The sequence below is a fragment of the Ascidiella aspersa genome, chromosome 5, assembly GCF_963924565.1.
Source record: "Ascidiella aspersa chromosome 5, kaAscAspe10.2, whole genome shotgun sequence".
In the NCBI taxonomy this organism is placed as follows: domain Eukaryota; kingdom Metazoa; phylum Chordata; class Ascidiacea; order Phlebobranchia; family Ascidiidae; genus Ascidiella; species Ascidiella aspersa.
Window position 1 is genome coordinate 19,848,930 of NC_139451.1, and position 216,135 is coordinate 20,065,064.

Sequence of the window (216,135 nt, forward strand, 5' to 3'; positions counted from 1 at the left end):
CTTCGCTAACAAAGAAAGAGGAACTATTGCAATCTAGCGGGGCTTCCGCCATAAGACCACAATTAAAACAACAACAACTTCGGCATAAAATAAAGTTCGGAGTAAGACCAAAATAGGACTAATACCTAATACTCGTAATAGCGTTTAAATCAAAATAAGACCTAAATTCGTCCGAATAAGGCCTAAATGGCAAGAATAAGGCCTTTGCTACCTTTTACTTAACCCCAAACCCCACCCATAACTTCAACACAAACTCCTCTAATAATTTTTACCATAACCCAAATTCTAATTCTACCCATTACTCGCGCCTAACCTTAAACAGAGGCAAACAATCCTGTGCCAAAACACTATGGCACCCAAACGTCGACACCAAAACGGCCGAATCCATATGTCCTTCAATCGTCCCATACCCTTTTTTTACAGTTTTGGGCGTTATTTTGTCCATTTAGTTTTTTTCCCTTACATTTTGGATCTATTCCGAGTTAGATGTTGTTGCTCTTGGGGCTTATTCTGTGTTTCCATCGAACTTTAACTAACATACCTTGTGTTTTCATAATTTACAACATGAAAGGCCTATTTCATTTATTTTCTTTCTCTTTAGGCATGTCTTATTGAGCACGTCGTATTTTATAGCAGGTCTGTGGAGTCGGGAGTCATATTTGAAACTCGGCGTACCGTAATCGATTTATTTTGCTGAAATCGGACTGATGGAGTCCCGAGTCCCGAGACGACGTGCGCAGTACCAATTTTAAAACTAATAATGCCGCCAAATGCAAATTAAAAAGGCGAAATAGCATATGGTGGATATTATCCAGCAATGTATTGTGGTTGGATGAGATATATGACACCCCTATGAGGGGATTGTTGAAAATCCACCTTAATTTAGTTACGTAAATGGGAAAATTAAATGCTGTAGGATTGCAGATGGACTCGAAATTTGACAAAATCACACATTTGACCGGAGTCGGACTCGGGAGTTGGAGTCGGGTTATTTTTAACCGACTCCGCAAGCTGCTTAAAAGATAATAGAATTGGGAGCCTGATGTAATAAAATCTGCCAGCCAAAAACAAAGTATCCAAACAAAGTTAGCAGTCGACTCGCTCGTCAGGTGCGCCGCCACGTTTTGAAAGGTTTACAAGTGCGCCCTGGGGTGAAAAAGGTTGAGAAACACTGCTGTATGCCATTGTAGAGGAGCCAGCCAACAAAATCGAATTTTTTCAATACACATTGCATAGCTTTCGTAAAAAAATAATAAAGCTCTATCTCTATTATTAATACTAGACAACATACCTAGACTTGCTCAGGGTAATTAGGATATTTATTAGTTTGAAACAAGGGGTGGAAGTAGTATAATTTTCTTACCGGGAAATGTAATGCATGAAGTTGTTAATGATAGCGTTGCAAATATTACGTCACAAACAGACCTCATAAATTAAGCATGCGATTTTAAAAATGCAAGGGTTTGCTATCGATGTCTCGCAGAAACATGCAAATAAACGAGACAAATATAGTTAGTAATAGAAATAACCTCGTGAAAATAGGTTATATTTTTAACAAATAACGGCGGACCGGCAATAATTTCAAACCAGAACGCAGTTCCCGACTGTCCGGATGCTCGCACCACTGGTTTGAATTTGTCATTCTAAGTTTGCCCAAGTCAAGTCATAGTTAGAGCAAGTCAAGCCCTTGTCCAAAGCAAGTCAAGCCCTTGAAAACTGGCAAACTTCTCCGATTATAAGCAATAACTCAAGCAAAAAATAACATAAACGTAACATATAACAAGCAAATTGTTTTATGTGCAAAGATTAGGATGAATCACGGATATTTATAGCCCAAAATACTAAAGTCAAGTCAAGCCATTTGAACAGTGACTTAAGTGAAGTCATTACAATTTACCACACTTCATATTGAAATACTAGACAAAATACCCGGCGTTGTCCAGGTTTAATAGAGTATTTATTTGTAATAATAATATGCAGCCTTTTCAATAGGCGCGATTTATTACATGCATTCGTGCAATACCCCGATTTTAAGTGGTTAAAAATCAAGCTGTTGATTGTTGATCATCATCGCACATGGTGTACGCCTTCCGTGTAAGCGTAAATGAATGCGTAATTTAACATGCAATTGAAAGTAATGGTCCGTATTGTGTATAAAATAGATCGAGAAATACTTTGTCACAATTACATTTAATTACTAATCCGCGGGGTACCAGCCTTGTGTAAGCTCGCTGAAGCCGCATATTATAGCTGCTGATTTAAAAAAATTGAGTATCAAACCTATTTAAAACGTTGTTTGTTTTAAATTGAGCTACTAAACACACAACCTTGAAACGCTTCTCGAATATTTTACGTAACGAAAACCCGTGACATATATCGATCGAAAATCACTAACAATGTAAAACCAAGTCGCAGCAATTGTTCAAATTGCGTGATATTCAAGCAATATGTAATCCCGGTAGGTTCCATATACTGCGTTCAACGAAAGAAAATCCCGTTTGTAAAGTTAATTTGCTAAGTGTTTAAACCGCTGTAAAAAACGCAGTATTTTGCAAACTCAGTACAAATGTGGCGTTGCTATGCGTTGTCTGTGTGAGAGTCTTGCTGCCTTATGAAAAAATGTCCAGGAAAACACTGCAAACGCAATATTTGCGAACTTCGAAGCCATTAAACACAAAAGTCTGAACTTTGACACGTTAAATGCGTAGTTATCCGAAGCAATGTAGGCCACTTGAGCCTGGTCGATCGCGTTGTTTAAAATAGCTTTTTTAAGCAACATTAACAGTAGACCAAAAACCTTAATAAATTGCTTGAGCAGATTGTTTCTGGCCTAAAGTATGGAATGTGATCCTAAAACGTTTTTTAAATGCTAATCTAATTTTCGGTTGTCCTTATTTTTGGGTCCATGTCGATGGTAACCCTGGTTATATAGAAATGTAAAACATATTATTTTCTGATTTAACCAAGTAAGACGAAATTACTTAAATCGGAAAATGATTGGGCTGATTTAGGTTAAATCGGACAGTTAATTTTTCTGACCTTAACTATTGCTCATTTATAAATTCAATCGGACAATAAGTCGAACGGTGCCCGACAGTTAATACGCTCAACTGTTTCCAAAACAGCAGTGGCCAAATCGAGTTTTTTTCGACGAGTTTAGGTATAATACCACCGTAGACATAACTGCGTACCGCACTTTTTATTTAATTTTTGTCGTTGGTCTCAATACGATATGATATTAAAGATACTCCGCTTTAGATACTGTTGTTTAATAGGTCTTGTGTGTTAGCATCAGCAGGCAAAAAATGTATCTCGTTCTAATTAACGATGCCAGATAATAGCTGATCAGACCCAATACGTTTTATTTAGCATTTCAGACATGGTTCGCATTATAACCGAAGGATGTTAATTGTTCTGCACTTCGTTGAAATCAATGTTTCAAAGCTTCTCAATGTTAAAGCAAATATATGCTAACCCGAAAACATCACATCTGCATCGTAAACAATTTTTCCAAACCATATCACAATATTGGCTTAATTTGTCAAACAGGGGACGGTCCTAAAATTCTGTCGAAGATTTGCTTTGGGTTAGGTAAGTAGGATTATACACCCCTAGTCCCCTATGGTTATAAACATACCGGTGAAATTACAAAAACAAAGCTCAAAGCTGCTGATAAACATTCGCCAAAATTTGCCCCACTAGATATGAAAGGTTGCCTAATAAGCTACAATAAAAATTGCAGACTGTAAGACTTTTGAAAAACGTGGGGTGCAAGCTTAAACATTCTTATCAAATCAGACAAAATAAAGACCCGCGACTGACTCTTTAGGTCTGCATTTCGAAAATTAGTTCCAACCAACAACCTCTTATTAGCCATCGTCGACCGCACCAACAGTGTTTGTTTACTGCAAGTGGAATAATATCGGATTGGATGCATAAAGACAATATCAATAGAATTATGTTGGCCGATAGGATTGCATTGTTGGCGTCCCGATAGCAGGGCTAGGCTACTTTTTGGTAAACTTGCATTTACGGAAGAAATAGCAAATAAAAAAAAGCTTTTGGTTTCAATATGGCAAACTTACTGTACAGGGAGCTAGCGGATTCAACACATAAGATTAGATGTACCAAAGAAACGCATTGTAAGTCAACCGTCTTGAGAAGTTGTCAGAGTCATGGTTCCAAATTCCAAACCTTCTCGCATTGCATCCCCATACCGGGATATACAAACCCGGTCCGAAATGTTTAATTTCCGAATAAAAATGAAACTGAGAGTGCGAGCAAGAGTAAAAAGCGAAAAAGTTTAACTGTGTTTGCATATTACAACTGAAAATTTAGGAATAAGCTGTAGTCTGTTTGCTACAATCGGATTCTTTTTCCCGTAAAATGGGAACTGCAAACTACGACTTTCATAAGCATCACAAAAACAAATGCTATTAAAAGTTTACTTGAAGGAAAATAAACGTACGATAAAGAAAATGGCATCACAATTTACCAACTGTTTTTCACAAAAAAATTATAAAGCGACGGGCAGCAAACTTCAAACAAATCAGTTGGTAGCTTTAGAAGGGCGAACTTTAAGCAAGTGTTGTCCGTAGTTACAGATGAATATATATAAAAAACATTAAAAAATACGCCTCGGTCTAACTGGAGAGTAAGGTAAGGGAGGGAGTTGGATGAGTATTTCGAATAGTTTATTTTGTATTCGCAGACAACACGCAAAAACAATTCTATAATAGTGATTGTTCCTAGATGAGATCTGTGTTGCTAGTGTATCTTCTTTTTGAATGCACCTATCTTCCTAGATGCTAGCTGTAGTCGAATAGCCTATCTCAGCTATTGGGATCATTGTGTTGTGTGAAGAGCCTAGTGCCTAAGTAACCTTGGCACCTATCGAATTCTAGATGAATGATCCAGGTACCCTACCCTACCTGCAAACAAGAAATTATTGCCTTAGCATACAGTGAAGAAACACATGAACTTTGGTGGATACGAAAATAAAAATTGGAATTGCATAGATTTTCTAAAAACAATGGGCGTTTTAAGTAAAAAAGAGGTAAAGTTTTTTCAAGAGCCTATTATTGCTATACACAAATAAGGAGTGGAAGTAAGCCAAAAATATGTGCAATAAAAAGTGTGGAAAATATTGACAACTTACTTGGGGGACTTACCACTGTCTACTTACCTGAATATTGGCTAAATTTCAGTTTACTGATAAAAACAAAATCAATGATTCAATATGCAGCACAACAACATTAAATCCTATGAAATCCCACCTCCAAGAACCAAGAATTTCTAATAACGGCCACCGCCACCACCGCCATAGTTGTTGCCAGCTCCACCTCCGTAACCACCGTATCCACTGCCATAGCCCCCATAGCCATTTCCACTACTACCACCTCCTCCTCCTCCGACGCCGCCACCACCACTACCATAACCACCTGAAAATGAAAAAAATTAATGATTTGAACAAGTTTGCATTATTTCCTAGATATAACACATGTACGATGGACACAAAAGCTTTACAACCTTAAAAAGGATACTTTACATTTTTGGCGTAATTTAAAAAAAAATTATGTATGTTGTTGCATGTAATTCTGAAAACTTACCACCATATGGTCCAGAAGACCGCTGACCATATTGACTTTTCATTGGACCGTAGTTTGAGGCGCTACCACCATAACCTCCTCCATATCCACTTTCATCATAACTTGCGTCACCACCATACCCTGCAGAAAAGGAATATTTTACGTCCCAAACTATTGTGTACATAAAGATATAACAAAAAATCCTGGAATATTTCTCAGAAAAAACCGGTCAACATTCAACATGTCAGACTGGGGCGGTAAAAATCATCATATTTGAAGAAATGTATACATTATTCAAAGCAGGATATATATGTATAGTTAAACAACTTACCACCATAGCCGCTGTTGCCGTAGCCATCATAACCTAAAGTACAAGCATAAATGTAAAAATCAAATCAAATTAAAGCTATTTCAAAATGTAAGGACTAAAAAAGTGCAACAGTCAGTGTTGGAAAACGTATCCAGGGAATTTTTGTGTTTCCAACAAAGCACAAGTTGTTCAATTTTTCCCATCTATATTCACCATTACTAGAGTAACCAGTTGTGGCCGATGCAGCACCTTGGTTATAATCCTCAGAGTAGTCTTCATTGTTGTAGCCATCATAACCACCATAGCCGCCTCCGTAACCTCCCCCACCTCCTCCAGAGTTGTAATTTCCACCCCCTCGGCCTCCCCTGCCCCCACCACCACGTCCACTGCCCCCTCGACCCCTTCCACCTCCACCTCTGCGACCTGGAAAACAGGTTATGGATGGCATAAATGTTTCAGACCCAAGCTAAGTACTCATTTCCCTTAAGATTGTATTTTAAAAACAGGTTGGTAACATCCCTTTCAGAGTTTTGACCAATCAGCATTGCAAGTCAGACTGGGGCGGTATAACATCATCATAAGGAATTTACACCAACCAAAACCCTAAAAAATCTATAATTTACTTCTACAAATGATGAATTTTATAAGTTCTTCTAATGAGCTACAATTGATTTCAGTTTAATAGAATACACTATTTTTTAACAATCTTTTTTTTAAATAATTCATTTCAGCTCAGCTCAAGGTAAGCACTGCTAACTTAAAAAAAATATATATATTATATATATATATATATATATATTATGGAAACCACAAAACGTAAAAAATGCAACTCCTTATCACTTACCACCGCCGCCACCACCTCCGCCTCCAAACCTGGAACTTTGCCTTTCTTCAACTAAAACAAACAAAAGTTTTATATAAAACTATTACACAACATTGTGGCTGTAAATGTTTACATAAGTGGTTTCATTATTGCAGAACAGTTCTCATTAGTTAATCAAACTGACGTGTCAAGTTTTAATCACAAACCACTAACAATTTTTACAATTACAACTTAGTTCAAACCTTGCTGTTTTGCCTGTTCCATTTCTGCTTTAGACAAGGCCTTTTTCACCTCACATCTCATGTTTCCATCAATCATGTGGTGTCTTTTAGCTAAAAAAGTTTTGTCAGTTTTACATTTAACATTAATAACAGTTTAAAATCATAAACATAAGTAAGTCTTTTTTCAGTAGTTACCGGTCAGCATGAAAATCAGACTGGGGCGGTATACAATCATCATGGAAAGACTGCATATTATACATTCAACCTAAAATACTCACCAACTAGTTTGTCCACCGTGTCAAAGTCTGTAAATGTTATAAAGGCAAAACCTCTAGTTTTCTGGGTTTCTCTATGCATAGGAAATTCAATACTTTCAATTCCACCATGCTCAGAAAAATAATCTGAAATGTAAAAAATAATTTAGTAAAAAGTCAAAGCATGCTATTAAAACAACTATTATGTTTTACTTCGGAGCATCTCTTCTGTACAGTGTTCCTTAACACCACCAATAAAGATTCGTTTCACTTGCACGTGAGCACCAGGTTTTGCAGACTCCTAAAAATTGACAGATTGGCATAAATTGAAAGACTGCCAGAAAGGCTGTTTAGGTCAACAACTAACTAGCATCCAGAAAATCAATATATAATAATACACAAACCTCTCTGGAGACAGCTCTTTTTGCATCGACTTGCTTGCCATCAACAGTGTGTGGCCGGTCTTTCATGCATTCATCAGCCTAAAAACACAAAAAATCTTTAATTTTTAATCTAACGTTTTTCCTACTTTACAAAAAAAGCAACATACATAAGAATGAAAACTTTTGATATTGGACAGGGAGATGTTTAATGCAGCTTAAAATTGCGCGGATATAATGTGATTTATAACGTTTGCAGGGGCAAAAATGTAGTGCTATCTGAAACAACGAAAGAAGTCTCACCGTTCATACAATTTTTCACAGCTGAAAAAAAGTGCAGTTTTAACCCTTGTGCAGGCCGAACTTTCGCAAATAAGCCAGGTCCAAAAACAGTGCAAATCCAGTGATATTGATATGAAAAAAATAGTGATACTTGCAAGTGAACTTTTATTTTACCTCTTCCTCTGTAGCAAATGTGACAAAACCAAATCCTTTAGAGGTCTGCTTCTGGTTATCCTTAATTACAACGCAGTCTGTAATTTCGCCATACTTTTTGAAGTAATCAGTCATAGAATCATCTGTTGTTTGCAATGAAAGCCCACCAACAAACAATTTTCTAGACTGTTCTTCTTCTTTACCACCACGGAACTATAATCAAGGTTTGTTTAAAAAAATTAGATGGCAAAATGGGTTTGCCATTAAAATAGTTTGCACAATATTTGAATTTGAAAAATACAACTGTTAAAATATCAAATTAACTAAAGAAATTATTTAAATACAAAGATGTTCAACATAAGGTTACATATTGAAAAAATGAGATAACGTTAACATGGTTAAAAAGGTGATCCCAAATTGATGTTTAATTCCTTTAGTAAAACAGACAAGAGCAACCATAGTTTTTAAATTTTCACAAATAATCAATAAACAGCTACTAGAGAAAAATATTTTTACAAAATGTTGGTAGTATTTTACTAAATTGGCAGTTTTTCTTAAGTGTTGATTTGCCAGCACTAAATTAAACTAAAATGTAATCTTATGTGGAAATGGTATAATTAATGCCTACCATACGAAACAGAAAACTAGTTTGGCTAAAAGAATTACGCCAAACATTTCGAAAGATAATTGACAATTCTTTAAATATAACAAGCGGATACAAGATAATATAATATTACTACAAATTGCACTTACCGGCATGATTATTTCTTTGTTTAGAACTTGCAAATCAACAAATCTCTTCGCGCGTTGCTTCTGGTGTCGACTTGCGAAATGCTCTGACAAAGAAAGGAAGAAGCTAGAACGCGTGGCTGGCCCTCGCTTTATCAAAAAATCACAACGATTGAATTTAGGTTGAACGCTTCTCAAAACAAAATGGAATTATATCATTTTATCAACTATTTAGAAAGCAAAAATCAAACACTGAATCCTCAATTAACCAAAAACATCGTCACCGATTTATTTAGTAACAAGTTAAGTGATCAAACTTGACTAAACTCCTGATTCTAGGAAATAAACGAAACATATAACCAATAAGGTGAAAGATTTTACAAATACAGTGTAAATGTGATGTTTTTGAGTCTTAGTGGATAACCGAAAATTAAATACTGATCGAAATAATTTAAAGAAATTTGGTTTGGCTCAGTTGGTTATTTAGAGCTATATTTTTCTTGAGACTAAATTTTAAGTTTGTTAAAGCAAGTTTTTTTTAATAGGATAAAACTCCCGGATGAAAATAAGCGCGAAATCACGCGATTGGCTTGTTCCTCTTTAGTTAGGGGTTAAAGGTTACCGAGTTGCAAAACCGCCAAAGCAAGCAAATACCAAAATTCAAATAATCAGTTTCTACCGATTTTTATAGTTAGTAATAAAACGTAGGTTGGCGATTTAAAATAACTCAGCGTTTTGTCGACTGTTGATGCTTTTACATGTTGCCTGGGCTTTAAAATGAGCGAAACAGCCCTAATCAAAACATTCTACTTACCACATGTGTTAAAGTTAATGCGACCTTGCGTTCGTAAGGCACGAAATAAAAAAAATCTACTGAACTTCAGGTTCTTTTCATGATTTTTTTATATGTTGTATTGTGGAACACCTTCTATGGCCGTGTGAAAGTTCAGTAACGTAGCATATTTTTTTGGTTTGTGTTTGGGGTAGTATACTAGTATTAGGGTATTATTAGATTAAATTCCAATTTTTTTAGGTTTGATTCAGTAATTCATAAATGTGTGATATATTTATACTATGATCAGATTATATGAACCAGTACAAAATACTCTCCAAAACTTATTATTTTGAAGCAATGTCTCTTGTATATAATTTTGTTAGAATTCTTCATTTCAGCTTTTGCAAAAGTTGATTCGCACACTAATACAACTCATTGAAATTCTTGGGCCTTTTGACACCCTTCAAAATTTTCACGCATTCACCAATCTTTGCCTTTTTTCCATTTTCAGGTTAACCTGCATCTCTGCTGTTTGATGGTTTAGTATTGAATTTAATTAAAACAAGTTCATTTAAGGTTAGTTTATAATAAAATTAAAATGGGTAAGACGAAAGTGGAAGCAACAATAGTTGACAACAATGACGAGGAAGAAGCAGAAGAATATGAAGTTGAGCGTGTTGTTGACAAACGTTATTTTAAAGGAAAAGTTCAATACCTCATTAAGTGGAAGGGATTTTCAGAGTAAGTTGACAACATTTTTTTTTTTTTTTAAATTACATTAATATTTTGATGTATTTTTCATACTATAAATTTGAATTCCTTAAGATTTAAAATCATAATAACAAACTACGAACCTTTGCATTAAGCCATAACAGTTGTTACATTCTAGTCAATTTTGTTTGAAAACAGATCACTTAGCATAATTCAAGCAAGACTGGTGACTGATAACCTCATTTTAAACTGGTTTAGAAAATTGTTGAAATAGTTGCACTGAATACAGTTGTGCAATTATTGTCTTTTCCTAATATTCTTCATATACATGCTTTTACACTAGTTCGATTTTTAACTGCAATTAATGTCATACTTCTGGAAACTCTATTAAAACGACGTATTACTTTAACAGTTCGGACAACACATGGGAACCAGATGAGAACCTTGATTGCCCAGACCTAATTGCAGACTATGAGACCACGCATACCAAAGACAAAAAATCGAAAGATACTACTGTAAAAGGTTTATTTCTATTTAAATGTTAAATATAATATATTAAGCATGTTTTTATTGTTATGATGTATGTATATATAATTTTATGTAGTAATGTGTGTATTATAAAGTTTTTGCAAACGTTTTGTATAAGACAACTGAGGACAACATTTGTGAATGTAAGCCATTTTTCCATAACTAAAAGTTTTATTGGAACACTAAAAGTTTTCTTTGTTGATAAAATAGGTTTAATACCTAAGTTCTTTAAAATATTTAAAATTTTAGATTTGATGTACTGACTGTTAGGCATACTCACAAGAGTCATAAATGCAATGAAATATGAATTTTGTTTAGCTAATATCGAAAAATATTTTTTTTCTTAATATTTTTGAATCCACATGTATAATCACTTAAAATCAGAATGTGTTTCTTGTTTGTTTAAATTCTTTTTTAAAAGTTTTGCATATTGGCCGGTTCAATTTTTTTTTTTTTTTTTTGTTAGTTGCATGTCCATAATTAATAACTTAGCTACATTACAATATAATGTTCCAAAACTGTTACCAGGGTTAAGATTTCGCACAATGCGAGTGCATTTCACTGTTGCTAACAATATGCACCTAACTCCAACAGCAAAATAAACAAGTGCATCACACATGGTTAAAAAGTACTTTAGACCAGTAAACTTAGAGGTGGGCCTTACAGAAACGAAGTCATTGTAGCGAAATCGCATTTGTTAAGCTTGTGATGTAATATATTTAGGTAAAATGAGAATTCTTAGCAGGCTTGTATCTTTTTTGTGAAGTGTTTTTACCTGGGTGATGGCTGATTGCCAGACATTTGCACGACTGTGTGCAATATTTTTTCAAGGTATTTTAAACCGGTGATCAAATTCGGGTTTTGACAAAATTGAGACAAATGTAACATTGTTTAGCTTATTAGAAATATACATAAATATTATTTGAAATACTTTGTTTCAGCAAATGTAGCTTCTGAAGATAAAAAGAGGAAGAACATCGACAAAGTAGAGCCTGCCAAAAAAAGTCGGGTTGCAGATGAGTTGAGGCCTCGTGGATTTTCACGGGGATTAAAACCAGAGAAAATCATTGGCGCTACCGATTCAGGCGGCCAGCTCACCTTTTTAATGAAGTGGTAAGTGTCTTCATGATGTGGAACATGTTCTCACAAATAGTTATTTAAAATAATTTTTGTGTTTAACTTTTAATGTTGCCTAGTTTATTATATATCTTAAAAAAATCTGTCCTATAACTTTTTGATTACATTTGCTCAACATCGTATCCATGCCTTCCTTGATCATTCGCTAAAAGGTATAATTAATAAAAAGCAACTATAAGTTATAACAGAGTTTGACACCCACTAATATACTGCCTTGTGTCACAAAAAATCACCCCCTTATATACTGCCTAGTGTCACAAAATTTTGTTGATAACTTGGACATTGCACTGTTTATACATTTGGAGAACACAGCCTTTAACGTTAGAGACAAGACCAAAAAGAAAAATTTGGGCCCAAAATGCTTGTTACCATAAGGCTTGCAAGACTGTGTCATCCTGCTTTTAACATGTCATGTTTTATGCAAGGGGTTGTGGCACACTGTGTGGTCTCTTTTTGCTTATTTTAAGTTGGCAAACTGTTTAATAAAAATATCAATAATAATAGATTAAGTTTACGATTCGGGATACAGTCTAAATGCTGGTCATTGTATTCAGGTTTAGGTTGTTTGGGGTTAGATAATAAAATTTCCTACATTACTATTCAGTTGTATTGACAAATTAGTATCACAGTAATAGTTTTAAAGTGTAAAAAATACCTTTTTAACTATCGTTTTTGCCTTGTTTTTAAAGGGAGGGTAGCGATGAAGCAGACCTTGTTGCATCCGAAGAAGCCAACATCAAGTGTCCTCAAGTGGTTATCAAGTTTTACGAGGAGCGACTGACATGGCACCAAAGCACGGGCGACGACCAGTGACTTGCCTAGTTTACGTTCTTCATCTTTCCCTTTTATCGGGCCACTACCCTGGCGCCAACCTGTTGGGTTTCTATAAAGACTAAAAGAACTCTTCACACTGCAAAGTTACAAGTTCAAACAGTTTTTCAATCGTTGGTAATCGTTAGAAAAATTATACTGGTTGCATTATGGAACTTGAGCAATGGTTTTTTACACCACTAAACTTAAACTATGATTTAACATTAGTTTTAGACAGTCATCATGTTATCCATCCGCGACAGTAAAATAAATATAGCTGTATTGGTATATTTTAATATAGCAACACCTTTAACCTTTACTGGCCTGTTATATATGTTTAGTATATCTAAAAGATTCTAGTGCATGCTTACAACCACTGAAGATATTAGTAGCATTGTTGGTTGTTCTTATCTAAAAAAATAAAAAGCTTTCTTTTATCCAAATCATTCTATGGTTTGTTTTTTGCCAAAAAATGTAAAATAGCAAGAAGCAAAGACAACTTGATTTTTATGTCGATGTACCCTGGCAATCTTACAGAACAGTCCAAAGACACTGGTTTACTTTTTATTAACTGTACTTGATGTTGCGACGTTTAGACTCCTTCACCGCATTTTTTAAACGATTTAAACATTTTTGTAAGAGTTAATATTAACTAAACGAAAAAATGTTTTCGCCGAGTGTTGTTACCTCGCCTTGTCACGTATTTTGTTCTTTTTGTTTGCAACGACGGAGCTAGTACCCCACAATTTTTTTAAATACAAACTTGTTTCGGCCTTCATCATCACCTTGCAACGTAAATTAGTTTTTCCCGAAATTCCCGTCATTAGGTGGCAAGTGTGTATTTTTTACTTTGGACGATGTTTTGTTATTAAACTGCCATTTCGTTAACGCCTTCTGTATATAACTGTAAATACACCCTTTTTCGCATACGAGCCACTTGTTTCTCGTCAATGTTTTACTGGACGTTTTTGCAGCAAAATAAACAACTGGTCCTCAAAATGTCGAGAGACAACTTTTCTGCTCGTTGAAAAGCGACAAAATGTTGTTTTACGTGGTGGTTATTAAAATCCAGTTTTGTAATGCCTAGCCTAGTGGTTAACTTTACTCGAGTCACCCTTTTTTATGGCTGAATTCATTTATAACAAATTACTTTGACAGTATTTAGTGAATTTAGTTAATTCTTAGCAAACAGTTTAAAATGGTTTCGGGGCGTTATTCCCCACTGATCTAATAAACTCCAATCAAGGGACAAATCCATAGTCATTCGGGTGCTTATTTTCAGATCTAAGGCGCACTATACGGTATAACGTGACGTCATAGCCAAGTAATCTTAATAATTGCGTTTATTTGGTTTCATTTTAGAAAAAAAATAATTGTTTTGAGGGTATACCGGTAAAATCTTAAATTGCTTGAATTGTTTTATTAGATAGGCTGCATAGATGGAAGGTACTCCAGCCTTGAGACCGAATTCAGAACAACATCAACTTCGGAATAAAAGACAGTTGTGAATAAGGCGTAAAATAGGACTAATACCAATAGTCCTCATATCGAAATAAGACCTAAATGGCCAAAATAAGGCCTATACAGACTTTTATCCAACCACAATCCCCACACATGACTATCACTAACTCTCCTAATAATTTCAATCTTAACTCAATTGCTAACCCCAACAACTACCCACCCTGACCCCATAAACAGTGTCGCCCAAACGTCGACAACAAAACGGACTATGCCAGACAGGTGTCTCATACGCTCTCCGTACAGTTTTAGGCGGTATTTTGGTCTTATTCAGAGTAATTTAGTGCTTATTTCGACATATTTATCTATTAACAATTTTAGCTCTTATTCTGTCGTGGTTATACTGCGAATTCGGTTTTGCTTTGTCGGTAGTCGTAATACTATATGGTATTATAGATTATTCTGATTTAAATATTGTTGCTTTGTAGGTATTTTTGTGTGTTCTGCTTGGATACTGTTGAATCAATAAGCAAGTTTAATAGCAAAGTAAAAAAAATATAGGCTATGTTGCACCTGACAGTCTCCTTGGCGCACCGGTTAAGAAGTGCTGCGTTAGAGAGTTCGACAAACAAAAAGGTATTAACTAGATCATTCGGTTCAATGGCTTTCAGCGTACTAGATCATTCGGGTGCTTATTTTTTATAACAAGTAACAAATGTTCAAAACTGATCAAAATAAGCATTCGGGGCCAATAAAAAATAACGTACACAAACGATATAATAATTCATCAAGGAATGACGTCAAACCGAAGGCTGTGTTGATCTTCGGCAATTGCTTGCATGGTTGGAAGAAAAATGCAACAAATATTTAAACAGAAAGGGCTCAGCAAATCATCATTGACGGCTGAAATATTCCACTTACAGAAAACTAAGCATCAACCTCTAAAATGCACGCCAACGAAATTGCAATAAGTGTTCTCGCCCACCCCTAACAAATTCGGCCACAAGTCCGTCGCCCTAAAACTTCAAGCAAAGCGAAACGTTGTCGTAAAGACGCCGAAACGTGACTTCTAACCTGGCGGTAAGCATGGCGTCATGAGCGTACCTGTCAACGTTGCTCGTGGAGATAGGATACAAGGGGGAAAAGTCAAGTTTCTAACCGCGGCGTTTAGAAGGCGTAGCGACCAAGCTGAGGTCTAGTTAGAAAGCGCCAGTAGAACCGAGATTTACCACGACCTGCCAACACCTCACGATTAAAGAACGCCACGCTTCTCTCAAAACGCCACTCGATTTTCTTGCGGCACTTAGTCGCAGTCTGATGAGCGTTCGAAACCCAACTGCGGTAGCAAATCGTAGCTCAGGTGTCTTGTGATTTCAGTTCATGAGCTTGGTGAACCTGGACATGCAGAATGCGTTCTCTAGTTTCCTAAAAAATGCGCCTTTAAATGTTTAAACTTTCGAAGAACTGTCTGACGAAGAATCGTGTGTAGAAAGCTGACGGCCAACCGTAGCTTTCAATTTTTAATCTACAAAGAATCTACTTTTTAAATTAAGTTCATGTTTTTTAGACAGAAAGTTCAGTTGTTTTAAGGATGAAGTTTTTAACTTTGTGCCTTTTTGTTCTGTTTCTTTTTGGAATCGTAGTAAAAGGTAAGTTTGTTTTATGTTGCCTTTAATTAGCTTAGCTTTGTTAAAAATAATTGCTTTTATGCGCCCGAAAAACCCGTTAAGTACAGCCCCGTTATGCCAAGCCCGTTTAGACCAACGACCAAACTATACGGTCCGTCGGAACAATCTGGCCAACCAGCGTGGTCCAATTACATTTTGTGGCGGCCGGGGCCATGTTGCAAATGAAGAAATAAAACTTACATAAGACACACAAGTTACGTCATAGCGTTACGTGTTAATTCAAATATTCATACGAAACTTGTTGTTCTAAAAAGAACCAGTGTGCAATTATGAAACTGAAGCCATCGGTTAGTCGTGCGAAGCACGAAAAAAACTGCGTATATTGGGTTTCCGTTGTCGGAACGATAACGTCAGTTATGTGGTCCTTTATGAAAAAAGTTTAGTGACTCCTGGTAAATTATCAGGATACTATTTGTTGAATGTAATTATTTAGACTTTATTCTGAATAAATGACCATCTTAAGATGAATATTCTGTCTTCTTTATCTTGTAATGAGCCATAAATACCTTGAAAAAAGATCAACATGCTTGTTTTTTGCGTTTGACGACTTTATAGGACAGCTAGCACGAAAGTATCGTATTAATACCTATTTGAAAAGGTAGTCGCACTAGTCGGGCATAAGAAAAAATACCCTTTGTTTTAAATTTGACCTATTGCGCTTCAAAGTTTCTCGTGAACTAACCTTAGTAGCTTTATGACATCACAAACTACAATTCGAATATGTTAATACTGTTTTTAACAATCACTTGCGTCGTTGCAGAATGCAATTGCAGGATCAGGCGAGTTATCGTAGCGGATTCGATCCGTGAGGCTTGGTTGCAGGAGCAAGCCAGACAGAAGCACAAACAAGAAGTAATTGTTGACGAGGTGGACGAAGAACTGGGAGAACCTCTTATCCGCGGACCTTGCTTCACTCAATGCTCCATCGCGATTACCGTTAGAAGAAGGTAACGGAATCGCGAACTTGTGTTAAAAACTGAAATAGCGATGGCCGATATTATTGGATCCTATAACCCTAAAGCAGGACCCATTTACATCATCCGGATGATATTAGGATAGTGTACAGCCGCCTTCATACCGGAGTTACAATACTTGGGTTAAAATGTGATTTAAGCAGCGGTTTCTATACATGTTATGATATGTTGTTTAAAGCGATTTCGGCCGAGGTAATTAGTGAAACTGTGAGAAAATTTTGACTTCGGATTTCGGAACACAATATTTGGTTTTCTTAGCAATTTTAATAAGAATAAGAAACTCATAACATTCGATTGTGTCGACATGTTTCTTAGTTTCATTTAAACTATTACCTACATTACCATAACATACCTTGCAAAAATAAATGGTTCAAAAAAAAAAATTGAAAAAAAAAAGATTTTGTTGTTGTTGTAAACTGATTTATATGTTGAAGATAATAAAAATGTATTTCATGATTTGTGATGTTTAATTTTAGTTGCAACTACAAAGGCAAAAACAAAAACAAGTGTTTGTACAAGAAATGTTGCTGGGATGACAATCCACTAACTCCAGTCGATAAACGATGCTACAAAAAAGAAAGTAAGTATAGACTAAAGCGTTTTATATACTTTGATTATGTAAAACTATACTATCTAAGGTTTCTATCTCAAATAGGTCGAGAACCATTAGCTTATTGTGGAGTTCCTATCATAGGCATTTGTCGGCAGCCTACAGACCGCTGGCGGGAAGCGGCTTTTCCGCTGTTCTTCCCAGCTATTTCGCCTTTACAAGAGTTGACAATTGCACGTTACGCCCTATATTTGTTATTCCCAAACGTTAAATTAAGGTGGCCATTTGTGTAGAACTTATACTGCCACGCAACGCAAGCTCAAATTACAATTCGACATGTTAACAAAAAAAGTATTTGACTTTCTCGTAGCCTATGTTTGCATTTTGAGAAAACCTGCTCAGCTTAAATGCGCCATGCATTCCATGGAACTTCAATGATTATAAGTATCGCTAACACACTAACACGGCCTATGAATTTAATCGCCCTTTGCGTAAATATATTGAGGCTTTAAAATATGACAGATTATCGAGAGTATACTAACCAATCAGCGCAAATTTAAATACTTTTATTACACCCTTTCTTTGTGACCATGGAACATTGTTATACGCAATTTCTGCGTAGCATTAAGCCCTTTGTAAGTAACATTTAAAACTAAGAGTTTAAACAAAATAAACGCACCATTTTTGTGCTTCACGCATACTTTTAAGCCTTTAAGGGATTGATATGTAGCCATAAATCTAGTTCATTGACCTCATAAATTATTGTATTAGCCGCCTTCTCGATTATAATTAAACATTTTTTAATTGCATAAAAATCCTGATTCCATTCGCAGCGCCCTTAAGATTATTATAATATTATTGCTTAAAACACACAGACTTTTAACAAGCGAAAACATTTACTACGAGTCTTTGAAATCGTTTTTTTTTTTTTTTTATTAATAAAATAAATAGCGAAAAAAAACGGACAAGAAAAACAAATCAAAACAGTAAAGCTCTCAAGCAGCTAACGATCATTTAATTTTGTGTATCGTCATACTTCCTCTTTTTAAAGCCGAATATCGTTCGGAAGTTCGCGCAGAAGATAGCAACAGTAAAAAGCGTAACATAGTCGGGACAGTGTCGGCATATTTACATTGATAAATAACATATCGCGCGCATAAAAGGACACAATTCACAAATGTTTTGCACGGTTTGTTTTTGTGCACTCCAAAAAGTAATTGATCGCGGGAAAAAATACACGATATTCGTAGTTTAGTACGTACTCACGTTTTCCCAGTATAGACACGTAACAGGACACAAATAAAATAAGTGGTACAGGGCTTCTGTGACCTTTTTGTAAAACGTACATTGGTTAGATTCGGTTTTACCAAACGAATAAAGGGAGACATTTGTAACAATTGCGCCCAAGTTAAACTTTATCTGAAAGCTTCTTAGTTTGTTTTTGGATTGTTGAATTGTAGAGGTTGCGGTAAATTTTCTCCGATGGCAGACGTGCACTCCCGCAATTTAAGGTCCAGTGCCATTTTAATTGAGCTTTTGGAGGAAAGAGAATTGTTGTTTGTATTTTTTCGTAAACCAATTTGGTTGAGTTATACTGCTGGATAAATAATTTTAATGTTTGGGTTCTATACGATCGGAACGTTGTTGCGCTACCCGAACCCCAGTCTTCTGGGAGACTCGATATTAATTTTATGAATTGGTCAAAATCTGTGTTGTTAGGTGTAAAGTTAAATTTATATACTAATGTGTCATATTGTAGATACTCGCCGTTTCTATTCAATAAATCCTGGTGAAAAATTATATTGGAATCTATAAGTGATGGCATAAAAAACATTTGAGCGGAATTTTACTTTTTTGTTTAGCCAAAGCGGACGGCTGTTATATTAACCGGGACAACACTCATTTTAAAGGTTAAGATTGGAATCATGAGGGTCTTGATAACTGTTATTTTTCCGAGAAGAGAGAGACCCCTCGCGGACCAAATATTTGATACTATTTTATTTTTTTCAGAAGTGGTGTGAAGTTTTTTTCAATTAGATCGGCGTCGTTACTCGAGCTAGTGGGAATTTCAACGCCTAAGTATTTGATAGTACCTGATGGCCATAGAAGGCCACTTTGTTCCATGGGTTTGTGACAGTTTTCGCGATTTGTTCTGATAAAAAAGGCGTTTGATTTGGACATGTTGACCTTGCAGCCTGACATTTTCGCCGAGTCTCTGAAATCTTGCTAATTTGACTGACGACTGAGAAAAGGGTGCCAACCTCTGGTCAAAAAACACCCGCTGTGTTGTTTCTAATTCCACATCGGTATTTCATCTTGGCTGATTTGCTTTTCCAATCGACGCCAAATGATTCGATACCATTTACGCCATAAAATAATCTGTTGATGCATGGTGTTGACTCCAAAAATAGTGTATACCAGAACAATTAAGGAGTATTGCGTACATCATTTCGCCTTTCAAACGTTATTTTCGTGCAAATCAGGGTCCGCCGAAACGTTTAACACGCGATTTAAACTTACATTCTTATTAGCCATCGCAATGATGCTATACGATTTACCCAGTGGGCAATTCAAGCGTACACAAGCTAGAAATAGAATACCCCCAGATGCCTTTAGAATTTTGTGAGTTTGGCAAACCGATTATTTGCAATATTATCGCCCTGTGGTGTTCACGTTAGACTTAGAGGAATGTAATGCTAGAGGTTGAAAATAGTTTTTAACTCGTCATTTAATGCAAAAATAGAGACACTAGTTCACCTCAATGAGATGATACTAACAACGCCAGCATAAGCAAACACTTAGATTTAAACAGTTCGTACAAAAAATCGTTTGCAGTTGGAATTTGCCCTAGTCCAGTTTGCGTCGCCATTGTCCCCAAGGAGAGACTCGCCTGTCTTGCCGCCATCAATGACCCGAACATCATGAGCAACAAGACTTCTTGCTTGACGTCATCTTGCTGCTGGGACGCGTCCGACAGCTCCGAGCCACCCTGCTACGATATTGGTAAGAAACGCATTTAAACAGCCGAAGTTGACCACGAATGTTTCTTTGATTTATTAAATCGATATGGGCAGTAATCAAATTGACATTGAAAACAGAAGGGAATATCATAGGCATTTTGCATGAGAAATATCAGATACTATGATAGGCAATAGTAATGTAATATGTCTATTGCAGTATTTTTGTACCTTTCTTCTGTCAAGACGAAATAAAAAAAACGAATAAAAACTAGTACGGGTATAGTTCAAAAACTTGCAGTGCAGTTAATTAACTAAACATGCGTCAAGAACAGCATTAAAGAAAAATTTACACCAAGCGTAGCATTTAACCATTAAAATCACCATAAAAGTTAAATGCCTCCCCCTTCCCCCCCATAAGATGGATCAGCAGGGACATGTATTTTTTTGCATGCAGGGCTTACCAAATCCGACGTCGCCACCTGTTACCGTATACCGCGAAACGAGAGAGTGGGATGCGGAATTTCCGGGATATCGGAGCAAGATTGTTGGCGCAGGAAGTGCTGTTACGACTCTGAGGCGAACACCGAATTCCGCTGTTTTCGATCGTCGAGGCCTGGGGTGAGCGAAATAAATAAGTGGAAGTAAAGTACACCTGGAACCTTAAGAAATGGATATACAGTCTCACGCTGTACTATGATACGTTAGCTGTATATTCGTTGAACGAAAGAACGATAAATCACAGATGTTGTACACATATGTGTATGTTGTCACAAATGTATAACTTATTTTAAATTTCTGACATTTAAAGACGTTTTACAAATATTTATGTAGAAACGAGTTTTTAGATATTTATATATACTTTTTTTTGTGAGATATCTTGACGAATGAAATTTGTGAATGAACATTTGCTAAAATTTGTGGTTAAAGTACAGAGAATGAAAAAGGGTTCTTGATTTTTCTCAGGATCATCATCCTAAAACTGCAACGCCGTCGATAGTATTGAGTGAAAGTGATCAAACCTTCACCAAACCAACAGAACGAAATCAGTTCATTCGTCATGCGACCACCTTGTTTCCGCTAAAAACGCCCTCATTTAATCCAAAACCTTCCACTTCAGTAAGTATTGCAAATTTTTTTTTCAAATTCTGTACTACCAAAATTGGATGCAATGTTTCTGCACCGTCATTTAACAGTAAACTTTTGTGGCCAGATCATACCGTACTCGTGTAATTCGTCGAAGGCCTATTCGAAGTCATTTGTCGTACAGATATTATTTGTACGTTTTGGAATTGATTCCCAAAGCTGAATTTCAGTGCTACGAATAACAGAAAATGTATAACGTTTTGCTTTTTTTTTCAGGCCGATTTTCAAACGACATTTACACCGCCGAAGGTTACATCACAGGAAAGATTCCAAACTCATCCTAAAACAACTGAACGAAATCAGTTCCTTCGACATGCGACCAACTTGTTTCCGCTCAAAACGCCAACCCCAAAACCCAAACCTTCCACTACAGTAAGTGTTACAAAAACTGTTTCTAAATTCTGTACTACCAAAATTGGATGGAATGTTTGCGGCCCCGTCATTTAGCGGTAACTTTTCTGGACAGATCATATCACTCGTGCCGGTAATTTTACAGCCTTATGGAATGCAAGGCATTTTTGTACAGATATGTATTATTTGGAATTTATTCCCCAAGCTATATTCCAGTGCTTTGAATAACAGAGAATGGACTATTTTTTTTGTTTTTTTTTTCAGGCCGGTTCTCAAACGACATTCCTACCGTCGACAGTTGCATCACAGGAAAAATATCAAACTCACCCCAAAACAACTGAACGAAATCAGTTCATTCGTCACGCCAGCACCTTTTTTCCTCCTGCCAATGCAGCGAAAACTGTTGCATTTACCAAAAGTGACGTTTCGACTTCCTTGTTTCCATCTGCGTGGTCTGTCGGGAGTCATTTTATGCCAAATCCTTCCACTAGTATGGTGGATGTGACAGAACCATCTCTGGCGCCTTTCACACATAGCAGCGTTGTTCCGACACTTTTTGCGCAAGATGCGACATTCAACACTCGTCCTTTTAACACGCCACCCCCTTCAGTTGCTTCTATGACTTCAAGAAGCTCAGCTACACCTAGCACGCAGTCCAAGCAATCTAAATTCCATTACAGCGCAGTGCCATCGTTGTACAAATCCAGCGAGAACTCGAACAAAGCGGTTTCCTCCAAACCGCGCAAAGTTACCTCAAACGCGAACTACAATGCTAGTCCGGCTCGACCGGTTCTTCAAATGGCGCCCCGAAGTTCAGTTGTTCCCACTTTGTTCTTCGACGGGCCAAGATCAACACCAACACCAATAACAGTGGAAACAGCAACGACTAAAGTGCAACTTACAAGACGGCTCGAAACGCCCCGACCCATTGTTTCTTCCACACGAGCAATAAGCTGGATGAACGCGAGAACGACTGCCTTTCCGACGAGGTGACCGACCTATTTTTTGCAGAACAACGTGACCTGCGCAGCACAATGCCACGTTTTGTTTGTTGTTAAGGAGTAACTTATAACTAATGCCATGAAAAAAATCTAGGTTTGTAGGCTTGAACTTTAGATTTAGGCAAAACATATCAGAGTTTTGTAACAAATGTTATAAAATGTACTTTTGCTAAGCAAAACCTCAATGTTTGACCATTTTCGTAAAAAGTCTAAAATGTAAAGTATTTTGCAGAACTTCTTCATCTTTCGTTGATAATTTACCTCCGTACAAAGATACCACTGATGATACTATCCTACCACCAGTTAAAGACGATGACTTGATTTCTGCTTACCAGGTTTGTATTGCTTTAAAATGTAATAAGTTTTCATTTTATTTAAAAAAAGGGATAGGTCGTAAATCAAAAAAGGCGATAGTATTAGTTTATCTTCTAACTTTCTTCGTGTAGTTGGTATATTCTGTTAACGAAACATTTTAAATAGCAATCATTGCAGGCGCTGATCAAGGATTTTTTGTCTGGGGGACATATAAATTTAAAAGAAAGACGTAACCTTAACAATGCAACAAGTTACGTCATAACGTAGCAAAGTTATAACGTGACGACCGTGACGTCTTAATAAATAGTCTTAAAAACGCCTTGTTTTCTAACGAACTCGTACGTAAACTGTGACTGAAATAAAGATAAATCGCGCAAAGCGAAAATAGGTTGCGTTTATTTAGTTTAAATTGTCAGAACTTTATTAAATTGTCAAAACTTATTTAGTTTAAATTGTCAGAACAATTTTTTACGAATACGTGACATTAGAAACATAAAAAATACATATTGCTCATAATAGTTCATATTCTAATTTAACGGAAGGTACACTCTATAAAAAGTATGGGTAACGGGGCAAAAACGTTGTGCAAGTTCAGGAAACATAGGTTGTCCTTTGATAGATTTATACCAGTTTTCCACGTATGCTCAGACAATTACAACACCGAATAAAATCGATGACTATATGTAAATAAGTGGTTGTCGTGTATACTTACGTACTACAATTTGCTCCATTGACATAGTGATGGACCAATGTTTTTAAATGTCTTTTAGTATAAAAATCAAACAACTATTTTTTAGAACAACTCAGTAAACAGTTTGGGATCTTCTGCTAAGCGAGTCTGGAACAGAAACCTGGTTTTCTGCATGTTGGGAAACACAAAGCTGTGTACCATGTCAATTTTGCAAAATGCTGCCGGAAACACGGGGCGAAGAGTCAACTCTGTTGGAATCACCCAAACCCAACCCAGCATTGGACAACAAACTGTACCAAGACAGGAAGTTGTCGCAATCGAAGTTTCACCGTTGAAAAAATCCAACCGTGCTAAAAATGTAAGACAAAGACCGGAATTATTGTTTGTTTACATGGACGGGCTGCAACTAACCTGTCACTAATTTGGCAGTGGTGGCGTGATACTATTAATATAATCCAAGCAAAGCGTGGAAAACGACTCTGAAGCCAGTGTTGTAATGACTTAAGTTAACAATAAGACATTGTGTTTAAATGACTTGACTTGAACTGACTTAAGTCTTTTACCCATCAGACTTGACTTGGACTTAAGTCATTTGGGTGTTTTTGTTTAATAAATTTTACAACATTTGATGGGTTTTTGCCCTTTTTTCTACTTTTGAAAAAAATTGCTTGCAATATATTACGTTTTTGTTGTTTGCAAATCAAAAAATCGCTCATGATTGGACGAGTTTACCAATTTGAATAGTTTACTTTTGTTTTCATAAAAAAATAAATTTGTGCGACGTGTCATTACAAAATGACTTGTTTACAACGCTGTCCGATGCTTTGAATGGCTGTTTGTTTTCTTAACGTTATCGCATCTAATTTGTTGCTAACTATAAAACGGTATTTTTACCATAAGTATTTGTGTGCGTGATTTTCTTACCGAGCAGCCGTCGTTGCTAGACCAATGCCAGGTTACCGAGTCAAATAATCGAGTTGTTTACAGGGCGGCACTGCAAATTCTGGCAAGCAAACCTCGGCGAAAGCCGACGACAAAGAACATTCCGAGTCTGAGTCGCCTGCTGGATTTTCACTCGAAATCGCTTGCGAACAATTTGAGCTTGTTGGCATAGACGGGGGTCTGATCGACAGAGCCTGCCGTTTCATGAAATACGTAAGGAATATATGTATAATGTTTGTCCCGAATCTGACTATTCGCGTGCTAACATTGTTTGTGATATTAAGATATTTTTTGAATGTCCAGTGAGAACTGAAAAACAGCGATGTTATGTATTCTTTATTTTTTAATAAAAAAAAATCATTTTAAACAACACCTTTTTTTTCAGGTTAAACGTACTACTCCTAAATCGATTCCAACCGTCAGCAAACTTAACGAAGGTATTGTGTCCAGCAGCGTTCTGGGAACAGCCACTGGTAAGTTTTATTTTACCTATTTACCGTAACACTACAAAAAACGTAACGCGAAATAGCCAAGGCTGACGGTGGGGTCAGCGGTATAAACTTGTATAACTTTTTAACAATGTTTAAAGTTTAGACTTTTAACAGTAGTCCAAGAGCCAAGATTTATAAGAGTAGCTTGGCCGTGTTATTTCAATTTACTGCGGCATTATCATCTCAGAGTAAACTTGCGAGGTGCATGTGAACTATAGACGACGTACAACTAAGCCTTAAATCAGTGGTCGGCAAACTTTTTTGTCGCGGCCCAAAATACTCTTTCAGAGCTATTGAAGGCCCACTACATAAATACACTACAAAAACAGGGGCGGATCCAGGTTATTTGTTTTGAGTTTTAGGTATTGGAATGACGCCACAAAGTTATGTCATTAAACAATTGATCTTAGAAACATCTGTTGTTTTCGAACGAACTCGCGCGCAAATATGAAGCTAAAATCCAGTTTAATTGCGCGTAACGCGAAACAAATTGGGTTTATTTGTTTAAATTGACAAAACTTAAATTAAAAGGATAGGTGACTCATATGGATCGGAATATTAAAAATAACGACATATATAATTATAATTTAACAGAAATTGGACTGTAAAGTTATCAGTCACACGACACAAGAAACCGTAGAATATCACCTATTTAAGTATAACTAATAAAAGTACATAACAATTCTTACATTTGACGTCACGAGTCACGTCCTAGTTCAAGTAATTTAAGAAACGTGTTGTTATCTAACAGTTCTAAGAAGGTAAAAGTGTTGTTATCTAACAACTAAACCAAGTTTATCGCGCAAAAACGCAAAAACAAATTGCGCCTATTTGGTTTAAATTGGCGAAACGTTTACCTTCTTAGACATATACTTGCATAAAAGATTGACACGATGTATAAAAGATTGACACTATAATATATCATGTCCATAACTGAATGGCGACACTCGCAATCACGTAAAATGTTCGCACGAAACGCAAAAATGCATAGAATAGAATACATCAATCTTGTTTTAAATTTGGATTAATGTTAGCCTACTCGTGCTAAAATAGCCACATAACGTTAAATTGAAAAAAAACTATAGATAATTTGGTAAAACTTCCATTTTACAATAAGTCTAAGTCCACACAGTGTTAGAATGTTGACACCAAGAAAAAATGTGCGTTTGCATATAGTTAAAGTTGGCCAAAAATATAGCTTAACAGGCACTCACAGGGCCACATTTGGCAAGTGGGCCTAAATCACGCTGAGACAATACAAAAACTATTAGCCAACTTTTAAAATACAGAGCGTTGAGTGTACGGCCATCACGCGGCCCACAAGTGTATGATAACACTAAACTGTTCAAAAGTAACTCGCGGCCCACATTTGGACCGCGGATCATAGTTTGCCGACCACTGCCTTAAGTCTCTATTGAAGCAGTTTGTTTTAATTAATTAATAATTTTCAAGGTACTGAATCCACCACAAGCGCAAATGCAGCAAGTGTCCCGGGAGTCTCTCCAAGACGATTTCTTATCGGGGGAGGACCAAGCTTCTTCGGTCCTTCAGGTATAATAAGCTAAATAAAGGATATTGTTTTATTTCCAATATGGAGAAGAAATTTTCTTGTATTATATTGTTAAAACCGACTTAACCATTTTTTGCCTCGACCTAAAAATTAGAAAATTTTGACCTGAAAAATTAAAATTTAGACAAATTTTAACGTAAAAATAATTTATTTTAACAAAATTTTGACCAGAAATACATTGATTTAAATAACCTAGGCGTCGTTATTCACATGTTTTTTATGTCGTATATTGTTGTAATGAAGAACTCAATTTTATAAAATTGAACGATAAATTAAAAAAAAAACTGAACGACCAATTTCAAAAAGCTGACTACTATATTTTTTTTAATTTTGTTAACGATTTGTGTGCATTTTTATTCGATTTTGACTCAAACCGAGAGTGCGTCTGCAAAAAGAACCGACCAAAATACATGCATTTACTAACGGGGATTTATTTACTTACAGCCAAGGTTTGCATGAGTGCCAAAACGTTGCAGGACAGCCTCGGCTATACCGTCGAGTGTACCGACTACCAGACTTTCGAGCCGGTAACAAGCGAGACTGCCTGTCGCTTGTCGGGATGTTGCTGGATACCAAGCACAGAAAGCTGTAAGTAGAAGTCTTGTTGGAGCTTGACCGACCGAATTGGCTTTGTCGTGCGATAAATTTTTGAGAATAGTTCCGTTCTGTTATGGTCTGTCTTTAGGACGATTGGGATGTGGGCCGTTGATTGTCTTGCGACTAGGCGACTGCAGTGTTGGCCCTTCCTTCTGTGTTTCACCAATTATTATCCAAGGCTAAATCTAACAGCAATCCTGAAACAAAACCAATTTTCAGCTGAAACCGCAATCTAACAATTAATTCAACCGCTAATCTCAACTTCAAAACCGTTAAAGAAAACCCTATGCCAACCAAACCGTTAAATAAAACCCTAAGCTAAGCTAAGCTAAGCTAAGCTAAGCTAAGCTAAGCTAAGCTAAGCTAAGCTAAGCTAAGCTAAGCTAAGCTAAGCTAAGCTAAGCTAAGCTAAGCTAAGCTAAGCTAAGCTAAGCTAAGCTAAGCTAAGCTAAGCTAAGCTAAGCTATATAGACTAACAAGAAAAACGCCTTTCTCTCACTATACCTTGTATAAATAACGACGAAAAATTCCTCACTGACTCCCAAGCATGTTGAGTCAAGACTTCAATATGTTGCTGTTAATATGCTGCTTTGTACGCAGTGCTGATGAAAAAATTGAACATTGAAGACTCAAAGACCAGCTCGTGGGCGCTCTCCAAGATATTAGGTGAAACCGACGAAGAGCACATCCACTGCTTTCGCCCATTGAACAAAGTCCAGCTGATTTACTGTGAGTCAAGAAGAATGAAGTTTTTACCGTTTTCTATGTGTTTTCACGTGGAAGAATATAATCAGATATTTTCCATATATACGTGTCCGTTTCCATTTCTCAAAAGAAAACATGAGATGGCTTTGAATATGTGGTGCGTTACGGCACGTTTTTTTGATATTATTGTGCTACGCTATTTGTGCAACGCTTCTCACAATTAACCTTCATTTACTTGGACATTTTATTAACTGCAAGTTTAAACAACTAAAGTAACTATTTGTCGTAATTTAATGACTTATAATACTATATAATAAATGATCTACAGTCGTAAACAGTTTTTATTGTTGCCAAGTGAGCTCGTAGCTTAATAACATGTAACCTGTTCTTCTTAGTTTATTTTATGGCGATGCAAAAATCCCGAACGGAAGCCCTGGCAGCAACCAATGCGCAAGGTGGCACTGATATCATTGTAGAAGATGCTGATGGAAACGCCCCTTCGGCAAAGAAACTTGCTCTAGATGACGATGAGAATAACTCAGTAGGCAAAGTAGGTCAAACCTAAAACAAAATATAGACAAATTCATGATTTTGTGCAACAGACATTGGCCACTACATTGTCATGAATATATAGACCTAAAGACTTTTCTAAAAAGCGTACTTTTCTAAAACCCGGGCTTTTGAGCCTATAAAGGAGGGGTCGTAACTCATGAAACGATGAACTACAGATTTGAATAGTTGCAGTTCTTTTTTCGATCGAAAAAATCACTGCCTAGAAGTTTTTTTTTAATTTAAGAAGCCCTTGGTAAATTTAGCTATAGTACTCATATGATTGATCCGTCAATAATTTTGTCTCTACAGTCAAACAAGGTATGCAGCACTTCTGCGGCACCTTGCGGTAATAATTTTCCATCTAAGAAAACTTGCGTCGAAGTTTACGGCTGCTGCTGGTTTGACGACAATCCCTTCACAAAATGTTTTTTGCCACGTAAGTAAGCCAATGCTGGGAACACTTAGCTTTTTTGTTTCGTTAAGTCGCTAAATGACACTTTAGGGATATGCAAAGAGTAAATGGGCCTCGTATATAGGTTTGGAGGCCAGCATTACCCCAACTTTCATGATACTAAAAGTAAAATTGGCAGCAAAGCTGTGTTTATTATGTTTTAAAATTTTCAACAAATAGCAGTGTAGGCCTACTCCTCTAAACAATGTAGGCCTAATATGTTTTTTCTATGTATCATTTAATGAACTTTGTTGTTTTACAGGTGATGCATGATTTTCAAGCACTGCATTTTTTATTTTTTTATCTTGGTGTTTTGCCCGTATTGCCAAATTTTATTTTATTTTATTTTGTGATGTTTGTGATGTTACTGTTTTAACCCCATGTAAAGATACTGTACCTCCCTATGCTGTTTCTTTTGTGTCAAAGTGTTTCAAATAAACTATTTTCTTTCGAAATTTGCCAATTTTAATTTTAAGCTCTGTAGAGTTTTTTCAGTATTGTAAGCAAATTATGTTGAAATGACTTAAGTCCCAGTTAGGCCATTCGTAAAACAACTGTCCAAGACCTCAAGGTCTAAAAGTCAGACTTTTCTGTCCTTGGATACCCTAATTGTCGTAGACCTTTTTCCTTGGAAATGCACTAATTACTATGATTTCTAACGGATCGGGTGTTACAACACTGCAAATTTCCGCACAAAGTGAACGTACCGCCACGAACACTTGTTTTTGAATGTTTTCTTAAAGAACGTAGCCTAATAAGTTACTATAAACGGCTGCACGCGGCCGTACGTACACTGTTTGTGCACAGTGGTGGGATTCAGCCGGTTCGCACCGGTTCTATATAGAACCGTCTCGCGGAATATCAGCGAACCGGTTAGCACAGTAGTTCTCACCCTTTTTTCTTTTGTGGCTCATTTTCGTTGCACAAAAATTCTGTGGCCCAATAAATTTTTTTAAAGGACAAACTATAAAAGGTTTAGGAACAAAAAATAGCAGAGCATATGTCAAAACAAATGATTTATTCAACCAATAAATTTACGTTTCATTTACTTTCCAAGCCATTATTTCTGTAAATCTAGGTATAGTGACACAAATGAAACTGAATTCTTCAGTAAATCTAGCTTTTTAAATTGGTCTGTGGCCCACTAAAACGTTTCCATGACCCATCAGTGAGCCATGGCCCACTGGTTGAGAACCGCTGGGTTAGCATTACTGGTTACTGTCAATGGATTTTTGCATCTTATTCCTTACATTGATTTTTGAGATCCAAGTAGCTCACGTGTTTGTTTTTTTACAAAATGTAAAATAGTCAAGGTTGCACGTAACAGTCATACATTTTATTCATTTTTATAATTATAGTAATTTTCTATTTGTGGTTGTTTGTCTGAAAATGTAATTGTTGCGTCTGAAGTACAAGCCATCCTGTTGTTACAGCTACTTTAATTATTTCCCGGAAAATATGACTTTTGTAACAGAGCCGGTTGAACTATATTACTTTTGTGATAGAACCGGCTGACAAAAATTTGAATCCCACCACTTGTGGTGCATTGTGCATTCCTGTTGTAGACCTAGAGGCTTATTAATTATAAAACGGTTCGTCGCTTTCTGACATGTGTTTTATCTCGCCTCTTTTTTTTCTTTCGCACTCGCTTTATTGTGTCGCTATATAATAATAAAACTTGTATGAACGCAAAAAAAAAAAAAAAAAAAATTATTAATTATAAAACGTAAAATCGTTGGGTCCTTTACAGCTTGAACTCACAACTTATTCATGAAACCTGAAGTAGAAAAGCGAGTGAGTCAAAGTTTAATGTGTCATACTATTTGCGAGCCCTACCTTATGCGTTATGCCTTCAGAATATGAAGGGAGGTAGACGTCGATCGTCATGTGCTTCGCATGACGTTCTTAATCGACAATCACGTGAGAAATGTGTCACGCATCACTTGTGGTTGTTTACTTTTGTTGGTTTGTCAACGCAGTTGATAGCGGTTTTTGGATATAATTTTGTATTTGTTAACAAAGTTTGACTTGTAACTCAACACAGGCACAGTTTTGGTGCTGGTCTAGAATCCTACCACATCTTAGTTCGAGGTTTTATTTTGCTAACCTAATTTGTGTTACGGTGCGAGTTAGTGTTTGGGTTCCGCTGGATCAAGTATTATTAAATATTTATCTCCCATATTTATTTCTTACTTCAATTTCAGTTTTGATAACTCGTTTCGTTGCTTTAAAAAATAGTCGTAGGATTGCGCCCAGATTTTTAAGAAACTACAGTGCTTTTATATGATCTTAGGTTGTTTAGATTTAGTTTTATTTAGGAAGGCAGTGTGTTAGTTGTCTAAGAGTTTTTGTGTCACACAAGGTGTAATGTTTTTAAATAACATCTCTATTTGTAGTTTGGAATGGGTTGTAGCATAAGATAAGAGAATTAGTCAATAAACGTTTTCAAAAAAGCTGACCATTCATTCTTTAATAGTGTCTTATTTTTTTGAAAGTTGTTCAGATAAAACAGTTTCTGCCTTTTTAGTGTTTTTTCTTAATAAAAGTAATGAATTCATGACAAAAGAACACTTTGTGGATTATATTTTTAAGGTTTAATCTTAGCTGTTTAATATATTATTTTTAGCTGTGTAACACCTATTCTAAAAGCACAGATGTAAAAAAATTATTTGAATTTAAATCAGATTTTTTTGTATTCTTAAGAAAAATAAATATCATTTTAGTGTGTAAACAATTTTGAGAAATTCACTCAACTGTATTTGCCATCAGGTTTGATATTTGGCAATTTTAGTCCAAGCTATAAAAAACATGGATCGGCTATTTGGAAGGTCAAAACCAAAAACACCAGCCCCTGGTCTGACGGATGTTATATCTGGTGTAAGTTAAATATAGTATGTATAGCCTACTTTGTATAAAAATACTATATAATAAATAATATATTTGATTACAATAAATATTTCCCTGGCATTCAAAACACATACATACACTGACAAATAAAAATTAAATATAAACTTTTCTTAAAGTTTTGCCTAGACATTTACACACTTTGGAAACTATTCAAAACATTGCAAAGAACACCACTAGGGATGTCCGACAATATCTTTGCTTTTCCGATACCAAATTAAGATAGAAAAATTTAACATAGCTACTTTATCTCATTTGGTATCAGATCAGATCACAATACTTTTCGTCCGTATTGGTATCGTTGTAATAAAAAAGATTTTATACACCCCTAAACCACACAATATAAATTTGAATTACTTAATTTACCCAAAACTTTAGAGATTGTGGAATACGTTTTTCTCAGCAAATTAAAAGATTAAAATATTTTAAATTAACAATTATTAGTAAGACAGTTGGCTATGTAGTACACTAATGCAGTCACGATTCTTTGTAATGTAACTTTCTAACTAATGCGATAGATTCGCTGATAGCAGGTAGTTCAGTCTGATAGATGCTTTATGATGTCACAAGAGACATCAACAAACACGCTATATTATCGAATAATAAAGCATAAGTTAAGACTAAACATGTTTTAAACATTGTCTTATTTTTATGTTTAAAAACATTCGCTAATGACCAATGTTTAAAAAATTAAAGACTAATTCTCATTGCGGACCTTCTGAAACTGTTGTATGGACCCCAGTTTGGGAACCGCTGGTTTATACTGTTTAATAAATTTATGCTGCCATTATGTAAATACTACACTGTGAAATCATGTTTTGGAATATTAAAAAATATGAGAAAATTTTGCTGTAAATATTGTTTTAGAAAACGTTCTGCAAAACTTTTCAAGCAAAATATCGATACTTATTTTCTTAAATGTGACTTTCCAGATTGATGATAGAACAGACTCTGTTGATAAGAAAATTTCTAAGCTTGATGCCGACCTGCTAAAGTACAAAAATCAAATGAAAAAGATGAGGAATGGCCCACAAAAAGATGCAGTTAAGCGCAAGGCATTGATGATCCTCAAGCAAAAGAAAAAGTAAACAATTATTATATATATAAAAACGTTTGGTTTATACAAACTATGTATCATTTAATGTTGAAAATGAATAAAGATGTTGAAAATGAATAAAGAGTTATTCAAAACGTTCAAAATGATACCTACTTCTGTATGGGCTTTGATATTCTTATTACATGTATCATTTAGTTTGGGATATTTTTTTATTTCAATGTTCTGTTTTCTGTATGTCATTCTTTTAAGGAGTGGATTGCCCAGAAAACAGGGGTTAAATTGAACTCTTTTATATACAGTAACTCACACGCAAAGAATTAGGATAGCAACCTGATTTTGTTTAATTTTTGTAGCCGACTCAATAAATTTGGACGGTTTCAAGCCAAATTAAACTATGCTTCTTAGGCCCTAAAATCAATGCCAAAAAAATGATTAATAAGAGAAAAAATATAATAGATGTCAATGTGCTGTAATTTGACTAACGCTAGCCATAATAAAACCCAAATGCAAATGCTAACTCCAACCTGAACCCAAAAGTAATGTGACATTTAAAAAAATATATAAATGTTGCGAGAAAATCTTAATGGCATTAAGTAGCAAACTATTTACTAAATAGTTTACATAGTGCTAAGCTGACTGATTTTTTCACAGGGTATTCAACTTTAAATTCCCACTTCTGTCCACGACTGAGTAAAATGCGTCTATTGCCCAATTACTAAGTAGAAGTAGAATGGCAGGACCACATCATGCCATATGTCTAGCAATTTAGACTACCTGGCTTCCAAGGCTGAGGAAGCAGGATCTTACCCCCGCTTTAGGCCATTCAAGTCTTTATCAGTTAACAGCCACAAACACAATAATGGTTACAAAACCTTAGTTCCTTATACAAATAGAATCATACACAAAGTTGCAACACTAAGGTTGACACAAAGGATTTGGATTGGATCGAATTTTGTAACCAAATTAACACACTGCTATGGAATTTATATTGCTTTTTTAAGTTTTTCTTTTTCACTAATTATTTTACATTTAGGTTAATTTGTGTGATATATAGGGTGTATATTCATTTTTTTGTAGGGAACAGACATATGATGTTTAATGGTGCGTGCTAAATACATTAGGTTAAATGTAGTGTTATTTAAAATGCAGAATAAACATTTAAATTGGAGCCCAGGGCATGTGTAACAAAAATGGTTTTTGGTCTGCATTTGTTTTACGGCTAACATTTAATCTCAAACTCACTGTAGTATTATTGTTAAAAGTATTCATTTTTTGTATTAGATATGAATCACAAAGGGACAATATGATGCAGCAGAGTTTCAACATGGAGCAGACCAACTATGCAATTCAAACAATGAAAGACACGCAGATTACTGTCTCGGCCATGAAAACTGGACTAAAGGAGATGAAAAAAGAAAACAAAAAGATTGATTTAGGCAAAATTGAGGTATGATTAGGTGTTGAGGGTTGATTGCCATGATTTCATTTTTGTTTGGTTAGTGGCAAATCACTGCAAAGCTGTGGAGCCATTTTAAATAAACACTTGTACCAAATACTTAAATATCAAAGCTCATACAGAAATAGGTAGCACGTTTTAAATGTTTTAAATAAGATATTTTTGATTCCAACATGGTAATGGCGTTTAATTTAAATATTTTTTATCTGGGAAACCATACTGAATAAACTAAGTTAATGCATATTTTAATAAGTCTCTCATAATCTATCATTGCTCGTTATAAAGTTAAGAGAATAGTAATATACAGCATTACAGTTACAGCCACTTATAGGTTCCATAAAATCATATTTATAAAAAAGTACATAAAAGTTACATTTTTCTTAAACATTAGCAAGAGATTTGGCTAAGACAAATGGCTTGTTGAGAGCAGCTACATATAAATTCATTGTTATTTAACCACAGAAACAGAATTATAATTTTTTTACTTAATAATTAAAATTAATTGTATTGTTTCCAGGACCTACAAGACGACATGGAAGACATGTTAGAGATGTCTGATGAAATACAAGAGACCCTTGGAAGAAGTTATGGAATGCCTGAAATCGATGAGGCGGACCTTGATGCAGGTTTCTTTTTATTCATCAGTTTCTACACTTGTTTTTTGGTTCCGTTATTTGTATAGTTAATAAACTGGCAATCATTTTGTCCGAAGTTGTAATTTAATTTTTCAGTAAATTATTATCGTTTTAAATCAGTGAGTGTATTTATTTCAGAATTAGAAATGTTGGGTGACGACATTTTCGAGGATGAATTTCTCGAAGATGCTTCATCTGCTCCCAATGCTCCCAACACTGAAATTGGTGGCGAATCTGTTCCAGCTAACCAGGTATGTGTAATGACAATTGCTGTGCCTGAAGAAACCATATCAATTATGATTTTTACGGTATTTAAACTGTTAAATGTTTTATGGTATTTAACTGTTAATGTTTTCAAACGGTCATTTAAACACTATTTTTTTTTGAGTGAAGCGTTTTCCTAATACTGGTATTTCAATACAATACTTTTATCTTTCAAATAGTATTATTATTTGGTTTTGGAATAACACAAACAGTAAACTTTCAGCTGTTTCTGGCAACCAAAGTATGAAATGAGCCTCATTTAAAGTAAATCCGTTGGTTTTTGTGTTCAGGAGGGTGTTGCTGTTGACGAATTTGGTTTACCACAATTACCAGCATAAAGCACTACAAGATAGCCTTTTTGTATTTGGAATATTATGATGAAGTTCCAGACATCATCAGAACAATGCTTCGCTCCAAGTTCTTTTGCACTTTATTTGCTCGCTCATTAAACTTATCTTTTTCTTGTTGAATTTGGGAGAAATACGGCGGACAAAATCACCAAGAAAACATATTTTGGATATTGTGTTATGGATATGCATTGACAGACAAACATCTTCTTTAAAGTGTAGTTATTTTCTTACAATTTGCTAACTCTGTTGTCAGAGACATGAAATAATAACCGTTAAGTTTTATATTTTCCCTCTGGTTAAGTCTACTTTCTGTGTTTCAGTTTTATTTCTAACATTTTTGTTTTCACTGTCCCGTAAATGATTTTTTTTTTATAGAATATAATACTAACTTCTGACCAATTTACTCTTCCTGATTTTGCTTCTAATTGAATTATCAAAAAACTCATGCATTTAGTAGTGACACACAGAGTTTTGTTTCCACATTCAAGTAACAAGCATTTTTTCTGAAATATGTTCTTGGCGCTTATTTGTATATTTACTGTAATATTAAAAAAGAAAGAAATACTTTATTGTTGTGTATTTGTGAAGATTTAAAAGGCATTCGGTGACAGGTAAAGGTATTTTTAAAATTTGTAAAGCTTGATGGACAACTCAATATTCCTGTCAGTCAGAAAAGATGTCACACTTGTGATTCGTAAAAAAATTTGCCTAAAACCACGTGGTCGTAAATTTCTTGAAATCTTACGTAAACCTACAAGAAAATCAAATTAAACTTATATTACCTCAAACCTTATTATACAAGTGCGGAATTGATTTGTTAAGAAAAGTTCACGGCATTTTCGTTTTCCAATTGCGTATTCTATGGCGTCCGTTTGTTGTTGTTTTGCGATCAGCTGACGACGAAGCCAGACGGCAGGCGAGATGGCATTAGCTTTGTCGGCAAGAAGGAAAAAATGGACGCGCTTGCCTGCAGACAAAGAAACGCCCCTTGGTCAGCCAACACGTGCCGTACTCACCCCTTAACGAAAAAACTCTTAAACGGTCAGTCAGTTATGGCTAAACTCGATTTCAGTCCACTGTATCGGTACGTTTCTTAAGACTTGACCAGTTGCGATATTCGGTACGTCATCTTTCGCCTTACGCAAAACCTTGACTCGGCAACGTGTAATTTACAGACTATTTGTCTGCAATCAATGTAAAAACATCATTAAGTGTGTTTTGCCAAAACTGTAATTCAACTAAATATCATAACATCACAATAGGTCTACAGTTGTGAAGCGCAACAGCAATATTTATGTAGTTTCTATGCAGCAAAAAAACAGTTTAAAATGTTTGATTGTTTTTTAGATTGTTTTATAATTGTATATTATGAACACTAATATTGCAGTTTGATAATTAGACTGTTTTTGACATAAAAAAAAGTTACAACAATACTGTAGGCAGCCAGTTTGCATTCTGTACCAGGAGCACACTTTAGATTTTTAAAGCACTTGAAGTGTTCAACTGATTCAAAAATTAAACGCCTAGATTTTTAAACCTTATAGGCCTTAAATAAGTTGTGAATCAGACCTAAATTACACATTGAAACACCCAATATAAAAAAGTGCCTTTTAAGTGCAGAATACTGACCAAAACATCTACTTTGTATATTATATTTGAAAAAATATTTATCAGCCATGGAAAAAAATTTGAGATAAAATCTTTGCATATTGAAACAACTTTTTTGCTTAATTTTTGATTGATAAAACTATGTTTTTATAAATTTTTAAAAAATAAAAAATTTTGATGCTATTTAAACAATTAATAAAATATAACAGGTGCCAGAGATTGTGTTATAAACGCATATTCTGTTTGTATTTTACTTTGCATAAAAATCATTTAATATTACAAAATGTAGATTTAAACTTGATTATACTTTTCAGAATACAAATTTGACACAGCTGTTTTACTATGACTAACCCATATACTAACTTAACAATCATACTGAGTGTCATGTCTTTATCTGAATCCTTTATGGCAAGTTTTTACTAAGTTATTTTAATTTTATTTGCATGAAATAACCACATACAGCATAATAAACCAAGGTAAAAATTTGGCCATGACTAGGTTGCAGTTTAAGGAGAAACATGTTATTACCACTTTCTTTGGTTCAATTGTTAGCATAAAGGTAAAGTTGAAATAGATCTATAACACTTTGAATAGGGTCACAAGTTATTAAGCGATAATTTTATCAAATTCTGCATCGTCAATTTTTTAACTGGCCTAATGTTAAAATTTTTAGCTAAAAAACTATAGATAGGGTGGCACTGTTGAAACATTTGTGTGAATCCCCTCATTGTAGGCAATGTTTGTGTGTTAACATAATATGGATTGTACATATAGAGGAATACGGCCAAGTATATGCTGTTTTTACTGTTAGTATACAATTTAAACTAACAGACTTACCTGACATTGCCAGCCTGAATTTGTGTGAACTTTAAAAAAGGTCTCGCGATTTATTTCATAGAAGAATATACACATGTATAATTTGTATGTAAGTATAACAAGTAATTTCTTGTTTTCAATCATGTTTTTTAATTAGTGAGTAGATAGGTGCCTAGTTTTTGCACTACACCAGTGATTTTATATTTTTGGTTTGTTACAGATGTAAGCATTGTGTATTGCTGGCGTGGTAATTGTGAAGTATATTGATCTGTGTCCCTTATAGTTGATAGCAAAAGTCTAATTAGAAACATAATTTACCTTGAAAATTAAAAATATAGTGATAATAAATATAACCTTGTTTCATTTGTTTAACAATCTTTGCTTAAATTCTTTTGTTTACCTATAGATATGAAGTTTCATATTTCAAAATAAATGTGAGCTACATTATCATGTGGTTTTACTAATACTGATCATAAATAGTTTGGGGCCTAATGATACCTTAATGTGCTATATACCTCATTGTATCAAGATCACAAACTATAGTAACATATCACACATAGGATGGCATACCAGAAAAAAAAATTGTTTTGTTTAGTGATAATTAGTTTATCAGTGGTATATGTTATATAACAAGCAGTGTATTTTATCAGATTTTAGTAATATTAACTTTAAAGTGACAATTAGCATATTTAGATTACTGGCATATTATATTTATAGTGAAATGCTAAATGTGTGCAAGTTATATTACTGTTTTATATTTATGGCAACTATTTTTAATATGCAATGACTACACTCACAAACTAAAATTTATTGTGTTCTTCAAGGAAACATTATCAAATTATGTTGTTGTTTGTAATGTCCCACTTAGTAATCATGAAACCAGAGTAGATGTTTGAACCACTGCGGAAAAAGAAGCGTAGAATAGAGCATTGTGAAAAGGTACCGCAAACTTCAACTTCTGCCAACGGCTCTATAAATAAATCGCAGTCGTCACTGAGGATGGCTTCGGGAAACTTGAAGCAAAAAATTGAGGTGCCAAGTAAATGTTAGATGTAGTTGTGTTTTATAACTCTTTTCTGCTACAGGTAAAGACTGCATAATTGCAAAGTGTAAACAACCAATTTAGTTTATTGCAGGCCAATTTGCCAAAAGATCCATCAGCTGATTTCCCTTTATAAACAATACATCACCTCTTTATCAATTAGGCCTAATTGCACTCAGCACATTGACAAAAGGGTTATACATTTTTTAGAAATATTTTTATACTATTTTACCATAATATTGCAAACCTCATTTCATTCTCTGTCAAATGTTTTAATTCTTTGTAAGACCTTTACCTTGGAAATGAAATAGCTTACAAACTTTATTTTGCAATTTAAAGAGTTTAATGATGCCAGGAATTCCACGCTTTGTTTCAGTATTCTGAACCTTTTATGCTGTTAACCCAAATACTAAGTGTTGGAATAACAGCCAAGCTTTACGGTCACTGTTTTTTCAGCCAAAAGTTAACAAAATATAAAACAATATCATAAACGAGTTGAATTTATTAAACTTTGCCTTTGATATTATTGCAACAACTCTTTAATTTTGGAACAATCTGCTCAAAACTACTCTTAATGAACTAACTATGTGCTGTGAACACTAGATTGAGAAGCACTGGTTTAGTTATCTTGAGAAGCACTTGTATGTTTCATAATCTGTTTGTCAGACCACATTGAGAGCTGCAAATCATGGCTTGAAGCGTCGCTTGATAACCAGAGAAATCATAAAAACAAGATTTAATTGCTTTGTAGTTTCTGCTTTTCTAAAGGACTGTCTAGTTGTCAGTGGAACTAAAACGAAGCACCAAGTTTACCTTAAGAATTTGTGAATTAATCTAAAAATACTGATAATATATATATATTTAAGCTTTAATTTAGCTGCCTCTAATTAAAAAAATTTCAATACAAGTTTTGAAAAAAAAATTCAATTACCAAAATAATGATATCCCTTTAAGTTCTCCCTATTTGAGAGTTATGAAACCGCTGTACTATTTTATCTTAAAGTTTTTAACAAGGGACTTCTTACCAGGCATTTCTTGAACCAGAGGCACTTATAAACCAGAAGCTGCCTAAAGAACTGCATTTGAGGATTTTCTCCTACTTAGACATTGTCACGCTCTGCCGGTGTGCTCAGGTAACAATTAAATAGTTTTATTCTTGAATAATCCTTCTAGAATTATCTAATATGAAAACATACCACCATTTAAAAGCCTTGTTGTTGCATGACATAAATAAGTTAAAATATGAAGCTCACTATAAAATGTGTAGCAATGTGCAATGTGCATCATTACATAATATATATCTATCACATCTACTATATATTTTTATTGAAGATTTACTTAATCCTTAAAAAACTACTAACTTCACTCCATTACCAAATTAGTAATCTGGGTTTTAAAAGCAGGTGATTGTGATTAGGAAACGTTGTTTTATCATTATGACTTTTAAAGTCCTATCTTTGTGATTTCTTTTTGTACATACTAGGTTTCAAAACAGTGGAATTGCCTTGCATTAGATGGTAGCAATTGGCAAAGGGTTGACCTGTTTCAGTTTCAATGCTTTGTTGAGGTAAGCACATAATACGTTTAACGCTATACCATTTTAGGTTGAATTGATTTTTGTGTTGTTCGCTAGTTAAATGATAATTCCCTAGGGTGGGCATTCACCAAAACTTTTATTTTCAATGCTTAAGGGACTACTAAAACAGCATTTGGCATAATAAACAAACGTACTTAAACTTGGCAACATTCCATCTGTTTTCTAATGCTAGTAAAACGTTTAAGTGTTCACACGTTTGTTATTACACCAATATTTTGTGCTCTTCTTGAATCACTAACCGTTAATGTCATATCTGGTATAACAACCAACACATGTCATTTTTTGCCATAATTGTTTTTTTAGTTATTAAAGTTAATTTTTTTGTGGTGACCCCTATTGGATATTGGTGGGTTGTAAAAATGTAAATTTGAAATGACTAAAGTCCAAGTCAAAACTTTGCAAAAAATCGCTATCAAGTTTCAGTCCAAATCTTAAGTTGCCAGTCACGTCCCCTTAATATCATTTTATTACCATAAAAATAAACTGTTAAACAACATGAGTAAAATTACTCTATAATGAGCAATGACTTAACTAAAGAGTAACAAAAGGCAATATATATAGCAATAAAATCATTTATCATGCAATTTAAGTAAAATTAAATAACATTTTATTGAAATATATTTAATAAAAAAACACTTTATTTTAATCTATGTCATTTGTCCACAAGACCGAAGTCCAAGTTGAGTCATTTGTCCAAAAGACTTGAGTCAAGTCATTTGTAAATAGTGACTTAAATGGACTTATGGTGTTTACAACACTAACATGTTTTTTCTTCAAAGTATACAGTTTTTAAACAGTACTTTCTTTTTTTAATACATAACATTATTTCCAGTTGTTAGTGTTTTAACCTGGAACAACTACTCAATTTAAATTGGATTTTGAAATGGCATCCTTCATAGAAGCCCAACATGGGTGTGCATTCTTGGGTTAAACAGTGCATAGGTCAATTCTTATTATGAAAAGTGTACATTATCACCATATCTTCATTGTTTAATTGGAGGACCAAGCATACATTTGATTAATTAAAAATTTGTTCTGACAAAATTACAAAAGACATAATGCAGTGTTTCAAAGATAAATATGCAAGAAAGCAAATCGGTTTTCCTAGAGCCGTTATGTTTTGTTGGTGATTAGTGGGCATTTTGTACTGGTTGAAAAAGCTGAACTGATTTTGAAAGATCAGTGCCTTTGGCATATTTAATGCAGTGTATTTTAAAACATTAAAAAACAACTATATCAAGCTATTCTTTTTTTCTAATAGAATACTCCTTCCATGAAGTGAGATGCACATAGGCAAATAATATTTGGCTTACAATTGCAGGGTCGAATTGTGGAAAACCTTTCAAAGCGCTGTGGAGGTTTTTTGAAGCGATTGTCACTGAAGGGCTGTGAAAATGTGGAAGACAAAACCCTCAAAGTTTTTTCCCAAAACTGTCAAAACCTTGACCACCTCAGCCTAAACAAGTGTAAACGCATCACAGACCAGTATGAACCTTTATTTTAAACCATTTAATTATTATTTCAAGACATTTGGTTAAAAAAATTTTTTGACATACTTAGTGGATGGTGAAAGTACAACACTCACTCTGCAAAATTTTCACTTTTAGTGGCATACTTACATTTTAATAGTTTGTTTTGGTAGTACCATAGCTGGTGCGACATTGTATACCTTGGATATTATTTGAGATGCAAAAGTTTTCACAGAGTTTGCAGTGCCAAAATCAACTTTTCGGAACTCTTATTTTTTAACCGACTCTACAGCCCTGATTTTTAGGACCAAAAATGTACTTTACATTATGAGATGACAAGACAAACTATTTTTACTATTTGCTGCATTTGTAGTTTCATATAATTTTTTCGCAGAACACTTGTAAGCTTAGGAAAGAACTGTGAGAGGCTTCATCACTTGGATATCAATTCCTGTCCACAAATAACTGACCAAAGCCTCAAGCATTTGAGGTAAAAATGTGATATGTTAACCATGTAACATTTAAGTCAGTATGCTTTTTTGCAACGGTTTGTTGGCAAATTTGTCTTATTTGCGTGAACCCATTATATTTTGTTTATGTGACCTTTTAAATGTTAGTTATTAATAACAAGTGATAAAAAGTGCCCGATGAGTATAATATACGTGGATATTGGTCTATAAAATGTACGTTGAAAAAGTTCTGAGCTACATGTGCAGTGCAAATTGTTTTATGTAGAAAAGTTAAGATATATTACCGAATTTCAAAGAAAAAATGCTTAATGAAAATATCTCATCTTAACCTCCGTCATTTGCCCAAAAGACATAAGTCAAATCAAGTCATGTTTCCCAAATGACTTAGGTCAAGTGCACTTAATAAGTCATTGACTTAAGTCATTACAACACTGGAAACAGGTGAGAAAAGTACTTTTTGATACCTGTTCGACTGCTATTTTTGAGGGGTTTTCTCAAGAAAGAACAGTCTCATAAAACAATTATGTAAATAGTCCATACCCAAATAAACCCTGGCTGCGCCAAAGGTTACAAACACTGGCACGAGGATTTCATTCCTAACCTTTCTGTTCTGTTTTTTTGTTTGTTAAACATTCAATAGTTGAGCTGGAGGAAGTCTGGTTATTTACTCATGTGAAATAATATGTATTAATATTAGCTTCAAATAGCATGAGAAAAATTATAATGTATCATTCTATTGTATGACAGTGAAGGGTGTTCACAGCTCTCCTTTTTGGACATATCCTGGTGTGACAAAATCTCGGACCGCGGTATACGACTACTAGCAGGAGGCTGTCCCAAGCTAAAGTTTCTTTATGCCAAAGGCGTTAACAAGGTGGGTCTAATAAGATTTCCAACAGTAATAAAAAATCCTTGATTAGGCCAAATAATCTTGGTGATAACCTTTCTAATGGCACCTGGTATAGTATTTAAAATGCTGGTATGTGTACCACTCATTAGATTCACATACATGTGAATTTTGCATAGATATATATTATTCCAGAAGATTGGCAATTTTTAGCACTTGCGTACTATTATAATTGCATACAATCCGAAAGTTTTTGGGGTGGTTGAAGATCAACACATGTTGTTATACAACCCATAACTTCCAACTGACACATAATTTTTAATTCTCTAAACAAGACTTTCTTTCAGTTATGTTGGTGCATAATATTCATTAAGCAGAATCTGTCCCTTGATTAGGCATTTTAACAATCTTTTACGCGCCTAGAGTAGTTGTTTGGACAAGATTAAGGGACCAAAATTGGTTGCCATTTTATGGAGAATAAACTAGGAAGGAAGTCTTTGTCAATTGTATTTAATAAAAATTCACAGCTTCGCCTCTTTGAATAGTGTAGTGAATCAAAACGGTTTAGACACAAATAAGAAACAGTTTATCAGGGCACAGAAACACAGCCACAAATATGCTAATGTATAACTTGTAACTATGTAATATTGCCATATGAACTTGATTAAAAAAAACGGTATGCTATTTCAAGCAGCTCATCAACGTGTTTAAAGCCCTTTCGATCAAGCAGACTTGGCTGTTGACTTTTTCTTCCTCATGCTGCCCAGTCTATGAATTATTAATTGTCCCGCCCGTCATGCCTTCTTGTGACTTTGATCTAGCCCTTCTTTGCTTTTTAAAATTGGCCTGCCGTTTTTGCCAAAATAAATAGACATACACAACTGTGTACAAGTGTACATGCATTGCTTTAAAGAATATTAAGGTAAAATTTCTCTTACAAAAAGTTATTGACTTTTCTTTCTGTGTGTAGCAAGGTATTAAATTTATGATCCTGCAATTGGAAAACAGCTCATATTTAATGCTAGTCTGGCCCGTTGTTGTTTGAAATTCATTCTCTACAAAGCAGGATTTTTTGTGATATTATGCGTTTCTAGTGACTATATAAACTGTATATTTTTAAAAAGTTGGCGTTCAAAATCCTTTAGACTGTTTCTTATCTGGTTCTGCCCAAACCAAAACACTTTTCTGTTTCAGATTACCAGCTCTTGTTTGGAACACATCGCCAAAAACTGCCCCAGCCTTGTGGTTCTCATGTTACAGAAATGCATGGTAAGTTATTTAAAAATGTGTATAATGATGCCAAATGCAAACTGATGTTACAAATCTAAATTAATCTGATTTTCCAGTTTACCAAGTTTAATATCTGATATTTAAATATTGTTATCCAATGTCATAAATATGGTGTCATGGAAAATATCAGAAACCAGAAGGATGAAAAGTTGGAGAAATCTATATTTGGTAAAAAAAATTAGTCAAAGGATGGATGCTTGATGTACTAGATTGGTCGGTATCACTTATTATCACCCTTTGGGGTTATCACCTATTGAGTAATGTGTACCCATGGGCAGGCTGGCAGAATCTTGCCAGCCTTCTGGTGACAAGCATTTTTGGCGAAAAATTCTTCGGTTTTTGGTCGCGCCCCTTAAATGATGTGTTCGCCAAAGGAATGTATGAACCTTGCCATGTTTTGGCGATAAACAAGGCTATTAATAACAAAATTAGACAAAATACATAAGGGACATGTGAAGGTACAACCTGGGGGTGTACGTACATGTCTGCTAAACTTGCTTTAAAAGTGTTACATAGATAAGCTGTTTTCAGACAAACTTGTGTGAAAAAAAAAAAAAAAAATTTTAAATTAAAATGTTTGTTTTTTTTCAAATTTTTTTTCCTTAAATTTTTTCTGCACCAATTTCTTCGGTTTTCTGGCTGATTCTTCGGCCGACATAGTCGCCAAGTCGCCAGCGTTCTGCCATACTGCCCATGGGTATCTTCAAAAGTTCACATGAAATTGCATTTAATTTTTCGCGCTTAACTGACCAGAGATTTTTGTTGTAGACTGCTCTTTTTTGCCACGTGCTTAGTGCCCGTCTAGTAAACTCCCAAAGAGTAGTTATTTGTTTAATTTTGCAAACATATTATAGTATATATGCCACATGACATCGTTTTTTTATTTTCTTGTAGCCCCTATTGCCAAAAATGTCAAAAAATACTGGTTAGGGGCTACAATTGCTATTAATGCAAAAAAGAATAGAGGCTGATGAGACAGGTTTGATAACCACTATATACTATGTCCATTTGCTTCGTATAGTATTCTACGGGGTAACAGACCTATTTGCTCTAAAAATATTATCACGTAACTGTTTTGTTTTTAATATTCAAAATGCCAAAAAAAAATATTAAGGTTGTTGCAACTTGCAGCTATAATACTGAACAACCGACAACTATGTCACTTTTTTCCATCTTGTGTGAACGCAAAATCAATGGTTAAGTCATTAGTTGTTCTATTCATTCGATTTCGAGCGACTCCCTTTATTTCGATCTGCTCCTGGTTTTAAAAATAAAGCTCGTTTTTTAATGCTGTGCTGTGAATAATCTTGGTTCCACACCATTTTTCATGTTTCTTATTCAGTTTTAATTTGATTTTATAGGCGCGAGTTTGATTCGTCAGCAACCATGCTGACAACGTTTTCATACAATTTACACCCATATACACGACATATATCCTTATCTACCACGACCAGTGTCTGCTTATGTGCGTCAAGTGTAGTTGGTCGACCATATTTTTATTCATTCCGTTCGGTTTGTCGAGAGTACGAACCTAGTTTAATGCGCAAAAGTTTTACGTCCCAGGCCTCAAAAATTCTTCTGCAGTACACATTTTTATTTCATCTTCTTAAAATAATGATATGGTTCTGTCACTGTAGATCCCCTTTAATATAAAATTGCTTGTACTAACAAAATGTAGCAAGCATTGGCGTATGGTTGTTTCTCGACTCGCTCCTCTCTCAGCCTATGTAGTTAGCTTAGTTAGTAGAGCGACGGTCCCGTTATGACCGAAGTCGGGAGTTCGCACCTCACTGCATGTTAGTTGTTTTTTAGCCTGTCCTGCTTGCATCATTGAACGACAGATTTGGTGATTCTGTGATGGCTTTCGGTGTACTACAATATTAGTAAGACCGACATACGATAAAGCCAAATACGCAGTGATATGCATGACGGAAAAATACATGAAATTGTAGGAAAATGACACAAACCTGTCGCAATAAATTGAAACATTGAAAAGTGGCCCCAATAACACCCAAAATGCAACGGAGAGAGTAGGAACATAGACGCCGACTATTTGTTTTTCCCAGGGGGGCTGAAAATTTTATGCTGAACATGACGTCACTACATGCCGGCTGAAAAATAAATTTATATTTGGAATAATATATATTTAACTTTTGGTATTAGGTTGTTTCATTTCTTGACAAATGCAAAAAAATATAGGTCGGTAAATGTGTCAGTCTCGTTTTCCGAACTTGTCGTTTGAAGCCCACGTCAAGCTATAGTCTTCTTTAGCCTTGTCGTTTTCTGGCGATGATTCCACGACGACGTCCAGTCGTACAAAAAATTAAATATTAAGACAAAAATCTCGCAGAACATCTCGGACGAGGGCGTGGTGCACATCGCACAGAGCTGCCACGACCTGGAGACGATCTCGCTCTCCGAGTGCAACATTACGCGCGACAACACGCTCAAAGAACTGGCCCTCAACTGCCACAAGCTGAAAACAATCGAGGTGGCGTCGTGTAGCACCCTCACAGATGAGGGATTCGTCGCGCTTGCCAAGGTAGCTTTCCAATTTTATTATTTTGGTGGTCGTGCTGGCTATTGCCAATAATGTTTCGATCCATAGGCCCTCGTGCTCGATAGTAAAGAGTGTCTTTTTTTCAACACGACTCAAAATGAAGCGAATTCGTCGTAAATCAAACCGTCGTCTAATATTAATTTGTTTTGTTCATCCTGTTGACAGTTTTGTAATGTTTTAAGATAATGACTTGAGTTATTTGCACTTAAGTGACTGTTTTTAAATGACCTAACTTGTCATCAGTATTTTAACCAAAATGACTGTACTTGACTTGACTTAAGTATTTTGGACAAATGACTTGACTTGGACACAGAAAACAATTTGCTTGCTGTATAAGGCTTTTTTAGTTATTTGTAGTTAAGTTGTGGCTCATGGTCGGACAAGTTTACCAATTTGAATAGTTTTGCGCTTTTTATATCAATGACTTGACTTAAAGTTGCCCTGCTTTAATAATGACTTGATGGGTAACTTGGAAATGGGACTTTACTTGTTATTTTTTGCAAAAGACTTGACTTGGACTAAAATTATTTTACAAATGACTTGACGGGAACTGAAGTCATTTCAAAGTGACTTGTTTACACCACTGCCTATTGATGCGTTTCATATATACGCCGTGTAGTGTACTGTGTACTACTAAAAGTTTAGTTTCGATCTAAATGTCTTCGTTAGAAGAGCACTTAAACAGCCGTACTAAATTTAGGATTGTGCACGCCGATCGGAAACCATTTAAAAAACAAAACAATAAAACATCCTGGCAAACTGGGTTCTAAATGATACCATGTCGGATATACAAAGCGTTAAGTGGTGTCCCATTAAAGCGAAGATGCTTAATGGGGCTATAGTCCAAATATTTTTGTCCAAATACCCCCTTTTGAAATGATGCCACGTCTTAGTCATTATTTATTCAAAGTTTAACGCAAATAAAAACAAATTGAGAGGAATTCAGGGTCTCTTTGAAATTCAAACTGCTCATGCCCGCACAAATTTATGGTTTATTAAACACTATAAATATGAAATTTGTGATTGTATAGTTCGGAACTCAGGATTCAAGAAGATTAACTATTCCCAATGGCCAATCTGGTTTAATAAACTATAATTGGGGTATTTGGCTGGCAAAACGCATTTCGAATCATTATTGTTGTACACAGGGTTTTTTTAAGGTTTGGTTTGGGTGACCGCTAAGTAGTTTTAAGAGACCGCAAGTGTTTCATTTAAATACCAAAATGTCCGAAATTTGGGAAACCGCTGAAGAAATTAAAAAAAACACCTTACAAAAAACACTGGTTGTACATACCCTGACTTTGATAACCATTTACTAAAAATATTCTAATTCAATGAATTGAAACCTAAATTATCTAATTTTAAATCAAATCTAACTTTAAAACCTAAAATAAAAGGGGGGGTTGCAATGCTTTTAACGGTACACTTATTTTTTTGTTTGAAGAACTGTCCGTATTTGGAGCGGCTCGACTTGGAGGAGTGCACCCTGGTCTCCGACAAAACCCTTCGCTATCTGTCGCAAAACTGTCAGAAACTGACCGAACTGGTGAGTTTTGTGAAATAACCCGGGCAACATAGCATGCAGTATTTCCAATATATTTATTTGTAATTGAAATTGCTCAGTCCAAAATCGAAAGTTATGCGACACGTGTTTTGTTATCGCTCATTCTAAAAAAATGGATTTTCTGATTATTATTTGCTTACGTTTCGTTGAATGCATTTTAATTATTTTAGGGTCTCAGAATCACGTCAGTCAACCTAAAGAAATACTTTTTGTTACAGTTTGTTTTAACGCTATTTTTGTGTTGGCCTATTATGCAAAATTTTTTGTGACGTAAACAGCACGCCAATCGATTTTCGGTGATTCCGAGCAATGGAATGTTCTCGTAACAATAGTGATCAATCAGTTGGTCAGAGATCACTGACTAGATAAAGTACAATGCGAAAAACTTTACTGTTTTTTGTAAAAAGACCACATCGAGATTAAACGAGTCTACGAAGAAATTTGGTCGAAACTATTAAATATGTTTTAAAACTATACCCAACACCAGCCCTAGAATTTTGCTTATGCGATAAAAAAGAAGAAAATTTATTTCCTAATAGAAAATAGGAAAGAAAATTTCTCAAAATCTTGACGCCTTGCTTATTTTCTTGTTGGTTTTTAATAGACGCTTTCCCACTGTGAGCTGATAACTGACGCCGGAATTCAGGATCTCGGCTCAAGCTCGTGCGCCACTGAACATTTGGAGGTGCTAGAGCTCGACAACTGTCCCCTCATAACCGACATCAGTCTTGAACACTTGGTTGGGTGCCAGGTAAGTGCGCTGTTCGGTTTTCATGCTATGCTGTTTTAAAGACTTTACCATAAGGTTTAATAAATAAATAGTATGAATATTATGGATATTTCGGAGGTCCTCTTTTACAAGTTTGAAGCCGTAATGGTTATTTTCAGATTTGGCTCAAGATACTATTGGAGTAAAATGTAGGTAAAACATAACGATTTTTCGATTCACATTTTTGATACGCTTGTCTGACTGTCGAAAACTAAGTCCTTCAAATTCGGACATGATTTCCTTTACCAAAAAAAATCTGTAAAAATAAATGCTACATTGTATTTAAAATACCCATTTTAATCAATAACGTGATTTTTTTCAGCTATTTTAAACTACAGATAGACTGTCGGCCAGTACATTTAGTTAGATCGGCTCAATAAGAGAACAACCAAAGTTTAAAGGAGACAACACCAACAAACATATGTGCGAAATAGATTAAGGCAAAATAGATAAAGGTGATAAAACAAGAGCATGTCGCTTTAAAACTGGACACCTAAACAGACCAATTTTTAACCAAGTCCATTTCGCCATTATTCGGGATTGCCATTAAGTCTTGAGTCTTTAAAAGTCTTTGAATTGATTTGTGTATTGAAAAGTCTTGAAAACGCCCTTTGTATTATTAATTTATTTCATATGCAGCTGTAAGTTAGGTGTTAAATAAAACCAGTATTTGTGTTTTTTTTATTTTATTGATAATGGCATTTATACTGTTTTGTTTTGGAATTAGTTTAGAAAAACGTGAGCTATTTAATTTGAGGTCTTTAAAAGGCTATAAATGTTCTTTAAAAACTCAAGTTTTTTTAGTTTTTTTTTGTAAAACTTTGTGGCAACTGGCAACCGCGTTATTATATATGGGACCCACATTTTCGAGCGTCTGTTTCTACTTAATTAGAGTCGTTTGTGTTGATACAGAATCTTAGCCGCCTCGAGCTCTACGACTGCCAGATGATAACCAGAGGAGGAATTAAAAGGCTGAAGGTATATTTGGCGAATTATAGTTGCGTACTTGCATTTAACCCATTTGGCGCTTGCTATGCATGTTAACGTTTGATTAAGTAAATGTAATACTAAAACTTTGTTAATGGAGCTTTTATTTTGAAATAACGTTTCAATCGGGTATTTATTTTCCTTATGTCCGACTCCACAAACGTTTTACTGTTCGAAGTGTGTCAAGGAGAAAGTTGTGGGAAAATAATTTGTAATTACGCACAAAAAGATAAAGTTTAAAGGGGGGTTTGACAGCGCACTGACCGCCAGTCGAGTTAATATTAAAAAGCGAAAACAACGGAGTTCTAGTTAAATTTAAAGATATGTATTTTGGAATATTGCTATCAATGGACCGTTGAAAAATCTTAATGTGCCATGTGGCATTGACTAAACTTTTACCGAGTTGACATTTAACCTACCCGGCTTGCAGTTCGCCAAGTTTAATTCGCACAGGCTGAGAAAGCAACGGACAGAAAATAATGTCAAGGGTCGTCTCACGCCGAGGCTATATTCAGCTTAGAAAATTAAAATCCTTACTATTAGACTTTTCAGTTATAGCGAAGTCTTTTGCGAGGCCGGCATTTTAACAAAACAGTTATTTCGTCTATGTTAAATGATTTATTCGGTAAAATATCATTATTTAAATAAAGTAAGGATAACCCTGCGGTCCTTATTTGAACAAATATCATTACTTGACATATCGTTCGCGGATTTTTTCGCTTTCAAATGGCTTACCTAAATAGCGAAATATCAACATAGATTTTGAGGTTTTTAAACCACATAATACAGCCCCAACGGCTACCAACTAACGCTACTGTTTTTTCTTTCTTTTTTTTGTTTTTCCCTTTGCGTTGCCTGGGGCGCCTTAACTGGACGAACTGCGGGACGCGGATCATTTTGGCCGACTTTGCATGACGTCACCCGATGCTCCCCAAACCCCCAACCTCACCCATGTCCCCTTTCATCCGGATGCCCCCGCATACTCGAAATGTGGTCGCCCGAAAATAATTTCGCGTCGATTTCGACGTGGGCGAAAATACTCGCGCTTCTGTTCATCTCATTTGCCGAATGTCGATCGAATGCAATTTAATTTTCGTACTCACCCCACAACAACACTTGATGAATAAAACAACTGAAATAATTTAAACCAATCTTTCGTCATCATGTGTGTTGTTTTTCCTTTCACAACCTACACTTCAATCAACCCTCTCTGCCAAATGCAATTGTCATTTCTGTTACGCCTAAATTTCTCACTTTCCGCGATTTTATTTTTGCTTTTTTATTTTTAATTCCCCCCAAAACATTCCACCTGCTCTTTCATCACCGCATTATGTGTTAATCGCTTTTATTTTTGGTTTAATTTTACGCCCTGCAATCGACCGCCGCTGATCACTCACCTTCTGCCAAATCGCTCGCACATTCCTGTTCAATGCACTTTTCGGTTTGCCCTCGTGATCTTTCGGTTTTTTTTTGATTTGCGAAACGACGCCGAATCGCGAAAACAACGCGCGGCGCAGGATCGAAATCGAAGCCTGGTGGTCCACGCGTATTTCGCCCCGGTTACCCCCCAACCCTCGGTAGCCCCGGCGCCGCGGCGCCTCTGCCCCGACTGCCTCTGTACTATATTATGATGTAAGTTTGCCGCCGAAGGGCGGTTCGACGCCCGGTGAACGTAAGAGCGGTAGTCGTTCTTTAGCACCCTGCCACTTTAAGCTGTTCCGAGGGGAATACGAATAAGAATGTCCGACGTAGATTTGAATAAGGGGGATACACGATACTTGGTGAGAGTATCGAACGTCGTTTGATGGTAGATTTTTTTACATTAATTGTCTTTAAAGGCGGTCTTTCCATATCTAGAAAGACTGTTTTTGAATGTATTGAAACTAACACCTCAAGGTTAACTCTTAAGCAAAGTTTTGTAAATTGCGTGTATCTGTATCGAAAACCAAACACGAAGTATCCGAAATTAGACAGCTACATACCTCCAACTGCAAGTCATCAGTTTGGCTCAGGCCCAATATCGTACAGCGAATTTCAAACGTGTAAACCGAGTGCTGTGATTCGGCCTGATCAAAAAAAGACGTTTGATTTTTTGGGTTATGTCAATCCAAAGTCGAGTATAAATTGACTGAGCTAGGTCACACACCCACATTTTAACCCAACCATATATTTTCTCACCTCTTATTGATGCATTTTTGCACAAATAAACATGCAACAGGGATTTAGCGGCAACTTAAAGTCCAGTCCGTCTAAAATAGAAATGTTAAATGTAATTTGATACTTTTATGGAAAATGTTTTTCTTAAAAATGTTAATGTTGGAAACGTTAGAAAATTAAAACTTGGCCTACTTGTAGGGCGTTTATAAATTTGCACCACTGCCTCTAAATTGTGTTGAGAAGGGAGGTTAACAACCTAAATGTCCTTTTAACTTGCCACATTTATAAAAAAATAGCACCAAACTTTTCTACAAACAAACTTAAAAATAACTTATGAAACTCATAATTAAACTAATATACGTTCCGTCAGTATTAGCCATTCCCATATCTTTTGACGCGCACGTACATTGCACAACCTTACCTAGTTCTTTAAAATCGCTCCATATGATGTATTTGTGACGTCACAGAGCGCGCTGCCCGACATCAAGATTCACGCTTACTTCGCGCCGCACTCGCCCAACCCGTCTCTGGCCAACGAGCACCGCAGCGGGCGGCGGCGCTACTGTCGCTGTTGCGCCATCCTGTGATCGTCCGGGGCTCGGTGAGCAGGCCGCGAGGTGGCGACATTCACACATGCACTTGAACTCGCCAACTCTCTGCGTGTTTTCCTTGGATTCCAGCTCGATTTTTTTCTTAGGGTCTCAGACTTTTTTTCCCTGTTGTTTCGTATCTCTCTGTGTATTTTGGACCATTCTGTTTTTAAGCGTAATTTAGGATCTTTTGGTGAATTGTTGATCAAACTCGCCCGCGTGTCATCCCCGTTCAAGCAAATGTTGTCTGTTTAATTGGGTTTAAAATCAACAGTCGTTAACATGTGTAATAGCAAATTTACGATCTAAAACGAATCTTTGCCCGCCTTTTCTAATTTCCACGTCGAGACACGCCGATTGCGTTATAAAAAAATGCGACTTTTGTTTCACCTAACTCATCAAAAAGTGGTTACGACGCACTGGCATGTGGCTTTCTTGCTGTCGTTAGAAAGCCGCCTTGCGTTGCGTAAAAGTAAAAAAGTCGTATACTTAGCGAGATACGTAGGCAATTAGTCGCGCGTTGGGCTACTACTAATTACGTCAGCATTTTCTTTTGTGACATTTCCGCACGATTACGGCGCTTGCTGTCAACCGCATCCAAAGTGACAAAAATATTATTTTTTGAATTGATCATGTCTTTCCGCCACTATTTCAGAAAAAAAAACTGGTGCAAAAATATTTGACCGCTTATAGTTCGGAGATAAAATAAATACAAAGGTCTAATGTAAAATAAAACCGCTTGCTGTGATACGCATTTCAATGGCTCTTTACCTAAATCAGCATTTCGACATGCAACCTTTGTGGTCTGCGCGGCATTATTGATTTCAATTTCGAGGCGATCGCGGTCAGCGGTTTTTGCCTCTTCTTCGCAAAATCGTTTTTTAAGCAGCCGCGCTCTGCTGCATTGTCTTGAAGCGTGGTTTGCATTGATTTCCGTCAGGTCACCGTGTCCGGCCACGGCCGCTCCGAACCAAACCAAAAATGCCTTTTCTTGATTTCTCATGAGCGATCTGTCGTAATGGTTTAAAACGGTATTATATTTTCTTTTTAACTCGGCGTCTTTGTTTGCGGCGCGCCTCCATACCGTTGTGTGTGTGGGGCCCAGGATGCTTCTAATTGGCATCAGTCGCCAAAACCTCGCCATTGAGAGGTTTTTCCTCGGTTACCAAAATAATATCCTAATTAGGAAACAGTGAAAACTGTTTTGTTCATTCGTGTGTAGTTGACGTGGACTGAAACTGACTTGCGAAGCGACACCTGCTTCTGACGTATTACGTCGCTCTTTTGCGCCAATGACGTCATGTCTGCCTGCGTTTAACGTCGTCGACCTTCTTGTTTAATCCTGTTGTAGCTTCGCCGATACGTTGTCGCGACCACACACCCTTACGCTTTCTGTGCGAATAATGTTTTTGTTGCGCTTTTTGACCCGGTATAGTAGCCCCATCCTTTGAGTACATTCACTGCGGATTCCCGATACTTTCTTCTGCGTTCCTGTGCTTTCCTTTCGACTATGTTGCAAACTCAACACGCGTTGTCTAGTGCATTTTTTCCCACTCTGTAAAAATTGCTTACGTTTTGCACGCGCGCTTCTCTCCTATTTCTCGCCCTTTATTTGAAGAGGGTTCTTCGTTTTATTTCTCCTTTCTTCTTTCGGATACTCCATTTCGATAGCGATCTTTCGCCGTGCTTATATACCCTTTTTGTTGTATCATTCTTTGTACACGCTTTTCTATTCCACGCAACCTTACGTGTCAAGTATTTAAAATACAGTCAACTGTATGCAAAATGGTATGTGTGCGTAGGATTTTGACAAAATTTAGAAATGTGGCTTGTTGCAAAATTATTTACCATAACTGGGGTTGTAGTAAAATAATAACATGGATCTGTAATGTAGTTTTACGTCCTACATTTTATAAGTGAGGCTTTGATATACTTCTCAGTTACATTAACTGAAGATGATAGAAGTTCGTATCGAAACGTATTAATCAAGGTGCTGTCGATATACTCGACCTTTTTAAGTTTGCAATTTATTATCAAGCTATTTACCATTACGTGAATGGTATCCGATAGTTTTGCACGTGTTTCTATCAAACCTTGCAAAGAAAGCAGATGGCCCGAAGATGTTTCATAATATTTTGTAATGGCTGGTTTATTTAGCTATATAAGTTTACAACAACTTTTATACGCTATTGCTTAGCTAACGAAATTAATTTGTGTCTATGTGTAACAACCGTCCCAGTTTGTGAAACAACACGCTGAAGTCAACATCTGCTTTCGCAGGCATTTGTTTGCCAGACTCGTCTGACCAATGCAGAAAGCAGAACTCGTGTAGTGCATTTCCCTTTTTTATTGGCTTCATGTGTGGTAATTAAGACCTGTTGTAAAATTGAATAGCACTCTGGGCTAGTTTAATTGCCTTTGCGTTACGCTGTTAAACAATTCGAAACCTAATAAGGCGCAGTTGTTACCCTGGGCAACATTTATAGCTATCATTTTTTTTGTAGTTGGATGTAGTCGCATTTTTAAAATCGTGCGACTTCTGTTGTCATTCTTGCATAACGGCATATCGGAACAAGAAATAAGAGGACTTTACACCATATATGTCAATACTAGGATCAAATTAAATCTATCTGGGCCGCGTCGCAAAATCGTTATAGCCCCATTTCAAACAAATTCAAATCATCCCTACAATACTCAACCAATTATTCTAAACTAATCGTTACATCATACCTAAAATTCATTTTCGGTTTTGATTGGCAGTAACAAATAGGTATGACTTTGACCGTCTTGCACAATTAAGCTTTCGGCACCATGTTATCGGAATTACGTTCAGCTTTTCAATGCCATTGCTGTCAATGTGCTTATAAATCACTGCACAGCCCGATTAACGCACTTTAGATGCAACAACCGACTGTTATGCGTGATTTTCTCGTATGACATCAGCAGTACAGCAAAACCTGACAGCTTAAAACTCGTAGATTTTCTTTATTGCAATAGTTATGATTGGTTCCCCACTTGCATTAAAGCGTGTCATGTCAAATTCGTGGTTGAACGCAAAACGTTAAGTTATCTCCAAATACATTTAAATTAAAAAAAATTAATGTTTAAAACTTAATGAATGAAATGTTCAAAAGCCGCTACAGCTGAATCAACAACTAAGACGCCGATTTCGAAAAAAATATTACATAAGTTTAGGTTGTAAAAACAAATTACATAAACTACGCGCAAAAACTGTTAAAAATAAAGTGTTATACTGTTTTTACTGGAAGTCGTTTAGCAAAAGACGCTAAAGTTATGCTAGTTGTTAGCTGTAAAGCTAATGTGTTTAGGCTATATTCGATGTTACATATGGCTATAAAGTAATTCAGTTGTTCCTACTGCTGCTGTGAGAAAGACGGTGTTGTTGGAATTTGTTTCCTTTTATCGGATTACGTGTTACACCGCATTGAGTGGATTTGTAGAAGCGACATACAACTATAGGAGCTTTGTAATAGGAAACACACCCTCGGGAATTTTAAATATTACGCATATTTAGATTTTAGAACCGCTACGGCGCTACGATATAGCCTAACCACAAAAAAAAAAAAAATTTATCAGAAAAAGTAAAAAAGCGGTCAAATTTAAAAAAAAATTACGTGTTTCGTTAGTTTATTAAATTGTTGCGTGAATATTTTGCCCGGACTGTGTTATGATTTGGCTCAACTTAAATCTTCTGTATAAAACATTTTGAGCCAGTGCCCCCAATCAATCAACGTTTTGCATTTGTTGTCGATTCTGTATGCCTTCAAGTCAATTCTCTACGCGTGGTTTGGGGCTGAGGCACAAAATTTTCAAGGATGACGTCACAAAGTTAGGTCATAACGTAACCTCATAAAACAACCAATCTTGAAAATAAAACGTTGTTTTCGAGAAAAAAATGTTGTTCTTGAAAGGATGCGTGACGCATTGAGCAAAGTATACTCACAGATTTATAAAAAATTACACGTAGGCCTGAAGTTTATTTTATCTGACATTGCACAGCTGAACAAATTTTCTAGAAACGGACAAAAATATAGGGACAGAAGATTGCGCGTAGCAGTTGTGCGATTTTTTTGTATTTACATAAAAAAGTAATAACAATTATAGCTTTGTGGGGGTCATGGTCTGGCCCCGACCCCTTGGATCCACCCCCGCCTTCCATTTTTTGTAAAAAAACAAACAAAAATCTAACCGGAGGGTGAGAAAAACGCAATTCTTAGATATAGTGTAAGAAATGCAGATCACAGCCGAGGAATACCACAACAACGACTACAGTTTGTATTGTATTGTATCTCTATTAAGCAGGTGTCTACATTTTGTTTTGTACGGATTGCCAAATGTCTCTAGCTGCTTTTACAACCTACGCAATTAATGGTGTCACTAATACCACATCTCCTCCTGTTGGTATTCATCAGTGCGTCTAACCTTACTAATTCCGTTGTTTAAATTTAAACCGATCAATATGATACCTGAAAACTGGTCAACAAGAAGGCACGTCAAATTCTCGACAGACGCTCGAATTTCAAAGATCAAGACTGCTTTAAAAATTTCATAGTGGGAATTCCCCATTTTTTCTCTTTCCGTTTCGCGGCTCTCATGCGTTGAGTGACATCATTACTGTTGTGATCTGATAGCAGAAGTGCGACAAACGTTTGCCTGCGCCGTGCTTTATGAATAGTAGTTCGTTGTTGAATCGCTTTTCGGTGGTGCTCGATTTACCGCAGGTGAAGGGCTGTACTTTACGTTGGCAAGTTGGTTTGTGTATTCACGTTTGTTTGCTTTGAATTTCGGTTAACAGACGGCCTAAGATGTGCTAAAATACCTAATTTATTAAAAGTCGTATTTATAAAAATAAGCAAAGTGTTACTTATTCGGCTGTATTCAGTTTTATATGTAATTTTGAAATGACATCAAAACATTTGTTTATTTTATCAAGCAAACCGTTCATCATGACCGAACTGCTTGCTTGTAAACGTTTGTTTTTAAGCAAACTCTAAAAATAGATTGGCCTTAAAGCTGTGTAGTAGAAATGCGCATTACTGCATATTAAGTATCCATTGGTGAGCTGACTTAAAATTGCCTCTTTACATCAAGCTATATAGCCTAATTCTGTAAATGCTAGCTTCCACTATAATGTTATAATATCAGAAGTAATAGTTAGTTGTCTGATTGTCGCAATTGTTTTATATTGTGAAAAAATAATAGCAATTGACTGAATAACAAATTCAGTATTTTTTTACGATTGGCTGGGTAACAAATTTAGTAGTTTTTAAGGGCTTGTGTGCCATTTTTTATTAGGTCGCGTGACACATTTGGCATGCATGCTGCGTGTTGGACATATTTAACCACATCTATTTTCGAAAAGAAGAAATATGTAATTATACTAATAACATTGCCATTTTGAAAAAAGTTACGGTAGTTTGAAGCACATTGTTTAGTGGGAAAAGGCCAGGGTAAGGCATATAGGTTGTCTATTAATTTAAAAACTACACAATTTTGATCATAGAATCTTATGTGTGAAAGTACTCCTATTTTGAGTTGAATTCCCCATTCCTGTTAAAAGTAGAGGTATAACATTTGCATTGGCATATTAAGGATGTACCAGGCTATGCTTCTCCGCCTAAGGCCTAAAGTATATTTTTGATTGTTTTAATTAATAAACACAAAAAATTTTCACACTTGGCATGAACTTTAGCCTGGTTTTGCTAGGTTTATGTGTCTTTGTTTTCAACAAATCTATCTATCCCAAAGGTAATATGCATACTATGTGGCATGTTGCACTGTGACAATTTCTATTAAATTTATTATAAATATCAGTATTTCAAGCAATATAAATTGGAAATTTATTCAAAGAATATTTTTTTCGTGCTTTTCAATCTGTGTTTGAGCTGCTTGTTTTCACACAAGTTCTTCTCAAAACAGCTTATCTATGTAACAGTTTTAGAGTAAGAAAAGCAAACATGCCTGCGGCGCAACGTTTTGTTGTATAATTTAATTATTAATAGCCTTGCTTATCGCTAAAATATGGCAAGGTTGATACATTCCTTAGGCTACCACATCATTTAAGTTTGAGGCACGAACAAAAACTGAAGAATTTAGGCCAAAAATGATTCTGTCAGCCTGGGTATTGCTCAGCTCAGCCTCAAAGGGTTATCAAAACTAGAGATCGACCGATATCACTTTTTCCGACCAATACCTGATTTTTTAAGTGTTTTTCGCCAACCGTTACCTGATACCAATTTTTTTTTATAATAGCCTAGCTGGTATATGGTAAAACGTTAAATTAATAAAAATTAAAATCCAAATAGCATTTTAGTTTATCTACCCTTCCTATATTATTTGATATTGCATGATGCTGAAAGAATTTTTTTCAGCTAAAAAAAAAGAAACTTGTTTGTTTTTAAGGAAAAGCTATACCATATTTTCATAAAAAAATACCCACAAAAATAACGGCTCAAATTTACTGATACCCCCGAGTGCTTTCCCGCCGGAGATTTTTGGCGTGGAATGCTTGCCCATAATCACGTTAGTGATGTCATTTGGCGCGGAATATCGCAGGCCTGGTGAATCAACCAAAACAAATTGTCGTTTTTGACGTACATATCGTCTTATTTTGGCAGAGGATTTCAGCTGAAAAAAATTTTGGCGTGAATCTTTTGCGGCAACAAATTATGGAGTGTAGTCAGGCCGATACCGTCATATCAGTAGGAGTAAAATATCGGCCAATATTATCGGTAAACCGATATTTCGGTCTATCTTTAATCAAAACAATAGAATAAGAAAATATGTTTACCAAACAGTAGTAATAGGTCACAGCAATTATTGTGTATCAAGAATAGAAAGTGGGTACTTCACTCTTAGCAATTGTGACTGCGTAATAGTTCATGCATAGTTTGTAAAAAAAATAAATTGCCTTAAAGCAATTGTATTAAAGTCATAACCATGTTTTGATACTTTTCCCACTACTGGCAAAACTCGTTTTAAGTATTGCACCTTTTGTTTATCATATTTTTGCATAGATTATTATAAGGATCTACTTGTCATAAGGGCGAATATTTTTTGACTTGTCAAAAAAAGTCAAAATTTACACGTTAGGTCAAAATTTGTCAAAAATTTGTAAAGTCAAAATCAAATAAAAATGCACATAAATCGTTTACAAAATTAGAAAAAATATATAGTCAGCTTTTTGAAATTCGTCCAGTTGTTTTGAAATTTATCGTTCAATTTTATCAACAAAATTTAGTTTTGATTTGTGTTCAAAGTCATTTTAACCGTATTATATCTTTATTAGAGCAATATACGGTATAAAAAACGCGTGAATAATGTCGCCTAGCTCATTTAAATCAATGTATTTCTAACAGGTCAAAATTTTGCCAAAATAAATTATATTTTGGTTAAAATTTGTTAAAATTTTAATTTTACAGGAAAAAATTGCCTATTTTTTAGGTAAAAAAATATTCGCCCTACTTATCACTAATGTAAAAAAATGTTTTTTCCAATGCATGTTAATTGTTAAAAAATTGTTGCATTTGATTAACTCCTGAATAAAGCACAACCACATAATAAGAGTTGTATGCATTATATTTTAATGGGTTAGTTATGGTTTTAGGGGTTTCACCATTTTCAATTATGGCTGTTAGTAACTAATAGCTAGCAACTAATTATTAATAAACGGGGTTGTCATCTCTTCTAGCCTGTTCTGCTTTTTAAGGGAACGAATGGCTATGTGTGAATCATTAGAAACAATTATTTCACCTGTCTCTGAATCAATAGGCGCATGTCATCCTCAGCTATTAGATTAATTTATTAAAGTTGGGCTTATTTTCATATTTTAATGTGCACACACCGCACATATTAATAAATATACAACTTGAAAGTAACAAAAAGTTAGGCTTACTTTTATAATTGTCTGTGCTGGCATGACTAATAAGAAATGAGTGTTGTATTTTAAGAAAGCAATTTCGATTATTTATCAAGAAGCTGTTGTAATCTTACTAACAGAAATGAATGACGCATAGATATGTTACACAATTTAAAACAATCTCATTTAGTCATGTTTATGCCATAAAAAAGATTAATGTCTAATTGGATAAGGTATTTTTAAGCATGACACTTACTTCTTATAAACAATAATTTGTATAGAAAAACTATGTTAGGAGTAAAAACAAATGTTTGTTAATTTTGCTAATTTTGTGTTTACTTGCAATTTTGCAGAATTGTTTAAAATAATTTTTTTTATGTGGATATCACTTGGTTAAAAAATATAATAAAAAATAATTAACAAATAAAAATATTAAAAAATAAATCATTTTCATGTTTAAATTTACATTAGTTCTTCACAGTTTTATTTTGTATTGTTGTACAATTTTAACTTTAATAGAAGGTAAATATTTCTTAAAGCACTTGCTAGTGCCAACTTAACCACTTACTAGTGTTTTTTGACAGTATACATCTTGGTGACAACTGAACAGACCACTGTGCTTAGTTTACAAATTACTTTTCTCTTTCTGGAAATAGAGAACAGAAACAATTGAATAAATATTTCACAGGATAATGGTTAAAGGTTGTAGAAGGGTTCAATAAAGTGCCAGTTTTTATTCGTTTTAAGAAAAGTTTTTAAAGAGAGATCTTGAATTTAACTATAAAGGTATATTTATATTCGCATAACTTATGTTAATTTCAGCGGTTGTATAACATAATGTTTTAACTTTATTGGGTATGGTAAGTTTGTGTAAACCTGGCGTTCTGGCAATTATATTACACTGCCAGTAAGTGCATGACTTTCAATTAGTGTAGGTTCATACAAAGGACATGGAAAAATAAAATCCCAATAGACTATGTATGACTAAAAACAAAACCTTTTATACAATTAACAGCACAGCTTGGATATGCCATGTCATCATACAAGCAATTGTTTAAGCTTGTCTAGTATATTCTTTACTACCTCTTTTGTGCAATATATTATACTTGGAAAATAAGAAAAAAATTGATTAGTCGCTGCTTTGTTTGCATGTAATAAATACACTCAAAACTTTCAAATGTTTATTTGCAAATATTTTAATTTCACTAGTAAAGTTTTTTCACATTTTTCTGGCGCTGTGACAATCCTTCTGTAACAGTGATTTAAATAAATTGTACCCAATGTTTCTATGATGAGTAAATCACTGTTATTGTAATGCTATTATTATGATACAAACATTTCTATCTTTCCACCATAAATACATTTTATTCACTTTGGGACTTTGGTAGTCATTAATGGTCTGGTTCGCAACGAATGAGCTTTACCATGGTTACTTTACTGATCCAACTACAGTAACTGTAATGCATTTCAGTTTATCTACTTCAGTGCTGGTGATGTGAACCAGGCTTCTTTAGAAATTCAGAACTTATGTTTTAATGACAAGCTTAAAATTTTATTGTAAATAGACCAAAGTTATGGCTTCAACCTTAAAACACATGTGTTTTGTCTTTTCAATTCATTATTTATAAGCAATTTACCTTACATACATATTTATCTAAAGGATCCACAACTTAAAAAGTTTAAGAATCTCCAATTTAACAGTTGGTTGGTATCCCACATTATCAAATAAATAATCTGCATTGTGATAGTAGGTGACCCATATAAAAAATTGGGGCATGTTACTTTATTATGTGTTTGGCGGAAGACTGCCATAATTCAAAGGTAACATTAATATATTGAAATGGCAAGTGTTTATTGACATTTTTTTTTGTTTACAGGCCTTTTTTTGTGATTCCTACATAATTTTAACTTTTACCCAAGGCCATAATTTGTACCTTAATTTTGCAAAAAAGCACGTAAAAAGCCAAACCACAGAACAGCGGTGCACGATGACTGACGAGGTGAAATCTAAAGACCTGGCCTTGAAGGCACAGAAAAAGATCCTTGGAAAGATGGCTGGAAAGAACTTGACCAAAATGCTCATTGACGAAAAAACCCAGGATATATTGGATGAGTTCTACAAAGTGCGCAAGCATCAGACGAAAAATAAAAAAGATGCTGAGAAGCTGCTTTCGAACATCATCAAGGTCATGATCAAGGTCGGCGTCTTGCATCGCAATGACCAATTTACCAGCGAAGAAATGAAACTGGCTGACAAGCTGCAACAGAAAACGAAGATGACCGCCATGACCATTGTGAGTTTCTATGAGGTTGAATTCACCTTTGACAAGTATGTCCTGTCGAAGCAAATCAATGAAGGTCGGGCAATTTTGCAGCAACTCATCAACACCCACCTTTCTGACAAATCTAAAGGAAGGGTAAACGCTGTTTTTGACATTCTGGGTGACATTGAGTTTTTAGAAGCACTTTTTGATCCCTCTGGAGAGTACAAGGAGTCGCTGGCAAAAATCGCTGTCCGGCTAAATGAGCTACTTGACGATGGGGTATTATAAACAGTATTTCTCTTAGCAACGGAATCTGGCCTTCGCCATAGATTTGAAGCCAAGAGGCATGGAGAGCGTCATTTTGAAACAAACCCTGTGTGGCGTATTCTGTATAGTGTCTTTGTAAGTAAGCGAAAGTATATGTACTGCTACCAACCTGCGTTTTAAGATGTTTACCAATGTTCGTGAAGTGTTAACTTTGTTATGCAAATGATTGCCTGATTTAGTATGGATGCATGCCTGTCCGAATATTATAATGCTTGAAACCTGCTGCTGCCTTTTTTACCCAAATTAGAAGTCCTTAGTTTGAAAATGTTTTATTAATATTGCAGTAAGTATTTGTTGTTTACAATTTATGGACACAAAATGTTGTATTGCTGCCGCAATTTTATTTTTTATATGGATAAATGAGCTATTCACATCTTATGTGTTGCCTTCAGAGTATTTCCTTTTACTGTTTTACCTTTTGGTGTGAGAGCCTCAACGTGATGAACTCTAACACAATTACGCTTGCACGATTCGGCTTTGTTTTAAACGCGCAAATGATGAAACAGGAAACAATAACCTTTGTAAATGCAAAACAAAACTAGCCCAAAACGAACGAAAACTTGCGCGTGCTTTTTATTTTTCGCAGGGCCAGCACGATTTCGGAATAAACACGCTGCGCATTAACAGGTGATTTTGATTTGTCAAGGACGTTTAAAGACAAACTGAAAGTTGTTATTGATTTATTGAATGGGAGGGCCAGCGTGATTGAATGTGTGTTTTACACCGTCGCGCCTAATAGTGTGTATGTGTGCGCTCGCTCAAGCCCAGCAGTATCACACCTCGGCGTGTCACACGTAGTTGCGAAGGCGCTTTACCGTTTTAAAAAGCGAAATTTAAACCCCTGGCCCAAGAGCCGGCGATGGCTACTTCCTGGACTGAACATCCCCCGAATAACTGCAGGCAAGCGCGGAGGCGTGTGTGTGCGTGCGTGTTGCAGCGGCACGAAGCAGCGTCGTGCGCCCAAATCGTCATTTCCTGCTGTTTTGCTAATAAAGCGCCGACGCGCGTGCTGCTGGCATTTTCTGTGCTCTGAATGGATTGTTGTTTTTTGTCCTTGCTGTTGCTAATGAAATAATTTGTTGCTGCCGTTTGCTAAACCCGGGGCCGCAGTGTGCCATCGCGCATGTTCGACTGATCACGCGCGCACCGCTTTGCGAAATTGCTATTCAGTTTGACCCTTAGGCACACTTTCATTCACCTGTATTTAAGTCCGTATTTGTTTGTTTGGTTCCCCTCCCGGCTTTTCGATCAGCGCACAAAAACCGTTGTATTTTTCGCGGCAAAATGCCCTTTTCCTTATCTTTATGGGCCGCCTAAATCTACAAGGTCAATTCCGTTTTAAGGTACCTACGTTTTGAAACATCTCACCGTAGAAAGGGTACCGTAGAAAGGGTCGAACACCTTTACTAAAAAATGCCCACAAACTGGCCTGACCAGCGCTTTTCCAATGCAAACAATGTCCACCGTTTTTTTTGGTGATCACTATCGGACGCGAAAAGCCGACGAAGCACGGGTAGCGCGTAAGAGGTCAAGCCCCGCGCTTACAACAACCCGTATTCTTTGCGCCACCGAACGTCAACAGTACGCCTTATTTATTTTGACACCGCTGTGTCGCGGCTTTTCAATTAACCGGCCGAGCGTCGAAGGTGCAAAGTTGCACCATTTCTACAGCGCTTTTATTTTTACTTTAAATTGCGGGGCCGCGCGAGCACACACGCGGGCTGGTGTTTGAAGCGGCCACTTCCACAACCTACATGTTCCTTATATTTGCGTTCGTACTGTTTATATTCGCACCTGTTGTGTAGGTTTTTCTATATCGCCTGTCTTCCGCGTGGTTGCGTATTTACATAACTAAGAGGGCCTTACCTTCGGGGCTAATAAACCACCCCCTCGCCCATATTCTTTGAGGACATGTGTATAAACAGCAATCTTAACGGCCTTGTGTTTTCACCATAGGCTACAAGCACCAATTGAATAAATAAACGACAGATTCGGTGCCTGTCATTCAAAGCGCCACCGCCAAGCGAATTAACAAGTCTGCCACTGGCGCTCAGGCGCTTATGATGGCGCGCGATTAATTGCTTTCGAAAGTGTCAATTAAGAGTCGAAATGTCCCTTAAATTGCGCCATTAGACAGGTGCCTGGGACGTCTGGCTACCGCCCTTCCACCAGCACCGAACCGCTGGGTGGCTGTAATTTTTTAGCACTACCTTTCGACTAAATCACCATTGGTCAAGTGGCACCTTGTCATGAAATTTTGACTTCTTGGATTATACTTTGCTGTTGGGTTTGCGCATGTTTTTACTCCCATTTACATTTGAAAACCGGCTTCGGTTCGAAATTGTTCGCGTCGTTTTTGTGCGTTGAAAAGTCCATATCAAAATGTCTAAACACTTCCGACCGACCCCGATTCCTTCTCTTGGGTTTGGGTTTTTTGTTGTCTGAAAAAGCAACTTCCTTTTCTTCTTTTTTCTCCGTTTGTTTTTGCAAAGAGATTAATTGTGTTTGTTCTTTTTAACAAAGGCCGCTTGTCCGTTCGCACTCGCGCCGACAGTGGTGTCTGCATCATGCTCGTTAGTTCGTATTTTTGTTATTTATATAAACGTGTATGCGCGCCAGTTTTCGTACCGTGCAATCTTGTTTTCGGCCGCCACCAGCCTTGGCCTTGTCGTTTCGCCGTATTTGCCGTTTTTTGCGCGACATTTCACGCGGCGCACTTTGCTCGTTTACGTGTCTCGAATTTTGCCCACGACGCTCGCAACTGGAAATTTTCCATCGTAACGTGAACAAAATTCACTTTGCACAGCGAGTGCACGAGGTGTTATATATGACGTGAATGGTCGCGAGCGTTACTGTTTTGTTTTTAACCTTTGACATACGTATCGCGGCCATCGCAAGATGCAGCTATTTAAACCTATTCGTGTTGCATGTCCCTAAATATTGGAAATTCGTTCCTCTTTTTTGAAAATCTCCGCGCAATGTTTGCAGTTGGAACCGTGAACGGCCGCGTTTATGGGGAGCAACAGTCGTTCATTGAGCGCTTTTCGCGTTAAATTCGCAACTTTGCTGTTTCGGGCCTCCCACGTCCGGCCTGTGATTGATCTTGAAAAGTTTCTCGTGACCCGCGAAAATCGCACTGGGAATAGCAGGGACGCGCGGCCGCCGAGTTTTTCAACTCAGCCGCTATTTTTACCGGCGTGTCCCGAATTTGCCAACGTCACTGTCGCAGCAGCGCCTTTCGGGCCGACACGATCTCTGACTTTTCGTGCGCTGCCTTGCGCCAGACCGCCATGCCGGAGCGGCCTCGGTGGTTTCTATTCTGGTGCTGTGCGCGCGCGTGCGCTGCCTTCGTGACATTTCGCGGGCCCTTCCTGTTTCTCACAGCGCGCTGACGCCTTGGAGGGCTCCAACTATTCGCAACCAACCGCCCTTCTCTGGGCTTTAAAATGCTGTGGTTATTTTGCCACTGCTTGGTACCCGGACAAGGCATACGCCTCCTACTGTGGCCTACGTGCGTTTTTCATCAACATCATCTTCCCAATCACAACTCGTTGAACGTGCAGTAGCTATTGGCTACATTCGTTTTAAGGGCTGTTCTGTATACGCTCAAGCTTTTATAAAACTAGCCCAGCTGGAATCCTGTGAAACTCAGCTGAGATAAATTTATTGCGCAGCGTTTCCAACTGCAAACCGATCGGGATTTCTTTGTTTTCAGTGGTTGACGACAGAATGACGTATTTCTGTTGTCTGTTAGTTGGCCGTCGCCGTTGTTCTGGCCAGATGCGGCAAATGTGCTGTCGTGACTCTTTTGTGACGTCATTTTTATTGTTCTTTTTTAACTCGTGACGTTAAGATTCGTTAATAAAATGCGAATGAATATAATTACCAGTCGTATATCGGCAGTGTTTCTCTTTTTTCTACTGAGAAAATATAGTTAGCATGCATGTTACAAAGTGTGACGTCATGAAATTAATGATCCTAGAAAACTTTCTGTTTCCTGTTGTACTGGAAATGTGCAACTAGAATCAAGTTTAAATACATTCAAATGTCTGCCAAGCGGTAGCTCGAAAAAATATCCAACTATTTCGTTTAAATTGATTAAACGTTTGTTTTAAAAATATAGGCTGCTTCACTCGTTTAGCTTCGTGCATTGATTGCGTACGTAACTTGGTCATTGGCATTTTTAAGAATATTTTTTTAAATTGATACGGTTATTAACCCCACAGGTGTAGGCATTACACATAATTACGTAAAAAAAATCTAGCTAATAACAAAAAATCTGGTGCGTTTATTATCATAACTTACATGAAAATGCTGCTGGTATAGCACATCCAGCACAAATTGAAGAAAAAAATTGTTGTTGTTGTCATCAGACCCACTGGGATCCACTTGTTTATCTGCAAGAAATTACCTTGAGAGCCAAGACTAAAAAAGACCAATCATTTTATTAAACAGAAGTTTACGCTTGCCACAACTATGTTTAAAACAAGCAAAAAATACCTACACACCTAAAAATAAGATAATACAATTTGTTTTCTAATATCGCAAAATCACGAATATGTTAAAAAAAACGTAGGCCTATCTAATAAATATTCCAGTTGCACTTTTAGCCGAGTTCAACTATACGCTGTTTTTGCGCTTCGCTCAAACTTTTCACGCAGTTTAGGTGCAGTCAAATGGCTGTTGTATCAAGGTTCCACATAAAACGTTTGCAAAATCATCTTCAATATTACCATTCGCGCGCAATTTGCGAATATTTTTGTGCGCTCAATGCGTTAAGTCTCCTTGCTTAATCAATTACGCCACGCCTACCATTAAATATTTGTTAATTTAAAGCTTTAAACCGACCTTTTAAACTTCACCGCGCTTCACGTAAATACTTTGCTTTGATTTGTTTTTTTTTTTTTTTTAGCTTCACGTAAACACTTTTGCTTTGACTTTTTTTTTTATGTATTTAGACTCGATTTCAGTCGCACATTTTCGCACGTACGAGTGCAACCAAAAAAAGAAGAATGTGCTTTGTAACGTAAGATTGGGTTTTGTACCATAGACTTAACCGCGGTAACTAAATACGCCCCTGCTTAAACGGGACGTATGATAAACCTGTTTATAGCAACGATTCAGGCGCGGATGTAAAATTTTAATTTATTTTTAGAGAATCCAACGTTAAACGTGACGTTGTAAAAAGTAACCTTGCACACAGCAGTTCATTATTTCGTTAAAGTTTTTATGTTGGAGAGTTGTTACTTTTAATCCAAACCCAGTTTACAAAGATGTTATTTATTCGAGCAAAACGCAAAACGCAAAATGCCTTTATATTATATATTTATATAGCCGAAATTTTTATTTTTTTAAATTATTTACTGGTAACGAACAAATGCCATAAAAATGTATTCTAGTTCAGAATTACTTTATTCCAGGGAGTCGAACCGGAACCGAACCGGAACTCTATGATGCGGTTTTGGTCTAGAACCTTAACCGAACCCGAACCTGTCAACAAAAGCGGTTCACTCCAGCATGACGTCACAACCTCTATTTTACGAGTTAATCTATGCCATGTTCAAAATTTTATGAAAAATAATGAATAGTGATTAGCCTACATAAAACGTCAGTTGTTTTATTTTTCAGATATTCAATAACGAGCAGCTTTTTTACGCCGCGTAACTCTACATTTATTGACCCACATTTTCATCTCATATTGCAAAAAAGAACTGAACCGGATTCCGCAAAAATCCGAACCTTAACCCGAAAAGTCAAACGGTTCGACTCCCTGCTTTATTCTTTAAGATACAGTATGTGTTAAATATTTTATACACACAGCTGGTACTATTTGTAAATATTTTATTCTTTGTCTCGCTACTGACATCTAGTAATTTACACTTCGGGAAATTACCATCCGGTGGTAAATATTTCAGTGAATTGCTCAAAGACAACGTGTCTTAATGTTTTAGCTTTTCATTTATTATTAGGTAGCTCGGTCCAGAAGATATTTCTATTGTGCACGATAAAAGAAAAAAACGTTTTTTTATTGGCTTGTGATAAAAAAGTATTATGTCCGGAGAACCTTTAAACGAGTTCGACGAATGGCTCTGTCAAAAACTAAATTCTTTGGACATTGATAGTGAAATATATGGCTCATACCTCACCAGCATTCTCGAGGAAGGTGATGATGATAACCAAAAAAAGGAATCCATGTCTGAAGTACTAGGAGCATTTTTGGTAACAATTATTTTATATATTTCATATAAATCATTTCATATATAAAATCACCTAAAGGCTTTTACGCATTTCTAGAAATTCTTACAACTCAGTCTCAGCACACTGTTTGAATTGGGCTGTAAGTTATTTACAATGTTTGATAACCAACATTACTCAACTATTAATGTCACTTATCAGGAGCAATCCTCAATATTTTCTAATAATGGAGGGTGGTGACCCAGGGAATGTTAGGTCTTGCTGCACATTTGCATAATCGCTGTAAAATGCGCTCATACGCAAAAGTCACACAAACGCACACAAAACTTTCATAGCGCTAACAGTTTTCCGTATAGTAATTCATTTTCAGTCATGAAAATTTTAGAAAAAATGTTATTCCAGCCATGCATTTTTAAGCTGCATAAATAGTCACATAAAGCAAAACAAACTTAAGTTGCGCCTACATTTTTGAAAAGTAATTTATTTATGATCAAATAAGTTTTAGCAGAAACTATACAATTTGGCAAGTTTAGGCTGCGTAAACATCCCTAATGCAATTCTTAAAGTTTCCAATCTGGAGTTTACCTATGAATCTTTATCCAATTTATCCCCAACTATTCATCGGAAAATCTTCCATAATTTCATAAAGTCACAATTTTTGTTGTGGAAATCACTGTATTGAATTGCAAATCATGCCATAATTTTTTCTATCAATTAGGCACTGATACCACTACTTGGCATCAGGTGTCAGCTTTGATACCATTTTTTTAGACACCCTAATTATCACTTTTAAAAAAAACGATAACTGATTTTTTTATGTATGTTTTTTATTTATGTATGTGATTGTGTAATATAGTAATAACTTTGTAAAATGAAACATATAATGTAAATTAATATCAGTTTATCTACCTTTCGGATTAACCCTTGTTGTGTGGTGTTATGTAATGAACTTACATAAAATCAAAACTGTGAAACCAAGGCAATTTGTCAAATTTTGAATATAAAAATTAGGTAATTTTTTCTTAGTTTTGTTAAACAAAATATACAATTTTCATTGTTAAATACCAACCTAAATTAATCCTACTGATGTATTGGTAGGAGCTGAATATAGGCTTATATTATATTGGTCTTTATTTAATCCTACTCCCTTGAATTCCGCCCAGCATACATTGTAGCAGAATTACTGCAAAATAATTCTGCAGACAACAATATGTAAAAACATTTAATGAAATATAAATAGCATATTGTTTGAATTTAATACAAAACATGTTTTAATTGTTAAAGGTTACCCAAACCATAGCTTTTATTTATATTTAGCCTTTTATTAAATGCAGACTTTAAGCTGTATTTCTTGTAAAACTTTTTTTCTTTTTTTGTAGGAAGAAAGTGCGCCTATTTGTGAGGACCTGTTGAAGAAATGGAATCAAGTTAAAGAAAGCTCTGACAGTAGTCACATTAAAACTGGTACCGCTTTATTGCAATTCATAATTTATTGATATTATTGCAATAGATGCTCATTGGATCTGGTACCGTAATAGCCAAGTATATATTGTATCTCCTTTAATTTGCAAGCTAGGTAGTTACTAACTTTTCATTAATTTAGATGAAACAGGCATTGAAGAAATTTTGGCAGCACATGTCACTGCAAAACATCAAAAAGTTCCAAAGAAGGAAGGTAAGCAGCTTCAAAATTCTGTGATTTAATGAGGAGCATTCTTTCTGAAAAGTTTTGTAAGCAAGGTAATTAATAGTTTTTTGATTTGTTTTCATCTCAGTTAATGTTTTGTTTTGCCTTCTTGATTTTAAGAAACATCAGAGGAATTGAATGCTGTCAAGCAATCTGTGATAGCGATGTACAGCTCAGTTGATGTTGAAGGAGAAGAAATAACATATCCTTCTCATATTTTATAAGTTTACTTTGCTTAGCGGGGGCAATTTAGTTAGTTGCAACGTGGCACTTCACTTTTTACATTTTTTTAAAATAATTAACTTATAGTCGCATAGAGCTAAATTTGGACCAATATTTTACTATGAAGTTATTATATAGCTCTCATTAAAAATAACCAAATTTTCACCATTTTTTTAATTTCTCAAATTGTCATATGATTTCATTTTAATGGCGGACTGATTTAACACAGTGCTTGGTTTACTGTGTTTCGCATCAAGTGTGGTATACCACATATGATTCATGCCGGTTATTTAATGCAAATATTTATGTAGATAATAAACTTTTTAGTGATAAATTCACATCAATAAAACCTTGGATTTGTTGTGGTTTAGCTTTGCCATTTTTCCTCAATATTTTTACTGTTCACTGAAAGCAAAAAAGATGTCCGTCAAAAAACTGTAGGTAAGTATTTAAAATATATTTTAGGTTAATTATCAAGGGATACCCTACTTTAAACTACAACATTTTTAGATGATGCTCTGGACATTTTTAAAAACACAAATGCTTCTTCAGTATCCGATGCTGAAAAGCAAGAAAGAATCAAGCAAAAGAAAATGGCAGATGAGAAAAAAGAAAAAGACAAAGTAGGTTTAAATTCGTTAAGTATAAAATGAAACATTTTTTTTTAAATCTGTGTTAAAACTATTAAAAATATTCATTAAAAATTACATTATATAATCGGATACAAATGCTGAGCAAATATTTAGACTCCATTTCACTTTCACATTTTTGGACCGAAATTAGCAGATTTATTAAGTTTATTTTTATTGTGACGTCATTTTTGAATTTTTTTCCCTACCGGGGTCCTCGCAAGGACCAAAACATTTTAGGGGTCCGTGGTAAAAAAAGTTTTAGAACCCCTGGGCTAGCTGATTAGCAAGTGTGTGTTCGACAATTAACAACAATAAATCAATCGCTATTTTATGACGTCATATCCGTCACTATTTTATGACGTCATTAACGTCAGACGAAAAAGCGGGGAATTCCCCAAGTTCAAAATTCGGGACCCCCCTTTTCAAATTTCTGGATACGCCCCTGTTTGTATCCAAGATGTTAAACTAATTTTAGGTTTATCGATAAAACTAAATGCAACCAGCAGCGGACGTTAAAATTCTTCTTTACCGAACAGCATGATCGCGAAATGCAAAAAATCAAAAAGAACGAGCGCAAAGAAAAGGAGAAGAAACGGACACAGAAAAAGGAACGGACTAGATGACACCATTATTCGTTCTTCGCACGCTTCTTTCACGCACATTTGTGCCTTTTTTCAACGGCATTTATTCTATATCACATTGGTTCACTAGTTTTTAATTGGCTGGTGTTTAGGCAACGAACAGGGATTTGCGCCATCTTTGTTTTTATTGAATACATAATGGACTACTGCTTTCGAGTTGCTTTATTACCAGGAAAAGTGTGCTACAATTTTTTCTTTTCCTTTCTCGTATACTTATACTATTCAAAAGAAAAAAAAATCAATTTCGAAATGGGTTTTCTTGATTTCTAACCAAACAAACAGTTTTATTTTAACGCCAAATGCAACTAAGATTGTACCTAATGTCATGTAGTAAGTTGCCAGTCAACGCAATTAGGCCGCTCGATCAACATATCTTAAGTAGACAGGTAAAACTCATAGTTAAAAACATGAGTAAAAACAGGATCAGACATTTTGGATATTTGATTCGAATTAAGGAACTGATGATGCCACTTGGCGAAATATATTTTCCTTTTAAACAAAACGTCTGATCCTGTTTTTACTCATGTTTTTAACTATGAGTTTTACTTGTTAATATACGCGTCAGCGGAGCAGTGATCGACTGGCTATAACCTGCCGCCGATGGTTTTGGATTCTATAAAGATACACCCTATTGTTAAGTAGACGGCGTACATTTTCTTTCATGTATCGTTGAGCGTCATTAGTTTTGATTCCGCTGCAGCATTGCAACGTCCTAAATATTTCAATAAATAATTTTTTCTTTAACTTTGTTTTTCGAAAATCTAGGTAGGATTTTTTTTAATTACGTTTAAGGCCGCTTCGACGTCTAAGCTAATTAAAGTGGTCCTTTTGCTATGATTTGGATTTTAAGCCTAACTTCACAAGATAATTATTAAAGAAAAAATGGTGAAACAGCCTTATGTGTTGCGGCTATTAACAACTTTAAATTATTGGCCACCGCTACTAGGCTATTTTAAGCTTAACTGCTCGATCGGATTTTACGCACAACCTTATCATAATGATAAAAACATGCTTTCTAAACTAAACAATTAAATTAGAAACAGACTTAACACAAACATAAAAAATGCACTTTGCTTGATATAATAGCATTTACCAAGTTGAGGTTGGCCAACAAGTTGATTTCTAAGGGCTATTGACTCAACTGTTGTATAAACGAATAGAAGCCACGTGAAAATTCGTGCTGAGAAAATAAACCATATAGGATTTTTGCAAAAGTCCAATACTGGTTTATACCGTGATTATAGCTTATAGTATGACGATAGACGAACATTTTAATTCCCTAAACGACATAAAACATGCTATAAACCTACAACATATTTAGTGGGGGGCATAGATACCATCGTGGTCTTACCGGAATTCACCCGAAAGTCATAACTCAGGTTGATGATTAACAAATATACCCTACTAAGAAGTTTTAATGTTTAAGCGACCTACTACAAACTTAGTTCGAAGGGCATTGAAATGCTGGTGCTGCAAAATTTATTACTTTAAACTCTTATTGCTGCTTCTTCGCACAACGTTTTTTTTGCTGTCTGGTTTGTAAAAAAGAAGAGTGGTCTGTCACAATTATGAAAGGTAAAAATCTGAGTTAAGTGCGCTTTAATAAATTTGAGATTTAACATTCGTACTGATTTTAGTGTTTAAATCTTTCGCTTCGCAAGGAATGCTCCAGGAATTTGAAAGCAAAGGATATGTTGTCGTAAAGTCGTTGCTGGCAAAAAACGAATTGGAAGTCTTAAAGAGGACTTTAAACGAAGATGACGCTTTCAAGGTTCGTGAACTTATAAGAGTAAAGAACCCTTTTCGGGTTAATTGCTTTTGACTGCTTAATGTAGGATCACAAGTACGGTCGCGACGATGGCTCAGGTAGAACAACAAAGATAGTACTTTGGAACAAACCTGGCAGTGACGTTACAGGAGTAATTGCGCGATCAGAAAAGGTCGCAGGCACCATGGAAAAGGTAAAACTGTAAATGACTGGCAAATATTACAACTGAAGATATCTGTAGAGTTTATTTCGATCCCTAAAATCACTGCCCCATTTCCTATAGCTTAGACACGAATGCTACATCTTTTATGTGCAACAAACAAGTACACAAGACGTGCCTATTATGTGTCCTCAAGCTTTTAGGTGGAGAGGTGTATCACTATCACTCCAAGGTGATAATGAAAGAAGCCCAAACCGGTGGCATGCATGTTTGGCACCAGGATTACGGCTATTGGTATAACAACGGATGTCTTTTTCCCAATATGGGAACGGTGTTTATTGCTGTAGACAAAGCTCACAAAGGCAACGGTTGCCTCAAGGTAATTGAATTATGATGCAGATCATTATAGATGTGTTGTGTTTCTTATATTCTGTATCTTTTGTCAGATTCTCGAAGGGTCACATAAATTGGGACGAGTTGATCACGTACGCATAGGCGATCAAAACGGTGTCGAAGTTAAAAGAATGGAGCAGATTTTAAAACGATTTGTGGTTGACCACGTGGAATTGGAACCTGGAGATGCTTTGTTTTTTCATTGGTGTGTGGTCGTCCATGATTTGACACGTTTTTTTGTTTTGAATTTAATCCGGATATAATTAATTTTGCGACTCATTTAAGTACCGTCACTTGTACGTGGTAGGTGAGGTTTTTATTTTTTGTTTTCTCAGCAATCTTCTTCACAAAAGTGATCAAAACAAAAGTATGGACCGTAGATGGGCATTTTTATGTGCATATAACAGAAGAGATAACAACCCGGTAAAGGACCACCATCACCCGAAATACGAAAAACTGATAAAGGTATAGGCTTACGTGCTAACATTTTGTTAATCTGCTGTACTTGTTAAACAATCAGAAGGCACTATACACGCCAGTTTCATACACCATGCTTGTTGCAATACTTTTTATTTATTTTTCTCTGACAGCTACCGAATTTTGAGATTGCTTTGTGTAACAAAAAAGTTGACTGTGACGAAAAGGACTTTTTCAGAGTATCAAACGACATCAGCATAATAGGTCAATCTAAAAAATCCTGAATACAGTGCTCATATCACTCGCAAAGTACCTTGTTTATATGAAATGAGTTATATCACTTGCAAAGTAGGCCTACCTCGATGAGTTTTTGATTTTGTGTTATTTTTACAGAAATAAAAAAAACGTTTTCTGCAAAAATGTTTTTCAATGATGACGTCACAAGGTTACGTAACAACGTGACGTCACAAACTTATGTCAAAACCTGGCGTGATACAGAAGTAATCTTAAGAACTTTACACAGTTGGTTGGTTTGTTAAAGTCTTAGGCTGGAGATAGTTGTTACTTTCAAAACTAAAGCTCTATTACAAATTCAAAGTTGCTATCGATTTGCGCAAAGCGAGAAAACGCCTTTATTTCGTTGAAGTTATCAACTTTTTATTTTCGATGCTGTTGTGAGCCACACGTACGACGCATTTAGGAAGTTAAAATAGGCAAATAATGCAGTTTTTATTCGGGGGGAAGGCATGGCTAAGTGCCAAACAATGTTTGACTTCCGCTTACGTATTAGGAGTGATTAACAATCTTGCCTTTGGTATTTATTGTCAATATCAATTCGGTAACTCGTTGTTATCACAGTCGTTCATGCTTTCTTGGTATTAAGTTAGCTGCAATATGTAAAGTTAGCTGCAATGTGTAAAGTTAGCTGCAATATGTAAAGTATAAAAAGTAAAAAAGAGTGAACCTTTGCGTTGTACGGTTTCGGGCGCATTGGCAGATGGCCAACCGTACCTTTTAACCTAACGCAGGCAGGTATAGGACCATTTTTGACTGCCATCCTAAACGCAATGATCCCCAATCACTTGGGGTGTCGACCGATGGCACCAACATCGGCCCGTGGACTAAAATTATACATACCGGTAAGTCATTTCCATTTTCATTATCTCACTTATAGTCACACTACTCCTGGATGTACTCGTCTCGTTGCAACAAACAAGCTCAGACTTTTTTAATTGATATATAGCATCCTAAGTTGAACCTTGTTTAATCACAATTAGGCAATATGAAAAATGGTAAATTTAAAAAAGCATGTACAAAAAACAAACAATCAGTGCTATACCTGTTTCCTCAGGGACCATAGTTATATTTTTGATTCTTGATCGGTGTGTGTATATAAAGGTGAAAAGGTTAAGATTACAGTACAGTATACACGCCACAGCATGGGTCGGCAAATCACCTTAACAAAGTGCATCACTACCACTTAATTACCATTATTATTACATCACTAACAATAGCCCTAAGCACACATTTGCATTTCGATCTGCAGTGTTCGCGTAACAAGTTGGTGTTGTCATAACTTAAAGCAGGGCATTTTACAATAAAAATTACAAAGTAAACATGTGCGTTATTTGTGCGACTTAGAAACCAAGCTCAAAGCAAAACTGATAGCTAACACTTCTGGAGTTCTGGGTAGCCTATATAAGGCTGAAAAAGCGTCGAAGTATATTCCCAAATAGCTGGCACATTATTGTGTTCGTGACAATTCGTTTTTTTTCGGCAGGGCTAGGGTATCTTTACAGAATTTAACATATTAAATTAGGTTTAATGGCGTCTCCCGAGATACGTAAATTAGATGTCAGACCATTTTCAAAAATCCTGGACGACCTAGCTGTGTGTGCATCTGTGTTGTCAAAATGTTGTCGTTTTTTAGGTAGTCCTACGTAAATGGGTAATTCTACAGGCTGTAGAGACGGAGCCGGACTCGCATTTTTAAAAGGGTTTTGAGTGGCTGTATGCGTAGCATTTGAGTTTTCGGAAAGACGTCGAGGGGCATAGGCTTATATTTTGATCAGTCGTGACATCACAAATTTACATCATACCATGACGCACCAAGGTCACGTAAAAACGTGATATCACAAAGTTACATCGGCATAAAACAGTATAACTCTAGGAACAACGCACAATTTTTATTTTGTTAAAGTTAAAGGTTGGAGAGGTATTAGCCTACTTTAGGGAAACAGCTGCATATTATAAAGATGTTATCGATTAGCGCGAAGCGAAAACGCGCCTTTGAATTTAGGTTGCCAACATTTATATTTGACGCGTTTGGGTTAACCACTTAACAAAATAGGCTAAACATATTAGCCTACTATCATATTAGACTATGAGAGGTTAACGCGGATCGCGGAAAAGTGCACTTACGTATTTAAAATAGGCAAAAAATGCATTTTGGAGGGCCATGACCACGCTCCCAGGATCCGCCCCTGTACCACGCATATTAGGCACATAATTATATTTGCAGATTGCCCGAAATAAGGGCATTTATTGTTTAATCAAACAGAAGTTATACTTGATAAAAGTCATAAATAGCGCTATAAACGTGAAAAGCAGTGTGCGCCTCTCATGGTCACTGTACATGCGCAAATGAAGCCAACTTTGTGACTGACCTGCCAAAAAAATTTTCCGACCGACGGTTAATGATACACACTGCCCTTAGGTGGCATCACAAAACTAGTCCCTGCTGTCTGCTTCCACTGCTATATCCTACCAACGACATAGAAACAATTTATATGTCGTTGATCCTACCTAAACGTGCTGTTCCCAATTTGATAAAAGGGTTTGAGATTCGACTATTATTTTAAATCAATTATCGGTAAACAACAAACCTACATCTGTTTATTTTCAGTTTTATTGTAAGCTGGCCGCTGAAACATCATTTCTCACACGAAATATTCTTGTTTTCGACGGATGTTTAACTAATTAATTTGTAAACATTCAACAAAAACAAAGTGTCGTCCCAGGTACTTTCCCAGTTGGTAAACGTTTCGCAATGAAAGTTTCCAATTTAGTGAGTGGCAAGGTTTAGCTAATTTTAGCAATTTTGCCCATTTTCAGATGTTTTGCCAACCGCTTGCAAAAAATAAATAATGTTTTTATTCATTGAATTATTGGTTAGTAGAAAAGAAAAAAAACTTTGACTTTACTACATAACTTAAAAATTAAAAATCAAGCCTTTATTTCACAAAAATCACAATTCACAATGCAACGTTATTTACTCTTGTCTTGAAATGATTTTGTTTAAAAGTGTTTGAGCTTTAATTGTTACTTTTTAATTTATTAAAGCCATACTTGTCAGGGTTCTATTAGTGGCAAACACGAGCTATGTTTGATTTCTTGGCGCTCTTTTACTTATGTACGTCAAAAGTTATGCAAAAAACAAAACAAAATAATACCGCATACCACAACGCATATTGTTTAGGTTAGGGTGCGGGTTAGCGTTTGGGTGAGGGTGGGTCAAGTAATATTATCTGTATTATTAATAATAACTTGATCCACCCTCAACCAAACGCTAACCCGCACCCTAACCCAAACAATATGTGTTGTGGTATGCAGTATTTGAAGAAATTTTTTTTTTTATTAACTTTCACGTACATAAGTAAAAGAGCGCCGATTTCTTTGCTGTTTAAAAAAGTGTTTTTAATTACTTAATGTTGAGTCATATAATAATAGCTTTAATTTATGCAATACATAAGGTAGGTTGGTTGTATTCGCCATGTTTTACCATACAATTCACAGGCTGATTTTTAGTTCTAGTTTCCATGCAAACACTTCTAGACACACCAATTGGATGCAAGCAGCTTGAATATTCAAGGTGCAATGTATCTCTGGAAGTATTAATTTTCAAATTTATGAATTAATATTTAGTTATAACAGACCTTGAAAAACAGTTGTGCAGAAAGTGATTTACAAAGAAAAATCCTTAGAAACTGAATGTTAATATTCTTAAATATGAAAATTAAAATTCCATTGACGTAATAAGAATATCAAAGCCCATACAGAAGTAGGTATCATTTTGAACGTTTCGAATAACTCTTTATTCATTTTCAACATAGCTGATACCCATGATACCTACTTCTGTATGGGCTTTGATATTCTTATTACGTCTTACTACAGCCTCCAACCATTATGCTCTAAAATTCCATTGCTTTTGATTTTTTTCAAGATTAAATGTTGAAAATGTAAGGTTGATTTAAGTAATGTGTAAAAACAGCCAAACAATATCTTCTTTCCTTCCATGATATTACACAGTGAACTTTCGAGCTGCTAAGACATACTGACATACAATTAGGTGATTTTAAAACAAGTTGTAAGTAATTTACCACAAAAACCTTTTGTCTATTGTATGCACAGTAACATGATAGTACCATGGCATGCACAGTTACCTAGACAGAAAAATTTCTCCCAAATACTGACCTAATCAAAGTATATAGTATACCCAGTTGAAGAACATTGCATTAAGGACTTGCATTAACCGTAGTTTTTAATAGATATATATATATCTGTATTTTAAGTGTACCAGTATGTATCCTAAGTGATGAATATAATTTGTCGGATTTCCAATTGCTTTAAATTGGTGTATCTTTATTGAGAACTAGAGGATTGGAGCAATAAAATTGTTTATCAAAACAAGCACGAGCATGGATCAGGTAAAATAAAATTGATGTGCAGTTTGGTTTGTGTATTAATAATACTTTATAGCAAATACAATAGGCAAAACAAACTATTTTGGTTTCTGTTCTTGAAAACAAGGATAATGAATGCCACAGCTAAATATGCAGCGCTTTGTAGGTTTAGTACCGCGCATTTTAGAAATATATTTTAACATGCACTCTTATAGAATCCCGGTTTGGCACATTATTGGGTTAAATAAATGTGCTAAATCCTGTAAAAAGACACTCATAATATGTTTGAGTCACTTTTTTCTTTTGTTGCATCTCTTGCAAGCGTAACTCAAAAATTGGCTTGAATCCTTGACCAACTAACACCCGTAGAAAAGTGTGCAGCATATTATGACTACATGTCATAAAGTATAACAGTGTTGATTATATGTTTTTTCTGACATTCTTTTAGTTGAAGCAACCTTGTCCATCTTTTTAGGAACTCCCAAATTTAGTTGCATAAAAGCCACCCTGCCTTATAAATAAAAACATGCAAACTTTTATCAGGAATGATTTACTAGCTATTTTACCAACATGTTGTATGTTTTAAAATTAAATATTTTTTTTGCCTTCAATTAATCTTTAATGCTCTTTTTATTTATTAGTTTATCCAGTTGTATGATGTCAGAGAAATATCAGCCTTAACTTCTGACAGAGGCGAACTGGGTTCTGGATCATTTGGATCAGTCCGACTTGCTAGACATTCTTTTTTGCAGGAAATTGCAGTAAAATGCTTTCATATCAGTGGAGGAGAACTTGAGAAAAACACTATTGAAAAAAGGTATTTAAGATCCCTCTAAATAACAGAGATTAATGTCATATTTTATCCTGAGGTAAAGTTTCAGTTTTTGTTGGTTAAAATTTACATTTTATGCTTCAAGTTATTGTGTTATAAAAGTGTTAAGTAACCTCAAGTTAGTTCATAGGTTTCACTGACTCAATAGCCATTTTATAATTTCAAATTTTGTTTTTACACAAATCACACTAAGTTTGGCCTAATATATGTTAACAACTTATCACTTATTTGTGTTGCCATTTGATTCAGCTGCATTATATTTATGAAACTGTTTCAGCATAAAAGAGGAGCTAGAAATTCTACGTAAGATTTCACATAACAACATCGTAAAGGTTTATGGCTGGACCAAGTGGTCAGAATCAATGGGCATATTGATGGAATATTTGCCAGCTGGAAATTTGAAGAATCTTCTTTTTAACATTGGTGTTGAAATTGGCCTTGGTCTCAGGCTGAGAATGTGTACTGACATATCTTCTGGCTTGACTTCCCTACACAACTTTGAGCCAACTGGGAAAAGACAGCTAATCCATGGCGACCTAAAACCTGAAAATGTGATACTCGACAAAGATCTGCACTGCAAAATAGCAGACTTTGGTAGTGCACGGATTTCAACCAAACGGTCAGTGCAGTCGACAAACACAATAAACAAAAACAAGCAATTTACCCAGGTCTATGCTGCCCCTGAAAGATTAAAGCAACATGGGACAGAGCTAAGAAAAGAGCATGACACCTATAGCTTTGCAATGATTATATACATGAGTGTAGCACGCAACTACCCCTTTGACGTTGACGCTGATCGTTTTATTGAAGGTGTCAAAAAGGGACAAAGACCCGATTTGGGCTGTTTTAAAAAACTACTGAATAACCTTGATGAAACAGATGATACTTATCGTGAAATTATCAAAATCCTTGAAACAGAAATGGTAAAATGCTGGGATCATGACCCTTCCAAGAGACCTTTCATGTTCAATGTTACAAACAGATTAAATCAGGTGTTAAACAAGATTCCCCACCACAAGATTTTAATTCAGGCGGCCAAAGCTTCAGAGCAGCTCGAGCTAACACCACCCGATTGGACGGACAACAGCACAGTTAAGCCTTTGGAAGATTTCTCAACTTCAATTTCGCGATTCTTGCAAATTCCATGCCAAAGTTCGCCTGTTCAACATCAGCCTGATCATGTAGGTTCAGTGAGAACAGAGCAATTTGATCCCCTGGCATCTTTTCTACCAAGTTTATCAACTAATGGTATGGTACATATTACTCTTTTTAGCTTACAAAAGTTTTTTTGTAAAAATACTAAGCTTACACTGATAATTTTATTTTGTCAAATGTACGCTTTGGAATAGTTTATAGTCTCACTTCTAATATATGTTATAAATGAATTTGCTGAAATTTTGTTTAAAATTACCTGTTTATTTACCTGAATAAAAACTTTTTGTTTTGGTTACTATTTTAACGGTATATATCACTGTGAAAGAAGTAACATATTGCTATAATACACTGAAAGAAATTGCAGATTCACCGAATCTGTCGATCATTGATGCAAGCAGGGCAGATTAGAAAAACAACTAGCTATAAATGGCTCAGTTGGTACGGTCCCGGCTTGACCGGAGGTCGTGAGTTCGAACCTCACTGCAGGCTAGTTGTTTTTCTAGTCTGCCCTGCTTGCATCAATGATCGACAGATTCGGTGAATCTGCAATGGCTTTCAGTGTACTATTGATATGTAAGCCGTAATCGTTGGTCAAAAAGCAGCTTCAGAAGGGCTAGATCTCAGTTGTTAACACTCATATGTGTGTACATATGTTTCATTGTACATATGGTTATAACTCATAAATGCAGTTGACATTGAGATTGATTTTATTTTAACTGCTACATCAACAATTTACAGGCCAAAACTCTTCCTTGCCAGCATCTTCTCAAGATAAAAATGCCTTAAATTCAAGCACAGATGTTCCTTCAAAGTTTCAGTTTAATTCAAAACCTATGGGAAAGCTGTTTACTTTTAGAGGTTCCCATGTGCCTGATGAAAATAACATTCAAAACCTGATGGAGAAAATGACATTGCATGATAGTAAGTGAATTAATTGTATTTTAGACAAAATACCAGACTTTGTCCATGCTAATGTAATTGTATTGCATAATGCTCTGCACAATACTACTTTCAAGGTAGCCTGAAGACTTTCATTATTGAGCTACTTATTGTTTATCTGTGCAGCTTTTAATACACAGTAAAAAGCATTACATATGCACTACATTGTGCTAATGCAAAGACCCATCCATTCTACTCGATATAAAATTTGAAGGTAGACTTATATTTACTTAAAATGATTTGAAATACAGCTAATTTGCTATAAATATGCAATTACTGTTTGATTAAATTACACTGTGTCTTAACTATTATACATTATGTTAAACTACCTTCCAAGAGAGTTCGCTTTACAGACAACTATGTATAAACCTTTCTAAAAAAACAGCAATGACTTAATATATATATTTTTAGGTCATTACTAGAGCAATTGTTTTTTTTTTTCCATTTATTAGGCCATTAATAAAGCAAAATTATTTTTTTGCTTTAAAAATTTACATTTTAGGCAGTGTTCCTAATTTTTACGAAGTGTGCAGGTGCCCAAAAATTCCAACAAAAAAGTGCCCAAATTGGATACGCGGAAAACCCATTTTTTGTCTTCACTTTTTTTAGTCTGTTATTATGGTTAATTTCCGCTGGGCTATATCCGCTCTTTTTCACCATTTCACAAACAAAAATAATAATTAGTTTAGAACTTCTGTTTTTATTACCTTTAAAATATAATCTGTAATTATTTTTGGCCGGTGGATTGTCTAAAACAGCAACAATAATTGCAGAAATTTTTCTTTCATTTTCCAAGATTCTGTTCAAGAATCTTCATCAGATTCTTTTCTTTCAAGATTCTTTCATCAGACGAATACTCAGGCTGCAGGCCCATTTATAGTTAATCACAAACTTCAAACAGAAGCAAAGAAAACGCCCAACATTGAACTTGAAAAGATTGTGTCACACACTCTCAGACATGACACTAATACAGTTCATAGCTTTCAGCGAAAAGTTTCTTAAAATAAAATTTCCAAATATCATTTCCTGTTTTGATAATATGATAGGTCTGTGTTAATTTCTCGCCATTTAACACAGCTTGCATTTTTTTAACTGCCACCTCAACAATACTCCAAAGTTGCCAGCATTTTTTGGGCATTTTTGCGTTCCACTGATCACCAATGAAAAAGTAAAATCAAGTGACTGACACTAATGCACTACTAGCAATTTGTGTTTTAAATAAATGGATTCCTAATAGGTAAAAATCTTGTCTTTTTTATTTTGTAGGTAAAAAAAAAATTTCTAGTTCATTAGGTCACAAAATATTTTCTCTAGTCATTACAAAACAGAATTTTAAAAAGAGTATGTTATGCTAAATTCCACACAACCTTATATGTATGCCTTTAAGAAGTGTAAAAATGCTACGTTCATATAAATCAATAAAACACAATATCAATTGCCATTTTATTAATGTGCAAACAAAAAAGGTGTTTCTTGAATTGTACTCCCGAATTTGGGTTACTTTCGATCTACATTGTGTTGGTTGTGTCAGACTGAATATTTAAAATCATTTACCTGTTAATAAATGTTTATAGTAATCTAAAATTACTTGGTTAATGAGTTTTTTTGTTTTTAGATAAAGTTGTTTTAAAATCCGTTTCTTTTCCTCATCAAAGTGTTAATCAGCCTCAAGTAGTGGATCCGAACAGAGGTAATATGTTTATTTTATTTTTGAACAAAACAAAACTTGATGTTAATATTTACCTTTCTTGAAATCTATTCTAACCTGAGGGGAGGCCTCTCGGTAGGTGGGGGAATGCAAATGGTTAGCAAGGGGGCCCGAAGGACAAACTTCTGTCACCAATATATCTTTTAGAAATACTTTCTTATCATTATTATCATTACTGACACTGACAAACTTTATTTATTGTAATATTTTGCATTTGTGTTTTGTGTTTAATTGCTCACCATATAATATTTATTGTTAAATATTTAAACTGCACTGCGAAGTTAAACAACTTAACATTTTTGAAAATAAACGCTGTAAGCTTTGATTTGAATTTACCAAACGTTCTCTTCTGGAAGTTGTTATACTCATACTTAATGCATGTTTTGTTAAAGGGCACATTGCTTCTACGTCCCTACCAGTTGGTCAACAAGCACATGTGATAGATTTTAACACAGGTACTGTTGTTGCGCTGGGTGTGTTTAAGTTTTGTTAATTATCATTAATTGTAAAAAAATTATAGATACAACTCAGCCAAAGTCCCTTCCTGTAATACTCCAGAATCCATCTGAACCAACTCATATTGAAGGTATTACAAACTCAATTTGAATAAATTTACTTTACTTTGTAAAATGCTTCCTGTAACATTATAACACTGATTAAATTCAATGTAACAATATTCAGAACTACAAATAAGTGCGAAATACGATTTTTTATACTTCTATTTGAAATCTTATTGTCATCTTTTTCTAGTTTTTGTTTTTATTGTAGATCAAAATAATTCAAACTTCGCCTATCCTCAAGGAAACAATGTTGACAATCACATAGGTATACATAAAAGTTACTTTTGTTGTTTTATAATAATTTGGCTTTCTACTACAAGAAATTCAAATTGGCGACCTCAGCCACACTAAAACTGTTGTTCCAATAACCAATATACGTGGGTTTAGAAGGAATAGGTTTAGAAACAACATACCACAGTTGTCTGTGGCACCCAGTTAGTATGCATAACTTCTTACTTAAGTAATGAAAGGGTTTTACAGTCCATACCAAGTGGTACTTTTTATCCCTTAAGGCCTGTGTATTAGAATCTGTGTTTTGTTGTTATTCGTCAAAAGAACGATTTCAGAAGGGCAATGTTGTATAAATATGTCTATTAAAGTTTTAGTTCGATTTTACAAGTAATGCTAATAAAACACCAACTTTAATATTACTAATTATCAAGAAAAACCTTTTTATGTTGCTTCTGTAGATGATGATTTTGTTTCAAGTATAAAGGATGGTTCGTTGCCGCTTTCTTTTCAGGAACTTTTTAACAAATCAGGTTTGTCAGTTACAATTTTTTGTGCAAATTCGATGTTGCTCAACAAATGTTTTTAAATTAAACACTGTATCCCAATATATTACTTTTAGCTTTAAGCGAAGTCAGGCAGGTAACAAAATGTTACTGCCTTTGAGGCAAGGGTTCCCAACCTTTTACACCGTGCCCCCCTTTAAAAATTTCAAGAAATAACTGGCCCCCTATCTTTTCAACCTTATAAATTAACGTCATTTTATTTAAAAAAAAAAACGGTTTACTTAACCGGTAGATAAGATTGATAAAATGATATAAATACAACATACAATAAACATGATAGTACATTAATTAGTGGTCAAATATTCAGTTAATGTGATGGTTGAGCCTGTTTTTGCTCTGACAATGTCTTAATTGCTGGTTTAAGATAACTTTCATCATACTTCTTTCTTTTTCGGCAAAAACTATATTATTTTTCCAATTTTTTCATAGCCCGCTTGAAAAAAGGGCCATGGCCCACAGGTTGCTAGGGGTACTAGGGGGCCATGGCCCACAGGTTGAGAACCCTTGCTTTAAAGTTCCTCATTCAATATAAGCAAGTAGAGCTTAAAGTAAAAGCATAATTAAATTAAAAGCGACAGCTACCTAATTATATTAAAACAAGTAAATTTAACTACTTGTCAAAGCAAAGCCACTTTTACGGCGCGCGCATACTATAAAAAAGCCTTAAAAAACATGTTAGTGTGGCATGCTTGCCTTGTGCATTACAGCGTTTATCCTCAAGGTTTAATGGCTTTTTTACCTCGTGTCAAAAATATATTTGACTGTTCCCACTATCGGATCAGACATAAAAGCTTGAAATCTCTAAAAGCTTCACTTAATTCAGTGCTTCCCCAACTTTTTGCAATGCGACCCAAATTTGACTATTGTGAAATTTGAAAAAAGACACATACCACTGGTATGTAGTATGTTAGATTTTAGTGAAATCAGTCTATCATTAGCACTCAGTTGAAATATGAATATTGTCTTAAAGATCAGCAATTTATCTAATTTAACAAAACTTGCTCTTTGTAGAGTTTAAGACCTTTAGGGTAAATCGATTCCTTAAAAAGGTGAAAACTCATAGATGTTTGCTCGAAGCGCTAAAAAAATAGTGATTCCATGTAAAACCTGTAGAAAACTGTTTTAGGGGGCAGGGCCCGGTTCCGGCCCTGCATCCGGTCTGTGTTGAATAGGAGGAACCAAACCGTTCAATTTTTGGCAGAAATAAAACTTCCCGGAGCTTTTACCCGTTGGGCCTATATTGTGGGGACCCCCTCCTTAACCCGTAAGCTTTTGCAGCAAAAAGTCCCGAGTCCGAAGTCGCCTGGTCGCTCGTTGTAAGCTTCACTGGGCACCTGCGAAGCGGGAAGTTTGACGCGGCGCGAGCAACTGTGCCCAAAGTGGTGCGCTGGGCGCAAAAGCTCAAGGCCAAAAGCAAGGCGAAGCTGGCCAAGGGTTTCGCCAACACGCACCGTAACGAGGGCCGCTACCTGGAGGCTGTGCTCTTCTTCGAGGTGGCGCAGCAACTCTACCGGCCGCCGTTGCAGGAAAGAAACCTAAAGAACTACTGGGTAGGCACTGCCGTCTGTCTCGACGAGGTCATGACCCTGGCGCGTGGCATGCCCGTTGAGAATCGCCCGATTACCAAAGGCTACTTGCTGGAGAACGTCTCGCGACTTCACGATGAGATTAAGGCAGGCGCTGAGCCAGGCAAGTTTCCCCTAATTCTTCCCACCTGTTTGCGTTGTCTTGCTGCGTGTCATCAAGCGGTTGGCCACGTCGACAAGGCATCCAATTGCCTGGAAACAGCGACGAGCGACATGGAGCAAAATCTAAAAGACAGTGCGCGATATTTGCTTTACGGCGAGTCTCTGCACGACCTCGGGCGCCTTCACGCCGACCTGGACCCGCACAAAAGCCGCCAGTATTTCGAGAGGGCGCTAGAAGCCAAAAAGCAGGCAACCGACTACACGCGCGAGGAGGCCAAGGAAAAGAGCGTGGAAGAAACACGAAGGCAGATTGTGTAACTTTTACTCTTTCGCTTTATTCCGACTGGCGATCGACTTTCGTTTAGCAGTAGATGCCGCTTAACCATGTAAAAATCAAAAGTAGTTTTTTTTTTTTATTTCGCTTTTATTAACTCAAATACCGCAAATAATGGTGTACCAACTTTCCTTACTAGAAAAACGCACGGCAGTTTCATAACCCAGTTGATTTCTAATGATGCCATATAATGGTGCTTTATTCAGTTTTATTTATTTTAAACAACTCTTCTGCTTGTATGCTTTGCTGTGTAGTGTTCACAATTTCTATGCAAGATGTGTTTTTGTTGCTTTTGTCTATCGCAATGCTGCACGTGTTTTTTCGATCGCAGTTTTTCTTCTTTTACATTTTAACTATCGTTCCAATTTATCGGAAATAAAATGCATATAGATTGTAACCTGAAAATCAGTTTATTGAAAAATACAAAGGCGTTATGATTGCGACTGTTTTATAATTAAGTTGTTCCATTGCCGAGCATTGAACTATATTTTGACATTTTATTGTCGTTTGTTTTTGAAAATTTAAACGCTGGCACAAAAACAGCTTTGTAAGTTATTGTGTCACCATTTCACGTACTGTGTCTGCGCAAAATGAAATATATATATAGAAAACGTGAAGTGTTTGTAGGTTATGTAAAATGCGTGTTCTCTTTAGCGATAAATAGGCTACAATACTAAGTGAAGTTCACTTCTTCGTACTAATAATGTTTTACGCGACCGCCTAAAACACTGCATTGTATAGCTGTAACCTTTGTCGCATACAAAACTGCCCACCCAATTAGTCGTAATGTCAGATAAACTTGACCAATCAACGGGTTCCACATTTTTTAGTTAACGGCTATGCACAGTTTTTGTGTTAGGTATATTAGCTTATTTGTTTCAGTAAACAGGCCTAAGAGTACTTTGATGGAGAACAACTTTGGTATTAGTGTGTCGTGGTATATTTACCAAAATTAACTCCTGAACACAATAGTATATTTCACCATAGTTAGTATAGCATTTCACCATAGTCCGCTCACGGTCCATTATTTTCTATACTTGTTTGCTTCATTACAGAGGTTGGGTGCGTGGTTGCAGTTTAACAGACTTGGTTGCTTTAGGTTTTGGTTGAAACAACATATCATGGCAAACAGGAAAACTTCCAATGCCTACAAAAGAAAGGACCAGGGCTGATAATACAATTTAAGGCTGGTCTTAAAACAACCTAAAACCTGACTAAAACGCAACTTTGTGGCGTCATTCTTATTTTTTGTGAAATTTTAAAATATTTAGCTGGGTTTCGGCGACGTTCAGTTTGGATCAGACAACTAGAATTAACCTATGGATTAGACAATTAGAATTACCCTCTGGATTAGTCAATTAGAATTAACCAGCGGTGTAAGTAGACCATTTTTTCCCTTGAGATGGCATTGCAAAGTTACGTCGCGTAGAGCCTTTTGGAGCCTGGGTTATCTTTTGATGTAGTGCACAAACATGCGATTTACTTCACTACTGGAATTATCGTTAGTTGTTGCACATATCTTTATTTTTCTTCTGGCTTAATATTCTTAGCAGAAATACTTGTCACATTAACAGCCCATGTCAATTAATTTAATTATGCCTAGTTTCACATATATCTGACAAACACCAGTTTACCGAGTTAAGACAATTACACTTTTTTCGTTTATTAGACAAGGGAACATTTAGCTTTTTGAGTTGGTTTAAAAGGTAATCTATTCAAATTATACTTCTTGCTTATTTAATTTAATAATCATAATATTTCCCGACATCTAGTGGTGGGAAATGCGCATATTTTGGCAGGGAAACCAGTAACGCTAAATTAAAAAATACTATTAAAGCGTTTTTTAAACTTTGAGTGGTCGGTAAACAAGGACTTAAATCAGCTCTTTCAACTCAAATATGGTAAGATAAAAACCTGTACTATACAATGTGTTTGGTTTGTAATTAGGTTACGGCGCTGGTCTAGAATCCTACCACATTATTAAAACAACACACAATATTTGAGTTAGGGTGTCGGTTAGTGTTTGGGTAAGGGTGGGTCAAGTATTAATATATTCATTATTTAATAATAATACTTGACCCACCCTAACCCAAACGCTAACCCCGCACCCTAACCCAAATAATTTGCATTGTGGTAGGATTCTAGACCAGCGCCTAGGTTACTCCTAAAATTTTATTGGCGGTTAACGATATGCCACCGAAAACCATAATAGCGACTGAAGTTTTGTGCGTTTGATAAACTTTTTGTGACTCAACGTGTGCACCTTTGCGGCCAAAGTTTAAACTATGGCCCAAACCTTTGAAATCAGCTATACATTGTTATACAGACAAAGATACAGATACTACATTTTTATGATAGATTAGATTGAATTACCCTGATTGCATTACAGTTCAATTCCGCAAAAGATAATTTTCATGGAATACTTGCCTAGAGCCCCGCAATTCACGTCATGTGGTGTGAAATGTCACCAGCATAGCCATTTATGAAAAATGGCCACTTTGGCAAATAAAATGCATAAATTAGCTTATGTTTTATGCAAATTGATGGCAACTTGTGGATGAAATGTCCTGTATGCCAAAAATTAAGATGCTCAATGGTTTAGCTGTTAACATGCAGCATATTTCAATGTTTACACAGTCTGAACTTGGAGTGAATGAACACCACCATCAGCAAGTTATCAGTTTCATTAGATTTTGTCGCTTTAAGCGTGTACAGCGACTGAAGGCAGTTGACCACTGCTTTCAAGATCTCAAAGATAGCAGGTATGGATTGCAGTTTGCACTATGTACATTAAATGTGATGCTTGGTGAAATTGCACTTCAAATTGGAATACATACCTAAACATTTGCCTTAAATAGTACTGAAATTTAAAAAAAAAAGAAAAAAAAAGTATGACATTTTTAAATTTATTGAAATGATTAGATATAAAACATTTAATACGGTACATTGCTGACACAAAGAATTTGTTTCTTGCATCATTTCTTCCATCTAAGATTGTATGAAGACACATACACTCAAGATGAGGTGACAGAAATGCTAAATGGACTTCTGGGAATGGTCAAGGGTGAAATGGAAGCGGAACTTTTGAACGGCAGCCACACCAGTGTCCTGCTACTTCGCCAACTAATGACGCAAGCTGAGAAGTGGCACCTAAAGTTGGCTGCTGATATTTCAGAGCTTGAAAATCGGTGAACCCTGATAATAGATTTATTATTATTGTTGTGCATATCACTTACTTTATTTGTCACCAATCTGTCAAACAAAACACAATGCTAGAAACTAGATAAAATAGTGCATTCATTATGCATTGCTTGCTAGTTTAGTGCACATTTAGCAGAATGGAATGCTATTTTATTTTGGTATGAAACATGTACATATACTTTTTAAACATATAAAGTTTAATTTGCTTATATATATATATATAGTATATTATGTTTTAATGGTTGCTGACAACAGATTGTCCCCTCTATGAAACCTGTTGCTAAAATATTCCAACTTTAATGACAGTTCTGTCAAACAATAATTGTAATATATATGTCAATTTTTGATGGAATTTAAAAATTCTCTACAGAGAACTTCTTGACCAAATTGCGGACTTTGAGGAAAGAGAATTAAGTTTAAGTGGTGGCAACAATGACCCCAGTACCTGGAAGCAAAAACTTGAACCTCTGAATGAAAAGGGAGGAGTTGCACTTCTGCAGATGGAAATTGACCGCTTGCAAAAGGAAAACACACTTTTGGCTGGGCGAAGCAAATCCATGCAAGGCCACGTCACTAAGTGCATGCAGGATAACGAACTGTTGCAACAGCAAATCCGCGACTTGGGTGCTAAGCCTGCAGCTGTCATGGCAAGTAGATGTTCATTTGTTTATAATTTAAAAATATTTTTTTTTGGCAAATTGTGTGTTTTTGTACAGTAGCCACTTATCTAGATTTATTGTGGTTGTTGAACACCAACAATAATGTGTAGGCTGCATTTAAAATAGTTTTTATTCACACAAGCACCACCTCTGAACAAATGCTATTACACTGTCAAACTTTCTAAAATTTGAGCATGGGTGGATCTGTTTTGATGGTTATTGTGATAACAGAACACCATAAAATAAGTTTCTTGCTCAAATAATGCACCTTAAACTAAGCATAGATACATTTAAGGGTTTGGCGGCAAACAACTTCCCCTTGGTTATTAGATATAACAGAAAGTTACTAAGTTTCTTCACTGAAAGCACTAATTTTTTTGCATGTAAATAATTACACAATTAAAACTAAACATCCTGAAACACTCATTAAACGATAAAATGCACCCTTGTCTTCTAATATATTTAAGGACTGTATATGACTGATAGCTTATTGGTTAAATAAATCACTGGGGTTAATCCGTAATTGTGGGAGTGAAACAAGGCACATAATTTAATAAGTGGGCTGTTTTTGTGCCTTACAGCACTATTTACTGCTACTTGGGTAAAGATTAACTTTTTTAGCAGTGGGTCCAAACAACAAAGTTTTTAAATGATACCAATTTAATAAAAATCTGAGAGCAGAAAACAATGTATTTGAAACGACACAGACATGCATTATTTAATATTAAACAGGATAAGGCAGCTGTTAGCAAACTGGAATCCCAGTTAACCAATTTGCAGGACGAATTCGACTCTAATATGAAATTGAAATCAACACGGAATCAAAGCCTTTCAAGTGACCTTACCTCTGCCAAACATGACTTGCTCAAAATTCAAGTAAGTTTTTTTTAAAATACAGCTATTTTTCTCTTCAAAAATAAAAGCGACTGAAATGTATATACAGGACCAACTTGAAATGGCAGAAAAGGAGCTGGATAAAAAATTTCGTGAAACAGCTGCTTACAAAAATTTAAGGGATATGCTTGCCAAAAAGAATGAACAGCTCAAAGAATTGCGCAAAAGACTTGGCAAGTAAGTTGTGTATGTTTGAACTCTGCTTTAAACATCTTTTTGAAATACATGTTTTGAGCTTGACGAATGTTGGGATAAAATAATTAAAATCTAAATTCTTTCAAGTTAAAAAAAAATAGATTAATGACTCCTCTACTAAGTCTATAATAACGTTACCAAGAGAAGTTTTATGTTTTTTTAGGTATGAAACCACTGATTAGCAGTACACTGGATTCATTTCTATTCATGCTCAGTTACACACAAATATCTGTAAAGCTAAGCTTACAAGTTTGGTTTGCACAATTTGCTTCATGTATACTATTCCCATTAAAGCAATCCGCATGTTTTTAAAGATGTTATGTATTTTGTATAGCACACTACTTTTTGCCATGAAATTCCGATGTAGGTTGTTGACGTATTGCGTTCAAATGTTATGGCTCGTAGCCAATATCTACTCTGTGTTTATGCAAAGTGAGAAGTACTTATATAAATTTGATCTAATAAGCGCAAAACTGATGTGGTGCAATAACCTTTTGCAAAGAAGATAATACATTTTTGTAATATTATATTAGCACCTTATACTCTAAACCAGTGATTCCCAAACTGTGTGGAGCGGCACACTATTGTGCCTCGAGAGATTGTCAAGTGTGCCGCGAAGCTTTTTGTAATGTTGAAAAAAAAAAGTATTTGTATTACCATCCAATAGGCATACACGCAAGCATTTTAAATAGCACTATTCTTTACAAATTAATAATTTTGAGACATTTACATATCGTTTGTCATGTGTCAAGTGCGATTGTAAAATTACTCTATTGTTGTTCTGTTAAGAAGTGTGCCGTGCCGCGAGCCAAAAAAGTTTGGGAACCACTGCTCTAAACTGTTGTATTTCCATATGAGTTAAAGTGGTTCATCAGATATACTTAAATAATAATAACGTCTTCATGTTTCTTAAATTGCATACCGGTGTCATAGGTACCAAACTGTTGTCTTTGCAGTTATCTTGCAAATAAAGAAGTTTTATTCTTATAAGCAAGCATGGTCTACTAAGAAGAATTACGAAAAAAGAAAAGACACAATGAATCAATAAACTTGATATCTTTACAAAGTTGCCACTCTGTTCTGTAGCAAATGGTCGTCATATGCATTAAGATCCCCATTCTTCAGGAAATATTGTTTTACAGAAGTATAATATTTTGAAGCTGCTTCACTCATTTCACATTCTGGATCTGTATCAGTTTTAACATATTCCTTTAACCTGTACAGAGAGGGAAATACATATTAATGGTCAAAAGTAATAAATATAGCATTTACATGCTTTACTAGAACCAACAGTAGTTACTCTATTTTCTATACAGGAATGTTTTGTACTGTCGGGTGGTGTTAATTAGGTTTACATTGCTAAGAAACTTGTTTTATGTTTTTTTAACACTTGCAACTTGCAACAAAAGTTTTATAGTTTGTTTGGTTCCCAGCATTGTTTTTGTCAATTCATATCTGACAAATTAAATCTTATAGAGGAATACGATTATATGAACTTGATTTTTTTAAATGCCTTTTCTTGTTGGACCTTGTTTTGGTAATATATATAAGTTGTGTTATTAAAAAAATGTAGTTAAACTTACCGATCTCTTGTTTTTTTAATAACTTTGCTTTCATTAAAAATAGCCTTATCACGAAGGTACAGTTCTTTACATTCCTCGTAAAACTCTTCACTCAAAAACCTAAAAATATGAAGAAACAGGTTTGTTAAATTAATTACCTTTAAAAACATTGGCTTTAGATTAACTAATAGCACTTAGATTGTTAACACAAAACAGGAATTGTATGGTAAACGTATACCTTTCATTCATGCAGTCCATCATTTTGCTGCATTCTGCTTTGCAACTGTAGAAAGTCATAAAACTTTTCCAAGTTTTTGGTTTGTATTGTCTGCAGCAAGCGTTAAACCCTGGAATACAACTTAATGATAAACAAGAGTTATATTTTAATACCTTGTGTGAAGTATGTAGTCCTGCATCATCACCTAACTATTTTTTTGCTTGTTAAATGGGAGAAAAAAATAGGCAGTGGGTCAAGCATTTTTATTAATAACAATGCTTGATCCACCCAAACGCTTAGCCAAATAATATGTGTTGCAATATGCAGTATTTGTAGACCATACCTTTTGCTTTTTTTTACACAACAAATTGATAGATCCCCATTTTAATTATTACAGTTTGTGGGTGTTGTGTTTATGTTAAATACAATACCTAACTAATGAACTGCATGCACTCAATTTGTAAAGAACTCTAAAGATCGGCTTCAGCCAGATACTATGAAGTGCCATCGATTTGACAAATTCCAACTGGCATATCAATAGACAACAAAACGGTTACCTTCTACTTCATCTTTGCAAGAAACAAGGCGAGCCCTTTCTCGCATGTACTTTGCAATTATGACATCTTTTTCGACCTTGCGTAGATTGGGATCGGGATCTTTTGAGTGAAACCCTAAAAATTCAGAAAAGTTAAACGGTTACATTTACCATTTCAGCAAGTTTACATAGCACTGACGATATTCTATTTAAGCAAATCTACCAGTGGCTTCGGTCTGTTGTTTCGAGTATTCCGTAATTCCCACTCCGAGCAATACCGCAGTACCAGCTCCACCAAGTAAATAGGGGTTCAATAAAGCACGAAACATAGTTCACCCCTATAGCGCAAAGTAAAGCCTGGGGTTATTAAACTGTAAACAACCATGGGTTCATTCATGCGTAAAAATTGCCTTCTCGTAGTTTTCGTTGGGTGGTGATATTATTTTGTGTAAATTGTGTTAATAAATGTAAGATTTTCGACACATCAAAAGCACTGTTTAAATAAAAAAAACGGTAATTTTTTTCTTTTTAACCAGATGTCCTTTTTTTAGCAGGCTAGTCCACCGTCTTCTTGGATGTGTTTAAACTAGGTTTTTCAGTTTATTTCTGCCCTACATCGAGCGATAACCTCAGGTTTCCTTAGGTATGATAGACCAATCCAATAGGCTAATAAGGCTATAGCCTTAGGTCCTGGAAAAATTCGGCCCTAAACTTTTTAAGGTTAAATTTTTGGAAGGCTGATAGAGTTTTTGCTTAAAAACGAATGACTGAGTAGAGTCAATATGTGCCTTGTGTGTGAATAGATAAATAAATCGTTTTGTTTATTCTGCAAACGAGTTAAGAACTATCTATGCTACGTGCTTTTACTTTTAAGGGGAACACACAATAAAACCTAAAATGCAGCAATCAATGCCTAAAGCAGAAAAATGTATAAACTCATAGTATTAAGACCAATGACATAAAGCCAAATACGCCGATTACTGCCCAGTACAGAATAAGATCAAAATCGTCCGACCAAGACCTAAATCTTTTCAAATACGTCCTAAATTCATCGTAATATTGCCTAAATGGCCAAAATAACGCCTGAAACTGTAGGGAGAGGGTATGGGTCGATCGGGCGCTGTGTTAAGGTGTGTTTTATTTCGACGTTACTGTTGTTCTTATTTCGGTCTTATGGCTGGAGTTCCTATTAAGCATAGATAGTGATGTTGTTAGAGGTTTGAATGCCGATGACATCATTCATAAGGTTGTTTAACACTAGAAGCGTCTGGCGTTGACACAAAACGTTTACAAAAACGCTTTCGGTTGCGAAAGTTGAAACAGTCAACTTTGACGCTTTCTGTTAGGAGCGAGGAACGCCAAACGCTAAAAGCAAAACGCGTCTAGTGTGACCAAAAAACGTATACGTATGGTAAGGAAAATGTAATTTTAAATATAGGCTACATTGTAATATGGGAGATATGGGACCAGTGACTCAGGAGCTTTTTCCTATTTTCATTTCAAATAGATATTTGAAGATTTGAAAGAATAAAACGGATTTTGAGGCAAAAAGTAAAATTATGTCATCTAATTGAATCTAGAACAGGGTTTCTCAACTGTGGCCCTCGGCTCCCTTGGGGGCCACTGATTTGTCATTGGGGGACAACGGGCACAACTCCCTATCTAGGTCGTAGTTGGCAAAATCCAACTACACAAGTATCTCTATTTATAAAATTTGCCTGTTAACTTAAATTTGTGATTTTAATTATGACCTTTCTTTTAACGTATTTTAACTCATTTTTATGACACCTTCTTTGATTTACTCGTTGGGGTGTTCAAAGTAGAATATTGTATCCTTTCATTGTATTTTATCGCAAAGTTTTACGCCTAATCGTACTTTTGCGAGTGGCAAGATTGGGTGAAGGCTTAACGAGTTTGCAAAAGAACATCGTGAAACGTGCAAGGTATGCTACAGGGTTACTCAAAGTCAATTTGTAGGCCAATGTTCAGCTAGGTTATGGACACGGTATTTGGCAAATAATAGTAACGCATTATTAAAATAAAAATCTAGGAATCATCTCGGTGAATGTAGTGACAAAACAGAGTCGAATACAAAAAACCTCGGCGGAGTCCAAAAACAAGCTTTGAAAGTAGGTGCATTTATTCAACTTTTCTCTTCTTACATTTTGAATTAAATGCTGTGGTATGTTGAAGGGTAGATTAAACTTCACGTTACGACCTCTAAATCCTATTTTACGGAGCAAATAAAACCTGCAGATAAAAAAAATCAAACTGTGAGTCTAGGGCACTTAATTACATTTATTACATGTTTATATTTAGTTTGTGTTATTTTTTTGTAGCTGTGTTTGCAAATTTAGGCCTTTCCCTGGTAGATAGCCTTAGGCCTACATTACCCTTAATCCGGCCCTGGTTAGACATATTCTCTTCTGTGAGAAAGTGTTGAAGGGGTCCGCGCGATGTTGTTTAAAATCATTGACTGACAAATCATATTAGCGAAATACATACTTTTCATTGAGTTTTTACGGGTGATAAATCATTTAATAGCAAAATTAATGCGTTAAGTTTAAAAAATGTGTGACCCGGGTATTTTTATGCAATGTTTTGAATATCCCAATTGCCAATATATAGCACGAATTTTCAGCACTCACTCTACGATCGTCCAGTTGTCCACGTAGCAGCTTAGTTACAACGAAAGTGTTATATCGACGCAAAAAAACTAAAAAAAAATTTTTTTATAAACGTTTTAGGTGGTTGGTATATACTATACTAATCTGTAGTTAATTTCATATATTTCGTGGTAAACCATGGTTTCTCTCAGTATATTACGGAACCCGCATTTGGCTATTAGTAACACAATTGTTAATGATGTGTTTACAAAGAACGCAATTTTATTCAGGGCCAAAACCAGGTCGTAAGGTTAATGCTTAAAGTTGGTGTGAACAGTAGTGGGCTGCAGGCGACGGGAGATGGTTTTTGTGTCGCGAAGGCACGCTGGCTGATTGACGCCCTTCGGCTTATCAGCTGCCATTTCGTCGTCACGTGTGCAATTGGCCAACAACTGCGAGCGGCTTGATATAAGGCAGAGTCGGACGGGTCGTTTAGGCAGAGCACAGTTTTGTGGATTGAATATGGAAGCACTGAAGGCGAGATTCGATATTGCAAGCGCCCTGTCTGAAAACTTCAAGGGCATTTCGTCGTCGGTTCAGACCAACCTGCATAGAGCTAGCCGATGCGGTGATTGTGTATGGGTGAGTTTGACTGTATGACTTGAATACCAAATCGCCTCACATGAAGCTAAATGTAACTTAATCAAATCCCTCGGGTAAATGGTTTACTACGTAGAGCAAGCGCTCTGCCCTATTTATAACAGATGCCTACTTTCGAGGTTTCAAATGCTGCCCGATGTCACCAGCAGTGTTGTAAACAAGTCATTTTAGAATGACTTAAGTCTCAGTCAAGTTATTTGTAAAATAATTTAAGTCCAAGTCAAGTATTTTTGAATAAATAACAAGTCAAATCCCAGTCCAAGTCATCAGTTGCGCAAGTCAAGTCCCAGTCAAGTCATAATTAGAGCAAGTCAACTTCAAGTCCTGTCCTATAAAAATAAAACGTTAAACTATTAGAATTTTTAAACTCGCATGAATATGAACAATAATTGAACTAAAAAATAAGGAAAACGGAACATATAGCAAATAATTTGTTTTTTGTGCCTAAATTTGGACAAATAGCTCACTTTTATAAATAAAATACTTAAAAAAATGCTTTATTTCAACCCAAGTCATTTGTTCAAACAACTTAAGTCAAGTCAAGTCATTTGTCCAAAAGACTTAAGTCAAGTCAAGTCATTTTGCCCAAATGACTTAAGTCGAGTCAAGTCATTTAAAAACAGTGACTTAAGCACACTAAAGTCAAGTCATTGACTTAAGTCATTACAACACTGGTCACCAGCACTAGAAAGCAAACGTTTTAGTTTGCCCAAACAGCTATCTTCAAAAGCTATTAGAGCTCAGTTTATAAAAGATGGTTCATGCTGCCAGATGTTTAGGATGAGTGAATCACATGTGACACAGCTATCACAAAGGGCGATCTTATGTTGTGGCTAATCTCATTCCAGGGTAATAAAATGATGAGTTTAACAGAAGTGTTATACCGTAAGTAACGTAAAAGTAGTGAAGCTATCCTTAAAATTTTTGTTTCTGTTGAGTATATCGTAACTTAAAACGTTACTCAGTTTGCGGGGCAACGTACTGTAAAAATTGTTTTTATTTATAATGTTGTTTTAATAATTTGTTATAATTTGTTACAAAAGGTGATGTTATGTTGTGACTATAGGCTAATCAAATAATATAATGGGTTAAATCAAAATGTATATTATTAATCATTCCTAATTTATATACGGGTATTAAGTTCTCTTCAAATTGACGGATAACTGTTTAACGGCTTTTAAAAACGATACCATATATTTTTTATATTCTATATTAACGCCAGATGCGTGACTTGCTCGACGGGCGCCAGCCATTTTATCCCTTGACGGACGAGGAACGCGAGTCACAACGGAAGAAACCGGTCGGGCGAAACATAAAGGCCACCATAGAAATGATAAACGAGCGGAACCGGCTCGGTTCGACTGCCCTCTGGCTGGCCTGCGTCATGGGTCACGTGGACGCCGCGAAACTGCTCATCCAATACGGTGCCGAGTAAGTGATAAGCACGCTACGGTTATTTTAACTATCGTAAAACTTCTCGTGAATTGCAGTCCACCTAACTAGCGTTTCTTAAACGGTATATGACGCGGAACTTTTTTATGGGGCTCTACACTTTAACTACGATATTTTCAATTTTGGTAATATAAGTAGAAGCTTCAACCTGTTTGAAGATAATGCGATTTAAATTAATTTCTCAACGATTTCTGCATACAATAAAGCTACTTTAAAGACGTATTCCTTTCGCAGAATGACTAATCTTGATTTGTTCTTGTTGGTAATTGGTGGGGCTATAGCGCAACAGCCTAATGTTATCAACAAATGGTGTTACAAAGGCTTATTGAGTTGCTGGTAACGACATATAAGTTTTCGCCCACGTTGCAATATTTCTATTGGTGAGATCAGAGCTATATATTTAAAACCGGTCAGTATATCTATACGCTCAAAAATCTAGTTTTAACTAAACGTTTGTAAGCTGATAGTAGTGTTTGTACCGCGTGATAAAATACAAAAAATCAACGAATGATAGGTCGAACTGTAACAATAACTCGCCATGATTAGCCTACCGCTGAAATTTGACATTCGGGAGGGGCAAGCTTAGTTTTTCTATTTTAAAAAAAGAGGATTTAAAAAAAAAGAGGATTGTTTTTTTTTTGCCTGCAAGTTGAACGAAAAAAGAATTGTTACGTTTGAGAAATACGTGCCATGTCCATAACTTTTTTCAGCAGCGGCCCCTTTGTAATTTTCCTATGACTTGCACACCCCCTACGACAATTAGGAATTTTGAATTAAATATCACTGAGACAACTTGAAAATAGTGAAGTTTGTTGTCGGTCGCGCGAAGCCCGCAAAAATTGGATTTAATTGTTTGAGTTGTCGCTAAACTGTAAAATTAGGAGGCTTTTCGCAAAACATTTCGTCCCCCTGTTGCTAGCCTGTTATCCAATTATATAAAATATGGATAAAAAATAGTTTGAACGGTGGATGACTTTTATCGTTTATCTATAAGTAGCAAAATTATAATTAAATAGGGCCGTTATGCCTTCGATGATATGAAAACATGCAATGGCACTCAAAGAGACTTTGTGCCCAAGAAAGTAAACAAAATTAGATACCAAAGATTCGCAAATTTTTTGGCAGTTTTAATGTTAAAGTTGGCAAAAACAGAGTTTGTACAGCGCTGTAGGAGTGGTGTACAACCAAAACGAAAACGATACCATTAAAATCATTGCAAAAATTTTAAATATTAACTTAGAGCTTGCCCCCCCCCCTACGAATTGCTTGGAGCCCCCCTAGAAACCTTTTTTAAACCAGCAATTCAGCATCTTTCATGGCCTAAGTATTTTTTTGGAAATAAATATAACGTCTCGCCTAAAAGTCTTGTTATAAGTATAAGCAACTAACTCGAACTGCGAAAAAAGAGTAATTGGACATTTTTTTGAGAACCATTCAGTTTTTTTAAGAAAATAAGACAAATCTTCAAAAAAGAGGACATATGGTAGGCCTACATATCAACCACTGAAAATATGAGATTATTAACTACCGGTCATAAATTTAACAATTCTACCTGAGCAAATATTAACATAAACATCGTTAAACATGTAGCTAAAATTAGTAAAAACCGGGCATAAAAAATACAAACATTGCAAGCTATACCAAATATGTATTGCTAAACAAAGAAAATTTGTATTACAAATTTTGAAACATTTTTTAACTTTCGAATTACACAAGACTTTGCAAATAATATTCAACAAAAACGTCATTTCTTCCCGTTCCTAACATTAACGATTTTGAGGTTTAAAAGTGTAGTGTAGGCGTGGATGGCGTTTTGTTTTTGGGGCATAACATATGTTTGTTTTACTGTCGTCTTTAAGTTACGTGACGTTACAAAGTTCCGTTTGGACGTAATTTGTTAAACGTAACGTCGCAAATTACGTCCAAACGTGACGCCAAAAGAAGTAACCTTTAGAAACTCACTCAGTTGGTTTATTTTTTAGCTTTTAGGTGGTAGAGGTGTTACTTTCTATAGAAAACACAGTTTAGTAATAAAATAAAAACAGATTTTCGTTAATTAATAGCAGTCCATCAGAGAACGATCATAGTTTTTTAGATTCGTCACATTCATTTATTTAAAGAGTTAAAAACTATCGTTAAAGTTTCTTTAATTAATTGCTTTATTATATCGCCGAACTGACAAATGACCCCTAATAAAATGATCAATCAATCTACTCAAATAAAAATAATTAAGTTGCCTTATTTTAAATAAAGTGTGACTAAATATCACTATAATCTTTTTCCAGAGTATTAGCATCTACCATGTGTTTCTGACCGCGGAATAGAACCGTAAGATACACATATGCACCTGTAAAGAGGGTTTTTAGGCCACAATTTGACTTTGGAGTATCACGCCTTTACCATGTGTTTCTGACCGCAGAATAAAATCATAAGATACACTATAGCAGCTGTAAAGATGATACATACAGATCACAGTTTGGGGTGCAAATTAATGGTTCCTAAATGCTCCTCTTTTTCTTGCCAGCCTCGAGATTTCCGACATCAAAGCGCAGACGCCGCTCTACGCCGCCGTCAAGTTCAACCACGTGGAGTGCGCCAGGGTGCTGCTGGAGGCGGGCGCCAACCCGGATGGCAACCAGCACAACCTGACCACTCCCATCTACATCGCCGCCCTGGACAGCTACCCGGGCATGATGCAGCTGCTCATACGTCACGGCGCCGACGTCAACGGCCGGCACCGAAACACGCGCGAGCCGCCGAAGGGCGCCGAGCACGAGTACCGCGGCAACATGCCGGTCTACATGACCCTCGGTGAGCGCGACCATGCGTTGATTTTTTTCTTGCCCATCATCGAAAAAAAATAGCCGTTAGTCGAGGTGCATAGCTCAGCTCGCAAGTTGTTGCCATAGGCCTAAAGTGCATAGGTTAGCTAGAAACTTATTGTAGTTAGCCTGAGGCGCATATAGGTCAGCTGGCAATTTAATTTTTTTGTTACCCACCAGTTTCTTTTTTTTCCTGAATGCGATTCAAACTCATTAAGAGAGGACGTGGCGATTTTTTGGTAAATGTGCGCAACAATGTGTACGCGAAAAGTGCGCACACTTTTTAATCAGACATATCCTGCCAATGTGAACATTTTCACTGATGCGTTTTAGGGTATTTGGCAGTGTTAGGGTAAGGGCTCTAATCAGAGTTACAAGAGTTTTAGAGGAAAATAAAAGAGTTGAGAGAGAGTTAGAGAGAGAGTTAGAGAATGAGTTAGGGATGTGTCGGAAGAAGTAGTTGGGAGAAGAGAAGATAGAAGGACTGAAAAGAATAGGAAACGAGTTAAAGGAGATGAGAGAAGAGTTAGAGGATAAAGGAAGGAAAGGGTACAAAAAACTACACATTTAATACTTTTCTTGTTATGCACTATTTTTGGCTTTCACTTGTAAGCGGCCCAAAGATGAGTTTGAAATTATAATTTTTGTCAATAATTCAAATTTTATTGTAGCCAGTCAGGCAATATGTGTCTATTCCTCGGGTATATTTTTCACATACATGCTTTTCTCCATTTTTCGTCCATTTCTCCCCCCCAAAAAAAACTCCGTTTTTGCGCAGTTTACCGCCACTTCGAGTGCTTCTCGCACCTCGTCCTGGGCGGCGCCGACCTCTGTCTGCCCTCGTCGATCAACAGGGCCAGCAGCTCGGCGTCGCTGCTCAACGCAGTGTTGCGCTACGCCTGCGACGTTCGCTACTTGGAACTGCTGGTTCTGAGCGGCGGCATTTGCGAGCAGGAGCGTCGACAGGTGGCGGACTTCGTGCGCATCTACCAGAACCGCACCTCCGGGTTCGTGCACTCGCGCCAGAAGTGCCTCAAGTTTCTCACCGAGTGGAAAGGTGGGTACACGCTGTGTCAAGGAGTAAGCTGTATAACGTTTTATATACAAAAAAACCTCCTGTGATGTGCACTACTTAGAGAAATCACATTGGCCGGTAAAATTTATCATTTAGGATCATTGAAGCATGAAGTAAAATACTTTAAATTCACATTTAAAATTTGTATTTATTCAGGTGTTGTGCTTGGAGATATTAAGGGAAAGAGAGCTAGGCAAAACAATATAGTCAGATTTTCATTGCATTTAATATTTCTTAAATATGTTTTAAAATATTTTTCAGCTATTTAGAAATACTTAAAAGGGGACTGGTTTAGTTCCATTTCCTAAGCTATACCAGTACAAATGACAGCGTATGAGGCTGAGGTATATAGTCGATATTGGTTCACCGCACAAGCCAATGCTTGGTTATAAACAAACCTACCCTAAAAATCTGCCTCGGTAAATATTTACAAATTTATTACAAAGCTTCGAAATTTGTCAGAAAACCTGGATAATTCAAAAGCGATTTATTGTTCTGCTAGTTACCTAGTGGGGAATTCCCCCGAAATTGATCGAATGTTCGCTTGCATATTTGCGCACGGAATCAAACAAGTAAATCATGTACTAAAAATAAATTATTCTGGTATTTATTGTCTGTCCAACATTTCGGCTTATTATTCAGTAAGCCTTCATTTCTGAATACTTTTTTTAGCCGAAACGTTGGACAAACAAATAAATACCAATACCAGAAAAACTTATTTTCAGTATATACTATGCCAGGTAACAGCATATTTATTAAGAAAATCATGTTTCTTGAGGTTACCCGTATGTTGTGGCGTAAATGTGTGATGTCATCTGTGGAAATTTACATGCTTTCCGGCAGGACATTTTTTAAATAATTTCCCCTCTGCCCGTACAGTAGGCTAATATAATTTCTCTTAACATTTTGATCTTTGATACATTTCCACTTAAGTTGTACAATTACATGCCCTAGTCTTCGATTGTGGAGGCGACCTGGCGGATTGCATAAGCGCGAAATCATTAACCCGAAGTTGTGAGTACAAACCTCACACAGGCCAACCCACAAGTCCTACTACGGACTTCCAAAATCTAACCTTCAATCACTGAAACGGCGAGAATTAGGCGTACCCGCCAAAATATGTCTCTTTTACGAGGCCATGTCCTATAAGTTTATTTGCCAATTTTAGTTGCGTATTTGTGCACAGCATCGAACGATAACCTCAGGTTCCACAAGTTTACTAGTTTTTTGACGTCCCGTTATGACAAAGCTTTAAGACGTCACCCCTGAAAATTTCCATGCTTTCTGGTAAGACACTTTTTCCATCGTTTCGGTAAGAAAAATTTTCTCACGCAATCCCACTTTGAACCATGCCCGCCACCGCCACCAAAATGAATAGTTCAGCGAACAAAATAATTTTCCCAAATTGGTCAGTTCATAACTACAGGAACCCATCAATACTATATACTCACCTTGGTTTACCGAGTTTGCGTTGTGGTATAAATTCAGGTATTATTTCTGACTGGTGTGTTTGGTTTATTAGCTTGCAAAATTTACTCATTCCGTTTTATTGTAGGTTTTACCACACAGGAGACGTTATTTAAACGTAAACATTTTATTACATTTACTCACCATTTGGCTGGCTGTATTGTGCTGTTTAAAAATGACTTTCTGATCTATATACATATATTCGAATATATTGAGCCTTGAGGAATATGACATATTCGCTTTAAAGGTAAAAGTGTTAAACGTTGAATTACCACACCCCCAATTTGTTAATAAGCAAATTTTGTTAATTAAGGCAATAGAAACTCTTGATGTGCGGTCAACACAGATCCATTTGACGTAAACAGTTCCGGCAACTCCTTTAAATACATATGCTACATTTGTATGGATGTTTTACAACCAGATCGCCAGGCCTGGTCTAGACCTAAACTCTCTTTAAAAATGAGTCTGATGTCATTTTACCGCGAATGTAAACACTCACCTTTTGTTAACCTCTCCAATGTCTTTTACGCGTTGTGCCCTAATAGGCTCTTAAACTTGTCATTGAACCGTATTGAATGGAAATTAAAATCGTAAAACGCGACATCAATATTAGGATGGCTAACACCTCAATTGGATGTTTGCTGATAGCAATGAACCGACGAAAAACCTTTCCACATGTTGTGAAGCTTCAACTGTGCATGGTTGTATTGATTATATAATTCATCATGAAATACTCGTTTAACAACGACAGATGTACTTAAAGTGCTGGTTATAGTGTTGATCGGCTGAAGATCCAGGCTGCAAGCAAATGGCCGTTGTCCACATTCCCCCTTCACAATAAAGTCACCGGCCTGCGACCTAGTTTGACAACATGACGAAACATAAATTTAAAGGAACAGCTCGTTATTGCGCTTTGCCTGAAATGACCGACTGTGCAGAAAGTTCGCTAAAAGTTTGCCGAATGTGCTATTTCAACATCCATAAAACACCGGGCAACAGCAAAACGGTTTATGAGCTCGTTGAGCGAATAGCCGCATTCCGATACTTTTCAAAATTTTCCACTCTATAATCTGGACCTTGTCCTCTTCTCGTGATCATACGAAATGCAGCGTTTGGTATATGATGCACTGAATCTCAACTTGCTTCTTGTTTCACAAATGCTCTTTTCCTTTCTAATCTTAGATTTCCTCTACCCATTGTTTCATTACGCTCTAACCACTTTTTATCTTTACTCGCACCTTTCCAGCACATCCCATGCGACTGAGCGATCTGTCGAGAATCGTAATACGCAAGCGATTGGGACAAAAGAGAATCAGACATATCCAAGACCTGGACCTGCCGCGCCGTATTACGGATTTTCTTTCTTTCAGGTTTCTTTTTCGATTTCTTGTAAGTGACTTAACACATTTTAGATCTATTTTAACGCCGCATTTCTTTCACAAGATTGGTGGAGTTATGATGTCGTTTCTGTCTTATCACGACATCACCTTACATTCTTTCTGCACCAGTCTTCTCTCTCTATTGTTCTCCATGTCTTCTTCTGCCTTCGCGTCTTCCACACTGCAGAGAGTCCTATTTTATTCTTCCGTTGTTGTCTTTCACGCTTTCGTCTTCTGTTGCCCCTTTTCCTAAATATTGCAAAATAAAATAAAGCTGGGGCTTAGGTTCAAACCTTAATTATTTAGGCAAATAACTTCTTTAGTTTTTTCATGAAAAAAAAAGAAAAATAATAGACGTAAATATTACACGTAACCAATTTTAAATAGTTTAATATTTAATTTTAATGACTGGGATATGACTTGTAGCTGGAAATGATTTGACTGTGATTTAACCCATTTAAAAAATAAGTTGTTTTTAAGAGTCGTGTATGGTCTTGTCCGCCCTTTTCATTTTTGAAATAAAAAAAAAACGGTTTGACGCTATGGATTTATTTTTCGTTTTTTTGACAATAAAACGCCAAAATTTTTTGCGAATTTAACAATAGGATTAATCTTGAAAATGCGTGCGGTCTACGTGTTAAATCATATTCCATCATATAATTAAAATCGTTTCCTAGACGAAATTAAAAAGTGACTTGTGCGACACTTAAACGTTGCATCTTAGATGACGCGCCTTGATTGGGTTGTTCACAGCTGCTTGTTTTTTTCATCGCGCATTTTATTTGCGGTGTCTTCCAAGTCTATTTGGCAAACAGAGGTTTTGTAAATACAGCGTTTTTTTTTAAAGCAAGGCTTACGTTGAGTGCACTTGAACAAACTATTGATAACTTAGAGCTGGAATTTGTTTAAAAACTGAAAACAATGCGTTGTGAAACAAAATGTCTTCCAGATTTAACGCAGCCAAAATAAAGTCATGACGATCTGGCGCTTTGAATGAGTTATTTATTAAAAAGCAAACTGTTACAAGCGCATACAATATACATATGTGCGGTCGGATTTTGCTCAACCCCTTTTCATTTTTTAAGTCCGCCGTACAAAAAAGCTTGTAGAACGTTCAAACGAACCGAAACACTATAAAGAGACGACGATGTTATGGAGTTATACGTCGATGGCAGGCAGCCTGTGCTTTTCTGGCCGTTTATTAACCAGCAACAATCGGTGGTAGCGCTTCTCGCTTCTAAAACCAGTTGCGTAAGGCAAAGTTTTTTATTCTTTTTTTACGAGGACAGAGACCCGCGTTTCAGGAGTGGAAAACTTCCAGAGTCGAATGGCAGAAAAAGGCACCGCTGGTAATCCGCTTAAATAGCTGTGCCGAGCAGCGGGTTCCATTCCGGTTCTCTACTTTAATTGCGGGACACCTTGGCGATAGATAAAAGTCAAAGTAAGCTGGTGGCCTCTCCAGAACGTTAGGAGTTTTTTTTATGTTGGCATTTCTGTAAATCGACTTGTGATTTGCAACTGGCGGCATACAATGGAGGAGAAGAAGGTGTGTATTTGTCAAAATATTTTAAGGTTAATTTTTCGGAAAAATATGACTACTTTTGAATGCTGTTTTAAAAAAACAATTTTGCGGTAAATTAGAACAAAACAGTTTTGTAAAGTAAAAAAAGCGTTATATCCTTGATTGTAATTTATGCCTTTTATATTTTCGTATAAAAAAATTGTAACGCCTACATATGCCTTCTATATGTATAGATTGTCAGATCAAATTAGTCTCGCTCTCAGCTGTTCCTATAATTAGTGTGCAATTTATATTTAAGCGCTGCGCTTCAATAAGTAAACAAAAATGCGCCGCGACGAGCCAAAAGCTTTAAAAACAACGCGCAGGAAACCGCGCCGAAATATCCGGGGTAATTAAAATTCGAGCGCCACCGTAAAACGCGATGATGTCTAACAACAAAAACTGATGTGCGTTATTCTGTTAAAATTACAATGTGTTGTTTAGTTGACACACCTATTACCAACCCCTTAAAAATGCATCATTTACTAAGAATAATTTTAGATTCAATCAAAGTTTTCAATGACAAACCTTTTAAAAAAAAATCTTTTCATTTCTTTAAATTTGAATGATGGCCCAAAGTTGAAATGATGGCTCTATAAAGTACTACTTTAATATAGAATAATCAATGCCTAAAACAGTCCTTGAGAAATTTAACAGGTACGACTACTTTTAGTGTGTAGGTCTTAATAATAATAACATTCTACTGTTTGTCAACAAAAACAAAAGGTGTTAACAAAAACAAAAACTTGTTTTTAACAAAAAATGATTAAAATGCGTTTTTCTCAAAACCATAAATTTGGACTTACGACAGTTTTTTTTTATTAGCGAAAATAGGGTTGCATTTTCATTGATCCAGTATTTTCTTGTGTAAACATTTTTCGGGTGTATTTTTTCGGTTTGACTCGGGAGTCGGACCGACTCCGCAACCCTGCCCGTGGCTGGCTTGATAAGAAAAATGGACCGCTTTTGAAGCGAGCGTATAAACCGGCCTATTGTTGTCGCGAACCTTTACCTGTCGCCCCTATAACCCACGGTGACAAATCGACATTCTTCAATGTGTGCGCTTCATAAGATCGACGACGACGGAGCTGTTTCATCAGCCCCTTGTTTATGGGAACTTTATTGGGCTTAAGGTTTGCGCTGTCCCGTATTTATTAAGGGGCGCGAAAAGCTACTGACACAACAACAATGGTCGAAAAGAAATCGTGCGACACCCCATCAGTCCGTGGTCGCAAACCACTGTTTGCCAAGGGAAAGTGAAATTTTTGCGACAGGTGTAAATGAGTGAGTGAGGATGTAAGGGGTGGCCGATTTTGCGAAGTCATTGCTTCATACCTTTCTAATATGGGTATTGTAGTTAATTGATTACATGCCAAGTGTTTTGCTTTATTGTGAGTATATATATACGCTTTGATTTTTAACAGATATCAATTTGACATTTAACCGCATTTAAAATTGTCTCAAAAACATCGCTAAACCGCGTTATTATGTTTTTTTCTCAAAATAAAACAATCACTATTAGTTTGTATTATATTCTAACATATGATATTTCAAAAATTGCCCGTTTTTTTCAACTATGATAAAAAAATAAGCAAAAAATACAATTTCGGGATATGACCTCGTGTAAAGAGAACACAGTTTTATCGAAACGCCGTTTCGGACCGCTCGGGCTGACTTTTACCGCATCTCATAAGTCTGACCGATGTTAGGTGATTGATATTGGAAGTTCTTGATAAAACTCGGACGATATATCGTGTTGTATTATCAGAACAAGCGATACTGGTTAACCGAAATAATAGCATATATGGGTTAGTGCAGTGTTTCTCAACCTTATATGGCTAGTGGCACCCCTCAGAAATAAAACATAGATTGCGGCACCCCTACAAGACTTTTATCGGTAATTCACTAGAACAGCGTTTCTCAACCGGTGCGCCGCGCCGAACTGGTGCGCCATGGAAGGCTGCTAGGTGCGCCGCGAGCGAAAGGAAAAACCATGTCAAAATAAGTCCAAAATTAATCGGAATAAGACTTTAATGAACAAAATTCGCGTTTGCTTCGCTCGTAAGGTGCGTCGCCACGTTTTCATACGTCTCTAGGTGCGCCCCAAGTAAAAAAGGTTAAGAAACACTGCACTAGAATGTCACAATAAACGGAACTGGAACAGCACACATCTACTGTACACAACGCAGGAAGTTATAATTGGCTTTATTCCACTCTAATATTAACAAAAAACTTGTAAGAGTTGAGCAAAAATCAGATTCCTAAATATTCTCAAATATATCTCGGTACCCTTGAGCATTAGAAATGGCACTCCAGGTTGAGAACCACTTGGTTGGTGTGTTAATAGAGTTTGGTAAAAATTTCACTATGCAAATTTAAATACTTCACCATTTGCTTTGTTCAAATTCCAGGAGATCGAAGCAAACATCCAAAACAGCAACAGCAACCGAGAAAACGACAAGGCCGCCGAAGGTCGGGGAAAATGGGGCGGACAAGCTGAGTTCCTACTCTCGTGCATAGGATATTGCGTTGGCCTGGGAAACGTTTGGCGGTTTCCCTACTTGGCGTACGCAAGCGGCGGAGGCGCCTTTCTCATTCCTTATTTGGTGTTCCTGGTTCTGTGCGGAATTCCCCTTTTCATGATGGAACTTTCCTTCGGCCAGTTTGCCGGCCTGGGGCCCATTACCGCTTGGAGGGCGGTGCCAATATTCAAAGGTGAACAATATACCTTGCTTTTGAAATCAAACGGGCGCTACACTTTTGAAAGGGCGCTCTTTTTATAAATATAGTTGATCATTTTAATTTTATTTTGATAACTAAAAGTTTTTGCTTTTCATTTTACTAAACTAACGCAAGCAATTGGAGATAATCGTGAAGCCCACAGTACCATGTATCAGGTATTTTTTAAAACGTAAAATTTAAACAGCTATGTTTTGTCTCCCAATTATTATGTTAAAATCTAATTTTGTCCTGGATCTGGAGAAAAATCAGGGTCAACTTACTCGATAACCATTTTGCTGTTATTCGTTCATCCTTTGATACTGAGTTTCGCAACTGTTGTTTCTTAACCAATTGACATGAAGTATGCTGAATGCAAATAAAGCCTGTTTTTTTCGAAAGGAATCGGCTTTGGAATGGTGACCGTGTCATTCCTGGTATGCATCTACTACAATGTGATCATCGGCTGGTCGCTCTTCTACATGTTCGCCTCGTTTCAAGCTGTCTTGCCTTGGACACAATGCGATCAGTGGTGGAACAAAGCGTCGAGGTGTTACCCGGTGAGTTAGGGCATCACATAGCACTAAAATAATCGCTCCCATGATAATAGAAATTGACGAAGGGCCGCGGATTGTCTCTGGCAAACATTTTAGGTCAATTTGAGGTCTTTAACCGTCTCCATGTTTTTTCTGGATAACACAAAATACAAAAAGGCTTAGTATTTGGTGTTTTACCATTAGATTAGCTTTGTCAAATTTTTTAGGTCAATTTGAGGTCTTTAACCGTCTTCATTTTTTTATAGACAACAAAATATACAAATAGTATGTTGGTGTTTTACTTTGTGATATACCGCAACGAATACTTTGCAGAGCAATTCTACCAACACAACTACGGTGTTAACACCAACCACCGTTATGCCTGACGTAACGACTTCCAACTCTACGTCACCAGTGAATGCGTCACGCTTAGTCAGTACATCGGAGGAATACTGGAAGTATGTAATATTTTTTGTTTTTTTTATATATATAACCTAGCAAAACGTTACAGATTATTTTGGTTTATTGGCAACCAAATTCGTGATGAATTAGTTTTTATATTACAAACCATAAACAGGAAAAACCGACAATCGATCGTTTAACCAAGATTTAGTTTTCATTATTTTCTTATTAAGTTCTATAAAACTTTCAAAACTAAAAATATCTGCCCAATACATTTTTTTAGGTAAATTTGCAAATAGTTCAGTTGATCCATTCCTGCATGATTCATATCACGTTATTCGTATCTTAATTTAGTGCACATATGCCATCCCAAGGCCTTGTATTGATGACAAGCATGCGTGTCACACATAATGGAAGCCATTCAGTGAACACGTGTGCTAGAAATAGAATACACAACACTACAAATCGGTTAGGTCAAGATCTAAAGGAAATTGAATGTCTGGTTTCGTAATGTTGACTAAATGACTGCAAAGTCTGTTTACATGGCCACCTCGAAAACAGCAGTCTCAAGGTTTTAACTGTGAAGTCATCCTATCTTGTTAATTTTAAGTTTCCACTGCATCTCTTAGTCCACCAGGTTTCCTTTTTTCGTCCTGCTTTTCGTAATTCTGGGCAGCTAAGGCAACACGCTTCTATGACGTTTTCAAAGTGGCTAACTTTGTCTCAATTGTCGTTCCGCTGAAACATACCCGTAGAAAATACCCTTCTGGATTGCGTCGGCGCAAATAACAAACAAATGTGTGTTTAACATGTTGTAGAAAAATTCCTTTGGCAATTTCTCTCTACGCTGTCATTTTGTAAACTCTAACCAAGCCAAATGGAAGAACCGCCCCCGAAGTGTTTGTTGTAAATGAGCAAAATGTTCCATCCCATACGTGAGTAAGCATTTGAGTGACTCACGTGTTTTTAGAAAACAAAAAACAGGGCAAAACATTTGAGTTCTTTTATGTTTAGTCGACTCGTCGTAATACAGGCATGTTTTCGCGTTTGAAGCCCAAAGTGTTGTAAACAAGGAAATTGGTGGTAGTTTTGTTAAAATTGGGTTTATTTATAGACTTATATGCCTGACGTCTATGTACACTGTTATAAAACGAACAATTGTGCTCGTAAAAATCGGTTTGGTTGAGTAAATATGGGGTGAGGCGTTTAAAACCAGCAGCACATACTGTGCCATTACCCTTTGCGTACGCATCAATGCACACCAAAATATATATGTGTAGTCCGCTTCACAGTAAATTGGGAAGTCCAAAATCGGTTCAAAGCCTAACTGTTTGGTTGCGTCTTTGTTACTCAGTGACTACCACAAAAATTTGACTGAACAATTCACAGGTATATAGAGGATCACAAACTGACGTACATCAGGGCTTTTTACTGTTGACTGCAAAATGACATTAAACGATTGAAAAAGTAAAAGCATGTTTTATCATTATAAAGTATCACAACCCAATGTTTGCGATTTCATAGATCAGAAAATTCACTTTGGGCAGTTATTCCTTGTTGGCTTAAAAATCGAGTAAAATATCCAGCCCTTGTGTCACGGGTTTCCAACACCGTTAATCAGAATATTAGCCGACATACCTCCGAAACTTGTGAATTTCGAGCGTATTTTTTAGGTCGCTAAACTTCTTGCTCTCACAGATATCGCGTGCTCCGCCAGGACCAGAGTTCGGGCATTAGGGATCCAGGAGCAGTGCTGTGGGACTTGTGCCTTTGCTTGTTGCTCGCCTGGATCATCGTTTTCCTCTGTCTCATCAAGGGCGTCAAATCAACGGGCAAGGTTAGCGTTTGCCACAAACGCTTCAAATTTCTGTGTACCATTTCCTATGCTTGAGTCGCTGTGTATGTACTCTCGATATTCGATTTTACGCGCTCATGGATGGGTGTTAAAAGTTTATGTTCAACAGGGGTGAAAATAGAACAACTTTTTTAGCTAAACGATGATTTTTTTTAACGAAACGCATGGAAGTATTTAGAGATGTTATTTAACGCTGGCAAAAGCTCGACCATCAAGTTCCTTAAGGAAATTGCCATGCTCACTTCTGGCAGGTGCGGAGATAGTTTAAAGGAATGGGATAGAAACAATGTCCGATTTTGAATATAATATCTCTTTCAATTTAAAAAGCGACATGATGAAGGTCTTTCAAGTCGAACATTAAAAAGTTTCGCCATAACACGACATCTCAAACAAGTAACCTTGAGTAACCCGCGGTTATCGCCTGATGTAATGCACAAATATGAAACTGAAAACCTGGTTTAAATACATTCTAGGAGATGGTGGGCTGGCCTGGGGAAAAAATGACATGGCATGGTAAAAATAGAACATTTTTTTACCGATTTTGCCCGCAAGGCGAAACTTTCCGACTTACCTACACCACTGATGTTATGACGAGACCGTGTGCTATGTCAAAGCGACCAATCACAATCGAAGGGTTTTGCGTTATCAAATGACAAGACTTGTCTTTACTATGAATATGTGTATAGTACCAACTAAAGTTAGATACATGTGTACACAGAGCTAATCTGGTGTTCCGCAAGGAATATCAAAGTACACATGACATCTACTACTATTAAAACGAGAATTTACCTGTTTTAAAACAGCCGAAAACGAAAAGCAATGAAGGCTAACAGCTCATAGGACTGTACGATGACATGTCGTCTGTTAAAATCTATAGGCCACTTTAAAATACTAAAAACGCGATTGAAATAACACAGTGATAAATCAGTTGTGTCTAAGTAACGCATATTGCTAAAAGGAACGTTGATTGAAAGGTGAACTGCTTCTTTCTACTGTAGCACACATACGCCTTATTTTCAGTTTACAAATTTGTGAGTTTTCGTATGTTTAGGTCGTCTACTTTACAGCCACGTTTCCCTACATCATTCTTATTATTCTGCTGATCCGCGGTTGTACGCTAGAGGGCGCCCTCGACGGAATTATCTTCTACGTGAAACCGGAGTGGGACAGACTTGCCGACCCAAACGTGAGTTTAATAAGTTTTTTGTTGTTTGACACCTTGTGTCAGCATTATTGGCGCCAGTACAAACTATTTTGGTACGGAGGCGATGCACAGTTCAATAGAGTACAAACTTTTTTCCGTATAGGCTGAAAAACGAACCTCAAAGGAAAAACAAAATCGATATGTACTTTTAAGAGATGCTTGTTTCTGGTTAACATATTTATTAACCCATGATGAAATCGTAGACGTAGACGGTCAAATTTTAGAAAAACTTTAAAACTAATGAAATAAATATTTTTGAAAGCATAATTATTACGGCAATTTTCGAAGCAAAACAAACGTTCCGTTACATTTTTGTTATAGTAGTCAAATTTATTTTTTACTTTTCACATTTTGACTGCGCTGTGTACTTGTGTAAAGTTTTTCTTCTTAAATATATTTACAAATCTTCGTTTAGGTTTGGAGCGCGGCAGCCACGCAGATCTTCTACTCACTTGGCGTATCTTTTGGTGGCCTCCTGACTTTTGCCTCTTACAGCGAATTTAACAACAATATTTTTAGGTACATGTATACTATAACGTTACAGGCTGCAAGTTGATTTATTAACTTATTAAGATTGCCATTGTTGCTAATAGCGTCGCTTTAGAACAGTGGTTCTCACACTATTTTGTCTTGCGGCACACTATAGGAATATTAAAACATATTCGCGACGCACTTCCTACAAAGCAATAAAATCATAACTTGAGAATTTGCCCCTCTTAGAAGGGTGCCTTATTTGGAACAGTATACACACTTTTACGTTTACTGAAGAACTTGTACACTCCAATCCACGTAATACACTGAACTCATAGAAACATTCAACCTGTTGTACTGCAAAAATAGCTATTAACCCTTATGAAGAACTAGCTAAGACCTCGCGGCAACGATTATCCAGATAAATATTTGGTTATGATGTCACATATGGTATATAGTATTTACAAGCTACGTAAGCTTAAATACATGTTGTGCCATGTATTGTACACTCCAATCAGTAAAAAATTGACGAGTGCTGTGTTCTTCAAACCTGAACAACACTTTCGTTTGCGCCCGTAGAGATACGATGATCGTTTCGGTGGGCAACTGCGCCACCAGCATCTTCGCCGGTTTCGTCATCTTTTCTGTGATTGGCCATATGGCGTTTAAGCTCGACCAACCAGTGAGCAGCGTGATCGACACCGGGCCAGGCCTAGCCTTTATCGCCTATCCGCAAGCGGTCGCCCTTCTACCAGCTCCACAGCTTTGGTCGATTCTGTTTTTCTTTATGCTACTGACGCTGGGCCTGGACAGTCAGGTGATTAGATTATTGTTCCCGTTGTTGAGCGCGTGTTTAAAGAATCTTGCTCACGCAAAGCTCTTTTAAAGCAGACAAATCATTTAAGATTGACTTAAAATATTGCCTATTTATTGGTGGCGGTCGATATAAAGACATAACTAAATCGCGTATTATTCCTTCATAAAAAGCACATAAATTACTGAACAAGAGGTTTTACCTATACAAGCTATGTTTCTCGACCTAAAGTCATTATGTTTTTGCATGTATTATGTTGTCAGAACACTCAAGTAGCTAAACAAATTGTGGTTTATGTTTTCGTTTTACTGGACCTGGATAAAAATCGTTGTAAATTGGGGCGTTATTTTTCAGGTGCGTATTTTTATTTATTTATTTATTTTTTAACCGTGGCTGTGACAGTGTGACAGCATTCATCGAATACATTAACGAGGCATTTTTACGCTATGCATAAAATGGCCAAAATCTGAAACATTTTTTGTGTTTTCGATTAAACCAGTTGAAGTATGACGTCACAAAATATAAATACCACATGGTGAATTACTTAGTACGGGCCACTCGGTCATAGAGAATACCATAAAGAGGAATATTCCAATTAATCATGGTAAATAAGCTATGACTCTAAGGCATTGTAATTTTGTTTGAGCTTGCGTTCTGAAGCATAATTGTATCTATCAATGTTTCGCCAAATTGAACAATAAAACAGCCTCAATAACTATTGGCATTTATTTTGACTTAGTTCGCTATGTTGGAGACCATCGTTACTGGCCTTATTGATGAGTTCCCTGCCCAGCTTCGAAAGAGAAAGATGTTTCTCACTCTGGGAATTTGCGTCGTTGCATTTCTCATGGGCCTGATTATCGTAACCGAGGTAAACCAGATGTTTAAACCTTTGTTTTGGATAGAAATGTGGTGAGTGTACGGCAATGCATATAAATTTGTAAAATGGAAAGTTAAATGACAATTCATCGCGTCCATATAACTTGTTGCCGTGTGAATTAAAAGTCTTAAAAAAAATTCTGTGAATTTTTTTTACGATATTTAAGAATGGTTTACACCACTTTACCACTTATTTTCAGGGAGGAATATATTGGTTTGAGCTGTACAACTACTATTCTGGCTATTACGGGATACTCTTCTTATCAGTAACGGTGGTCGTCACATTGAACTGGGGTTACGGTAAATATATTGAAATAATAAAACTTGAATTCAATTCGAAATGTTTATGATAATATACACGATGTGATTCCGGTTTGTAAGTATATATTAATGAAGCAAAGCTGTAACCTTATGACGAACGGCTAAGAAATGATCATGTAACCTACATTTGGCAACAATTTTACCAAAAACGAAAATTTAACAAACTTTCTGTAAACTTAAGGCATGATATCAGTATATTGTGGTATATCAAGGAAACAACCTCAATTGCAGTGCAAGTTATTTATAATCACCAGTTTCAATATTTTACAGGTTTTTTCTTTACTTATCCGTGGAGATTTAACAAGGACATCAAATTGATGATAGGGTTTGAGCCAAACTGGTATTTCAAGTTGACTTGGTCTTTTATCACTCCGGCTTCAATTTTGGTAATTTTTATAAGACTGTGAGCTGCATTTAAGTTTATGTTGGTTTCATTTAGGGTTAATTACTCACTTTTGATTCACATTGGTAAGTCGTGTGCTTTGGGCATTTTAAAGTCACACCAAGCAGCAGTAGCGTCAAACATAAAATAGTATACACTACACAGCCCATTTTTATTTTTATTAGGTTTAAGTTTTATTTTTTAAATAACTTTTTACAGTTGTATTTTAAAGTATGTGCCCTTCATGAAGGGCAACTGAATGACTTAATCAATATTTCCGTATACAGTAGATAAAGATATTGTAGAAACAGCAATGGTTTCTTGCGAAGCATTAACAGTGTACAGCCTTAAAAGTCTGAATGATGTATGCAAGCACTTCGAACCCTCTGGCGGGGCTACTGACTCTAATGTTGCACTCTAAAGCATTTATTTTTTCGTTTAGTTTTTGCTCATCTACGGAGGTGTCTACGCCAGTCGCATAACGTACAACGATTACGTGTACCCCAAGTGGGCCGACGACCTCGGTATTTGCATGAGCGTGTCCTGTGCGGCCTGCATTCCCATCTACGCCGTCTTCAGGATCGCACTGGCTTACAAACGGGGCGAAAACATTGCGGACGTATGTATTTCGCTGTCATTTTAGCGCTCAAATAACCAATTGACCTTAATTAAAATTCATTGAGATGGCAATTCATAATTTGCTTTGTTCCACACGTCTTAACTTGACAATAACGAAAATTTGTTGTATTGCAGTCAAACTAAAATTTCGAAACCTCACTTGTTTAAGGAATGTGAAAGCTTTAATTGTGAGGCCTTTGATGTTAACTGATGCGCAATAAAAAGTTTTCTAGTTTATTAGGACATTTGCTGTTTATTTACGTTATTTTTCACAATTCTTTTTTCACAAGTCTTTATTTTTTTAGGATAAGACCTTTGTATTAGATATATAAATAAAAACAACAGCTCTTCTGGTAATTTTAATTCTTTACCAACGTTTCGGCAACCTATGCAAGCCGCTTTCGTCAGGGTGAATGACACTAAACGCATGTACAATAAATGGAAAACACACCAAGGAAAAAAAGGCAGAAAAATCGCGAGCAACGAAACGATAAGAAAATAGTTAGCGATAGTGTTTGGCCTCTAGTCCAGTGGTTCTCAACCTTTTATGCTTCGTGGCCCCCTTTAAAAGGCTCCCAACTCTCGTGGCCCCCCTGCTCATAAAAGTGCCTATAGCTTTGTATTTAACGTGTTTTCAATTGTTTTACTTCTCGTTTTTCAATGGAATGCTTGTTTTGCAACTTAACGCCCTCTAAGGAAATATCTTTACCTGGCATTACACGTTAGTTGCTCGCCCAACTGCATTTAACGGACACGGAAAAGACGCCAACGCCGCATACATGGATGCATTTGAACCTGCAGCACAGTGATTCTTACGCCACAGCGATAGGCTGCGTTAATCCAAATTTTCCGCTATAAAACGACTACATTTTTCTCGTTTTCAATTACCGGATATAAACGGAAAATTTTTTGTAATACCATGATCTAGGTTGAGAGTTATGCCCGTGGCCCCCCAAGCACCGCTCCGTGGCCCCCCGAGGGGGGCCGAGGGCCACGGTTGAGAAACCCTGCTCTAGTCCTTCAGCAGGTGCCGAAACGTTGGTAAAGAATTTAAATTACCAGAGGAGCCGTTTTTTTATTTATATTACCATGCCTGTGAAACAGTTTACACTTTGTGTCAGAGGTTTTAAATAAATTAATCAAATTGTTTATCAACACGCCAACACTTGCCTAATTACAATATCAACACGCCAACACTTGCCTAATTAGGTGTACACTAAAATACTGACTGACAACTGTTTTAGTATGTGTGCTATATTAAAACAATAACATTGTGCACTTGTTCAACTCTTGTCTGTTCGCGGTCTGTGTTCAAAGTTCGTGAACGCGGTGATCATCATGAGTTTTAATAGTGTTTAAAACTGTGTGTTGCTATGTTTTGTTCAGCTCTTTAAACCCAGTCCGCGATGGGGCCCGTCTGATGCAACTATTCCATACGATCATCTTACCGGAGCCCAGGATGCCAAGATGATGACCTTCGACAGTCCGCATGTGGTTGACGACAACTTTGTGGAGCCATTCCCTGTCGAAACACTGAAAACTCATTTGTAAAGTCCATGCGTATTGGCATAGGGAGTTGTAGGCTGTTTTTTTCGCATCGGCATAGTTTTAATATGCCAAACCGTGACGTTTTTCTTTGCGTAGTTACTGTTAATTAGCCCATTCGTATTTGTATGCTATAGTCGCCAATCTAATTTGGCGAAGAAAATCCAGGAACGTTGTATTGACAAATTATAAGCATAATATCGTAATAGTGTATCCGTATTAAAAAGATACATATTTGTTAATTCTCGGGAGATTTTTAGGCGTTATTTAGCACTTTGGTTTTTACTATATTCGCGGAGGTTCGTATTGGGGAAATGTAGGTTCACGAAATAAAGTCTGTTGTATAACTTTGTGCTACCCATAAAAAACAATTAATACAATGTTACTTCATTCTGTATTTATAGCATGGGTTTCTACACCTTCTATAACTGTACACTAATATTTGAAGCTGATTCCAACATGCTTTCCAACGGTGTAATGCTATACACGGCTAATTCTGGGTGTTTTATGAACATGTTTGCAAATATGTCTTGAATATACGTAGAGCATTTACCACTGATTTGTAGTGCATTATTAGATTTTTAAAGCAAATCTAAAGTTTTGTTCATGGATAGGTATAGATTATGGTAATATTATCAAGTAGGCCTATAGATTTTGCTATTATGAAACGTTCCCGAATAACACACGGGAAATTTACAAACTCATCAGGATAAAACCTCAATAGCCTAAAAACCTAAAACTGCAGGGAGTGGGTATGGGACAATCAGGGGTGCACCGCACTGATATCGGCCGTTTTGTGATCGATGTTTGGGTGCCCTAGTTTAAATAGTTCTGTTCGGGTGCCACTGTTTTGGCCCCGGACTGTTTGCAGCCGTTTAGCGTCAGGGGTGGGCAGGGAGTAGGGTCAGGGGTGGGCGGAGCTAGGATTTTTATTTTGGGGGGCCACGAAAACTTTTAGGATGACGTCACACACGCAGGCTCAGTGGAGCGAGTCGAGTAACAACCATGACACCAATGCTTGATACATTCTCTTAGTTAAGCAACATTGAAGGGGGTCTACATCGATCGACAGATTCGGTTAGTCTGCGATGGCTTTCGGTGTACTACCTAAAACAATGTTAAGCCAGATTTGATGCCACAAATGCCCTGACACGAAGGGTAAATATGGATCGTGCAAGGACGTTTTTCTTCTGGCATTTGTTTGGTTGTGTCGTGTTGAACTAAAATTATTGCAAAACAAGCAGTTCTGGCGGTAATCTAGTTATTTCTTTCAATAAATCATGAAAGAATTCAAATCAAGTTTAATTACGGAACTAAAATCTAGTTTTTGGTCTTTGGTCGCGAGTTGTTTAAATGTCTAAATTTGGTTCGCACTAAAAAACAGTTGAGGCTACTACTGCCTTAGTTTTGTAGGATTTCCTCACTTGAAGTAAGTTTCGTTAACAAACAATGGACTTTTGTTATAATAGAAAGGTTAACAAAAGAGCCCGCTGAGCGCTTTAGATAAATACGCCATATTCCCGCCTACGTAATTGGAGCTGGCGTAGTCGTGTGGTTACTTCGCACCAATGGTTCAACACAATCGTCTGACACGATCGTGCGCGGGTTCGATTCCCGCACACTCCCCACACCACTGACGCTGTCCGGCGCCTTTTGGCTGCTGTTTTACTCAACTCGCGTTCAACTATGAGTACGTACCACTGCTTTAAATGGTTTTAACTCACACTAATAGAGAAAGTATCGTTTTCCCTGTATAATACAGGCCGATATAGTTCTCCAGAAAACTGTCAACAAAGTTTATTCTGATTTTAGCAAGGGTGGTTAATACCTACCTCCTAAGTAACGGGGGAATATAGAATGCATTATTTAGGACAACAACTGGCTTTTTTCGGTAATTTTTTTGTTATTGAAGATTTTTGACATCATATTTCAATAAATACACAACTCTTAAATAACCGGCCGTCGAGTCAGGATTGCTTTTAAAGGGTGCAATTAAAGGCTTTTTTGTGCATATCCATGAATTAAAAATATATATTTGATACCAAACACACACGAACCCTTCATACCAACGACGCTGTCCGCCGCCGTTTTGCCATTGGAAGTTTTGCTCTTGGTATCATTACTTTGTATTAGGCTACTGGTTACAACCAACAGAAAAATAAATCTTTTCTATTTAAAGCAGGGGCGGGCAACATACGGCCCGCGGGCCAGACCCGGCCCACGACGAGATTTTGAGCGGCCCGCAGACAGTTTCTAGTGTTACATGATAATGTGGCCCACGGCCACATTCTGCCAAAATCCCCCACTACTTGCTTAGCCTACTACGTCAATTTATAGCGATTGTTTTTAATTTGTGTTTTTTCTTTGTTTTGGGTTGATTAAAAGAAATATTTTCCCATCGATTTGCCCAGAAACGTAAGTTTAAGGAGTGTCGCGAATTTAACAAGGATTGAATGCCCAAGTACTTTTTCACTCAAATCGGCAATAATCAGTATTTTCTTTAGAATAACAAAATCCGAATGGTGAAAAACAAATGATTCCGGTTGCACATTAATGAAAATAAAGAATGTTTGGATGTTAAGGGATAAATATAATTCGCTAATAAAAGCATCATCAGTAGGGCGATTATTTTTTGACCTAAAAATATATTTTTTTGACAAAATTTTGACCTATTATAAATATATTGATTACCGCATATAAAACAACAGCATTAGTGTGTCTTGGTGTCGTCAACAACACGATTTTCATATTTTACTGACTATCGGTCGAACACAAATCACCTATTTTTTCGGGTTTATAAAAAATTATTGAAATCCTTAGTTGATATTTTTGTCATTTCAAAAAGTCAAACAACTATAAATTGCTGAAGGAAACAAAGTCAAGAGAAAAAAGACAGCAAATACTGTTCAATACATTTGTCCAAATCAGAAATAAACAACTGTATAATGCAAAAACGAAGCTGAGCCTAATGCAATAAAGTTGGACAGGGTGGTTAATATTTGAAGCTCGCGTATATATAACACAGTTAAAAAGTGTTTTGACTTGAAATAATTTTGACTAAATTTTTTTTTCCCTAACGTGTAATTATTTATCTCATAACATCTAAACAAACCGATTTTCGGTTTATAAAGTTGTACTTAGTTTATTCTTTAAGTCGGCAAAAAAATGTTGCCGTGTTTAACGAGTACAACGTTAGTCGCTATTATGCGACAAAACATGCAAGCTTTGGCAGTACTTAATCCGGCCCGCCAAGTACTTCATTTGGCCATATCTGGCCCGCCGACCGGAGAAATTGCCCGCCTGATTTAAAGTATCGCATTTAAAATAGAAGGCCTAAATATTTTTTACGGTGGGCATAACTAATTTTTAAATAGTTGACAGTATTGTGGTTTTACATTTTTTAAATTACGCTCAACTTTGGTGTAACAGCAATGAAAGGTAAAGCTTTTGTTGGTAAATGACGATGTGTTGCTGGTAGTTAGCGAATGGCAATTCACTTGAGAATAGATGCCGGTACGTGTGCACGAGGCAAGTATTCGCAGTGGCGTGTCTGAAACAAGGCAATTTGCCGATTACCTGCAGCTGTGGAATGCGTAGCAAGATGCTCGCAGTCTACAGTTAATCACTCAACAGTCAACACAAGACAAGTTTTGTTTTTATAACCACTCCAACGAATAGCCAGTATTTAACGTAGTTATGTAATGAGTGTGTTAAACGGAAAGTTCTTTAACAAAAAAAAAGTCTACAAAAGCATTCAGATTCCCGACATTCATCGCCTACGCAAGATTTCGATCTACGAAGTAAAATACCAAGGTTTGTACTTTATCGACTGTAGTTAAATGAAATTTGCCTTTCACTGAGAAAAACTGCAATTTCTTGAAATGCCAAACTTTGACAAGTCCAAAGTAAGAGAATTACAGGTGAACCGGGTAAAAGCATTTTAGTTGGTGATAATAATCGCGTGCATATGCACATTGAAGCAAGTTATGAACAGAGCCTACTATAAAATTTAAACATTAAGGGTGTTTTTCGCAAGCGAGAAAAAAACTCATGACTAACGCGACTAACGCGTAGGTACATTACGTTATATTATATCGTCACAATGCACAGATTTTAGATTCAATTCGGACTGCAAGAACAAATATTTTGCAACATCATTTATACCCCAAACATTTTTAACACTGCTTCGATTTTCCACATTTAATTACAGATTTAAAAGCCTGTTTTGTAATATAGGGCAGTGCTTCTTAAACTTTTTTAGTTTCGTTCACCCTTAGCATCTATTTCCAGAATTCATTCACCCTTGTCTCATGATATGATAAAATGATTAAACTATCTCGTCTATATATAACAGCACAAAATGACTTAGATTGTTTTGATTTTTGTTAAGATCAACTCCAGCTAAGTTTTACAATTGCAAATCTACAATTTCTCGAGTCCAGAAATATAAAGCAACAAAAGCACAAAACAAAGTCACCAAATTGTTGTACCTATACTAGGGATACCATATTTTTAGCACCCAAAAATAGGACATATTTTTGCCTGCAAGTAAAACGAAAATAGAATTGTTACGTTTGAGAAATACGTGCCATATCCACAAAATTTTTCAGCAGCGACTGAAAAATTTTGACTGAAAAACAGCAGCGACTGAAGCAGCGACACCCTTTGTAATTTTCCTATGACTTGCATCCCTACGAAAAGCAATTCGAAATTTTTATTTAAATTTCACTGAGGCAACTTGAAAATAGTGAAATTTGTTGTCGGTTCGATTTAATTGGTTGAATTGGCGCTACACTGTAAATCCGGAGGATTTTGCAAAACATTTCGTCCCCCTGTTGCTAGCCTGGTATCCAATTATATAAAATATGAATAAAAAATAGTTCAAACAGTGGATGACTTTTATCGTTTATCTATAAGTTAGAAAAATTATAATTAAATAGGGCCGTTATAGCATCGATGATATGAAAACATGAAATGGCACTCAAAGAGACTTTGTGCTCAACAAAGTAATAACAGAAAATTCACAAATTTTTTTTGGTAGTTTTTATGTTAAAGTTGGCAAAAACAGAGTTTGTTCAGCGCTGTAGAAGTGGTGTACAACCAAAACGAAAACGATACCATTAGAATCATAGCAAGAAGTTTGGCGCTCTTTCACTATTGTACGTAATAAAAAAAAAAACTTTCTTGAAATGCCGCATACCACAACGCATATTGTTTGGGTTAGGGTGCGGGTTAGCGTTTGGTTGAGGGTGGGTCTTGTTATTATTAATAATAAGCATAATATTACTTTACCCACCTCACCCAAACGCTAACCCGCACCCTAACCCAAACAATACTCGTTGTGGTATGCGGTATTGTTTTGTTTTGTTTTTTGCATAACTTTTCACGTACATAAGTGAAAGAGCGCCCGAAATTTAAATATTAACTTTTTCAGAGCCCGCCTCCCCTCTTACGAATTGTTTGAAGCCCCCCTAGAAACCCTTTTTAAACCAGCAATTCAGCATCTTTCGTGGCTTAAGTATTTTTTGGAAATAAATACAACCTGTCGCCTAAAAGTTTTATTAGAAGTATAAGCAACTAACTCGAAATGCGAAAAAAGAGGACATTTGGACATTTCAGTTTTCGAAAAGGGGATAAATCCTCCTTAAAGAGGACATTTGGTAGGCCTAACTTATACACTCAGTGCAAACCAACTTAAATATTACAATAAGCAAAAAAACACCAAAAAACAACAGTTCAGTAGTCGATTTACTTCAGAAAGTTGTTTACTAGTGACTATAGGATGCTCCTGAACTTTCGTACACCGTTATTCACCCCTTTTGGTTGGTTCACCCCTGCAAAAATTTTATTCACCCTGGGGTGAACCATTCACCACTTTAAGAAACACTGATATAGGGAACTTAGAACGCTTTCCCCTATGTCAGGGGCGGGCAATTTCTCCGGTTGGCGGGCATGATATGGGAAAATGAAGTACTTGGCGGGCCGGATCGCATAATGGCGGCCAATCTTGTACTCGTTAAGCATGGCCACACTTTCATTGCACATTAAACGTACTGATTACTTCCCGACTTGAAGAATAAACTAAGTGTAGTACTTAGTAAACCGAAAATCAATTTGTTTGGAATTTGAGGTTATAAGATAACAATATTTCGCTGCTATGAAAGCATGAAGCATAATGATTTTATTAGCGAAATGTGGCAAAATGTGGCCGCGGACCACAATATCATTTAAGGCCTGAAAATGTCTGCTGGAAATCCTGTCCCGCAGGCCGTTTGTTGCCCGCCCCTGCCCTATGTAGTAGCAGATTTATCTTTCAGTGTCATTTATGGAAGGAGGTTGTGTTTCGAAATTAAGAGCAATTTTTGCCCATTTTCTTTAACAAAAAAGCTCTGTTAGCAGTGACCTGGTATTTAAATTTTGACCGTGAACCGTCAACATAAAATTTTGGCTAGAATCCTCCATATTTACACTATGATCATAAATCTGCAACACACTATCAAAGACAACTTGTTACAATTACAACCTACTGTTTTAATCGGATAACCAAACAAAAAAGATGTAGCCTACATGTTTTTATGCTTAGGCTACGACTACGTCTAATCCTAACTTTATATAGTCATAGGTTAGTTTTCAAATTTAGCACAGAATGTAAGGCAACAAATGTTTTTCTTATTTACGCAAAACAGCAGTTTTATAAGTTTTTTCAATTCATTTTCGAGATTAAGTATTTTAGTACACCTGGAAAATACACCACTAACCGGATGTCATATGAGTGTATAATCGCATGACATAAGAAATTAAAAGCTCCAAACGAAAATATTTGCGCGTACCACAGAAAAATGCATCAGAGATGAGGTAAATGTCCTAAACTTTCGATTAGAAACACAAGTCTTAAATGCTTTAAATCAATTTGGAAGGAATATTCACGTAAACAAAGGGTAAGCTTTTTACCAATAAAACCGATTCGACAAAACGCTAGTATGACGTGTACTGTATCTCCGATTCTTGGAAGGAGTTTTTATTTTGAAGGATAATTTTGGTGAAAGTTATATACAACAACTCGTATATTTGCGGCGACGCGCGCAGCATAGCCTGAATTTATATACCTCGTTTTCACCGTGATATGTTGGCGCTGGCTTAGTCGCGTGGTTACTTCGACTTTACATGGTTAACACGAATGCGATCAAGCGCTTGTGCGCGGGTTCGATTCCCGCACGCTCCCACACCACTGACGCTGTCCGGTGCCTTTTGCCACTTAAACTTTTGTTAAATAAATGATAATATTGTTATTTTTTTGTTCACGTCGGGATCTAAGCCTGCTCCGACATTTCTAGGGTGGGTCTTGTTATTATTAATAATAAGCATAATATTACTTTACCCACCCTCACCCAAACGCCAACCCGCACCCTAACCCAAACAATCGTTGTGGTATGCGGTATTGTTTTGTTTTGTTTTTTGCATAACTTTTCACGTACATAAGTGAAAGAGCGCCAGAAATTTAAATATTAACTTTTTCAGAGCTCGCCTCCCCTCTTACGAATTGTTTGAAGCCCCCCTAGAAACCCTTTTTAAACCAGCAATTCAGCATCTTTCGTGGCTTAAGTATTTTTCGGAAATAAATACAACCTCTCGCCTAAAAGTTTGATTAGAAGTATAAGCAACTAACTCGAAATGCGAAAAAAGAGGACATTTGGAGATTTTTGAGCGTCCTCGGAGGACCATTCAGTTTTCGAAAAGGGGATAAATCCTCCTTAAAGAGGACATATGGTAGGCCTAACTTATACACTCAGTGCAAACCAACTTAACTATTACAATAAGCAAACAAACACCAAAAAACAACAGTTCAGTAGTCGATTTACTTCAGAAAGTTGTTTACTATAGTGACTATAGGATGCTCCTGAACTTTCGTACACCGTTATTCACCCCTGCAAAAATTTTATTCACCCTGGGGTTAACCATTCACCACTTTAAGAAACACTGATATAGGGAACTTAGAACGCTTTTCCCTATGTCAGGGGCGGGCAATTTCTCCGGTTGGCGGGCATGATATGGGAAAATGAAGTACTTGGCGGGCCGGATGAAGTACTGCCAAATCTCGCATGTTTTGTCGCATAATGGCGGCCAATGTTGTACTCGTTAAACATGGCCACACTTTCATTGCACATTAAACGTACTGATTACTTCCCGACTTGAAGAATAAACTAAGTGTAGTACTTAGTAAACCGAAAATCAATTTGTTTGGAATTTGAGGTTATAAGATAACAATATTTCGCTACTAAAAGTATAAAGCATAATGATTTTATTAGCGAAATGTGGCAGAATGTGGCCGCGGACCACAATATCATTTAAGGCCGGAAAATGTCTGCTGAAAATCCTGTCCCGCAGGCCGTATGTTGCCCGCCCCTGCCGTATGTAGTAGCAGATTTATCTTTCAGTGTCATTTATGGAAGGAGGTTGTGTTTCGAAATCAAGAGCAATTTTTGCCCATTTTCTTTAACAAAAAAGCTCTGTTAGCAGTGACCTGGTATTTAAATTTTGACCGTGAACCGTCAACATAAAATTTTGGCTAGAATCCTCCATATTTACACTTTGATCATAAATCTGCAACACACTATCAAAGATAACTTGTTACAATTACAACCTACTGTTTTAATCCGATAACCAAACAAAAAATATGTAGCCTACATGTTTTTATGCTTAGGCTACGACTACGTCTAATCCTAACTTTATATAGTGTACATATATTCCTAAAAAAAGCTAGTGACAAGTAGTCACAGGTTAGTTTTCAAATTTAGCACAGCATGTAAGGGAACAAATGTTTTTCGTATTTACGCAAAACAGCAGTTTTATAAGTTTTTTCAATTCATTTTCGAGATTAAGTATTTTAGTACACCTGGAAAATACACCACTAACCGGATGTCATATGAGTGTATAATCGCAAGACATAAGAAATTAAAAGCTCCAAACGAAAATATTTGCGCGTACCACAGAAAAATGCATCAGAGATGAGGTAAATGTCCTAAACTTTCGATTAGAAACACAAGTCTTAAATGCTTTAAATCAATTTGGAAGGAATATTCACGTAAACAAAGGGTAAGCTTTTTACCAATAAAAGCGATTCGACAAAACGCTAGTATGACGTGTACTGTATCTCCGATTCTTGGAAGGAGTTTTTATTTTGAAGGATAATTTTGGTGAAAGTTATATACAACAACTCATATATTTGCGGCGACGCGCGCAGCATAGCCTGAATTTATATACCTCGTTTTCACCGTGGCATGTTGGCGCTGGCTTAGTCGCGTGGTTACTTCGACTTTACATGGTTAACACGAATGCGATCAAGCGCTTGTGCGCGGGTTCGATTCCCGCACGCTCCCACACCACTGACGCTGTCCGGTGCCTTTTGCCACTTAAACTTTTGTTAAATAAATGATAATATTGTTATTTTTTTTTTTCATGTCGGGATCTAAGCCTGCTCCAACATTTCTAGTTGTTGATCTTTTGTCTATATCGTAAGATCCAAGCAAAACCACAAAGATTGTAAAAAGATCCAAAATGAATCATTCGAATTAAGAATCTTAGCAGAACTAGCGATGCTTTTTGCGTAACTATAGTATTTCACTCTTGTTGAATAAAGTTGTTTGGATCTTTTTTACAACCTTTGTGGTTTTGCTTGGATGTTTCTTAAACTGTTTTACACCACGCGCCAGTTTTGTTAAAAAAATGTCTAGCGTGACTGGTTTTACTACATGAAATATTAATAAGGCACTAAACTAAACGTCCGTGGCCCACCAAAATTTTACCAGCACCTCAAGCATTGAACAAAACCAGGTAGGGCTTAGTCAGCTGTTCGATCATTCTGTACGTTTATTGCACGAGTTCAACTGTGGGTACGGTAAGTTCTAGATGTAACTTGTCCTCTACCTCGCGTTTAAATAATTCATTTTAAAGAAACCTTTAAAAACGCCATGCTCGCCGTTCTTTGTTAGGTTGGCAGGATAAACGGAATTTTCAGTGAAATCGTAACTTGTGTACTTCGAGTGACAATACTTGGGATTTGGTGAACTTGAAAGGGTCGCGAGACGGCTGACTTTTATGGGTGTTACCAAATATTTGCCGTCTCCTGCCGTAACGTTTAAAGTTGACAGGTGACCAGCGTGATTTTTTAGCTTTAACGATTTTCCCCCACATACATTTCTACTGAATGTTTACACTAATTACCGCAAGAGTAGAACTATTTTTCACTGTAACAATTAACTGGTTTGTTGTGTTATACGGCAGTGGCGTAGCCAGCCGAATATTTTTTTTTGGGGGGGGCAAAGAGTTGGAATTTTTTGTTTAGCTTTTGTCATCGTATTAACTGCCGTAATGAACACATATAACAATGTTAGCAAACCGTTTCGAACAGCAACCGGCTGAGTGTTAACGCAATACTCAAAGAACAAGGCAAAGAGCAAAAACTGTCTAAAAGTAGTAAAGCTACATTAATGTATAGCATACGTTATATTAACTACATCGTTTGTGACGTAACAAGGCATGACAACTAAAGGTGTGGCATGCCTGTGATCGACTGTTGTGGTACTGCTCTTAAATGCTAAAAAACAAACAAATTATTAAGAGTAAAATATACGGCCGCAGTGTAATTGTCGCAGAGGCAAATTGTATGGTCGATTTATTATTATGGACCAAGCAATCCAAATAAAGCTAACCACAACGACGATACCGGAGTTATGGAAAGGCGAACAGAATGTTTTTTGAATGTTGCTTTCGTTGTAATTATCTTCTTTGTTAGAATAGGAAATGTAAGTGTAACCACAATATAGTGCTATCGCATTTGCCATTAGGCCTATATATGAAATTAACGTCACCGCCCAAGTTATTGTTAAAGTGTTTTCATTTTGACGAAACGTTATAACCAACTTATGGTTGTAATACTGCTGTCCACGTGTTTAAAGTAATAGTCTTAACTTTAAAATAAGAATAATTGTTATAGCATTAACTCTTTAAAAAACGTGTGACGTATCAACAATTATACTGTACAAAATACTGATTATACGGTATCTAATACATCTTCAATTAGTCGCCCCTAAATTTGCGTAGTGCATTTAAGTTGGTGATATCCGAAACCTCAATTTTCATTTCGTTTTCTGACATTTCTGGCAAAAAGTACAGCCTGTCGATCAGTACTAAATCCTTCAGTAACAGTTAACAAGCTAAATGAAAAAAATCTTACCAAAGTGTATAATACAACATTGAAAGGTAACTAAGTTTCCTTTGCTTAATTCTCTTTAGATTGGTACCGGATTAGCACCGAAACTACTCCAGTATTGCTAGAGTACAGATACCGTATCGGCTCCGATCTGATAATACCACACAGTCATCCAAACTTAATTCAGAATAGCACAGTGTTTAGGTCCATATTGTTGTATTTGCACGAGATTCTTACGAATGTGAAAAGTATTATATCTTTAAACTTGTCTTGCTGTGGAAGTGACGTGAACTATAGACTCGACTTTCGGCAATTTAAAAACACTCCGTTTAGCACACTGTTTCATCTAACTAATTAAACAATCACTCGGGTTTACACGTAGTATGTCGAATATACTGTTTCGTCAATCCCTTCTGATTTAATAGTAACTCCATTGCAGGGCCTTTATCTAGCCAAGGATGGACGACCCTACTCTACCTGGCTAAAAACGTCGACGTAACTGTTGCCCAGGTGTCTTCTCTGTTCACTGGAAAGTCGGCTGGATTTTTCCTTGGCTCTATTCTCTTCAGCGTAGTCGTGAATTGGCGCAAGGAGTTCAAATCACTTTTGACTGTCGGTATGTCGGCTGTTTAAATAGGCCTTGATGATCATGTGTTTTTTACCTAATTTTGCTGTAAGTTCTATTTGTTTAATAAGGCTCTTCAGCAAACTAATACAAGCTTTGCATTTTTAAAGTTTTAATATTGCCCAAAGTTAAGAGCAAAAACATACGTCCAATATAACAATTCAGAGAAAAATGGATAAAATTAAAATGTACATAAAAAGTAATTCTACTATAAAATCCATTCTCAATTTATAGCAAGATGACTTTTCTTTAAACCTTAAAAATGAACTAAATCAATCCCTGTGTTTGGTTCGAATTGCTTTTCGAGGAATACGGAAAGTCAACTTTCCATTGTTACGTTTAAGCGCGCAATACATTTTCTTTAGGATTAAAAAGTCGCATTGAACCGTAAATTTAGGTAATTGTGCATGCTTTTAGCGTGAATTCTGATGTGTTTGCTAATTTTTGAAGAATCTATATAGAAATGTGAACATTTTGCCAAATTGTTTATGATTGTAAACTAAAAAGGAATCGCCACAACAAAACGTCCGGAATCATTGTATTAAAGCGGGGGTTCCCAACCTGTGGTACGGTTTTTCAAATGGTATTCGCTAGTAGCCTTCGTTTTTTGCTATTTTTAACCTAAAAATTGATAAAAATATCATTCGATCAAATTAGGTGTTCTGCAAGAAGTGGTATGCGTGACACTACAGAGCGTCCAAATGGTACGAGATCTGAAAAGGTTGGGAATCCTTGTATTAAAGGAATATATGGATTTACCGTCGCTTTACATTTGTAATTTTCCCAACACATCACTATATGCCTTTTACAATATGTTGGCTATACAGATTTAGAAAATACCACCTTTGGAGCACAGGTTACTGTTACGCCGTATATATAGGCTGTTTAAAACAAACTCGCAATTATTTGCAGGACTGGGAATAATTCTTAACGGCGTCCTGATTTTGATTACCCCTGGGTCACCAACCTGGCCGGCCTCGTCATTCTAACAATCTTCAATGGACTTATGTCCGGGTATCTCGACGGAAGTAACTATTTCAATGTAGCAATCGTCATTTTTTTGCCTGAATATTTAAACAACAGCACCTGAAATTCTCTGCTGTATCTGTTGAACTATACCTCGTTCACCTTTACTGCGGCTGAGTGAATATTAGATTCCTAAATAAAAGGTCAAAGCAATCCGATTAAGTCGGTGGTTCTCAACCGGTATATTTGAAATTCTTTGGGATTCTAATTTTTCCCTGTCGGTAATTCTTCTTGATACCATTTTTGTGTACGATAAAAGTGCCAATAATTAGGCTACAAAGGTTTAATCAGCATTGTTGTGCAGTCAATGTGCTTTTTTTTATCTCGTTTATTGTAACATTACAGTTAACCACTAACCAAACTACGATCAAGGGTGCGGCGAACTATTTCTAATTTTTGTAGGGTGTCACAAGTCAAATCAGGTTGCGAAACACTGGATTAAGTGCTCACAATGCCGGCTTTTTTAATCATAGTTAATTTTTTTTAAATAAACCTTAATTATTATGTATTCGATAAATACGACTTAATGTCTGTCACCTGTCTTGGTTTGGGCTTTCACTTAATTATATCGGTCAAACACGTGCTTTGTGTGTTGTCGCGCAGCCATGCAATGAATTTAACTGCTGAGGCGAAAAGAATTCCCAGCCTTTTTTATTCAAGCCTACCACTTTGCCTTCAGCCTTGGAGCAGTTTTCGCGCCTATCGTTGGTAGGTTTCAACTCACAAACCGGTTTGCCCTTTTTGAGATCAGAGAAATTAAATATCTGTTTTATAGGTTTATCTAATGTGTGGGATGTTTAAGATGGGCGAACATCACCTGGTTGAACAGATGGACAATTACTCGTCAATGAACAAGAACCCAGGCTTTTCAACAAAACTGTAAATGAAATTCTAATTCTTACGCTCCTTCCATACGTATAATGGTAGAATGCATTGCTTAGTGGCAAAAGAAAAAAAGTAAAAGTTTCCTTAGGTTTGTAACGTGAACTCTTTGGCGAACAATCAAAGTGTCGCTTTGTGGCTTTAATTGTTGAAATTAGTACTGTTTTACACAGAAATAGATTGGCTTTACTTGTGAAAAATAACAATAGGCATTTTTAATGTCGTCGGTAGCAGACTACACGATTAAGAAAGTCCAATATTTTTCAGTCAAAAAGCACCACCTTGCACACTATCACATATGCTGTGCTATGTAAAATCACATTTTCTAGAATGCAACAAATTTCCACCTAGCAATTGAATCTACAACTCACCTTCATACAATTCGTATTTGTGACATAATAAACAACTTGAATGTTCTATGTTGACTTATTAAATACATTGTCAAAGTCAAACTAGCATTCAGCTAAGGAAACCACAGTTCACAAACAAATTTCGCACTATTTGCACGTTTTTCATTTCAGCCCCTATTTGCACATCTGTGGGATTTTCTATGTATCTGAAAACAGTGCTGTTGTAATACTGATCATTTGAACTATGACAGAAACCCTAATTTACGCAATCGGTTGCAAATTCACAAGTTTTCATAGATTTGTTCTTTACCATAGAAAGTCGCAATCAAAATGCAGCAAACAACCTATCCAAATTTGGCAAGGCCAGCGGATAAGAGCAATGGAATTTATTTAAACAGATTTGAAAGGTGTCATAAGGCTGTTACATGAACAACGTCTTAAAATCCATACAACTCCTTTAGTTGCATCAAAATGGTTTATAATAAAAATTGGTAAACCTATACAGGCTTGTCAGTTTTTAAAACTTCTTTTGATCTCCTTGTTCATGCGGAATGTTTGCACAAATGTAGGCAAATTTACAAATGTATTGTTCCTTAATAATTAACCGATTTGTTATGTCATAAGGCTGTTACAAAGCAGTGCAATTGTTGCAGCAGCAACTTGCGTGTTCAATAATGGATCAAGATGAGCAAAATAAAGTTAGCCACGGCGACGTTGTGAAAGTTAAAGGCAAAAAGAATCTGTTTTGGACTGTTGCTTTTATTGTGATTATCTTCTTTGTCAGAATAGGAAATGTAAGTGTAACCGAACTCACCTCCTGTGTATCGGCAACTTTTTGGGTTTAATAAGTGATAAAAGTGTTTTGCGTTTGCTAAAGCAATGATTTTAACAGCCATTTTCAGGTGTTTTTTTACATAAAGTCAGCTGTGTTTAAATTATTGCGTTTTGCGCCTTTTATTGAAAAGTAACCGTAACCAAAATGATGACGTATAGGTAACTTACGATAACACACTAACAAGGTGTCGATTGTAATTTTAATGTTTTCTTCCACCAATACATTTGCGCAATTAGGTGTTTTTCGGCATAATAACCAATAGTTTAAGTAAAATTACAGTAAATTAAATAAAGATGAAGTGTATCGTTCAGATTACGGCTACGCTTTAATTAGATAGGAAGATTTCACTTCGATTTCCATTTTGATGTTTAGAAATCATATTGTTTACTTACAAAATTTGCTTTGTGTTACATATTACTTTGCGTTTGCATCGTCAATATGGTTTAACCTGAATTGGTTAATTTTGACAAAAATATTTAGTTATTAAGGCTAGGTTTTGTGTTAAATTCTGTTTTGATTTTTGTCGTGTATTCCTAATTTTTATAGGCTTAGTTTTGGCGTTTTCTAACGAAAAGTATAGCTCGAAATATTGTTTACTATAGTTTTATACCGAAACCATTGCAGATTCTTCACCGAATTCTGTAGATTTCAGTTGTAAACACACATATGTGTGTCCAGGTTTCATTGCTATAGTTTTAAAGGCATATCTGCATGTAATTTTTCGAATTAATGCCTCAAATTAAACTTACGACTACAAATTATACTTGACGTGCATTTTTTTAAATACAATGTTTTAACGGGTTAAACCATTGTGCAACTAAGTTAACCTAAACAGGTCTATTTAAACCACTGACGGTCTCTAATGGATTGTATAAAACAGCAAAATGAATCTGTTTATCAACTTTTGCCTTGTTTTCAAGGGCATGTTCCAATCAATGGGCGGGCCGACCCTACTCTACCTGGCAGATAACGTCGACGCTACCGTGGCCCAAGTGTCTTCTGTGTTCACAGGCAGATCAGCTGGATTTTTCGTTGGCTCTGTTCTTTTCAGTGTTATCGTAAACTGGCGCAACAAATTCAAACCGCTCTTGACCGTCGGTATGCTTAACATTGAAATTACAGATAAGTTTACTTGACTGTTTTGTTGTAGTTAAGCTGCTTTGTCCAATTGTGCTTTGAAGCAGACGCACTATGCATTTTTACATATTCAAACACTTTTGTGTCATGCGCTTTATTTTAGTGTAACTCAAGTAGAAAATAAACCTAAAAAATCGGATTCCTTTCTAGGCTGTCTTTAAGTTACGAATTTTATTTATCCTACTATTTATTTGTTTTTTTTGGCAGGACTCGGAATCACATTGAACGGTGTTCTGGTTTTCATAACCCCATGGGTGACCAACTTGGCTGGTCTGGTCGTCACAACAACTATCACTGGTCTCATGTTTGGTTATCTTGACGCAGGTATTGTATACTCCAGCTTAAACCCGTTTTCCGTTTACCCACTTAGTTTGTACTTATTCATTGCATTAAAGCTGATTGTTTGGTGCTTTTGTACTGTAAGTGTTATATTCAAAATGATAAAAAAAAATGTTTTATTAGTGTTATTTCGGGACTGGAACTTATTTTATCGGATGTCAATACCTATGATAAAAAACATAAACAAAGTCTCTTCATTATTTTAGGCTCCCGTCGGACTATATTTCAAAGGCTCTGCAATTTTAAAGATCCGAATTCGTTTAATTACTGTTCCAACAGTTCTCTTATTCTATAATATCCCTAATGTCTTAAGCTTTGTACTTTGCTTGTTTCAGCCATGCAATCGATTTACCTGCAAATCTGGGGCGAAAAGAATTCCCGACCTTACATGCAAGCCTACCATTTTGCCTTCAGCGTCGGGGCTCTGCTTGCGCCCGTAGTAGGTAAGATTCTAATTGTTTGGTCAATAAAGAGTGATAGTGCAAATCAACCTGATAAATGCATCAAAAATCCAATGTCGAGGTCATGGGCGCCCGCACGGGGGCGCAAGGGGGGCGGGAGTTCTTACCCCCTTTTTGTAAGTGATATTATCGTTTTTGGTTCGTTTTTGTCATGGTTTAACAAACTGTTCGAACCGGCGTGCCTTTTAAGTAATTGGGTCACGCGTCTTAATCTAATACGAAACCAAAATCGAGCGCAAAACGCCGTTTTTCGTCTTTTGTTTGGTCGCCCGTAAACGCTGGGAGTTTTTCTCTTTCGTTATTTGTTTAGGTTGACTAATTAGCAAGTGTGTATTCGACAATTGACAACGCTTTTCTTTTTTTCTCGCTTAAAAACGAGTTATACGCAGTATGTTCCTCGCTGTGCGGTCTCTGCGCTAATATCCGATGTTGGTGTAACATCGACATTTGTTTAACTGAAGCAGATTCTTGAAAGGAGGTATAATGGTGACTGTCGTGCGCGTTTCAAAGTCTCCATTTTTAAGTAATGATGGTTAACGCAAAATGATGCTCTTTAAGCATACTCTAAGACCACGTGTTAAGTGTGCAATGGACATTAGCGCTCGTTCCGTTCATGTATACCGTGATGCAGCTGGCGCCTGACAGGATTGACGACGCATGTGGTCGCTTTTGCTGGACGTATTTGGCTGTTTCTGATTAGTTTTTTTATCACGTCTTGCAATTAACGTTCTATGACGTCATACTGTCACTGTTTTATGACGTTATTATTCATTAACGTCAGGCGAATTTTTGATTTTCTGGTTACGCCCCTGTTTGCTCCCCCTGGAAATTTTTCTGCGGGCGCCCCTGGTCGAGGTGATGTTTTAGACTGCATTTCCATTTAACACGAAAAACAGTCTTGAAATCGCATCATTGCTCAACCAAGTCGATAAATGACGCGTTATCAGTTTTCAATCGCTTAATATTTCAATAAATTAAATTTAATTATGTCGTGCATTACCAGAAAGTAATCACCCCAACTGGGAGGTACATATATTAGCTAGGTTTACCACTTAAAATCGTATAGCTCTTAATCATTGTGGCATAGGATATGGCCACTTTACATCTTTAGTGGGGGTCAGTTTATTGCGTTTAAAACGCAGCACTCTTTGTAACACACACACTCAATATTAAAAAAAATAAAAACGAAAATTTATTTTAGCGGCACCGTTTTTACGACTCGACGACCAGGACAATAGTGCTGACGAGCGTTGCCCCGACAGCGGCAATTCTGATGTCACAATGACAACGATCTCTTACGAAAACGCCTCTATGCTTTCAACCACGAAAGCCACGCCGGTCGACGGCCTAGAACCAGTTGCGTGGACGTACATCATTTGCGGAATTCTAAATTTGCTGGGAGGCTTGCTAGTGCTCTTGCTCGTCGCCGCGCGGACGGAAAGCAAGCTGGTGCAAAACCGCGAGACGGAGATAGAGAGTCGCGAGGAAGAGCCGTTCAAGGATGTGATGTGGTTCTTTTTGCCGGTTGTCTTCTTCTACTTTACGGTGGTGGCAGTTGAAGTTGTCTACCAAAGTTACATTTACTCGATTGCCCTTTGCTCGGAACTCAATTTTTCGGTATGTCTGCATCATTTGATAATTAATTAATTGCAGAGACAAAAAGGTCGAGTAGATATCGACATCATCTTAATTAAGACGTTTCGATTGCACTATAGAAACTTTAGAAACTCAGAATGATAGCAATTGCGTTCCACCTTTTATAGGTGATGCTTGACTTACTTTTCAGTCACATTAACTGAAGATGATACAACCCCGTATAAAAACGTCTTAAACAAGATGATGTCGATCTACTCGACATTTTTGGCTTTGTACTTCATTATCAAGCTACTTTACAGATCCGTGCATACTAGTGTACTCATCTATATATTTTCGTTATTAAATATTAATGCGTATTTTACTTAATTTGTCGGGTGTCCTTCATTAATATTCGCGTCGATTGCTGTGTGAGCGTTTATAAAACGCAAGTCAAAAGCTGACAATATTTTCCACTGTTTAAAAAGCATTTTAAATTTGTGTTTTCAAGAAGTGTTCACGGAAGTATTCACTTCATGTTAAAAGTAAATATTGTTTTATTTGAATTTTAAAGGTGCGCAAAGAACTGAATAAAATAAATGATTACTGTTTTTTTTAACTTAACCCTTAATTTTTACGCTGGAAATCACCTATGAATATCACTTACACGATCGCTTCCCAGCATGCCAGGTTCATTTATCATTTTTCTCTTAACCATTTTATACACGACCATACACACTGGCCTGGTGTCTTCTTAATTTTTCCGCTGTTTTTTTTTAAGCATCCAGCCAACGAGTCGCTATGTTTTGTGCCAGGTAAACTAATATAACCAACACACATTGTTTGTTTTATTCACATCTTGATGAGATGTGCCAATCACTTAAAATATACACTCTTATTATACCCATAGGTAACCGACGCATCGACGCTAAACACAATATTTTGGGTCGGCTTCGGCCTTGGTCGAGGATCGGGAATTGTCTACTCCAAGTTCTTTGAACCCGTCACGATGATTGTGTACGACACAGTCGGCACCACTCTCTCCATTGTGAGCTCCGTTAGGTTTTAGTGGAAAATGTCGAAATTTTTGTTATGCATATTTAACACAATACGCCCGGCAATTTTACTATGGCGATATGACAAAACTCTCTCGTCTATATATAACAGCACAAAATGACCACCCGGTATATCCGCCCTGCTCGCAAGCTGTCCTCCATTTCTGACGGTTCACCCTTATTCACCCGTGCAAAAAATTTATTCACCCTGGGGTGAACCATTCACCTGATTAAGAAACACTACCGTACAACTTTCTTTGAATAACTTAAAATTGAATTTTGCCAATTAAAGATACAGATCAGATGAATTTATTTCTGAGATTTTAACTCACAGCCTCTGTCGTTGCTGGTTTGTCGCTTTGTGAAGTGTGTTGCGGAATGCCCCCTTGTGGGCATTGGCGAGTTACAAGGGGGGTCTTTTTCTCATTTGGGGGGCGCTGAACGCACATAAGGGGGCGTTACATGAAACTACTTAAAAAAGTTTACATAAAAATAGTAATAAACAGCACTGTAGGTAACTTCCGTACTGCGAACTTCTAGTAGTTTCCCGACCATTGTTACGTAATAATAATTGGCTTTCTTATGTAAAGCTGTTGGTTACTGTTGCGTTTCACCGTTTTATACGCGGCGAAATGTTTGTATATTTAAATCAGGGGTCGCCAACCTACGGCCCACAGGCCAGATTCGGCACGCCGCCTCTTGACAACTAGACACGAGTCCATTTCAAATACTTTTTGACTATTTTAACTTAGTACGTGCAAAAAAATTTCGAATGATCTTTCTACGTCCAGTTTATTTACGTTTTGATGCTGTCTTTGGACTAGATCAGCGTTTTTTTTTACCCTTGCGCCGTGGAAGGCTGCCAAGTGCGTGACGGACAAAATCAAAAATATTGGTCATATATTTTATAATTTTTTGATTTTTTTTAGGCAGTGTAATAAAAACTAGCAAGAAATTTAAAAGAAATGCCGGTATACCCCCAAAAAATCGCGCTCGCTTCGCTCGCCAGATGCGCCTCAGCTTAAAGCGATTAACAAACACTGAATTACACTACTTATTAAGGTTATCGCATTTCCTCAAAGTAGTGTTATTACACTTTTTATTAGTAGTATGGATGAAAAAAATCTGAGGCCCGCCTGATTCACAGTTGTTTTAACACAGTTCTTAGTTAACATTTTCTGCGGCCCACGGAGACCTTTCTGAGTTTGGTTGGCGATTAGAAAAGGTTGGCAACCCCGGATTTAAAGTCTTTATGGTAATGACATAACCTGGTGAAATAATGTCCTATAGTGAATGTATGTTAGACAACCTAAAATGTGACTGACAGCTTATCGAAACGAAAGTGAAGACAATATTATGTTAGATAACGATTAATATAATAACTTACTGTAAAGGAAGATAAGTGGAGCGATATGAAATAATAGTGAGCCCAAGGGGGCACTAGTGTAAAAAAGGTTGGGAAACACTGACTTATACTTATTATCAGATTATCCACAAGTTTGTAAAGTAAACATTTGAAATAACCTTGGGCCCTTGGAAAACATTTGCTATATTGGATTTTAGTTATTTCCGGAATCACATTTGATTTTCATGCTAGATACCTATATAAACCAGACAAGAGCTGTTGAAAATTAATATCGACTGTGTGTTTCGATATTACTATGGACATGCTCTCAGCTTTAGGTATTTACATTTTAGGCTTTTAATACTTTTACGCCTTACACCAGTGGTTCTCAACTAGGATGCCGCGGCACCATCGGGTGCCATTTCTAATCCTCAAGGGTGCCGCGACATATTTGGGAATCTCAAAGAATCCGATTTTTTTAACTCTTACAACCTTTTTTGTAAGATGAGAGTGTAATAAATCCAAGTATTATTTTCTACGTTGTGTAGAGCTGATTTGTGCTGTTCCACTTCCGTTTATTGTGACATTCTGGTGAATTACCTACAGAAAATCTTATAAGGGAGCCCCAATCTATTTATTATTTCTGATTGGTGCCGCTATCCATTAAAGGCTGAGAACCACTGCTTCACACCAATATTACTGTTGCATTTAGGCTGTGCTGGCGATTTTCGGCAGGTTCATCCCATTGCTGATTTGGTTTGTGACGTTTTTCTTTGGCTTCTCGATCGCAACGTTCTACTCGAGTGGTATGCTTTTACTATTTCTCCTCACTTCTGTAGTTCTTAAAAATCGGTATACACACAACTTGCTTTAGACATTTCTAAAACTAACTTGAACCTAAGCGCCTGTTTCTTGTGCACCTACATTTGCCAGGCATAATTCGAGCGCCAAAAAGATTGTGAACATAGTTTATTAAATTTGTCAACCACACCATATACAATACATGTGCTGGATGGTTTGGCCTTCTTCTGTTCGTGATTACCTATGTTATCGTCATATTACGTAACCTTCAAAAATTTGGAAATAAATTGTCTAATCCGGGTTGAATAAAGAGAGTTGTTAAGCCTAGTTAATAATTGTTTCAAGCTATCACTGTCATGTTTTTCAGGTATATCCTACAGTTCAAAGGTTACCAACGTGTCTGCAGCCTACATTTACATATTCGCGGTTGGAAACACCCTAGGTGGAATGACAATGTCACCTCTGGCTGGCGTTATATTTGACGAGGACCCGTTTGCGGTGGTCAGTCCCATTTAACATAGATAATTTTGGCGCTAACGATTAACTGTCGTTCTCAAAAACTACAGAAAAATGATATCAAAAACCGCAAACTTGTGCCGAATTGAACTGTTAAATGACTAGCGAAAATTAATCTTTAATATTATTAATTAGAAGGATATGGACTAAGTAAAATACGTGACTTTAGAAAAATAAATAGATTTATTACTTTTTAGGATCGTAGCAACTAAGTTGTCGGTTTGCAGCATTACAATTACTGAGTAAAAAATATGTTATTTAAAAAAACTCAACTTTAACAGGTTTCAACGATTATTGAGTTTTTTTGGTGATTCGATTTAACTAAATTAACACAAAGGAATAAAAAATAATGCTTTTGCTGTTTAACAGGTTTATCTGTTGTGCGGTTTGGCTGTCTTCAATGTTATTTGTTTTCTGTGGATGTATAAGATGGGCGAACGCCACCTTGTCAAATTGACAGGTAGAAAACAAAGTGTTATGGAGCAAGACAACCAAGCCTTTTCAACCGAAATGTAGTTGAAATGATATATGTTCTGTTCTTTAAAATCAAAACGTGTAATCAAATGGCAATTCCGTTCGTTTAAAGTATTTGGGTTAGTCCAGAAGGACTTTTTGACGTTGAACGTCGCTTATCAACAACTGAGAAATGTTAAGCACTGATCATTGTAATAAAATGAAAATGGCTAATCGATAATAAAACAACAACAACGATAGCTTTGCTTGTGGCATAAATCGGCACCTCAGCAACCGACAGACCTTTGAATACAACTCTCCGGAATGACGTTAAAATTAAAATCATGTGCCGATAAATTCGTAGTTTTTAGAAATTTACTTTCTTGTGTCAATGTTTGATATAGGGTGGTACTATACAGGCAGTTGAAATTTAACAAAACAAGCAATCTCCCTTAACACACAACAAACTATATGAAAATGCCTCAAATTATTATGAAAATGTCTCAAAATTATTATGAAAATGTCTCAAAATTATTAATTTGTAATGAAAAGTGCTTATTTGAGCCTAAAATGCTTGCATGCCTATTAGTTATGAAATACTCTTTTTTCTGAAATTGCAAAAAGTTTCGAGGCACACTTGACAATCTTTCATGACACACTAGTGTGCCGCGGCACGCACACAGTTTCGGTGTCACTGACCTACACACACGAAAATATTTAATTTATAAATTTTGTAGAATTTTGATTTGTTATCAAAATAATAGGTTTTGGCATGAGGTAAGCGAAACCAGTCAGTTGCCACTTGTGCGCCAATTATGTCGCAAACGTGTAACGAACGCGTTTTGCACTCGAACGTTGTGACATGAAAGTTCGTCCCCGTTTTGCGACATGAAGGGCCAGAAACCCTACGCGAAAGCCATTCAGGAAAGTATCTTTTGTAACAGTTGCCGAACTAGGAGGAGAAACTGACCCCGTTACTAAATAGACCCATGTATTGGGTTTCACCTCAGCACCGTTTTGCATGACAACGAGGACTTGCGTACGCTTGATTGACACACAAGGCGGGTGTTTTTTTTTCCGACGGATCGCTAACACGTCATATTTTCCACAGATTGTTTCGTAAAAAGATGTCCAGCTTCGTGTATATGACGTTACGTCACAGCTGCGGAGTATATAACAGGTGTATGTGTGGGGCACAAGATGACAAAACTATATAGAGACTCTTTTTGTCGAAAAACATTCTTGTATCGTTTGCGCACGGTATAAAAAAGTAAAAAGTATTTTTGAAATTTCTTAGAGAAATCTGTTGCCTAAAAGTAGAGCATCAATTTATTTTTTTACTCAAAATGCAATACAATAAATAATGGACAGGACAGTTGTTTAAATTCAATATTTGTTATTTACCAAATATGGTGACGTATAACGAAATTGAAAAAGAGTTTAATATTTTATTATTCTATTAGCAGCCTGGACTTGATTCTGTTGAATAAACCTGACATTATATAATTGTCCCGTTAGACTGCCTCTGAAATTCGTTCAAGTCAATTCAAACTTATCGGCACAAAAATGAAGCCGCATGGGCGCGCAACGATCATGATAGTTCTCGTGTTATGCGTGACCTCACACTTGGTGACGTCATCCTGTCCGTGCCGTCGCAAGCGTCGCGACTGCTCGCGGCACCGCTACCGACGCGCCTTCGACAGCTGCGCATCTTGCGAAAAGTTTGTTCAGAGGTACGGACTAAACCCGGTATTGGTGCCGCGATCGAAAGGAAGTTCACTCGAAAACTGGACGAGGCATTATTGTCGGGGCAGGTGAGGTTATAGTGTTTGACTGCATCTTTGACAGATACCGATAAACCAGTGTCTTTAACACCATTGTTGTAAACAGGTCATTTTGAAATGAAATAAGTCCCAAGTCAAGTTTGGATCATAATGGTTGGAGGTTTTAGTAAGACGTAATAAGTATATCAAAGCCCATACAGAAGTAGTAGCATTCTGATCGTTTCGAATAAGTCTTTATTCATTTTCAACATCAAAGTCAAAGTATTTTGCAAAGTCCCAGTCAAGTCATTTTGGGAGAAGGTCAATTTAAGTTAAGTCATTGACATAAAAAAGAAACTAATAAAATTGGTCGTCATTTTATGAGCAATAAATCCAAACAAAATTAAAAACGCTATATACAGCAAGCGAATTGTTTTACTTGCAAAAATTAATACAAATAACCCAATTTTATTAAGATATATTTAATGAACACACTTAATCTTAACCCAATTTATTTGACAAAATAACAAGGGGCGGGTGTTTCCTAAATAAATGGTATACTTAAATTTACAAACAAATTCCCGCGTTCTTTATTCTGGATTGTTGTTTTGTTAAGCTGAATGTGCAATGGGTCCCTTGCTTTTAATAGTGATTTTCATTAGCGATTTTTCTAATGTAAAACCTTATTTCGCCTGAATTTGAACAACACGTTTATAGCACCGCCTAAAACAAAAAATTACAGCTGGTAATATCAGCAAGGCGCCGCTTCAGCAAATTCTTTATTCTAGACTTGGGGTAAAATATATGGTTAACATTCTTACCTCACTTTTTCACAATGACCAAGCTATAGTCGCGTAAAGGTGAAGATTACGCACCGCTGCTCTTCTATCAAATGTAATATATTAATACAAAACGTTTTCGTCGAAATGCAGTTGCGAAGTAAATGCTACGAAAGTATTTCCACAGCAATCGGACTACATGATTAAGCCAAACTTTGCGTCTAAATATAATTTGAATCGCCCTACAGCAAACCTGTAACAACCTAAATAAGTCGTAACAAACAATTGGAAAATTTCTTATCTTGTTCGGCAGTGTTTCCGCTAAGGTGCGCAACTGGAGAAACATCCCAATAATATTCGCACTTGGAAAATCAGATTTCTATTAGGGTTTAGCAATAAACCTGAACGAAGTGCATAAAATCAAATAAGGGGTCCGTGAACTAGTTTTAGGGGGGTCATGAAGGTCTAATTAGTGTATATTTAAGAAGTAATCTTTGGAGCATAATGGTTGGAGGTTGTAGTAAGACGTAATAAGAATATCAAAGCCCATACAGAAGTAGGTATCATTTTGGACGTTTTCGATAACTCTTTATTCATTTTCAACATCTTAAGAGTTATTCGAAACGTCCAAAATGATACCTACTTCTGTATGGGCTTTGATATTCTTATTACGTCTTAAGAAGTAATCGATTTTTAAAAAAAGAGTTTAATTGAAAATAAAGCGGTTTTGCACTAATGGGTTTAGACTTTATTTTACTTTTACATTTTCGGCCTGAAATCAGCAGATTTCTTAAGTTTATTGTATTGTGACGTCAATTTATTACGTAATCTTTGAAATATTTTTTGCCTAACGTGGTCCACGCGCAGAAAAAAAATAATGGGTCGACGGTAAAAAAAGAACCACTGCACTAACTTAACCTTTTTTCCTAACATAACGATTAAAAAGTTGCGAACCATGAACGGCTGGAAAATATCACAATCTTGAAATGAAAAAAATACTTTCATTGGCGAAAAAACAGGTCCAACTTTTCCACAAAATTGTTCTGTTGAGCCTAAACGTTTCTTTCCGCATCGTTCTAATTTATTTCTACCTTCTGGCAAATGAAGCTGAGGTGATGGTATGTACAATACTGTATCAGAACCAAAACGGTCCGGTTGGTGTACTATAACATGCATGACATGAGTACGATGGACCAACATTATTTATAAACTTATAAATCAACCATGGTAGAACCCCCTCTATGGTTGACTTAATAAGTTATTCTTTTGGTTCACAAAAACAATCAAAAAGTTGTGTGACTTTTTCATTTTCTTTTTATCTCAGCGACCCAACGTTCGTTTCGGAGCTGACGTCTTGTCAGAGTTGCTCGGCCGGACTCTTTCCTTACAGCGCTGGCGTACTCTACTCCCGCTACATACGAACTCCCCACTACGTATGCCATCCGTGTGGTGCAGCGTGGTACCCGGTGCTGAAAACAAGAAGGGTTGGCTGCGAATGCAGTTTCGTTACATTCGTGAAATAGAATTAGGCACCCAAGATGTTTTTCCCTATTAACCGACCTGCTTGATTTTGTGCTTTGGTTGCCTTTCTCCCCTTTAACTAATTCAATTTTCAGTTTGTTTAGAATTTACTTTGATTTTTTTTTCAATTTAAAAATGGTATATTTAAATGGTGACTGACGTTTAGCGATAATTTTGCCAACTAATAAAGTTCTAAACCATTAAAAGTTTCAACAAATTTCAATGGAACCCATGTCACTTTTTTACCTGTCTTAATTTGTATAAGTATCTAAATTTACACAAATAGCTCTGATATTAATTTGTTTTCTTTTCTAGTTTCCGAAGCGGGTCATTTATTTACTGTTACATCACAGCTTATACCAGGTTGATCCACGATTTACCGATTAACTGAGTCGCAATACTATTGACGTATTTATCGCAGACCACACACAAATGACAAACACCCTTACCGATCGTTATTTAAGAATTGTAATTTTCTTAACTTTTGAATTTTTTTCTGAATATAGGTGTGAAGTGATTTTTCAGGGCTTTACTAAATTAAATAATCTTCCTCAAACCGCAACTGAATATGTCGGGCCTCGAGTTGGAGGACCCCGTATAGTGTAACGCTTAGCTGATGTTGCATGAAACATGTCTATATGCGTTTTTATGTACTGTAGCTTATTGATCGTTTGTTCTTCACGCTAACTATTCAATTGAAATCAACATTTTTTTTTATTATCGTCGGACATTTATTTGCCATTGTTAATTATAACACGAAAATAAATGCAAATCAGAAATGAAAAGCACCAGCTGGAAAAAAAGTGTTTCCACCATTATAAAGTAATACATTCCATTTTGTTTGGTTTATTATGAAAAGTATATACAGACCAAAAATAGGTTTAAATACCACATTTATTTTACTGTATAGTTATTGTTCTTCCAATTGATCATTTTAACTTCCTTTATACGCGCCACCTATTTTTTTTAGTTTTACATCGTTAGGTTTATACGACACCGAATTGCTTGCAAATGATAAAGATTGTTGTTAAACTCCTATAGCCGCTGACTTTATTCTGCGTTTATAAAAGACCCAACACTTTACTATAACATTGAAATCCGTTCCATTCTAAAATTGTTGATTACTATAACATTGAAAATTACCATCCATTTGACAGCGTAAGTTGGCACAATATAATGAAATAAACATACGTGTATGAAAATCAACAATTTTAGACTTGGAATGTACAGCTGCGTTTATGTATAAATCCCATGGGACAGTGCGTATATGCATTTCAGATATAGGTACAGAGATAGAAACTCTTATGCTACTGACTAAGATGATCATAGTTATATCATAATTATACCATTGGGATTAATTTTACCATGTGAACCGATCAACAATAAAAAACATTTCGCTGAGGTTGGGCAGATGGTTCATTTTAAATCATTTTATCAAAGCACAGATTTTATTGTACGAGTCCTTATATAAGCCTAAAAAAAATTGCAATGCATACGTTAATGTAATTAATTGACCAAAACCAACTTGAAATTAAACAAAAAGTTAACGTCAAGTAAACAAAAATGAAATATATAAGAGGTTATTGCGGGGACCACTATACGAGTTGTTCTAATGACTGATAGCGGTCCACGGCCTGGATTGTGGAGCCCATTGTGTTATGACATTTAACCTTATTATTAAAAGAACATGCGGCGGTTGATAAAGCAAAGCATATGAGGCTTGCAATATAACAAAAATAGTTTGTGCACGACAGGTTATTTAACAAAGGCACTGCGTATGTGATGCTGTTATACAAAAACAAGGCTAAAAAAATCAATGCAACTTTGGGCACTTTTCCACGTACTAATTGTTAAAATGAAATCATGTGTAGCGCGGTTGCTCGTGTCTACCACCACGCTTCACTTTTCGGGGTAAGGGTCACTGACATCATCACTGACGGCCTGCGCGAACGTGGGCAGCGCTGTCATGGCAACGTCCTTGGGTGGACCGGTCAGTGGGTCGTAGAGAATGCTCCTGTCTTGCGGGCCCCACTTCGGACTTGGTCGGAACAACTGAAAAACGTAGTTTGCTGTTAAAGTATAGGTATACATATGCTGTTGCTACTGTCAGGCATAATATACTCACAAGATATACTCTTACGACAAGTTATGTATTATTTTATTTTACGTTTCGACTTCCCATAAAGTGTTTCTCAACCATTTTTCGTGTTTCTCAACCATTTTTCGCAAATACTAAGCGTAATTATAACAGCAAAGGATTGCCTATCCAACTCTTCAATGAATATTTTTTTCAATGAATATTTTTTCAAGTGAACAAATAATTCAAGTTTAATTAATATGAGCCATTTATTCGTAATGGTTCCGCGTTTTTTTAGTTATCGGGAAAATCGTGCTCAGAAGCTTCTTTAAAGACGTGACATCAAGCGTTTCAAACCGCGTTTTTTTAAACAGTTGAAGTTAATTATAAGACTTCTGGTGTAAAATAGAGAAAAATTCGAATCGATTTTCAATATGTATATGGGGTTTGCTTATAGCATGATTACCGGTGCTACTTGGAGTATAAGCAAAACAGCTTGGGTCCAATGTAGGACAAGTCACTTTTTAGAAACCTAATCAAGTATAACTTCTTGCCTGGACCTCGCCTTACTTGTTTTTGAAAAGTTACATAACATAGTTATGGTAACTCATCTTACTAAAGTTTCCTTTTTACCGCGTAGCCTACTGCATTTCCAACTACCGCTTGTCGCATTTTGTAAATTTCATCATGATATAGATTCCATTATTTGTTTTACATATTGTGTAGAAAATATGTCATAGCTTTCGCAAAACAGCATACGTCTAACGTTCGGTGTAGAGTAGTCCACGAACATCGTGAATATTTTTAGGGGGGAAGTGTGAAAATCAACGTTTTTCTGTTATTTCATACTTTGAATTTTATCCGATATAAACACTTTACATCTAAAGCAAGATTTAAAAAAATGAAAGTTTTTTAACGGTTTAAAATAAGCTTACCTCGGAAATGGACTCTCCCTTGTATAGGCCACGCGCCAGTCGGTACAACATGTAGAGCGGCACAACCACGACGCAAGTGGCGCTCATGCAAATGCCCAAGTCGTCGGCCCACTTGGGGTAGACGTCGTTTGAAGTCGGGTAGGCGATCGGCGTGTGCTGGATGGCCGCGTATATGATCACGAACTGAAAGCAGAAAAGGTTTTTCACGCTTATTTCTACGAAGAGAGGCAAATGATGTTCGCCTGCAAAACTATCAAAAAAAGCTGCCAAATTAGCAGAAACGCACAGGTAAATAAATCAACTTCAAAATGACGAAATTTTGTTGTCATCGCCCTTTTTCGGGCAGAAGCGAATCTAGTGAGCGGTTACAATTAAGGACGGCTTTTGTGACCAAGCAATATGCGAAACTCTTACATGTGCTTAAGGCGCCTCGTTTACTTTTTACATTAAAACATATATCCTTTATCCTTTTTACATTAAAACAAAGATAAACCAAACAACTGCTATGTTATTCGCGCTTTGCACAATTAGACTCGATTTCGGCGGCATATTTGCATACAAATTCGCTAAAGAACATTTTTTAAAGATAGTGTTTTTGACGAAACGTTTTGACACAACTTTATTATCTTTAAAAAGTTTCGTGCCTATCAAAGAAAATTCTTATTTCCGCCACGGTATTTATATGTGACCATTTCTTCCGTCTATTTGCAAATAGAATATATTAGCTCCGCTGATAATAATTTCCAACCGAGAAAAGCTTTATGCCTCAAGCCATTGCGCTTTACTCACCAGCAAGAGCCCTGGGGTAATAAGCATCCAGTTGATCCGGAAATACCAGTTCGGTTGGAATCCGATCATCAGCTTGACGTCGCTAAGGAGTCTCCACTTGTACGTGAAGAAAAATCCTACATTAAACCTTTAGTTTAATATACGAAGCGTCGCTTTAAATTTGTTTACTTGCATGAACTCGTTTGATTGATTGTAACGTAAACTTGCTTAAAAGTTCAGGGTTTCGGCATTCCATTATTATTTTAAAATGGTAATATTGGATAGAGTCACATGTAATTTTGCTTACTAAAATGTTAACACGAAGCCATTACACAGTTAGGTATTAAAATGACCAGTTACACGCCCTTGAGCAGGTTATACCTGAAATAAGCAATTTGCAACCAGCACTTACCGTATCCCCAATTAGCAGCAACACACAGGATCAGCGACAGAATAAGGAGTCCGTAGAACGCCGAATAGGTGTTGTAGAGCTGGAACCAGTACATTCCCCCCTGTGACAAGTTGGGCCTACAGTTAGGTGCTAATATATCTACGTTGCTATGTTCGATTCACTTTTCCAATTAAAAAAAGTAAAGATAAAAAAAAATGTTGTTTTACGTCCACACAAATTTAAGTGCCATCATTTAGGTGCGACATTGGTTAACAACCTCAATAAATAACTATGAGCAAAATGTGGAAAACTTGAGTTTTTAGACAAAGACAATCGGCTGTTTATGTGTTTCACCACATTTTACCTGGGTTACTAAGAGAATTCCGAGAAGAAACGAAATAGTGCAGATAAGGGCTGTGAAAGCTGCCTTCTTTGGGCGCAGGAATTCCGGAAATTCGTCTAGAAAGCCGGTAATAATGGTTTCCACCATCGCGAACTGTAAACAACACAAACAGAAAGGTTATATTTCTAACCATGAACTCTTTGTGGCTGCGTTGCACTATAGTTGGAATGTTTTCTAAAAACGCTGCATATAACCCCGGGGTATAACGGGAGTGGTTCAATTTTGCGCCGGTACTAATACAGCAGCATTTAAATCTATTAGGAGCCAAGGTTGCTAAGGCTTTCTGAGGACCAAAATAGTATACAATCCTATCCGGTAACTTCTTGAGGCATTATTCCGAAGCGTGTTGTAAACTCGGGACTGTGCTGACATGATTATCTCAAACCGCATGTGGTGTAACCCCGGATGTATTTGCCATTATTATTGTGCTTTGCTGTACACCAGGGGTATCCAAACCGCTCTCGCGAGCCACATGCGGCTGATTGCAGTTTGCTAAAATCTAATTTATACTTGATTTTTATTCCACATTTTTTCGTACAAGACTTTTTTTATGGCGTCACGTTTGTACCACGCACTCCTCAAACAAAATTACCCACCATTGCTCAGATTATATTTCTTTTTCTAGAATAAAGTTAGATTTTAGAAACTTTCAGAGCATGACTTCATTTGTTCGAGAATAGTGTGCGACATCTCTCACAAATCTAGCTGAGCAAAGGTAAGTGTGCAATTATGGAAGAAACAGAGTGGTTTTATTTTTGCCCAATTTAAGGAGTGGTGCATTGCGGTTACCCAAGCAAGAACAGTGGCTATTGGTCTCTGACTGGTTGGCTTCCTTGTTATATGGGAATGACTTACACACTAGGAAATAGTTTGATATGTTTGATTTATTTTATAAGACGATTTTAATATTACAAACATAAATAATAAGTATACCTGACTGTCCAATCCTAGGGTGAGCAGCATGAAGAAGAAAAGTATAGACCACAGCTGGGGAACTGGCAGAAGTGAGACAGCCTCCGGGTACACGATAAAGGCTAAGCCAGGGCCTAAGCAACAAAACGTCGTGTTTATTAATATGATACAAAGTTTCTAAAACTAACATAAAACATTAAACACAGCAGTATGAAAGTAAGGTAGAACTCACTAGTAAGGACCTAAGTATACGTAAATATATGCTATGCGTATCATATGGTATTATTCCGTTAGATAATAATTTTTAGATAAATGCAGGTGCTAGTTTTTGTAATTGCAGGTAAAATTTCGTGTTATCGTTTAAATGTGTTGAAAAAACAAAACAATCAGCATTCCATACATACATTTTGCTAAGAAATGACCTATTAAACAATGATAATAATTTATATAGTGGTACCTAATCCATAAAACGTACCCTGTGCTGCCACGTCCTGCACTTGAATGCCAAGCTTGAATGCCATGTGACCAATCACGGAGAATATGACAAACCCGGCGAATATGCTGGTGGCACAGTTGCCAATAGCGACGATCAGCGTATCTCTAAAAAGCAAAAACGAGTTTACGCGAACTACGTTGAGCGTCTGCCGTTTGATTAGATTTCAACAAAGCCTATATTATACAAAAAGCTACAATAGATGTTTAGAGCGTCTACCATGTTAGACCCAATTCTATCGCCGCACTATAAATTCACGCTTGTACGTGGTCCTGAAGGTTGTGTAATTGTCATAGGCCTCAATGTTTAAAGAGAATCATTAACCCTTAACCAGGAAATAAGGACTGTCAAGGATGAATCTATTAACCACATCGCGCCAGTTAAGCCACCATCGTACAGTATCATATTTTTTCATGCGAATTACCTGACAATAAGGATTTTCACTAGTTCACTTTTTATCACCTGTAAATGTTGTTGTTGAACTTGTTGTATGACGCGAAAGTGAGCAAACCCCCGAAAGAAATTCCCAAAGAGTAGAAGATCTGTGTGGCAGCGTCTTTCCAAACCTTAATGGGTAACAACATTGTAAAAAAACATAGATCGAGATTTACTATTGATTAAAGCCATGCGTCCTTATTTTACCTTAGCGGTTTGAAGCTTGTACCATTTGGGCCTCACGTAGAACTTAATTCCGTCGAGTGCGCCCTCCAGTGTACAGCCTCGGACTAGCAGAATGATGAGAATGATGTAGGGGAAGGTGGCGGTGAAATAGACCACCTATAAACAACAGGAAAATTAGTATTGGAATAAAAATAAGAGGTGTAAGCAGTTTACGTTTGTTGTATACATACCATAACACTATTTATTTGGCCAGCTCTATTGAATCGATTGACGTCAGATAACCTTAAACTCAGTTCCGTAACGGAATTCTTACCGAGCAGACGCTTTCTAAGAAAAATGATATGTCACTAACATTTATACTTTTTGCCCCAGGCGCCAATGTAAGTTTATCAATGAGAACTGAAGAATTTGGTAAAGGTCGCATGCGGAGCTCATTGGAAATTCCAAAATGACGAATGATTTATTAAAGCTATCGTTAGAAATAGCCAATACTTGTGAAAATTATGGTTAAAACATACAGTTCTACGTAGGTTATTTTCAGATCTGTTATTAGAGTTAAACCATTTGGTTAATATTATCTTCTTACGGAAATTGTTCAGTCGTATAACTCCCTGTGATATTTCATCCTAGGTTTTATATTTAATTTGTGTCTGTGTAAACGTCATGTGCTGTGACCTCTTGAAGAAACAAAACAATAAACGCAACAACAAAGATATAAAAACATGCAGTGCAAATCAGCATGAATTAAATTTTACGAATTTATTATTTTTTGTAGAAAAATTATGTCACCAAAACATTCTTAAAAAGATTTACCATAATCCCTTTTGTTTAAAAAAGAGGTGTGAGATTCTTCGTAAACTAAAAAAATAAATTAAACCACTAAACAAAGTAATGCCGACCTTTCCGGACGATTGCACTCCTTTGATGAGACAGAAAAACACCAGCAGCCAAGCGAGTAACAGGCATAACACCAAATCCCACAGCACTTCGCCAGGGTCTTCAATGCCGGTGCTCTTGTTCAGCCTGAGCACACGATTTCTGCCAAAAATGGGGATGTTAGGAAAAGATTCGTGGAATAGATATCGCCTTGGTCAGTACAATTTTGTTTTGGAAGGCCAATTTACCACAATAGGTGGAAATAGTTTTTACCAGGACGAAAAATGTATATCAAATCACACGAACTTGGTTTGTGAACTGCAGTAAGTAGTTTAGATTTAACAGATTTCTGTAGTTTTATATTTGTAAAAACATACGCTTATGAAAAACGACTTATTAAATTGCCTATCCTATAGCAATATGTAAAGTATAGCCGCCATGATTTATAATTAAATACCCAGTCAGAAATTTTAATGCGGGCCTTACTCGAACTATCATCGGTGTTAGTATGGCCCATTACCAGATTACCACAGAAACCCCATAGATATATCCCAGCTGGGAGACCGGAAAGGTAACATCGGCCCATGTTAGATTTTCTTTGATTTCCCATACATGGCATCCCACATATGGTTCAAGCGTGAAACTAGCCTGGCCAAATATATTCCTGCTTTACACCAATTTTAAAATAGCAAGCAATCAATATTTATTGTCATTAAATTTCCGCGCACAGAAGCACAATAACAGCACGTACAAAAATATCAAACGGTTATTCAAAAAAAAAAAAGTTAAAAACAATTGAAGAAAACGGCTTAAAAGAATAACTTAGGAATGATTAAATATAAACACAAATAGAAAAAAAGAATTATAAACATTGCTGTAATAAAAAAAACATGGATAGAACTTTTGACATCACACGAGTTACAAACCGCAAAATACTAAACAATTAAATCATAAGTTATGGCCAATTCTTTCAGAGTTTTGACAGTTGATGGAAAGCTTAACCAAGAGGTTCGTAAACAATAAATGGCTAAATGTAACTGTTGACGGTATACTCATAAGTAAACACATATTAATGCAATTTATGCCTGAGTTTTGGTTTTCATATCCACTTGTAATTGTTTCTTGGTGGTTACAAACACAATATTGAGTGTTGAGTGAGGATATGGAACATCTGTAATAACATAATTAGTGTTAAAGTATGTGTATACATGTATATATACATATATATATTAAAATTATGTGCTAGTAAAACGTTTGAACTAACTATGTTTACAAAAGCAACAAACCAAATAAAGCCTTTTTCTTAATAAAAATAATTCATAAAACATGTAATTATAATTTAAAATTTATGTTAGTCACTTTATTTTAGAATAAATCCTTAACTTGGCAGTTTATTTTTGTTCTTTGATAGCATTCGTGTAATCTCTGCATCCCTGTGTGGATGTAGCCTGATTAACAAAATAGTGCTTGCAGGAATGCTTGTCTGTAGATGACATTTTGAAGTGGTGCCATTCAAATTCTAAACAAAAACAGTTAAATGGCCACAATTTATATAAAATGATGTTGTAGTTGTACCCTCCAAATAATCACACAAAACACATATTTAACAATATAGCACTCGAGAAAGTATGGCAAGTGTACACACAATTTTTTTAGTAGACCCAACCTGCACCCCAATTTGCCTATGATTCATAAGTGGGGTGAATTTTAATATGTTGTGCACTTGTGAGATCTCATCAAAACATGCCATACTTTCCAGAGTAGGTTATATTGAACCCAAAAATTCAATAAACACATTTAACACAATATATTATGTATGTAGAGACAATCATTTAAATCAAAATATTTATATAATGATATAAAACAACAAAACTTGGAATAATCCTCACAGTAACAAAAAAATAAACCATACCTTTTTGTACCTTTCATACTTTTTTCTGGCTTTCAATTATAAAGAGTATTCCACTTTCTGAAAATAAATACATGAATACATGAAATATCTAAGGAATGTATATTTTTATATAGAAGTAAAATAATTGTTCTTGTGTAAACTGCTTCAATTATAACTTAAAACGAGGTCCTTGTAAGAATTATTTCTTCATTTTATAGGCATAGTAATAGTTTTTATGAACTTTCATTATGGATACTTAGTATTTTTCTGTTAAAAAATCTTTAAAATCAAGTGGATTAACTCATAATTTAGCTAAAACTCATAAGATGAAACAATATAGTTTTAAGTGGTATTGGGATATTTTCTAGTTAAACATTTTAACAGACAAATTTAACATTAAAAAAAAGAAAAACAACAGACATTTTGACTTACCATATGGGGATTTGGTTTGAGATGGACTTTACATTTCTTCATCATTTTTTCTGTTCAAAGACAATGCAGCATCGAGCGTACAACCTTCCTTAGCTGCATAGTAAATTTCGTTGTCCACAAGCTACAACTGCACTTAGTTCCATAACATTTTCACGATAAAACTTGCGCTGCTTCTTCAATGCATCCGTTTGGTAAAAGAAAACAGTTCACTTTTTTAAAAAGGTCGAACAACCCGCAACAATGGTTGTCATTGTGACGTAACGTTTCCCGCCAACAATTTTAAATTTGTTAACGGTGATTTTGAAAAGTGTTGCTGGTAATTTTAAATTTTATAACGACGAATTTTTTTTTAAGATTATAAAACATTTAAATAAATAAAAATGTTACACCTGGTAGTGGCCAAGAGCTTACACATAAATGTTACGTTACGCTCGGTCGATTTTTATTTAAAAATCGATTTCCTGCCGGAGTCTCATTAAGAACAGTTTAGGTATCCAATATGTTTGGTATTATTAGTACAATGACATTTTCACGCTTGATCCATAAAACACACATTGGTTATATCACATGTTTTCCAAAAAAAACTAGTTTATCCTCACCCTTTTGAGCTCATCGTAATTTGGTAAAACTTAGGAAGCTCAAAACATGGAACCCGTGATGAACAAGTAATATTAGATATTCAATTTCTTTAAAGTCATTGATGTGGGCTTAAAAAACATGCAGGAAATACCGTTGACCTATCTTCGATTTTTCCGCGGGTTATCATAGAATATCATAGAAACAGTTTACAAAAACCTCAGCAATTTTTCCACTTACAATAAAAAACAACTTTTTTGTCGCTAAAAATCTTTCTACTTTGTTTAAAGTGAATTATTTGAGCTTAAAAACCATGCAAGAAATATCATGGGCTAATCTTCGATTTACCCGTGGGCTATCATAGAATATCATAGATACAGCTCATAAAAATCTTAGCAATTTTTGAATTTACAACAAAAAACTAACGTTTATGTATCAAAACATGTACTACACAACATCTTACACTAAATTTCGTTAAGATAAGTTATCTTAATTTATCTAAGATAGGACACTGCTAATTCGAACATGCCTAGTTTATCTAAGATAGGCCACTGCTAGTTCGAACATGCCTAGTAAGGCCCAGGGATAACTCCAAGATAATTTCTGACTGGGTAGGTCGTCTATAATCGGTAACAGCCATTTCCGTGGCAATGCTCTATTGGCAATATAACTTTTTACATGGTGCATGTTTAGAACAAATTTAATTGAGTTGTATTTTAACACACAAACTAACGCAACTGCAGTTACGCCAAATTTACTATCAAATTAACTTGAAAGTAAAAATCGAAGTCAAGCCCAAATCAGAGCTCCATATCAGGTGTCAGTCATTCTACGTTGTTGTTTGCAACAAAGTTGAAAACAATCCAATTACAAACTCACGTCCAGTACTCCTCGCTCGGACTGATTCTTTTCGTTTGATTTGCCAGGGTCTGTACGGCGTCGACTGGCGTAAAGTTGCTTGCTGCTGTTGGATCCACAGTTGTCGTTATCGAGGTCGTTGTCACCGGGATCATAGTCGTGTTGTAAACTCCCGTGCAGTTCAGTCCCACACAGGGTGACAAGGTTGCCTAAGCAAAATAAAACAGCGTTATCGTTTACCGACCGGTTTTCGGTAGCTTTTTCTTTTTATGATTCTATAATTTACAATTGAAGTGACTAACAATAAACGACGTCAAGTACGTTTACTTGGCTTGTTCACTTTGATTTAAACGACAAATTACAACGTAGTTGCTGTAACCAAAAAAAAACGTTTAATAGATGACAAAGCAAAGTAGAATCAGGACCCACGAGTGTTGAGCTAATGAGAAGGTTTTTTACGCTCAAAACTGTTCAACATGTTTAATAACCACATGTTTTGCATAATGTTTTTTGTTTGTTTGCGGTTTAACCCCACCGCTGCGTGTTTCGCGTTTCAAAATTTGATTTAAGCTTTTAATATTTTACTTCAATTTTGTTGTGTGAGACACACAAGCCGACATCGCAAAAAGACTAGACATCTAATCTCGCATCAGATTGTCTGGTAATTGTTGCAATAACACCGCAATCCGTTGCTTGTTAAAGCTATTATCTTCACTTCCTTTCTGGCGAGAAGCGATTTGCCGTATCCATTTGTGAACAACTACCCAGCGATTTTCTTACACTTACGTTGTACTCTTCGCAAGTATACTGGTTCCAAGACTCGCCGCACTTTATGGTCCAGGGAAGCACGGATTGGAAGGACGCGAAAAGATAGAATAACGCCCAGGCAATGATGACGTTGTAATAGACGATGACGAAAAACGACACCAGCATCATTCCCAATCCGATACCTGCAATCGCATATGCTTGGTGAAACGATAGCGGGTTCTTCTTTTAATTCAAAATTATATACTGTATAACAGATGTTTAGAAAGTCCAAAAATATATATTATATCAATTTAATTCTAAGGTTAAGAATATATTATCAACCAAAAATACGTCAAAAAGGTCGAGTTGATCGACATCATCTTGATTAAGACGTTTCGATACGAGCTTGTATTAACTGTTATTCAACCAAATTGAAATAGTTCTTAGTCACAATAACTGAAGATAATACAAGCGCGCATTGAAACGTATTAATCAAGATAATGTCGATCTGCTCGAACTTTTTGGCTTTGCAACTCCGTGCATATAGTGTACCCTAAAATATGCCAGTTCAGTATGACTCCCCATTTGTTTATTTTGTATTTGATGTTTCTAAAATTGGCAGCGCTTTCAGTTAACCAATACTAAGATTGTAATAGCTGATAGTTGAAGCCCTTAAATCCGGTGAAACTGTATATACTGGTTCTTCGGGTTGTGCCGAAACCTATAGACCTATAACCGTGGGAATCAAGCTAATGACTCATTTCGTCTTTGAGTAAAACTGGTCTTTTCCGTGCGACTTCTTATTTGGTCGACTACAATTACAGACTACATCGACTGCATCGTGCTTGACGAACGGTTTGACCACATTCAACGGGCCGTAAAGCTCTTTTAGGTGGGCAAAGTCATTTCTGCTGGGCAAATTCAATTTTCGATGAGGAAGTAGCAGTAGAAGCAATAATCTGTGATTTGAGCGCTTTGAACGCTTACCTTTAAACATAGGGCTGGACCTCCAAGCCGTCATTGCACCATATCCAGAAAACTGGCCGAGGGATAGCTCGATAAAAAACAAGGGGATCCCGCAGAAAGTCAACATGATGAGATAGGGAATAAGAAAGGAGCCTATAAACGAAAACAAAATTGGTATGACCGGATTGTTCCAACAAAAGTAGAGACATGCTAAGGGTGCCCCTAAAATAAATTAATGTTGAAAGAGCACTACAAAATACAGAGAAATTCTACGATAATTGGCACCGCACTTAAAGATTATTTAAAGGCATTATTGATCTATGACCAGAAATCCGGCATTTCACATATGCCGCGGTAGATGTTATGCACGCTTTAATATCACTTTATACAGCAAGGTTAAACATTAACTGTTCTAGACCAAAGCGATCTGCTAATATTATAGGATTGCACACCATAGACACCATACAGAAGAAAAGTTAGCATTCGCAACGCAACCTACCTCCGCCATTGTCGTAGGCGAGGTACGGAAATCGCCAAACGTTCCCCAACCCGACACAATATCCGATGCAGGACAGTAAGAACTCGACCTTGTTGGCCCATTGCCCTCTCTCCTTGCGGTCTGCCGCCTCCTCCTTGTCCACATCCGAGGCTTCATTCTGTGGACATTCACATACATTTAAGATTACACTTGTTTTAAGCTGCCTTTGAATTTTGTCCAGAATGTTTTGAGTACGTGGTGCATGTGATACTATAGTATAGTCACTATAGTGCATCAACCGGGGTGCCGCGGCGCCCTGGTGTGCATTTACTAATGCTTAAGGGCTCCGTTTAAATTTGAGAATTTTTACGAATATGATTTTTTGCTTCATTTGTAAGCTTCTTAATACAACTATTTGTGTTCGATTAGAGATCATTATATCAAATGTCAATTTTTAATTTGATTGTTTTGCAAAATACTCGAAAATTCGAGTCGGCTTGCCGCAAATCTATTTAATATTCTTGAGGGGCGTCATAAGCCATAAAACGTTGAAAGTCACAGCTATAGTGACACGCTAGGGTTTTTCATAGTTTGTACCTTGACCGCAGCTTTCGTTTTTTTTACCGACGTTTAAACGATTAACACAAGTGTAATACTTTTGCTGCTGTAAGTAATGTTCTTTCTAGTCCTCGTTAAATCGAACTCAATCAAAATGTTTAGCGATCCCTTAGTTTTTTAAATAGGCAAAAATGTATAGTACGCAGCGACAGTAAAAGCCCATAGGTGGCAAAGAAAATGTTTAGAGCCGATGTTTCAACTGGTGTTATGTGCAAGGTTTTAAACGATAAAATGTCTACAGTCTTTTTACTGTTTTTCCAACGAAGAGAAGCAAAACTGTTCAATGATGCCAAAAAATTTATAATAAAAATCAAGGAATGGTTTTATAGGCTAAATGTTGTTCGTTATAGTATAAAAAATTCCCTTTACTTTGACTTATGATCAGTTTGTTTTATTTTCGAAAGTTTAAGAGACTTTACCAGTAATTTGTTTTTCATTTTATTTCTGTTTTACGTAGGGAATTAGGTATGTGATTAAGTAAGTATATTTGTATGATTTATCAAAGTTTGATGTTTTGGGCCAAAAACATTGACGTGAGTAACAGAGTCTTGGATATATAAAAGTTTTTACAGTGTCATTTAGCGCTTCCTAATGAATCATGTTTTGAATTTAGATGATTTATTATCAAACGCCAAGTACGACAGAGGTAAGGCGAATTCGAATGACACAAAAAGTACAGCGATGTATAGCAGGAGTAAGGCAGGCATTAATACAAAATCTTTGTTTTATAAATCCCTTAATAGCCTAACCGGTGAGTTCGGTTTATCGCTTGCCTGTAAATACGCCGGGTAAATAAATAAACTGCGTGAGCAAGCGGCCTGCCCTAGAGGCATTCTCAGCGCTGCATTTTAAGGTGTAATTACTCGCTACGTGGTGCCGTTGACCTTTGATATGTCAAAGATGCGTGGGCGTCACCTTAAGGGGCATGATTTACTGCTTTTACACGTGGTCTTTAACGTCTGAGCTGGCTTAAGGTCGTTGCGCTTAAGTTATTTTGGGATTTGCCCAGTTAATGAACAATTTTGGAAATACCGGATCGGATCTGATAATACCTTATAGCCGTTCGCACTTCTTATACTTTTGTAAAAAGCATTCTAACTCAAAATTTCATTCCTGGCCTTGTCTATCATATAGTGATGAAAGTAAAGCGTCCAGATAAAATGCTTTTTGCATGTTTGCCTGTCGATAAAAAGTGTTCTTATTTGACCAGAAAAGTCCCTTTTACCAGAGCAGCCAAAATATCCTTAAATAAATTTACCTGAGGATTTCAGTTGCATATTGATGCGTTACGAGAGTTTTCCTAAGGTTATTTGTTAAAGACGAACCGTTATGACGCAACTTAGTGACGTCACCTTTGAAAGTTTTCATGCCTATCGGTCAGAAATATTTTCGTCGTTCCAGTATAAAAATTGTTCGACTCCCCCAGCTATCATGGCAAATAAATTAATACACTAAGAGTGCCTTGTCAGACGTTAAAATAAAGTATTTCCATTCGAAGTCAATAATTTTGATCATGTTAATTCGTCATTTACATAGGAAAACAAATCACGAACTTCACGAAATGGTTTTGCAATGAAACACAATGTGCCAAATATACTATTACGTATTTTACCAGAGTTGTGTAGACTGGACGAATAAAAATGAGTGTTATAAAGTTAAACACTAAATGGTAATCTTGGTGAAATATTTTTTAGGCGCAAAGAAGGATTTTAACGTTAAGATTTCACGGTAGCGTACACAAATATCGCCATAAATACTATTCAGGATACCTACCCATCTAACGATGCCTAGTTTTGCACCTAATACAATACAGCTATACATAAAAACGATTAGCAGATGCTCACACTGATGTCCTGAGCCAATATCTTGTTTCGCAAGGATTTGCTTATTTATTTACGTGCGTTGATCAATTTAAGCAAGAATGTACCGATAGTGGAAGCCATGGGCACAGCTAAGTGTTGTGTTAGGGCGTTGTAACGTTAGTGACGAATAATCAATTACTTAACATCTGTTTTTATTAAATTACCAACGTAACGAAAAAATTGCAAAAATTATTGCTTACTTCATAGCGTAACGTTTTCTATATAACTAACTTATGACGTCATAAATTCAACAAACAGCTTTACTATTAACGCTACGGCATTTTCTTAGCTTTAATTCTTAAAACATATTTTCTTAGCTTTAATTCTTAAAACATATTTTCTTAGCTTTAATTCTTTAAAACATATTAGACGAAATGATAAAAAAAAACTCTTGTTTAGTTATGGATTTGCTGTCTTTCTTGGGTAGAGTGGCGTTCAATTAACAAGGCTCTTCTTTTATATATAATATACTAAAACGTTACGTTTTACAGGGGCTCGTTATAAATACTGAATATACACTAATATTTCAATTAAACCTTCATAAAACCCCTGTGCTAAAGTCATTTTATTAGCAAATTATTTTTGTTCGGGTTCTGCGTTTATACTTACAACATTTTTGCCGTTGCTTTCACTCATTCTCTAGTTGAAGTTATCCTTTTTGCCAAGTACCCTCCTCTCGCCTGTTACCAATGAATAAAATACCTAAAAGACTCGCAGCAGTTCAATTTAAATGCCCTAGCAGCCGATTTTCTTGCGACACATACGTTAGGTCGTTAGGGCGTTTTATCTGGGTGATGACATCAATAGCCTTTTCGCCGTTTGCTTAAAATCCCCCGCGGCAAACTAAAAGCGAGAGAAAAAACCTGAGCTAAGAATAACGCAGAAGATTTTTAAATTTTACAGGCTTAGTTGCCAAAAGCCTAGTCTCTATATTCCAGTGAACCTCATGCAACAAACGGTGTAATGTAAGAACGATTTATGTACAAACTTAACATAAATGGTATACACGATCTTTGACCATACGGTTTGACCTTTGATATAGTTGTTTGGAAGTTCAATTTCTGCTAACAAGACCTGGCCACACTATATCTTAAAATCCTAAAGGCGAAACCTACTTTTGTGAAAGAAACGCCGCATCTAATATGCATATAAAGTTTTTTCAGAAAAGGTCACAAGTGCCGTTTTTATTTATTGGACGATAGTCATGTAAGATTTTTTTTACTTTGTGTTGTGCTACGTCACAAATTTATTGACCCAAACAGATTTGCGCAAAATAAAAATAAATGGAGTTTTAACCTGCCAAAAAGTGATATACATCTGATTACTAACTTACATAGTTACATCTTATACTAGCCCAGGGGTTCCCAAACTGTGGGCCATGACCCAGGAGTAGGCCACAATACTATTTTCATTGGGCCTTAGAGCTATTTTTACGAAAATAGCTGTTAGCATTTTTAAAACCATGATAGTAACGAGGCCATTTTTGACTATTTGTGAACTATAGGCTACGTAAAGTCAAAATCTCACATGTTGGTTTCGCTACGCAGTTAGCACGGCAGTTTACTTTAAATTAAGTTTCTTGTCATCGAGATATTTAATTCCAATCTAAAAATGAGCCGGTACTAAAAAAGCATTATTTGGATGTTGTTAGAATTGATGTATTTATTGGGAAATTGTCCGATCATGTAGAGTTGTAGACGTAAATTGGGATTACAAAAAGGTAACGGCACATGGTGGGCCACAAACTGTTTTATGAAAAAAAATTAGTTTGGGAACCACTGTACTGTACTAGCCGATCTGGTTATTGCATAATTTTAACCATTAAACCAAGTTAATTCGGACAGTTATGATAATTTCGTAAAAATGATGTAAAAATACGATCAATTTCGATTTGGAAATGGTTAATATGTAGCGCACTTAAACAATTTAGAAGGCGTCCTGTTTCTACATAAAAGGTCTGTTTAATAGGAGATCAAATTGAAAATGCCTACAAACAACGGAAATTACTTTGGTTGGGAGTTTTACTTACAACGCGCTGACAGAGAACAATCCTAATAACTATTGTTTAAAACAGCCGTTTAATGAAATGAAAACACAAATACTTATACCTTCGGTCACAATTTACAATGCACACGAAGCATATCTTTAACAACTTAATTATGAAATATACGTTATTACCTTGATACTTGCAGTTTTTACAGGGCATTTTGATAAGCATAAAGTCGTCATGTTTGCGTTAATATATGATTTAAATCAAACATTAATAATAATTATTGGTTCGTCAGTTTAGCATTAAAACATACTCTAAATCAGGTTGGTCCACACCAAAAAGACATCATTATATGTGACATGCAGAGCATTTAAATATTTCAAAAACTCTTTTGTTTCGCGCCCTATTGAAAATTTTAATTAAGGCTAAACAAATAATATATCAAAATTTCTTGATAAACTCTTCAAATCGATTGGCGTTTGTATAGAATTCGTATTGGTTGCGGTCAGGGGCTTATCTATAGATGAAAAGCGTCATGCCCCACCCACTAAAAAAAATGCAAAAAAAATCGCGCTTGTCTGTTTAATGTGTTTTAGCACGTTTCGAGAAATTCGAGTCAAATATGCGATGCGCAAAATCGCATTTTACCAAAAACGAAACAAATATATAATTTATTTTTGACTGAATTCTAAAATGTTTTTGACTCCTAGTTCACAAAAAATCAAATTTTGGATCCATTCCTGCTTGCTGTGTCGCTCCTGCTTTAACGGTGAATAATTAGCAAGGAAGATTGTTGTACCAGAAGATTTTCAGCCGTGACGCTATTGTTATTAAAAAAGAAAGAAAGGAATCGTCTTTTCATGAGCGGATTGGGTGAATCACGATTTACACGACTAAAATGACGTCAAATACAAAAACGTTCGTTGAAGATCGGCAAGCTTAATATTAGAAAGAATAAGTCAAATTCAAGTCAAGTCATTGGCATAAACATAAAACGTACATCTAGTAAAAATTATAAACTCGTCCGTGTATAAGCAACACTTCAACCAAAAACTAACAAAACGCAAGATATAGCAAGCAAATTGTTAGTAGTTCAAAAATTAAGATAAATAACAGAATTTGTAAAAAAAAAACTACAACAACCTTCAAAGTCCAAGTCAAGTAATTTCCGAAAACCTTAAGTCAAGCAAGACAATGTTGCTCAAAACTCTTTAATTAAATTAATTTGAAAACAGTGACTTTAGTGCACTTAAATCAAGTCATTTAAGTCAAGCCACTTAAGTCAAACATTAAGTCATTGACTTAAGTGAATTATTGTGTATAATTTTACGCGCAAACATAAAACAAATTTACCGTGTTTATGAGGAAACAAAATATCGAAGACTATAGTTTCCTTATATGGATTTTTAAAATAATTGAAAGCACACATACGGATTTTCCTTTTAGCTTCCTGTTCCAGCTTAAACTTCAAGGTTCGAAATAAGTATAAAGCAGAGCCCGAAAGTTTACTAAGAACCAGAGATCTACCGATATCACTTTTTTGGACCGATACCGATACACGATTTTTTACAATTTTGTCAAACGATACCCGATACCGATACCGACTTGTTTTTATATACCTTTGAAATGTTCAAAACTTGAATTAATTAAAAATAAAATTCAACTAACGTTTCATTATATATATCTTTATTAATCCTTAACTATTATATTTTGCATATTAACTTGGTGTGATGCTTAAACCCATTTTTTTTATTACAAAATGGCTAAGTTGTTTTTTGTATAGTAAAAATGATATCATATTTTCGTACTTATAAGTATCAGCCTACATATACCGATATATCGGTAGAAGCCAAATATTGGCCGATATTATCGGTAAACCTGTATATCGGTCTATCTCTACTAAGAACCATCACCGCGAAAAGTTTGCCTATCCCTTTGGTAAACAAGACGATCGTTAAGTAGCTGTCGTGATTAGATCACTCGAAATGGTGGACTGGACGTAAACACGTAAGGCATATTTCCAACCGTGGTTGAACCCTGGATCATGTATACGCCGCACAACGAAAAGCATGCCAACATCTGATTAGTATCCTATTATTTTGTATTAAGTGACCCTAAACAAAAACACAAATAACATATCAACGTAATGTTTACAAGTGGTGTTCAACGTTCCATAAAGGTAAATGCAACGACAAACTTTGGTGAGGTATTGTAGGCCGAATGTGAAACATATTTCTTTCTGAGAAGCCCTTACAGATGGACTTTACCATAACGTTTAAACATGCTTTTTTATAATTATAATCCAAACCGGAGATTTTGAAACGAGATGTTTAAAGCTTTAAAAATTGTTATAACTTCACACAAAAATTGTTTAGGGTAGGCTTCGTGCACTTCAGGATGCATTTTTTTCATTATAACGAATTATATCGAAGGTACATATATATCAAGGTGACTGGTAAACCGTATTGCAAAACAGTCCAATATAGTTTACTGTATCCTTGTTTCGATTTACAAAGCATCAAGGGTTAACACGTCAAAAAAGTTCCTCCTTTAAATATTAATTTATTTACAGTGACAAACGCCAATAGATTTACAAATCCCACAGAATTAACAACAGCCATACTGTGAAAAATTAGAACAGGCTAAAGACTTCTTGCCTAATTTTACCTTGAAAAAGGTATTGTAGTGTCGCTTAAGGCTGCATAGACTCTGTTTTGTTGCGTTTTGCTCAACGCTTTTGTTTCGTTTGCTTTAAGAAATAACGGTAATCGTACAGTTCTACTAGAGTTGTAAAATACAACGGTATGGTGGGTCAGAAGGACGACAGACTATTTGTTCTCTCTTTCGAAAACACATTTAGGGTCCTTAATGTATTAACCGCATGTGTATGTAGTATTAAAATTTAACCGCATGTGTACAGTATAAAAAAACCCTGCATAAACCGTTATTATGATTTCCATGATGCCCTATGTATCAAAAAGTTTTAACTATTCCGATATTCAGGAGATAATTTCGGGTAATCTGAATTACTACCCTTCGGCAAAACGAGACAATGCAAAATAGGGTGTACTTATTTGCCCGTCAATGATAGCCATACATTGAAATGGATAGCTTGCTAATAGTCTAAAAATATCTAAACTAAACTTACTGTCACCTTATATATACGTTGGTGATAACCACATTTACAATAACACATTAGCTATCTAACAATGTTTGAACCAAATGGACTTTGTACATTTATGACCGTTAATGATAACTAAAGGGCGATCGAAAGCACGTCAATTTTCTGATGACAAACCTCGCGCGTTCTCAAACGACCGCATTATAACTGTAGATCCACAAAACAAAAGCGTTTTAACAATTTAAAAATACATAAACTCAATTGGCTTTGCACAGGGGCGGATCAAGGATTTTTGTTTGGAGAGTGGCATAATATATTGCAGATATAAAGTGACAATTTAGCTAGCATTAAAAATCGTGTTTTTGTCGAATAAACCACTGTGGAATTTACCATAATTTATGAGAATCAGCAGTTGGTTTCAGTTTGGTCACATAAAAGATTCGCCATATTTTCGACACAGCTTAACGGCTACACACCAAAATACGTAAAACGTTTATTTAACGAATCAATGGTAGTATTTCAAAGACGTTACAGATTTGCACAAAAGGTAAGTAGATTAGTTGTCAGAAACAACAATTCGTAGAGAGTTTCAGTACATTTAGGGCTTGGTTGTGGACACATAAAAAATATAAAAATATGAAAAGGTAAAGCTGATATTTGTTGCAGTATGGTTTTTGAAGTTTGCAAAAAATACCATTTTTCCCCTGGCTGTGTGGAGTGTGTTCTGACATGACCATTCGGAATATGGAGGAATGCATCACTGAACAAAAGTGTACGTAATGTGCACTAATATACAGTGGTATAATAACTGATCTATGTGTAAGCGTATAGTATGAAGTTACATGTATGTGACGTGGGAACGCGTTAATTAGTTTAACCCCGGTCAGTGATAACAATATTTACGTGTTTAACATTTTAACAAACTGAAAAAACACCTGCACATTCGTTACAAAAAACGACAAAAGGTTGGAACTTAAACGGCTGCTTTAATACCAACCGCCAGTAAGAATTATTTCTGCCTGATCAATGCATGCCTGCTTTTCCACTATTTGAATAAAAAAATCAGATGCCTTTTGTCTTATTTCTTTGCGAAAAGTTTGTTGAGCGACTGAGGTTTCGTATAATATGTTGAATTTCTTGGTTAGTTAGGAAACTTATTAGCGGCGCTTTAGTTGCTTTTTTGTGGCAAAACATTATCTTTGCTCGCTTTGTTTTTAAGAAGACTTACGTTTCGTTCTGGCCATTTTCCATTTTTGTTAAGCAAATTAGAAACTTTGCATTTTAGGCCGCTATGTCTAAAACACATACGACCATAGTAAACATAATTTTGCAAAAAGCTCTTCGCAGCATTGAACGAAATTAATGAATGTATTTACAGTTTATTCGCAGTTAAACGCTACAGCCATGGTCAGCTTTAATTAATTTGTGATTTATTTAATTTATGTTCCCCTTTTTGCAAATTTGTAAAATATGAATACGTATACAAAAGTTAAAGCTCACCTGTAAACGTTTTGCCTAAACCATTATCTTTTCCGATAATATCAAAATCTTTAATTTTTAAAACACATACACCAAATTACTTTTCAAAATAACACATACACGAAAATAGGTAGGCCTATATATATATATATATCCTTCGATGACCAACCAATATGTTTTATCCACGCGACTATATTTACCAGATAAATATTTTTTAATAGGTATTTATATATCAGGTATTATTGTAGCTTATGCAATGAAGATCTTGATTCAAATTGTTTTGGTGTCTTGTGTGCTCCAGTCGGTAATCGGCGAAGAAGATTGTGCACTCCACTGGGGCGAGTGCAGCACCTGGGATGGTCAGCGAGTAACAAATAAATGCATCAATGAAAGCGAGCGATGTGATGGAGTTCCCGATTGCTCTATTTTACGCGAGGACGAGGAAAACTGTGAGACATGCAAGGAATTCTCGTCGATGTGCGAAGATGGGAACAAGTGCGTTCACCAAGACAATATTTGTGACGGATTTTTCCAATGTATTGACAACAGCGACGAGTGGAACTGCTTAACAGCCTGCCCTGTCAATCAGCATTTGTGTAACGACGGGAGCAAGTGCGTTGCGAAAAGATTGGTTTGTAATGGATACAATGAGTGCCACGACAATAGCGACGAGTGGAATTGTCTGACAATCTGTCCCGATGATAAGTTTCTTTGTCACGATGGGAGTGTTTGCACCGAAGGAATGCATGTTTGCAACGGATGGAGCCAGTGCCACGACAATAGCGACGAATCGAACTGTGCTGTTTGCGGGAGCACGGCGGTTATGTGTGGTTGCTTGTCGAACCAAACCACATGTCAACCAACTGGGCGGTGTATCGACAAACAACTTCTCTTAGATGGCCGGGTGGATTGCGAAGACGGAGACGACGAACCTTGTACGCATTGGCAAGTAGATGTGAAACATTCGTGGCGCTGTTTGAATGAAAGTTTAAAAAACATCCTTTTGTCCTAAAAGATTGACTCAAACTGCAGCGAAGTAATTGGACAGTGTAAAGATGGCTTAGATGAACGTTGTTATACGGGAGAGTGGTTTTGTAGCCAGGCGAATTTAGAAGAATTCTACCAACTCGATGACGGATCCTATGGTCTTACATACGATCGATGTTTGACTCCTAAACCGGATTTTGGGTTTAAATGTTTAGAGAAAAAGGAAGTGTCTCGACTTACAAAAACCTGCATCTTACCACAAATTAACCTTTACGATGATATTGCCCATTGTGGGGACGGTTCAGATTTATGCTTCGATGAAGGGAAATTTAAGTGCTTTGTTTGCTTAGACAAACGATTAGTCATCTCTGAACGACAGGTCTGTGACGGGATTGTTGATTGCTACGATCTCTCCGACGAATGTTTATGTGGCGATCAAACTCTTTGTCAAGTAATCCTAGGCGACGCTAAAGACACTTGTCCTCACAATTATATACATTGTCACTCTAACAGCGATTGCGTGGCTATCGAGGAAGCGTTGTGCAATGAAGAGGCCTTCTGTGTTGGAGAATCCAATATTCCATGTAGTAGCTCACAAAAAGAAAATTCACCAACTGAGCAGTGTCCTTCTTATGGAAGGGTTTCTTTAAAAGTAACGTTTGCTCATAAATGCGATGGAAGGCCAGAATGTAAGTATCTTACTGATGAATGTGACGGCTGTGAAGACCGTCCTCCATTTTGCGACGATCCTTGTTCACTAACAAAGGCTTCCTTACAATGGAACTGCAGAGGTTTGCTCGACCCCTTAACTGGTAAATCAGTATGCAATGAAACGACGAGTAACCTCTGCCCGAAACGTCACAACTGTCCCAACAATGAAAAATACACCAGCATTGACGTGGAAATGGTTTGTGATGGAACTGTAGACTGCGACGACCAGTCAGATGAGTTGGAGTCCATTTGCAAGACGAGGTTTTTTTGCGACAACAAGCAGCCGATATCAGTCGACATCTCATTGATTGAAGATGGACTAAAACAGTGCTCGGACGGAAGCGACGAATGTCCGACTGTAAGCAAGTACAGAACAGTATTTTCAAATGTTAGGGAAATGATTGCCAACCCTATTTTTAGAGCAACATTTTGGATTATGGGAGTTTTAGCAGGGTTCGGAAACTTTACCGTTTTTTTATCAACACTAAAGGAAATGTTAGCTAATAAGGAAGCGTCTGTAATCAAATCAATGAACAATTTGTTTATAATAAATCTATCCTTTGCAGATTTCCTAATGGGTTTGTATTTGCTTGGTATAGCCGCTAAAAGTGCCCAACTTTCTGGCATATATTGTACAAACGACACCGTCTGGCGAACCAGTGTTAGTTGCAATATTTTCGGATTTTTAGTGATCCTTGCTTCTACAGCTAGTGCTTTAACAATGGCAATAATGACTGGCTACCGGCTCTACACTGTATGTAATCCGTTTGTGTCGAGAGAAGTAAATCTTAAAAGGGTTTATTTTTATTGTATGAGTGTTTGGGTCGTCAGTGTGTTACTGGGCGCTATACCCTTGTTTGATTACCAATCTGGTTATTTTGTTTCTCACGTTTGGTTTTCAAACCTGTTTTTTCAAACCGATAGAGTTCCCCGAAACGACGCTTTGCAACTCGCAAAACGAATATCAAAGGAAAATATTTCCGATTTTTCTTGGTACGAAGCTAAACAATTAATAAGAGCAACTTTTCCTCAGTTCCCTATCAAAGGGGAATTTGGGTATTACGGTGAAACCAGTGTTTGTATGCCACGGTTGTTTGCGTCAGTAAATGAAGCGTCATGGCAATATTCCATATTTCTCATTTCTCTTAACTGTTTGTTGTTTATCTTTATGTTCGTATCATATCTTGTAATTTACCAAAAAAGCAACAAAATGTCCAAAGCTAAAAAGAAGCAAGTTAATACCAAAATGCAAAGACGTATTTCTCGTTTGCTGATAACTGACTTCTGTTGTTGGATTCCATTGTGTCTTTGTGGTTTCTTGGCTACAGCGGGTGTTTCACTTTCCAAAGAGGTTTACATTGTAGCTGCTGGAATATTGCTTCCTATCAACAGTGCTATGAACCCATTTCTTTATTCCAATATGTTCGACATGTTGTACATGTCGTGCATAACGTTTGTTAGGACTAGGCTTTCTAATAAGACAACAGTAACTAAAACAATCGAGATCCGATCTGCCTAACTTAACTAGTGTTTCTTATTTTTGTAACACTTGTAAATAAACAAACAAGGTTTTTTGCTTAGTGCAATGTTTTTATGGGCTTTGTTCGTACATTTAAACCAAATTTTGAGGTTGTGAAAACTTCAGACATCTTATGAACAACGCCTTGTTGAATTAAAACGACGCTTGCTGTTGATAAGACCCTCCTATATAAGGGTTACTAAAACAATGCATCAAAGGGTCAATTCACTAAATTATATTGTACACATGTATTTTCACGCTTTTTTGTCATGCCTTGTCGTTGAAACACCATGATTAGGCACGTTTTTGCATTTTTTACTAATTATATTTTTTTGATGTAAATGCTGTAAATTGGTTCACATAAAATACACATATATTACAATATTGTCTGTGAGTTTGTAGAAATTCGAAGTATGAAGGAACTTTTTAAAATACTTTTGAAAACGAAAAAACACAGGCGAGATCACGCGAACTCAAGTTTAACCAACCAATAAATAGTTGTTTGTTTGTCCTTGGCCTGTCAAACTCATTTTTTTTAAAACTGCTAAGCTAGCGGCTTTGTCCCAGAATAAAACCCATAAAGTTGTTTACACAAAGTTTTGATGATGCCTGCGAAAATTACATTCAGCAGATGGATGTTTTTAGGTGCTTCGTATAACCCGATAAGTAGAGCAGTATACCGTAAGATAGCCTTCGCCAAGTTGTATTAAGTCTTCAATTAGGTATATATAATCAATGAAGGACTTTGTCTAACTGGAGATTAAAACATAAAAATGCTTACTTGTGGATTTTTGTGAATGACCCCAGCAGAAGCTTACAGTCATACAAGTCTGTATAGTTGGTTAACTTATTGTTATTTAATAATGAGACTCGGTGCGTAATAATAGGATTGCAAGTCCAAAATATACATGTTGTGCTTATCCGAATAGGCCCGGATATCGTTCTATAGGAAATACTGTAGCGAATTAATGGTCGTCGTTGTTTATTGTAATGCATTATTATAAACTCTTGTTGGTTGTTTGGTTCCGTAAAATACTAAGTGTTCCGTGCCTCCGTGGCTTAAAAAAGTTTGAAAAACCCTGTTATTTTGCGTAGGCTATAATATTTAACTACCTCGTGCATATCAATCATCAAAAGTTTTGAAAGTTGAAATGTTATAAAATTAAAAAAATAAGCTTTTTTTTGCTGGTTGCGGCCCATGTAACATTCCGGCAGGGGTACTTCATTTTTTTAACCCACAACCCAAAATTGTTTTTTTGTCGCGTGGGCCAGAAACGGCATGAAATTTTTATAGTTGACAACATAAAACAAGAAGTCGTAAGAAATCTGCTGTTTTCGATTCAACAAATGTCAAACTGAAATGGAGTCCAAATACATCAAAGGAGAAGGCACAAAAGCGTTTTACAATTAAAAATTTTATTCTGAACAAGTTATTCCATTTTTTAAATAACACCCTCAGGTTTTAACTCGGCCTTAATTTCCCCGTAAGTCTAGTTCACGTACCCCAAAGGGTTCCACGGACTCCACTTTAAGAACCCCTGCCACAGCAGCTAAACAATGATTACCTAACACTTTGAGCGGAGTAGGATTACCCAGATTAATTAGCAGGAATTGCAATTTTGATACAGTTGTAGTCCAACGGCTTACCTATGTATTAACTAATGCTCCCAGGCATTATATTGATAATCAAGATTAGCTCATGCTGCTACCCTTCTTGTGAATGTTTCTTTATTCCGAAAATGTTATTTTCCTGTCGTCTGACTCTCGTGCTATTACAGACGCGGCAATAAAATGAATTTTGTGGTCTCGTCATATTGCATGGTTCGAAAGTGCAGACTTTTGTGCGTCAATGTTAGCACCATCCTTTTGGTGTTCTTTTCGGCGAGTCTTGAACGACCTTTCGGTCTCCTTGATACGACAAACACTAAATTACAATCTATACAGGGGATTGAATGCACAAAGCCTCGTTGGTTAAAGAAACCGATTGGATCTTTAGGGTGACTCAAAAGTTTGCGGAGATTACTGGCAGGTTTTACACTAACCGCTATACTGAAGTCTCCCAACATATGCCGTAATACATTAGTTATAGTTTTGGTATAGGCAGCGTAACAACCTATATGATTTTAACCTTAATAGCTATCCTATATGATCACTTAGAAAACCTGAAATTATATAACTCGGAAACGCATTAAATTTTATCGTTTATAAACAAAAAAATAACGTGAAAAAAACGTGATTTAAAATTAGGCGTTTAAACTCTCGATAAAAGTTTCTGGTTATAAAAGAATTTGCAATGAAACAGAACTGTCAATATTAATTGTAATGAGAAAAATACAGGAATTTTTAACTCTTAAGCACCTTTTTTAAATATATTTATGGAATTTTCAAAAACCAATGAAGAATCCCTGGTCCAGACTTTAAATATTGTCGTTATTTCACCACACTGTTTTATTATTGTGTTAAATCGTGAATATAGGTGTCAAACAGAATTGAACTTGGATTGATGTGCGTTTACAGCTGTTGACGTTTAATTTTAGAACGAGCCATCAATGCTGCGATGACACTTAGAGACATTGTAGCGTGCATGTCGTTGTTTTCGACTCTCCCTGTGCAGATTGTAATTTAGTATATGTAGTATCGAGGAGATTTCAAGATACAAAACTTGCGTTGATTGATATGCAGGAGTTATTTAAATATTAGCCTACACAATGACAGGGGTTTTCATCCTTTTTTAGGCCACGGAACACTTTATGAATCAAGTATTTTACGGAAAGTAAACAACGACGATCATTTATTTGCGACATATTTTCCATAGAACGAGCGGGCATGTTGGAATAAACACAAATATGTATTCGGGCTGGATTGCAATCCTATTGTTACGCAACAAGAAATTAGGCAAATCACAATAGAAAGCGCAAAATGGTGATAGTGGATAATAATTATTTTCATAAAACAAAAAAGTCTATTGTGTTAACCGGTGACTTTTTATCGGAGTTCCATGGGATATTTATAAAATTTTCGAATTTTTCGCGAAACACCTGGCCATCTAACACGAAACACTGGTTAAAATCACTCGCCTATACAGCAACAAAAACTTGTATTACGGCAAGCTTCTTTGCTAATGTCATTCATAAAAATTAGAGAAAATCCTTTCCAAGTATTAATCGCGTATTTACTTCCAGTTTCTGCAAACTAACAGACAATATTGTAATATAGGTGTATTTTATGTGAACCAAATTACAGCATTTACATCAAAAAAATATAATCAGTAAAAAATGCAAAAACGTGCCTAATCATGGTGTTTCAACGACAAGGCATGCCAAAAAGCGAGAAAATACATGTGTACAATATAATTTAGTGATTTGACCCTTTGAAGCATTGTTGTAATAAGCCTTAGGAGGGTCTTATCAACAGCAAGCTTCGTTCTAACTCAACAAGGTGTTGTTCATAAGATGTCTGAAGTTTTCACAACCTCGCGATTCGGTTTAAATGTACAAACAAAGCTCATAAAAACATTTCACGAAGCAAAAAACCTTGTTTGTTTATTTACAAGGGTTATAAAAATATTAAACCCTAGTTAAGGTTAGGCAGATCGGATCTCGCTCGTTTCAGCTCCTGTTGTCTTATCAGAAAGCCTAGTCCTAACAAACGTTTTGTACGACATGTACAACATGTCAAACATATTTGAATAAAGAAATGGGTTCATAGCACTGTTGATAGGAAGCAATATTCCAGCAGCTACGATGTAAACCTCTTTGGAAAGTGAAACACCCGCTGTAGCCAAGAAACCACAAAGACACAATGGAATCCAACAACAGAAGTCAGTTATCAGCAAACGAGAAATACGTCTTTGCATTTTGGTATTAACTTGCTTCTTTTTAGCTTTGGACATTTTGTTGCTTTTGTGGTAAATAATAACATACGATACAAGCATAAAGATAAACAACAAACAGTTAAGAGAAATGAGAAATATGGAATATTGCCATGACGCTTCATTTACTGACGCAAACAACCGTGGCATACAAACACTGGTTTCACCGTAATACCCAAATTCTCCTTTGATAGGGAACTGAGGAAAAGTTGCTTCTATCAATTGTTTAGCATCGTACCAAGAAAAATCGGAAATATTTTCCTTTGATATTCGTTTTGCGAGTTGCAAAGCGTCGTTTCGGGGAACTCTATCGGTTTGAAAAAACAGGTTTGAAAACCAAACGTGAGAAACAAAATAACCAGATTGGTAATCAAACAAGGGTATAGCGCCCAGTAACACACTGACGACCCAAATACTCATACAATAAAAATAAACTCTTTTAAGATTTACTTCTCTCGACACAAACGGATTGCACACAGTGTAAAGCCGGTAGCCAGTCATTATTGCCATTGTTAAAGCACTAGCTGTAGAAGCAAGGATCACTAAAAATCCGAAAATATTGCAACTAACACTGGATCGCCAGACGGTGTCGTTTGTGCAATATATGCCAGAAAGTTGGGCACTTTTAGCGGCTATGCCAAGCAAATACAAACCCATTAGGAAATCTGCAAAGGATAGATTTATTATAAACAAATTGTTCATTGATTTGATTACAGACGCTTCCTTATTAGCTAACATTTCCTTCAGTGTTGATAAAAAAACGGTTAAATTTCCGAACCCTGCTGAAACTCCCATTATCCAAAAAACTGCTCGAAAAATAGGGTTAGCAATCATTTCCCTAACATTTGAAAATACTGTACTGTACTTGCTTACAGTCGGACATTCGTCGCTTCCGTCCGAGCACTGCTTTAGTCCATCTTCAACCAATGAGATGTCGACTGATAACGGCTGCTTGTTGTCGCAAAAAAACCTCGTCTTGCAAATGGACTCCAACTCATCTGACTGGTCGTCGCAGTCTACTGTTCCATCACAAACCATTTCCACGTCAATGCTGGTGTATTTTTCATTGTTAGGACAGTTGTGACGTTTCGGGCAGAGGTTTCTCGTCGTTTCATTGCATACTGATTTACCAGTTGAGGGGTCAAGCAATCCTCTGCAGTTCAACTTTAAAAAAGCTTTTGTTAGTGAACAAAGATCGTCGCAAAATGGAGGACGGTCTTCACAGCCGTCACATTCATCAGTAAGAGAGTCACATTCTGGCCTTCCATCGCATTTATGAGCAAACGTTCCTAAAGAAGAAGCCCTTCCATAAGAGGGACACTGCTCAGTTGGTGAATTTTCTTTTTGTGAACTACTGCATGGAATGTTGGATTCTCCAGCGCAGAATGCCTCTTCATTGCACAACGCTTCCTCGATAGCCACGCAATCGCTGTCAGAGTGACAATGTATGTGATTGTGGGGACAAGTGTATTTAGCGTCGCCTAGGATTACTTGACAAAGAGTTTGATCGCCACATAAACATTCGTCCGAGAGATCGTAGCAATCAACAATCCCGTCACAGACCTGTCGTTCAGAGATCACTAATCTTTTGTCTAAGCATACAAAGCACTTAAACTTCCCTTCATCGAAACATAAATCTGATCCGTCCCCACAATGGGCAATATCATCGTAAAGGTTAATTTGTGGTAAGATGCAGGTTTTTGTAAGTCGAGCCACTTCCTTTTTTTCTAAACATTTAAACCCAAAACCCGATTTAGGAGTCAAACATCGATCGTATGTAAGACCATAGGATCCGTCATCGAGTTGGTAGAATTCTTCTAAATTCGTCTGGCTACAAAACCACTCTCCCGTATAACAACGTTCATCCAAGCTATCGCTACATGGTATAATAACTTCGCTGCAGTTTGAGTCAGGCTTATAGGACAAAAGGATGTTTTTTTTACTTTTATTCACACAGCGCCACGAATGCTGCGCATCTACTTGCCAATGCGCACAAGGTTCGTCGTCTCCGTCTTCGCAATCCACCCAGCCATCTAAGAGAAGTTGTTTGTCGATACACCGCCCAGTTGGTTGGCATGTGGTTTGGTTCGACAAGCAACCACACATCAACGCCCTGATCCCGCAAACAGTACAGTTGAATTCGTCGCTATTGTCGTGGCACTGGCTCCATCCGTTGCAAACATGTGTTCGTTCGATGCAAACACTTCCATCGTGACAAAGAAACTTATCATCAAGACACATTGTCAGACAATTCCACTCGTCGCTATTGTCGTGGCACTCCTTGTATCCATCACAAACCAAACTTTTCGCAACGCACTTGCTTCCGTCGTTACACAAATGCTGATTGACAGGGCAAGATGTCAAACAGTTCCACTCGTCGCTGTTGTCAATACATTGGAAAAATCCGTCACAAATATTGTCTTGGTGAACGCACTTGTTCTTATCTTCGCACATCGACGAGAATTCCTTGCATGTCTCACAGTTTTCTTCGTCCTCGCGTAAAATAGAGCAATCGGGAACTCCATCACATCGCTCGCTTTCATTGATGCATTTATTTGTTACTCGCTGACCATCCCAGGTGCTGCACTCGCCCCAGTGGCGTGCACAATCTTCTTCGCCGATTACCGACTGGAGCACACAAGACACCAAAACAATTTGAATCAGGATCTTCATTGCATCAGCTACAATAATACCTGATAAATAAATATATTGAAAAATATTTATCTGGTAAATATAGTCGCGTAGAAAAATCATGTTGGTTGAAAGATATATGAATTCATTTTGTTGTGTATGTGTTACTTTAAAAAGTAATTTCGTGTATGTGTTTTAAAAATTGAAGATTATCATATTTTCCGAAAAGACAAAGGTTTAGGCAAAACAAAGGTTTACAATTATGCAAAAAAGGAAAATCAATTAAATACATCACAAAATAATTCAATACATAAAGCTGACCACGGCTGTAGCATTGAACTGCAAATAAACTGTAAATATATTTATCAATTTCGTTCAGTGCTGCGAAGAGCGTTTGCGCTTGTAAAAATTTATGTTTACCATGGTCTGTGTTTAGATACAGCGATCTAAACTGCAAAGTTTCTAATTTGCTAAACAAAAATGAGAGAATGGCCGGAACGAAACGTAAGTCTTTCATCATATTGTTTTGAGCAGCATATTGTTTTGCCACAAAACAGCAACTAAAATGCGGCTAATAAGATTCCTAACTAACCAAGAAATTCAATATAATATAGGAAACCGCATTCGCTAAACAAACGTCGCAAAGAAATAAAACAAAAGGCATTTAATCTTTTGATTCAAATGGAAAAGCTGGCATGCATTGATCAGGCAGATGTAATTCCCACTGGCAGTTAGTATTAAAGCAGCCGTTTAAGTACCAACATTTCTCGTTTTTCGTAACGAGTGTGCAGGTATTTTTCCAGCTTGTTATAACTGTAAACACGTAAATAGTTATCACTGACGACAGATAAACTAATTAACGAGTTCTCACGTCATATCATAAAGTTCTAAAATAATTTTACATGTAATTTCTAGCTAACCACTTAACACATAAACAGTTGTATACCACTGTATATCATTAGTTAACATTATGTACAGATTTGTTCAATGATGCATTCCTATGTATTCTGGATGATCATATCAGTACACACTGTACACAGCCAGGGGCGGATTCAGGATGGAAAATGTATTTTTGGCAAACTTCAACGACCTTAAAAAGATAGCAGTTTTATCTTTTTATTTTATACGTGTCTACAACCCAGCGCTAAATGGATTCAAACACTCTTGGATTCACGAAATATTATTTCTGCCAAATTGTACGATTTGCGCAAATCTGTAACGTCTTTGACATACGACCATTGAATCGTGGTATGAACGTTTTACGTGATTTAGTGCAGCAGTTAAGCTGTGGCGAAAATATGGCCAATCTTTTACGTTACCAAACTGAAACCAATTGCTTGGTGCGATACTCATAAATTATGGTAAATTGCACAAGAGTTTGTTCGACAAAAACATGATTTTTAAGTTTAGCTAAAGTATGACTTTATGTTTGAAATAAATTATGCCTTTCTCCAAACAAAAATCCTGGACCCCCCCCCCCTGCGCGAAGCTAATTGAGTTTAGGTATTTGTAAATTGTTAAAACGCTTTATTTTGTGGATCTATAGTTATAACGAGGTCGTTTTAGAACGCGTGAGTATTTTCATTAGAAAATTAACATGCTTTCCATCGCGCTTTAGTTAATAGTTATTATTACCGGTCGTATATGTACAAAGCCAATTCGGTTCAGACATTGTTAAATAGCTAACGTACTATTGCTAATGTGGTGATTACTAACGTACATATAAGGTGATAATAAGTTTAGTTTGAATATTTTTAGACTATTTTTAGACTATTAACAAGCCATCCATCCACGTAAATGTGTGGCTATGAATGTGTTTTCGACAAAATGTGTTTTTGAAAGAAAGGACAAATAGTTTGTCGCCGTTTTGACTGACCAGTCCGGCGTATTTTCCAACTCCAGTGAAACTATGCGACGACCCGTCACCGCTTCTTTAGTCTGACGAAACAAAAAAACGTTGACAAAAAAAACGAAACAAAACAGGGTCTATAACAGGTGTTCTTAAACAGGTCCATGGACTCATTAGGTCAGGGATGTCCAACCTGCGGCCCGCCTGATATTTACGTGCGACCCACCACTTATTCTCACTTTCACTAACCTTAATTAAAAGCAATTGTTTCGACTATCATCAAAGCGTGCAGAACGCGCAGTACTTGATGTAGGCCTAATCTTATGTTTTTCTGGAACTATAATCAAGTCTAATGTCGCGTTTCAACATCAATCGAGCAATTTGTGCACCCATCATTGCTAAGCAAGATGTGTATTTTTCTAAATGTGTGTTTTTCCAGACCGTTTTAAGGAAATATATCAGCCCAAACATGTAAAAACTCACATTTTCGCGCTTTGCCATAACAAAAAAAAAAAAAATAAGGCCGAGATTACTTGCATATTTTTTGCGCATGAGTTTACTCTTGAAGAGCCGGTGTTTATAAGTTAGGTTGTTTTATGACCTCACCCCTTTAATTTGAGAGGTTTTGCGGCCCATCCTGCTAAAAGGTCGGACATCCCTGCATTAGGTGTTCGTCGACTAATTTTATGGGTCCTTGAAGGCCGGATGAAATCTTAGTGAGTATTTAAAAAGTAGTCAATTTTTCAAAGAAAATTCATTAATTAAAAATAAAACGGTTTCACACTGAATGAATTTAGTCTCGATTTTTTCACATCTTTGGGATTAAAATCAGCAGATTTATGAAACCTATTTATCTTGTGACGTCCAAAAAGATTTAGGGGTCCGCGGTAAAAAAGTTTGAGAACCCTTGATCTATAACCTTAGTTTGTGATGGCATTTTCATTGTAAGTTTAAGGCAAATAAATTGTAAGCCTCTTTTAATTTCATCCAGTATAACTATTGCTTATTTTGTTCGGTTTCTAAATCTGTTGACGTTTATTACAAGTTGGCAATGTGAGATTTGGCTTTGATTATGCATATATATTATATATAAATATATAAATAAATATATATATATATGTATATATATATTTACAAAAAATTTCAACACCTTATGCTTGTGTACATTACACACATGGTCAGTTGTTGTGGTCATATCGGTCTGACAACCGTGTGAATAAAATGCAGCATTTCGTGGCCGGCGAGACGAAAAAGAAAAAGTTAAACAAACACCACTTTAGAGCTTTTCATAACTGGGTTGCAACGTTTTGCAGGTCGCGAGTGAAAGCATAACCTAGCTTTACACTCCATCCGAATGTAACGAAAGGCGGGAGAGCCTCCAATGTCCTATCATGTCGTTACGTCTACAGTTATGCTATAGTTGTTTACAAGTAAAGCTGTTTGGTGTCCGATTGCCTGCCACCCTGTTTTTTGTCCTGTATTTTACTTAGTTTTCACGTCCTTTCAATAATAAAAATATAGCAAACTATAGGTGCCGGGTATTCTTTTTTTCGTGTTTAATGCAACCCTTTGGAATATTGCGCCACAAAAATGTCCACGAAAGGATGTATTGCAATCAAGCAAATTAATGCAAAACAAACGCAAGTATTGCACTTACGCGGAGCAAATACGCTGTATCCTACGTTCACCAGGCTTTGGCGAAATAGTTCCCTGCTTCCTTGAAAGTAAGAGTTATCGCAGCATTGATGGCTCGCTACCAAATAAACGTCAACAGCTGTAAACATACATCGATCTAAGATTTATTCTGTGGGATACCTACATTCATGATTTAACTCAATAATAAAAATATATTGTGAAATATCGACAACATTTAAGTCTAGACCAGGATTCTTGTTTGGGCCTTTTTGAAAAGTCCACAAATATATTAAACAAGGTGGTTAAGATATAAAAATTCCACTGTTTGCCCCGTTTTTACTTGTACTTTGCTGCCAATTCACTTGAAACTAGAAACTTTTATCGAGAGTTTAAATGCCTAATTTGAATCACATTTTTTTCTAAAATAGAATATAAAGTTTATACACCACAAAGTTTAACGCGCTTCCGAGTTATTTCATTTCACGTTTACTAAGAGATCATAGGTAAGATATAAGATCATAAGGTTGTTACGCTGCTTTACATATCAAAACTGACCGATGCATATTATGGCATATGTTGGGAGACCTTGGTATAACGGTTAGTGTAAAACCTGCCAGTAATCTCCGCAAACATTTGAGTCACCCTAAAGATCCAATCGGTTTCTTTAACCAACGAGGCTTTGTGTATTCAATCCCCTGTATAGATTGTAATTTAGTGTATATCGTATCAAGGAGACCGGAATGTCGTTCAAGACTTGCCGAAAAGAACACATAAGGGATGTTGCGAACAATGACGCAAAAAATACTTTCGAACGATATACCAAAATATAACCAAATTGATTTTATTTCAGCGTCTGTAAAAGTAAGAGAGTCGGGCGACAGTAAAATAATATTTTTGGAATCATGGAACATTCGTGAGAAGGGTGCACTATGAACATCAAAACAGATCAGCATGCTACTAACGGACTCCAGCCATAAGACCAAGATTAGAACAACACCAACGTCAGAATAAAACTTCGAAAATAAGACCAAAATAGTATTAGTATTGTCTAAATCGGAATAAGCCCTAAAAGGTCATAATTAGGCATAAACAACACTTTAACTAACCCCAAACCCCACCCTTAAGTACATCACTAACTCCCCTAATAATTTCAACACTAACACATTTTCTAACCTCACCAATATCCCTAAACAGGACCAAAAATCCGTTGCCAAAACAGCGGCGCCCGGGTAGACTAGGGCGTCCAAACGTAGTCCAAAAATTGCCGATGCCGGACCGATGACCCCCGATGGCCCCGATCGTCCCATACCCTCAACCCACAGGTTCTGGCTTTGTTTTGGCCATTTAGACTTTCTTCCGATAAATTTAGACCTTGTTCCGATGAACTTAGGCCTTATTCGGTTTTATAGATTTTCTGCTTTACGTATTGTTGCTTATTAGGCCTTATTGTGTGTTCCCGCTACAAACACCTGCTCAAGGACTATCGCTGATCAAGTTCGGATACAGGGGTGGCAAGAAAGACTAATTTTGGTATATGTTAGACCGGTATGAAAGTCGCAGTACGTCCTATAATAAAACTTTTTTAAATGACTGTTTTGCGAAATTATAAGTTATATTTGCGTTTTGTTTTCCTTGTTTTTAATATAAACATAACATAAAAAGTACAAACTTACATAAATGACAATTTTTGCAACTTAGAAGTGAATAAACGATCAAATATATCGCGCTTCTGGAAAGTCCTGTTTTTACAGGATTTCACTGTGACTAAAGACTAACGCCCTTTCTCTGGTGCAATTTCAGCAAAATTGATCTAGTTAAAAAACATTCCACGCTTTTAAACAACTGAGTTTATTTGCGCACAAGTTCGACGGTATGAGCAAGTTAATGGAGCTTATATGTCTTTCGACGATGCTTTGTGATGTCATCTTTAAACATGTTATGCCCCGAGCAAACGAAAATCAATTATCTGCCCCTGGAACGCATGTAGCACCTTACGTGGTCCGCAAAGAATATGCAAGAAATATTGTGAGCCGCGATGCTGTCAACCTTGGACCACCCTGGATTAAAATAAGCAACATATTAAACTGTAATTCTTGTTTTAGGTTATTTGAAACTTTTGAAGCGAACAGGCGCCAAATTGTAATAAATTGAAATCAGAGTTGCCCCATTAAATCCTATAACGCGTGACGTTAAGGTCCTACGCTAGTAAATTGAGTGACCCAGGTCATCCTATAGTAAGCGAAGTCTTGCAAAATACGATGTAGATGACAAACCTATCCAGGAGGTTGGGAAAATAGAGAAGCTATTTGAAAACGATCTGCGGAAACGGATGTCAGAAGAAAGTAAAAGAAAACAACTTCGAGCATCTGTTGGTCGATTTTCTGAGCTAGCACATATTCTGTATCTTTGAGTTAATAACATGCGCCGAGCAAGTCTTTCGGTTCCATCTTTATTGGCGATTTTAAAAGCAAAGCAAATCACTGAACATCTCTCGATATTAGATAATTACTCTACAAAAATTGAAAAAAAATCTTTTTGATAAACTTGAATCCCGATTTTTGGGGAATTTTTTGGGTAAACGGGTGCGGACTTAAGCGGGAGATTACTGTAGTTGGGCATACGACATCTCCCGAAAATCAACTTTAGTATCCTTATTCGGCAGCAGCTACACCAGGGGTCGGGAACCTTTTTAACTAAGAGAGCCATAAAAGCCAAATATTCTTAATTGTATTTCCATGAGAGCCGTATAATATTTTTTTACATCCATAGGTTGAATTTGAGCAGGGCCCTTTATTTTGTTCCCATTTAAAAGACAGCACATACAGCCTACTTAGCACGAATAAAACAATTACCTATGTTTGCACAATTTTCATTACCTAACTCCGTCGGGAGAACAGGATCATTTAGAGCAGTGGTTCTCAACCTTTTTTTCTTTCGTGGCCCATTTACGTTGCAAAAAAAATCTGTGGCCTAATACATGTTTATTGTTTATAAAAAAAAAACTGTAAAATAGGTTTAAAACAAAACACAGCAGAACATATTTCAAAACAGATTATTTATTCAATCGTGCATTAACGAGATACTTGCGGCCGAACAATAAATTGACTTTCCTTTTTAATTCTTCCCCAAGCCATTATTCCTGTAAAATTAAATATAGTGACACAAATCTTATGGCCCACCAGTGGGCCATGGCCCACTGGGTGAGAACCGTTGACTTAGAGATAAAGAGATTCCATCAAACCTGATGACATTCCCTAAAATACAAATAAGATTTGCGCGAATTGCCGAAAAATTTACTACTATAAGGGTGTTAAAAAAAGCTTATATTTATTTGCAAGCAAGATTCTTTCATCAAAAGAGACATATGGCTCGCGAGCCATAGGTTCCCTACCCCTGAGCTACACAACGATAACCTAACACTTTGCGCAAGTAGAATTATTTTTTTACGTTTGAAAGCCGGTTACTAGGGAATGCTACATTTTATTCACACGGTTTCCAAACCGTTATGACCGCAACAACTGCCATGTGTGTGATGCTGTCACACTACATTTGGCCTAGTGTTCGCGAATAAAGATGTTGGATAAACTTTGTTTGAGCTGGTGCAATTAATAAATAGATAAACAAACAGCAAGATAAAAATAAATTATTCAACCCTCGTTTATGTATCTTATTCAGTTTACGTTTAAAATGTCATATAGCTTGAAGGAAACCATTTTCCAGTTTGAGAAACCCAACTGTAATAAGAAGTTGGCAGAAAAGATACATTGCTGGTTTCATGCAAAGCTTGCAAATAAACTCCAAATATTGGTATCAGTTTGGTCATAATTTGCTAGTTTTGGTAACCTCTGTGTTGTTATAAACGTCCTTGCCACAGGCGACAACGTAACCGTCGTGTTTAGGCTCGTATCAACATTTATGCACGGGCTCGCTGTTGGTTTCGGTAAACCTTGTCTGACCCAGAAGGATTCTCAAGGACAGCAAATTGCTGCTACCATTATTACTGGCTTTTTGGTATTTTCTTTTTTCTGTGTAGGTTATACAACACCAAGATAGCGCTGTGGTCGAGTGGTATTCCAAAAAAGCTTTAGCTATCATAACGAATGCTGATGATTAATTGAGCTCTTAGAATAAACATAAAAATAAATAATCATGTGATCATTTGTTTAAATTTCGGGTAACTAATAAAATTGTGGTTTGGGTTAATAACAAAGCTATGTGGTTTAACACCTACATCTAATGACATGAAGCCTAAAAAAGCAACAACCAGTAAACCTAATTGCGTATTAACATAGCAGGTAGGTCGTTGCTTGTTGCCTGCGTGGTTTTTACCGTCACAAGCATGCCAGATTCGCGCGTTGACGAAAGATGACATTTTCGTACAGTTACCTCATCGCTTGGGTGTCATTCGGATGCAGTTGTGTTTCGGTTGTTCTCACATTATTCGCTGCAAGTGCGTTTTATGTATAGTATGTTGCTTAAACAGGATCTTAAAAGCAACCAGCAGTGAAAGTAAGCCGAAACAGATGTTTACGTAAAAGAATGGTTGACCGAAGGTTTCCTGCTAAAATAATAATCAGGTGTTCTGGCAAAAACATGTCTATTTCCCAAAACTATTTTTCCCTTTTTTAGTTGCATATTTGGGCACGACATCGAACGCCAAGCCCTGGTTTTTCAAGGCTGCACGTTTTATAATGTCCCTTTATGACGTAACTTTGTAATATCATCCTTTGAAATTTCTGTGCGTTTCGGTGAGAAATTTGTTTAAGGTCACCCCTGTAAGCAACCAATTACCTAAAAATCGAATAATACCACCTAATCAAACTGCAACAATTATTCCACGCCTGTTCCATAATTGCCATTGACTCTAATAAATCAAATGATGTCCTGTGAATCATTGACGCATTTAGCAAATATAAAAACGGAAGATTTCGTTTAAATTTGTCTAGACTCTAGACATATTTACGAAGCAACTGCAAAACAACCATAAGAGTTTTGTCTCAGGACGCAGATGGTTTGCAATTTCTACTGCGTGAAGTTTTAAATAATTGCTTGGTTTCCATTTGGTAAAAATAGGCCCCAAATAAACACCACAATTTTATAGCAAAAAGGCACAATAAAGCAAGAAAAATCAGCAGGTAAGAAAATGGTATTAAACGCTCTTTGAAGGTTAAAAGCATATTAAACAAACTGTAAAACCTCGGCATAAAATATTCTGGGGAGTGTTTAAAACACATGCAAATTGTAGCTGTACGTTTTTCTCGACGGGTTAACATGGTAATAGTGAAATATTTTTACCTTGGCACGGCTGAAAAGCATTTACGTTTTTCGCCCACCGGTGCCTTGGAGAGGGAGAGGGCACAAAAGAGCAGCAAAACAGCTATAAAACGTTGAACACAACAAACGTAATGTTTTCAAGTATATAACATGTAAAACTCTGTATGATAAATATAGTGAACAACAAAGTTCATGCTTGTCTCAGCATTTTTTTATTTCCCTTTCGTTCTATTAAGTTGAACACCCTCGGTGAGCGCAACGCTTCACCCTCTTGTCCATCTCTTTATCATTTTGTTCGTAGCACTAGTTTCCTATAATGGACGAAACGCTGCGAAACTTTGCCGAACCAATAGCTTGAGACCTTGTCCAGTAGTACACGATTAAGGCCGTTGCGCCGAGGTTTATGAGAAGCGACGACTTTATTTGCCAAAGGATATCTTGATCTGGCGTCTGTTTGTACGATGCGAAAGTGGTCGTTAGCAGCGAAAAGAACAAACAAACATCTGTTTAAACAAAAACTGTCAGTCTGCTTTACATGACAATGTTCGTCACATGTAGAAATGAAACAGCAGACTTCAAGTATAGTCACTATAGTCAGGTTTACCATCTGCGTAGCATAAAAAGCATGCTGCTCTCCGCTGCATAATATAGTCTATCAGTCGTAAAAAAAATTCAAAGCACGCTTTTACGGCTTTTAGAAAAATTCTTGGGTAAAAAATTTGAACTACCACTTTATGCTTAGCATGAAAAAAGTTTTGAAGAAATAGTTTACTTGTAAGAAATAATAATAGGCCAGTTTTCAGTTTGACATTAATCACGAAAATCGTTTTTTGTCTAAATGATGGTCATTTTTTTGGTTAAACTATATAAAGTTTATAAACACAATTGCATGTTTAAATATAAAGTCCTGACATATAGGCTGACATAAACAAACGAACCGATACTATCCGCCGTAATGTACAGAATCAAACTAAAAGTTTACTTAGACAAGTAACGAGCACGTAGGACATGCTACTTTTGGAAAATAACAATATAATCTATTACGTGATGGAACCGGTTTTATATGCCCTTTTTTGGTTTTTCGTCAGTGACCGAAAACATTTCCAAAGTAAGATAAACTAGGGACCCCACTAAAAATAAGAACTTTTCATTGAAATAAGCTCATTAGTATTTTCTGCAACACATTTTGTTTCTGTGATGCAAACAACACAAATCTTAAGAAATACGCAATATTAAATCCTGGCATTTTTTGTCGTAAAAATTACTGAGCCTAAATTTTTTTAAAGACATATCCTATTTCACAAATTTAAAAAATAAAATGGCCTATATATTATGTGTGTTTTGTGGCAATTTCGTGACCAACACGACAGCCTTAAGAAAAAAATCCTTAACTGTGATGTTACAAAACCCTCGACCAACGCCGTTTTAAAAGCAATAATAATTTTAGCCGAAACTACAACGTGTAGATATATATTAAAGTCTCAAAAAATGCGTATACAAACTTACTTGAAAATACCGAAAGCGCGATTCCCAAGGAGGCGAGCTTACTCCACTGCTTTAGAAGTTGAAAGAGCACACAGAGACACGCAGATACCTGGGTTACGATGGCAAGACAGAGAAACGTGAGCAACATTTTCCTATCGCTTATAAACAGGGTTGCATCTGCTAAGACAAAAAAACTAAGCACGCTACTCCAAAAAATTAGGCACGCTATTGATGCCCTTGTGCACCAAAGGCACGTAATTTTGGGGGTTCCTTAATAACATGAAGCATGCATTTCTTTCCTGAAATTTCCGCGTTGTCAACAACCTATATTTAACTAAATACAAGGATTTGAGGGACACGCATTTTTTTGCAATAGCTTTGAGGCAAGCGGATTTAATTGCAAGTCTCATTAAACTAATTTGCCTCGGCAATCAACCTCACTATTACTTCAATAAGTATTGCTGTTGTCTGATTACAATTCCACACAGTTTGTGTTGGCTATTATGGGCAAACCGGCTAATGCCGGGAGGCACAACCACTCACTGTATTGACTATAAGACAAGACTGGATTGGTATATATTGATATAACGCGCTGCTTATAAAAGGTGATAATTTGCATGAACAAAAACAAAGGCGACACAAAAAAGCGGAAATGTTTCATATCCCGAAGCCTTTTTGGCAGCCGGGAACTGCTACAATAACGCGTTCACACAGGTGAAATACTTTTATCTATAACGGAAATATGTGTCACGATATAACATTACTCATGTGTGAAACAGCCGAATGCTTTGTTCTCAGTGTGACAGCGAGTGTATGGTAAAAGGCGTGAAAAGTGACAAATCATAAAGTATTTGATAAATACACAATACAATAATTCCAAATTATCCACTAATTATTACTTATGACGCTACAGCTTCATGAAATAAAACCTTAAAAAACATTTTTTTTCTGCGCAACGTGCAGCTCAAATGCAGCCCTATTTTTCCCATAGACTCTTGGCTAGGTTGATGTTACAATCACAATAACAACAATAAGCATATAGCTCTTACCAATTTGACTTTGTTTGAAATTAGGAAATTTATTTTTAAAAAGATCAGAAAAACAGGCTTACGCTTATGAGTTCTCTCAATGTTTTGTCTGTACTGACGAACTGTTGGCAAAATCTACAATGTCGGTCCTCGTCAAACTGTAAGTTCGTTTGATTGCGAAGACCAAACTTATATAGGCTACAATGTACTTTGGTAAAAAAAATCACAATATTCTATTGTTATTACTTAGTAACCACATTGGTATTTTCTACACTGCATTAATAAATGGTCACAAATCAAAGAATTAGGCACGGTATGGTAACACTGCCTATAAATCCCTAAAGTAAAATTTGTATTAACATCAAAGCATTTTATATTGATGCTGTGCTCCACTTTGGTTAGAAAAAAGTTTCGAAAAAGTCTATCGAACAGATAGAAGATAAACGACGTAGCCTACTTTTTTAGTCTTACGTTTTACGCTGTAACAATCATTCGTGTACCTGATGACGAACCAATCTAATCCGTTGGTATAGATATATCTTTTCTGTAGCCCTTAATCAATGATTAACTTAAAATCTCTTGCAAACTATTCCAAATACTGACATTCGTTCAACTGTTGTGCCACAGACAAATATTGTCGTAAACACTTAGTTTGCAGGTACATTAAATGAATACTGCTGCTGCCAGGTATTATACAAATATAATATTGTAGGATAAACAATTTTGCAACAGGCACATAAAATTTGCTAATCTAAGACAAAAAAATATTTGTGATATACCTCGGACCACACCCTTCTTTAATCACGTGGATGACAGGTCATGTATGGGGCTTACAGGCAATTGCTAATCAGAAAACCCAATGAAAAATAAACTACTAGACAAAAAAAATAATAAATAGACATAAAAAAAGCAACTAGACATACAAAACATGACGTCATATTACGTCATAAAATACTCATAAACAAACTTTATTAAGTTGCCCTTATACGTTATACTTCTTTGCGAAACTTCCTAATTTTTTTGTTGGCAAAAAACCTTTAAGCAATTCCTGACAAAACTTCATTCATTCTCCAGATAAGCTTTAATCAACGGCTCTTTTGAAACAAGGTAAAGCAAAACACATATGTTATCCGCTTCAGCAAACCAACTCTCTACAATTAAGTGTTTACTACTACTAGACATGAGCACCTGAACACTGTAAGCCAAACAAAATGGGGTTCAATTTGTTTAGTCAGTTTGGGCTGATGGTCGGTCGATCGCAGACAACAACAATGGAAATAAATGGAACAAAGGTTCTGACGTAACAAATCCTTGTATTCAGGCCTTTTTGTCAAAGGAGTGCGCCATTTGACTGGCGCTCGCAACAGAAAATAAGCTGTTCGTTTTTGAAAGGCCCTAATGTCGATTTTCATGTGTTTAATAGCGCGTTTACGGCGCCTAACAGACGGACAAGGCAACACGACAGGTTTTGCACCAGGTCCCGAGTTTAGGCTTTGATTAGCCAACGTTTAAACTATTTATTTGTATTTAACCAACAAGTCTATTTAAAGCTTACATAGCTCACATTCAACTACAATTAACAGGGCAAAGTTTTTATTTTAGCTCATTGTTGCACCACAGGGCCTCCAAGCCCCTTGAACTACCTTTCAGTCGCGTTTAACTATTTTTTTTATTCGACTTGTATCCGCTTTAGTTAAATGTATAACACCATATTGCGCCGAGTGACTTACAAACTTACAAAGTTCGATTTCTGTTAAATCACACTGTTAAAACCGTTATTTCCACTAATATTTAAATATATTGTGTCTTACGCGTCACGCATCCTTTGCATCATTAAAGTTTTGCCAATTTTAAACAAATAAACGCAAATTGTTTGGCGCCGCGCGCAATTTTATGTGGAATTTCAGCTGCTTATTTGCACACAAGCTCGCTCGAGAAGATCAGGTGTTTTAAAGATTAATTGTTTATGTGCAACGTACCAATATGCTTAGGTACACTATTCTTAGGTACACTAACATATCTCTGATTTAACTTGATAATAAATGTCAAAGCAAAAAAGGTCGTTTCGATCTCACTTGTACCATCGTAATTGATTGCGACTGAAATATATACACACCACACCAGGGGCGTGCAGTCAGGGGAGGCAGGTGAGGCACTGCCTCACCTAGCAACATCTGGCCAAGCAAAAGTTGTATCAAAGAGATGGTTATCACAGAACATATATTACTTGCTAAAGTATAGTAAACATTGCACGTTTTAGGTGCTTTCATTTCTACGAATTGCTGTAGTCGTACACCTCTCCCACAAATTTTACGTTTCTATACCCAAAGCGTCCTTTAGTTTTTTTAATTGCTGTTGCGTTATTCATATTAAGCCTTTACGCGGTTAAAATCGTTGAAATAGGCAGAGAGGCACGGTTTGGCTCTATTTAGATCACAAAAGTGCTGTACACTGCATTATGCTTTTCTCTTTTGCAAATTCACTCGGAAACATGATGAATGATGAACTATTTTGCTATGATTTGAGGCATGCCTCGATTGTGAGGTCCCAACTAAAATGGAGGAAAATTTAGATAAGCTGAGAGATTTTTTAAAATAAACTTTTAATTTAAAGTTGAAGTCATAAATATAGGCAGACCTGGTCCAGATTTAAAAAGTTTGCATTAGACGACTGGAAAAAAAAAATAACACGCAACTTTCAAAAAGATTAGTAAAAAAGGAGTGGATGTGTGGCTGTCATAGGCGTAGCCAGGGGGGCCACAGGGGTCATGGTCCCCCAAAATCTATAAATATTGTACTATTAATAATAATTTGCTTTGTTGCATTGATGAACAGTAGCCTATCACAACAGTCGATCACAGGCATGCCACACCTTTAATGGTCATGCACAGCAACGTCATAAATGATGTAGTTATTATTATGTTTGCTATACTTATTAATGTAGTTTTACCAGTTTATAGTCATTTTGTTTTTGCTCTTTGAATGGTTTCTGAGTATTGCGCTAATCCTCGTCACTGCACCATACTTATAAAAGGGGGAATGCCGACCACTGGTCTACAGCATGTCAAAAATTTTATTATTTACGTTTGTGATGCCATTATGGCGCCATTGGTTGATATAACTGATTTAAACTAATTGACTCCAACAAAATTGTTGTTCCAACAAAATTAATATTTTAAATAATACCCATTCCATGTCTGTAATGCTAATATGAAATGTTTGGCCTTTATTCAAGTCTGAATTGGGATTGCACAATTTAAATAAAAAAAAACCTTTGGAGCCTTAATAGTTTTTTATATTCAAATAATATTTTCTTTATTTTAGGAAAAATGGTTTAGAAGGGTTATAAACTTCTCATTACGGATATGGATGATGATAGTTTTCTTCGTACATTAGTGGGGACGTTGCTGTAAGAATAACCTTAAGTGTCATATTAACTTAATTTAATTGTTCTGGGACTTGCGATATTTGCAAGACTTGTAACAAGTGATTTGTAATCGTCAAGGGTACTTGCCCCCTCTTCTACTGATATAAAATATATAATTTTTCACTGATATAAAATCGTATGTATACATATTAATATCATAGGTTCTGAAGGAAAATTATGTTTATATATTCATATTATTACAAAGACATAATAATTGGTCGCGCATACGGAAAAAGGGACCCCCGGAGCTAGCCTGTTGTCATAGACAAACAGTGTAAGATAAATATTCGAGCGGAAACATTTTCATCTAATTTAGCAAACATTGTGCTTTGAATAGGGCCGTTATTTTTTCGATAATGTATTTTTATTAGGACACAAAACTAAAAAATGACAAAAAATAGAAAAATGCTTCATTATGAGACTATACATGTCTACAACTCAGCACAAAAAACACTGCCAAAGGATAGATTGACGGGAAGAAAAACAAAATTGCGTTTCATTTTTAAAGTGGAAAAATATGGTTTTCTTAAGTTGCATGGCCTGGTGTCCAACCCCTATGTACAACTTAGATCACCATCAACTGTATCACGTTGTTGTGACAAAATCAGGCCACGATCGGTCATGAAAGTAGCAAATATAACGAAGGTCTAGACACCAAGAACTATTAAAAATTAGTTCAAAAACTTGCAAATCGCAGAATCACGCTTTGCAGTTTCGCGCTTAAAAAACTGTACATGTGTGTAATTTTAAAGTAAATCATAGGACAGCAAAAGAACAGAATTAATATCAATCGTAACACGTAACCATAATAAATACCACCAAGAAAGTTAAATATTGTTCCCTAGGGGAGCGCAAACCCTGATTAAGAACCAATACTCTTATAGTAATTGTATATTTCAAAATACTACATAGTTGATTTTCTTATTTCGTTTAACGTGCTTTCACTTGGCCGTTAAAATGTCCATACACCGTGTTTGCTTGCCACAGATTGCCTTATTTTGATTTATTAAAGCGGCACAGCTAGCGATGCTCTTGGAAACCTTTTAACACAATGTCTCAAATTGACTTTTTACAATTCTCGAGCGCTTCATTTATATACAAACGCGAGTTTAAACTTCATTTACATACAACGCGAGTTTGATGGTTTTGTTTCCTGAAAGTAACAATAAAATCTCAGACGAATTTATACGCACGTTTAAAGGCCTGGCAAACACCGACCGTTCGCTAAACCCACTGTTGAATGTATCAAAAACATTCTTATTGCGAGAAAAATGCAAACAAGTATACTGTCAGCGCTTTAGACAACTCAACTTCTGCTTTTTTGCTATACCTTGCCTCTCATTATGCTCGTCTCTATCTTCAAACATCTCCTTCTGATAAAACATGATGTCGAAAAAAAAAACGAAAATGTTAATTGAAGTGTTAAAACATTTATGGTTCGTGAACAGCTTACAACGACCTTTAACACATGTGACTGGTCACCAATAAAATGTTTTTAACCTATAATCCCAATTGAAAGTTACCACGATGAATGATAATCACGCAACTAAAAGCAAACATCAACTTGTTTGTTAAGTTAAAGCAATTTATGCGAATCATGCTTGTTTACTTGCCTGAGCCAAACGTCACGTTTAATGACACATACGTAAAACTCCGGTCAGTTCTTCACGAACAGAATTGTTTGACGCGCACTGCTCGACACAAAAAGAAATGTCAGCTTTCGATGTTGCAGATGAAAATAAAACGAGGATTTCGGGCTTAAACCAGTGCTTTTCAACCTTTAAAATTTTCTTCCGCACTTTTTTTATTTCGGAAAAATTTCCATCCGCACGATATTTTTGAAGTGCAAAAAAATCCTAGGCCCACCTGATTCACAATAGTTATAAACTTGTAATAACACAAAATCTCATTTAACATATGTTGTGCGGCCCGCAGAGACCTTTCTGAGTTTGCTTTTGGCCCGCGACTACTGCACAAAGGTTGCCGATCCAAGGATTGAATAGCCTATCCAATGTTAGGATTAACTCTGCATAGAGTTTTGCTCATTTCAGCAACCTTATTTGGCAAAAACCAACTACAGTAACTTAAAAATTGAGAGAAGTGTCATGAAAGAACCACAGCTGACCGCAGCAACAACGCTATATGGTTTTATTGCGACGTGGCCTCGGCGCTTTTTCGGTGGCATATGCGGTTGCTCTCGCCTTTTCGGGAAAAAGCAAGATGTGTTGACAATAGACATGGTAGCCTTTTTCTGCGATATTCTTCATACCGGGTCAAACTAGGAAACCGGCCCACTGTAGAGGCTAACCTTATTACTTTTTCGTGCTTTCAAAAGGTCTGATTTTCGCGCTATTTTGCAGGAGTTAGTTTATTCGGCCAGCCACCTTATGATGTCACGTAATGGTATACTTTTGTGACATCATATCTGAAAAAATTGTGACGTCATATCTGAAAAAAATTCATGGCCCTCCCCAAACTGAAATCCTACATCCGCGCCTGAATCAGTAGATATTAGAATAGTCTAGTTATTTCCTGGTCTACTCCTGATAGTCGATATATGCTGGCAAATTTGCATCTACACGTGTAATGATGCTTACGTTAGAACCACAGCAAATCTGCTGGAAGTTTTGAACAGCCACACACAGCCATTGCCAACAAACAGCGCTACTGTATATCAGACACTGAACATACTGCCGCACTGCGGCAAGTTGGTGCAAACTGCTAAAAAACTATGCGTTGCAGCCGGAAATATTAGGGTGGCGTGAATGCAATTAAGAACTGTATTCAATAACTGTGCTCAATTGTTTGCCTTAAAATGTTGATCATTTATTACTTACTGAAAACCCTGGTGACTCATAGCCAGTGATGATAGGCCTACCATCTGGTTAGCACAAAAAAGGCACGCTGCTTTGTGATGTAGTAACTACCCGTAACTAAATAAAGGTTTTATGAAATCGTACAACTTTTTGAAAAAGGAATTTTTATTTTGCCGGCTAATTTATCAGCTTACCTATATACCCTACCTAGACCTGCTCCCTCTCTCATTCCCCACTTCTCCCTTTAGCAACTTTGGTTGGCAAGCGGTGATTAAATAGGCCCACACCCTACAGTGCAGCACTACAGCTGTACAAACTTCTAAATATAGTCTGCTGTCCGACACTAACTGTAATCAGTATACAAACTTGTTATTACCAAGCATCGAACCATCGACGATCACCAAACATGATCAGGCTTTTACATTTGATTTAAAAAGGGAATTTTTCATTCACTTTACCATTTTTAACAATGGAAGCCGGGAAATAACTTAAAGTTTATTACTCCATTTCAAGGTTATATAAAACACTAGATTCTCCAAGAAAACCACTAAACCACTAGATTATTTAAAAAACTACTAGATCTAGTGGAAAACCACTAGGAGTGGCAACCCTGCACAAGCTACCACACTGTACACGGCGTACCCTACAAGTTCTTCTTGGAACAATCAACCCATTGCTATTACGTCACAATAAACCTCATATAATAGACACGAAACCTTTAAATTTCCCCAGGATGCCTGAAACAATGCCATTAAATGATAAGTTTGTTACTCGTTTAGTTGACGAAAGTAAAAACTCGAACTAACCACCCACCGCCAATTGTTGTTGCACTGCTTTTCTTGGTGCAGTTCAACGCATCTAACCGGACAGCCAAGAATTTTTTTTTTTCAGATATGACGTCACAATTTTTTCAGATATGATGTCACAAAAGTATACCATTGCGTGACATCATAAGGTGGCTGGCCGAATAAACTAACCCCTGCAAAATAGCGCGAAAAACAGACCTTTGAAAGCACGAAAAAGTAATAAGGTTAGCCTCTACAGTAAGCCGGTTTCCTAGTTTGACCCGGTATGAAGAATATCGCAGAAAAATGCTACCATGTCTATTGTCTACACATCTTGCTTTTTCCCGAAAAGGCGAGAGCAACCGCATATGCCACCGAAAAAGCGCCTAGGCCACGTCGCAATAAAACCGTATAAATAAAAACTATAACTTGTTCGACTATAATTTGACTTGTTTTATACGAATTGCTTTTAGACTTACTGTTATAGTGGTTTCATTCAACCACACCTATTCGAGACACACCTATAACAAATTGCACTTATCCGAGGTCTAGCTGTTGTGTGCTCATTGACTGGCGTCTGATGTTTTCAATATGGTGCAACTCTGACCCTCGAAAAGTTTCGCTTCACTGCCGCTAGATTACATTCTGAGTTGTTGGGTCTATTTGGTTAACCGCGGACCGTCGCTAGTTGTTCGATCACTATTCCTGTATACTCTCTTAGGTTTGATAGTGTTGAATATGTAAATAACTACAACGAAGAGTAATAATGGGTTGCTAATACATTCTCTTACTGCTTAGCTTAGCGTACCCCCGGTTAGTTGTAGTAATAACAAAACAGTATATTTACTGCAAACTACTAGAAAAAGTACAGCTGCAATTTTAAAAGTGCTGAAAATCTGTTGGATAACTGACAAGTGACAAATGACTGTCACATATCGTGTATTCTTTTTCACACAACTTAGTGTTTTCAGTTTAAAACAAAAACTCAGAACATACTATACTGACATCACTGCACCCATTTTCACACAGTAAGTAAAATAAACCTTAAACAGAAAGGTAACAATCAATCAGCAGCGCAGACCGTTGAACATCAGCACTTTTTTATAGCTGTAGGCGGTTTGCCGATTTTCTTTTTCGGCGAAATTACGATAATATTTTTTCGGGCTTATTTCAACAACTTTATTAAACTATTTTTTGAAGACCAATTCAAATAATTTTAAATCCATAGTTGTAGAAGAAAAAACCTTCTATCAAAATAGAAGGTTTTCTAAAAAATGGTCAGCTTACAAGCTTACAACGCATTTTCTTGCATTTTGAGGCTTTAAGTTGCCGATTAGTTTCTTGCGATACAACATATTGACATATATTATAAAGGCGGAATAAATCGAAAGAGTGACACAGCAGAGGGCGAATTTTGTTTTTAAAGAGGCCCCAAATCTTTTGGAAATTACGACAAAACAAAATAAATTCGCGCGAAAACAATTTACATTTTAGTCTTTAAAACAGGCTAAAAATGAAATTTGGCAGGGTAATATCTCCATCCCTAGAAAGAGAATATTTATGTTACAACTAACATGTGGAAGTTGTCATGGTTTGTATTTTAAGAAAAATGAGTCGCGGGCCGGATTAAATTGCTTAGCGGCCTGTGGGCCGTATTTTGTCCAGGTATTGCTATTGGCCCTTAAATATAAACGCGTATGAACGACGTGTATAAAAAACGTAACAAATATTTTCCTTAGTTCTAATTTAAGCTGACAATACTGTAACATTATTATGTGGGTCCATCAACTCTCGACATGGATAAAACGTAATATACTTTCTGCTCGTCAACCACATAGTTTACTGCATGGCATGTCGTATGTGCTTATATATTTTGTTCTGTCTATTCAACTCTTGTAACCCACTTTTTAAATTGTTGACGGGGATGCTTTTAAATTTGGAGGCACACTGAAAAGCTCGTATATAGGATAGGCGAAACCACTAAAGACCTATTTCGTTTTTGTTACCCTTTTAAATGATGTTAATGCGTGTTTTGTTTGCGATCAGGAAATACTTGGTAAAACCAATTAACATTTTTTTGTTACACTGCTATTCGCGTGTATAAATTAGACTAGAGGACAAACCACTAGCTCATACGTCAGAAATGAGGACATGGGTGTTTAATGTTAAAAAACACCAAATGTTTCATGCTTTTGTGCCTAATCCAAACAACGGATCATATATTTACTGTCATTCTGGTGCCTACAGTTGTCGTGGGTCGGGTGACCATAATATAGCGGTTTATAGCCCATTAAAGTAGATTTTAATATTTTAGTCTCCATGTGGGTGCCTGTAGAGCGCAAATGGTTGATTTATTAGCTTTAACCAGGGTTAAAAGCAGGGCTGCGGAGTCGGAGTCGGACTCGGGACTCGGAACTCGACGGAGTCGGTTTGTTTTGCAATGTGAAAATATTTTTAAACCATGTAATGCGGATGGATCAATTATGACACCAATAGGAGTGGATTGAAGAAAATCCACCTTAATTTAGTTGCGTAAATGGGTAAATTACAGGCTGTAGAGTCAGAGCTGGACTCGGGACTCGACAAAATCTTACATTTGGCCGGAGTCGGACTCGGGAGTCGGGAGTCGGACTCGGGTGTATTTTTTTGGCCGGAGTCGGACTCGGGAGTCGGGCTCGAGTTATTTTTAACCGACTCCGCAGCCCTGGTTAAAAGTAGAATATTTTTCTTACCGAAACGCTTAAAAGATTTTATTGATGACGTCACAAAGTTAAGTAATACTTTAATGTACTGCAAAATTATATATCTTACTTTGCCTTATTTCACTTTATCTTGTTTCGCTTAATTTTCTTCACGTCACTATTATGTTCTGTTGCCTTTTAACTTTTGCGATTTCCCCTTATGACTAGGCCGACTTATTGTTTTCTGGCTTTGTTTTAATTCTAAAGGGCAATTCCTTGGGTTTTCCAACTGCTGAAACTAAAGAACTTTGGCAGTCTGGTTTTTGGTGTTGCGTCATACAGTGCATCAGTTGGTTTTCCGCTGTGCTACAGATTAAACCTGGTATGGGCGTTCGCGCCACACGGCCATTCTGATAAGAAACACCAATATTACATTTGAGTACGACATCCGGTCAGTGACAGGCCGCCAGGCTGAGAATAAAATAGGGCGCAACAATACCGTGCCCTTAATAACAAACCCAAGAAACCTGTATCTTGGTCAATCCCGTGCGCAAATATACAACTGATATATCAAGCCTAACGCATTTTAAGACCTAGATATTCAGCATTTTGCGAGTCAAACATCTCGTTTTTAACGGGTCTACTCAAATGTCGGAAATCTGGGAAACGTGAGTATTTAACATGAATCCTTAAAATGTTTAGTTTCGTGAATAAAAAGATTAACAGCTTACGGTACGTTTAGGTGACATTTTAGAGGAAGATTAAAAAGCGACAGATTTCCCAAACGGCTGAAAAAAGGAGAACAATTAATCTTTGTGCTCTTGATCGTTCCTTTGAGTCGCGTATCCTTGGTTTATTAGCAGGGTTAACATACCGAGTTTATTTCTACAGATTTGTGCTTATTTTTGGTTCCAGTGTATTAGAAAATACTATTGTGCTTATATCTACGAAATGTGCTTATTTTTGAGTTGTATGCATAGTTTTCTTGTTTTCTAATTTATTAAGCCTTACTACACTTTTATTGCATCACAATTACTTCTTTGGACGAAAATCATGGTAACAACGTTCGACAAAAATTTTTATACCTGGCCCGCAATCGTAAATTTGAACAGTTATTCGGCCTCCGATGGTCAGGCCTTATCTGGACCTTTATGAAAAATGTTTGGGGAACCCTGGCGAAAGCCGTCACGTCTCCTTTTATACTAAAATGTTTGCCAATCAAATAAATGCAATTTTCTTCAAGCTGCCTTTGGTGCAGAGAACAGCCAAGTGTTTTTAGGATCATTTGTATTTGGATGCCTTCCAAAAAATCCTGGATTCGCCCGAGTTACCCGTAGCGTGCTTATAGTTTGGGAGTATTGTTCTTATTTCGTGTCTTATCCAAGGCACGGGCCAAAATTAATCTCAGCAGTTCTCGGTGGGCCGTATTAAATTTCACGTAACAAATTTTTATTTAAACTTACCTTCTTTAGGTAATCTGTAGTTACACAATAATAACTTTCCATCATAGAAAGACCCAGGATTGTTATGCAATTAAAAAAAGTTAAATTATATTTAAAAAATCAAGAAATCTTATAAAAATTGCTTTTTATTGCATTTTCAAAAGAGTTCACGACGATTCATGGTAACAATGCAAAAGCTGTAATAAAACTATGCGGAAAGCGAAATAAAATTGCCAATTAGTCTAGATTACAAAAAACGTTACGGCTAATTTAAATAGTGCCGGCATACTCACAATGATGTGTCACATTTAAACGACGCAATGTCATGCAAAGCGCGATAAACTACTTTTATGAAACACGTTTGCGAACTTTTATTGTTGGTGTTGAGAGTTCTGTGGTATTCGTTGCACCTTTAGGATGAAAACATTTCCTTTAAAAGCGAAAATATATCGGAAAGTTAAATAAGAAATGACGGACAAAGTTAGGCCAAAGTGCAAAAGGCGAATTTACAAAACTATTATTTTAAGTTATTTTCTCGAATACATAAAAGTTTTACGGGACAATTAGAAATCCTTTGGGGTGTAAAAGTTTTGTGCGGCGCATATTTTGAGAATTACTGCTTTGCAAAAGTGCTCCGCACACCAACATGGTGCGGAAATTTTGGCGGCCAACCTACAAACATCTATCTACAACAATGATAGACACAAGGTACAGTATGCAATGTAGCCGAGAGCCAAGGAAGTTTTATGATTACATTTTCGACGCCTTATTTTCTTATCTTTTTCTTATTCTCTAATTACAATTTATGGTCCTACTTAAAAGTATCAAGCTACTTGTAGTCCTAGAAATTGCGTAGGTTACCTATTACGATGAAGGATTCTAAATGGTTAAAAGCATCCAAGTGGTATTCAGAACATAAAACTTTCACTAATGTTTTTCGAAAACGCCAGTCCAGCATTCACAAACTGAGGCAATAAAATGCGTAGAATTTTTTGAATTTTATATATTAAATGTTTGTTGGATAAACTCTCGGTCATCCGCTTTTGAGTAAAGTTTGGAAACCATTGTTATATAGTTTAGACGGGCGAGGCTGTTCACTTTGCTTCTGACTTTAGACGTAACATGGGTTTTGAAACTTTTATTGCATAACAAAATGCCAAGGTGTAGCTTTGTGGTACTACTCGTACGGACTTTAATACGGTGTACAAAAAGAAATTGTTTCGAATATTCCGGTCACAGCGCGGTAGACCTAACCTAACATGCCCTCATACTGGCACTTTGGTTACGGAGCATTGCAGATTAGGAGCTTGTGGGCTAAAATATTGTTCCAAAAAAGCTTAAATACCAAAATGCAAATGAGATTCGCATTAATAAAAAAAAATTTTTGTAATCACTGGTTAAAATAGGGAAAAATATAATTTTGAGACACAGCATCGTGAAGGTCAATATATTTTTACTAGAACGCAATTACTGCAGTAAATATTTTACCGAAACGCCTTTTATAGACCGTTTCTGCGTACATATAATATACCGCTTATAACCTAGACACGGTTTGAGATTTTTTATGGTTTTCTTATATGGCGTTAATCTTTGGTCTCGCTCAATACAATTTCAATTGATCGTGGCGCATTAATTTCTATAAATGCATAAATATATTGCAAAATAATAATAAGAAGGATTTAAGGCTTTGTATATTTTGATTGGTTTTGCCAAAACCCTATGGTCTATTATTGTCTATTTTTTGGTATATTCGTAAACATCAACAAGATAACTATCGCCATGCGTATACAAAACACAGTACTATACAAGCATTTGCACTTTTTACGTTAAATTATTACAACTCTATGACAGTTCAAAACTGTCTTTGGGCGACAATTCAGCCTTGGCAAGCAGTTTCGATTGACAACAAAAGGCTTTTCAAAGAAAAAAAGCTTTTCAAATTTTCAAAGGTTCGTTCGTCATTTGGATTGCCATCCGCCTTTATAATGCTTCCTTGGAACTTTCGAAGTCTACTCGCGTACCACCTGAAAAGTACCACTAAGCTACTCGCGTACCACCTGAAAAGTACCACTAGTGGTACGCGTACCACAGGTTGGGAACCCCAGCTCTAAAACAATACTTTCCAACAGCGCGATATGTCTAATCGTTGTTTACTTTACAGTGGCAAAAAATAGTAATTTACATAGGGTCGTACTTTTTATGTTATGTTCATATTAAAGAGACGAAAACGAAACGCAAGTATACCTTATAAGTTGGCAAAACAGCCATTTTAGAGATATAGGACGCACTGCGGCTTCTCTCAAACCGGTTTAACATATTACACAAATTAGTCGCTCTTGCAACCCTTTCGATCCGAATTTGGTGAGAGATGGAAAACTGGTTTATTTAATGGTATAACCGGAAAAATGCAATCATATAGTCAAAAAATTGCAGTATGCTTGGTGTTCGTTGGTCACTAATTATATTTCCTTGATTAAACACACAACTGTATGCAATACAATAATTTAATATGGCCTCGAGAGCCACGAACAATGACGTCGCAAGCCACATGTGGCCAATGAGCCCCTGGGTTTGGACCACCTCGGGTTAAAAAACAACAAATATGTTTTGGTAGTAGGGGGTCCGCTGTGTAAAACTTCGGCCATTGTGTAAAGAAACTATAAGATCCCTAACAAACGTTTAGAAGTGATTTCTTCGTCAATTTTTTAGAGTTTTAACCTTTTAAAAAAACTTGATTTTGGTTACCGTGTTTTCATGAATGACGCCGTATATGTTTTTTTTTTTTTTATAGATGACGCTGTTTTGGACAGAAATTTAAACCAAATAAACTTAATTTTTCTTGCTTTGCGCGAACTCTTACCTTCGCACTTCTTAACTGTAGTTAGACACATTTTAACAACATTGTTGTCCGTTAAAACATAACGGCCCGCAAAGACCTTTCGAAGTTTGGTTTTGACCCGCGACAAGGAAAAAGTTGCCCATCTCTGCATAAAGTGTTAAAAACCTACAGGCCAAAACCGACGGATTTCAAAACTTCCTTGTTAGCACAGTTATACGTACAGGGCAGAAGAACAACCCCCAAGTTAAACCAGAAACTCAGCCAGGCTAAATACGCGCTGTAGCCTATTGGAAGCGCCGATCCAGCCGGCGTTCCGTGCCACACATGGCTCGTAAAGAAGCAACACGTCACAAGCAAACAGAAACCTGTAAAATAACAATGGATGGCTCTATCTACAAGTAAAGTTTCTAATTAACGAAATTGGTTATGTTGCTGAACTTTTAAAATTCCTATTTAGATCGATTAAGGTGTAAGAATACAATGGCCGCCAACCCGAATGACCCCTTATTTGATAGTTTTTTTTAGCCTGTGAAATTCTACAATTTAGTTTTTTCTAAAGTCTAAAACAATCAAATACAGAACAGAGTAAATCAAGTTAACGGCTAAAGCAGGTTTCTGTTTCTATTTATTAGAAACCCCTGTCGGTATGTCTTTCGAGGACTAAGCCGTATTACTATATACCAAATCATTTCAACTAAATAAAATATTAGCCCAAATTAAATTAACATCGAATCATTTATTGCTGAGCATATACGAAAACACCAAGCAAAGGCATTATCGAACAGTGACGTAGGAAAGTGTTAGAAACAACACGCAGATCATACCTGTAAGCCATGGAAGCAAGGTGGTCGTGGTTTTCGGCAGCTTTTGACTCTTGTTACGCGCAAACAGGAAAATGGTGGTCGCTTGGCCGGCCGCCGCGAGGAACAAGAGAGTGGCAACCGTCCACGAGAAGCTGGGTATCAATTCTGAAAAGCGCAGGCGTGATTATAGCCTTTTAAACAAGAACGTTGTCCGACATTCGACATACACTGTTAAGGATGTTAGAGTGACACCCTAAGACAGGGGTGCGCATTTATTTTAGACAGCAGGTCGCACGATAAACCAGGCCTAAACAACTGCTATTGTGAGAGTCATGCGCGTTAAAGAAAGTACGACAATGGCGCCTGTTTGGTTTAAAACGCAAACTTTAATTTCATTGAGCTCCGATGAACTAAATTAGGATAAAAAAAAGTGTTAATCGAGCTGTAATTATAAAGTTTTACTGCTGTTCTAGAATCCAGACAGAAATAAATTTGAAATACACTTAGGACGGAATACATTGTTTTAAATGTTAAGTTTTCAAAAGATCAAAAGAATTGCAAATCGCGAAAAAAAATGTTTTTTTGAGTTTGTCGACATGCCTGGATCGGCCCTTGGTAAGAGTATATAGAGCAGGGGTGTTCAAATGATTTCTGTCATGATCCACCACAGCCAAACCTGACAACATGATGATCCACCAAATACGAATAGTAAACATATTGGAGATGCTTTCATTTTTATGGTGCTTCAACATATTAATAACTTTGTGAAAGTCAAAAGTGAAGTGTGCTACAGCAGCAAGATTGCTTCAGTGAAAAAAAAATCATAAGTTGGTTTAAACCAGGGTCGGCAACCTTTATCTATATTCGCGGGCCTAAACCAACTCAGAAAGGTCTTTGTGGGCCGCACAAAATGTCAACTAAGAATGGTTACTGAAAATGTTAGAACAACTGTGAATCGGGCGGAGATCTTTTTTGCACTTAAAAACGTGTTTAATTACATTAAGGAGGCAGGGAAGTGTTGGCACAAAGCACAAAAAAAGCGTCTGTTTGTTTTAAAATTTGAGTCCACATGTCGTCACCCATACTACTAATAAAAAATGTAATAGAACTACCTTGAAGAAACGCGATAACTTTAACAGTTAATTTAGTTTTGTGTATGTTAACATTTGTAAGTCAGGGAACAGCGATTTGTTTTGGTATACCGGCTTTTTTAAAATATCTTGCAAGTTTTTATTACATTGCCAAAATAAAAAAAAAGTTAAAAAATATATGTACAATTTTTTTGAATACGTTTTCGGTTTGTCCGCGACGCCCTTAGCAGCCTTCCAGGATACAATGGCAACGAAGCGCCGATCTAGTTCAAAAGATACCATCAAAACGTAAAAAAACGGACGTAGAAAGATAATTCGCGCAAAACGTACGTAGTTAAAATAGGGGCCTGATGAAATGCATTGACGGGCCGCATCTGGCCAGCGGGCGGTAGGTTGCCGACCCCTGGTTTAGACTTTAGGTCTTACAATATAGCATCGAATTGTGGCTTTCTGTTTTTACTGATATCCTCAAACGCTTGCGAAGATTAGCATTTGTGAGTCTCGTTCTATGTGTGAATTTTTACAAAATGCATCAATGCTGACAATTGGTATCCACAGGAAATTACTGTAAAAAGTTTTTTTTTTCAAGACTACTTTTAAACACCACCGGTATAGGGTATATTTAGGCTATAACCAAATATGTTAAAAGTCGCGCATATTTTTTACGTATTTGTCCTACTGACTTTTAGTAACAATCAAAAATAATAATCTATAAAGTAGTAGAGTTTTCGATGCGTTAAATGTCAAATTAGCGCAAAAAATACTTAAAAAACAATTTTTTGAACAAAATAAACCACGGCTTGGCAGGCCGGATCTGGTCGCCTATCGTTATTTCCCTCAGTTCTTCTTATTTAAATTGCGAGCCTGTCTCCTTCATAACTCTTTTATCAACCAAAGAAACTCTAAAATCCGATACCTTTTAAAATAGCGGAGCAGGAGAGGTTGACACACGCGACGAATAACCCCGTTGATTTTTGTGACGTCACGATCCAGCCTGGGGTGAGAATAGAAATCACATTCAAAACAAACGCAGCGCTAATAAACAGCAACCTAACCCTGTCTTTACGCTGCTGAACGGTCATTTTCTAAAAAAAGGATAACACTGAAAATTTTAAGTTGCGTGCATCAATAAGTTACACAAATAAAATAAATTTTTTTTTACATCCTTATGTACATTTCAGCGCCCGACCAAAACGTAATGATTTAAATACATTAGTCATATTGTCGCGAGTATGATGTAGGGTTGATTCTACAGGTGAAATATTAAAGCGAGAAAAATAGATATATGGTGAAATGAATAACTTGTACAAATCACGAACTACATGCAGATTTATAGCATTAAAACATGCATTCAAGAACAGCTGATCCAACCACTATGAATGACTTCTACAGGCTATAGCAAAAAATTGAGCCTTATAACAAAATGTTCAAGCAGTAGTTAGTTGCTGTTTTACTGGCCTGTACTCCTAAAATAGCTAGCCCACATATTTATGAATAAGAGCATGAAATAAATTAAGTAAAAAGAAAATCTCAAAAAATAAGAATTAAAAAGTGGGATTTAACTGCACTGAATAAATTATTGCCCGAATGTGATGTGACGGTACCTCAGCCATCACGTGGCCTTGAAAGCATCGGGAACTATGCCCGGAATACAAACAAAACGGTCAGGTTATTTTAGGTGTGATATCTCTGATCAAACACCGTAGACCATATAGGACCAGACTGCAGGTTAGCTGCAAACGGAAATGGCACTTTAGAAGGCGCAACTTCTGTAAGTGTGAGAGATAAATATATCTGTTTATAGGCTAGAGATTAGTTACGAGAGAATAATATTCTCTTGCGTAAAGTTTCACCTTTAACTTAACAAAAAGAGACGTAATTTTGCAAATGACTGAACAGCTATGCCGTAAATTTATTTTAGCTCAAAGGCGGTTTTAAATCTGCATTGTTCGACCGATATGACAACATTAAAACGAGCTTATAATTACGCAACAACATACTTACAATGGCGGCGGCTTAGAGAGAAAAACAGGCGTGGTGCGTTAAAAGGCAAACAAGGCATGTATCAATAACTGACAATGCATAGCGCGCACAAAAATTACGAATAAACTATAGCTGCCATCCTACGTGAGCGTATTAGTGAAATTCAATTTGATTATGCAAGGCCCATCCCTGCGTTAGCGATAACTTTAAGCCATAGGCGCTAAAATTACCCAAAAACGTTTACTAAACGTCTATCAAGAAAACTAGCAACAAACTGAGAATAAGAGGAAGAGAAGATTAGAATAGTCAAGGTTAGAATAGTAAGAGGCCGTAGATAGATAAGGTAAAGTTAAGTTATGAAAGCTTACTATGTTATCATAAGGTGTAAACGTCGTAGGAAAGTGCTGTTTCCTTCGCAACAGATCTGCAAGATTTGCTTGCAAGCTGTTAGGTCAGGCGGACGATACCAGTCATCGAGATACTTAAAATCATCAATCGATCGACAAGAATTCCTGTCTAATAAGATTAGGTAAAGAGAAAGTTGAAAAATATAGGTTAAAAGTACCTTTGGAATAAAGTCTATCTTTAAACAGCATGTCGTCATAGATGTTTTGAACGTCGTAGATGCAGTAAACTCGCTTTGTTGACGAGGCTTCGCTTCTGCAGATGAAAGTTTGCTGTTGGACGTAACTGCTATAGGCTGAAAAGATTTTAACGGAACATTTAAAGGTTTTGCCGTGTTGCAAAACGACGATGGAGCGGCTTCGAAAGTTGAATGCGGTAAGTCGTTGTCCATCTGCTTCTCAGCTGAAGGAGCAGCTGCAGGTTGCAAAACTGAATCAGTAGACGAGAATGGCAGTGCAATCGGTGGAACAACTGTAACCGATGGCATTAGAACATCATTTTCTGTAAATTTATTTTTAGAGAAAGGAGAAATAGGTTTAGAAAAAGAGCCTATTTTCGTATGACGTAGCTTAGAGAGAAAATTTCGAATTATTTCCCTTTGGTTTCGGAAAAACATTACCTTCCCTTATATTACATAGCATGGCAGCTATACGCGTTGAAGTTTTGACGTTGCAAGCTTTAAATTTGCTTGAAACCTTTGAAAACAAAACGGAAAAGTTATTCTTCGACATAACGATTTTAAGAATAGCACACGGTAAATAAGACTAAAAATAGGTGCAAAAGCGTAGGTTACAAAATAGATTTAAATCAACACAATAGGTTAATATTAATTATTTTAGAATATTAGTTAGTCAGAAGGTATATGCGTGTTCAATACCACTTCAGGTGCGTCAACAATTTGTGGGTTTTAAGCACAATGAAAGGATATTTATTGCAATTAAACAAACGACCATCAGTACTTACACAGATACTTACGATACATACATACAATAATTACCTCCGTATAACGTACGCGATCTGGACTCCACAATGAACAGTATGCAAGACTGCTAAATTAACGATTTACAACATTTCTTATATAGCCTACATCGGACAAATGTGAGTAATTACCAATTCGTTAGAAAACGCGACACAAAACACGACTTAGGAAATCGGCCATACGACCAACAAAATTACAATACGCGACGGGAAATTAAAGTGACAGCATGAGCGATTCAGCCGGCAGGCTGTTCATAGAATGGACAGAGTTGACGGGGTCACAGAGTTCCAAAGAATCCACTACAAAGGTATTTTTACTAAGTATCAACCTTTAATATTCGCACCTCTTTCTACGGTTTTGTGAAATAGCCTTTATTTCCCAATATATGCGCAAGTAGAATAACCAGACCTCATCAAGCAATACAAAAAGCTTTTTGACGCAGCTTGAATTAGCTACCTTAAGTATTCGGATCCGGCCTCAAGAATGTGACAAAGTAGGTACACCGTAGCCAAGTGCATTTTATCAGCGATTTACTGACATTGGTGAAGTTTTGGTCTATACCTGACTTAACTCAAAAGCAACCTTCAAGATATTTTTCCCTGTTCCGTTAGCACAATAAGCGCAATCCAAAACAAGCTGCCATAAAGAAAGTATAAGCTGCCATAAAGAAAGTATAAGCTGCCATAAAGAAAGTATACATATAGACAATTAGACACGCATGAGCGATTAAGCGTCCATGCAAAGCCGTTAGACGAATCAGTTTCTCACTTAATCGTAGTAGCTTGGTTTGCTAAAAAGCTTGAATAGGCCACAAATTACGACCGAAGGTGTTTTGTTGATTCGTGACAAGAAAGCTTTTTACAAACTATTGAAAATATATCGTGTCATAGTAGGTCATAATGTCGTCATCCGTAATTATGGGCAACGATATTCAAATTGTCAATAAACATTGGAGATTGCTCTCACATTAACGAATATACATTGGACAACAAAAATGTTAATCGGACCATATCGATTAGTCTGAGTTATGACGTCATGACACCAATTTTAAATGTTTAAATGCAGGGGACTTTGGGGGAAGTTCGTGGCAACTTTTTTGTGTTTAATCAACAAGAAAGTACTTTGTTGCGCTCTGTTTGATGTTTGGGCATTTTTAACTTGGAAATACTGGCCTACAACAAGTTCTAGTCGGACATATAGGTTGTCTAAAACTAAAACATTTAAACTCGAATTGGCTTTATAGTGTCACAACCAGCGTCGCGTTGACTCGTGAGAAACGATCAGATGTTCCGAAAGTAGGCTAGGACAAATCCTTAAATAGCAACATCGGCAAGACACGACAAACGACAAAGCCTTGCCTCAAACGTATCTGCAGCGCACGTGTTAACTGAACAACTAGTAAGTCATAATCCGGGCAATAATCTATTGAGTAACAGCCAAGCAGCAGTTGCGCGTTCGGTAAACCAAACGATCAAAGTTAACAAACAAGGCCAGATCTTCAAACAAAGGCCAGTTCCTCGTACGGTTGTGGGTTGGTGTAGTGTCGCCAGGGCGAAATATAATCCCATCGAAACGGCTAACTGTTGTCGCGCAGCCAAGTATCAATTTTTTTTATTCATCTGTTTTTTTAAGTATCAGATTGGATGGTTGTGAGCGCACAAAGCACCCAACATCAGCAGATGGCTTCTATTTCGCCTCTATTGCCAGCAAAGTTAAACAACTTTGTGCTCTGTGAAATTAGAGTGAAACGTCACGCATTTCGGTTTCCAAACCGATCTGGTTTAAATGTGCGCGATGTCGGCAAAAACAGTCGCGACCGCGAAATAATAACAATCATGATTAGTTAATTTCTGAATAACCTTGACTGAAGTAAGGGAACCTTGCTTTTACGACACGTTAAAGACTACGCGCGGCTACGATATGAGTTATGACACGTTGAACACGCGACCACGATATCATTTTATAGTTAGGCCTTTGATTTTAAAGTTTACAAGTAAAGCGTGCTGGGAAAATAATTATTGGTTAGGCCAGTGGTTCTCAACCCGGGTGCCATTTCTAATGCATAAGGGTGCCGAGAGATATTTGAGAATCTTTAAGAATCTGATTTTTACTCCACCATTACAAGTTTTTGTAAATATAGAGTGGAATAAATCCAATTATAACTTCCTATACGTTGTGTAGAGTTAATGTGTGTTGTTCCAGTTCCGTTTATTGTGACATTCTATTTAATTACCTACGAAAAAATCTTGTAGGGGTGCCGCAATCTATTTGCTATTTCTGAGGGATGCCGCTATAGACTTTAAAGATCGAGAAACACTGGGTTAGGCCATTGCATTTCAAAGGGCACATTTTTAGGTGCTTACAGAGATGTATTGTACATTGGAATAATTCAACATAGCTCCGCTTTTACTAAAACAACCTATACAGATCAGTAAAACACATCCCCCCCCAAGGCGTTAAGTTATTTTGGTTTCTCCTTGTCTAAATCGGCCGTAACAGTACGCCCAACTTCCTCTGGGGACACACTTACTCTTATACCAGATATGCCAGTGAAATATGACCGATTTTTATGTGTACTTTCAACGTTCTGTTGTCTAAACTCTAAATAACAGCTAACTCGTTTCAACAAATACAGTTGGTTGCTAAATTCAACATTGACGTGCTTGTCTGCCTGGCACTCAAAGATTATTTCCAGTGATACTTGGATTAAACCGTTTTGAGCTAACAATATCTTGTCACCTTCCAAGTACAGAGTATTTTTATAGTGGTGCACATAGTGCCAAAAGTAGCAAGAAATGTTAAGCTTAAGTTATTGCAATTTTAACACACAGAAAACTTTTGAATCGCCTGTACATAGTAATCCAACAACTTTGCTTAGCAGTTCAGTTAACAATAGCCGTTCCTGACTGGATTGCAAAGTCTATTTACGTAATAAAATTTGCGACAGCGTAAATATACCCCCTCCTTTTCTCTCAACAGAATTTCGGTTACTGAGTATGTCGCTTCCTACTTTTCCGGTGATTTTTTGGGTTCTATATATCCTGACAGATTCGTTCTTGCCTATCTAAGGTTTTCTTGATATGCTATTTGCTTTTCAGGGTGCGGTTTCCAGAATACACAGCTACGGAAATATCCCCTTCTTTTGACCATTGTTGTGAGCAAAGTTCGAGTAATGGCGAAGGGAAAAAGTTAACAAGGGAATCGAAAATAGTCTTTTCATGAAAAGGGCATGGATTTATTATTTAGTAATCTATACAAGTGAAGCATCGGCAATAATAAATCTAGTCATTTATTAATTTTAACATTTTTAGTGTTTATCGATATATCATTAGGAAACTTTATGTACGAGTAACTCTTGTTGCATAAACATTAACATCGTCCGTCCATGCGTAGAGAGCGACCAATACCCTAACATTCTATACGGCGGCCTGTACGTTACATACCTCTGATCGATTTAAATAATAATTGTCTGCCTCGTTGTGTCTGTTTGTATCAGTTTTCCTTAAGCTGTGCGCCAGTATGTCTGGAATTGTGCCGAGCGTTTTTTGTCATTTTGGAAAATACCCTCTTTGAATCACAAACACGCATAGTCGCATATAGCTATACAAGCGTGTGAGACTTAAACCACATTGTTCGTCAGTGAAATGACAAAACAAAATGTTTTTTGCAGAAAAGTGGTTACATTTTTTAAAGTTTTTAACTGTGTCACAAAAAGTTGGGAAACCACTGGTTTATGTCCTTTTTCCGTGCGCTTATTTTTTAGCGGACAATATCGTGACTACAGTTTTAAGTAAATTTTTGAACACTATTTAAAACTGCAACGTGTTCGTTGTATTTTTTGGTTGTTGTAACATACAAATACATTTTGGAAGTCAGGCGAAATAAAACATGTATGGATATACAGAGCACTGGGACAAATAATCTGGGAAACATAAACATAGTGTGTCACTTGAGGGCTAGAACAACTAAAATGAATTTAAAGTTTTAGACTTAACTCGCAATTTGAACTGTGCAGTGAATATTGACCACCAGGGATGCGGAGTCAGACTTCCGAGTTTGCTACAGCTAAGGGGTCCGATTCTATACTTTTACGCAGGGAGTCGAACCGTTTGACTTTTCCGGTTCAGGTTCGGTTCGGGTTCAAGGATTTTTTCGGAATCCGGTTCAGTTCCGGTTTCGGTTCGGAGAAATTTAAAAGTTCCGGTTCAGCTCCGGTTCAACCATCGTTATTTTAAAACCGGTTCAGCTCCGGTTCAGATACAATATAATTTGCGTTAAATCTCAAAATGTGGGTCGATAAATGTAGAGAATAATCTTTGAATTGTAAGTCATCTAATCTAAGTTACGTGACTTATTAAAAAAACAGTTATAACTCATTATTGAAATATCTAAAGAATAAAAAAATCAACGATTTTTATATTTTTTTCATAAAATTTCGCACACGTAACTTGACTCTGTAAAATAGAAGTTGTGACGTCATGCTGGAGCGAACCGCTTTTGTTTATAGGTTCGGGTTCGGTTAAGGTTCAGGTACTTTCAAATTATTCGGTTCAGTTCCAGTTCGGTTCCTTAAAATCGTATAAAATCCGGTTCAAGTTCGGTTACGGTTCGGAAAAAATTGACCCAAAACCGGTTCATAAAGTTCCGGTTCGGTTCCGGTTCGACTCCCTGCTTTTACGTAAATAAAATAGAGGTGTTATAGAACTAATTCACTTAAAATCAGTGTTGTAAGCAAGTCTTTTCAAAATGACTAAAGTCCCAATCAAGTCATTTGTAAAATAATCAAGTCCAAGTCAAGTCTTTTCGAATTAATAACAAGTTAAGTCTGAGGTGTTTAAGCTCATTTAGAATAAAATTTAACTCAAATAACAAGGGGGAAAATTCTGATTTATTCCATGCAGTAAAATAGCGTTAATATACAGTAGCCTACTCACTTTGTCAGACAGCACTTCGCCCCAACAAGAACTCCGGTAAAACGGTTATAACCAGGGAGTCGAACCGGAACCGAACCGGAACTTTATGAACCAGTTTTGGGTCAATTTTTTCCGAACCGTAGCCGAACCTGAACCGGTTTTTATAAGATTTTAAGGAGCTGAACCGGAACTGAACCGAATAATTTGAAAGTACCTGAACCTTAACCGAACCCGAACCTATAAACAAAAGCGGTTTGCTCCAGCATGACGTCACAACTTCTATTTTACAGAGTCAAGTTACGCCATGTTCGAAATTTGATGAAAAAAATATGAATATTGAATAAAAAAATCGTTTATTTTTTATTTTTTAGATATTTCAATATTGAGTTGCTGTTTTTTTAATGTCACGGAACTTAGATTAAATGACTTACAATTCAAAGATTATTCTCTACATTTATCGACCCACATTTTGAGATTTAACGCAAAGTATATTGTATCTGAACCGGAACTTTATGAACCGGTTTTGAAATAACGATTTTCGAACCGGAGCTGAACTGGAACTTTTAAATTACTCCGAACCGAAACCGGAACGGAACCGTATTCCGAAAAAATCCCTGAACCCGAATCGAACCTGAACCGGAAAAGTCAAACGGTTCGACTCCCTGGGTATAACGTAAAACGTCTAACTTTAAGACTCAGAAAATGCTAAAAAAAGAAGCTAATAAGCACAAAGCATATGCTTAACCGAATACTTAACAAATTAAGTCTAAACGAAATTAACAATAGGCTATATTACTTTGTAGGCGCTACAAATCCCAGTCCAAGTCATCAGTTTCGAAAGTCAAGTCGCAGTCAAGTCATAATTGGAGCAAGTCAACTTCAAGTCATGTTCTTGTCATAAAAATAAAATGTTAAAAAGTAAATAAAATATTAAAAAGTA

At 36.4% G+C, this 216,135-nt stretch overlaps 14 protein-coding genes, 1 long non-coding RNA gene and 1 other non-coding gene across 20 annotated transcripts; 11 read left to right on the forward strand and 5 right to left on the reverse strand.

Annotated features, from left to right (window-relative positions):
• Positions 1-4,431: 4,431 nt before the first annotated feature.
• Positions 4,432-8,875, reverse strand: LOC146145276 (heterogeneous nuclear ribonucleoprotein A1-like). Its single transcript, XM_083389401.1, has 12 exons — positions 8,765-8,875; positions 8,033-8,224; positions 7,601-7,678; positions 7,410-7,497; positions 7,221-7,343; positions 6,964-7,053; positions 6,758-6,793; positions 6,112-6,321; positions 5,920-5,952; positions 5,610-5,729; positions 5,277-5,441; positions 4,432-4,931 (listed from the first exon to the last, which is right to left on the reverse strand). The coding sequence occupies exons 1-11, from the start codon at positions 8,768-8,770 to the stop codon at positions 5,296-5,298; spliced, it is 1,122 nt and encodes a 373-aa protein (XP_083245527.1). The 5' UTR covers positions 8,771-8,875; the 3' UTR covers positions 4,432-4,931; positions 5,277-5,295.
• LOC146145277 (small nucleolar RNA SNORD31) lies at positions 7,121-7,186 on the reverse strand. The gene has a single exon (XR_014500066.1). It is a non-coding gene; the product is annotated as a small nucleolar RNA SNORD31 (small nucleolar RNA).
• Positions 8,876-10,030: 1,155 nt separating the features above from the next.
• On the forward strand, positions 10,031-13,631 carry LOC146145278 (chromobox protein homolog 1-like). Its single transcript, XM_083389691.1, has 4 exons — positions 10,031-10,256; positions 10,639-10,748; positions 11,696-11,867; positions 12,581-13,631. Exons 1-4 carry the CDS (start codon positions 10,114-10,116, stop codon positions 12,702-12,704), a joined length of 549 nt encoding a protein of 182 aa, XP_083245817.1. The 5' UTR covers positions 10,031-10,113; the 3' UTR covers positions 12,705-13,631.
• A 17,521-nt stretch (positions 13,632-31,152) lies between these two features.
• On the forward strand, positions 31,153-36,375 carry LOC146145279 (charged multivesicular body protein 5-like). 2 transcript variants are annotated; one of them, XM_083389465.1, is made up of 6 exons: positions 31,153-32,017; positions 32,977-33,128; positions 34,383-34,548; positions 35,075-35,183; positions 35,331-35,428; positions 35,747-36,375. In XM_083389465.1, the coding sequence occupies exons 1-6, from the start codon at positions 31,949-31,951 to the stop codon at positions 35,792-35,794; spliced, it is 642 nt and encodes a 213-aa protein (XP_083245591.1). In that variant the 5' UTR covers positions 31,153-31,948; the 3' UTR covers positions 35,795-36,375. The 2 variants fall into 2 exon arrangements, with proteins under 2 accessions (XP_083245591.1, XP_083245590.1); XM_083389464.1 differs by having other exon boundaries at positions 31,801-32,017; positions 35,331-35,443.
• A 2,685-nt stretch (positions 36,376-39,060) lies between these two features.
• Positions 39,061-55,351, forward strand: LOC146145280 (uncharacterized). Of its 2 annotated transcripts, XM_083389428.1 has the most exons (13): positions 39,061-39,262; positions 40,301-40,405; positions 40,756-40,839; positions 42,191-42,354; positions 42,733-42,828; positions 43,556-43,682; positions 44,850-44,924; positions 47,296-47,487; positions 48,950-49,051; positions 49,674-49,820; positions 50,751-50,816; positions 52,343-52,457; positions 53,450-55,351. In XM_083389428.1, the coding sequence occupies exons 1-12, from the start codon at positions 39,119-39,121 to the stop codon at positions 52,454-52,456; spliced, it is 1,416 nt and encodes a 471-aa protein (XP_083245554.1). In that variant the 5' UTR covers positions 39,061-39,118; the 3' UTR covers position 52,457; positions 53,450-55,351. The 2 variants fall into 2 exon arrangements, with proteins under 2 accessions (XP_083245554.1, XP_083245553.1); XM_083389427.1 differs by lacking the exon at positions 52,343-52,457.
• A 7,775-nt stretch (positions 55,352-63,126) lies between these two features.
• Positions 63,127-67,916, forward strand: LOC146145281 (tumor necrosis factor alpha-induced protein 8-like). Its single transcript, XM_083389439.1, has one exon. It carries the CDS (start codon positions 63,440-63,442, stop codon positions 64,001-64,003), a length of 564 nt encoding a protein of 187 aa, XP_083245565.1. The 5' UTR covers positions 63,127-63,439; the 3' UTR covers positions 64,004-67,916.
• A 2,065-nt stretch (positions 67,917-69,981) lies between these two features.
• On the forward strand, positions 69,982-74,089 carry LOC146145282 (coiled-coil domain-containing protein 43-like). Its single transcript, XM_083390253.1, has 7 exons — positions 69,982-70,261; positions 71,617-71,701; positions 71,841-71,912; positions 72,045-72,124; positions 72,551-72,587; positions 72,657-72,769; positions 73,315-74,089. The coding sequence occupies exons 1-7, from the start codon at positions 70,094-70,096 to the stop codon at positions 73,399-73,401; spliced, it is 642 nt and encodes a 213-aa protein (XP_083246379.1). The 5' UTR covers positions 69,982-70,093; the 3' UTR covers positions 73,402-74,089.
• Positions 74,090-80,726: 6,637 nt separating this feature from the next.
• Positions 80,727-89,211, forward strand: LOC146145283 (uncharacterized). Of its 2 annotated transcripts, XM_083389775.1 has the most exons (10): positions 80,727-80,863; positions 81,481-81,656; positions 81,949-82,919; positions 83,565-83,747; positions 85,381-85,455; positions 85,866-85,928; positions 85,994-86,059; positions 86,242-86,298; positions 86,723-86,794; positions 88,106-89,211. In XM_083389775.1, the coding sequence occupies exons 1-10, from the start codon at positions 80,855-80,857 to the stop codon at positions 88,831-88,833; spliced, it is 2,400 nt and encodes a 799-aa protein (XP_083245901.1). In that variant the 5' UTR covers positions 80,727-80,854; the 3' UTR covers positions 88,834-89,211. The 2 variants fall into 2 exon arrangements, with proteins under 2 accessions (XP_083245901.1, XP_083245902.1); XM_083389776.1 differs by lacking the exon at positions 86,242-86,298.
• A 1,419-nt stretch (positions 89,212-90,630) lies between these two features.
• Positions 90,631-95,091, forward strand: LOC146145284 (leucine zipper transcription factor-like protein 1). The gene is made up of 7 exons (XM_083389402.1): positions 90,631-90,750; positions 91,487-91,611; positions 91,843-92,037; positions 92,421-92,697; positions 93,442-93,585; positions 93,653-93,780; positions 93,962-95,091. Exons 1-7 carry the CDS (start codon positions 90,748-90,750, stop codon positions 93,978-93,980), a joined length of 891 nt encoding a protein of 296 aa, XP_083245528.1. The 5' UTR covers positions 90,631-90,747; the 3' UTR covers positions 93,981-95,091.
• On the reverse strand, positions 93,420-96,500 carry LOC146145285 (uncharacterized). The gene is made up of 5 exons (XM_083389404.1): positions 96,336-96,500; positions 96,135-96,248; positions 95,599-95,707; positions 95,382-95,480; positions 93,420-95,014 (listed from the first exon to the last, which is right to left on the reverse strand). Exons 1-5 carry the CDS (start codon positions 96,439-96,441, stop codon positions 94,858-94,860), a joined length of 585 nt encoding a protein of 194 aa, XP_083245530.1. The 5' UTR covers positions 96,442-96,500; the 3' UTR covers positions 93,420-94,857.
• Positions 96,501-99,208: 2,708 nt separating this feature from the next.
• Positions 99,209-107,768, forward strand: LOC146145286 (ankyrin repeat and SOCS box protein 12-like). 2 transcript variants are annotated; one of them, XM_083390139.1, is made up of 6 exons: positions 99,209-99,360; positions 100,601-100,809; positions 103,355-103,641; positions 104,431-104,709; positions 107,441-107,564; positions 107,638-107,768. In XM_083390139.1, exons 1-6 carry the CDS (start codon positions 99,241-99,243, stop codon positions 107,651-107,653), a joined length of 1,035 nt encoding a protein of 344 aa, XP_083246265.1. In that variant the 5' UTR covers positions 99,209-99,240; the 3' UTR covers positions 107,654-107,768. The 2 variants fall into 2 exon arrangements, with proteins under 2 accessions (XP_083246265.1, XP_083246266.1); XM_083390140.1 differs by lacking the exon at positions 99,209-99,360 and adding an exon at positions 100,161-100,263.
• Positions 107,769-109,104: 1,336 nt separating this feature from the next.
• On the forward strand, positions 109,105-120,885 carry LOC146145287 (sodium-dependent proline transporter-like). The gene is made up of 13 exons (XM_083390526.1): positions 109,105-109,119; positions 111,546-111,849; positions 112,255-112,412; positions 112,722-112,846; positions 114,489-114,627; positions 115,697-115,831; positions 116,265-116,368; positions 116,900-117,137; positions 117,874-118,005; positions 118,214-118,313; positions 118,605-118,720; positions 119,159-119,335; positions 120,721-120,885. The coding sequence occupies exons 1-13, from the start codon at positions 109,105-109,107 to the stop codon at positions 120,883-120,885; spliced, it is 1,908 nt and encodes a 635-aa protein (XP_083246652.1).
• A 10,724-nt stretch (positions 120,886-131,609) lies between these two features.
• On the forward strand, positions 131,610-143,548 carry LOC146145288 (sodium-dependent glucose transporter 1A-like). Its single transcript, XM_083390527.1, has 9 exons — positions 131,610-131,681; positions 136,727-136,904; positions 137,151-137,267; positions 137,618-137,725; positions 138,945-139,360; positions 140,226-140,363; positions 142,428-142,521; positions 142,884-143,017; positions 143,402-143,548. Exons 1-9 carry the CDS (start codon positions 131,610-131,612, stop codon positions 143,546-143,548), a joined length of 1,404 nt encoding a protein of 467 aa, XP_083246653.1.
• Positions 143,549-144,995: 1,447 nt separating this feature from the next.
• Positions 144,996-148,070, forward strand: LOC146145289 (uncharacterized). The gene is made up of 2 exons (XM_083390373.1): positions 144,996-145,299; positions 147,352-148,070. The coding sequence occupies exons 1-2, from the start codon at positions 145,052-145,054 to the stop codon at positions 147,548-147,550; spliced, it is 447 nt and encodes a 148-aa protein (XP_083246499.1). The 5' UTR covers positions 144,996-145,051; the 3' UTR covers positions 147,551-148,070.
• Positions 148,071-148,262: 192 nt separating this feature from the next.
• On the reverse strand, positions 148,263-164,199 carry LOC146145290 (sodium-dependent proline transporter-like). The gene is made up of 15 exons (XM_083390142.1): positions 164,062-164,199; positions 160,994-161,150; positions 160,516-160,647; positions 159,568-159,731; positions 158,803-158,990; positions 155,048-155,186; positions 154,170-154,304; positions 153,990-154,093; positions 153,510-153,634; positions 153,056-153,168; positions 152,084-152,215; positions 151,741-151,840; positions 151,350-151,465; positions 150,561-150,743; positions 148,263-149,600 (listed from the first exon to the last, which is right to left on the reverse strand). The coding sequence occupies exons 1-15, from the start codon at positions 164,086-164,088 to the stop codon at positions 149,448-149,450; spliced, it is 1,968 nt and encodes a 655-aa protein (XP_083246268.1). The 5' UTR covers positions 164,089-164,199; the 3' UTR covers positions 148,263-149,447.
• On the reverse strand, positions 155,841-158,241 carry LOC146145291 (uncharacterized). Its single transcript, XR_014498718.1, has 3 exons — positions 157,348-158,241; positions 156,937-156,993; positions 155,841-156,543 (listed from the first exon to the last, which is right to left on the reverse strand). It is a non-coding gene; the product is annotated as an uncharacterized LOC146145291 (long non-coding RNA).
• Positions 164,200-216,135: the final 51,936 nt, after the last annotated feature.

Bases quoted from the DNA above. Each gene is read 5' to 3' on its own strand.
- LOC146145285 (XM_083389404.1), bottom strand. From the start codon at position 96,441: ATGTTTCGTGCTTTATTGAACCCCTATTTACTTGGTGGAGCTGGTACT. The intron at 95,708-96,134 runs GTAACCGTTTTG...GTTGTATTCCAG, and splicing joins TTGCAAAGATGAAGTAGAAG to GGTTTAACGCTTGCTGCAGA. The intron at 95,015-95,381 runs GTAAGTTTAACT...CTCTCTGTACAG, and splicing joins ATTAAAAAAACAAGAGATCG to GTTAAAGGAATATGTTAAAA.
- LOC146145283 (XM_083389775.1), top strand. The intron at 81,657-81,948 runs GTATTTAAGATC...AAACTGTTTCAG, and splicing joins AAAAACACTATTGAAAAAAG to CATAAAAGAGGAGCTAGAAA. The intron at 82,920-83,564 runs GTATGGTACATA...AACAATTTACAG, and splicing joins ACCAAGTTTATCAACTAATG to GCCAAAACTCTTCCTTGCCA.
- LOC146145282 (XM_083390253.1), top strand. From the start codon at position 70,094: ATGTCCGGAGAACCTTTAAACGAGTTCGACGAATGGCTCTGTCAAAAA. The intron at 70,262-71,616 runs GTAACAATTATT...CTTTTTTTGTAG, and splicing joins AAGTACTAGGAGCATTTTTG to GAAGAAAGTGCGCCTATTTG. The intron at 72,588-72,656 runs GTAAGTATTTAA...CAACATTTTTAG, and splicing joins TGTCCGTCAAAAAACTGTAG to ATGATGCTCTGGACATTTTT.
- LOC146145284 (XM_083389402.1), top strand. The intron at 91,612-91,842 runs GTATGGATTGCA...CTTCCATCTAAG, and splicing joins CAAGATCTCAAAGATAGCAG to ATTGTATGAAGACACATACA. The intron at 92,698-93,441 runs GCAAGTAGATGT...AATATTAAACAG, and splicing joins CTAAGCCTGCAGCTGTCATG to GATAAGGCAGCTGTTAGCAA.
- LOC146145280 (XM_083389427.1), top strand. From the start codon at position 39,119: ATGTTTGAACCACTGCGGAAAAAGAAGCGTAGAATAGAGCATTGTGAA. The intron at 40,840-42,190 runs GTAAGCACATAA...TTACAATTGCAG, and splicing joins AGTTTCAATGCTTTGTTGAG to GGTCGAATTGTGGAAAACCT. The intron at 43,683-44,849 runs GTGGGTCTAATA...TTTCTGTTTCAG, and splicing joins ATGCCAAAGGCGTTAACAAG to ATTACCAGCTCTTGTTTGGA.
- LOC146145287 (XM_083390526.1), top strand. The intron at 115,832-116,264 runs GTGAGTTTAATA...ATCTTCGTTTAG, and splicing joins ACAGACTTGCCGACCCAAAC to GTTTGGAGCGCGGCAGCCAC. The intron at 118,006-118,213 runs GTAAACCAGATG...ACTTATTTTCAG, and splicing joins GCCTGATTATCGTAACCGAG to GGAGGAATATATTGGTTTGA.
- LOC146145290 (XM_083390142.1), bottom strand. From the start codon at position 164,088: ATGAGTGAAAGCAACGGCAAAAATGTT. The intron at 161,151-164,061 runs GTAAGTATAAAC...GAATGTCCACAG, and splicing joins AAAGCAACGGCAAAAATGTT to AATGAAGCCTCGGATGTGGA. The intron at 153,169-153,509 runs GTACGTTTTATG...TTTGTTGCTTAG, and splicing joins GCAGGACGTGGCAGCACAGG to GCCCTGGCTTAGCCTTTATC.
- LOC146145281 (XM_083389439.1), top strand. From the start codon at position 63,440: ATGACTGACGAGGTGAAATCTAAAGACCTGGCCTTGAAGGCACAGAAA.
- LOC146145289 (XM_083390373.1), top strand. From the start codon at position 145,052: ATGAAGCCGCATGGGCGCGCAACGATCATGATAGTTCTCGTGTTATGC. The intron at 145,300-147,351 runs GTGAGGTTATAG...TTTTTATCTCAG, and splicing joins AGGCATTATTGTCGGGGCAG to CGACCCAACGTTCGTTTCGG.
- LOC146145279 (XM_083389464.1), top strand. From the start codon at position 31,949: ATGGATCGGCTATTTGGAAGGTCAAAACCAAAAACACCAGCCCCTGGT. The intron at 35,184-35,330 runs GTTTCTTTTTAT...TATTTATTTCAG, and splicing joins TGAGGCGGACCTTGATGCAG to AATTAGAAATGTTGGGTGAC. The intron at 35,444-35,746 runs GTATGTGTAATG...TTTTGTGTTCAG, and splicing joins AATCTGTTCCAGCTAACCAG to GAGGGTGTTGCTGTTGACGA.
- LOC146145278 (XM_083389691.1), top strand. From the start codon at position 10,114: ATGGGTAAGACGAAAGTGGAAGCAACAATAGTTGACAACAATGACGAG. The intron at 10,257-10,638 runs GTAAGTTGACAA...TTACTTTAACAG, and splicing joins AAGTGGAAGGGATTTTCAGA to TTCGGACAACACATGGGAAC. The intron at 11,868-12,580 runs GTAAGTGTCTTC...TTGTTTTTAAAG, and splicing joins CTCACCTTTTTAATGAAGTG to GGAGGGTAGCGATGAAGCAG.
- LOC146145288 (XM_083390527.1), top strand. From the start codon at position 131,610: ATGGAAAGGCGAACAGAATGTTTTTTGAATGTTGCTTTCGTTGTAATT. The intron at 136,905-137,150 runs GTATGCTTAACA...TTTTTTTGGCAG, and splicing joins CAAACCGCTCTTGACCGTCG to GACTCGGAATCACATTGAAC. The intron at 143,018-143,401 runs GTCAGTCCCATT...GCTGTTTAACAG, and splicing joins ACGAGGACCCGTTTGCGGTG to GTTTATCTGTTGTGCGGTTT.
- LOC146145286 (XM_083390139.1), top strand. From the start codon at position 99,241: ATGGAAGCACTGAAGGCGAGATTCGATATTGCAAGCGCCCTGTCTGAA. The intron at 99,361-100,600 runs GTGAGTTTGACT...TATTAACGCCAG, and splicing joins GATGCGGTGATTGTGTATGG to ATGCGTGACTTGCTCGACGG. The intron at 104,710-107,440 runs GTGGGTACACGC...GCACCTTTCCAG, and splicing joins GTTTCTCACCGAGTGGAAAG to CACATCCCATGCGACTGAGC.
- LOC146145276 (XM_083389401.1), bottom strand. The intron at 5,953-6,111 runs GTGAATATAGAT...CTTGTACTTTAG, and splicing joins AACTGGTTACTCTAGTAATG to GTTATGATGGCTACGGCAAC. The intron at 5,730-5,919 runs GTAAGTTGTTTA...CCTTTTCTGCAG, and splicing joins CGGCAACAGCGGCTATGGTG to GGTATGGTGGTGACGCAAGT.